Genomic DNA, 238,169 nt, shown 5'->3' with positions numbered 1-238,169 from the left:
CCAAGGTCAAATTTTTTTGAGGGAGGGTCTGGACCAGTGATTTCATTGCTGTAGGGAGTTCCCAGTGAGGAAATTCCCTCTACCAATGCACCAATTCTGCAATTTATAGTCTGACTATTGTGTAACATAGAAACAGTTATGGGCAGGACTAGGACTAGAAGCCAAGTCTAATTCCTAGTCTTGTATTTTTTCTTTCCACTATAACCCTCTGAATATTGCCCTATTCTGTGGTTGTTGTTGTTTTTTATCTCCAGGAAAGGAGAGTCTATACCATTCTATTCTAATTGCTGCAATTTAACCTGTTTTTAAAAAATCTATTTTGTTTCTTTCCTATCCTAGTTTGGCAACTTTCTCATTACAAGTGACACTTTTCTTGTTAAATAAATGCATCTGAATTTTTCATAAAGACAAAGATTGTAAAAAGCATTTATCACTTAAAAATTCACTTGTCATCTGTTTCTTTATTAACTTTGAAGTTCCCCTTTGGCTTTCTGTAATTGAAGATTTTTTTCTGTTGACTTTGTTTACCTTTGCATCTCTAAAAAGATATAGCTCCTTTTCTGATCCAGTTCCTATCCAGGGACTCTAGAATGGTTCGTGATTCTATGGTATTGGTTTGTACTACTGAGTGATATGATCTGTCTTGAATTCCAAATTTTTAATTATCCTTTTATTACTTATTAGCTTTCTGTAATTTTGGGTCAAGCCAACTTGGCATGTAAATATCCCTTTATCTTTCCTATCAATAAATTAAAAATCAGTAAGTATTTAGCATGTGTTCAGTATTATTGTTGTTGTTTGTCCTTCCTTCTCAGACATCAAGAAGAAGATGTCATGATTTGCAAGTGAATTGGATTTAAGTGAGGCAGGGCTGTGCAAAGTCCACTGGCAAGTTATAGACCAGGATGACTAGAGATGGCCCCAGATGCAGTGAGCGACCTTGACTTTTTTTTATCCAGTACTACAGATACAGAACCAAAAGTAAAACAGTCCTTGCCCTCAAGAAGCTTAAATGCCTTTTCAAGCAAAAGGATGTCTCTGGCTTACTACAATGTATTGAAGTTCCTTTTCTTGGAAATGTGAGAGTTTTAAAGAATTGAAATCATTCTTTGAAAGGAACAAATGCTAAATTGGAAAGTACTATATATAGTATGGAAGGTTTAAATAATATTTAGAATTATAGAAAGTTGCAGGGGAAGGGACCTTTGAGATCATCTAGTCCACATTACTTTTGATCATTTTACAGATAAGGAGACTGAGGCATAGAGAGGTAAAGTACCTTACCCAAGGTCATCTCATAGTTAGTAAGTGTTTCAGCTTGAATTTGATGGTAGGTCTCTAGTAAAGTGATCTTTTATTTATAGTATGCCATCTCCCAATTTTGTAGCGTTTGATTATCACGAAATTTTTAAAATAATAGTTTTGAAAATAAAACATGGTAGATAGCAAAGCAGAATAGTACGGTGGGGTAGAGCTCTGGACCTGTTACTGGATTTGCAGTATGAGGATCTGATCAAGTCACTTGGGCTTTCTGGGCCTTGGTTTCCTTACATGGCCAGTCACTTGCCAAGTATTTATTAAATATTTACTGTGCTAAGTGCTGGGGATACAAAGGAAGGGGGGAAAAATCAGTTGTTGTGCTTGAGAAGGGCCCCTTTTAATGGGGCAGACCACACATAAAAATTATATATATATACAAGATATATGCAGAATAAATGGAAGGTAATCTTAGAGAGGAAGGCATTAGTAGCTGGAGAGATTGTTGAAAGCCTCCTGTAGGAGGAAGCATAGGATCTGAATCTTGAAGGAATCCAGGGGAACTAAAGAGTGATGTGTGAGGGAAAACATTTTAGGCTTAAGGGGCAGCCAGTGCAAAGATGCAGAGATGGAGGAATGTTGTGTTCAACAAGCAGTAAGTAAGACAGTGTAGACAGATTATAGAGGGGAATGAAGTATAAGAAGATGCAAAAGGTAGGAAGGTTCTGCCATCCTAAGCCTTTGCCAAACTCTGTATGTGTGCTTGGTAATCAATCAAGCTCCCCAAGATTCAGTATCACTATGTATAACTAAAGATTCTTACTCTATGTACTTCACAGAACCATTGTGAGGATCAAATTAGATCGCATAAATCATTTTGTAAAACTAAATTCCTACGTAATTAAATATGGACTAGAATTATGTGGTTAAATATTTTCTTTAGGTAAGGCACTACATAAACCTAAGGAAATATCATTTCATGTATGTATTCATTAGTAACAGCCAGCATTTATAAATCACCTTATATATGTCATGTCATCCCAAATTATAAAAAGTAAGAGGAGATGAACAGACAGTTTTTAGAGAAAGAAATTAAAACTATCAACAGACATATGAGAGAATGTTCCAAATAACTAGTAATTAGAGAAATGAACATTAAAGCAACTCAGAGGTTTCATCTTGTACCCATCTGATAATATAAGAGGAAAACTAGAAATATTGGAAGGGATGTAGGCCACACTAATGCACTGTTATTAGAGCTGTGAATTGTTTCAACCATTCTGGAAAACAATTGGAAACTATAGCCAAAACGTTATTAAACTTCTCTTATCCATTGATCCAGCAATGCCATTACTAGGTCTATACCCCCAAAGAAATCAGAGAAAGAGGAAAAGATTCATATGTTCAAAAATACTTATTGCAGTTCTTTTGTGTTAGCAAATAACTGGAAACCAAAGGACTGTGCTAAGGGCTGGGGAAACTAAAGGGCTGCCAAAAAACTGAGGAGTGGCTAAACAAATTACCATATATGAATGTGATGGAATAGTATTATGCCACAAGAAATAATGAAGGGGATGGTTTCAGAGAAACCCAGGAAAATTTGTTTGAATTGGTACAGAATAAAGAAAACAGAACCAGGAGAGTAATTTATACAATGAAAATAGTATAGACAGGCAACTTTGAAAGACTTGGAAACTCTGACCATCGCAATGACCACCCATGATTCTATAGGACTCAGGATGTAACATGCTACCCATCTCCTCACAAAGAGGTGATGGATTCTGTGCAGATTGAGACATTTTTCCTACATGGCCAATGTAGAGATTTCTTTCTTTCTTTCTTTCTCCCTTTCTTGTGCCTTTCTCCTTTTTTTTTTTACATGAGTTTTGCTTATTTTTTTTAAGGGGAGGGGAAGGTGGGATGGAGAGGTGAATATCTGTTCATTCAAAAAATTTTTTTAATTTTAAAATACATCATTTGGTCCTTACCACAGCCCTGTGACATAGGTACTATTATTATCCCCATTTTCCTGAGAAGGAAACTGAAGTAGACAGAGGTGAAGTAACTTGCTCAGAGTCACACAGCTAGCAGGTTTCTGAGGCAGAATTTGCACTCAGGTCTTCCTGACTCCAGATCTAGCACTTTATCCATTGCACCACTTAGCTACCTATATTTAATTTATATTTACTCGAGCACTGTTTGTATAGCTCTTTTTATATTGATTATTCATTGTTATCTTTTCATGTGTCTTATCTCCCCAACTAGGTTGGTTCTAGTAGGATGGGTTTTAGAGGTGGAAGGAGCCATCTAATGCAAACCCCTCATTTTATAGAAGAAACCGAGGTTCAAAGGATGAGGGACTTGGCTTTAGATGGGAAGGAGCAAGTAGCAACGGCAGAATCCTAACTCCAAAATCAAGGCATGCTCTTCTCATTACATCCAACTCCTCGATCTTGTGTCTTTGTAGTCTCCTTGCCCTTGTACCTGTCGGAGTATTCTCTGTCAAATCAACAAGCGTGTATTAATCTCCTACTATGTGCCAGGCAGTATGCTAAGCACGGAGTATACAGAAAAAGACAACAGATTATCCTTACTCTCAAGGAACTCGCAATTTATAATAAGTGAATAAGTATTTGTCGGTTGGTTTTTTTTTAGATATATTCTTTTTGAAGGTAAAAAACTGCTTTTCTTTTTCTTCGCTTGAAATAGACCTGGACACTGTGTCCCAACCGAGAGGTTTAAGGGAGGTCAGAGACCGCCTACAGTATTTTATCCTTGGGCAAAAAAACCCTATGGGGCTGAACCTGATTTACCCGGGTAAATCTGTCTGGCCCTCTACTTGCTCTGTTCCCACCCAGCTGAGGCTGAGTGCCAACCCCTGAGCTGATGCTCAGCCCCCTTTCCCGCCCCATTTCCTCTGCTCCGCCACCCGCTCTCCCCTCTGGACTTTCAAACTCTTAGGTGGCTGCAGAGTGGGAGTTACAACCTCAGAACTGAGCATGCTCAGTGATAGCCAGGGCAGGTTTCGCATGCCAGCGGTAAAGTTTGGTGCCTAAACCTGTGGCTCCAGTCTGGCGGCTTGCCGCAGGCGTTTAGTGTTCCCTACCCCGGTGGAGTAGAACGGGAGTGGGTGGCTTAAGGACGGAGTGAATGTAGGGGGCTTAATAGTTATTGGAGATGACTGGCCGGGATCTTCTCTGATACCCCAGTTCCTTCGCCTAGTGCACTGGTGAGGTGCCTGTCCAGCTGTGAGCCCTCCGGGCGGTCCCTGCAGTCCTTCTTGACAGGCGAATCTCACTTTTTGGCTGGCCTGGAGCGAAACTGAGCAACTATGGAGCTGGGCTGGAGGCACCGAGGATTGCTTGTTCTCTTCCAACTGGTCCTCACGCCAGTCTTCGGAGGAGGTGAGTGCAGGGAGCCGCGAGTGGCGGTCAAGCTTCGGTTCCAGGTCCAGGTGTGGGGGCTGGGAACAAGCGTGCTTTGCCTGTGTGCTTGTGTACGTGTGTGTGTGTGCACGAACACAGGCGTGCTTTTGTTTGCAAACGACTCCAGAGTTTTGCTTCCTTCCTTCCTTTGCTCTTACTTGGTGTTTGTGATCCGACAGGGTGCCTGGAACACAGTAGGCACTTCGTAAAATGCTTATTGGTTGCTTGCTCCCCCTACGCAAACACACCTCCACGTCTCGTCCCCCCACCTCCTCTCCCGCCCCTATTCCTACTCCCATGGTGGGAGCTTGGAATTCCAAGGGCCAGATTCAGAGGAGTGCTTACTGTTCTATTGCTTCTTTACTTTGAAAGTTTTCTCATCTGCTAGCATCTTCCCGGGAGAGCCCAGAATTTCGCACGGATGATCCTTGTCCTTAGGATCCTAGCTATTAGGAAGAAGGGATCTTCAAAGCTGTGTTCTACCCCTCTCATTTTACTAATGTGGAAACTGAAGTTCAGAATAGTTAGTCCATTTGTTAAAGGTCACACTAGTAAACAGAGAGCAAGCTGTCTTATTAGCCGCTTTCTTGTGAGGTGAGGAAAGGGTGAGAAGCTCCCCTCTATCAATCTTCGTCCCCTCTTTTTTATTACTGAGAGTGAAGAACTCTGAAATACAAAGCTGCAGAATCCACCTTAAAAGCCAGAGTCTTTGCAGTGACCACTAGACTGTACAGACAGACACAAAAACTCTAAACATTTTTTTTCTATCTTTAAGCCCCAGGCTGTCCTAGGTGAGTTTGGAGCCCAGTAACAACTCATTTCTGGTTGAGTAATGCTTGAGATAGAAATAATAGATTATAGTTAACTGATAGTTTAGCTGTTGTAGTTATAACTGCATAGGAGTGTGTGTGTGTGTGTGTGTGTGTGTGTGTGTGTGTATACACACACATATTTTGATCTGGACTTTAGAGATCATCGTAGTCTAGTCCCCTCATTTTTCATATGAAGAAACTGAGGTCCAAAGAAGTTTCTTGATTTTAGCAAGCTTATAGAGGTAAGTGGCAGAGCTGAAACATACAGAATATTCATAGAATAACAGATTGAGAAGTAGAAGTTCAAACTATATCTAAACAAATTCCTTCTACATCATGTCTAAGTGCCCATCCAGCCTTTGCTTTTAAAGATCTTTTCAACATATTAGACTTGATGTTAAACAAGACCTTGGTTCAGAGCATTCCTCTGACATCTGCTAGTTCAGTCAGTCAATAAACATTTATTAAACTCTATGTGCCAGGCACAGTGCTAAACAACTCACTTAACCTCCCTCAGACTCACCTTTCTCACCTGTTAAACAGAATTAATAATAGCTGCAGCATCTACTTCAAATGAGATAATGTATGCAAAGTATAATAGTTCTTATTTTGAAGCCTCCAGTGAGGAAGAACCCATTACCACCAGAGTCAACTCCTTCCACTTTGGTATAACTTATAATCGTTAGAGAGTTTTTCCTTACCTGAAGCCAGATCCTCTGATTTCAAATTCACTATACTTTCCACTATGCCTCAGCTGTCTCTCTATGAAGAATGCTTAATAATGTTTAGACCACCACTTACAGCAGAATGAGGCCTGGACCTTGGAGTCAGAAGATCTGGGTCCCATATTTGACCCTGAATCACCTTGAATTTAACCTTAAATCACCTTTTGGGCCTCAATTTGCTCATTTTAAAAAATGATTATTCTATATTGAAATTCATGGTAGACTTTTCCCTGTATTGAACACTGAAAACAAGATAATGATGGAATCCATTCTCTTTAGTTTTATTGTTGCAAGGGCACAATTCAGCACCTTTTCTAAATATGTTAGCCTCTCCATCTCTAGGACTTTGAGAAGAGTTACTTTCAGCCTACAAAATCATCAACAAAAAACCCCTTAGCTTTTTTGCTAACTAAACATATACCAGACATTTTTCCTTAGCTAAGTGGTTTCTCTTCCTGTGCCACATGTGGTTTCCATCTCTTTTCATGATGAATGTGGTTAGCTGATAGATTCGGGGTATAGCTACAAATGTAAGCTTTTATGCTCCCAGATGATATTGAAGCAGTTTTTAGGAATCTTTAGAAGCCTTAATTTGTGATATAAATTCTGTTTTCTGAAAGAATTCTGAATAGTGTCCCTTTCTGCATATGGATTACCTGAGACTAGACTCTTTAGTCTGAGGAAATGTGGCAGTTTAAGAATTCAGGAACTTAGCTGTCCATGGCAATTAAAGGCAAACACTTTTTAAAAACCCAGAACATCCAAACAAAAAAGCAAGCTTAAAGAAATCTCCTGAACTTTTGCCTGAACTTTCAGATAAAATCTGCCTTAGACATCAGCTGCATTGGGCTCTTCCTGAGACTGATCCCAGACAACCTTGGAGTAAAATGCTAGAACTGAAAATAAATTAGTCCTAACTATGTGAACATTGTTTTAAGGAGGGAAATAAGATGATTATAAAAGAGGGAGGGGACTCTGTCTTTTGTTTTTAATCAGCAAAAAAATCTCTTGCACATGATAACAGGCTTTGGTTTGATAACCATAAAAGGCTTTGCCGAGATCTAAAGGATGAAGGGAAGTTCTTATAAATTGAATTTTTAAAATTGTTTTTTTCTTGTTACTTGTCAGTCTGTTAAAGCAAGATATTCCCAACCTGAAGTCCATGAACTTGTTTCTTAGAATATTTGTAACTGTATTTCAATATAATTGACTTCCTTTGTGATTCTATGTATTTTATTTTATGCAGTTAAACCCAGAGAAGGGTCCATAGTTTCACCAGACTGCTCACAGGGGGCCATGGCACAAAAAAGATTAAGAACTCCTGTTAGGGCAACAGCAACTTTGGTCTTTTGTAAAATCTAAGGTATTGTTTCCTTTCTAAAGAAGAGAAGGGCATTCTCACTACTAAAACCTAAGAGGAAAAAAAATCATATTAGGAAAAATACCTAAAGGTTTAAAAGTTGGATCACACTAAAATAAGGCTTTCCCAAGTTCTAAGATGTACATATTGCTAATAATTCATTTGATTTGCTAGTGAGGTGAAAAGAGGGGAGGGAGGAAAAGGTGGAGCTCCCAGGAGAAGACTGCATAAATGGCATCCATGAAACATTCAAAAATATTATTTTAACCACTGGATTCACCTTCCACCACCAGATTTTTAATGGGATCAGCTAAACAAGAGATTCATTGGTTTGCTTTCCATTCCTTTCTCTTCCCATGGACTTGTAGGGGGACTGTTAATAAGCAGAGACACAGGCTAGAAAAGAAGTTTAATCACAAACTAAATAGTCTCTGAAAAGTGGGAGTCTTATCTGTTTGTACTGTTAAGCTCTAATGTTAAAACCAATCTGGAGTTTCTTGAATGAATTTTCTCCAAAATTAGATTGTATTCAAAAACTGGGTGCATAAAATACTTTGATGCCCACCTAAAGCACTACAGAAAATATATTTACTGATTTGAGATTTGGGAAAATGTCCCCACTCTTGAGAAAACAGGAGCAATCAGGTGTTGTAAAACTAAGGGTGGTGACCACTAGTTTGGCTCTAAGGTTCCTACTAATTGATGCCAACTAGTAGAGTAGCTGAGAGAAAAGTTCAGTCCATAGGTAAAATGAGTTTCCCCTTCTCTGTCTTTTATTTTCATTGTCTACACTGTAGTTCTTCTGGTTTTAGCAGTCTTATAGTAAGAGAATTAATCTTTCCCAAATGTAGAATATATCAGGATACATTATGAACAGTCTGTTAGTATAGAAGGAGTGCTTCCTTGGTAGTCAGAACATCTAGATTCAAATCCTCCTCCTACCTTGTGTGACCTTGGATAAGTCCCTTAATCTCTCTTGGTGTTAGTGTCAGTTTCCTCAGGGACTAAAAGCTTTCTAAAGCTTCCAGCTTTGAACCTAAGAACTCAAAAAGTGACTGTTCATTGTGAAAACTGAAGGGTTGTAGTTAATCATGATGAACTTTTTTTTTAATTGCAGAGAAATTATTAACTACTACTGTTTCTCTGCACAAACTTTTTCTTAGACAAAATGTGTTAAACCCATTTCTTTATCCACCAAAATGTAGCTGGTATATAAACAGGAAATAAGGAGGCATTCTTGATATGACAAACAAGCAAAGCAGTAATTGACTAAGGACCAGAAGTTAAATAGGAGAGTCTCTTCTTGCTTAGTTCATCATTTTTTGTTTTGTTTTGTTTGTTTCAGAATAGGTTTTATTCTACCTGGTAGAAAATACAACAGCTTTGTACCTAAGCCTACAGTCGGCTCACTTTTTTTTTTTTGAAGACTAATTCTGGGTCCAAGACTCTAAGTTTGTGCCTCTAGTTGAATAACTTAACCTCTGTGTGCCTCAATTTCTTTATCTGTAAAATGAAGGGGTAAGCTCTTTGACAACAGAGACATTTGGCAGTTGTGTTTTTGTGTCCCCTCGGTCTAAAGCAGTTCCTGAAACATAATAGGCACTTAATAAATGTTTGTATATTAATTGATTAGATAACCTTTCAAATGGAAGCCTTCTAAAATTGTAGAGTCTATAATCATTTTCTTTATTCTGAAAGACATTTTGCCAGTTAACTTATACTGTCACAGAGTCAACAAAGAAATTATTTAGAAATGGTAGCTTTGGATTTTATGATTTTAGGAAAAATAGGTCACTCCAAAATTCAAATCACAGAGGAATGTCAAGTTAACACCAAGTGGGTGTGAGCTTCAAAATATTCATTTGTGATAAAGTTCCCTTAAAGCAGTAACAGTGTCTGAAAAGCCACCAGTTTGGTTTTGTTGTATTTTTTTTAACATTCAAACTTCTTAGTCAGCTTTGCTTAATGTTTTAAGCTATGATGGTAGCATTAACCACTGAGAAGAGGGACAGCAAAGAACAAAAAATTGAATTATTAATCAAAGAATGGTAATGTGAAAGCTTCATTTCCAGAACTATTTTAGAAAAGTCCTTGCTTGTTCTTGTTCTGTTGAAACCCTCACTTTGAACTATCTTGAATATACAGACCCAACATTCTTGAAACATTTTCAGCCTGACATTCCTGTTAGCAAAATTCAGGATGCAACTGGGAAATTCTCCAGCTCAATCAAAGGCCCTCAAAGCATTGAACTGAATTATTCAAAATTAGCACCCATGCAGTAATACTCTAGTGGCTTTTCATGTGCTTTTAAATGGACATATAAAGCTAAATTTGGTCCACAGTAATTTTTTGCCTAAATTATTCATATAATTACTGGCCTTCTCCACTTTCTTAACCCAAACTACGTTTTCCAAAGGAGCTTATTCAGTAATGAGCTAAGATAGAAAACCAGAGAGTCTCAGCATGTTAAATTTGGAGAAGGTTGGTGCTGGGATGGTGGTGATGGTAAGAGCTTTGGGTGATAGAGTGTCATGCTGCCTATTGTTTAAAATTCTTCAGTGGGTAGACTTTTCTAATTTCTGTCTTAGAGCAATCAATGTCAGCACTGTTTGAACTTCCTGTTGATGATGTTTTTCTCTAGTGCCTTTCTTCTTTCTTCACTATCTCTCCTGCTTGCTGAGCCCAAAAATGCATAATAGGAAAAGCAAATTCCATGATGTCTTGCCCTTCCCTCTTTAGAAAAGTTATTTCATCTTTCAGCATCTATAAAAGAAAGGGCTTGGCATTCTTAACCTTTTGGATGTGATGGACTCACCTTTAGTCTGTTGATATCTATGGACCCTTCTCAGGATAATGCTTTTAAATACATAAAATATAATGTATCAGATTAGAAAGGAAACCAATCAAATTGAAATAGGTATCAAAATTAAAAAAAATTAGTTCATGGACCCTTGGCTCCTTTAAATTCTAAGCTTCTTTGGTCCATGGGTATTTGTATAACTCTAGGAATTCAGCAAATAGGCTATTTGAGATACTTGTTTTTAAATACCCATGTCCTTAGCTTCAGCATCAGTTCTGGATTTTTCACATGAACGTTTACTCTATCATTCCTCTAATTTTGGTGGGTCTAACTTGCACTGGGTTGATAGGATCAAAATTGGTTTCCATTAATCATATCAAGACTCTAGTACTATTAGAGTTTTACCATCTTGAGCCTCTACTTTCAAAATTTTTATTTTATAGGGAGTGGAGTATGTGTGTTTAAAATGATCTAATAACATATAGCATCAAGATAAAGAGAAGAGGCAGAGTTCATATGCTTTACTGTTGTGGTAGAGGGAAATATTATGATGTCATATGGTAGATTTAGAGCCAGGAAGACCTGGGTTCAACTCTTGTTTCTCCCATTTATTTGGGCAAGTTGGTTAACCTCCTTGGGAGGAATGGAGTCAGAAACAGCAACAGCAACGGTCTACTACTGAAAACTTGTGCATCTCATGACCTCATCACCAACACTGTTTTCTGTTTACCTAAAAGCAATGAAACTTCATGGATGTACCCTCACAGCAAACGTTGGCATTTAATAGTCTATGTCATATAAGGAGAAGAGACAGGATATGAGAGTGATGAAAGTGATGTGTGGTGCAGAGTACCGGATGAATTATAGACTTGTCATCTCCAAGCTAAACATTCAGATTCAACACAAATGGTGGCCCTAACGTAGGAAGACTACCAGAAGACAATGTCAACAGATTAGAGTGTTTCTCCAAGCATGAACAGTTTGCTGCTGACTCGGAGGGAAAGCTGAGCCAACATACTGTTGATAACAGTGGAACAGAAAAGTAGTGGGCAGTTTTCAGAGATTTGTTGTGTAGCCCCACATATATTCATCTGGGCCAGAACATTTGCAAACATCAAGACTGTTTGATGAAAATGATGGGGAAATTCAGAAGCTGCTAAATGAAAAATGAGAACTCCACAGGTTTACCAGCAGGATAGTTTGTCCATCCCTAAGCAGATAACATTTAACTTCTTCGAAAGTAAAGTACAAGCTACTGCAGGACAGTAAGAAGGCAGGTGAGATTCAGTTTTACCCTGATACTAACAATCCAAAACACTGTTATGATGCCCTGAAGGCCATTTATGGATGAAAGACCTACGGTGCTTCTCAACTACTCAACACTGATTGGAGGCACATTGATTAGTGATAAAGACACGATCCTGGAGAGACGGACTGAACACTTCTATGGTGGTCTCAATAGACCATGATCAACCAATGCTGAAGCCATTGACTGTGTACCTCAAGTTGAAGTCAATCTCTCTCTAGCCAAACTTCTAATTGAAGAAGAGATTTGGAATACTATTAGGCTTCTCTCATGTGGCAAAGTGCCTGGTTCATATTCTATTCTAGCTGAGATTTACAAGTCAGTAGGTCTACTGTTCATACAAAAGCTGACTAAAATCTTCTGGGTTATGTGGCAAGAGGAAGTTATCTCCCAGGCGTTAAAGGATGCCTCCACTGTCCATCTCTGTAAAGGAAAAGGAAGTAGGTTGCCCTGTAACAATCATAGGGGGTTCTCTTTCTTAATCATTGCTGGTAAGATTCTTGCCAGAGTCCTCCTTAGTAAGCTGGATATACATATAGATGATGAGGTTGATGCATGAATTGCCAGAACTAGGTCAGTGTTTGGAAGGCTCTGAAGAAAAATGTAGGAGAGAAGAGGTATTAGGCTGCCTACTAAGCTGAAGGTCTTCTACTGAGCCATTGTGTTGAACTCACTGTTGTATATCTGTGAACTCTGGACAGTATACCAGCACCATTCCACCAAACTAAATTGCTTTCACTTGAATTATCTCAGGAAGATTCTGAAGATCACCTGGCAAGATAAGGTACCAGACCCTGAAATCCTTTCTTGAGCTCAACTGCCAAGCATTCAAATTCTGCTGTAGAGACCACAACTCTAATGGGCTGGCCATGTTGTTCGAATGCCAAATAAATGTTTACCTAAAAGACTGTTTTATGGAGAATTCACACAAGGTAAGCACTCACAGGGAGGTAATGCAGGGACACTCTCAAGGTCTTTCTGAAGAACTTTGGAATTGACTGTGAGGTGTGGGAGATACTGGCACAGGACCTCCCAGCATGGTGTGCCTGCATCAAAGAAGGCACTGTGCTCTATGAGTAAAGCAGAATTTCAGTAGTTCAAAGAAACATGAGATGCACACGTTTAGAAACATCTTCATTCCAAATGTTCATACAAACTATTTGTGCCCGACCTGTGGTAGAGCCTTTCAAGCTCATGTTGGTCTGATCAGTCCCAGTCAGACACACTGTACCTTGATCTCAAAATAGTGATGTCATTTTGATCCTCTTCAAGAAAGAAGAACAAGTCAACCAACCAATAAGATGTAGCATCAAGATAAAGAGAAGAGGCAAGGGTATCCCTGCCAGTATGCATATGCTTTACAATTGTGGTAGAGGGAGCTATTGTGATGTCATATTGTATATTTAGAGTCAGGAAGACCTGGGTCCAGCTCCTACTTCTAACATTCATTAGCTATGTAACTTGGTCAAGCCATGTAACCTCTCTGTGTCTATTTCTTCATCTGTAAAAATGGAATTGATAATATTGTAGTTACCTTCCTCATGGTGTTATTGTGAAACTCATATAAGATAATGCATGGAAAAAGCTTTGTAAACTTTGAAGTGCTGTATAAATTGCCCTACTCCGTGGTCTCTCCAGACAACTTGCCTTTGTGGCTATCTTATCACCTTGCTCCTTCAGTTCTTGAACTTCAGTCCTTGATATTGTCTTTGCAAGGAGTGTATGGTGCCACTCACCATAATGGTAACTTCCCAAACCAAATTGCCTCTCCCTGGACACCCACTGGCCTATGTGAAGTGTTTCCTCCCTGTTCAGCACAATGCTTGACACAGATACTTGTTCCTTCCTTCCTTGCTTCCTTTTTCCCTCTCTCCCTCTCTTCCTTTCTTCCTCCTTCCCTTTCTTTTTCTTTCTTTCTTTCTTCCTTCCTTCCTTCCTTGAGTCTTCCCTTCATTCCTTTCTTGCTTCTTTTTCCCCTTCATTCCTTTCTTCTGTCTTTTCTTTTTTCTTTCCCTCCTTCCTTCCCTCCCACCTTCCTTCTTTCTTTCCTTTTTCCTTTCCTTCCTTCCTTGCTCCTTCCCTTCTTCCCTTTCTCCCTCCTTCCTTTCCTTCCTTCCTTCCTTCCTTCCTTCCTTCCTTCCTTCTTTCTTCCCTTCCCTCCCTTCTTCTAATGAAGAAGGGCTTCACCTAAAATCTTCCTTCCAACTCTGACTTTCTATGATTCTGTGAGCAAAGGGAACTGTCTGAATTTAGGATAGTTGTTGAAAAAAGCATTGAGTCGGAGAAATATTACGATAGGAAGTCTGTATTCTTAAAAATGCTAATCTAGTATGTATATATTTACTTATGCATAAGCTTTAGGGATGGGGATTTCACATCTTATAGTTTTCTCTTTCTTGATCCCCCAGGATCATAGATTTTAGAGCCAGTCAGACAACCAACAAGCATTTATTAAACACTTAAATCCAGGCTGCAGACACAAATACAAGCAAAAAGGAAGATTTTTCCCTGCCCTTAGGGATAGGGCATTTCATTTTAATGGGGAAGACAACAGATCAAAAGGAGCAGAAAAGGGAGAAATTAGAAATAAGTTTGTTTCAGTCTTTCATTTTTCACTAATAAGGAAACCGATTCCCCAAAAAGTGAAGAAATTTACCCCAAAGTCACATAGATAGAAAGTAGCAGATCTAGGGATCCAATTCTGGTCTCCTGATTGCAAATCTAGTCCCCTTTCTCCTGCACCATGCCTCTTATACTATCAAAACCCTGGTATCTTAGAAGTCCCCACTTAGGTGCTACAGCTTCTATGAAGCACCTTTCTTGATCATCCAAGCTGAAAGTGTTGATAACAATAGCTAATTTTAGAATAACAGTGTAAGTTTTACAAAATACTTTCCTCACAACCACTCTGTAATATAGATAGTACACGTATAATCATTCTTATTTTATAGCTGTGGAAACTGAGACTTGGAGAGAGGTTGTGACTTTCCCCACAGTCACCTAAGCAACAGTTCATTGGTGGAGCCATTCAAACCTCGTACTTCTACATCCATGTTTGTTGTTCTTTTTACTGTACTGTACTACAATTCTCTTTGTATTCTTCTAGGAGTCTTGGTTAACATTACTCATTTGACCTTTGTGTACTGCCTTGTTTTGAACTTTTTTACACACATGACTTCTCTTATATTGTGTAGTTTTCATGCTGGAGCTTTCTTGATGGGACAAAGGTCACACTTTCATGGGGATTGGGAGTGGGGCTTGTTTGTTTTTTCTGACTCATCCGTCCCCATCCAAGTGAGACTTAGGCATTCTCCAGAAGAAGTCCCATGAGTTAACCTGACTTAACTGCCTTCCTTTAGGTGTCATCTAGGAATATAAGTTTATGGTACTTTTCTAGAGAATAGTCAAAAGCTCCTCTTACAAGTACTTAGGCTTTCAAGGCTTCAAACAGAACTTAAATGCAAACTCACAGAAAGCTAAAAAAAATCTTTCCCCTTACTTTTCCCTGTATTAAAGTAACTGCTATTCTGGTTTTTTCTGTACTAACCTCTTTCTCCCTCAGAAGAGACTTATGGCTCTTTTAGAGTGGATTACCCTGGGCCAGCATGAAGCTTTCTTGTTCTTTCTGGCAGTCCTGTGGTTGGAATGCCTCCAGGTCATTTAAGACTTTCTGTTCTTTAACCCAGGTCCCACAATCCCTTCCTTCCTTCTACACAAAGGGGCTCCTTAGGGACTTTGGTAACCTTTTCTTGCTTTATTCTGTCATCTTTATTTTCTACTCTGAGTAAACCATCCCAATTTATTCTATCTCTCAGCACCTGGGAAAAATGTTTCTCAGATTTGCTCATCAGCTCCCAGAGAGTTTTTTGAGAGGATTCAAAATGGTTTTCTTTGCCCTTTCTACTTCTCATTTCGTTTGTAAAGAGAATGGTCCCAGTTATGCAAATGATCATGGGTTTATCTGAGCCTCTCTGAAAAAGAGTATTCATAGTAACATCATTTCTAATAGCAGAGTTGGCAAGAGCTCATGTTTTCAAGGAATGGCTGAGGTAATTATGGTATATGAATATAATGGAATATTATTGTGTTGTAAGAAATGCCATATATGGAAAAAAAAACAAAGAAATGCGAGAAACTAGGTGGTATAGAGGACAGAGCAGTGGATGTGGACTCAGGAAGCCCTGAATTAAAATCCTGCCTCAGGTACTTATTAGCTGTGTGACCCTGCATTGGTTACTTAACCTGCTTCCCAGAATTGTTATGAGGCTCCAGTGAGATAATATATGTAAAGAACATTGTAAACCTTAAAACATTGTTGTTATTATTATTTTATTATAAGAGGCTTATATTATGCAGATTGAAGAAAGTAAAACCAAATCATACTTGTTACAACTTTGTACGTGCTAAGTATACAACCTGAAAAAGATTCCAGAAAGAGATTAATTTTAATTTAAAAAAGGTTCCAGTGGTAATTTTGAAAAAAATTATTTTATTACTACCTTATAAGCTAATTTGCCCTTTAAATGTTTTTCTTAGTATATTTGAAATATTTGTGTCTGCTTGATGCTTACATTTACTTTAGTAGTTCAAATGATGAGAACTGTACAAAAATAAATTAGCTTCCTTAGGAAGGTATAGATTTTTCTTCCTTAGAGGTCTTCAAGTCAAGACTGGATGTTGAAAATGTTGTAGGAAGCATTCTTAGTTAAGTACAGGTTAGACCAAATGGACTTCGAGGTCCCTTTCCATTTGAAGTTCTCTGATCTTTGATCTTCCAAGGGAGGAGGAAGGATGGAGTGTGTTCCTCTTTAGGCAGGTGCCTTTTTTTTTTACTTACACTTTAAAATTTTTTCTTTTTAAAAATTGATTTTAGGGGGTGGAGCCAAGATGGTAGCTAGAAAGCAGGGACTTGCCTAAAGCTCTCCCCCAGGACCCTCCAAACATCTATAAAAATGGCTCTGAACAAATTCGAGAACTACAGAACCCATGAAATAGCAGCGGGAAATAGGGCTCCAGCCCAGGACAGCCTGGATGGTGGCTGGGTAAGGTCTATCGCACTGTGCTGGGAGTGGAGTGGAGCAGTGCCCAGTGTGGGCTCCACCTGGAGTAACCAGACCAGGAGCCAGGCAGAACAGGCCATAGTGCCCTGAATCAGTGAGCCATGGCAGTTACCAGACTTCTCAACCCACAAACACCAAAGACAACAGAGAAGGTTAGTGGGAAGAACTGCTAGATAGGAGTGAAAGGAGTGCACAGTCAGCCACTGCCCCAGGGGTGCTTACAGAGCTACAGCTGCAGTTGCTTCCGGTCCCAGGCCCACCTGGTGGGAGGAATTAAGTGGCGGATCAGAGCAGGAGTGCAGAGCCTGCTTAAGATCTGAGTCACAGTCTGGGTTGGCAGTTCTTGGCAGAGGAAGAACACTGGTGTGGCAGAGTTTGCTGGGTAGAAGTAGCTCTGAAAACAACAGTGCAGCCGCTCAAGCTTGAGACAAAGTACTCTCTACTCTACAAGCAGTCATACCCTGACAAAAAGCTCAAGGGTCAAGTAGTTGGCTGGGAACATGAACAGGCAGCAAAAACAATCTCAGATGATCAGACTTTAGAATCTTTCTTTGGTGACAAAGAAGACCAAAACATACAGCCAGAAGAAGTCAACAAAGTCAAAGAGCCTACATCAAAAGCCTCCAAGAAAGACATGAACTGGTCTCAGGCCATGGAAGAGCTCAAAAAGGATTTGGAAAAGCAAGTTAGAGAAGTAGAGGAAAAATTGGGAAGAGAAATGAGAGTGATGCAAGAAAACCATGAAAAACAAGTCAATGACTTGCTAAAGGAGACCCAAAAAAATACTGAAGAAAATAACAACCTTAAAAAATAGACTAACTCAAATGGCAAAAGAGCTCCAAAAAGCCAATGAGGAGAAGAATGCCTTGAAAGGCAGAATTACCCAAATGGAAAAACGAGGTCCAAAAGACCACTGAAGAAAATACTACCTTAAAAATTAGATTGGACCAAGTGGAAGCTAGTGACTTGATGAGAAATCAAGATATTATAAAACAGAACAAAAGGAATACAAAAATGGAAGACAATGTGAAATATCTCCTTGGAAAAACCACTGACCTGAAAAATAGATCCAGGAGAGATAATTTAAAAATTGTTGGACTACTTGAGAGCCATGATCAAAAAAAGAGCCTAGATATCATCTTTCAAGAAATTATCAAAGAGAACTGCCCTGATATTCTAGAGCCAGAGGGTAAAATAGAAATTGAAAGAATCCACAGATCGCCTCCTGAAAAAGGTCCTAAAAAGAAAACTCCTAGGAATATTGTTGCCAAATTCCAGAGCTCCCAGATCAAGGAAAAAATACTGCAAGCAGCCAGAAAGAAACAATTTGAGTATTGTGGAAACCCAATCAGAATAACCAAAGATCTAGCAGCTTCCACTTTAAGGGATCTCAGGGCTGGGAATATGATATTCTAGAGGTCAATGTAGCTAGGATTAAAACCAAGAATCACCTACCCAGCAAAACTGAGTATAATGCTCCAAGACAAAATATGGATTTTCAATACAATAGAGGACTTTCAAGCTTTCTCAGTGAAAATCCCAGAGCTGAATAGAAAATTTGACTTTCAACCCCCAAATCAAGAGAAGCATGAAAAAGTGAACAAGAAAGAGGAATCATTAAGGGACTTAGTAAAGTTGAACTGTTTTGTTTACATTCCTACAAGGGAAGATGATGTGTATAATTCATGAGGCCTCAGTATTAGGGTAGCTGAAGGGAATATACATATATATATATATATATACACATATATATATATATGGACAGAGGGTACAGGGTGAGTTGAATATGAAGGGATGAGATCTAAAAAAATAAAATCAAATTAAGGGATGAGAGAGGAATATATTGAGAGAGGGAGAAAGGGAGAGATAGAATGGGGTAAATTATCTCGCATAAAAGTGGCAAGAAAAGCAGTTCTGTAGGAAGGGAAGAGGGGGCAGGTGAGGAAGAATGAATGAATCTTGCTCTCATCAGATTTTACCCAAGGAAGGAATAACATACACACTCAATTGGGTATCTTACCCCACAGGAAAGGAGGAAGGAGATAAAAAAGGGGGGATGATAGAAGGGAGGGCAGATGGGGGAGGAGGTAATCAGAAGCAAACACTTTGAAAAGGGACAGGGTCAAGGGAGAAAATTGAATAAAGGGGGATAGGATAGGAAGGAGCAAAATATAGTTAGTCTTTCATAACATGGGTATTGTGGCAGGGTTTTATATAATGATGCACATGTGGCCTATGTTGAATTGCTTGCCTTCTTAGGGAGGGTGGGTGGGGATAGAAGAGGTGAGAGAATTTGGAACTCAAAATTTTAAAAGCAGATGTTCAAAAAAAAGTTTTTACATGCAACTAGGAAATAAGATAGACAGGCAATGGGGCATAGAAATCTATCTTGCCCTATAATAAAGTAAGGGGAAAGGGGATGGGGAGGAATGGGGTGACAGAAGGGAGTTCTGACTGGGGAATGGGGCAATCAGAATATATGCTGTCTTGGAGTGGGGGGGAGGGTAGAAATGGGGAGAAAATTTGTAATTCAAACTCTTGTGGAAATCAATACTGAAAACTAAAAATATTAAATAAATAAATAATTTTTAAAAAATTAAAAAAATTTATTTTGTTGATGTCTCATTTCTGCATCATGGTCACTTCCCATCCTACCTATCCCATTGCTTTTTTACCACTACCCTTTTGACAATGAAAAACAATTGAGCAAAAACATAAAACATCGAAGCTTTTTCTAATAATGTATAAAGAATACTCTGATCCAGGAATCTCCCTTCTTTCAGCTGTAAGAGTGGAGGTATGTTACATTATTTCTTCTTTAGGGCCTTCACTGGTTTTTTCCATTACTCAGAATTCAGCTTCCTTTTGGTGATTTTTTTCACTTATCTTGTTGTAGTCACTGTGCATGTTATCTTCTTGGTTTTACATATTTAACTCTGTATCCATTCACATAAATCTTCTCATGTGTCTCTGAACTTTTCATATTAAACATTTCTTATATTTATATACCATAACTTTTTAAGCCATTCCCCAATCAATGACTATTGACTGTGTTTCTACTTTGCAACTACAAAGAGACACCTGCTAGGAACTTTGGTTCTATCTTCTATGTTCTAGAGGTATATGCCCAGGTATGGGCTGACTGCTGAATTAAAGGATAGTGAGTTCAAAGTAAATAAATAAAATAAATGCAGAGTAAAAGGAATAAGTACCCGTTTGCATACCCTTCTACTAGAGAGAAAGAACAACTACCTTCAACATAGGCCATCAATAAATACTTGTTGAATAAATTAATCATTCAGTCTAGAGAAATTTTTAATATTGAACAAGGCTTTCTTTTGCTGTAACTTAAGCTTTTTCCTTTTGATTTAAATCCACTCATTTTCTTTCCTATTTTAATTTGGCTTTCTGCTCTCTGATTATAATTGATATTTTTCTGGTTATGTGACTAGAATTGAATTTTTTCACTAAGACAAAGTTTGTGAAAAACATTCAAAGTAATTTCATTTCTGCATCAATGATAATAGCTATTTATATAGTGCTTTAAGGTTTGCAAAGTGTTTTACATATATTATCTAATTTAATCTTCACAACTATGTGAGGTAAGTACTGCAGGAATTACTATGCAGTTTTTACAGATAAGAAAACCATGGCTCAAAGAGGTTAGATGATTTGCTCATGGTTACATAGCTCAGTATCGGACTTAGAATTTGAACTGAGATTTTCCTGCCTCTGAGTCAAGCCTTTATCCATTATATTATGGTGTATTCATATGATATCTGCTTTCCATTTTCTTTTATCCTTCAGGAGGGAGAGTATCATGGTTTATTGAAAAGAACGCTGGTTTTGGAGCCTAAAGAACAGGATATGAATCCCCACTCTGCTATTTAGTCCTTGTTTGACCTTGGGCAGGTTAACTCATCTCTCTAGAGCTTAGGCTCTTCATCTGTAAAATGAGAGTGTTAGACTCAGTGATCTCTTATGGTCTCTTCTAGTTCTAAATCTTCTGTGCAAGGCACTGTGTTAGGTAGATATTGTAAGGAATGCAGAAAAGATAGTAGATTTAGAATAAATCAAGCTAGTCTTCTCCAAACTCCTCTTTTAGCATCATATATGGGAGGGGAGACTAGGTCTTAAAATTTAAAGGTCAAATTTTAAACTGATAAGGGAGGGGAGTAAAACTCATTTGTGCTTTTTTCCTCCTTTGGGAAAAAAATAACATTGACTTTCCCCTCCATTTCATTGTCTCCATCAATTTCTTCTATTGCCGATCTTGGCACAATAGTTTTTCTGCAAGTATTAAAAAAAAAGCTACCTCTGGACTAAGATTATCCATGGAAAGTTTTATGCCAAAGGAAAAGAATGTTTGAGAAAGTTATGATCTCATGGAGAGCTATAATGAAAAACATTCTGTATCTTAATAGGTGGAATCTTGCTGCAGTAAATTACAGACTGGCATATTTATGCCCTCTTGGGCATATTTTTTCCCTTCATACTCAGCTATTTAAGGAGACTTTCTGAGTAATATCTTCTGTATCTTTTGGAGTACATTGGATCATAGATTTGGAGCTGGATGAGACTCCGGGGGACAACTAGTCCAATTTCTTTATTTTCCAGGTAAAATCGAGGCCCAGGCTGGTTAAATGAACTGCCTGGGATTATATAGGTAGCATCAAAAGTGGCATTTAAAGCCACGTGCATGGTGCCTCCCAATGATCATTACGTTTTTTTCACTAACAGCTTTCACATTAGATTTGAAAGTCAGAAGGCTTAGCTTGGAGTATACTCTCTAAGACTTACTAGCGATGTGACCCTGGGAAGGGCATGTAAGTTCTCTGAGATTCAGGTGCTTTATCTGTAAGATAGGGATGATAGTACTTGTACTATCTATATCACAATATTGTTAAGAAGAAAACGTTTACTATATGATATTACTTGGGCCGTGGTACTTTTGTGATCCAATTATCATGGAGGCTAGGTGTTGTTGCCAAAGCTCCTTGGCTAGAATCTTTCAGGTGTAGGTGTAGCAGTAAGGAAAGTTCTTTTTAACAAATCTTTTACTGTGTCTGTAAAGAAAAAAACACCCAAGGAGGTATGAGGGCAGGCCCTGGCAGCTGAACCTAAGATCCAGGCCTATCTGGTTTTCTTCATGCCTCTCTAATATGACCTCATCCCAATGCTGTTGGAGTAGCAGATGGTCTTTTTTATTTTTATAAAATGAAGTGGTTTTTTAAAAACTTAATAAATATTGAACATTATAAACAACTATATTTGCTAAATAACTATATAAATATAGTTAATTTCAGCACATTAAATAGCATAACTCAGTATTCTTTGTCTTTTTAAAAAATAATTTGACTTTCTTAAATTCTGAACTTAAACACCAGATGAAATGGACATTTCCATATACATCACAGAACAAGAAAAATAGGATTGTACATGAAACTATAAATCTCTATTTTGAACAGTTTGCTTTTCTTTTAAGTATATAATAAATGCAACGTATAACTACCAAAGCTGTACTTCTTGTCTGTAATTCTTTCAGGCCTTTTTTCTCTTCTGTGCATTTAAAAATGCTGCAATGTCCTTCTTTTGAGCGGCGAAGGCATTTGAAACTAACCAATCCCATCCCCCTCTTGCTCTACCCCCAATGAAAAAAGAGAAACAAAACCCTTTTTATAAATACGCACAATCAAGCAAAACAGATTAAATACGTTGGAAAATATAATATATCTTATTCTATCAGAAGGTGGGTAATGTGTCATCATCAGTCCTCTGGAATAGTGATGGGTCATTGCAGTGATCCTTTACAGTGTTATTGTGTAAATTTTTCTCCTGCTTCTCACTTCACTCTCTGTCAGTTCATATAAGTCTCCTCAGGTTTGTCTGGATTATTCCCTTTCATCATTTTTAAGGAATAGTAGCATTCCATTACATTCATATATCATAAGTGGTTCAGTCATTCCTCAGTTGATGAGTACCCTGCTTAGTTTCCAGTTCTTTGTCACCATAAAAACAGCTACTATAAATATTTTTGTATATATAGGTCCTTTTTCTTTTTATTTCTTTGAAGTATAAACCTTGTAGTAACATTTCTGGGTCAACAGGTATTCATTTTCATGAATTTTCCTTCATATGATTGTGGGCTCTGTCATTCTGGGTTTTTTTTTTCTTTTGCATTCTTTCATAAAGGTCTTTTCAGATTTCTTTGTGTTCCTCACACTTGTCTGTCTTAATTGCATCACTGTCTTCCATTACATTAATGTAGCATGTTATTTAATCATTCCCTTATTGTGTAACTTCCATTATTTGCTTTTCTACTCCTAGTCTGGTCTTGGCTGCTCTGATGTCCCCCAGCCTTGGGCACAGACCCTTATTCCCTGTAGCTCATGATATGAATGGAGGATGGCCTTCTAAAACAGACTTTACTAACAATGAAGGGAAAATAATAGAGTAAAATAATTTGCTGATTAGTTACACAGTCATAGGTGACTGATCTACTTTTTAGGCCCAGCTCATAACAAGTCTGAAATGAATGCCTCGTGACTGACAACAATGCTCTGGTTGATTGCTTTTCTATTCTTGCATCTTTCCAAACCATCATAACTGCATTCTGGCCATCTTCTTCCTCTCACTAGCACATGGAAACTGCCCTTTGGACCTCACCTTGTTTTGCCAAGAAGCAGGCCTCTGCATATTTCTCAGCCATTTATAAAACATGCCACCCTATGAATTCTCCTTCTCAATTTCTTTCCAACTCTCATATATCCCTTTATTTTATCTTCTATTAGAATGTAAGCTCCTACTGGCTTATTTTTGTATCCTCAGTGCTTAGCACAGAGTCTGGCATATGATAAGCACTTAATAAATATTTATTTTTCATTCATTTTCTGAATTATTCATTCCTTCATTGTTCTTTCACTCATTTCATTTAATGGGGCTTGGCCAAGAGGCATCATGGTAAGTTGTACAGAACATCAGATTTGCATCCAGAAGACTTTGGTTGGAATCTGCCAGTTACTATGGGACGTTGAGAGGCTAGGTGCTGCAGTGGCTTGAGCGCTGGGCCTAGAGTCAGGAAGACTCATTTTCTTGAGTTCAAATATGACCTCAAACACTTACTAGCTGTGTGACCCTGGGCAAGTCACTTAATCTTGTTTGCCTCAGTTTTCTCATCTGTACAATGAGCTGGAGAAGGAAATGGCAAACTACTCCAGTGTCTTTGCCAAGAAAACCCCAAATGGGGTCATGAAGAGTTGGACACAACTGAAAAATTACCTATTGTAGTGGACAACATGCTAGATTTGGAGTTTGGATTTCAATTCTACTTCTGACACTTAGTATCTGTGTTACCTTTGGCAAGGTACTTTAATCTCTAGAGCCTTGGTTTCCTCGTTTCTAAAACTAAATTTATACCTGTGGTGTCCACCTCATAGGATCATTATGAGATAAATGAAAAGTACCTTGTGGACTTTAAAATACTGTATAAATACTTCTTCTTCCTTTTCATCCAGTTCTGTCCCCAAGATTCTCTCCTGGATCCTCTTCTCTTTTTCCTCTATACTATTTTGCTTACTGATGTGATATCAGCTCCCATGGTTTTAATTATCCTCTCTATCTTATCCAGCCCTAATCTTTCTCCTGACCTGCAATCTCTCATCTTTAGCTGCCTACTAGGCATCTTAAACTCAACCTGTCTGAGACTAAAATCATCATTTTTTCTTCAAGTCCTTCCCTCTTCCTACTATCCCTATCATTGTTGAGGGCGCCACCACCCAGACTCATAATCTAGGTGTCATTTTTGTCTCCTTGCTCTCTCTCATGTCCAATCAGTTGCCAAGTCCTAGGCTTACTGCCTTTATAACATCTCTCGCACATGCCTCATTCTCTCCTCTGACAGTGCCATGACTCTAGTATGGGGCTTGCTACCTCGTATTTGGACTACTGCAATGTCCTGCTGGTTGCTCTCTCTGGCACAAGTCTCTCTCTACTCCAATCCATCCTCCACTCAGCTATCAAAGTGATTTTCCTGTAATGCAGGTCTGACCATGTCACTACGCCCTACTCAATAAACTCCAGGGTCTCCTTATCACCTCTAGGAGCAAATATAAGATCCTCTTTTCCGCATTCAAAGCCCTTTATAACTTGCATCCCCTTTTCCAGTTTCTTATGCCTTACACCCCCTCCCCATGACCTAGTCTTCAATCCAGTGACAATGGCCTCCTTGCTGTTCTTGAAGAAGACATTCCATCTCCTGACTGTGAACATTTTCACTGGCTATCCCCCATGCCTGGCATATTCTCCCTCCTCATCTTCACCTCCTGGATTCCTTTAAGTACCAGCTAAAATTCTACCCTCTACAGGAAGCCTTTCCTGATCCATCTTAATTCTAATGCCTTCCCTTGGTTGATTATTTCCAGTTTACCTTGTTTGTACACAGTCGTTTGCATGTTGTGTCCTCCATTAGACTGAGAGCTCCTTGAGAGCAGACACTATCTTTGTCTTTCTTTTTATCTCCGCAATTAATAAAATGCCTGGCATATAGTAGGTGATGAATAAATGTTTATTGACTGATTGACAGCTTTAGTTATCTGGCATTCCAGAAAGTAAATGCATATGGCATCAATTAAGAATTTGCCAGATATATGATATTGTCTTCCATTACAACATACAAAGGAGAACCATATTTATTTTGAGGAAGGTGGTTTTTTTTTTTACTATCTTAAGCCTTGGGGGTATTCTATTTAAATTTAATAGTAGTCTCTAAGTCTCTGTCCAGAATGATCATTTTCACAAGTAAGAACAGGTTGTCTTAACAGAGAACTGGAGAATATTAACTCCCAATTAAACCTTTTGAATGCTGTTTTATCTTGACGTGTTTATTGTGGCCCTTGCTTAATGACTTCTCTGAGAGGTGATCAATCATCACAGTCCTCAAGGCATTCCATAGGACAGTTTCAGGACTGCTGACACAACTGAGACTAAAGATGTCCAACTTTTATTTTTTTTTGAGGTTCCTTAATTCAGAGTTTCAAAGAATCACAGGATTTTAAAGCTAGAAGGGACCTTTGATCTCATCTAGTATAACGTCTTCATTGATAGAAACTGAGGTCCTAAGAGATCAGTGACTTGTCTAAAGAAATATTGAAAAGAAATGGAAGAAACAGTGAATCATATTTAGGTCCCTTTGTTCAAGAATTTTCTAGTCAACAAAAAACTATTAAGCACTTATTATGTGCCATGCACTGTGCTAAGCACTGGGGATGCAAAGAATGTTCAGATGGATTTTTCATCAATTTGGGATTTCACTCCATTGGTGCAGGTTGTAGCCTATTCATACTGGCCTGTCCTGAATGACCTTACTCTAACTCTACCCAAAGTTCTTCACTGAGAATCCACTCAGTGTGATAGCAGCCTTCCTTGCTTTCTCCTGACATCTGGAGGGTACTGGTAGAGCATTGTGGTCATTCATCTGTCATCTCTCACTCTTACTGTGTGAGTACTTGCATCTTTTCTTCCTCTCATGCAGTTTCTCGTTATTTCTGTTTAGTCCCATTTTTCTTCAGAGTTCTTTGTTGGGTATAGTGGCAGGCTTCTCACACCTACCATGAGCCTTGCCATTGTCCCCTGTGTGATACTAATTTTTAGTTTTTCAGAGGCAGTGATATTCCGTGTGTCACTGCCATACATTTTTTGTTGTTGTTCAGTCATTTCAGTTATGTCTGACTCTTTGTGACCCTGTTTGGGATTTTCTTGACAAAGATACTGGAGTGTTTTGCCATTTCCTTCTGCAGCTCATTTTACAGATGGGGAAACTGAGGCAAACAAAGTTAAATAACTTGTCCAGGATCAAATACCTAGTAAGTATCTGTAGACAAATTTGAACTCAGGTCTTCCTGATTCTAGGCCCGGCACTCTATTCAATCTGCCATTTTGCTGTCTGGGGCCATGTAATGACATTGGTTAAAATTTTAAGTATTGAAAGATGAACCTCTGCTTATATGGGAAACTTGGGGTCAATAAAATAACTTTTTTAATTTCTCAAGAGCAATCTACTCTTCCTCCTCGTGTTAAGGTCATAGCCCACTCATTGTCAATCTTTACTGTCTGTCCCAGATATGCCTACTGTTTAACAAACTCTATAGAGGGTCTGTTTAAATACATGTTGTTATCTGGGCATTAGATATTCTTTATCCACTTGATCTTTCCTGTGTGAATATGGACAAGTCAAACTCCTTTGAGAAATTAGGGATGTCTTTCAACAGGCTCTTCAATGATTTGGAATTGAATGTAATCAGCACAATGTCATCTGCATCTAGAGTACACTGACATCCATAGAAAATTTCTCCTCAACCTGAACTCTGTCCTGGATCTCTTCTATCACAGTGGCAAATACTTTTAGCCAGCACATACCTACCATTTTATGACTTCAGTGATGTTTATTATCACAGGATCATTGAAGAGGGTTATTTCAACTTCCACATTTTCCAAGGAATCTTCAATGATCTTGAAGTATAGATGAGATACTCTTTCTTCTTCTAAAAGAATCTATAAAGTGTTTTTTTCTACTTCAATGATTTTTCTTACTCATTAAATAATAAGCACAATGAAATCATATGCTTTATATCTTTCAGTCAATTGTGAAATGGTAAACAAGTGGTCCAGTGTTGAATATCACATGTTGGAGCCTGTTTGTTTCCTAATAGCATCAAAGAGAGGCCCGTGATTTATACAAAGGTGACTGTCATCAGGATTTTGTATAGAAGTGAGAATAGGCATGTAAGACAGTAGTTATGGCTATTCTCTGCCACTTTGTTTGCTATTAAAAGGGTTTGAGATTTTTTTCCATGCTTTTGATATCTTCCCCTTCTTCATATATCGTGAATATTATTACCTCCCTTGGTATCTGGTTCTGATTATATATATATACATATATATCTATCTATATATATATATCTATATATATATATATATACACAGAGAGAGAGAGAGAGCGAGAGATAGATAGATAGATAGATATAGATATAGATATATATGTATATATAGATATAGATATATATGTGTATGCACATACATATATATGTACACACACATATATAAGACATATACATATATGACAGATACACATATATGCGTATAAATACATATACACATATTTGTGTTTATATATATATATATATACACATATACATATTTACATATGTGTATATGTATACTACTTTTCCTGCATCGGGTCTCTGTAGGGACATTTCTACCTCCAATAAGCACATGTGGGACTGTAATGTTAGATTCCAAGTGTGATAGATCTACTGTGCTTGATACAGAAGATAATTCCTTATAATGATTTTTGGAAATCTTTTCCATTTTTCTTCTCTTTGTAAACCTTTCATTTTCATACTCAAAAGCCCTTGGAATGACTTTGCTTAGTTGGTTTGTTTTGCCAAACTTTCTTAAAACTGGCTTGACTGTCCATTGCTTCTCTGATTTATGAGACCATACTGCTCATAATCACATATTATCCTTCCTTGTACAATTTTACATATGAGTTTATGATTCTAACACACTGTTGCCTTTGGCAGCCATCTCTGATCTGTGAATAAAATGGATGTTGATTTGGGCTCTTTTGGTCTCCTTGTTGTGGCAGTCAATATACATTGGTTAAACATCAGGATGAAATCATAGTGTTGATGTCATTTCCGCTGTCCATTTCTCATTTTTTATTTCTAATAACTGTTTAAAATAATTCAAGATGATCATTTCAATTTTGTGACATTTTTCTCATCATTATTATTTCTTGATTTTTTTTGTTTGTTTGTTTTGACTAATTTTCATCTCTAATTTACTAATTCTGACTTCTGACAAGGTGATGACTGTGCCCAGACAGCTAATGTAGGGATAATTCTCATAACAGTATCTTTTCCTATTAAAATATAACTTATTTCATTCTTTCTGGAATCATTGGGTACTCACTAGGATTAATAATAGCTGCAGCATATTCCTCCAATGAGATAATATAGGTAAAATGTTTTGCAAATTTTGAAGTGCTATGTAAATAGTTATTATTTTGAAACCTCTGGTGAAGGAGAACAATCGCCACCTGAGGCAACTCATTCCACTTTTGGAGAGCTATAATTATTTCCCATACCTACCAATTCTTTTATTTAAGAAAGGATTCGTGATATAGAGGCCTCTCTGCCTTGGAAAGGTAAAGAGTAATAATTTGTTCTTTTGCATTATTTAGTTATTTGAGACATTGTTGATGAAAGCATCATTTGAAGTGATTCAGAGAACAGCAAAATGGTGAGCTGATTTTGCTGAAGTGGTAGTGGAAAGACCCACCATTTGGGAGTCAGAAGATGAGGTCTACTCCCAGCTCTGCCTTTAACAAATTGACAAATGCGCTTTGGCAAATTATCTTGCCCCATTAGGCCTTAGCATTGAAGTATGTAAAGGAGACTTTAAATAAATAGGAAAGATAGGAAAAAAGGTCTTTCCAATATTTGACATCTTGGTTTTTCAAACATATGACATCTTGATATAAATAATTTTATTATTTGAAAACATTTTTATTCTTGGTTATTGATTATCATAAGATTTGTACTAAAACTAAACTATTGCTTCTTTGAGAAGTAGCATGGTTTAGTGGAAAGAATGCTAACTTATAATCATAGGGCCTGAATGCAAATCTCTGCTTTCCATCTGCTACTTGGGTGACCTTGGTCAAGTCACTTAACATCTGTGGACCTCACTTTCCTTACATGCCAAAAATGAGGGAGCTGGACTATATGGTCTCTAAGGTCCCCTCTAGACTTAGATGCATGATCTTATGATTCTTGCAGATTAATGATTCTAGATCTGAAGCAAAACAAATCAAAACTATCTGAAAATGGAAATCACAGGCACAGAGTGAACATCTTGTAGCCTAAGTTTGACCTCTAGGTACGTGGACCTGACTCATTGTATGTATTTGATAAATTGGTTTAGAGGAAAGGGCTAAGACTAGTTATTGGTCCTAAATATCAGGATATACCCTCTGAGAGAGGATATACCCACCAGTCCTATTCTGCCAATATTCTTCCTGCCCTGAGAGCCTTGCATGCATCCATCGCCGTTCATCTCTACTCCCAGGTTTTCAGGAATTTGCTCAAGTCCATGACGAAACAGAACAGTAGTGGATTTATCTTCACATGTAGATACCAACCAACTGTACCCTGTGTGCTGTGACTACTGAGTATGTTAATGCCCTTTCTACATTTTGGAAAGGGAGAAATGAATGCCTGATTCTTTTCTGTATCAATTTGTGACCTGTTAGTGGTGGTGTCTGAGCAATGGTGGCTTACCTCTACAGGTAACTCACCCTGGTGTCAAAGGGACAAAGTAGATGATTCAAATTTGGGGCCCTTACAAAGTTAGGATTCTTAGAGAGAACTTTAGATGCTTTTGTAAGAGCAAGTTCAAAGACCATCTCACCTGGCTTTTCTCCATCTGGAAGTTATTCAAATTCGAAACCAGATAGGAAACAGAACTGTGGCTTTCTCCATCACAAATCAAACAGGGAAAATTCTTACCATGCTAGATAGAGTTGGCCCAGGCAGTATTGTAAAGCGGGTAATTTCCTCTTACCATTCTTGGTGTGCTTTGACCTCAGGTATCCGATGCCTTCATGGTGTCATACCCGGACTTGCCCTTCCTGGCAGTGTATCTGTTTCCTACCTTCCTTACCAAAACTTGCCTTATGCACTGTGGATATTTTTGTTCTTTGAAAGAACCTGATAGATTAATTCATATAAATGTTTCACTTCATTTGCATTTTTATAGAAAATTATTCCCTTTGCTATGAAAGATGGATTTCGAATGGTGATACTGTAGGCATCATCGCTGGGCAGAAGCTTTGGGGATGGGAAAGAGATTTCAGGTCCTCCCTGAAAGCCCCTTCAACCTGTCAAGACCCGACTTTATACCAGGAGGCAGTTGCCAGGGAAATAAAGTGCTCTTTACTTCAAGGCCTGCTCTTGAAGCCAGATGCTGAAGGAACTGTGGCTTTTAGGGTGAAAAGGAAAAGAAGGAAATCCTTGGGCTAACTAAGCATTAATGCTTCCCTAGAAATAGTTGGAATAGAGCAGTTAATACAGAATATCTGGTTCCGATTGTCTGAGAATAACAGCCATAGGAAATGACTATTTTCAGCGCTGAAGTTTTATGTCCTGATGAATAGGGGCTTTGTACTGGTCTGCGTTGAAGGCAAAGCCATCAGTCCCTTCATTATCATTAGGAGAACCGTACACATTGCAGATTATTCAGGAGCCTCCAGTATTATTTTTGGGTCCTGAATACATTTCTGTGGACATTTCCCTGTGGTAGAAATCAAGGCTTTGGCTGAGAGCCAGTTGGGTGAACCCTCCCATCTGCAAGTTTTGTTTGTTTAACTGAGTACTCTCCACCTCATTAGTAAGAATAATTTCTAGTTGGCTGTGTTACATTTCTGCCAGATTGTGGTAAGATTCTCTTTCCTCAAGTGTGTCTCTTATGGTGAATGTAGGCTGTAAGCTCTTGGTATGCAGGAATTATTAATTTTTGGTTTTGTTTTTTGGGGGGTTTTCGGTCTTCGTATCTTCAATCCCTAGTATGGTGTGTTGCGTATAGTAGGCACCTAATAAATGTCTATTACATTGAATTAAGGTCAATGGAAGGGAAATAAAGTTTTCCCCACAGTAGAATCGAGCTATTCATGCTCACATGGTTTGTTCTTACATTCCCTCATCCTCTCTACCCTTTTCCATCATCAAGGCACAACTTCAATGTTGAGCCCAAATAATAGCTAACATGGCACTGTTTACGTTTAAAGTTTTGCAAGGTTTACAAATACTGTCTTTAGAAATATTATTTCAATTGATACTTGCGACTACCCTGGCAGCTAAGTGTTTTTATCCCCATTTTTAGTTGAGGAACTGAGGCAAACAGCAGATAAGTGACTTGTCTAAGATCACACAACTAATAAATGTCTCAGGCCTGATTTGGGCACAAACCTTCCTGACTCCAGGTCCAAAGCTCTTTCTGCTGCACCATCTTGTTGTCTAGATGAACGGTAAAACATTCCTTGAAGCCTTCTTTCCTTTTCTCTCCTAGAGAAAGTGAATGAATGAATGAAGGAATGAATAAGCATTTATTGTCAGCCATCTGCTAGGCACCATACTAAGCACTGGAGATACAAATACAAACAACCAAGATAGTCTCTGCCCTCTCAGAGCTTATATTCTATCTAGAAAGAGAAGATAATATATATGGGAGTGTTTGCCAGGAAGGGGTGTTTTGGACAGAGAAAAGAGAGGTAATGATGATTGGAGTTAGAGGGTGAATAATAATTGGCATGTCCTTTCTAGGAATTGATTTCAAAGCATTGATTTGATTGCTCTTCTCAGAGTTAGATTTGAAAAGAGTGGTAGGGAGGGAGGTGGGAGGAGGAAAGGGCGCACACACTAGATGGCATGGTATGGAGATGGCAGGGAGAGTAGTGGTGGGCCTAAAATGTCAGGAGAGGAAGTGAATGCTTGCCCGTCAGACCCCAGGGTCCTAGGAGTGGGAACTTGAGTAGCAGGTGGCAGCTGGAATTACAGATAACATGGTACAAAGAAGTGATCTTTTCTTTTTTCTGCATCTTCATAACATTTTGTTTCTACTTATTTTTTACCATCTTTGTCACTCTCACTGTAAGCACTGGCCAAGGAGATTGGGGATGCTCTCTCCCACTAAGTGGCCCCAACTCTGGAGTTTATTCAGCTCTAGTTCAAGAGAAGGGTCAGGATCTTTTTACCCTTGTTTCTAGCATCTTACTATTCTCCCTCACCTCCCATCTCAGTGCTCCATGGAAAATCACGTCTGGTTTAGATTTGTTTCGCTTGTGGTAACCGGTCCCTTCATTGGTCAGAGCTCTAAACCTGTTTTCTTTTCTATTACTGTGGTCATTGTGTAAATTCTTTTCCTACTTCTACTTACTTTGCTCTGAGTCGATTCATAGATATTTTCCCAAGTTTCTTTGAAATCTTCCTATTTGTATCTTTTCTTATCATGTAATAATGTTACATGTTACATGAATATACCAAAGTTTTTCATCCATTCACTGATTAATGGATGTCTATTTTCCTTGCATTTCATTGGTACTACAAAAAATTCTGCTACAAATATTTTTGTATATTTGGAACCTTTTGCTTTGTCTTGATATCCTTTGAGTTCATATGTGGTAATGGTATCACTGAGTCAAAGAGCATATACAGTTTAGTGACATTTAAAAAAAATATTTTAGTTTTCCTCAGTTACCTGTAAAGACAATTTTTAACATTCATTTTAAAAAATTTTGAGTTCCAAATATTCTCTCTCTCCCTTACCTCCCCCATCCCTGAAACATTAAGCAATTTGTTATAAGTTATACATGTTCAATCATTCAAAACATATTAACATAATGGTCATGATGTAAAAGAAAATACAGACCCAAAGGGGAAAAACATACACAAAAAAATGTGGAAAGTAAAAGATAGTATGCTTCTTTCTGCATTCAGACTCCTATCAGTTCTTTCTCTGGAGGTGGATAGCATTTGTCACCATGAGAAGTGACTTTTTAAAAAAAATTATTTAGTATTTTATTTTTCCCCAGTTACATATAAAAACAATTTTTAACATTCATTTTTAAAACTTGGAGTTCCAAATTTTCTCCGTTCTCCCTTCCCAGTCCCCTTCATTGAGAAGGCAAATAATTCGATAAGGGGATGTGTAGTCATGCAAAACTCTTCCATAATTGTCATTTTGTGAAAGAAAACATAAACCAAAAAAAAAACCTCAAGAAAAATAAAGTAAAAAATTATGTTTCAATCTGTATTCAGACACTATCAGTTCTTTCTCTGGGGATGGTTAGCATTTTTTCATTATAAGTCCTTCAGAGTTGTCTTGGATTGTTGTATTGATGAGAATAGCTAAGTCATTCACAGCTGATCATCCTACAATATTGCTGTTACTTTGTACACAGTACATTTCACTTTGCATCAGCTTATATAAGTCTTTCCAGGTTTCTCTGAGACCATTCTGCTCATCATTTCCTGTAGTATAATTGTATTCCATTATAATTTGTTCAGCCATTTCCCAATTGAGGGCATCCCCTCAATTTCTAATTCTTTTCCCCAGGAAAGAGCTGCTATAATTATTTTTTGTACACATAGGTCCTTTTTGTTTTTGGTTTTTTTGGGATATAGACTTGGTAGTGGTATTGCTAGCTCAGCAAGTTTGCATGGTTTTATAGCTTTTGGGGCATAGTTCTGAAATGCTCTACAGAATGGTTGAATCAATTTATAACTCTGCCAACAGTACATTAATGTCTCATTTTTTCCATCTCCCCTTCAACATTTGTCATTTACCTTTGCTGACCTATTATTCAATCTAGTAGGTATGAGGTAGTACCTCAGAATTGTTCTAATTTGCATTTTTCCAATCCATAGTGAGTTAGAACATTTTTTCATATGGCTGTAGATAGCCTTGATCACTTCATCAGAAAACTGATCATATCTTTTTGATCACTTATCAATTGGGAAATGGCTCTCATTTTTATAAATTTGACTCAGTTCTCTATGTGTTTGAGAAATGAGGCCTTTATCAGAGAAACTTACTTCAAAATTTTTTTCACGATTACTGTTGCTAACTGTATTTCCCTCCATCCTATTCCCCCCCACCACTTATTCTGTTCTCTTTCCTTTCATCCTGTCCCTAGTCAAAAGTGTTTTGCTTCTGACTACCCCCTTCCCCAATCTGCCCTCTCTTCTATCACCTCTTCCCTTCTCTTATCCCCTTCCTCTCCTTTCCTGTAGGCTAAGATAGATTTCTATACCCAATTGAATGTGTATTTCATTCCCTCCTTGAGCCAGTTCTGATGAGAGTAAGGTTCACTTGCTCCCCCTTATTTCCCCTCTCTTCCCCTCCACTGTAAAAGTTTTTTATTGCCTCTTTGATGTGAGATAATTTACCCCATTCTACCTTTCCCTTTCTCTCTCTCCCTATACATTTCTCTCACCCCTTAATTTTATTTTTTAGATATCATCCCTTCATTTCCAACCCATACCTGTGCCCTCTGTCTATGTATCCTCTGAGAAGTGACATTCTTAGTGTAGTAATATAGATTGACATAGTGTGACGTAGTGGTTAGAGGGTGCTGGACCTGTGGACAAGAAGACCTAGATTCAAGTCCTACTGCTCATACTTACTGACCATGGGCAAAGTTCCTTAACTTCTCTAGAACTTAATTTTATTGTTTGTAAAATGGGGGATGAGAGTGGACTTTCAGCCCTAAGTCTGTGATTCTTTGCTTTGGAGACAGAAGTGGAATAGTGAATACACACACAGACACACACACATACACACACACACACACACATGCAAATACTACACTGGATTCGAAGTCAGAATATCTGGTTTAAAATCTTGTTGTACAATAACTACCTGTGTAACTGTGGGCAAGTCACCTCCCCTATCTGGGTTTCAGTTTTTTCATCTGTAAAATGAGGAGTTGGTTAAAGTCTATGACCTTTAAGGTCCATTCCAGTGCCAAGTCTATGATCTATGATTTTCCATATCAATTTTAATTAAAGTGATGTGTGCCTATATTCATATAGGCATGGACTCTTTCTTAATACAATTTTTTTTCCTGAACACTTATCCCAATATGGAACCAAATAGTACCTCAGTTATATGCCTTAGTGCCTTTAAAAATATATATAGAAGTAGAAGAATATGTTTGTATTTATCAGTCAGAAAATATTCTGATGAATGACAATCCTTTAAATGAGGAAATAAAACAAAAGGCTCTTTTGGTATAGCTAAATCTTTTTACCAAAATAGGCTTATAAATTGACCCAGTATGTACTATGACCCCAAAGTGAAAGTTAACGGTATGTCTAGTTGATCGTGTTGGAATTAGCTTTCAAAGAAAGCCTAGTGATTTTGAAAGATTTATTAAAACCCCATGATATGGAACTTTAAGAACTCTTTTTCTTTCAAAAGTCTACATAGAAATATGAGCTGCAGCTGGATGTGATTTGAGAAGGATGCACATGAAACCTTCACCTCTCTTCTTCCCTCCGTCCACATGGCAGTACCTCATGCAGAAAGACGTAGTTGTTGTATCAGAGGTCAAACTTTATAGAGGCACCTTCCTCAAGGCCATTCTTCCTTTAATAGAATGCCAGTAAATTTAACCCACTGGGGCCAAAGTATAGATCTTTTTAAGAAAATGTTCTTGTCCGTTTTAGGTTTGATGGACAATAAGTGTGAGACATTTGCCTTAAATTTTTTTTTAAGTTGTTAGAGTTATCACAGTAATGGACCCTTGCTATCATAACACCATCTTTAAGTTACTACTGGAACATTTCAAGGATCCCTTTTTGGCTCTGTGTTGTTCCTTTCTTATCAGTTACTTTAAGAAAGCTAAATAGATGGGATGCTTTCTCATTTACAGATGATACAAAACTGGGAGGGAATGCTAATATATTGCGTGGTTGATCAGGATTGCCAGAAGCCTTGACAGGTTAGATCATTGAGCTGAATCAAATAAGATCAAATTTAATAGAGTGAAATATAAAATTTCATACTTGAGTTAAAGAAAATCAACTCCACAAATACAACATGGTGGAGGCGTGACCATATTATAGGTTTTTCTGAAAAAGATGTGGATCGTAATCTCAATATGTATATATACATATATGTATATTATATATGCAATCTGATCTAGCATTAAAGAACTAATATAATCTTAGGTTGCATTAAAAGAAGCATAGAGTTCTGAACTCTGCTTTGATTTTGGCCTGGTCAAACTATATCGTCATCATAATAATTAGCATTTAAAAGTGCTTTACATATTTTCTCTATATATTTAGCATTGTGTTTAGTTCTGGGAGCTACATTTTAAGAAGGACTTTGATAAATAAGAGTCGGTTAAAAGAACTGGGGATGTTTATTCTAGAATAGAAGGCAGCTAGGTGGTACAGTGGACGGAGTGCTACAGTCAGGAAGGCTCATATTCATGAGTTCAAATCTGGCCTCAGACGCTAGCTGTATGACCCTGGGCAAGTCACTTAACCTTGTTTGCCTCAGTTTCCTCATCTGTAAAATGAGCTGGAGAAGGAAATGGCAAACCACTCCAGTATCTTTGCCAAGAAAACCCCAAAAGGGGTCACAAAGAGTTGGACATGACTGAAAAACAGCTCAACAATAGCCTAGAATAAAGAAGTTTAGTCTTTGGAAAAGATAGCTGTCTAAAAGGGCTTTCATGTGGAAAAGGGATTAGATGTGTTTTGGTTGGGCCTAGAGGGCAGAATCTGTGGTAGAAGTTACAAAGAGACTGATTTTTTCCCTTGATACAAAGAAATAACTGTGCTAGGAATTAGTGCTTTCCAGAAGTGGAACAGCCTGCCCCTGAAGGTCATGGATTGCCCCCTTACTCCAGGCTTTCGAACCTGGGCTGGATGACCACTTGTTGAGTGTCTTGCAGAAGGAATTCTTGGTTAGCCACAAGATTGGACTAAATGGCCTTTTGGAGCTTTAATAGCGTGTATGCTTATCCAAAGCTACCACATGCTATTTTGTGGTCCTTAATTAGTTTATGTGTGTTAGTTTTGTCCTCTCAACTACCTGATAAGATTCTTAAGGACATGGATCTTATCTTCTAATCTCTATATCCCTCTTATCAGCCAATCAGTGGATCAGCCAAAACGATTTGGTTCATTTCAGCCAGTTATAGTGTTGAATATATTTGTCCAGGCTCAGGAAATATTTAAGGGTAAAGAATAGAGGTTTTATTCTTTTCTGATCTGGTAAGGGGGAGAGGAGAACACTGTGGGCTTTGTGATGATCCAGTGGTCCCCCAACCTTAAGCAGTTGTGATTTTTGGAGGAGGATCTCTGCTAAATAGAACATTTAATAGCATATCCTAAAGGATTCTTTTTTAAGATAATGGACCTTTTCCTGATAAAGTGTTCATTTGGATGGGTTTTTTTCCCTTTCCTTTTGGAGGTGACTGGGGGAAGAAGCAAAGCTGTGATTTCATAGGTATGAGAAACTCCTTGTGAGGAGTGACTTGCCCAGGGTCGCATAGCCCATATGTATCAGAGGTGGAACTTGAACTCAGGATTTCCTGATTCCTATGGCAGCTTTCTATCACCCCCCTTCCCTTTGAGTTTCTTGAAGGACTGGTTACTGATAAGTGTGATGGGGAAGGGAAAGGGTGCTTCATTTACTAACACTGCCAATAAAATGACTTGCTCCTTTCAGCAATCTGCTAGTTTGAAGCTAGATTCATTTAGATTTCATCTAGCCCATGACAAGGACTGGGAGTGCTTCTTAGAATGTGAACCTCGGACCACGGGGAGGAATATATTGGTAATGACATTGATATTGGTAATGACAACCAGCTTGGAGATGAAATCATTTGGGCCTTCATGACTGACTGTTAACCACTTGAAATTGATTAGATACCAGTCTGGAAAGTAATCTCCCGCTCAGTTCTCTGTCTCTCTCCCTACGTCCCATTGTCTCTGTCTCTCTACCTCCCTCTTTATTAGACAAGTTATCAATCACAGGAGGCTTTAACTTTGAACTAAGAGAGTAAGGGAGACACATATGGGGATATGTATATTGTCCTTAGGACAATAGGGGAACTCTGTCTCCTACCTGAGGGGAGCAGCAACACACATGCAAAGTTAGCTCTGACAGGTGAGATGAGAACCTTGAGAGGATCCCTCAAGTCATAATTAAATGAATGTGAGTTATACATTTTATTTCTCCAGCAAGCTTTTCTTTTGTGGGGAGTTGAGAATGAGAATAAAGTAATTGTGCCATTTTAATCTATTTCAGATAATCTATTTTGGGGACTCCTATCAGGTATGATAAGGACTGAGTTCCTCTTTCTTTTCCATCCCCATTTTGTTGTGAGACTAAGCTTGGAATAAGCAGAAATGATCATATCCCCCAAGAGCACTGTTTTCATTCCTAAATAATCTGACATGGATTAGATCATTCATTAATAAGAACCACTGCTCTTTGATCAATGGATTCTGAGGTGTTGTAGGGGTGGGGAAGCCCTTAACCCTCATGACTCTAAGAGTTGACAGAAGAAAGGAAAGCAAATTGAAACCCTTAAAATCTTCACATAACACTTCTGGCTGGGGGAAACTGGTAATTTTTAAAGTTTATCTAAAAAATTAAATTGTCAGTCAGTCAAGTAGCATTAATTGAATACCCACTATGTGCCAGGCACTGAACTAAGCGCTTGGGAAACAAGGAAAGGTAAAAAAAAACCAGTCCCTTATTTCAAGGAGCTCCTAGTCTAATGATGGAAACAACACGAAATCAACTATGTACAAGCAAGATATATTCAGGATGACTTGGAGACAGTCAACAAAGGAAAGCTACTAGAATTAATGGGAATTGGGAAAAAATAGATGCCTATCAACTAGTGTAGATACCCATCAACCAATGTCACTCATTGCATCTTGTGCTATCTATCATCAGTTGTCTTGACTTTTGTCTTGCCACTGGACCTCGATGACTCCAGAGGAGAAAGTGAAGCTGCTGACATTTTGAAGCTCTGCCTCATTTAAATCTGATTTATACACAAGTCAAGACATCGCCTTGGTGATGTCATTGGTCCTTTTTGAGAATGAAGGGTGAACAACAACAGATGCCCCTTAAATTGGGGATTGGTTAAACAAGTTGTGATGCATATATGTAATGAAATATTACTGGGTTATTAAAAACAACCAATATATTGATAGATGAAAAGATCTACATGAGGTGATGTAGAGTAAAGGAAGCAGAGTCAAGAAGACAGTATACACAGTGACTACAATGATGTAAAGGGAAAAAAACCACAAGAAAACATTAAAAGCAAATGTGAAATTATCAAGAACAATCATGGCTCAGAAGAAGAGATGTGAAAAGATACCCCCAACCACCCCAGTAGAGAGGAGGGAGGTATACATATTTTTAGACTTTTCCAATGCATTTATCATTTTCACTCATCTTTTCCTCTTTCTTTTCTTTTTTGTCCTTAAAAATACTATTTGTCATATGGGATGGCAGTGGGGAAGGGAGAAGGGGAGGAAATTGGGAGAAAATATGGGAGAACCAGGAAAGGACTCTTGTGGAAAGCAGAATTTTGACTGAGACAACCAAGGAGGTGGAGATGAGGAGGGAGAAAATTCCAGACATGGGGGCTAGCCAATGAAAGTTTCCTTCCCTTCATACCCCACAGTGATGAGCCCTCAGAGAATGAAAAACAGACTCAGTCTTAATCCATGAGAAAAAGAAGTGCCTTTCTACAAGTAGTGTAACATAGGCTACTTTTCCCACTACTGTTAATACAGCAGTAAGAAGTGAAACTAATGCAGGGGTTACCAGGTTTCTGTGGAAAGGATAGGGGTTTTGTGGTGTTAAGGAAAAGGAAGGTGAGTAACCTCTAGGGGACTACCATAGAATGAGAAAGGACAAAGGAATTTTAATGATTGTCCCCCAGCTGTGGTGCTGCCAAGAGACAACGTCACCAGTGCCAGTGAAAGGGCGATGAAACAACTAGAAGGAAAGTGAAGTCACTTGGTAAAACTGCTTCTCTCTTATAGTCACATTTTCCATCAGGGAGGGTGGGGACACTGTGCTATCCTGCCTGAATGTCCAATCCTATATACCACATGCCACCCTCTTAGGGTGATCTTCTCTGATTCTCCCCTTATCTCTTTTTCCTCTAAACTGTAGATTCTTTTTTTATTGCGGTAACCTATTTCTTTTTCTATTTTTTATTTCTTTTTAAAAATTTTGTGTATTTATTTTTTTGTTTTCAACATTCACTTTTACAAGATTTTGAGTTCTAAATTTTCCCTCTTCCTCCCCTGTTCCCTCCCTAAGATGGCATGCAATGTGATATAGGCTGTACATGTACAATCATATTAAACATATTTCCATATTAGTCACATTGTAGAGAAGAATTAGAACAAAAGGGAAAAATCATGAGAAAGAAAAAAAGAGAGAGAGAGAAAATAGTATGCTTTGATCTGCATTCAGACTCCATAGTTCTTTCTCTGGATGTGCATAGCATTTTCTATCATGAGTCTTTTGGAGTTGTCTTAGATCCTTGCACTGCTGAGAAAAGCTAAGTCTATCAGAATTGGTCATTGCGCATGAGGCTGTTACTGGTGTACAGTGTTCTGGTTCTGCTCACTTCGCTCAGCATCAGTTCATGTAAGTCTTTCCAGGTTTTTCTTAAATTCGCCTGCTCACCATTTCTTATGGAATGATTCCATTACATTCGTGTACCACAACTTATTTAGCCATTTCCCAATGATGGGCATCCCCTCAATTTCCAATCCTTTGCCACCACAAAAAGAGCTGCTATAAATATTTTTGTACATGTGGGTCCTTTTCTCTTTTTTATGATCTTTTTGGGATACAGATCTAAAAGTGGTATTGCTGGATCAAAGGGTATGCACAATTTTATAGCCCTTTGGGCATAGTTCCAAATTGCTCTCCAGAATGTAAACCATAGGTTCTTAACATGGGGTCCACAGACCCCCAAGGAGTGCATAGATAGATTTCAGGGTAGGGTCTATAAACTTGGATGGGAAAAAATTTGCTTATTTTCAGTAAACTTTGGTTTCCTTTGTAATTATATGTATTTTATTTTGTGAATTTAAAAACACTGTTCTGAGAAAGGGTCATCCATAGGCTTCACCATACTGCCAGTGATATTGAGCTGTGAGGTTTTTTCCCCCTTGGCAGGGATAGATTATGCTGAACCAGCAAGATAAATAACCTCTTCCCTTTGTGAGCAGTGGCCTACATTTACTCAATCTGTGGTTAGGGCTGTGCCCATGTGGCAAAATTTTTCTCCTTGAGAAGAAGCTCACTTGCTCATATGAGGATCGAACTTCTTTTAATAGTTTCTAGAATTTTAGAATCTTAGAGTGTCAGTGGGAAGTTGTGGTCTCCTAATCCAACCTCTTACCCAATATGGAACCTTCTGTAACACTGTGACAGATCTTCCTCAACCCTCTGCTTGAACACTTCCAATGGTGGGGCCTCACTACCTAACAAATCAGTCTGTTACATCCAATGTATTTGTCAATAGTTTTGGTTAATTAGGGCATTCTTATTTTGACTTGAAATTTATTTCTCCGTAGACATCTATTGGGACTTCACAAAACAGGTCTAAAAATTCCTGTTCCATGTGACAACAATCATGTCTTCCTATGCCTTCTTCTAGGTTAATTTGATTTCATCATTGGAAGGAACCCTAGAGATTATGTTGTTTAGAATCATAAAGGCAGACATCTTAGATCTCAGAGAGATCTGAGGAAAGCATCAGGTTCAGGAGAGCCCTCTGGCTTCAGGCAGGCCAGGTATGAGTCTTAGTTTACAGAACAGAATTAAACATAATGAACACCCAGACTGGTTAAGTGCCTACATCTGGGTAAACACCACGACATGCAAGAAAGATACTTTCTTTACTGCTGTTAAGAAGGACTGAAAAGATGTTTTTTTTTTCCAGATTACACTGAGGTGGAACAAGAAAGAAAACCATTTCTGACACCCACAGGGCCTCCTTCTTCAGAGATTTTGGCAGCTGATTACAAAGCATCTGATGCCCTCCCAACTAACATGGACATTGCAGGCCTGCTGTTTACTCCAGTGTTATCTAGGAATCCAAGCAGAAGACATGCAAAGACACCTGGGGTAGTGCCTGAAAATGCAAAGAGCCTCTTATCTCTTGCCTTTAAGCACACAGTAGGACATGTAATACTTTCTGAACATAAAGACATCAAATTCAATTGCTCAATCAGTGTGCCCAACATGTACTTAGACACTGCAGTTATCACTTGGTGGAAAGATGGGAAGGAGCTCCTGGGGGCTCATCATGCAATCACACACTTTTACCCAGATGATGAATTTACAGCGATTATTGCAACTTTTAGGTAAGTGCTTCTTTCTTTATTTCTTCATCCCTTCCTTCCTTTTTCCCTTTCTTTCCTTCTTTTTCATTTCCTTCCTTTTCTCTCTCCCTCCTTCCTTTTTCTTTCTTTCCATCTTTTTCTTTCCATTTTTCCTTCCTTCCTCCCTCCCTCCCTTCCTTCCTTCTTTCCTTCCTTTCTTTTTCTTCCTTCCTTCCAATCTTTCTTTCTTTCCTTCCTTCCTTCCTTCCTTCCTTCCTTCCTTCCTTCCTTCCTTCCTTCCTTCCTTCTTTACTTAATAACCCTCAATCAAGTTTTGCTGATACTGCTCTGCATTACTTTGTTTAGGTGTTTCCTTGTATGCTTGAGATTTAGGATTTTTATGGCACCATGATATTCTAGTGGATAGAGTGCTGGAGTCAGGAAAACTCATCTTCCTGATTTCAAATCTGGCTTCAGACATTTATTAGCTCTGTGTCCCTGGGGAAGTCACTTAACCCTGTTTGCCTCAGTTCCCTCATATGTAAAATGAATTGGAGAAGGAACTAGCAAACTACTCTGGTATCTTTGCGAAGAAAATCCCAAATGGGGTCATGAAGAGTTGTATATAGCTGAAAGAACTCAATAACAGCAATATTCCATTATGTTAATATACTCAGATTTGTTTATTCTCCAGTTGTTTGGAAATAATGGTTAGTTCCATTTATTTATTACTCTTAAGAACTAGAGCATCTCTGACTATGTGTCTATGGACAGGTTCTTTTCCCCTTTTTTGATGTTTCTGGGACAGAGTCCTAGCAACGGATACTCTGAGTATAATTGGTTTTGTAACTGATCAATATTTGCCTATTGATCTCCCAAAACATTTGTACTAGCCTGCAGTCCTAACCACATACGGTTTCCCCATCACTCCAGCAATACTGAATTTTTATCTTTTTTGGGGGGAGGGGGCTATTTATTCCTCTTATAATAAGCGCAAAGAAATATCTTATTAAGGTAGTCTTGATTTCAGCATTTCTTTGCTTACTAAGAAATTTGAATATATTTTCATATGGCTATTCATATTCATATGGCTAGTTTATATTTCCTTCATAAATTATCTAAAAATATACCCTCTTCGATGGAATAATGGCTAAAGGATATAAATATGTATTAGGAAAGTCATTTTAAAAAATTAATCATAGGGTCATATATTTTTAGCTGAAAGTAACCTTAGATATCATCTAGGTCCATTTCTTTACTTTACATATGAGGAACTGAGGTCCAGTAAAGGCATTTGTCCAAGCCCACCTGAGCTGTCAGTCACAGAGCTGAGATTCCAAGCCAGGACTTCCAAATCCAGACCTCTTTCCAATATGCTGTACTACCTCTTCATGGCATTTAAAAATACTAAATCATTTCTGATTTTAAAACTTTTTCCTCTTAGAGAAAGAAAATAAATAAATTAACACAGAAATTAGAGGCAACTAGTGGCACAGGGGTTAGTGCACGGGGCCTAGAGTCAGGAAGACCTGAATTCAAATCTGGCCTCGGACACTTACAAGCTGTTTGACCCTGGGGAAGTCACTTAACCCTGTTTGTTTCAGTTTCTTCAGCTGTAAAATGGGGATAATTATAGCACCTACCTTGCAGGGTTGTTGTGAGGATTAAATGAGATAACATTTGTAAAAAGTGCTCAGCACAGTGCCTAGTAAAATCACATTGCACCAGCTTATAAATAATTATGGCTAACTTTTCTCTTTTTTGTATTAGCCTAATGTTTCTGCATATTTTTTATGCTATAGACTATAAAAAATAAAATCACCAACTTTTATAGACTACAAATAGCTACAAGCCCACAGTAGGGTTATTTCTAACAGACAGTATGCAGTGATGCCATCTCTTAATCAGTTTATCTAACGCCTTGGTTTTCAGATCTCTACTGATAATGTTAAATGACTCCAAATACTAGCAATTTGATTTTCTCTCTTTGTACTACTCACTTTGGGTTGGTATCAAAAAGCAATTAGTCCTAAGGGCTGTGGCAATCAACAAAGATGATGGATTTGGAACACTTCTTTATAGTTCTCCATATCAGTTTCATTCAGTTGAGCAAACATTTGTTAGGTGCCTGTGTAACAACTAAAATAATATAAACTGAGGCACAAAGTTCTGAGCACAATCAATTTATTAGTAAAGCATGAGTTTACCAATATATAGGATCTCAGCTTCCCCAGTAAGTTAAGATCCCAAATGAGGGGGACAATTTTCTTTTATAGGTTTTAGGGAGTACAGAATAAAGAATAGAACATGGTAGGTGACATCATGGAGTTGATGACAACGTGAAGGGATACATAGCTGAGGTACAGGGAATAATATGATTGGTTGGAAGTATGGAATTGAAGGGCTAGCAATAATTGCCTCTTTTCCTCCTGTGACTTAAGGAGTGTTTATTGTTTGAGTCCACATAGGAAACCAGGCATCCTTGAAGGGTAGCTTGGTAGTATAAAGATAGTAGATCCCTACACCCTTGTGGCCATCTATATCCCCCAACACAGCAGAATTCCTTGAAGCAAGAATAGAACATTGATTAATTAGCAAGAGAACTGGATTTCTAAACTTAACCCTTTACAGAACAGCTGAATTCTGAACTAAGTTCTGAGACAGAGAACCATGACTTAAACAGTTATAGGATAAAATCAATTAATTGTAAATAGGATCAATAAAAAATGATACAAAATCAATCTTGATCATTTCACCTGCTATGAGCAAAGCACTGTTCTAGGTGCTGGAGATACAAACTAAAAAACTAAACCACTCCTATTTTCAAGGAGCTCAATTGTATTGGGAGAAGAGATATATCATGTACACAGAGAAATAAAAACAAAAAGTATTTGCAAGGTAATTCTAAGTGGGATAGAACACCAGTACCTGGGAGAAGGTGATCACCTCCTGTTGGAGGTGACATCTGAGCTAGGCATGTTGGTGCGACAGTGAGAAGGTGTGGAGATCTACATGTGAAAAGGAATGGAGGTAGGAGATTGACTATGGTATGTGAAGAGGCAGATAGGTTTGACTAACAGAGAGAGTATATGAAGATACAGAAATAAGCCTGGAAAGGTAGGTGGGAGCCATGTTGCTTTATATGCTGGGTTGGTGATTTTGTATTTATTCTGGATGTATTGGGGATCCACTAAGATTGTGAATAAGGAAATGATATGGTCAGACCCGTATTAAGAATATCCATTTGGAGGATGAATTTGTGAGAGGAGAAATTGAAAGCAAGGAAGCAAAATAGGAGGTTATAGTAATAGTCCAGGTGAGACATAATGAGGACCTAAATTAGTACACAAGTTTTATGAGTGAAAAGAAAGGAGAGATGGGAGCGCTCTTGTGAAAGAATAGATAAGGCTCGGCAATTGATTGACCAGGGGGACTGAGGGAGAGAGAAGTCAAGGATGGTCCTGTGATTGTGAATGGAGAGGACTGAAAGGATAGTAATCTCCTCAATTAAAATGGGAATGTTTAGGGGAGCTATTGTATTTCTGGGCTAGGCCTGACTCCTTTGGTAGTTTAGGTTCCATATTGGAATGAATTGAAGCCATTTCATTCAACAATGAACAAATTGGAGGTCATTCAATAATGAACAAAAAGGGGTTTACTTAGCCATAGCAGGAGAAGGATATTCAACAAGGATATACATGGAGGAAGAGAAGAGGGGAAGGGAACAAGCATTTATTAAGTGCCTACTATATGCCTAGTGTTTGTTAAGCACCTATTTGCTAGGCACAAAGTAGGAACTGTATAAATATACTGAGCGCATTACAAACATTATCTCATTTGATCCTCACAACACCATGAGATAGGTGCTATTGTGATCCCTATTATATATTCTATTGAGGAAGCTGAGGGCAACAGAGGTTAAGTGACTTGCCCAGAATCACAGTAGCTAGTAAGTGTTTGAGCCACATTTGAACTCAGATCATCCTGATCCTGGGCCACTGCAAGTTGATTCAACTGAAGCTCCCCTGCCTCTAAATTGCTCATTATGGTGTGCCAGCCAAGTACCTTTGGAGCTCCCCTGGTGGTTATTTTTTGAACTCAGACAATCTGAAAGTGATGTCAAGAGCCTGAACCTTTAGTTCCCTGAGTCAATCAAATCTGAAAAACAGTTTCAGTACCTTTTAAGGAAAAAAAATCTAGCTTAACTTGAATGAGAAGCAGGGAGTTTAGGGTATTGTTCCCACCATAGTTGAGTTTTTGGAGAAAACATAAGGAATTAGATTTTGGATGTGTTGAAGTTAAGAGGAGGCAGCTGGTGGTAATGTGGAACTGGAGTTCAGGTTTGGGAGGGAGAGAGGGGGATTAGTAAGATTAAACTAAATCCTCATATTTGAAGCTTTACTTAATAAAGACTTCAAGAAAACTGCTTTCTTCATTGCAACACTTTCTATTGTCCCACTCTACTTTTTGGGTCTTTCGGCCAGGAACTTTTTGCCATGACTTATTGGTTGGAACCTCCTAAGGTAGACAAATATTATTTTGCTTTTATACCCACTAACTAAAAACTACAGAGAGGAAGGAGCCCTGTAAAGCAGAAGCTAGGTAGTTTGCCCATAATTACTCCACCAAGTAATCAAAATATAATTTTCTACAAAACCAAACTTTCTGCTTGTTGTTCTTGGACTTGGTCCTTGGTACAATCTTATGACTCTATCAGAGAAAAAGCAGGACTGAAAAGGAAGAAATCTATAAAAAGATTTTTAAAACTTTCTATGGTTCCTTTGCAGGAAACAAACTCAGAACTACCACCATCCTAGCAATCCTGTGGTGTATATGCTCTATTGGCATTTTCATAGGTGGCTATCTCTTGAGTTGTTTTTTTTTTAATAGGCAGTAGGGTCTTTTAGCTCCTGTGAAAATGACACAGCTTGTGCTTAGTCAGTCAACAAACATTGCTTAAGGGTTTACTATGTTCCAGGTAATGTGCTAAGTGCAGGGGATACAAATGCAAGCAAAAAGAAAGACAGTGCCTACCCTCAAGGAGCTTACTTTTTAACTGGGGATGGAAACACAAAAAGAAGAGCTGAAAAGCAAGAGTCAGGGGGAAGTAGGGAGATGAAGCAGGAGCATGGGTACTAAGTCCAGAGAATGAGGGATGGCTGGTCGGGGGACTTTCCCTGGAGTGGAGGCTCTGTGAAGAACTTCTCAATGGGAAAATGAGTCCATATGATTTACCTTCATCTTTGTAATGTTTTACCACTTTGAGCATTTTGACTGGTTAGGTCAACCAAACAGTTGGTCTTAACTAATTTTTTTTTCATTGAACTAACAGGTTTACTTAATTGAATACATTGATCAGATCTCTCTTAGCATTGTATAGCCATAGCCTGTGAGTTAAAAAGCAAAATATTATTTAATGGCATTAATAGATTAATAAAGATTAGATTAAAAGCCCTAAATATTTTAACTAGTTAGGAAAGTCAGCAAATTAGCTTTTAATGAAGTGCAATTTAAGAAGGACCTGAGTGTTCAAAGAAGAAAAACATCTTTTTTTAAAAAAAAAAATCATTTTATTTATTTTTAGCTTTCAACATTCACTTTTATAAGATTTTGAGTTCCAAATTTTTCCCTTCCTTCCCCTCTCCCAAGAGGGCATGCAATCTGATATGGGCTATACATGTGCAATTATATTAAACCTTAATTAAACCTTAGTCATGTTGTGAAAGACGAATCAGAACAAAAAGGAAAAACCACGAGAAAGAAAAGGAAAAGAGAAAATAGTAAAGCAACTGCTTTTGAGATCTTTGTGCCTTCCATAGGAAGGACTGACTTGGTTTGATTCCCAAAATAAAGAATTTCCATTTCTATTGATAATGATCCCTCATTTGACTACCATATTTGGCAAGTTTCTAATTCTGAACTTCTGTGAGTTCGAATCCTGTCAAGGTAATATTTTGAGACAGTTGGTGGAAAATTCATTCTTTTATATTTGCTAAAAGAAAAATTAGACATGTTCAGTTTAGGAAGTCAAGTTATATTCCTTAGAAACAGAAAAGGCCACTCTTAAAAATTAACTTGACCTACAGTAAAGTGTCTACTATTTGTTTGGCACTATGCTAGACACATTGGGACACAAACGTAAAAGCAAAATGATTTCTGGACTCATGAAGTTTACGGTGTCCAGGGGGAATAGAAAATGCTGAGCCTTACTTAGGAATTGTGCACCTGTGGAAAGGGGGCAGCAGTGGCACTCCACCACCTGTGGCAGTATGGCTGCTGTAGGGAGAGGAGTTGGAAGCAAGGATCAAAACAGTGTGGGAAAAAGATAGAGTGTATCTCGTTCCTATTGCCCTTTCTGCTACAAGAGTTGTACCAGCAATCTTTTCAGTGGTCCTGCAGTGGATGAGCTAACATACTAGTACTTTTATTCAACCATGAAAAGTATTTTATCCACCTCTGCTATAGTTTGTAGGATACTAAGTATAAAATCACAATAGCAGGAGAATGGCTTGTCTCAGAACATTTCTTTCTGAACTCCATTGAAAAAGATGAGAATAGCAAGATAACTAAGGTAGGGAATGAGTTAGGCTCTCACATGATGGAGGGAATGCCCACATCCATCAGATCAGGCAGCTGAATGTTTTGAGCACTAATAATAATAGCTATAAAATAATAAATAACTCAGTGTAGTATAGTGGAAACTCCTGTCTTAGGTAGTTTTGTTACTGTTTCATAGCAGCATTATATGAAATTAGTAGGTGAGGCACCATCTGGGAAGCAACTGTATATTTCATGAACACCAGCTGTCAGCTGGAGAAAGATGGAGTTCAGCACAGGTGGAGGACCCTGAGATGCTATCCTTTCTCCTTTTTTTCTCTTACAATCCCTAGAGCCCTACAAGACTCAGCTCAGATACTACTTTTCCTTGAGGCCTAAACTCATATGCCAAGTTATCTGTGCTCTCTCCCTCTTCATATTGTTCTGCATTTACTTATCTGGGTGGTTGTGTTATATTACTCTCCACTGTCTCCCTTCATTGAATATAAGCTCCCTGGGGGCAGGGACTATTTTATTTTTGCATTTGTATTTGCAGAGCTTAGCACAATGTCTTGCACCCAGTAAGTATGAATAAACATTGAATTGGATTCATTGATCATTCTTTCAACCGGCCACAGTTAGTGAATCCATATGTAAAACTCTCCAGTGTCATTCAGAAAATGAGAGCTGTTGCCATGAAGTTTTTTAACCCGGGTGGCCATATCTGTGTCATTTATATTTTGGCAGGCAAAGGAATAAAAATCGCATAAAAACTGGCATTTGTATAGCACTTTTAAGCTTTGCATAGAATTTTATATATGTTTTCTCATTTGACCCTTACAACAATCCTGTGAAGTAGGTGCTACTATTATCCCCATTTTATAGACGAAGAAATTGAAGCAGAGAGAGGTTAAGTGACTTGTCCAAAGTCACAAAGCTAGTCAGTGTCTACAGCAGAATTTGAACTGAGGTCTTCTTGACTCCAAGGACTACGCTGTATCAGCTGTACCACCTAGATGGCAATGGCTGATGAATATGAATTCCTTTGCATCTGTCTGGTTAAAATTGACACTTAGCACTTCTTTCTTAAAAAAAAAAGTTTTATTGAAGGATTTTGTTCTTCCATCACAGTCATTTTCACTTGATCTTAGCCTCAATAAGGCCAAGAAGTGGTTGAACTGAACCTGCCCTTGAAACAAAGAAAGGCAGTTAAGCAAAAATCAACCAGTAGTGACCAATCTAAAAGTGGATGCAGCACTGCGTTCCCCTGCTTCCCAACCTTAGAAGTAATTTCCAAAGACAATTTTAAAGGAGTTGTAAACTTGGGAAATAGAAATAAATAGGATGTGTATGACAGTATTTCTTCCTATTTGTCAATCATTGGTATTTACAGCATGGAAAACTCTGTGGGGTCTGTGTGGGGTTTAGAAAATGTAGAAGAGGGAAGAGGAGACAAGGAACTGAAAGTTTCAAAGCCATATCCACCTTGTCAATTAGTCTTTCAACTGATGTCTCATTTCTGTTGTTCAGGATAGTCACTGATCTAAAGTAAAAATCTTGGTTTTTTCCTTCTTTTAAGCATAAGCAATGTGCAGCGTTCTGATAACGGGTCCTACTTTTGCAAATTAAGAATAAACGGTGATGAAATTGTGTCTGAGCCCATCTATATTGAAGTACAAGGTAAGTCAAAAGACAAATGATTGAGAGAATAGGACTGCTCACTGAAGGCTTTGTTAGGATACTCTGAGGTAAAGACTGTGGGTGTTAATACCCCCATTTTGATAAATAGATAAACATTTAATGAACACATTAATATTTTCCTCCATTAGACTGTGAGCTCCTTAAAAGTAGGGATTTTCTTTTGCTTTCCTTTATATCCTGAGCACTTAGCACAGTGTCTGACATATAGTAGGTACTTAATAAATACTGGTTGACTTGAGTGCTATGGGTCAGATGCTGTCCTTTGCTCTGGGGATACAGATAGCAAGGCATTGTATTGAAAAAAAACAAACCACTATAAACAAACGAGACATGGAGAGGGAAGGAAGACATCCAGCAGGGGGCATGTTAGGGATACCTGGCTGGGAAGTGAGGTGGAGGGCTGGATCTGATTAAGTGAAATATCTTTCCCAAGATGGTTCCATGGGCAGAGTCCAAGTTTTTTCCTGGGGATAGAAGTAGGGATAATGGCCAGAGAACAGACAGCATAGTTTGAGCTGATAAGGAAACTGAGGTATAGGTTAAGGGATTTGCCTATGGTCACACAACTAATCAGTCAAGATTTGAACCAAGATTTTTTCCTTTTCTAAGTTTAGTGCTGTTTGCACTCCAAAATGAAGCATTTCTGAAATTGCTTTCATTTTTACTTTGTTACCTCTTTGGTGCAAATGGATATTTGCTTACTTGGCATCTGTTGCTACTGTTGGTTTACTATTTACTAGTCTCAACTTTCTATTAAAGGAAATGGAACACAAAATGAGTGAGTATCTTTCTTGGGCTCAGACTGATGTTTAGCACTTGACTCCTGCCCTTTCCCTAAGATCTGAAGTCATGTTCTTTTTTTTTCTAAGAGATTCATTTTGTTTTGTGATTAAAGCAAGAAGAATTTTTCCCATGGAAACTTTTCCTTGCTACCCATTCTTCTGAGAAATTGCTTAAAGAGTTAAAACCTCTTTATGGAACATGATTTTTTTTTGGTTGAGTAGGAGAAGGGTTAGCAAAGGAAAAGGGGAAAAGATGTGTAATCCAGAGTATTGCCCAAGACTGACCCAATAGAGGAGAGATCACCTTTGAGGGTTTGGAATAGCTTCATCAAGAGAGGTTCTCCATAGTATGCCACCCATCTGGAAAAATTAGGGGACCTTTCATTTGTCAGGATTCCAGGAAAATACCTAGGGTAGGAATTAGTCATTATATCCAAATATCTTTGCCTACATTCTTGAGTCTCTAAACAACCAATTTTCCAACATTCCTAGGATATCCAAACTGGAACCAGTGAGTTATTCTGATCTCAAGATTAAAAAAAACCCTTAGAAGCTTTTGGATCTGTTCAATTTTTAGCACATGCACCAAATATACATTGACTGGAATGCTTGGAAGTATTGCTAAGCTTCTGTTTTAAATGGCCCCAAATTTGGGTTTCTAGTGGGAGATCTTACCAGTTAAGATCTTAACTTTTTAGTTGTCCAAATGAGATCATGTATGTAAAAATGCTATATAGGTTCAAGGTGACATTATAGAATTTCTATCCTTTTTTCCTAGTTTTGCCTCCTCCTCCTCTTCCTCCTTCTTCCTCTTTCCTCTTCTGTCTTCCTTATTTCTTCTTCACTTCCCTATCTCAGTCCCAGTACTGATCAGCATAAGAACTTTGACCTGCTCTGTTTCTTACATGAGCTCATTTGTCCCTCTTTAGATAGCTTGGTGGTTCCTTACCCTGCTTCTAGGAGGTTTTACCATATTGGTGCCAGACTTAGCTTGAACATCTGATCAGTTTAGCCCTCTGTAGCTCAGGACTCCCAAGCTCAAGTGATCCACCAGCCTTAGCCTCCAAAAGAACAGGAATTATAGGCATGTACCACCATGCCTCACCCCTACTTCTTTCTACCAGTCCTCACATAGCATGAATTTGAGGGCTTCCACCATCATGATTACCCCTCTCTGAAAATTTTCCAATTCCATAATGATGATGATGATGGTGTTGCTTATTATAAGTCATATATATAAAGTGAAAAGACTAGAAGTGAACATAAAAAGGAATGTTTTTTCTTTGACTTTATGTTTATCATAGTGAAACAAAGACCCCATGATTTTGCATTACAGCAGTGAGCTAAAACTATTTTAATGGTTTCTTATTATCATTCTTTCAAACTACTTTTTTTCTTACAGATTTTTTTTAACATTTTAATAAATCCAATTACAAAATCTTTGGAGAACTTGTACAGGAAATAAAATTGTGGTGTAGGTTGATTGGTAGGAATTAGCCATTGGGTTTTTCTTAATAGGCTTTTATCATGTTCAGTGAGTCTTTTCACAGGCCTCAAGAAGGATATAAAGAAATAAACTACTTTTTTAATAGAATTGTTATTTTCCTCAGGACCTTTTTCTTTCTGTTTTTCTTAATGTTATTTTTTATTCTCTCTTTAAGGACTTCCTTATTTCACTAAACACCCAGACAGCATGAATGTTAGCAAAAACACAGCTTTCAATCTCACCTGTCAGGCAGTGGGACCTCCTGAACCTGTCAAAATTTTTTGGGTTCGAAATAGCAACCGTGTTACCAACAAGCCAGAAAAATCTCCTTCTGTTCTAACTGTCTCTGGTAAGTCATATTGTTCATTCTTTTGTAAGAATTGTAATCTATGGCAAGAATTTAAATTAGAGCTTTTGATGGGAAATTCTCCTTTGTCTCATCTCTGAGAAAAGACCATTGGATTTGGCAATTAAGATATTGGAAGACAGTTCTGGAGAAAGCAATTTCATTTCAGTAATGGGGTGAGAAATCAGACTTTAAGGGGGTTGGGAATTGAGTGAAAGGAGAGGAAGAGGAGGCAATGTGTAGAGACAGCTTATTTTTTGTTTTCCTAGAGGAGTTTGGCTGTGAAAAGGAAGATATAGTTGAGGGGATCATAGGGTCAATTGAGAGTTTTTTAAGAAGAAGAAAACCTCGGCATATTTCTAGGTAGCAGGAAATGATCTACTTTACTTGATAGAGAGAATGAGAGGGAGAGGCAGAGGAAGAGGGAGAAGAAGAGGGGGCTGAGAGAAAGACAGAGAAACAGAGACAGAGACAAAGACAGAGAGACAGAGGGACAAAGAGAGAGACAGAGAGACAGATGGAGAGAGAGAATGATTGGGATGGAATCTTCTTGAGGCGATGGGATCAAAGATTCATGGAGAAGTGTGGGCTTTGGTTGGTAAAAGGATGTACCTTCATCAGACACTGAAGCTGAAGAGGAGAGAATTGAGGATGGTGTTAAAGAATTTTGAGACGTAGAGTTAGGAAGAAATGTGAATAGCCTCTATTTTCTTGATATAGTGAGTTTAAGTATGCTGTTGAGAGGTTGGGGAAGCCAGTGGATAGAACACAGGATCCTGAGTCAGGAACACTTATTTTTAAATCCGGCCTCAGACACTCAACCTCTTTCTGCCTCAGTTTCCTCAGCTTTAAAATGGAAATAATACCAGCACTTATCTCTCAGGGTCGTTGTGAAGATTAAATAAGACATTTTTAAAGTGATTAACATAGTGCCTGGCACATAGTTGGTGCCATATAAATGCTTATTCCCTTCCCTTTCCCTTCCCTATGAAATGGGAATGATTACAGCACCAACCTCCCAGGAAAAAAATGAGATAATATTTGTAAAGCACTTTGCAAACCTTTATATCCTATACAAATGCTAGCTATGATGATGATTTGGTGTGGGAGTCTTGAAGACAGAAGAAAAGCTTTGAAATAACTGTTCTGAAGAGTATAGTAGAGGATCAGTTAGGGAATAATAAAAAGATGATCTTGCTGCTTGGAGGGTTTAGTTGATATTAGATAACTTTGCCTTGGATCCAGTCATTCCTGTTCAGTAGCAGCAGCAGAGTCTGGTAGTGGGAGGAGTTGAGGGCTGAGGTCTGTAAGTTCTGTTAGTTCTCCGTTGTCATACTCCCACATGGTTCACATCCTACTGTCTCAGCGATATGTAATTGTTAAAAGTTACCTCCTTGCATAAAGAAGGCAATAATAATAATTAAAGCTAGCATTTATATGCTCCTGAAAGGAGAGAATATAAAGGAGGAGGAGGAGGTGATGGTCAGCTGCCTCAGAGGCTACAGAGAGGTCCAAAATGGTGAGACCTTAGGAAAGTCCATTGGTTGTAACCACTGAGAGATCATAGAGACCAGCTCATATTGGCGTCTTTGAAAACTTGCTATCTCCTCCAGCTTCTAGCATAGTGCTTTGTACACAGCAGGCATTTATGAAATATTGCTTGGTCTCTCTTAGAATTTTTGTATCAATGGGCCACTCATTTTACTATATCTTTTATTTTCTAATGGGTAGAATTGTGAGAATTTCTCTTGATACTGAAAGTATGTCAGAGATGGACTTTGAACCCAGGTTTTCCTGATTCTAGAGCTGTGCCTCTATCCACTGTATCACACTCTCCAGACATTCTGGGGTGGGGTGGGAAACACATTAAATTTCTAACTAATATACTATATAAGGAACAATGTTTTCAAGTTATTTACTCCATTCAACAGATGATTAGATTGAAGTTTGGAGAGACTGTGACTTGCCCAAGATCATACAGCCAATTTGGGAAAAGCTAGAAATAGTCATTGTTATATTGTGTCTCTTTCATTTTACTACAGAAACCTGTAATAGAGGTATGATTCTCATCCTCTGACCGCAGTGTTATGAGGGAGTTCTGCCAAAGTGTAATTATGAGATTGGTCATGCTTTAGTCTAAACAATCTTTAATGTGTGGTTTTAAGAGATGAGTTCATCACTTCAGTGGATGACTGCAGTAATCAAATGGAGAACTATTTATTTGACATTTGCCAAGGTAGTAAATATCCTTACTGGTCACTTGAGAATGGCAAAGTGGGGCTCACAGTCTTTATTCTTATTTATATAATGATTTCAAGTTTAGCTTTAAGTGAAAAACTCTGACTTAAATTTAGTCTGCTAGGTCTAAATTGAAGCCTGTTTCTAAACAATTATAAAATATTCCAGAGAAGTTCAGGCCATTTTCTCATTTTTTTAAGGCTTTGAAAGGCAATTCAAGCTGATGCAAAAGACTTTAGTGATCTGGGGAAGTACCAGAGTGGATTCCAAGATTGTTAAATTTCCATTTACACCTCAGAAATTGGCAAACACTAAAATTCAAGGCTTGATTTATTTTTTTTTTGTTGGTTGTCTAGACTTTAAAAAGTGTTATATGCAGATTGAACTGAAAAGTATGTCCTGTGTACATTCTGCTCTCCTCCCCTTTGTTAAACATTCACCAGCTCACCCCTGGTGGTGATTGATTACCTACTAGAGGGGCTCAGGTAAGTTAGATTGACCCAGTGCCTATCCCCAGGGAGTTTATAATCTTAACCTGGAATGACTAGGCATGAGAATAATCAAGTCATTTGGATTAGTAGTTTTTAACTTCTTGAGGCTCCTTTTTCTTCTGCTCTCTTATCTTAATCCCAAGGAAACCGTGGAGTATGTATTATTATACCTATCATACAGACCAATGTATTTTAATTAATTTCCACACTGCCTTTTATAAACATTAGTGTTGCATACAGGGTTTCTTTCACTTTACCACAGAAAGACTAGAATAGAGGTAAGCCATTTTCATCCTCTGATCATAGTTAATTAAAAAGTGCTAGAACCCAAGTCTCACGACTTCTAGGACTGCTGAGAATACAGTAGGTACTTAGTAGATGTATTGACTTGACTAGTCAATATCTTGCAGTAGGCCATGCTCATTTTGAACAGGTGCGTTTTTTTATAAGCAAGGCTTGGGTGTTTTGTTTTTTTTTTTTTTAGCTTACAAGTTAAGTATGAGAAAAGGACTAGTGTCTGGAAGTTTGCTGCTGGAGATATGGTTTGGCAAGCTCTTTGTTTAGATAGAGACATTTGCTAAGAGTCAGATGAAAGAGCACCGGACTCAATGAGGAGACACCTGAGTATGAAGGCTGCCACTGATACTTATATTAGCTGTGTTTCCTTTCTAAGGCTTCGTTTCGTCATCTGCAAAATAGGGTTGTTGCGAGAATGTAAATAAAGTGAATGTAAATATCAGCAGTCATTACAGAATTACAATATATAATTAGTTGACCTGACAATTAGTTGGTCACGCAGGCTTTGTCTGAAGACCTCTAGTATTAGAGAATTCATTACCTCTACAGACAGCCCTTTTGGACAGCTTTAATTGTTAGGAAGGATAGCTTGGTGGCTCAGTGGATAGAATGCTAGGTCTGGAGTCAGAAAGAACTGAGTTCAAATGTGGCCTCAGACACTTACTAGCTGTTGTGACCCTGGGCAAGTCACTTAACCCTGTGTGCCTCAGTTTCTTCATCTGTAAAATGAGCTGGAGAAGGAAATGGAAAACTACTCCAGTATTTCTGCCAAGAAAACTCCAAATGGGGTCACAGAGTCAGACATGACTGAAAAACAATTATTAGGAAGTATTTCCTTTACCTACAATCTTAACTGACCTCTAAAATTTCCACCCATTACTCCAGTTCTGGACTTGCCTTTCGGAATCAAACGGGGAAAAAAGTCTCCTCCATCCTCCACATGTAGGCCTTCAAATACTTGTCCACCCTAAGTTTTCTCTCTCTAAGCCAAATATCCCTGGTTTCTTAAAGTGATCCTCATCTCAAGGATTATCACCATCCTGGTCACCCTCCTGGATGCTCTCCAGCTTATCTAATAATTGCTTTGCCATTGTTCTACTCCAAGCCGCACAATAAAACACTGTGGCTGGTCAGCTTCAGTTGTGTAGTGTTCAACATATTGTCCTTTGTTTGTGGGGATGGTACTTCTGACCCCCCCAATAGGTCATGGATTTTGAGGAGTTATTCCCCTTATGGGGAGAGTTTGTGTGTGCATTTTCATAAAGGTAACTAGATTTGGGGTATAGTCTTTGGTCGGGGAACAGAGTAAAATTAACTGATCTTTGTGGAGCTCACACCTGTGAGCATGGCAGTGTGTTAGAGGGGAGGGAGCCCTGGCTCTGTAGTCTGAGAACTTGACTTTCAGTGTTGGCTTCGTATTGGACAAATCACCTCACCACTCGTGGGCTTGGTTTCAGTTTTTTGGTAAAATGAGATGGTTGGACTGCGTTAACTCTAAGGCCCCCGCCAGCTCCAAATTTATTATCTGATCTTGGTCTCATTTTTATCGCATTTTTATCAGTGGTGCTTATTGTCATGTATAATTTACCTAGGCAACTAGGTGACATAATGGGTTGGGTGTACAATGGTACCAATGGACTTGGAGTCAGGAAGAACTGAGTTCTAATCCTGCCCCAGATACTTATTAGTAGTGTGACCCTGGGCAAGTCACTTACCCTTTCACAGCCTCATTTTCCTTTTCAGTAAAGTGGGACTAATAATAGCACCTACATGTTGGGGTTGTTGTGAGGCTCAAATGAATTAATATATTCAAAGCACTTTGCAAACTTTAAAGCGCTATACAAATTCTATCGTTGTCATTATCATTCTTATTATTATTATTATGACTTTACATGCATCTTCTGCTTCTGTGCTTTACACAGGCTGTCCCCCATGCCTGGAATGCAGTCCTTTGTCATGGTCCCCTCTTAGAACCTTTGTCTTCCTTCAAGGCTTGGTTCAGATACCATCTCTTCCACATAGCCTTCACCTCAGGTGAAGATTTTCTCCCCTCAAATACTCCCAGAGAATTTCATTGTCCTCTCTCCTTTATCATTGTCCCATTCTGCCTTATCTTATATTTACCAGAGTATGTGATATATCCCCTCCAATTCCCACCCCTCCCCCCACTGCACTGCCTTTTAGAGAATATAAATATCGCCTCCATGCTGAGGACTTCATTACTTTATCTTTGTGTCTTCATCACCTACACAGTTCCTTGTGTGTAGTTGGTATTTGACGTAGCTTTGTTGGATTTTAATTTGTTGAATTAATAGATGAGATGTGGTAAATATGATTGTTTATGATTCCTCAAGTTCTGTGCTCCCATTAATGGGATCATAGTTACTCCCCTAAGGATTTCCCTGTCCAGTCTGGCAAAAAATGACAACTTGAGTCTGGCTTGAACAGATTCCTTGACAAACCATCAGGTCTCAAAGGGAAGAACCATTACTAGTAGTTTTGTTGCCTGGATAAACTTCATGTAACATAACCTCAAAATGACTTTTTAAGGCAAGTTCATTTGTTGGGGGAAGACACCACCCTGTAAGGAAAGAGACTCTGGGACACTGCCCTGTGGTGGGCAGAGACAGGCCATGGAGGCGCTTTCTTGAGGTGAGGCTGTTGATGAGTGGCGGAGTAGAGTGGAAGAGCCCCATATAGTATCTTCCCCTTTTAAATAATCATTCTTCCTAGATGCCATGCTTCCTTGTTTCTATCTACTTCTGAAGGAGGTTCAAGAGCTAGCAATACCCTTTAAATTTTGATATCTCGTCCACCAATGCTGACATATGTTGTAACTGTGATCCAAGGTGCTTTGGAACTCCTTGACATCCAAAACATATTCATTTTCTTGTGAGAAGATTTTGAAGTCCAACATGCTTCTTTGCATTGTCAGGGTATTCACTGAAGGAGGCAGCTAGGGGTGCAATGGTCAGCGGCTGGATCTGGAGTCAGGAAGACGCCCAGCTCAGATCCTACCTCAAATTCTTCCTAGTTGCGGCAAGTCACAACCTCTGTCTATCTCAGTCTCTTAGCTACGGATGAGGAAAATGTGGATCATAACAGCACCTACCTCACAGAGTTGACAGAAGATCAAATGACATATTTTAAAATACTTAGCACAGTGCTGGGCACATAGGAGGCACTTAATAAATGGTTCTCTTCCCCTCCCCAAAGACCCTTGTTTTTGACCTTCAGATACAGAGCAAGATTATCCCTCTAATGACTTAATTTAGAACACACAAAGCAAAATAATCTGCATTTAAATATCCAAAACTGTGTTTTTTTAGTAAGCATTTGAATTCTTGTGAACTCCAGCTCTATGTTTTATCTTTTTTAGATTCTAGGTCACAGCAAAACAAAAATTAATCCTTCTTTATTGGTTGTTTCAATAAGAAAGTTAATGTTAGCGCAAAATGGGAGAATTGTTTATCTGATTCATTAATAGGATTGCTTAATCTATAGCCTACAGGATTCGTCTAACTGCTTAAAAAAGAAAAACAAAAAACAAGCACAAAACATTATTTGACTACCCTCAGCAACTCTAATTGTCAAGGGGACATCCTGTTACTGAATGTTCCTTAAAACTGTTTCAGAGGTGCTCTTTGCATAAAGTGCCCTGGTTATTATTGCTCATGAAGGCATTTTCCAGAAGGAGCCAAACAAGTGGACAAAGGGTGTGTTTTAAGAAAAGAGGTTTACTACAGATAAAAAATAAATATTTCTTAATTATATCATGGCATCAAATATAGAAATGAATTGGATACTCAGTGAAACTCTAGAGATCATTACTCTGGAGTAGGTATGCTTGGTCTTGAGTCCTTGAGGCACTTAGAACTCTGTGCACCAGAGAATCCTTGAGATCTCTTTTAATTCTGTTGCTAGACAACTCTGAGTTTTTGCTCTTGTCCCATGCCAATGTCATTTAACTTGAGATTGCTCTCATCTTCTGCACATTTTATAAAAATAAAGAGGAAAACGAAATTATTTTCTGCAAAATCTAAATTATTTTCTCATGTTTACTAGCCCTACTTTTTCATATTATGGAATCACAGTATTTCAGGGCTGGAAGAGATTCAGTGACCATCTAGTATTCTAGTTCAACCTGTAATTGTAGCGTACCCACCAAATCACCTTTGCTAGAAGCTACTCCTCTAATGAGAAGGGAATTTTCTGTCAATGCCTTCCCTTTGTAGATAACTCCATTAACACCTAAGCCAGCCTTATAAATAAGCATAAAAATAAGCACACATGCATTTTGTAGCAACCTTTCCTACTCCTTGGGTGGGCTATGAGAAGCCAAAGTCCATCAAATCTCTATTTCCCCCCCTTGCTACTCACCTCGGATATATTTTGATCTCTTTGGGCAGGTGACACTTAGTAACACTGACCTGGGTGCCTACTGACAATCAGCTTCCTTATCTCCTAAACTGGCATAGCCCTTCTTTCATGCCAATTTGGCCTGGTTTCTTTCCATTGCAGCCTTTTTGTCTCACTATTGTCCAGAAAACCACCCACTTATCTCTTGGAAACTGACTGTGACTTTGTGCCTCCCACTCATGTTCTGAAAGCTGGCCCTTCCTTAAAGATAGCTAAAGTCAGAAAGAAGACTCATGAAATCTCAGAGTTGGGATGGATTTCAGAGGTCAGCTGCTTCAACCTATACCATAAAGGAATCCCAACTATAGCATACCCAGCTAAAAGGCCCTTCATCATTCTGGTTGCCACCATCAAGACATGCTCCAGTTTATCAGTGTCCTTCCTAAAGTACAGGTCATATATCATCAGTGTCCCCATTTTATTTTCCTCTTAATTAGGCACACTGAACTTCTCAGGTGCGTAGTAGAAAGAAATAGATATTTCTAAATGGTGGCACTCTGAACTCTGTGGAATTCTTTCTGTGAGACCCCCTTCACAGAGCTAAGGCTTATGCAGTAACGTCTCATTGCTTAGGAGTCTCAAGTATTTTCTACCATTGTTGTTATTTAAACCTCATTCCACTCAGAAAACAGATAATATGTTCTAGAGGATGATTCTTTCTGATGAATTCAACAGACTTGTGAGTTTTTCCTAATTTAACATTATTTCACGGTCCTATTATCAGAACACTGTGTGGCCTGGGAGCTCATGCTGGCTGCTGTTGTTCACGACGCTGGAGCCTGCACCTCCCACCCTTCCGTTCAGTATTTGGAAACCAGAATGAAGCATTTTTGTTATTCATTGTATCTGTTCAAAAGTGCAGCGTCAGGGAAACACAAGTGATCTGACTGTACAAGATTTTCTTCCCATTTTGGGCAGAAGTTCTTCAGAACAGAACTTGACCGATAGTGCCCCTTTTCTTGAGGGCAATGTTTCATTTGAGGCTAGTTTCTTTTAAAAGCCAGAAGCTATTCAAAACCAGCTTGTTTTGTTTTAGGGTTTGAGAAAATGAACCCCCTCAAAAATAGAAATAGAAAAAAAGCCAGAGTTTTGGATTCTGGATAATAAACCATAATCTGTTTCTTTGCTGTTGTTGAGGGAGTTGGGCTAGCGAGTCTCCAAGATCTTTTTCCGTTCTAGGCTGATAAATGCTCTGATGCTCACTCTCTTTGACCTCCTTTCTCCCATAGGTCTTACTGAACCAGCAACATTTAGTTGTGAAGCTCATAATGATAAAGGGTTGACTGTATCCAAGGAAGGACAGGTTAATATAAAAGGTAAGTGGTACAGATAACTATTACATATTTATTTTCCTTGCTTTGCATATTGTCTTATGCTACATAGGGAGGACATCCTCCTCCCTTGCCACATGGGAGAAAAACAACCTTTATCCCTAGAAGAGGCTCTTTGAGGACTCTGCAGAATGGGCTTTGTGTTGTTTGCCAGGGCAAACTAAAGCCTTGAGTAAGGGAGCAGCCAATGGTTCGCCCTGAGGTTGGGGGGAGGGGTTGGAGAAAATGAGTCAGTTACTCCCTTTTCAATCCTCCACACTCTTTCCCTTCCCTACCTCCCACCCCCATTTCCCCTGGGCTACAGTTACGTGATAGCTAAGGATGACTAGAAGTGATCTGAGCAAAACACTTGTCTCAGGTTCCAGTCCACCTGTAGATTTGTAGAGAGATAGGGCAGGCGTATAACCCTGGACCAAAGCTGCATAAACCTTAAACTTGAAAGGAATAGAAGGCCCAAATGTCAGTAATCACTTTTCAGCTAATCTCTTTGTAAATCATCTCTCACTCTCACAAATGTACACTCTCGTACATGTATCCGTGTAATGCTTATGTGGTACTTTGTAAAATTAGAAGGAAGTTTTTAAAACTCAGTCTTAGTCTATCGAACCTTGCCCCTGACAACTTTGTAATTTTGACTGAAGCAGTCTAACTTGGGCATTTTCAGTTGGAGGCAGAATGGTACAGAATTTTTTGCACTAAACTTAGAAGAAACCCAGATTCTAGTTACAACCATTAATGAGCTATCTAACTAACTAACCATCTAACCATACAAATACACTGACACAAATTTAATACAACACGTAGAGGTGCAAAATGGTATAAAAGCTCAGAGAAGGGAGAGACCATTTGGGGCTAGAGGGTGGAGGGAGAAACATAAAATAATCAATATTTGAACCAAGTCATTTCAGTATCCCATAATTCCAAGTTCTGTCATTCTGTGATTCTATGATAATTCAGCAAGTATTTGTTGAGAGCTTATTCTTCATATTAAGCTGGTCTGAGGGAGATACAGAGATATCCCCTAGTCCTTGCCCTCAAGTTGCTCACAGTCTAGGAGGGAGAGAAACAGATTGACGTAAGACAGAGCTAGGACTAGGGGTAGGCAGGTAGGCCAGGTAGCCATGCTAGAGTATGGCATGAAGTAGAATAGTGGGAGAAGGGGATAAAGAGGAGGGATACAACAAATTATTCTTTCTAGCTTTTTTATGTGAACATATTTTAGTACCCCCATATTCCTCTCACTTTGGCATAAAGGTGTTTTATGGTAATTATTTGCATATATCAGTTGAGGCTCATAGTTTTTAAGCAGAACAGGAACCCATGGGGGATATATTTTAAAACCTTATCTAGGGCACACAAATATCTTAAAACAAATTGGTGAAGTTCAAAATCTTATAAAAGTTCAAAAGAGTAAGAGGTTATTTGGGACTGGTGGATAGGGTAAGAATTACAAAGTAACTGGCATTTGAACTTGAAGGAGATACAGGATTTCATTGGAGAATGAGAGAGGGAGGGATGTTTCAGATGTGGGAACCCTGTTATCTCCAGTATCAAATACAAATTCCTTGGTTTGGAAATGTATAGAAGTGAAGGCTATGCTTGGGGAAAGGACAAGAAGTCCTGGAATAGAGGTGGGATGCAGGGAAGTAGTAGGAGATAAGATTGGAAAATAAGTTGGTATCAAGCTGAGGGCCTTGAATGCTGGACTAAGGAATTTTGATTTTATTTGGTAGATAGTGGAAAACCATTGAGAGTTTTCAACAGAAGAGTGAGGTTAACAGTTATGAATTGGGAAGGTTAATCTGGCAGCTGTGGGTAGGAAGAATCCCTGTAGACAGGGATATCAGGCAGGGAGGCTATTACATTAGCTGGCAAGAAGTTAGTTTCTGTGAGAAAAGAAAGAGTGATGACAGAAATAGGTGACAGTGGGGAAGCTGACTAAGATTTTGAGTCTGAATGACTGGGAGAATGGTGATGCCATTAATAAAAAAAGGGAAGTTAGGAGGAGAGGATTTTGGAGGAAGATGAAGAGTTCAGTTTTAGACATGTTGAGTTTGGTGGTATATTGAGGTTTAGGAGTCATCCTTCTAGAGATAATCATTGAGACTATGGCAGTAAATGAGATAATGGGAGAGGCTGTAGAGAAAAGAGAAGAAAGGGCATCCCCCCTTGGGGAATGTCTCCACTTAGGAGGCAGAAGGAAGAAGTAGAGCCATCTGGTCACTGAGTGTGTTGTGGGTCAGAGCCAAGGTCTCATAAGATCCACTAACTTAAGCAGGTTTCTCTGTAGCATCAACAGGCTGTAGAGTTTTCAGTGTGGTTAGAACTGTGGCTTAATCTATGTGAACCTTCCCTAAAGTCATGCTCCAGGGCATCAGGGTGGCTTCATCACAGAAGGTGTAGTCTATTGCTTCTTTCATAGGTCATCAGTTTGGTGCATAAAAGGAGTAGGAAAAAACCTTTGGTATAATAAAATTGCAAAAAAAAAAAAAACCCAAATCTTTGTGTAAAGAAATATAGGTTTCAAGTAGGCTATGAGTAGTTTGGATCAGAAAATTAACTATGTCATAAATACGAAGGCTTAAATCATCTTATAAAGAATGTAGAGCAGAGTTATCAAAGATGTAGCTTTTCTTTCCCTGACACACCAAAGGGTAGCTTAAACCAGATTAAAATGTAATTGGGAAATATTTAACAAAACAAATTAAAAAGCAATAAAACATAGATAATATTAAATGGTGGGTTTCTAAGTCAACATATAGCCCATGGGGATCCAGCCGGATTTTTAATTTGACACTACTGGTGTAGAGTTATGCTTCTTTTGAAGGCGAACAGTTTGATGGTTTAAAGGGGACAGAGAAAGAACTTTTATTTATTTAAGGCACAGACTATTAAATTGGACCTTTTCAGTTGGAGCTACAGGATATCATGATCCCTCAGCTCATTTGCATGTAACTTTTTAAGGACTAAGAGGGTAAAGCTCACAAAATGAAAATTCAAAAACTGATTGGAGTCAATGAGATGATTAAATATAAACCATTAATTTCATAAGGAAGAGTTTGTGAGTTTTTACCTCACAAATGAAAAGTGAGTCTATGAGTACCAGGAAGCTCTAATCTAAGTTACTCAAAGTGGTGGATAAAGATTAAAAAACCTGGTGAGTAAAGATTGAACACAATGCAAGAGGTTATAAAAAAGGCAGGGCAGCTATGTGAAGAAAGTGGAAGGTGGAGTAGTCAGATGAAAGGTGTCAGCAATGAGCTTCCATATTGGTGGAATAGAGATTCCAGCTCATTAGACAAAAGCTTCAGTGTCAGCCCTGTGGAAGTGTGAGAAAGGTGAAGCCTCTTAGAAATGCATATTGGTTTTTTTTTTCTCTGCTACCACCTTTGGCTTGAGAGGGAAAAGTTGAGTGGGGAAGATAAGTTTTGTAGCTACTGGGCTGATCGTTCTGTTTGCTCCAAGGTGATAGGTCATAGGAGCATTCTGGTAAATGAAGAATTAGTTGATCTTTTCTGCTTTGCTCAGAGCTTCAACCCAGTATCTTTACTATGAGTTGTGTTTGCTATTAACTGATTGGATGATGCAGAACTGATGAGTGAATAGTTGTCTGGGGTTGTCTTCGTTGATCAGGGAGAGCCAGACTAATGAACTTTGCTGTTTTGTATCTTAAAGGAAATTGTTATCTAAATTAAGATTGTAAAGTTTTCTCAGCTCTCTTTTAAGAGTTATTGGGAATTTACAAAGCTTTTAAATACCTTGTTCGGTTTTGGAGCAGTTTGCTCAGCTGGAGAGTAGTGAGGAATAGAAGGGGGAAGCATTTAGCAACTTCCTGTGGTATAAATTTTCTTGAAAGTTTCGATGACACCAAGGCCTGAAGTTCAGTTTTCAGTTAACTTGAGCACCTAGGTTCCTCATGTAATCCTCTTCCAGGTTTCTGTAAGTGTATATCCCTTCTCCTCCACACATACTGAATTGGTGGGAGAGTATAACCCATGTTTATGTGTAGACTGTGACATATTTATTAACTGCATTTGCTTTATTTGAGTGACTGTTATGGTTGTTATTATTGTTTTCACCTTATTTTTAAATAAATTGTTAGGTTTAAGATCTAAACATCATTGTAAATGTAAAGCAAAGCAAAGTAAATAAAAGCTGGTGAGGGCTCCAGAACTATGGAGGTCAAGGAGGTAGAGTGTATCCCCCAAAGTTAGGACCCTGAGAGAATTTGAGTCTTGTGGTTGTGGTTCTTCTCTGGGAACTCATGCTTGTCAGTGTGAGGGTATGTTGGTATGGGCAAGTAAACCTAGAGAATAAGGAGGTATCTAAATAACTGATATGAGGCACTACTCTGTATGTGGTTACTCACATATGCCCTAAATAAGGTCATGCAAAATAAATGCAAGTCAAATTTTTTGAAGGGGAAGCATTAGTAGCAAAGGGGAGCAGAAGAAAATTAATGTAGAAGAAAGTACTTTAGCTAAGCTTTGAAGGAAACTTGGGATTTTTAAGAGGTAGATGTGAGGGGGGAGTGCATTCCAGACATGCTGGACAACATGTGCAAAGCCACAGAGATGGAGATGAAATATAATAATAAAATCAAGAGCAGCAAGTATTAATATAGCTCTTGAAGTTTTACAGAGTGCTTTACAATTTATCTGCACCAACACTGGGAATGCTGTTTGTTGTTCAGTTGTTTCAATCACGTCTGACTCTTTGTGACTCCTTTTGGGGTTTTCTTGGCAAAGAGACTGGAGTAGTTTGCCATCCCTTCTCCAACTTGTTTTTTACAGATGAGGAAACTGAGGCAAACAGGGTTAAGTGACTTGCCTGGGGTCACATAGCTAGTAAGTATCTGAGGTCACATTTGAACTCAGGTCTTTCTGACTCTAGATCCAGAGCTCTATCTACTGTGCCACCTAGCTGAGTATCAGGTATGAGACATAACAAGAAAATTAGTTTGGCTGGATCTAAGAATGTATGAAGGGGAGTAGTGTATAATAAACCAGAAAAGGTAGATTGGCACCAGAAAATTGGAGTTCTGGGAAAGTGAAACATCTTATCCAAGTTAAGATACGTAGGTATATAACTTAATTTGACTATTATCTTTTATTATTTTGTTTACTATGTTAAAAATAAATGATTATTATCCTTTAAGTTAATATAATTTATCTTTAGATGATATTTATGAAAAGTCAGGAATAATTTATCATTATATTGGTAACTAAAGGCTCCTGGTAAGGATATTCCAATACTTTTAGCTTCAACAAACCAGTGAAATCTAGGTTTCTAAAGGGCCCTTTTGAAAGGTTCACATTTGATGTAAAAGGCTCAAACTGAAAGTTCACGGCAGAGGGACTGTATGACTTCCTTCCTTCCTTCATTCCATATCCCATTATCATAACTTCCGGGAGAAATGTTAGGAATTCTAAAAATCCATGAGTGAGAGTGACTTCATGGTGGGGGCGGGGGGAGATATAAAGATATAAAACTTTCAATATTCAAGTATTCTAGAGTTTAATAAAATCTGAAATAAGTAGCATTTGTAACATTCTTTAGTTGGTGCTTAGCGCGGACCCTGCAGCTGTGAAGTTATATAAATTCTACCCTAATTAGATGATTTGAAAAAGAGTTTTGCATTAATATCTTTCAAAATCGTTTCCCAGGTAGTCCCTTTATTTAGAACCAAATATACTATTGTACATGCTGTGCACCTTCAGCTGTGAAGGCCAGTAACTAGTTCAAGTACTCCAAAGCTGAATGATTTAGGGTAGCTTTGCAAATAATCTATTGCTCAGTTGTTTAGGGTGAATTCTACTTGATGCTGTTAGTCAAATATAATGCTGATTTTGCCTATGTACCAAACTCTGTGCTGTTCTAATGCAGGGGCTTAAGGACTGATTCATTTTAGTGGTTGTTTATGAGGCCTTCAATAGAGTCCTCTTTGCAATTTGAAGTCAGATGTGGGTTTGAGGTCCAGCTCTGATACTTGCTTACAGTATAATCGTGGGCAAACGTTGTAGCCTCATTAGGTCTGTTTCCTTATCTTCAAAATGCTTCACCAATTTGTGAGGAAAATGCTTCGTAAGCATTAAGGCACTATATAAATGTGAGTTTTTAATATGCACTTAGTCCAGCAATAAAAATTCTAAAAATGAACTCTTGTGTCTTCTTACTAGGCATACCTGGAAGACTTAAGGGCTGTAATTGTAGAAAAGCTGAAAAGGGATGAAATTTTTCCAGGGAAACTTGGCTCTATTTAAATAGTGTGATGGAATGATTGGTAGATATAGAGTCAGAGGAACTACATTTGAATCTTGGTCATTTACTGCTTTTGTGACACAAACTTCTGGGTCTCAGATTCCTGGTCTGTGAAATGATGCAATTGAAGGAGGTGAATTCTAAGGTCCCTTTGAGTTCTAAGTCTTTATTATTATGACCAGCTTTCTCTTTCCCCTCTCTTCTCTCTGTCTCTTTCTGTCTGTCTCTGTCTCTCTCTCTCCCTTCCTCTCTCTCTCCCTCCCTCTCTCCCCCTCCCTCCTTCTCTCCCCTCTGCCCCCCTCTGTTTTCCCATTGATGCCAGAATCTTCATTCCACTTTGGGAAAAATGTTCCAGATCTTGAAACATTGTTTACATTTAGACAATAGAAGTACATACAGCTCAGACAAGAAGGTTGACAACTATTCATATGTGCCTATCTGCAGGTAGATCTACACGTTTAGACCTGTTTCTACATCAGGTAAAATTCTTGTACTGTTGAAGGGGACTGAGATTCATTAGACTGTCTGTTGTGTTTCAGATCCACCTTAAATTTTCGTTAAGAATTCTATACATGCCTATTCCTCTTCCCCTAGGCACTATTTCTTTGTGACTGGAAATTTTTATTGGGTTTATGGTAGTTCTTGGTCTATCAATGAGGTTGTTAGCTCTTGAAGAGCAGGAGACTTATCAGATATATCTTTGCTTCCCTTGTGATCCATATGGTGCCTGCACATAGAAATTAGGTAATTAATGAATACTGTGAATTAAACACTCCTTTTCCAAAGTGTGAATTATTATTTTTCCCCCATAAAAAGTACCAGGAGACTTGACAATGATCACATGATTGTTTGACACATATTTTTTAAAAATGCATTTTATTGATGTGATTTGCCTTTACATCAGCCAGATTATACTCCCTTATAAGATAGAAAAATGTGCAAAAATCTATGCTAGAGCTATCTTGATCTGACTGTGTATACGATATTTTTTCTAGTAATTCCCTACCTCTCTGAAGACTCACATGCTTTTGAAGTACTTGGATATTTAATTGTTGTCATTGAGATATTTTCTGATTTTTATCTTTTCCCTTAGCTGTTCCCTCTGCACCAAGTGAAGTTAGCATCGAGAACAGGACTGCACATACCCTCTTGATCTCATGGGTGCCAGGCTTTGATGGTTATTCTCCATTCATCAACTGCAGTATTCATGTAAGTGTCAGCCATGCAAACTTTGGAAGTCTAGACTTTTTTTTCTCTTAGTAAGGCCGAATGTAATTTATTGCCATTTTTATAAATAGTATCTCATATTTATAGAGCTCCTTAAGGTTTGAATTCCTGTGTTCAGTAGTTTTCAGCAATGTCTGACTCTTTGTGACCCCATTTGTAGTTTTCTTGGCAAAGATACTGGAATGGTTTGCCATTTCCTTCTCCAGCTCATTTCACAGATACGAAACTGAGGCAAATAGGGTTAAGTGACTTGCCCAGGGTCACACAGCTAGTAAGTGTCTAAGGCCGGATTTGAACTCAGGTATTCCTGGCCCCAGGCCCAATTGCCTATCCACTGTGCCACCTAGCTTCCCCTTAAAGTTTGTAGATCACTTCATGTACATTATCTCATTTGATCCTCATGACAACCATTATTAGCTCCATCTTACAGATGAGGAAATTAAGGCTGAAAGAGGTTAAATGATTTGCCTAGGATCACATAATTACTAAGTATTTGAAGCAGTATTGAACCCAGGTCTTCCTAATAACAGATCCAGAACTCTCGCCATTATTCCATGTTGCCTCTTGGCCCTTCACTCTGAGAAAATATCTGTCTTCTAACATAAATCAACGTTACCCATTCAGCTGATTCAGTAGTCTCCCTGTGGATATACGTTCCACCTTCTCCATTTTCATCTAGCTGGTATGAAGATCTTATTTACATAATGATCCTCAGATTGATGAAAACAAATTGAAATGTCTTCCTTCAGTTTCCTGAACAAGACCAACCATGAAAGCTGACATTAGTACCATGGTTTCCATTGAGTTCTATGGGTGTTGACGTCCTGGTGTTGCTTTCCCAGTGCCAAATGGAATTTGTTTCTCTATGCAATTTCTTCTACTTTTTTCCAACAGCTGCTTCAAAGAGTTTTTGCCTGGAAGGCTAACAAAATGTTAATCATTTGTTAAGATAGGTCAACTTCTAATCTAATCCAATCCAACAAGCATTTAAGTACTCGCTATGTGCAAAACATTGTGTCTGGGGGTTCTGGCAGTACAAAGACAAAATTAAAAAAACACCCCTTGCCCTTGAGAAGCTTATTTTTCTACTGGACAGGAATATATATATATATATATATACACACACATATATATATTAATACACACACATATGTGTGTGTATATATATATTAATGTGGGATCTGGGTATATCTCTATTTATGGAATAATTTTGAGAGAAAACTTGAATCCTTACAACTGGAGGGATCTAGAAAGGCTTCCCATAAAGGTGGCATAAGACCTTAGCTTTGAAGGAAGCTAACATTCTAAAAGATAAAGAGGGAGGACATTCTAGGCTTGGGAGATAGCCCATGCAAAGCCATGGAGTTGGAGTACAAAGGTTTGGTAACAGCAAATAGGCCATTTTGGCTGAAATAGAGTATATGAAGGGGAGTGATATGAAATAATCCTGGAAAGGTAGGCTAGAGCCATTTAACTTGGTGAAATATCTTTTCCTAACTCTTGGCACATTTCATTTTTAAACCTATTAAACATTGTTAAATGGTAGGAATTTACATTGCACGGACATCCAACAATTTCTTCCCAGCTTCACCTTGTGTTTATGTTAGACCTTTCCCCAGGGAGCTGAAAGCACTATTCGTGCTTTAATAAAATGATATCATCATACATACCATACTTGTGAAATGGGGAAAAGTTCACTTCCCTATTTTATAAATGAATAAATTTCTTCTTAAAAAATAAACAAATTCTGCCAATTATTTGGAACTCACCAGTGCCTCATAATAAGAATCTAAGTCTCTTTTATAACAAGGCTTGAGTATTTTTCAGAAATGAAAGACTAAGCTCCTGATCCCTATTATTCTAACTTGCCTAAAGTGAGTGGATAAGTGGGTACAGGGATAAAAGGGAAGGAGTCAAACCCACTAAAAGAATTAAAGTTCTGTTGTGGGGGAGGTAATTTGCAAAGTGGGAACTTTGTGTGTACCTGGACTTGGAATTAGGAAGATCCTGGTGCAAATTCTGCCTATGACAATAGCTTGTGTGATCAAGTTGCAAGTCATTTAACTTCTCTGAATCTCAGCTTTCTCATCTGTAAAATAAAGATAGTCATACCTATAGTACCTACCTCACATGAGGGCCAGAAGATATGTATGTAAATTACTTTTCAAATTATAAAGTGGTACATAAATGTCAGTTATGGTTGTGCTTATTATTGTGGGAGAATAGGACTTGGTAGGGAAGGGAAGAGGATTTTAACAATCTGAGGGCACTGGCCCTGGGAGAAGGAAGCAGAAAGATCTCCAAAAACAAATGTCACATACCTTGTACTTTTGCTTGCAACATGGGGATGATGCCAACCACACCACTCAAAATTATCCTTAGCATCTAATGCTATGTAGTACTAAATAAGATTCTATACAGCCATATAAGCCTATGGTGTCCCCACCATCCATTCTGACCACCCTTACCCCTTCTTTCCTGCTTAAAGGTTACATTGAGTTGGCTTCATTGGACCTACCATATTTTTCATGCCATCTTATAATAGTGTATTCTTATTCTTATAGAAACCATGTATGGTTTTGAGGGGTTTGACCAATTCACTACACTTTTAGATTATGACTTGTTAACAAATGAATGTTTTGGACGAGATTCAAATAAAAACACTAGCAAGACACACCCTTGTGTTTCCCTTTGCCCCGGTATATGAAAGCTATAGTGGTGTTTGGACCGCATCTTTCATTTCTGTTTTTAGTTGAGCCACACAGCTCTTGAAATTTCCTATCTTCTCTTTCCCTGGCATGTTATCGGGGGAGACTTACAGAATCCTTGTAATTCCATATTATGTTCTCCGGAATCCCTCCCTTTGCCCAAAAATATGTATCTGAGAAAGCAGCTCAGGAAATGAGGGTGGGAGGCAGAGGGACAAAGAAGTTTCCTTTGATTTGCTCTTTGGTGCTTGGTCACCAGGAAGAAGGTACAGCCTCTAAAGCCCCAAAACAAAATATAATTCCTGGCAAGTGCCAGGAATCCCCAAGGGATAAACGCACGTGATTTCTCGTGCCCCTTTCCAATGGCTTGTCAGTATAAACTGATGAAGTTCTGGCAGCTTTGTATAATCCGATGTGAGCGTGAGTCACAGGGTAAAACCCAAAGCTCATAAACACTACCAGCTATAAGAAGCAACTTTACTCTTTCTTCTCCTGAAAGGCCCAGCTCTGACTGCTTTTCCCTTATTAATACAGAGGGCACTTGGAATTCCAAAGATGCGTATTCACAGTAGTTTTGGCTTGGATTTAGATATTCTAAAGTAAGAATCAGATTCAGAGATCCTACAGTAAGAATAATAATATTTTCCACTCTATACAGGAATTCCAATGGCATGACTAACAGGAATAAGTTACGTGACTTTAAAATGCCCCTGGATTGTTATAGCATATTGTTACCAAGTAGAAGCTGGGACGATTGGACATACTGTAGTGTAGGTACCATCAAGAACCTTTGACATCTGAGAGCACATGAGTAGATCAATAGCAAATTTAGATATGAACTCCAATGAAATATTTTGTTGAGGGAAGAGTCATAACTAGGGCAAGGAGGTTGGGGCTCTGCCCCAGGGTATATAATTAAGAGGAGGCCTTCACAGCAGTTGTAGTCTTTCGACAGCATAGAAACAATAGGACCTAGACTCTCTTTGGCAAGAATAAATATTAAATATTAAATTAAATGATCAAATAGGAAGCCACCAGACAGCACACTAGGATGAGTGTCACCCCTTCCTTATCCAGCTCCCTTTCATGTGATGGCCTTCCTCACTACATGTTTCTGTCTCCTGCCAACAGGATGGTGGCTCCTCTTGTCCCCAAACTTTGTGCAACCTATTCCTGGCACATAAATTCCCAACTGTAGCTGTGATTTAGGGGGTCGCTCTGGGAAGGAACAGAGAAGTAGAAGAATTGTGGTATAGGGAAAAGAATACTAAATTTGGAGTCAAGGGCCTGGATTCAGAGCCTGGTTAATAACTAATGTTTATATAGTGTTTACTCTGTGCCAGGCCCTGTGCCAAGTGCTTTACAGTCATTATCTCCTTTGATCCTCACAACCATCGTGGGAGGTAGGTGCTATTAATATCCCCATTTTACAGATGAGGAAACTGAGGCAGATAGTTAAGTGACTCGCTCAGGGTCACACAGCTAGTAAGTGCCTGAGGCTAGATTTGAACTCAGCTCTTTCTGGTTCCAGGCCCAGTGCTCTATCCATTCTATCCATGGCTATCCAATTGTGGTTGTTATTTGCTACCTGTGTGACATTGGTCAAGGCACTTATTTCTCTGAGCCTCAAGTTTCTTATCTCTGAAATGAGGCGATTGAACTAGGTGATATCTAAGCTGCCTTTCATCTGTTATTCCGAATGTTCTTCCATGTCTGCAAGGTGTTTTGGGTATCTTTCAGGAATCCAGTACCATTTTCTTTTAACCACAGATAAATTAAGAAGAAAATATAATGGATTTCTCACAATGCTATTAGTTTGGGAAGTAGTAAATAAATAACATTGCTTCCCTATTAAGATTGCTTCCCTGTTAGTAAAGGAATAATTTATTTTAATAATTATGTAAGTATTTATTAAGCTCTGATTGTGTGCTAGGCATTGTTCTAGGTGTCAAGAATCCAGAGACAAAAAAGAGCAGGGGTGGGGAACCTGGCCTTCTAGCTTTAGAGTTCTAAGGATCATAGAGGCAATTAAGTCCAAACCCCTTATTTTACAGATAAGGAAACTGCTGTGCAGAGAGGAGCGATGACTTGTAGGTCCTTTAGCTAATATCTGGGGCAGGATTTGAACCCACATATTCCTGCCTCCAAGTCCTGCATCTACTACATTGTAGTTAATTAGAATTTAGCTATTTTTATTGTTATTTGCTTTTTTAATCAGCATTTTATTTTATTCTAAACTTAAACACCTAATAAAATAGGTATTTCAATATAGATAGTATAAAAGAAGAAGAGGATTGTCATGAAACTGAATATTTATATTATGTGCCACTTGCTTTTTCTTTTAACTGTATTATAAATTCAACATGTAACATTCAAAACTGTTCTCTTTGGTTTTTTTTGTTTTTGTTTTTCTGGCCTTTCGGTTGTCTTTGGTGCATTTTTTAAAAAGGTGCTTCAATGACCGCTTTTCTTTCTTTTTGCTACCCTACGCCTGACTCCCCTTATCTTCCAAGACCCCTCTGCACCCCCAATGGAAAACAAAAATAAAAGCAAAGCCTTTGTAACATATACATGGTCAAGAAAAACTGATTCCTATATTGGCCATGTCCAAAAATGTTTCTTTTATTCTGCATCTTGGGCCCATCATCCCTCTCAATAGGTAAGTAGAATGCATCATCATCAGTCCTCTAGAATCCTGGTTGATCATTGCAATGATAAAAATTTTTAAGTTTTTCAAAATTGCTTTTGTGCTTCATAAGGTTGTTAATGTACAAATTAGGAGGCAGCAAGTGGATAGAGCACTGGGCCTAGAGTCAGCAAGACCTGGGTTGAAATCTGGTCTCAGGAACTTACTAGCTATGTGACCATAGACATATCACTTAGCCTCTGTTTGCCTTATTCCACTGGAGAAGGAAATGGCAAACTACTCTAGTATCTTTACCAAGAGACCCCCATGGACAATATGGTCCACGGGGTCATTAAGAGTCAGACATGTCTGAATAACTGAATAACCACAATATATGAATTATTTTCCTGATTCTGTTTAGTTCATTCTGCATCACTTTATACAGGTCTTCCCAGTTTCCTCTGAAACTGTCCATTTCATCATTTCTTATGGTACAATATTCCATTACATTTATATACTTTCTTAATTTCTTTAGCCATTCCACAATAGGAAGACAGCTCTTTAGTTTCCAACTTTTAGCTATTCCAAAAAGAGGTACAATAATTTTTTTTTTACATACAAGTCCTTTTCCTCTTTAATTGATTTCTTTAGTGCATAGTCCTAGTAGGAATATTGCTGAGTCAAATGTGTTTTGATATATATATATATATATCATTATATATGTATATAATGATATATATGTATATCATTATATACATATATAATGATATATATATATCATTAATTTCATATACATGATTAATTGTATGTTATGTATAATATTAATAATTATACATGGACTAATTTTATGTATTAATATTCTTATTAATATGAATCCCTCTTTGACTTCAGTCCTATGACACCCATAGCCCCAACCTAGAAAAAATCCATGCTCTCATTTTATTGATGAAAAGAGCACCAGCCTGAGAGTTTAAATGCTTGGGCTCAGCCATTTTCTAAGCAGGTGACCTTGAGCATATTGTTTGACCTTTCTTAATTTCAATTTTCTCTCCTGTGAAGCAGGGACAATAATCTCTTTCCTGTCTCCCTTAGAGAATCCCCTTTACTAATACAGATTTTCAACTGTTTTATAAATTACAATCCTTATAGAGTGACTTGTCTAGTCACACAGTCAGTAGGTGTCAAAGGAAGGACTTGAACACAGGTCTTCCTTACTTGAAGGCCAGCTAACTCTTTATCCACAATGTGTGGTGTTACCTCTTCTTCATCAACATATTTCTTTCCCTCTTACTTTTTTTGCTCTCATTCTTTCTTCTACCAGTTCAGTATCCCTCTTGTTGTGCCAACAAGTAACATCTTTGTACATAATGGGACTGTATTACTTACACACAGAAAATACTCTCTTAAGTACTCATAGATCTGTGATCGCATAGATTTGGGAGTTCCCTCCATCAATGCAAATTTCAACCCATCAATGCCTACTCATCCTGTGCAAATCTTATTTGTATTTTCTCAAAAGTTCAATACAGGGGTATTGTGCAAAACAAACAAACAGACAACAACATCGAGCCCTATTGAATGTGAGGGTCATATCTGTCAACATAGAAGAATAGTAAAATAATAAAAGCATTAATTAGAAAGGGAAGGAAAATAACCCACTCATTTTTCCATGTGTCACAACTGTCACTTAAGCTGCTTTCCTTTCCCTGTAATCTACCACTGTCAGAGCACATGGAAAGCATTTCCCTTCTATGTATTAGGCAGATTCAGTCAATATGAGTGACTCACGTTCATAGAGGTAAGTTGTGTGCCCTAAAGGAAAATAGGTCCCTCATTACAGAGGAGAGGAAGGGAAATACGTGCCAACTCTAGTAACACAGCTCATCAAAGATAAAATTCTGGATAACTTGCTAATGTTAGTCCAAATTTTTGTTTTTCTTTTAGGTCAAGGAAGTTAGTCCATTGACTAATGCATCAGTCATGATTTTTAATACCTCTGCGTCACCACATTTGTATCAAATTCAGCAGCTGCAAGCGTTGGCTAATTATAGCATTGGTGTTTCCTGCATGAATGAAGTAGGCTGGTCTCAAGTGAGCTCTTGGATTCAGGCCAGTACAACTGAAGGAGGTAATTAACAATGGACATAAAGAAAATAGCCTAGCTGACAGTTATACAGAATAGCATTAATAGCAATTCAATCTGAAAGCAAACCTTTGTTTTAGGCTTTACTTTTGGAGGTGGGGAGATGAAACGGAGGATACTTACCTCCTATATTCACTCGGGCTTTAGGGTTTGGGGCTTTTTGCACAATGATATTTTCTATGTGTAGGTTGCAATCCTTGTGCAAAGATTTCATTATTGATGCACCATGGGTCAAGCATACACTTTTGATTTGATTTTCTGTGAGTGGGGATGGATTTATGCTGACTGCCACATATTTCACTTCAACCCATTATGAACAGTGACATGCATTTTTAAAACAGCTAGCTGGGAAGAGAGTTTATAATGTGTGGCTGTGGAACTTTTTTTTCTCTTGGTCTGATTTGGTGATTTCATCAGGGTGGAAAACTCCCCATGTTGAAAGAAACTTTCCCCAGTTATGCAGCTCAACAACTGGTCTATACCTTAGAGTCGCCTGCTATTTGCAGATTTGATGCGTTTAGCATTTCTCCAGAATAAGGGAATTGCTTTGTCACTGAAAGAGCATAACACCTTTTCGCAGTACCTTGTTAATAGTGGCTTTGAGTTAAAAGAGCTTGACATTGCTTCATTAGTGCAAGTGAAGAAGTGGTGAGGACCAGAAGAGAACAAGCTAGCAGAGAATCAGCTTCATATCATGCAAACTGGTTTTTAAAATGACCTAGGGAATTAAGGTCTAAAGTTCAGACTTATGACTTGCCCCGGGCATATAGGTTTCCCCATGCATGGGTCTCTTTGCTAGGTTTCTGTAAGTTTGTGCCCATTCTTCCCCATAGACACTACAAGTATTGATGGGAAAGCATGACCCAATAATATTTTGATTTTTACTTCTTTTATCTTCTCAAATGTTTTATGTTTAAGAGGAAATATCCTTATTATTGATTTTGTGTAAATGAGAGGAATACTAGTAGAAGCTCAAGAGATAAAGTGGTAGGGAGTAAGAGTGTACCCCCTCCATCTCTAAGTTAACCCAAAACCTTAGGAAGAGAGTATGAGTTCTAGCAGAAGTGATTATGAACTTTTCTGGGAACTTTAGACCTCGTAGTTTGAGGGTAGGTTGCGAATGAGTTAGTGCAAAGTAGAAATAGAGGTCCAAGGTGCCAAGTTTATAGTACTAATAACTAGTGGGAATCAGAAAAGGTATCTCATAAAAGGTGGCATCAAATGTTTATTTTAGTTGTGAATCTAAGTAGAGATTTTAAAATCATGATTTAAATTTATGAAAGCATGAAAAGGCTACATAATTACAGTTGAGAAAGAACAGGTCAGGAGACTTCTAATCTTGTAGTATTTGAGTCTTTTTTCATTGTTCCATATTTCTGGAATTTGCTGTCACAGATTAGGGAGAGTTTAAATAATACTGGGATTTGGTGTCACCCAGAAATTTCATCTTTTGGCGATGGGGAATTTGTTCACTTTGGAGTAATATCTCCTCCTTTCCCTTAATTGCTATAGACTATGGAATAAGTTGAGATGGTGGTGAAGACCATCTTCTATTTTTCAATAAACTGTATAAAATAGTGGAATTGGTAGAAGCTGATAGAGACATGTTACTGGTCTATCATGTTGGGGCTGCACAACTACAGACATCCAAGGAAGGTTTAGGGTACCTCAAGGGTCAATGTAAAGAATCTGCTTTTATACCACACTCTTAAAAATTATTGTTACATAGAATAGGCTCTTTACAAATGTTTGTTGAATTAACTGAATCATGGAAAAATCTTGTAAGAATTTTGTTTTGAACTCAGTAACAGGTTATTGGGCAAACTCTCCCTGGAATTGTTCTCGAATCCAAGCATGAACTTTAAAACTATTTATGTTTTGGAAAATGCTGTAGGAAAGTGACCACAAACACAAAAAATAATAATAACTAAGCAGGAAGTCAAATGGGGATAAGTCAGGAATCTAATTACACAATGTAATCAGGAGATACTGGCCATTGTCCATGCTTCCTTTCCAAGAAAGAAGTGTATATATATATATATATATATATATATATATATATATATATATATGTATATATATATATATATTTGAGATTCTTTTCAAGAAGTTTTCATATACCCTGTCCTGGTTCCTAATCTGACTGTGGGCCACGTTTTGATTATTTCTGGTCTCTGAGATCCACCTCTACCCAGATGGCAGATTGCCATGAGCTCTTGACATAAATATGTAGAGTTGGAAGATGGCTAGATGGAATTGCTTTGGCTATAATGTAGAGTGCCTGGGTATGGAATGGGATATGAAATAAGGTCAGAAAGATTGTGAAGGGTTTTAAATGCCGGGATAAAGAGTTTACATTTTAGACCAGAAGCACTAGGGAGCCTCTGAAATTTTAGGGTAGAGGACTGGCAGTAGTAGTTGGAACTTGAAGAGCCTTTGGAGAATATCTAGTGCAAATCCTGAATTTCATATCTGAGGAAACTGAAATTGTTATTTGTACCAAATTCACATAGCAAGTGGTTTATTTTGTTGATGGGAAGAGGTCCCGATCTGTTGTTATTTCACTGATGCAGGGAATTCTCAGTTCCTCACCGAGTGATCACATCTATAATCTCCAAAAGTTCCCAAGGAACCAAAAGGTTAAATGTCTGGCCCATGGTCGCTTAGTACATGTCAGAGGCAGGGCTTGAACCCAGGTCTTCCTGGTTCCTAGGCCAGTCCCTATCCACTGTACCGTGCTGCCTTGCACAGAGCAAGTTATTCCAACTCAATTTCTTGCTCTGTCTCTGTATACTGTGCTGTAACCAATTTCCCAGAGTCAGTTTCATTGGTATACTTTTGGTACATTTTTATTTTATTTATTTTTTTTTGGAGGGGAGAAGGGAAGGCAATTGGGATTAAGTGACTTGCCCAAGGTCACACAGCTAGTGTGTCAAGTGTCTGAAGCCTGATTTGAACTCAGGTCCTCCCGACTCCAGGGCTGGTGCTCTATTCACCATGCCACCTGGCTACCTCTACATTTTAAATATAAGAACATAGCAATCCTTATTTCCAGTACAGATACACTTTAGATTAAAATCCTCATTCCATACATCCAAACAATCTTTTTCATGTATAAAACACATTGTAATGGTTGATAATCATTTTTTCCTTAAGGTTCTGAAGTAATTCTTAATTAGTCCTTTAAAGGTTTCAACCAAAAATGTTACCTTAGCTTAAGGGTTTTGCTGACATGAGGTGCTTACAGGTGCTCTGTGTTTAAGTATATATGAGGGAACAGCTTGGACCAGGGGTGGGGAACCTGCAGCCTCGAGACCACATGTGGCCCTTTAGGTCCTCAGATGTGGCCTTTTGACTGAGTCCAAGTTTTACAGAATAAATCCTTTTATTAAGGGATTTGTTCTGTGAAGTTTAGATTCAGTCAAAGGGCCGCACTTGACGACCTAGAGGGCCACATGTGGCCTTGAGGCCATAGGTTCCTCACCCCCAGTTAGACACTTAAGAATCCCTGTGACCAGGCTTGTAGACAACATATGTTAGAAAGAGAATATTTATAATTTTAAAATAAAAGTCAAACTATAAACCAAGAGCACTAAATAGTGTAACAAATATGAGCTACACTAAAGAGAATATTATAAGACCAATAGAATAATAATAATTCAATACTTTCTTGTGTACGATATCATCAATGCGGATACTCTGTTCGCTTGTGAAGATTGTACCCATTCCATGCCTGACCATCCTATGATACTCTTGAAATCTGCCCTATACGGTCTGTCCACTGTGACAGGAGCTTCCTCCAGATCTCTTGTGAGATACCTGTGGACTACTCTTTGGTTTCCATTCACTCTTGCTTTATGACTAGCCATCATTTTTTCCCAGTCGTAGAAATCTCTAATGACAACTTTTATATCTCCGCTCTAGAATTATTCTTTATTGGTCGCATGATGAAACTTGCTTACCTCCACCAGGCACCTTTGGTTCAGGGAGAGTCTTGATTAATTAAAAGAACAAATCTGAAGTAGAAGAGAATAGAGTTACTAAATTACAAAGATAGTATGGAATAGTAATACATTGCTGCCCTTGGTGTCCAGAAAACCAAGGTTCAAGTTCTCTTCTACAAGAGGGGTTCTTAATGTTGGCTCTATGAAGTTGTTTTGTAAAAAAAAATTGGGGGGATAACTATATTTCTTTTTATAAGGTAGTTGGGGTTAAGTGACTTGCCCAGGATCACACAGCTAGTAAGTATCTGAGCTGAATTTGAACTCAGGTCCTCCTGACTCCAGGGCCAGTGTTCTACCCACTGTACCACCTAGCTGCCCCTAAGTGTATTTCAATATAATTGGTTTCTTTTGTAATCCTATGTACTTTAGTTCATACTTTTTGAACTTTTAAAAATATATTTATATTTTATTTATGTTTGTTTATTTTATACTTTAGATACGTTATTCTGAAATGGGTCCTTAGCTTCATTAGAATGCTAAAGCATTCTATGACACAAACAAGGTGAAGAACCCTTACTCTTACACATACTAGCTGTGTGATCATAGACAAATCATTTAACCTCTCAGAACTCTAGGCAAAGTCTCATAGACTAAGTTACAGATGAACTATTGTTCTTTATCTGTGGAGGAAATGTCCACACTGGGAGTTCCCCAAACTAATGAAATTGTAGGTTCAGACCTACCCCCAGATAATTACTAGATTAAAACCGTATAATGCTATTATATGAGCCAAATTCACTTCTCTTTCAAATCAGTTCCTTAAAGATACGTTTTTGTTAAATTGTGTCTCCACCAGGCAGTTATCTTTGATCACTGACTCACCAGCTAGACATTTTTTTGTTATACTTTTGACAAGATTTCACTTATCACCTTTCAAGGTTTCTGTGAGACGTCCCCAACTCTAGTTTTCTTTTCAACTTAAGGTGACATTCTTTCTTTTCATTTCTGTTACCATGAGCTTCTAATCCTGAGGTGTGTTCACTATGTTTGAAATTGCATTATTTTCTTCATGAGATAATTTCAAACTTCTTTATAATTAACCTAAGTTACAATCTCAGTCTCTCTCTCTCTGTCTCTGTCTATGTCTCTCTCTGTCCCTCTCTCTCTCTGTCTGTCTCTGTCTCCGTGTGTGTGTGTGTGTGTGTGTGTGTGTGTGTGTGTGTGTGTGTTAGGAAGAGCATGGTGTGACAGAAAGAGTGTTGGACTCTTTAGTTGTAAGATTCAGTTTTTGAATCATGGATTTGCTACTTCTTACCTAGCTTTTCATCAGGTCACTTAATTTCCCTGGGCCTCAGTTTTCTTATTTGTAAAACAGGGGAGTGTTGGATATATTTAAGAGATACGTTCCCCTAAAACTAACTCAGTCTTGTTTTCCAGTAGAGTCCCATTTGTTATTCAGTGCTGAAGCTAGCAGCAATAGTTAATATGGTGCCTTAGAAGGACTCCTCACATTTGAGTATCACGGTTGCCAAAATGCATCAGAAGACTTTAGGCTTCTGACAAGGAATGCAATATTTTATCATTGGCATCTCCAGATGAATGTGTATCAAGGAGCCATTATTAATAACCCCATAAGAAATCCATCCACAAATGTTTATTCTTTGTTCAGGTTCAATTTTTTTCTGGAGTAAGGATTTACAATCATCTTAGGCTGGTCTAAGTTTCTGAGTAGCACATGGGCAGATTTCCTTCTGCAGCCCCACTTTGATAGGACAGATTCATGATCTCACACGTATGGATACTTTTGCCAGCACAGGTCACAACCTATCCATGACTTTTCATAGTGTATAGAGGCAGGTAGGTGACAGTGGATAGAGTACTCAGAAGACCTAAGTTCAAATCCTGCCTTGGTAATTAATTAGCTTTATGACCCTGGGCAAACCATTTAGCCTCTCTCAACCTCAGTTTTCTTGTCTATAAAATGAGATATTAATAGCATCTAACTCTCAGGGTTGTTGTGAAGAAAAAATGATTTAACATGGAAAGTGCTTTGGAAATCTTAAAGCACTATATAAATGTTACTTATTATCATTCTAGTCTATCCATGTCTTTCTATAAATTCTCCATGGAGGATCAACCAATATGCTGAAGACTTTCATGTGGGTTTTTAAAAATAACATTTTGGGGATATCAGTGCAAGATTCCCAGTCCATTAGGCCTACAACTTAATTAACAGTCAAGGCGTCTCAGAGTTGGAAAGTATCTTAGAGATCATCTAGTCCAACCTTTACCTAGACAAGAAGCTTTTCCATAACCTACCACTTGATCCATTCATCCATCTGTCCTACCCCCAAGCCTCACTACATAAACGTTGACTTCCTGTTCTAGTCAAACATGCTCTTGATGATTTCCTTTTTGCTATTTCTCACACTCTGGTCATCATTGGTAATATGTCTCAGTTTGCTTTTGTCCACTGTACACGTTTCTATTCTCCTGTCAGTACCTCTCAGTGTGAAGTACCTTTTAATTAGAAATAAAGCAAAATTACAAACTTTGTGTGGGCTAATTTAGTAAAGATTAATTTAAAAAGAAATATTTGATTTTTCTTTGTTATTTGAGTGCATGTATCCTGATAACTGAGGTATTGATTTCCTCCTTGGTCTCCCTTACTCCAAAATCTCTCTTCCCACTCCAGTCCGTACTCCATACAACCGCCAGGGTCATACTAAAGCACAGGTCTGACTATGTTATTTTCCTACTCAAGAGGCTCCAGTATTTGACCCCATTGTCCCTAGGGCCAGATATAAACTCCTGTTTGGCATTTAAAGCATTTCAACATCTGGCTCCAATTTACTTTTCTGGGCTTATTAAATGCTATTGCCTTTCATGTCCTCCACGGCCAGCCAAACTGACCTCCTCGTTGATCATGTGTGATAGTCAACCTGCTATCTCTGTTCCTTTGTACAGACTCTCTCCCATACTTGGAATGTAGTCTCTTCTTATCCTAATCTCTCAGAATCCTTAGCCCCCTTCAAGGGTCAGGCAGAGTACTCTCCCTAAACTACTGGTACTTCCTCACTCCCCTCCTCCAAAAAAAATTAACTTAATATTTATTTTGTAACTGTACACACACACACATGCAGTCACATATATATGTGTCTGTGTGTTCATAGTATCTACCTATGTGTGCATGTAACAAGTTTTAAGTGACACTGTTTCCCTTTTACAGACTATATACCCCACCCAGATAAGCTGTGCATTGTATTATACAAGTTGACAACCACATCAACACCCCCTTCCCTCAACTTGCTTGCTACTTGACTTGTTAAAAACCTTATCAATTTTCTACCCAAGTTCTAAGATAATCAAAGGATATGTTCTAGTATTTTCTCATAAATTAATAGACATGCAAAATCCCTCATTAATCAGTAGTAGGCCTCTACCACAGCTTATAAAATAAACTAGACAAACTATAACTTCTCTTCTGTGTGTATCTCTGTCTTTCTATCCCTCTCCCTTTCCCTCTCCCTCCTCGTCTCCCTCCTCATCTCCCTCTCTCCCTGTCTCCCTCTTCTCTCCCTCTCCTTTTTCTTCTCTCTCCCTATCCCCCCTCCTTCTCTCCCTTTTCTTATTGGCTAAGTCAGCCTTGCTGGCTATACAATTTCTTAACAGGGTAACAAAAAATACAGAAAAATAGTTTAATATTTCAACATTATATCATGGTGAGAAAGATTACATCCAGAGTTACCTCTAATCACTAACTACAACTGTTAATTTCTCTTCAACTCTGGAAACATATTACCACCATTCAGCTCACTCAGGATAGCAGTCGAGGTCTTTGAAAGATTCTTCATAGAATGAGTTAAACTCAAGTTTTCTCACAAAATATCTCTTCAGACTTTTTCTGGTTGACAATAAACTTACTTAGTTTTTCAGAAAAGAAGTTTTCTTAGTCTTTTTGGTCATCACACAAGTCTTTCTCCAGACATGATAGTTAAACTATCTCTCTTCTAAGATCTATTTCCCCATAAAAGTACAGTAAAAATATGCAGTCTGTAGTAGCAACTATAAAGCTGTAGTTTACATGTAACTGTTTTTTCCCTTAATACGATATAAAATCAGAGACTCACTTTTTGCTTTCTATGGTGCAGTGGAGAGCACATTGGCTCTGGAGTCAGAGAACTTCCATTCAGGTTTTGCCTCTGATCCTTACTACATTGACCTCTCTGGGCCTCTGTTTCCTCATCTGTTAAATGAGGGAATTGTACTAGTTGTCCTCTGAGGCCTCTTGATCTATTATTCTGTGACCCAGGATTTAACATAATACTTAGCACATAGTAGGTGCTTAATAAATGCTTATTAATTGGCAATAAGTAACCAAATTTCTTTTTAATACTTTAGCATTTTTTGTTTTTTTTGTTTCTTTTACAGCTCCATCAGCATCACCTCTGAATGTTACAGTATTTCTGAATAGATCCAGTAATAATTTAGAAGTAAGATGGGAAAAACCTCCACTTAAGCGCCAGGATGGTGAACTGATGGGCTATAAGATATCGTACGTGTGGCAGGGTGTGGAGTCATCTGTAAGTCTAAACTGGAAAAAATAAACTCCAATGTGCCCTTTTTGACTTGCTCTTTTAGCCTTTTCATGATAGTCATAGTTAAATAGTTTCTTGACTACTTTCTGTCTGTGAATAGACTTGGTTTGTTCTCTTCAGTTCAATTCAGCAAACCTTAAGTGCCTACTCTGCGAAGGGGAGTAACATAAAATAAAGCAGGAAAATAGGTGTGAGTCACATTGTATAGACCTATAAATGCCAGGCAGAGGATTCTGTAGCTTATCCTTGGGGCAATAAGAAGCCACTGAAGCTTTTTGATTAGATTGATTAGATTAGGGCTTAGCATGATCCAATCCATGTTTTAGGAATATCATTTTGGCTGCTGTGTGTAGTATGGATGAGAGAGAGGAAGAGCTTAGAAACAGGGAAACTGATTAGGAGTCTACTGCAGTCATTCAAATAAGAGACATACAAAGAATGAATAAACTTGTAGCTGCCTTCTAAGAGTATGTGAAGAATCATTGTCTCCTACATTTGGAGGGTGCTTATAACTTTTATGCACTGTAATGTTTTAACATTTTATTTTACTCAAACATAAATAAGTCACTTTGCAAACTTTAAGGTAAATTCATTTTACATACCTACATATACGGCTACATTCTAAACATTAGAGAACAACATCATGGAAGATAATTATACAAAACTTCCCTTGGTATGACTGTTAGAGATGAAACACTGAGTTCAATGAGCCTCTGGGCCTCAGTTTCTTCATATATAAGATGAGGATAATATTAACTGTTATTACTTGTCTTTCAGAGTTGTCGTGAGGCTCAAAAGAGATAATGTTTACAAAGTGCTTTGAATCTTTAAAGGGCTATATAAACACAGGTTATCATAATTAGGCAGCTGATGCAGTGGATAGAGCACTAGACTTGGAGTTAGGAAGACCTGAGTTCAAATCCTACCTCTGATATGTACTAGCTAGGTAACCTTTGACAAGTCATTTAACTCCTCTAAGCCTCTGTAAAATGGGGATAGTAGCAACACCTGCATCCCATGGTTGTTGTGAGAATAAAATGAGATAATATTTGTAAAGCACTTAGCAAACCCTAAGGTACTATATAGATCTTAGTTATTAATGTAATTATAAAATTAGTTTCCTTACTTGTGAAATGAGAATAATATTAACCTGCCTGCCCCATGGAATTGATGTGAGGATCAAATGAGATACGGTATATGGCTAAGGTTATTATTAATGAGCTTATGGAAAAGAGAAAATAAGCTGTTTGACAATATCTGGAGCTATTATCTCAGTTATATATCTAGGGTGTAAGTCCCTTTGTCCTCCTGGTTTGGCAGTGATATGGAGTACTGTCATCTTGAACAGGACCTTAGGTCTTTCTGAAAGTAGGAAGTATGTGATAAGTCTTCAAATTTATGGAATAATGCTATGAACTGAAGGCTTGGACTCTGCCACCAAAACAACAGTCCCTCTCCATAAAAAGACAGAAGGTAAATTGTTCCTTTCACAAGTATCTCTTTCATTAGCACATTTGTGTGTATCCCGTTTATTTGCACTATCTCCAAAATATCTATTTTTCAATGTGGAGGGCCAAACATTTGAAGATATTTGGTTATATTAAATGATTCATGTTTTTCCTTAAAACACAAGATTACATTTTCATTTCCCCTTTTCAGCCCTACTTGGCACAGACATAATGAAATTGGGAAAAATCTCTATTGCCTTGTGACTTTTTTGCACTTTGAGTCATTGTGTAATGTCTGAAATTCATGACTTATTATTTCCCAAGTCCTTTCTTATAAACTGACTTGAGAGTTGCTTTACATTCTTGCTGGGATACACAAATGTACTGGCCTCCCTGCTTCTGGTGGTGATTTGACAGGTTGCTCATATTGCCCGTGAAACTTTTTCACAGACTGTAGGTAGAAACTAGATCAGAAGATTTGGGAGAGAGGGTAGCTGTGAAAGTTGAAGCACTATAGCTTTTGCCTTTCCATCTTTAAAGATTTTTAATATATTTTGTTTTTTATTTATATTCCTTAAATTTCCCCCAGTATTTCTCCTCATATTTCTCCTCAGAGAAGCATCCCATTTAAAAAAGAATTTTTTTAAGAAAAAGAGGAAGAAGAGAAAAAAATCAGTAAAAATCATTGTATCAAAAATATCTGAAAGTATATGCAGCGTTCCACACCTGTACCTCCCATGTCTGCAAAGAAATTAGAGGAGGTGTTTTCTCATATTTTTTCTTTGGCACCATCTATGTTCTTTGTAATTTTTTTGGGCAGCTTGGTGGTGCAATGGAGAGGAGACTAGACCTGGAATCAGGAAAACCTGAGTTCAAATCCAGTCTCAGAAATTTATTAGCTGTATGACCCTTCACAAGTTACTTAAACTCTGTTTGCCTCAGTTTATATGTACGTGTGTGTGTGTGTGTATGTATATATATATATGAGGGTGAGCATAAAAACTGATATCCACAGATGAAGCCTATTAATTTAATTTTTAAAAATAATTTCTATTAATGCCTTTTGTTTTTAAAATCACATTCAAATCAGACATTACACTCTCCTTGGAATTGAACCTTTCTTTATAACAAAGAAAAACAGTTAAGCAAAAAACCCAATATGATGCTTGCTTCTGACAATGTATACAACACTCTGCCATAGAAATTCCCCCTCTCTCTGCCATAGGAAGAAGATATCCTTTATTATTGTTCACTAGAACCATTTCTGGTTGTATAGTTACTCAGCGTTTGGCTTCCTTTTAACAATCTTTTCATTAACATTGTTCTGGCTCCACTTACTTCACTGCCCTTCAGTTCATACAAATATTCCTCTGTTTCTCTGAATTCTTCATAGTAAAGTAAAATTCCATTACATTCATATTGTATAGCTTTCTTTATAGCTATTGTATTGTAGAGCTATTGCATATTCCTTAATTTATGAATACTCACTTTGTTTCCAGGGCTTTGCTACCACAAAAAGGGCTGCTATGAATATTTTATTTCCTTTTTACTAACTTCAGATGTGTCCAAGCATCTCCCATCTTTAAAGAATTTTCATTAGACTCTAACGTTCCCTCAAGCTGTCATATTTCTCCTCCCTTTCTTAGCCAAACCCTTTGAAAAAGTTATCCACATTTGCTTCCTCTACTTCTCTCATTCATTCTTCTACTCTTTTCAGTTTGTCTTCCAACCTCATTACTCAATTGAAACTGCTCTCTCCAAAGTTCTCAATGATCTCTTAATTGCTAAATCTAATTTTTTTCCCCTCAATCCTCATCCTTCTTGACCTATCTATTTGACTCTGTTGACCACTCTCTCTCTGTGGATACTCTCTTCTCTCTGGGTTTTCATGACACTTATTGGTTAGTTGTGTCCAACTCCTCATGGCAGCATGATCCATAGCATGTCAATGCTGTCAATAGGGTTTTCTTGGCAAAGATACTGGAGTAGTTTGCCCTTTCCTTCTCCAGGGGATTAAGGCAAACAGGTTATGACTTGCCTGGGGTCACAAAGCTAGAAAGTAGGAAGTGTCTGAGGCTGGATTTGAACTCAGGTCTTCTTGACCTAGGTGGTGCAGTGAATAGATCACTGGACTTAAAATTAGAGAGACTCATCTTCATTAGTTCAAATCAAGTCTCAGATACTTACTAGCTATATGACCCTGGATAAATCGCTTAACCCTGTTTGCTTAAAGTTCCACGTCTGTAAAATGAGCTAGAGAAGGAGATGGCAAGAGGCTAGATTTGAAGTCTTCCTGACCTTTCATATCCAAGTTTCTTTCCATTGTGCCACCAGGCTGCTTATATCAGAATATCAGAACACATGGGGTACAGTGGGGAAAATGCTGGATTTGAAAACATCATATGTATACATATACATATACATTCAGCTTTCCACTAAATTTGACACAGTACCTTTTTCTAATTTGTGGCCTCTTATTTCTAATTATGGTGATCACTATTAAATGGTAGGAATTCATATTGTGTGGATTTTCCTTTGTTATCTTCTAGCTTCCTTCAAGGTTCAACTCATGTGCCATTTTCAAGATTTCCAAGGAAACCTTCCCTAATTCCCTTAGTTATTAATGCTCTTTTCCACTTTTTGAAATGATCCTATATGTACTTCCATGTTTGAATTCTTTATCCCCTCAATAGAATGTAAGCTTCTTAAGGTAGGAGACTGCTTTTCATTTCACCTCTAGCCCAAAACAGTGCCTTGCATGTAGTTGGTGCATAATACTTTTTGGTTGGCTCATATCAAATTGTACTTGGAATCTTAGAGGGCCTGGATTTGAATCCTAGCTCAACTATTTACTATTTATACGACTTTGATCTAGTCTTTTCACTCTCTTATCTTCTCCATTTGTAAAATGAGGGAGTTGGACTCAATCCCTAAGGTTCCCTCCTGCCCTGAAGTCTACCTGCAGTGGCATCGTCAGCACCCCTTGTAAAGTAGTGGAGGTCATTAGAGGAGGCTTTGTGTCATGACTCTGTCTTTTGTTGGCAGTGTTTGGCACCCTGGCAATTGAAGAATCAAATGTTCGTCCTAGAATTAGGGCAAATAATGTGTAATCAAGTCCAATTGCATAAGGGGGACCCAAGTTTGCCAACAGAAAGTCATCTTATGAAAAGAAAACCAACTAGTAATATAAATTACAGTTTTACAGGCATTTCCTTGGCCTGGCTAAAAGCTACTTTTAAAAGAGTGGGAGTGAAACAGGTCTTTAGGATTAGGAAACAGTTGTTGAGAGGGAATGATACAAGCATCATAAGCTACATCAGCTGGAGGTCTTTGTGTTCAATGCTATCAAAACTCTGTTGTGTATACTTCATGGCCTTTTGTTCAGAATGTCCCATTTTGTTCACTGCTCCAGTTGCCTGTGAACCCTTGGGCCTTGTGCCTCCTTAGAGATGCAGTCTCAGCCCAATGAAAAGGTCGTTTGTATTGCACTAACTGTATACACTGCATATCATAACAGTCTTGTGATGGCAGAAGGGTTTAGTGGATCATTATGTGCTGGACAAAAATCTACTGTGACATGACGGAACTCAGGTTTTCAAAATGTGCAAAGCAGGGAGATTAAAATTCGGATAAAAAGAGATCATGCTTCCTTTGTTTATCATTCAGTTCAAAAAGCATTTTTAGTGGGAGGTGATAATTTTGATATCTTCCATTTTTAAACAACGATAGTTTTTAATATATCAGTTTTCTCTCTCCCCTGCTCATTGTGCCATCCTTTTTAAACAAAGAACTAAAAAAGAAAGAAAAAAAGCAGAACAAGAAAAACAACTAATATAATCAACTAGTGACAGCATTTGCATTATAGCCTAACTATAATTCCCCTCCTTTGCAAAGAAAACAGGAAGGTGCAATTTTTTCTAATCTCTTCTCAAAGGCCAAGGTTCTTGGTTATTATAGTTTCACAACACTCAGAAAAAGCCAGACTTCTTGGTTATTATAATTTCACAGCACTCAGCAAAAGCCAGGCTTCTTGGTTATTATAATTTCACAACATTCTGAAAAGTTTGAGTGGCCCGTAAAGTGGTCCACCATAATGAGACTGGAAAAGTAGGCTGGGTTCAGGTTGTAAAAGTTTTTACATGTCAAAGAGAGGAGTTTATATTTGATCCTAGAGGCAAAAGGGAGCCATTGGAGTTTGAAGTGAAGAGATGGGTGCTTCAGGAAAATCTCTTTGGTAGCTATAGAGGACAGATTAGAGTAGGGTGGAGATTTGAGACAGGAAGACCACTTATGAAGATATTGCAACAGTCCAGGTAAGAGATGATAGGGTCCTGAACTGGGGTGGTTGCTTATGTGGATAGAGAGAAGAGGACAGATGTTTAAAATGTGAAGATAGAAACAAGAAGATTTGGCAATAGATTGGATAAGTGGAGTGAGAATAAAGAGTTAAGGATGATGCACTTAATAGAAGTAGGGAAATTTGGAAAAGGAGTGGGTTTTGGGGTAAAGATAATGAATCCTGTTTTGTACATATTGAGTTTGATTTGCCTAAGAGATATCTAATTTGAAATGCCCACTGAAGTATAGAAGGAAGAAACTAAGGATTCTACCAGATAGGTTTAAAGAGAGAATATGTTCTACCTAGGGATGGAGAAAACCCTGTGAGTAATTGTGGAGAGTTGGTTTACATAGTTTTTAAAGAAAATTTTACTAGTAGTATATCTTTTGTATGTAGCAATAGAGTATACATTTAGAAAGTAATTTGTATTCATATATTCTGATTTGGTTGGTAAGGAAGTTTTCCTCCCAGATTCCTTGGCATTGCTAAATTGTTTAACACCAGAAACTTCTCTGATTTTATCAGGAAATGACATTAAAGAAAAGGCATTACCATATGTTTTGCCACTGCATCCTAAGGACTATGGGACCTTTCCATCTGACTTGCAGCTGAAACCTTCCATAGGCATTGCATCTCCTATTAAAATGTCAGCTCCTAGAGAACAAGGATATCACCAGACTTTTCTATTTGGATTTCAGCAGTTAGCATAGTGCTTTGCACATAGTAAACACTCAGATGCTTCATTCAAACTTCAAGTCATCTTGAAACTTACTTAGAGACTGATCCCTGACTGTGTATTATGTAGTTATAGTAAAAATAAATATGGATCCTTAGAATAGTGCAGTGAAGTGTTGGCTTTGGCACCAGAGGACCTGGGTACAAATCTTGTCTGTGCTACTTAACTACCTCTGTGACCTTAGGAAAGTCCTTTAACTTCTTTAGGCCTCATTTTCCTCATCGGCAAAATGAGGAGGTTGGACTTGATGTCTTTAAGGTTTCTTCCAGCTCTATATTTATGACCCTATGACTAAGGGACTCCTGCTGATTAGTGCTCCACTCTCGTTGAGTAGACAATTTAAAAGAAAGTAGCGGTTACATTGTTTCAGCATACCCCCAAAACCCATTCCTCTTCCAGATTTCCCTACTTCTCTCCTATCATCCTCGACTCCTTATTCTCACTCTCCATATATTCAGTCTTTGGCCAAATCTTCTTGTTTCTATCTCCACATTTCACACATGTCTTCTCTCTATCCACATAGCAATATATCAATGTCATATATTTGTATATAATATATAAATATTATACATACACATGTACATATATGTTTTTATATACATATATATTAGGTTATATTATACAACACTTCTCTTTATAACTCTTGGCTTCCAAATAAGAGTTCAAAGTTGAGAGTCAAGGAAAGAGGCTATACCCAATGGATAAATCATTATAATTCTGGCTGTAAAGTAAATGATCCAACTCTTTGGTGAGTCAACTTCAAATATAACAAGGACAATATCTATAGAAACAAAATAATTTCCGATCCAATCCAATGTAGAAAGAGCGCTGAACTTGAAGGGGCAAGTTCTAGCTTTGCCACTGGCCAGCAGCCAACATGGGCAAAACATTCGCTTCTCTGAATTTCAGTCTCTTTTCTGTAAAATGGAGCCACTGCTTGTATTGTCTCTCTCACAGAGTTGTTTGAACTTTGTGAATTGTAAAGTGTTACATAAAGAGGGTGTGTGTGTGTGTGTGTGTGTGTGTGTGTGTGTGTGTGTGTGAATGAGTTGAGGAGGAAGAGATGGCCATATCAATGCCATGATTACATGTCCCATGAAGTAAAATGCCTTTGTGTTAGTTTGTTTTCATACAGAAATTTGTATCAAGATCCCAAAAGATCTGTTAAAGATATGTCCTTTCTGACATAAATTCCTATTTAAAAATGACAAAATATCAGATCCAGAAGGCCATTCTTCCATTTAAAGATGGATACGAGATAGAAGTAGATAAGTATATGCATGATAATTTGAGGAAGGGGCAAAGGTCCCTAACAATACCTTACAAATAACAACAAAAAACTGCATTCTATCAAACATAATTCCAGTTCAAAGAAAGCGTTAAACAGGAGAAAAAAAGCACTGGGCTTATAGACAGAAGATCTGGATTTGCATCCTGGCTTTGTCACTTATTCTTTGTGTTACCTTGAGAAAGTAACAGTCTCTAGATCTGTTTCCTCCTGAGAAATAAAGAGTTTGAACTAGGGCCATTCTAAGGTCCCTTTCAGCTCTAAATCAATACTTCTGTGAGAAGATGGACATTTCCTTTGACATTCATTATGATGGAAATAGATCACTTGTTGGTTGTTTGGTTGGTCGGTTGGTTGGTTGGTTGGTTGTTCCAAAGTTAAGTTTGTTAAGTTAAGTGGTGAAAGAAGCTCTGTCCCAGAGATTGTCAATGTTTACCTGAGTGGTGTCAACTGGGAAAGCGTACATGGTAGGAAGGGATTTTGAGGTGTTTCTCTTTTAAGCAATTTAGAATATATTGCATTACCTCTTCCTTGTTACATTGCATTCAACGGCAGAACATTGTTGTTTGTGTAGATGTTTCTCCAGTGATTTATATACTCCCTTTTTCTGAAAAGGATTTGTGACAACTTAAAATATGTTGCTGTTCAGTGGTGTCTAACTCTTTGTGACCCCATTTGGGGTTTTCTTGGCAAAGGTACTGGAGTGGTTTGCCGTTTCCTTCTTTAGCTCATTTTACACATGAGGAAACTGAGGCAAACAGGGTTAAGTGACTTGCCCAGGATCACAGCTAATAAATGTCTGAGGCCGGATTTTAATTCAGGAAGGTAAGTCTTCCTGATTCCAAGCCCAGTTCTCTAGCCACTGTACCCCCTACCTGACCTACAAACACATAAATATATACAAGTATGTATAAACTCATATAAAACAAGATGAGCAAAAATGGAAACAATAAAAACACGTTAAAGAGGGTAGAGAATAGATGTCATAGAAATCCAGCTACTGTAGTTGAATCCTGAGGTTGTCTGCAGGGCAAGCAAAAAGTAACATGTTTTGGGTTATATAATTCTTCTCACCTGATGAAAGAGACACATTCATTCAAAGTGACAGATTTTCCTGGGATAGAATTATATGAGGAATCTATCATGTGGATGCCTCTGTATGTCTTGTTGGCTAATACCTAGTATCTAATACCTAATATCTAGTGTGAGATAATGGACAAATAACCATTCTAAGCCTCAGTTTCCTCATTTGTTAAAAAAGCGGGGTGGAGGGGATTGAACTAGAAGGCCTCTAAGGTCCCTTTCTGCTCTGTGTCTATGAACCTAAAATAGATTTAACTTCAGTTTCACAAAGGTTCAGTTAATAATGTTTTTATAGGGTGCTGGATTTAGAACTGAGGGAAACATATCTTCCAGCTATCTAATCTAACCCTCTTATTTTACAGGTGAGGAAACTAAGGCCCAGAGCAGGTATTTGACTTGCCCAAGGTCACACAGATACTGAGTATCAGAGGTGGGATATGAACCCACACCCTTTGACTCCAGAGATTTTCTATTGTACCCCACTTTATCAGTCCTCTAGAGAGAACTAAGCGTATAATATTACCTTAATTCAGTATTTCTTTGGGGGAGTTAAAGTGATATGGTCTAAATTTATCACTTTCTGATGATACCACATTAATATAGGCCTAGAGCTTAGAAAACCACAGAGTATAGGAAAGTTGACTTAGGTCTGAAACTTTTTTTAAAAGCAAGTGTTACCAATCAGCTGATTTGGTGATAAAAGAAACAATAAAATTGCCTCAATAGGGATGCCACAGAATATCTGATTTTTGTTAGACTCATGCAGCTAATAAGAAAAACACAGAAAAAACAGAAAAGTGATACAGTGCCCCTTTCTTTACATTAGGCATCTTTACAATAGGCATTGTGTATTGCTTAATGGAAATGTTGAAATGTGTGTAATCAAATTCATATGTTTTCATTTTCTCCATGCAGCATTCATTAAGCTCTTACTATATACAAGGCTCTGTAGTAGGGACATGAATTCATGACAAAAATGAAGCAATTCTTGCCCTCAAGGGGCTTACATTCTTTTGGGCATGTGCATGCCTAAATATAAGGTATACTTAAAGTAATACAAATGTATTATTGGGAAATATATCCTACAGAAGGTAGCACCTGACCTAAGGATTCTAAGAATCCTCAGACCTTCGGGGAAAATGTGTGTATGTATGCTTAAATATAAAGTAGATATAAAGTAATATAAATTTATTATCAGGAAAGATATCTTACAGAAGGGGACATCTGATCTAAGGATTCTAAGAATCCTCAGACCTTTGGGGGGAAACAACACATATATGTATGCTTGAATACAAAGTAATATAAATTTTTTTATTGGGAAAAGCATCTTACAGAAGGTAGCACCTAATCTAAGGATTCGGAGAGGTAAATCTGACATATGAAGCCACTTGTACAAAGTCACAGGTGGAAGAATGGAATTTGACATAGAGGGAACTGCTAGCAGGCCAGTCTCACTGAAATAATAGCAAGTTATAAAAGGGAATCATATGAAAGAAGACTAGGGAGCCAGATTATGGAGGATTTACTCAGAACTTCCTCAAAAATCATGTGACTGGGAAAACTTTTGTGGATTCTGTGTTTATAGAAAAGTAAAGTGTTAATTAAAAAAAATTGGCAAATAAATCATGGTGGTGCTTAAAGGCTCTTAAATTCTATATCCAGTCTTCCCTAGAGCTTAGGGCTGTTCCTAGCACATAGTAGGCCCTTAATAAATGCTTATTGACTGAATGACTTAAAGGTATAGGGAGTGCAATGTTCTTTCATCAGTATTTGTTGTTGTTCAGTTGTTTCAGTTGTGTCCACCTATTCATGACCCCATGGATCACTGTCCCTATGATTTTCTTGGCAAAGATACGGAAGTGGTTTGCCATGTCCTTCTTCAGTAGCAAACAGAAGTTAAATGACTTGCCTAAGGTCATACAGCCAGGAAGTTTTTGAGGCTGGATTTGAGCTCAGGTTTTCTTGACTCCAAGCCTAGTACTCTATCCACTTGCACCACCTAGCTGCCTCTTGGCATAGAGAACTCACAAATAAGGAAATTCCATCTACTAATGAAGGTCCACAACTTTAGTCTTAGAAAGCTGTCTGGAGCACCAAGAAGTTGTGACTAGCCAGAGTCTCACAGCCAGTCTGTCAGGCACAAGACTTGTGGTTATGAGGTTGATTCTCTCTATCCACTATTCCTCCACTACCACTGTAAGCCACTAATATTTAATCCTAAAATGAATGTAATCAATGTATAGACTAGAGGTGTCAAATAAGGGACTGCACAGATTAAAGCGTAATTGGGAAATATTTCACAAAGTAAATAAAAATACAATAGAACATAGATAAGGTTAATATGTGGTTTTCTTTTTTGTATTTTAAATATTGGTATTTTATTTAAATACTTTATTTATTTAGATATTTTATTTAAATTTAAATATTTAATTTATTTGACTATTGGCATCTTACACACAGTAGGTATTTAATAAAAGTTAGTTGAATGTGACTTCAAATACCTTACCCCTTCCAAATGCTATCCATCTTACCTCTTTTGCACAGAGCATGGATGTTACCTGAGACTCCTTTGGTCCCTGCTCTTAATCTCCAGGAGACTGATATTTCTTTTTACAAAAATTTTTTTTTTAAATTTTCTATTTTTAGTTTACAACACTCAGTTCCACAAGTTTTTGAGTTCCAAATTTTCTTCCCCTCCCTTCTCCCCCGCCAAGATGGTATGGAATCCAATATGTGTTCTACATATACCTTCACATTAAACTTATTTACACAATAATCAAGTTGTAAAGAAGAATTATGACCAATAAAATGAATCATGAGAAAGAAGAAGCAAAACCAAAAAAGAAGAGGAAAAAAAAGAGAGAGAGAGCAAATAGTTTGCCTCAATCTGCATTCAGACTCTATAATTCTTTCTTTGGATGTAGATAGCTCTTTCCATCATGAGTCCTTTGGAGCTGTCTTTGAACCTTGAATTGCTGAGAAGGGCCAAGTCTATCAAAGTTAGTCATCACAGAAGCAATATGTCTGTGGTTGTGTACAATGTTCTGGTTCTGCTCCCCTCACTTAGCATCATATCATGTAGGTCTTTCCAGGTTATTATGAAGTCCATATGTTCCCCATTTCTTATAGCACAACAGTATTCCATTACATTCATATACCACAACTTGTTTAGCCATTCTCCAATTGATGGGCATCCCCTTGATTTCCAATTCTTTGCTACCACAAAAAGAGCTGCTATAAATATTTTTGTACAAATGGGTCCCTTTCCCACTTGTGCGGTCTCTTTGGGATACGGGTCAAAGGGTATGCACTAATATGTGGTTTTCTAAGTCAGAATGTGGCCTGCGGGAGTCCTTTTGTGCAGTTTAGTGTTGATTATACTTCCACATTTCTCACTGTATGTAACATTACCCATTTCTATAGTGTTTTAAGGTTTTAAAAATGTCTTCCTTACAACAACCTTCTGAAGTAAGTAGTATATATATTGTAATCCTCCTCTTAAGTTCAGTTCTCTTTCCCTAACACTGTACTAAATGTAGAGCATTAAGAATACAAGCTTATATTATTAGTTGTAACTGCCTCATTTCAAAAAAGCTGTACATAAATTAGTGTGATTTCTTTTTTTGTAAATGGTATTTTTAAAGTGCTAAATGGCGTCTCTACTTATCAAAAGGAATTTTCTGGTGAATATTGCCATTTCTACCACAAGGTAGCCAGTTTCTACTAAAATATGTACCATTTGCCATCCTTAGCATCACATTGCAAGCAGTTATGAGGGTTGCTTCCCTGTTGGTGTAATGGAGAAAGGGAATATTTTCCAAACTGCTTTGTAAACCCTTCAGAAATACTAGTACAGCTGACTAACCCTTGGCTTCTTTGCAAGGTAGTAAAATTCTGTTTTACAGATTAGGATCAAGAGACTGAAATGGCAAAATAACTTGCCTAGGTTTTCATAGTTAATGATATCAGAGGAGCTGAGATAACTTTAATTTTCCTTTTTATTCCAAACCCACTCTTTAATCGCTCTGCATTATTGCAACAAAAAAATTAACTTGAATTTTTATTAGGATTTTGATTCCTTCATCAAATGAGAGACAACATATGCAGTGGTGTCAAATTCAGATTGAAAGGGCAGTCACTAATCCATGCATATGGCCCTAAAGGCCACATTTTGACTTAATTTTAAAATGTAATGTTATCTCTGTTTTATTGTATTTTTATTTACTTCATTAAATATTTCACAATTACATTTCGATCGGGTTCTGGCTGCATTTGGGAGTGCTTCAGGCTGCGTGAGTTTGACACCTCTGGAATACACATTGGACTTGGCATCAGGAGTTCGAAACTTGTCTCAGATACTTGCTAGCTGTGTGATTAGGAGCAAGTCACTGAGTTTTTCTGACCCTCAGTTTCCTTAAATGTTACTTAGAGATTATGCTACTCATACAACTTACCACAGGGGGCTGTTGTGAGGAGAGGTATCATGGTACACTGGATAGAGCTCTGACTTTGGGATCAGAGGACATGGATTCATATCCCACCATGTTTACTTCCTACCTTGGGCAGGTTACCTCTTGCTTGGCTTCAGTTTTCTTGTCTATAAAATGAGGAGGTTGAATTAAATGGCCTCTGAGGTCACTTCCAGATCTAAATTTATCATGCTAGGAAGGTGACTTGTACCTAAAATGCTATAGAAAAGTGAGTTATTTTTTTTAAAGATATTTCAACAACAAAAAAAGGTAGCAAGCATTATTAAGTGTCAACTATGTACTGAACAGGTAGCTAGGTGGTGCAATGGATACAGTGTCAGGAGTCTGAAGTCTGAAGGAGTCAGGAGGACCTGAGTTCAAATCCAGCCTCAGACCCTTATTTACTGTGACCCTGAACAAGTCACTTAACCCTGTTTGCCTCAGTTTCCTCATCTGTTAAATGAGCTGGAGAAGAAAATGGCAAGCCATTCCAGTATCTTTGCCAAGAAAATCCCAAATTGGGTCATGAAGAGTCAGACGTGACTGAAATGACAACAATAGTCTCTGACCTCGAGGACTTGACTGACTGGCAGGGGAGGAAAGCAGATTCGATTATAATTTACAACAGAGCGTGCTAAGAGGATCGTGGTGCTAGCAGGTTCTGATGTGGTTCCCTTGCAGCTGTGCCCTGATTTCCTCTTGCTGTGCGTTGATTTCCCTCATAGACAATGCACTGTTTTGTCATCATATATGCAGAGATTAGTGAACAGATGGAAGGGAGGTTACTGTACTCCTCGTTAGTCAGCGTGTCTATTGTATAATATTTCAACAATTAGTTGTTTTCCACTAGTAAGCTGCAAAATAGCACCAGTCATTTTCTCAGCTGCTTGGCTGACTAACTTCAGGCTCAAGAAATGACAGCATGTGTTTGGGGGGGTGGTGTGGGGGGAAGAATGATTGTACTTAATGATATTTTTCCTAAGAATATAAAAGTACAGAATGACCAGTCAACATATTAAGCTTTTGTTTAGGAAGCTTCTTAGCAGGGTTTCATATAAGCTTATGTAACACCTGGATGAAGAGGATCTTAGAGAAACAAATCAGCGAGGCAGTGGGGGAGAGTGGAAGGAGCCCTAGGTTTGGAATCAGAGGTATGGATTTGAATCTTGGTTCAGCTGCACTCATATGACTTTGGACAAGTCACTTAACTTTGTGGTGTCTCAGCTTTCTCATGCATCAAATGATAGAGTTTGACTACATACATGCTAAGATCCCTTCCAACCCCAGATCCTGTGGTATAGTATTTGTCATAACCCCACAAATCACCTTGTATTGATTTTCTACGGACCTCCCTATGCACTTGTCTCCTTATGTTAAACTAGAAGTTCTGTGAGGGCAGGCACCATTTTTTACATTTGTCTTTGTTTCCTAATAGCTAACACAGTACCTGGCACACAATACTTCAATTCAATTCAATAAACATTTATTAAGCACCTACTGTGTGCTAGGTACTGTGCTAAGCACCAGGGATACAAATAGGAAAAAGACAGTCCTTGTCTTCAAGGAGCTTACAATCTCAGCTGAAAACCTGGGGAGACCACCAGGGAGTACCTGGTGAGGGGATGATGTTCCAAGGATGTTCCAAGCTGACCCTCTGATGTAAAATACAGAGTTACCTGGAAAGTTCTGAGCCCTCTATAGAGGAAGGTTTTAGGAGGAGTTTATTGCTCTGCTATCCTGCAGTGGGTAGAGCCCTGGGCCTGGAGTCCAGAAGACTCATCTTCCTCTGACACTTACTAGCTGTGTGACCCTGGACAAGTCACTTAACCCTGTTTGCCTCAGTTTCCTCATCTGTAAAATGAACTGGAGAAGGAAATGGCAAACCGTTGTAGTATCCTTACTAAGAAAACCCCAAATGGGGTCATGAAGAGTCAGATAGGACTGAAAAACGACTGAACAAGAAACCAGTGCCCCAGCAAAAGGGGAGAGGGCAGGGTGCACCAAGAATGTATTGAGTATCAAAAGCAGAATCAATCAGTGTGCTCATGAGACTTCATGTGATCACCTTATCCTGGGAGAGTCCTGATGTTCTATGGAGCCAGCCAGCAGAGCCACCAGTGGAAAATGAAGAGTAATTGTAGTTGTTTAATAAATGCTTTTTGATTGACTAATTACCAGGGCATATTAGAACTGTTTGCCATGAATTTGCCTCTGCACAGGGATAGAGTGCTGGGCTTCCAGTCAGGAAGACTTAAATTTAAATCTGGCCTTAGACACTTTCCTAGCTTTGTGACCCTGGGCAAGTCATTTAACCTGTCTCTCTTTAATCTGTCTCAGTTTCCTCAAAAGTCAAAAGGGGAATAATAGTAGCACCTATGTCCTAGGGCTGCTGTAAAGATCAAATGAGATAATTATTTGTAAAAATGCTTAGTACAGTGGCTATCATGTAGATTAGTCGTGTCTTAATATAATCTCAAAGTTCTTTGAGGTAAGAAAAATGGAGTCTCTAAGGTGACACTTTTTTTAGTAACCTATTGGTTGTACATTTTTGGTTCCTTACAGCTGCTAGCAGTTCAGAATTAGGAAAAAACTTTGGCTGACTGGCACATACTCTCCCTTAGGCATGAATGACATGGTTGTCCTTTCCTTATAGACAGGGTGGGGCTCCACCCTGCTAAATTACCAGGACAAGTGACTGGCACAGGACTGAAGGATATGAGAGTATGAGTGGCATGGAAATCGTTCAGTCTAGATTTGGCTTCAGCAGCCTCTGATATTGTCAGCTGGGTGCCTTAAATACTGTTTTCTCCTTAGAAAAAGAAATGACTCCCTTTTGTGGTGTGGATCCAGGCCTCCTACGTCCAGGGGTAGAGAGTCTTATTTCAGGGTTCAGGTTTTTGCTGCCCTATGCCTTTTCTAGCAAAACCCAGTTCCAGATTATGTTTGTACTTGGGTGAAAAAAATGTTTTCCCTGTTTTGCTCCTGCAGAACATTGTCCTAAAAATGTTAGCCTCTGATTCCCAGGCCTCCTCAACCATATAAAAGGTTGTTCATATAGAAGAACTATTGAAGTACCACTTGAAGAGAAGAGAGGAGAGAGACAGTGATAGAAAAAGAGAGGAAAAAAAGAGAGATAGAGAAAGACCTTGTGTAATCACTTAATCTTTGCTGAGTTCTTGGGGAGAGGCAACCAGGTATAATAGAATGAGTGGAATGTTCAGGGTCAGAGAACTTGGGTTCAAACCCATGCTTTCTTATTTTTGCTTGCTTGTGTGACTTAAGACAAGTCCAGTTATTCCACCCCCTCAACTTTCCTCCCACCCACCCCCCAAACATACACTTTCTCATCTGTAAAATGAAGGATTAGAACTTGAATCTTTTCACTTCTAAGACCCATTAAAGCTCTAAATCCTACAAGTCATTATTCCCTATTTTTTAGAAATTCATTATTATATTATAATGATCTTACTACATGCCATGGCAAAACTTTATTTGTAAAAACAGCAGAGAAATAGACCAGCCTGTAGCATGAGATAAGCCCTGGATTTGTAATCAGAATCCTGGGTTCAAATTACGGCTCTGAGTGATGTCAGGAAGTCATGTAACTTTGCTAGGCCTTAGTTTTCTCATCTGGAAAGTGAAGGGTTTGGACCTGATGATCTACATCTGTGAAATCTTTGAAAGATGCCATTGTGCTAATCAGTGTTTTGTTGATTTTTGTCTCCCAGCAGGAACATTCTGAAGAAGTTGACCAGAGTGACAGCATTGCTCTTATTTCTGTGTTAGCCGCCAACACCACATATACAGTGAAGATTGCTGTCATCACTAAAGGGGGAGTTGGGCCTTTCAGTGACCCAGTAGATATATACATTCCAGCTAATGGTAAGACCCAGTAACCTTATTTGCTTCCAGAAATCGGTATTCCATGTGGTGACCAGATTGTCATTAAAAATGTTATGGGCCTAGGAAATGACTTAAGACTAAAGCCAGTGTCAAAGTACTTTTTTTGCAATTATAAAATCAGTTATTTTTCTTAGTTATGAAGTACTGTGATAGCATACATTTAAGTGGCGTCTGGTTGTGTGCAAGTCTTACAGAAGTATAGTTCATTAGGAAGACAAATGCATTCAAGATAGAACTTTTGGCTTTATCCTTGGATTTTCTAACTCCTTGGGGTGGGGAAAAGTACTTCGAGGGATCACTGGATTTTAACTTGCTAAACCAGAATTGAGGGGATTGGCAGGATCTTTTCATTCAGCAGGGAAGGGAAAGACCTATCCAAATATTTACCTTTGGGGCTGGTTTTGAAATGACTTGACACTTGAATCCATCACTGCTTCCAGTACTACTGCTGGAAAGGCCAAATGGCCTTTGGATTGCTTATTTTAACACAATAGTCTCTATAAACAAGTAGATTGAAAATCTCTCTCTCTGCAGTGCCCGTGGCTTACTGATTCAAAAGCCTAGACCTATGTACTGCTTTGGTGTCTTGTTTTTAATTCTGTTATCATTCAGTCTTAATATTGAATCAGCTGACCTAGTACACAGCCTCTGATTTCACAGTTTAGTGAAACCACTTTTGTTCTGACTTTGACCCATCCCGGACATGTTTGAATGTTTGGCTGCCAGGCCCATTGTTATTGTGTTATATTTGTATCTGTTGTGCAAATATGGTGATGTTAATCAATCAAAAAGTCTGTATTAAGCATGTACCACGTGCCAGGCATTATATTAGTTCTTGGGAACGTAAAGATTAAAATGAACCAGAATCTTCCCTCAAGCAGCTTAAGTTTTACTGCGGGGCAGGGGTGGGGGGAGGCAGGAGGAATGCAGATTGGGGAGGTGTCCTTTTCTGCTGATGGTTGTTTATAAAAGTGGTCTTTGTACCTGATTGCAGGAGTAGTCTAGGAACAGAGGCCTGAATTAGCTGACTCTTCCTAGAAAAATAAGGTCAATAAGGAGGATCTATCCATCCTTTCCACTTCACCATTGTTTTGGGGGTTAAAATAGGACCTTTTTGCAGGTTCTAGATTCTGGGGCATATCCTGAGCCTGAGGAAAATTAGTAACTCAATTCAGTTCAATTTAACTCAACATGCATTTATTAAGCACCTACTGTATGTAAAGTACTATGGCAGGTTCTAAGGTTGCAAAAATTCCCCTTAGAACTTATATTCTAAAGAGTGGTGACCACCTGTAATAGGCAATTCACAGAAAGGGAGGAGAACAAAAACATTAATGAGAGCATTAAGAAAGGCCTCGCGTAGAAGATTGTACCTGAGCTGATTCTTCAAGGGAGCTAGGGATTGTGAGAGAGGGGGAGGGAAGGAGAAAGGGAGGGAGGGAAGAAGGGAGAAGGGGGGGGGGAGAGAGAGAGAGAGAGAGAGAGAGAGAGAGAGAGAGAGAGAGAGAGAGTGAGTGTACATTGAAAGCATGGAGGATGACCTGGGCAAAGGTGTGGAAGTGGGAGATGGAATTTCAATACAGGTAATAATATCAGAAAGCTAGTTTGTCAGGAGAGCAGTGTGTGAAGAATAGGAATGAGTATGGAAAGATAGGTTGCAGGCAGATTGTGTGAGGGCTTTAAAGGACTAACAGAAGGGTTTGTATTTTAGCCTAAAGGCAATAGGGAACCACTCAAGCTTCTTGGGAAGTGATGTCAGACTGTGTTTTGGAATTTACATTTTCATAGCTCTGTGGAGAATGGATTGGAGGTGGGAAAGCCTGGAAGCAGGGAGACCAATTAAGAGGCTATCCTAGTAGCACTTATGAAAGGTGGTAGGGGTCTAAAGTAAGATGTGGTGGTCATGTTAGTACAAAGAAGGGAACGGCTGTGAGAGATCTAATTAACAAAATCTTGGTAATTGCTCTGTTATGAGAGGTGGAGAACAGTGGAGAATTGAGGATGACTCCCAGTTTGTGAATCTAGGTAATTGAAAGGATACTGGTGGCTTCATAGAATTAGGGAAGTTAAGGAGATTGGTAGATTTGAGGGATATGAAGTGGGAATAATCTTTCAGATACCTATTAAACATCCATTTCATTTGAGAAAAGTTGTGCGCGTAGCAAAGGTAAGCAATGTATGCCTACCAAATAGAAACATAATGTCCCGGACTTCTCCTAAAGAGACATTGGCGACCAGGTACAGATTAACTAGTATAAAGTCCAAGAATGTAGGAGCTCTTATCTTCATCACACATGGTAAATTCCTTACTCTAAGCTTACAAAGTTTTCAAGTAATTTCAGCTCATTCTTATGTGATAAAATGAATAGATTTATTAAAGCCTGAGTACAGTTGGATGCCTGTTTTCCCCTTCTATTATTACTAACAAACCGGGGCAATTGAGAACATGAAAACCTTAACAGCTTTCATGAACACTAAAAAGCATGGGCAATCCAACATTTTCCTGGTGGTGAAAATCTGTGAACAAGACACAAAACCACAAAACTTTAGTTGTTAGAAGGGATCCCAAGGCCGCTGAGTCCACTTCATACTTGACCAAGAATTTCTTCTATAATATATCTGACAAGGAAAGACCTCCAGTAAGAAAGAACTCCCATCTCTGGAGGTAGCCCATTTCATTCTTGGACAGCTTGAATTGTTTGGAAGTTCTTCCTTACATCAAGCGTAGATATGCTTCTTTGCAACTTCCATTGGTCTTGTTTCTGCCCTCTGGGGCCAAACATAGCAAGTTCATTCCTTCTTATATTAATTACCACCAACTTTTGAAACAATGAAGATGTAGGAATGGAGGAGAGAGCAGTACTAACTGTTGTTTTCTATTTAGTTAAAATATCAAAGGTATTTTAGGTTTTTAATTTGAAAATGACTTTGTTTTGTAGGCTTAATAGACCTTGCTCCTTCTTCAACCCCAGCACCGGGAAATACAGATCCAATCATAATCATCCTTGGATGTTTTTGTGGAATTATTCTTATTGGGCTAATTCTTTATATATCTCTAGCTATTAGAAAGAGATTACAAGAAACAAAGTTTGGGTAAGTTACAGAATTAAAATTAACATTAAAACAAATGATATCACATAATATTATATCTTTTTAAAATTAATTTTTTCAATCCTTTCTATTTCCCTCTTCCTCCTTCCCTCAAATTAAGAAAGAAAATAATATTACATATTAACACTTTATTGGCTAGTCATTTCGATGTGCGCCTGCTTCCAGTCTAATTAATCGAACCAAAATCATCCTGGAGTCTGTGGTTTAGTAATCTTTAGGCTGACCAATCTATCAAATCATACTCAATTGCCTTTATTTAGGCAGATTCTCAAATATTAACTTTGTTGTCAATGATTCACTCTCAGAGACAGAGAATCAATAGTACCAATACTATTTAATGATCAAAAACCCAATTCATATTTCTTCAATTAGAAATCATACAAAAATGGCATTAGTGTGGGTGTTTGTTGTTGTTTCAGTCGTGTCCAACTCTTCGTGATTCCATTAGGGTTTTCTTGGCAAAGATACTAAAGTAGTTTGCCATTTCCTTCTTCAGCTCATTTTACAAATAAGGAACTGAGGCAAACAGGGTTAAGTGATTTGCCCAGTATCACATAGCTAGTAAATGTCTGAGGCCAGATTTGAACTCATGACTATGAGTCTTTCTGATTCCAAGTCCAGTGCTCTATCTGTTGCATCACCTAGCTGCCCTAGATTTATGTATAAATAATTTCCAGAAAAATCTTAAATGTTAAGTCATTTTGTTACAAAACCAGAGTTTATCTCCTGTAGAGGTCCCAAACTTTTTCCTGATGAGAACTTAAAAAAAAAAAAGGTGTTTTCCTTAAGTCTCATGTTCACTAATAGAGGAAGAAAGGAGGAAAAAAGACTGATTTATCAATCAATTACAGTGAGTTATGGGGGGACCCAAATTCATTCCCCACCACCTATGGCTTTACTGCCAGATACTTCTCTCCCTTGGCATTCCTTCCCCTTGGAATTCCCCAGAACTGTGGGGGATGGGAAATGGTGGTGGCAATTAGCCTGTCCATGCCCATTTAATATGACTTAGATACTAACTAGTAGCTATCAGTTATCCACTTGGCAACCCCTGATTTACTTGTATCATGTTTCAATATGTGAACAGTGAGTATGTAGTTTGACAAAGTGGAAAAATCTGTCTCTTGGTTGGATAATTTAACTAGAGCACATCCCTAGTGTTTTCAGTTGTTTGGGTCCTAACTTCCTTGAGTATGTTTTTTTTTCTGTATCTTCATGTAATAGGCAGAAGACCTACAAAAGTTGTGAATGTGGTGTAGTAGAAAACACACTGGATTGGGAGTTGTGAGACAGAACTTCTAGTCCCAGGTCTTCCAGTCTGACTCCTGGGCAGGCTGCAACAACTTGGGCCTTAGTTTCTGCATCTGTAAAATGAAAAGGTTGGGCTACAGGATCTGTGAGGTCCTCTGAACTCTAAAAATCAGTGAGTTTAAGTTGAGACTTTTGAACTCTATTACAATCCAAAAGGATATCCTAGGTGCCCACTATTTGAAGAGTATCATGCTATATGCAAAGAGAAAACAAAATAGACCCTGTTTTTAAGAGCCATCCTGCTGGAGGGTTTTGTCATTGATTTAGGAGTAGGGGCCCTTAAGAATTTGTAGTTGAACAAAATGTATTTTATCCCAACTGGGCAGAAATTCCTAGGTTAGCATCATAGCAGCTATCTGATATGTAGAAGTAATATTTCTCACTTTGTGATGATTAGATTTATTTTTTGAGGGTCACCCAGAATGAATGATCAGCAAATGCAGAACCAAAGAAATAAAGGACAAATAAATTCTTGCACTCAGAGAAATGCTGGTTGAAAGACTGGATACATGGCCAAAAGCAGGGAATATAGTTGTCTAATATCTTTTGGCACTCCAGTGGCTGTGGTCAAGGGCTTGAATTGCTGTTGGAGGCTAGACTTCTCTTTCCAGTAATCTCATAAACACCTCACTACTTCCTTCACTTGCTTCCTTTCTAATTCTATTTCCTTCCTCCTTTCGGAAGGAAATTTGTCATGTCTGCCTGTCCCATAAAGTTCCTCTAAACCTTTTTTAGATCATGGATCATGCAGCCTGGTGAAGCCTATAGACCCCCATTCTGAAATAATATTTTGTTGTTTACACTCACAAATGAAGGACATGCTAAATTTCAATTAGTGGCTAATAAAAATAAAGATGTAATCTTTTTCCCATCCAAGTTCACTTATCCCCTGAAATCTATCCATGGCAGGCAGGTAGTCAAAAAATAAACTATTAAGCATCTACTATGTGCCAGACACTGTGCTAAGTGATGGAGAGAGATGAGGAGAGAAAGGAAGTCTGTGGATTCCAGTTTAAAAACTCGTTGTAAAATATCTTTTAAAAACTTTAGAAATAAAGTCCTACTCATGTCTTATTGGGTCACAGGAGCTTCTTGACACAGCACCAACACAGTGTTACTATTTTAGGCTGCAGGAACAAATCACCAAAAGTACTAAATGTAGAAGGAACAAGCTTTGAGGGGAGGGGTGTTGCACATTGCTTAGCCAAGATTTTTGACCTGACCAATGACTCTCCATCCTTTTTGGCTCCTGGAATTCAAGTTGTTTGAATATTGCGTTGTAAACTTGGAAAGGCAGTGGAAAGAAAATAGACAATTTTAACATAATGAAAATACAGTTTATGTTTGAGAGGAGAGGTTCTTTTAAAACAGGAGTTAACTAGGGCTCTATAGATTAGGTTGGAAATTTTTTCTGTTGCATTATAATTGGTTTCCTTTGTAATCTAATGCACTTTATTTTAATAACATTATTCTGAGACAAGATCTAAAAACTTCACATGGCTGCAAAGGGGTCCATGACACAAAAGAAAACTGTTCTCTTTTAAAAGAGTCTGATGAGCAACAGTCATGATTAGTTATATATTTGCTTAAACATTGATTAAGTACTTAGTATGTACCAACATAGGTGATCCAGTGGATAAAGTGCCAGGCCTAGAGTCACGAAGACTCATTTTGATGAGTTCAGACACTAGCTGTGTAACCCTGAGTAAGTCACTTAACCCTGTTTGACTCAGTTTCCTCATCTGTAAAATCAGCTGGAGAAGGAATGGCAAACCACTCCAGTATCTTTGCCAAGAAAACCCCACAAAAAGTTGGACACAACTAAAAAAATGACATCAACAACCACGATAGCTACCAGGCCCTGTGCTAAACTTGGGATACAAAATACAAACAAACATGCACAGTCTCTGCCATCAAAGAGCATACTATTCAAATGGCAGAGGACAGCAAATAAAGAGCAATTAGAAGGGAAGTTTGAAAGTGAGTGGAGGCATGATACTGAGCAAAATAAGGCACAAACTCCCCTTTCAGCTCCAGTATTCCAAGGAAATAGTCTAAGTGGATGGGTGTCATGGCAGTTAACACTAACATTTGCTGTCTTTGTTTTATGAAATCAGTTTTTCAAAAGGATTATCATGTCTATATGTCTTTATTTAGGAATGCCTTCATAGAAGAGGATTCAGAATTGGTTGTAAACTATAAACCAAAGAAGACTTTCTCTCGGCGAGCTATTGAACTCACTTGTAAGTTTTCCTCTGGAAGAATTTTAAATTGTTTTCTGACTGGCACAGGCCCAAGTCTGTTGAGGTTCTCAGAAACACCAGTTAAGTAGAAGAACAGCTGTGAATATGTAGTAAAGTAATAAAGTGCTGGGCTTGGAGGGCTTAGAACCTGATTTTGATACTTTCTGGCTGCATGATCCCAGAGGAGACTCTGTGCTTCAAAGAACTTGCTAGGACTTCTTTACAAAATTGTAAACAGTTGAAATCTGTTTGTGGAGGTAGTTTACCACACTGAATTCCAAGCACTAAAAATAAAAACTAGTCAGAGTAAGGGCTTTATCATCCATATCTGTCTTGTACCTTCTTAACTAGTTAGTTAGGCTTGGATCTGGAAGTGATGGGTTAATATACATAGACTTGTAGTAACTAGAAAACCAGAGCAACAGAATGAAGCCCCAAAACTGAAAGCATTAGAATGGCCAACACTAGAAAACCTGGTCAGCTGTCAAATGCTCAAGTGAAAGGAAGAACCTAAAAGACTTAATCTCAAGTATTATTTGAAATGTTGGTTCCTTGGTAACTGTTGTTACAACAACACACCTGTATGTGTGTATATACATATATATGTGTGTGTGTACACATATATGAATGAGAGGGAAAATAAATGGAAAGTTATCTCAGAGGAAAGATACTAGCTGACAGATCTGAAGGGTACAAGGAAGGAGAATCAATGAAATGGGAAAAGCCTCTTATAAAAAGTGAGACTTGAGCTGAGTCTTGAAGGAAGCCAGAAGTCAAGAGAGAATGGTGAGGAGGAGAGCATTCCAGGCAAAGGGGAGAGCCCGTAAAAGGCATGGAGTCAGAGACTGAGTGTTATATTCAAGGAAGAGCAAGAACTCCAGTGTTCCTTGATTGTAGAGTATGCAAAGGGGAGTAAAGTGTAACGAAACTGGAAAGGGAGGAAGGGTTCAAGTTGGTGAGGGCTTTATGTATCAAATAGAGGACTTTGTATTTGACCTTGTAGGTAAAAGGAAGCATTGGAGTTTACTGAGTAGGATAGTAACATGATTAGATTTTTACTTTAGGAAAATTACTTTGGTAGGGTAAATTGGAGTGGAGAGAGACTTGAAGCAGGTTGGCCAAGGAAGGCTAGTGCAATTGTCCAGAAATTGGGTGATGAGAGGGCCTAGAGTGGTATCTACATGAATGGAGAGGTGATGTCTATGAGAGATGTTGTGAATGTAAAAAATGACAAGACTTGGCAACAGCTTGGACAAATGGGGTAAGTAAGAGTGAGAACTTAAGGATTATAACAAATAGGGAAGTTCAGAAGTGAGGAGAGTTCTAGGAGAAAGAAAGCAAATTCTGCTTTGGACATATTGAGTTTGAGATGTCTACAGGGCATCGGGTTCATGATGTCCGAAAGGCATTTGCGATTTGAGCCTGTCTCATGAGAGGCACTAGGAATGGATATATAAATCTAGGAATCATCTGCATAGAGATGATAATTGAACCAATGGGAGCTAATGAAATCATCAAGTGAGACAATATGAAAAGAGAAGAGGTGAAGAGGGCCCAGGACAGAATCTTGGGGGATAGTCACAATTTGTTGGTGTGTCCTGGATGAGGATCCAGCAAAGGAGACTGAGAAGGAACAGACAGACAGATAGGAAGATAACCAGAGAAGAACAGTATCATGAAAACCTAGAGATAAGAGAGTATCAGTAAAAATGTGTGATTAACAATGCCAAGAACTACAGAGAGGTCAAGTATGAAGATTGAGATAAAGCCATATAACTTTGGAGAGAGCAGTTTCAATTGAATGGTATCAAAAACTAGATATCTGAAGAGAAGGAAGAGAGAGTAGGTAGAGGCATTGAGTATAGATGCCTCTTTTTTTGAGGAGTTAAGCTGAGATAAGGAGAAGAGTTATAAGATCGTGGATAGTGGGTCCATTAGGATATACTGAGAGTTTTTTGAAGATGAGTGAGACCTGGTCATGTTTGTAGGCACCAGAGAAAGAAACAGTAAAGGGAAGAAATTGCAGATTGGAAAGAGAAGGGATTATGGAGGAGGCACTCTCTAAAGAAGGGAGAGGATGGGATGAAGGGTACTTGTAGGGGGGTGGACTTGGCAAGCAAAAGAATAATCTCCTCATCAGAGATTAGAACGATGGAGGTAGTGTGGGATGATGTCAGAGTGATGGGAGATGAAGAGGAGGGGAGAAAGGGGGTGGCATGAGAAGCTTAAGGAGAGAAGAAAAGGCTTGGAACAACTACTGTGTTGAGATAGGAATCCATTAGTGAGTAAGTAATAGGATTGCCTTGCTGCATTGGGGGCTCAGTTGAAAATTGCTGACATAAATTTGTAGAGGACCTAGTTAGCCTGGTTTTGTGACTTCCTTCAGTTCTGTTCTGACAGAGTATGTGAAGAGGAACAAAGGAGGCAGGTGGCAAGGGTAATCTAGTGTTGTATCTTGTCAAAGCATGATTGGCAACAGGATAAGGAAATGGGATTTGAGAGGAGAGGGTAATGAAGAATTGAAATGGTTCACTAAGGAGTTGAGATTGGGGAGAGAAGAAGGGGTAGCCAAAACAGAGGTGATGACTTAGGACAGTAGAGAGGGGTAGAGGAATTGTAGGTCACGGTGAGGTTGAAGAGTAGGTTTAGGAGGAGTATCGGGGGAGAAGATTATGATAAAAAATTGTGATCAGATAAAGGACATGGAAGTGGGTCACTTTTGGGTGAGGGTGATGACAAGATTGCAGTGTATAGTGGAGATAGAGTGGAGGAGTGATCGAATCATAGCTTTATAGCTAGAAGGAAGGGAACAAGCATATATTAATAATCTACTATGTGCCAAGCATTGTGCTAAGCACTTTACAAATATTATCTCATTTGTTCTTCATGACATCCTTGGGTGGTAGGTGTTATTGTTGTGGTTTCATGTTGTCTTGTGGGGGTCATCTCAGAATTCAGACTCAGATCATCTCCAATCCAAGTACAGGCATTTATTAAGGATTATGCCCTCTGGAGGGCTGGGCTCCTTGGAGGAATCGGCAACTTCAGCTAGACAAGATAGGTAATTTTACAGTATAATGATGCTGATTGTACAACAGAAAGTATGAATATTAAAAAGGCAGGAGGAGTTTGTTAAGGGATTAGGTAGTAGGGGAGGGGTCGAGCCTCAGTGTAACTGCAGGTGCTATTACCCATAATGCATAGAGAAAAGGCCCAAACCAGGGTGTGGGGGGAGGGCTTTTTGTGGTTGAGTGCATGGACACACCTGATGTGTCTGTGGGAAATATGAGGAATGGGTCTGGGGGCATTCCATCACATGGACACACTTCTTCTAGTGGGGCATGAGTTCATGAATATGCCTGCTGTTCTAGTGGGGCAGTGAAGCATACATGAGGAAGTTAGGATATTGAGTTGGGGGCGGGGCAGTGACTAGGTAGGGGTAATGGCTATATTGAGTCTGGGGGCAGTGGCTGGCTAGGTGCAGTGGGCCTACTGTTCAGTGAGATCTATGAATGAGTCTGGGGGCCTGTGGTGTGGTTAAACAAGGACATGCCTGCTGTTCAGTGAAGCCAGTAAGGAAGTTAGAATGTTGGGGCAGGGGGCAGCTTTAATAGGATTCCATCATTATGATGATCCTTATAATTGAGGAAACTGAGGCCTGCAGATGTTAAGTAACTTGCCCAGAGTCACACGGCTAGGAAGCGACTGAGGCCAGAATTGAACTTGTCTTCCTGATTCCGGGCCCCGTATTCTATCCACGGCATCACTTAGCTGCTTCTTAACTTTTAAAAGGGACCCAAAAGGTTATCCACTCCATCAACTTTATTTCACTGATGAGGAAACTAAGGCTTAAAAGGTTACTTGTGCAAAGTCACAAAAGAAGTAAAAGCACATACTGACTATTTTTATGTGTCTTTTTTATGTCACTAGAAGTAAGCTCTTCATAGGCAGGGACCGTGACTTATGCTTCATTTATACCCATAGCATCATACTAGACACCGAGCCTTTCCCCTCACCTTGTAGCTGTGTTGTCTTGCCCATTTGGAGTTTGAGCTCTTTGAACACAAGGAGTACTGTGCATTTCTGTTTGCATTCCTAGGGTTTATCACGGTGCTGGGCACACAGTAAACACTTGCTTCTGTTCCATTTCATACTGAGTGCTTAACAAATACATTGGCTGATCATAGTACAATCAAGTGAGCCAAAAAGAAAGCTTCCTCTTTATCCCAGCTTACTCACTCCTACATTGTTCTAGCCCAACATGTGGCCAATTAGGCTCTTAATGTTGAGAAACTAACCTTTCCCAGTGATCAGCTGGGCCCTGAAGGAGTTCCTTCCAAACATCTGCGTTGTAACAGAATCCACTGTGATAATTATCAGTGGCATTATTTCTGGGTAACAATGTCTGTGTCATGGAAACTGTTAGCTCTTATCAGTCTTTCTGAGTACTCTTTAATGTAGGGCTTTCCCTTACCTAATTATCTCTAGTTTACTCTGTATGTATCTTTTTTATGCATAGGTATTTTCTCATGTTGTCTCCCCCATTAGACTGTAAATTCCTTAAGAATGTAGACTTTCTTTTCATCCTTGGCAGGCTGTTTGGCACATAGTAGGCACTTAATAAATGTTTGTTAAATGAACTGACTGATTGAAAAAGACCCTTGTGATGTTGACAACTACCCTGTGTGCTTCTCTTTCAGTGGGAAGTTTGGGGGTCAGTGAGGAATTACAGGATAAACTGGAAGATGTTGTGATTGACCGGAACCTCCTGACTCTTGGAAAAATTCTGGGAGAAGGTAACCAATTTGGAGGCATTATTAAAAAGCAAAAAAAACCTGTCAAAACTATTCACCATTTTGGTGAATTTGAATAATGTGAAATTGCTCTGAGGGTATTTTCTAGTTCATTTTTTACTTGAAATAATAAGATTAATGAAGATGCTTTGTCATAAGGATTTGCTTGCTCTCTGGAGGCAGTTCATAAAACAATATATTTTAGTTCCCAGTAGGGAGTAACACAACTACTCTTGTGAGAGTGAATATCCAAGAACTCATCAATCAGATGCTCATGTGCTTTAGATTGATTTTTCTGGTCCTTAAACATATTATTTCATTAAGAAACCTGGGTTCAAAATTTGCCTTAGGACACTTACTAGATGTATGACCCTGGGCAAGTCACTTCTCAGACCCTCAGTTTCCTCATTGATAAAAATGGCAAAACTTTTTTTAGACCCGAATGTATCATAGAAATGTGCATTGTCGTTATTCCTGGGGCCTTTCTAATCACTCTCATGAGAACTAACTTGGCATGTATTAGAAAGGATATGGACATGCTGAACCCTATTCAAAGGAGGTAACTATCATCATAACAGGACTCAAAACTAGGTTTTAAAGGGTCTGTTTCAGGAACTAGGTATTTTTAGTTGGAAGAAGACTTGGGCAGACTTGGGTAGGTTGAGAACATGGCAGCTGTCTTTAGATATTGAAAGGAGAGATTTTCCAATAAGAAGGAAGGATTAGAAATGTTATCCTTCATTGAAGAGGAAAACTAGAATGAATGAGTATAAATTATAGAGAGACCAATTTTGGCTCAAAGAAAGAATGTCCTAACAATTAAGAAATGTTGGAAAATGGAATGGAATGGAATGCTTCAGGAATGTGTTCAAGTGAGGAGGCCATTTGTCAGGGATGTTGTGTTGAAATATTAAAGCAGTAGAAGAGATTCCTCCATTGAGACAATGAGCTAGACTAGATGGCCTCAAAAATCCCCTTCAGGTCTGGGATTCTATGTGATAATAATTTATCTTAAATTATATGAAAATATTTGGTATATCCTTGTTCACTCTAGATCTTAGGCATCATTAATTTGATGGTGTTCATCTGTAATACTATTTTAATTTCTTAGATTAGTTATCATATTTAATAAACTGGGAGTCCAAATTAGATTGGATTAAAGGACTTGCTATTGCCTTATTTGATGATTCATCAGATGTTGATCATTTTCCTTTACTGAAATAATGGTATTAAATTGTAGGTTCCTGGAAGGCAGAGATTGTTCTTTTTCATTTCTTTTTTCACTGTGCCTTGCACTCAGTAGGTATTTAATAAATGGGCTGGAGAAAATATTACTGAATTTGATCTAATTACATTAATTACAGCTATATTCTTTTATGAAAAGTGTATTCCTTCTTAACTAGCAAATCATAGCTTTTAATTGTGGGGGCGGGGGGTAGAAGTAGCATATACACCAACCCTGAATTGGTTCTCAAACTTTTTGGTCTCATGATCCCTTTGAACTCAAAAATTATTGAGGACCCCAAAGAGCTTTTGTTGATGTGGGTTATATCTACCAAATATTTATCATATTAAAAATTAAAACTCATGTTTTTAAAATTATTTTTAAAATAAGAATAAGCCTATTATGAACCTAATATATTTTAATGAAAATATATTTTCCAAAACAAAAAAAAATTAGTGAAGAGTGTGGCATTGTTATACATCTTTCTGCAAATCCCTTTATGTCTGGCTTATTAGAAGAGAGCTAGATTCTCCTATCTGCTTCTATATTCAATATACTGTTTTGATTGAAGTATATGAAGAAAATCTGTCCTCACACAGATATATAATTAGAAAAGAAATGACTATTTTAATAGGCAAATAACATCTTAATATTATTATGTAAATTTTTTAACCTCACAGACCCCTCTCCCCGCCCCCAAAAAAAGGCCTCAGGCACCTCAGGTTTCCCAGATCACACTTTGAGAACTGGTGATCTGGGACAGGTCAAGTCCCAATCTTGCCACTTGTTGAGCTAAGGCAAATCGCTTTACATCTCTGAACTTCAGAATCATTATCTGTAAAATGATTATATTATGAGTTCCATGAGGGTAGGGACTATCTTCTGCCTCTTTTTTCATCCCCAGTGCTTAGTACAGTTCCTGGCACATAGTAGGCACTTAATAAATGTTTACTGAATGACTGATCTCTAAGGTCCTTTCCAGCTCTTAATCCTATGGTCTTCTGAAATATACCATGTATGGGGGTAATGTGTTAACCTCTGCCTGCTTTGAATGTGTTAATGCTTTTAACCAAATTGGCAAGAATTACTTTGATGTTTTTAGGTCTCTTCTATTTGTGCAGTAATTTTGCACAGGGTTAATATAAACTGTTGTTCTACTTTCTAGGAGAGTTTGGGTCTGTAGTGGAAGGAAATCTTAATAAACAAGATGGAACATCTCAGAAAGTAGCAGTAAAAACCATGAAGTGTAAGTTTCTATTAGATAAACATAAATACTGTGGGCAGGGGATTTTTTTTGTCTTATGTATTGTGGGAGGATATGTGATGGGGATTCCCACTTTAGGTGAAGCACTTCTAGTTTGATCACAGAAGTAAAGAGTCTGCTTGGAAGAGGGAAGAAGGGCTGGGGGAGGTTCTGCTGTTGGGGGAGAGATTGAGAGGTGAGGGAAGAAATTTTCGGGTAGTCCTGACATTTCTAGTGGAAAGAATTCTAGGCATGGCCCTCTCCCTGCCAGAAGTATTTGGGTGCTCAGCCACAAGATTGACCAATAAATCAATGGCTTCAGCATCCTGGGATCAATACGCCAGTGCTTCAGTGGATCCATGATCACATTTGTATGAGCTTCCCTCTACTCATTAAAACCCATATCATTCCATAAATCCTCCATTTTTGATTTACCCAACACAGTAAAGTCCTTCTTCTGGGTCTTTCAATATTTTGCACATACTGTGATTATGTTATGGTATTTCAAATTAACATATAGTTAGTAATATATAATAAGATGATATATTTTATTTTTTAAAAATTTCATCAAGGCTCATAAAGAAAACTAACTGTTAAGCCTGCTATTGTAGTACTTTTAATGGGCCAACTATTAATACCTTCACTCTTGTCTCTTTATTAACTCACAGCAAAATGTTCCGTGGTATCTTTAGTCAAAGTTGAAAGGTAAATTAGATTCCTTCAAAATAGGACACCAGGATTAATTGGGCATGAGAAGACAAACCAAAATGCAAGAGTAGCCTTTTTATACATATATTGCCTGACAATTTGTTGCAATAAAAAAGGAGTGATCTGTTTTATTAACTAGTAGCAAAATTTGTTTCTAATTATGGCCAAATAAACATGGACTGGACCTGAAGCATATAGTAGTCTCTCCTTTCCTTATTATGATTTTTAGTTTAGATTTGCGAGTATACTTCTCCACGTGTTTACCTGTAGGAATGCAGTATAGTCTTTTGGCATAGCTGAGGTTATCAGAAGGGAGTAATAAATTATGGACAAAGCTGCTGAAAAATTTGTTGGTCATCATTGCTTTATGAATACCACTGCCAAATTGATTTAATTCCTGAAAATGGAAAGAAAAAGACTAATAGCTTTAAAAATTGAACCCCTGACCCTCTGAATGGGGAAATACTCCCTTGATTAACACATTTTTGGAATCCTCTGCTTCCTCTAAGGCATTGCTCAAATTGTAACTGTTCCATGAAATTTTCTATGATTTCCTTCTTCTCCTTCCCCAAGACAGAAGGATGTGACCTTTCCCTTCTTGAAGCTTCCTAGAACATTTAACATTTCTATATAGGGCATCCTTTATTCCGGGTTTATCAAGCAGAGATGGGATATGTTATAAAGGGGATTCTTTTTCAGGTTAGAACAGACAGCCACTGAGGTCCCTTCCAACCCTGAAAAAAATCTATAAAATAAAAAATAATTTTGTGCTTTAACATATTTCTCATCTGCCCAAATAAATTGCAGGCTCCTGCAGGTAGAGTATTATTCCTTTACAGCTCCCTCATTACCTGCTATTATATCTATATCTAGCATACATTCAATAAATGTTGATTGAATCTATTGAATTATATCTTTAGCATAGACAAAAAAATAATAATAGGGAACAAGTCAAAGTGGGTTTTTACAGGGTGAAAAGTGTTTCCCTCTTGCCCCCTACCCTGTAACTAGGTAAAATAATTTCTATCTCTGATTTTTTTTCAACTCTTTTCCAGTGGACAACTTTTCCCAGAGTGAGATAGAAGAATTTCTCACCGAAGCAGCATGCATGAAAGACTTTGATCACCCCAATGTCATCGGACTCCTAGGTATGCAGACCACATGTTAGAAATGAGGCCTGAAAAGAGACAGTTCTACCAAAATAGAATCACCGAAAGTAAACTCAGATGAAGGATTTCATTTTCACAAAGCCTCACAGTTTTCTCCCCTTTCACTTTCTCTTGAGCTTAACTTTGTGGATATTTGAAGGCAGGGACCAGATCACTTGTGTGTTCCCCCATTAGATTGTGAGCTCCTTGGGGGCAGGGACTATCTTTTGCCTCTTTTTGCACCCCTCGTGCTTATCACAGTGCCTGACACATAGAAGGCACTAAATAATTGTTTATTGATTGATTAGTATTATGCGGAGCATCGGCCACAATAGTTTTAAGTAACTTCCTTACTCTCTGAGTCCTCAGACTTTATTTTTCTTGCTTCGGGCTTCCTGACTACCTTTATCTTCCCATTAATTTATATCTTTGGTCTATGCTAGTTCTCTTTCTCTGCTTGCTTTTGATCACTCTTGTATTTCTGTGTTTCACTCTGATCTTTTGCTTATCTCAGATCTCCCAGGTCTCCTTATGTGACACTTACCCTCCTGCTGCATCTTACCCTGCCAGTAATAATGGTCTTGAACTTCACCTCCTTGGAGGGTTTGTTTTCTTATGTGAAACATTGAGGAGGCATCACCTACTGAAAATAGACTAATCTAATACTGCTGGAGGTTAGTTTTGCACTACTGGAGACTTCTATCATATTTTGTTGGTGATGGAATTTGGACATTCAGGTCAACATCCTCCACAGATCAGCACAGTTGGGCACCAAAATGGGTATTCTGGGTTGGGGATTTTATTTCTAGGCCTAATTCTGCCACTAATGTTCTGCACCATCAGCTTTGGTATGGTTTCTCCGCATTAAGGGTTTTTTCCTCCCCCTAAAATATCACATACCCTATGTACCACAGAAAAGGTGTGAGAGAAAATTAGATACTGTCAACAGAGCATTTGGGACCAAAATAGTAAATAGATGGAAAGAGTTATAACAGTTCATATTTCTGTATTGTTTTGTGGTTTACAGAGCACTCTTCTCACAACTCTGTGAGGTGAGCAGAAGGAATGTTATTATCTCCATGTTATAGATGCATAACTGAGGCTCAAGAAAGCTAAGTAATTTGCTGACACTTATAGGGCTATTGTTTGTCAGAGCTGGGGCTCAAACTCAGGTCTTCTGAGTTTAAATTTGGGTTCTTCATGCTTGGCTGTTTCCCCCACTGAATCCAAGCACAATCAAATCTAAGTTATACCTGCCAAGAGAAAGGGACAGAGGTTCAGATTATTTCCAACTAAAGTAATACATACCATTAATCTTTAGGAGTCTCTTCCTCTTATAAGATTTACCTTCCTAATTACATTTTTCTTCAATGAGTATTAAAATTAATTTTCATATCTTAAGTATTCACAACCTGAGAAACCACTAGAGGTAATCTGTGCTAGGCGGCTGGATGAAGCTGACCTACTATTAAAATTTAGCCACAAAGCAATTCACTGAGAGTTGGATCAGTTACTATTTTTATGAACTTGTAATTATCCAGACTGTAAATAAATGACCATTGAAGCCATATAACTGGGAAATTTCCACAGACATCCCCTTAAAAACAAAGACACATTGAAAACATTTTAGTTGTATCTTCTTTGTTCTATGGACTTCGGCTTCACAAGAGGCGAAACATCCAATTTAGCCTTTTACTAAAACATAATGAATTTGTCTTGTGTGGGGCTTTTTTCCTGAGGAAAAAAAAGGTCAAATTTGGGTGGGAAAGTATAAGAATGACTACTCCAAGAGGAAATGATTCTGTGGTAACAACTGGGAACTGACAGTGAGCTTCCCCAAGGGCCCTTTTCTGTGTTTCTGCTTTCCTTCTTTAGTCTGCTCAGAGAAGTAATGGAGAAAAGTGTTTTCTATGAATGGAAATACCAGATCCACCTATTGAAACAATATGCAATTCCATTTGGACATTTGAAAATGTGTCCAAATAATGTCTCATGCTCAATGTCTTATAAATAGTTACCCACTATAGACAACAGTTGGTGTAATTGAAAGGGTACCAAATTCAGATTCTGAAGGTCAGAGTTTGAATTTTGGTCCTACCATTTCTTTCCTGCGTGGTCTTGGGCAGGTCACTTAACCACTCCATTCCCCAGTTTCCTTCTCTGTAAAATAGAGTAATACTTAACTCATTGGGTTGTTGGGAGGATAAATTGAAATAATCCATGTAAAGCTACTTGTAAACCATAAACTGCTATAGAAACAGTAAGTTATTGATGATTTGTCTGAACCTAATTACCATATACTTAGCAATTTCCAAGTGTTTATGAGAGAGCTTTAGTAGCATCTATTATTAGGAGATCATGGCATAGGATAACCATTTTTACAATGGCTTTCCTTTATGTAACATTTCAATTTCAGGGGTACAATATAATGCACAATCTGTCAATGTTCTTTTATTCTTAAGCCATGTCTTTGTGGTGTGCTTTTCATTCAGTCATTAATTTTTATTTACATGAAACCAAGACATCAGTGAAAACTGCATGCCAGTATGCAACATAACCATCATACTAATTTATGTTGAGAAGTGTAACATAGTCGATAAAATGCTGACTTGGAATCAGGAAGACCTCAGTTCAAATCCTTCCAATGGTTACTTACTAGTATGTGAACAAGTTACCTTTCTGAGCCTCAATTCCTTCATCTGTAAGATGGGCATAAATAATACCTTCCCGGATTAATGTGAGCGTCAATCAACAAACATTTTTCAAGCATTTACTATGTGCCAAGCAAAATGCTAAAGGCTGAGAATACAAAGATGAGATGATGCGTATAAACTGCTTTGCACACTTTATAACACTATATAAATGGCATTCATCATTATATTATAATAATACCTTTCTATAAGACACCCAGGGGCTGTACATAGCAATATTGTTTATTGATTTAATTTATTAAGTTAGATAGATAGACAGACAGACAGATAGATAGATAGATAGATAGATAGATAGACGGACAGATAGATGGCAGTAATCTGGAAATTTTACAGAAGAACTGGATGTGGTTTTCTTTTCTGTTCTGCTAATGGAATTTATGTCCTCTGAACCCTTTTGTGGGATTGTTAGGAGGGAAGCATGGTTTTACTCAGGCAGTTATTCTTCCAGTATTTATTTTCCTGAGGCTATATAACAAAGATGGGTTTTATCATACTAATTCATCTTTTTTTAAAATTTATAGGTGTGTGTTTAGAAATGAGCTCTCGGCGCATTCCAAAGCCAATGGTTATTCTACCCTTCATGAAATATGGTGATCTGCATACCTATTTGCTTTACTCACGATTAGAAACAGGTCCAAAGGTAATTATCACATCTATTGTCATTTAACCACCACAGAGGTCCTAAATAAGCTTTCTCTATTCCTGGCCAGGAGTCTCTGGTTTCTATATTTTAGGCTGTTGTCCAGAAATCCAGATACCATTCTTAGACACCATCTTCTTTACTTAATGAAGGTTCCAATGGGTAGTAATAAAAGATTATCCTCTGCTTCTAACTGTTGAGGTTAAGAGAATATTCTGCAAAGCCTGAGATCAGTGTCTTATATGTTCAAAAGTTCAGTTAAGCCACTGTAGAAAATACCAGGGTAGCAATAATAATTATAATAATTATGATAGCTGGGTTTATATAGGGCTTTAAGATTTGCAAAACACTTTACAAATATTATGACATTTTATCCTCATAGCAAGGTAGGTGCTATTTTTATTCCATTTTAAAGATGAGGAAATTGAGGTAAATAAAGGCTCAGTGACTTGCTGAGGGTCACACACCTAGTAAATATGTGAGTCAGGATTTGAACTTAGGATTTCCTGATTCTGTGTTCAGAGCTCTAGCCATTGTGACACCTTGCAACCTCCAAGCAAAATGGCAAGTGACAGTAACCTTAATACTGTCAGATCTTGCCTGTCTTTTATCTTCCCAAGGAAAGTCGCATTTCTCTCTCTTTCTCTTGGCTCTTCTTCTCGGGACTAATGGGATTATTCTTTTATTTCCTCAAAAAAATTATTTTATGTCCTCAAACCACACAAGAGCTTAGATAAACATAGGAAATAGTACTAGATCCCAGAGCCTATGAATGTATATTATTGCGAGCGTCTTCCATGAAGTAGTGCATCATGGAACCAAGTGAAAAGTTCTAAGTTAAGTGATGTTGTCTTGTTCATGACTATGGTTCTCTGGCCCATCTAGATTTTGGATTTTGTAAGGATAGCGCTACCTTCCAGGAAATGGAAAGTAAATAAAATAATATATCCAGTGCCAATTCCTCCCCTGAACTCAAATCTGACATTTCCATTGTTCTACTAGATGTCTCCGTCTGGGTGTCCTGCTGGTACCTCAAAGTGTCTCAAAGTGAGCCTATCATCTTATCCCCTCCCAAGCCACTCTTCCCCATTTCTGTTATAATGATGGGTTCATCAGCATCCCACTTCCTCACGCTTGAAACCCCAGGGTTGTTTTTGACTCTTCTCCCTTCTCCCTTACTCATTTGTCTAGTCAGTTGCAAGCCCTGTTGCTTCAATCTTACCAGCATCAAGAAGATCTATCCTATCTTCTTCACTCATGTGACTACCACTGTAGATTAGGCCTTCCTGGTCACTTAGCTTTATTACTGTAAGAGCCTTCTAAATGGCTTCCTGCTTCCATTTTCCCCTTCCTTTAATCTGTCCTTCACATAGCTAAAACACTCTTTTCACTACACAGATCTAGAGAGGCATCATCGCATAATCAGTTGAGAAACAGCTTTGGAATTAGGATGACCTGGGTTCAGGTCCTGCCTCTGACATATACTGTTTGTGTGGCCCTTCAGGAGTCCCTTAAATTCTCAGGCAGTTTTCTAAGATTGTAAATTCCAGAGAAGGTGCTGATTGGCATTGGTTGAAAGAGTTTCATAACTGGGTATTCCCTATACCGATTAAATTAGTCCTTAAAAAAATGTACATCTAAGGAAGAAAGAATGATGTTAAAGAGTGTTGGGCTTAGAAGTGAGGTTGTTGAGAGTAGGTATTGTTTCACTTTTTTGTATTTGTATCTCTATCCCCTAACATTGTACTGGCACACATTAGGTGCTTAATAATTGTTTGATTGCTTGAAAGTTACTAGCTCTGTGACCTTATGCAAGGCATTTAATTTTGCTGTAAAATGGCAGTAATAATACTTATAAAACCTAACCCACTGGGTTTTTATGAGGAAAGATCTCTGTAAACTCTAAATTATTAAGTAAATGTGAACTATTTCTTGTGTGACTGGTTAAGTCGTAAGCTTTCTGGGCTTCAGTTTTAATCTCAGTGAAATGAATTCTGAAGTCCCATCCAGCTTCGGATCCTATGATCTTATGTCACTCCCCTCATCTGAAAACTGTGCTTTCCAATTGCCCATAGGATAATGGGAGACCATTAGAGCAAGGACTTTCTCTTTTCTGTCTTTTATATTTCCAGGCCCTGGGACAGGGCCTTAACCACAATAGGCACTTAGGAAATGACTATTGAATAAGATAGAGCTGATTTGAATTGGATAGTCCTAAAGTATGAGAAGGTAGAAAAGATGCAGGTTTTATTCTATTACTATAGAATTCTCTGGTAATCAGTAAACTTTGTAGCCTTCATTCTAATCAATCAAGCAATAAATATTTATATATTTATTTATATCAATATATTTATATATTATAAATATAAATATTTATTAAACACCTATTTATTAAAGCACAATAAATTCTGTAATGACGTATGTGGAAAATTTCCAACACTCTTTTAGGTACTCTCCATATTTGTGATTCAGAAAATAGGACTAGCTTAGGAAGTTATGAGAAAAGTCATCTTTATTTATGATTAAATTGCTGCCTTCTCTTGTCCATACATATAACTGAAAGCAAGAAGTCCAGGAAGTTTGGAAGGGAGTTCTGAAGCCTGGCTGACTATCTGGCAGACTCAAGCTAGCACATCATTGTTGACAAATAAGGACAGCTTGTGTCACCATTGGTCCTTTTCCCCCACCCCATTCTGTAATTCAAACCAATGACCTCATTGACACAGGATAGAAAGACCGGTTTGGAAAAGTCATGTGACAACATTTTTTAAGCTTCATTTTGCTCTTTAAATTATAGGGACAAAGTCAACATGATCAGATTCATTTCTCTCCTTTGACACAAAGAGACAAAATTGAGTGAAATCCAAGAAATTCCTGAGGTAATACAGGATATGTAAGTTGTGGAGAGAATCAAGCATCAAATACAACAAACCTGAAAAACTTCACTGAACTCATAACCTCATCAATGTGATGATCCCTCTAATAGTACAGTTTGTAACTCAGGCATGCCTTCTCTTTCCCTGAGACTCTTTCAATATCCTCCCTAAGTCTTTGCTAGGGCAGCTAGGCGGTGCAGTGGATAGAGTGCTAAGCTTGGAGTCAGGAAGACTCAACTCCCTGAGTTCAAATGTGACCTCAGACACTTACTAGCTGTGTGACCCTAGGCAAGTCACTTAATCCTGTTTGCCTCAGTTCCTCATCTGTAAAATGAGCTGGAGAAGGAAATGGCAAAACCACTCCAGTATCTATATGTAACCACTGCCAAAAAACAAAACAAACGCACAACCAGAATGGTGTTATGAAGAGTCAAATATGACTGAAAAACAACTGAAAAGTCCTTGCAGCTAGTGTTTGTACTAGGTTTGCTGCTGCTTGAACCCCTGGTATTTACCACATTGGCTTTTGAAGTTTTACATATATCGTAAGACACTGATCGGCAGTTTTACAAGTATACTCTGTTACCTCCAACAGTAAAATATCCCTGTTCCCCTGCCCCCTCCCCCGATCTTGCTAGAAACATTCCTTTAGGTCTTTTAGCAGTCTATGAGTACCACGGTGGAGTATTGTTACACACAGTCTCTTTCAGTTATCTCTTGTTCTTACTAGAGGATAGACATTTTAGCATAACACAGTTATTTTGTAGTTTCTCAAGTGTTATTACTAGTTGAGGCTACCTTTTTATTTACTTTGAAAAAATATTAAATGCGTGAAGAGTAAGGTAATAAGTAAGAGTAAGATAGTAAATAGCCAATGAAGAGAAAGCACATACCTACTACATCCGATCCTCAAAGTTAACCTTTAGGAAATCAAATGCCAAAAGGACCCACTATAAATGAAAAAGCGATTTATTTCTAATTAGCTTGAAGTTTCCTAGCAACCTTATTCCACATGAATAGATTAGAGTTGAAAGCAATTCGTAATAGATACAATATGTGGCTGGTATGTAAAATTGTTCAGCTCGAGTCTGGCTCTGTGGGGAAAATACTGGCAAACTTATGTTCCATGGAAAGGAAAGTCATGGAAAGTTAAGCTCCCCAGGGAAAGTGTGTGGGTCACACATTATTAACCCTTGGATGGCTGGATGCTTTTGAATATAGATTCATTTCATTTTGGCTTCAAGTTATGCCTTCAGCAATTCACTAAATCCTCTATTTCTAAGTAGAAGGTTTTTATTTAAATCAGCATCTGAAGAACCATATCACACAAATCTTATGCATGTCCTATAAAGACATCATGATGGATTCCTCACAGTTCCAGTTATCTCTAGGGAAACAGATAATCATAGCATTTTAGAGCTGGAAGAGACCTTAGATTTCCATGTGTGCCAAGCCCCTGATTAATGAGATTTCTATAGCACAGCTAAAATACTGAATTTCAAAACATAGCATTAGGATCCTAGGGGGAGGGAGATTGAAAGAAAAATAGCCCTTTCTGTGTGTGCATGAAAGTAAGCATTCATATGTGGGAAGCTATGTCTGGGGAAATTACTTGATGTTGTAGAATATTTGTGTCTGATGGCTTACCATCATCCAACGGCTAGCCAGCCTGTTAGTAATCAACTTCTCTGTACTTAGGCCGGTCTTTGGAAAGAAGACCTAGTCTGTCCCTGGCACTGTACTCAGAAGTCTTTCCACAGTGGCAAAAAAACTTGCCAGAATTTGTGTTCTCCTGGCCTAGTCTTTGAGACAGTAGCCAGGATTACCTCCAGGCTACAAAGAGACATCAGAATAGGACTTTTCTCAACATTACACACACACACACACACACACACACACACACACACACACACACACAGATAAAGAATACATAGGTATGTAATATATTATAAATATATACTATATAAAATGTTACAAATGTATAATCACATGTCATAATATATAACCATATATTATAAATATATTTATAAGTGATTAATATAGCAGCATGTCAATATAAAAATACCAAAGAGTTCATTTGTTTGACCCACAGAACCTAGAGATAGTATTTTTATTCAACTGGCAGTCACCTGACTGAAAATGAATTTCTGGATGTTTTCAGAGTGTCTGATACAGTACAGAAATGAATCTATTTTTAAAAATTAGGATACACTAGGTATTTTAACTTCTTTTTTTTCCCACTTGGATTCCTAACGCTAGTTTCTGGTAGCAACATGTTAGCGTTTTCTCTCTGGTGAGAGAGACTATTTTCCAACACATTTTAAAGCCAAAGTAAAATAAAACCATGTGGTTTCCAGACACATATAGTTAATTGGAAACAGAGATGTGGACAAGGTTCCTTGAGTAGCGAACATCAGATAGGACTCCTAGGAAGCCAGGCAATTTCAAGCTGGACAAATAATGAATTCCATTGTGCATTCTACCAGTATTCTCTTTCTACTGGCTATTTGGTTACACAGTGACAATGCTATTTTGCCTTCCTAATTTATGAAGAGAAAACCAAGTGGATATTTACTATGTCTTAATGATGACATGAAAACTTTTTTTTAAACAAAGACGGCTTGGGTTTTTTGTTTTGTTGTGTTTTTCTTTAGAAGTCTTATTTATGATACCAGTAGTATGGAAATTAAAAGTCTCTCCTTTTAGTTATTGTACTCATTTAAGAAACAGATACACATGCTAACTTTTATTTAAGCAGAACTATGAAAGTTCTCGGGGGTGGGGGTGGCTTTTGCTTGTTTCTTAATGACAAAAAAAGCTAGGATTTTTTTTTAGAAGTTCCTTATTTCTTATTCCCTCAGCATATACCCCTGCAGACCCTACTGAAATTCATGGTAGATATTGCATTGGGAATGGAGTATCTGAGCAACAGGAATTTTCTTCATCGAGATCTAGCTGCCCGAAATTGCATGTAAGAATTCTACTGTCATCTTCATCTTTTAAATTTGTCATACTTCTTTATGATCCCTCTGTCACAACAGGAGAGGAAATGATGATTCACTCCACTTTAAAAGTTGTTGAAGGGGAAAATATCATCTGCAGGGGAAGGTAGATGTTTTGTGTTTCAGAGAGTAAACAGAACAGGTTTTGTTTAAGAGCTGGCTTTTATAGACTTGCAGCATCCGAGAGTTAGAAAGAACTGCAGGGATCAGCCCACCCTATCCACAAACAGTATTTGTGAAATGGTACTAGAACTAGGTCCTTCATACCCCTCTCTTCATGATTTATCTTCAGGGTTTTTTTTTTTTAAGTTGCACAAATGAGTTAGTATTTTGAGTCTGTTGGTATTGAACTTAAACTTTCTGCCCCTAGGTTGCGGGATGATATGACTGTGTGTGTAGCTGACTTTGGTCTCTCTAAGAAAATTTACAGTGGCGATTATTACCGTCAAGGTCGTATAGCCAAGATGCCTGTGAAGTGGATTGCCATAGAGAGCCTTGCAGATCGTGTGTACACAAGCAAAAGTGATGTGGTATGTATGAAATGCTGAAAGAACAGCCAAAATGATGAAAATAATAAGTATATAAAAAAGAAATGTCCAGCATTCTCTTTTTACTATTTCAAGTAATTAAAGACTTGAGAATGAGCTTTGATCTTTCCTTCATGATACCATTAGATATTTTAGTTCATAGGAAAAGAAGGCAACATGGCAAAAAGTCAAGGACACTTGGAGTCAGAAAGACTTGGGTTTAGATCCTGTCTCTGAAACATACTAGCTGTTTGACCTTGGGCAAGTCACTTGACTTCTCAGAGACTCAGGGCTGTTTTGAGGATCAAATGAGATAACAGATGGAAAACAGCTGGCAGACTTTAAAGAGTTATATAAATTGTCAATAAAAGTGTTATATAAATGGCACAGTGGATAGACTGCTGGGCCTGGGGTCAGGAAGGCCCGAGTTTAAATTCAACCTTAGATACTTACTAGCTGTGTGAGCCTGGGCAAGTCCCATAACCTCTGTCTGCCTCCGATTCCTCAGATGCAAAATGGGAATAATTTGTGTAATTCTCAAGGTCATTGGGATGATCAAAGGAAATAATTATGCAAAATAGCAGACACTTGATATTTATTACCTCCCTCCTGTATTATAATCTGGCATTTATGAGACCCAAACTTCTTCACTCCAGTCACTGACTCTCTATGAACTTAGATATGTCATTTAAAATAAAAAGGTAATGATATTGAAGGCTGATAATCCATCTCAGAAATATTACACGAAGGAGTGAGTTGATCTAAGTAAAATTATTTAGAGTCTTCAGAAGAAAGATGCCTATGTCCACCTTCATTTCCATGTGATTAAGTTTTCTGGGGAAATCACAAGATGAGAGTTGACAGTCACAATGAAAGAGGGCAGTGAACAAAACATTTCTGGGTGAACTGCTTCTGAATCCTTCCTTGCGAGGTTTCTTGGAATGGCTTTATTAAAATTAGTGAGCAGTGAAAGTAGCACCATGTTATTTCCATGTTGTGGGAACATAACATCCTAGATATAATTATCAACATTGTGCATGAACCTCATGGACTACAGGAAAATGACCTTTTCTGATGAAAAGAGTCATTCAGTCTTTCTTGAAATGGCATTCTAATTTGCTGTTGCTTTGTCGTAGTGGGCTTTTGGAGTGACTATGTGGGAGATAGCCACGCGAGGGATGACTCCATATCCTGGGGTGCAGAACCATGAAATCTATGACTATCTTATTCACGGCCACCGACTGAAGCAGCCTGATGACTGTTTGGACGAACTGTGAGTATTGCTTCTCTTTATGATCTCATGTTTCTGCTCTTGTCTTGAAAGTATTACAGATGATACTGTAAGCTCTTAGAGACCAGGGATTGAATCATCTTTTTCTTTTCCATCGGCATGAAGTGCTTTGCACGTGGTAGACACTCCATACATGTTTGCTTATTAATTGGCTAGCAGAGTCAGTCAGAACTTGAACTTAGGGAGGTAGTTAGCTGCTGCTTAGGTTGGCAAGAGTTAGTGGTGGGTGTGGGTGGGACACAATGAGGAACATTTTTAAATTCTCATTTTTATAAATGTGCAGTTTAATGCCAGAAAATTCCAATCCCCAAGGCACATGAGTACTTGTTTTGATGCTCAAGGGAGCACTTGAAAAGTCAAGTGACGTATCACAGTAAAGGCTCAAAGCACCTAATAAATAATTAACACATGTGAGTGGATTTGTTATCTCACTGATGTGGGTACCCCTTCCTGTGGCTCAGATCACAGCCCATCTATACCATTTAGCCTGTATGAATCTTGTTCATGTCCTCTCCTACATCCTCTTAGAGGAACAGTCTACCCAACAAATTAACAGTCTTTCTCTAGGCCTTTTAACATTATGCAAGTACCACTGCAACATGTTGTCTATTCGTCTCTTTTTCTTGCACTCATTACATGGCCAGCCCACCTGCTTTGCTGATCATTTATTTCTGGGATTTTTTTTTCATGTGCTGCACTAATGCAGAGAAGGCAGAATTTCCAATTAGTAGATGGAACCCACAGATATTTCATCCTAATTCTGGAGCCAGCACTTGACTCTGGTTCTCTTGTTTCCTCAGTTCTATACAGTACCATCTTAGTGGTATCATTCTCCTTCCACTCCCAACCCCCTATTTGTGTAGGAGGGAAACAGAAATATTTTGCCTGCTTAAAGGATGCAAAAGACAAATGGATTCACTAACTTGTCACAATAATGTCATAGAGCATTAATTTTAATGAGTGTATGTTTTGAGTTCAACTCATATTCATTGCACTCCCACAAAATATACTGTAGTATACTGTTAGAAATTACAAAGATGAATAAGATAGAATCTGTGCTCTGAAGGTACTTACACTGTAGGGGGGAGAGGTGAGAGAAGTACAGAAATAACTATGTAAGACAAGATAATTGTAAGTGCTAAAAAAGAGATAAAACCCCAGTATTCTGGAGGTTCAAAGGACAGGAGAGAGATCATATCCAGTGATGAGTGCTGAAGACTTAGTGAATGAGATGGACCTTAAAGGATAAGATAGAATGTGATTTCATCAGTATAGGGAATTCTCTGAATTTCAGGGTGGCATCTTATCAACAACTTTGAGGTCTTAAAGGGCTTCCTAGAGCATTAGGAGGTTAAGTGACTTGCCTGGGATCACATAGCCAAGATGTGTAAGAGGTGGGATTTGAACTCAGGGTCTTTCTGGATTAAAGATCAATCTTCTACCCACTACACTATTCAGCTTCTTAAAGAGGACTTGCAAGAATGAATAGAATTTCAACAAAGGGAGAAAAGAAAAGGTAGCATTCTAGCTGGAGGGAATAGCATGAGAAAGAATACAGACTGGAAAGCCAGGGACACACAAAAGAATATTGGGGCTTAGCTTGTATAGGTGACCAGCCTAGTACTAAAAAGCTTTGTTTTTTTTAACCTGCAGGTATGAAATAATGTGCTCTTGCTGGAGAGTTAATCCCTTGGACCGACCTACTTTCTCAGAGTTAAAACTCAGACTAGAAAAGCTCTTGGAAAGTTTGCTTGATGGCCAGGAAAAAGCAGATGTGATTTACATCAATACACAACTGTTGGAGGACTGTGAAGGAATGGTAGAGGACCCTGTGTTCACTCAGATGGACATGGACATTGATCCCAATTATATCATTGCCTCCTGTGCCCCGAAGCCTGACTCTAGTGTGGTCACAGTAGAAGTACATGAGAATCATGTCAATGAAGAAAGATACATTCTGAATGGATTAAGTGAAGAATGGGAAGCTCTTGCTTTGACTGCTCCCACATCAGTGACTCCTGAACAAATGAACACAGTTTTATTGGAGGACAAAGTTTTAAGGAATGGGGCAACATGGTCACAGTCTAGCACTCTGCCCATGGGTAACACGTTACATGATCAACTGTTGTACGCAGATGATTCTTCAGAAGAGTCTGAGGTTCTGATGTGAAAGAGAAATGGCAGCCAGACTTAAGAGGAATGATATGGTTCTGGATGAGACAAGTCTATAAATATGATTTGTTCTCTGAGATGTTTGTCTGTCACAAAGTAAATGGTCTAGCATCAAAGCACCATTTCAATGTTGACTAGTTAAGCAGCCATTAAAAATACATAATATATATTTGTATAAAGAAATATGTGTATAGAAAGAGAGGCAAGAGATTATATTTTATTAAAAGATGATCTATTTTATGTCACTATCTCTTGTAGATATGAAAATTTAGGTTTAAATACTTTCATTTTGCCAGTTGTTTTTTTCCTGTTCATATCATGTATAAAGATTTTAAAGAAAAGCTGTTAATGTTTTCTTTTGTTTGTAAATTAATAATGAATAAATTTGTACAGTGAAATTTTAACCCTGAGTTTTCTTCTGATCTCTATAAAACAATTCGTTCATACTAATCATGCATTTGATGGTACGTTCCTACTTAGTCCCTGAATTGCCCTTCTTGGTCTGAATTTGTATATGATTTTGCTCTGTAGAATCTTTGGCTCTCCCTGGGTTCTCTGAAACATATCACCTTCCTCATGACAGAGAGGGGGAGGATTCCTAGTTTAGTATATTTTATACTTTGCTAAATATTCTTACCCTCACTGTATCTGATGTTTTAGCTTAAGTATTTTTTTGTCACAAAGGAAGGTGCAATCTGGAAAGAGGCAGGCTTGAAATGGCTATTGTAAAGACAAACGGTATCAATAAACAATTTTCTGAAGTATGACTCTCCTTACTTTATCCCTGGTTGCCTTGTTTACTCTTTTAATGGCTCTGTCCTTAGACCTAGCTGAGATACCAGGATGCTAATCTCTTTTTGGCATATCTTTGCAGTTCAGTCATTTTAGTTGTGTCCAACACTTCACGACCCCATTGGGGGTTTTCTTGGAAAAGATACTGGAGTGATTTGCCATTTCCTTCTCCAGCTCATTTTACAGGTGAAGAAACTGAGGCAAACAGGGTTAAGTGACTTGCCAACAGTCACACAGCTAACAAATGTCTGAGGCTGGATTTGACCTCAAGTATTTCTGACCTTTTTCAAGGTTTGGGAATATAAAAATAGGCATTTCCTGCTCTCAAAGAGTCTCCAATCTACTTGGTGCGACACAAATAAATACCTCAGATATATCTATATCTATACATATATATATATATATAAGCAAGCTACTATATTACTCATCATTGTGTGAAGGAGAGATTACTTTTGGCTGGTGTGGGCATAGATCAAGGGAAGCTTCTTGAACACAAACTAATTTTGTGATATATTTTTCCTATTAAACAGAATCCTAGCAGGATGCATTATAATTGTTTCATACTTCAGAGCTGGAAGGACTTTAGAAATCATCTAGTCCAACCTCTCATTTTTCATATGAGGAAACAGGCCCAGTGAGGAGAAGTGACTTGTTCAAAGTTACACAGATGTTCAAGCCCAGGTCTTCCGCCTCCAATTTTACCTTCACTTGCTCTTGGTTTGAGTGTTCAGTATCAGGAAAGACAATGGTTCTTAGAAATTCCAATTTTGTTAAAAGTCAATTTTTCCCACCATTCAAGCCTGCTATGGGTTTGCCTCCGTAGTCATCTTTGTCAATAGTTGGTTTTCCCCAGGTGATCTTAGATTTTGGAATGGGGTTTTGCAAGGGCTAGATTTACATCACCTCTCCTTTACTTTGTTCCTGTTGGGAAAATAGGTTTCAAGAAACTAAAAATTAAAGATTGAGTGGGGTGGCTTTCTATTTTGAATAGAGGTGGACCCCTTTTATTCAAACTGGATTGAGGAGGAGGCTTTCTCTTTCTTAAAAGGGCAGGATCCCATCACCTCAAAACTGACTGCTACTGAACATCTTTGGAAAAGGGAAACCACCTCCTGGTCTTCAAAGCTGGTGATCCTGAAATGTTTTAGATATCAAATTACTTCATTCTGAAAGGGAGGAGATGCTGACGGACAAGTCTTGGATTCTAGAGTATGACATGATCTCACCAGAAATAGTAGTCAGAGCTTCAAGACCTGTGTCTTCCAGGCTCTTTCTCTTGACCTTCATCTTTTCCTTCAGTTGAGCAAGAAACTTTGGCTTTGCTTTTCCTGTTCTTTTTACCCTGAAAATTTTTTCCCTCCTATAAAGTAAATAAGAAGAGACGGGGCCCTGCTCTTGGACTCTCTTCCTATATCCTCTACCTGGGGACCCAGAGGGCAGAAGCTTTGTGGCCTTGATCTATTCCTTTTCTGGTATGCAGGATACCAGAGTCACCTACTCTCTTTGTGGCTTGATTCTCTTCCTGGACAAGGAACCTAGGAGCACCTTTTGGCTCATGTCATGATTCTCACGTGGTAAGTACCACAGGGCTTAAGACAAGTAGTGATTGGCAATCTATTGCCAACTTCTTTTCAAGCATATTTGTGTCTTATGTTTTTCAGGGAAAACTGTATATCTTACATATTTAGGATTCATGTTAAAGATTCTATTCTTGTTATAGAGAAGGCATTTTAAATATATTTGTACAGTATAATTATACTGACATCAGAATCCATCAAGTCCGTAGACTTGATAGCCATCAACTTATACTGGATTTACATGTTATTTAACTAAGCATTTCCCCTACAGTTCCTGTGCCTGATGAGCAAAATTTTAGCAAAATTGTGTCTAATTTATGGGGTTCAACTTCTAGGATCCTTATTGGCTGATGTCTAGAGGATGCTGAGAATAGTGTCCCTCAACAGATGATATAAGATGTGAGGATAGACATTATTAAATATTTTCTACTGTTCTTTCTTAAGGATAGTTGGTGAAGAACACAGGTAGGGTCTCCTCAGAGGTCTCCCTTTTCTAGCCTTTAAATAGAACTGGAGTAGAAGGTCAAATCCAGTATTGGTTTCTTCCTTTTGAAGGATCTGAACAAACTAGTGAGAACCCAGAAGACTAAGCAATAAAAATGGATACAGTATATGAGTAAAGTTTAAATAAGTTAGGGGAGAAAGTTGAGGTTATGTGACACATGGAGTTATGAAAGGTTATTGTCAGGGGGATAACTGATACAGTGCCATTTCCAGAATAGGTACTTTAAACATTGGTAGATGACCAAGAAACATACTCCATTTCCAAAAAGGAGGGAAGAATATAATTCCACAAACATTTTTTGAGTACCTGCTATTGCAAGGGATGTAAGAGTTGAAAACAATAGTCCCTAACCTCAAGGAGTTTATAATCTAAGGGATGGAAGAGGGGAAACAAAACATTCACAAATGGGAATAAAAATAAGTACAAATGCCACATAAAGGGTGATAGATACAAAGCAGAGAACTAGCCACTTTTTAAGAAAAAATTGAGGAGGAAAACAATATTTTCAGCTGGGTGTGGGAAATACAACATGGAAGGGGTAAATGTGAGCTGAACTTTCAAGGGAGAGGATTCTGATCAGCAGAGCTAAGTGCATTCTAGGCATGTGGGACAGACTGCACAAATATATGGAGGCAAACAATCAGAGAATAGTAATCCTGTGTCCTAGTCCTCAAAAGTAGTAATGGGATTGGCAGTATCTCACAATAGAACCAGAAAGGCCAGAGATGCAGAAAACAATATAGCTTTTATTATGGCTGTGGAGGGGAAAGCAAAACTCAGAGACAGAAGTATAGAGGAAGAGGGACAATCAGGAAAGGACACAACCAAGTCAATGGATACTTTAGTTATGATACAGTCCACAAGAAGTATATGCTGGTGGGAGGGGTGATGGAGTGGACTCTGTACGCCAATCTTGTTTAAGCTCCTCTCAAACTCCTAGCAGTCATGTAGAATGCCCAGGTTGTAACTGCCATTACACTGGTCCTGGTTTTACAGGCAGGTTGGCAGGTTCTTGCTACAACTAGTATGGTTGATGTCCTATCTTCTGTTTCACAGGCAGGAAATGCTTATGTGAGAGGTCCTGATAAATTGAAAATGGAGTACCACCATGGAATATATTAGTTACCAGAAAATGGCAGAGCAGGGGTGTTGAGTTAGAAGACATATCCAGTGTCTAGTGAAGTGGTCTACAAAGTATAATTGGGACTTGAACCCACAAGGGCCTGTGGCTTGACCTCAAGGGAGTGTAAGATGAACTAATCAGAGGTTGGAAGATGGGCTCTATCCCACCCTCCCTGGTAGACAGTCCTGGGGCATGTTTCCAACATAATTATACTACCATTATTCATCAGCACTCCTCCACTTCCACCCTCCCTTGACTGTGCAGACAATCTAACTTCTACCAGGGCACCATGCACAGCTGCTGCCTAGGACCCCTCCCACCCCAGAAAACCTACCTCCTGTCCCTTACAGCCCCTGGAGCAGCCACCATTTGGAGAACAGGCTCTGTGACCTGGAGCAGTGACCTGTGAGGAAGAGTGCCCACTCTCCCCTTTTCATTTTGGGTGGAGCAGAATGAGCTGCATGGGATGAACAGGCATGGATGGGCTGCGATCTACATCTTAGATCTGATGACACGATCTTTTCCCCCACACAGGCCTATCTTCCATGCTTTTCTATTTCTGTCAAGGACACCACTATCTTTCCAGTCTCGCAAAGTCATAGCTTTGGTGACATTTTCAGCTCTCCATTCTCATTCACTCTGCATACAGTTACAGCTAACATTCATATAGTGGCTTAGGCTTTGTAAAATGATTTGCAAATAATATTTCATTCGATCCTCACAATAACCCTGGGAGGTAGGGCCTATTATAATCCCCATTTTGAAGATGGGTAAACTGAGGCAAAAGTTAAGTGACTTATTTAGGGTTAAACAGCTAATAAGGATCTGAGACAGGATTCAAACTCAAATCTATCCTGATTCCAGGTCCAGGACTCTATGCACTGTACCACCCAGCTGCCTAACATATATAACCAGTTGCCAAATCCTGTGGTTTCAGCCTTTATAATATTTCTTGCATCTGACCTCCATCTCTGCTCATATAGCCACTACCCTAGTTTAGACTCTCATTACCTTTCGCCTGGATTACTGCAGTGGTCTTCTAATTGGTCTATGAGTCTTTCCTTACTCCAATCCACCTTCTACATACCTGCCAAAATGATTTCCCTAATGCTCATGTCATCGGTCAGTCAACAAGCATTTATTAAGCACTTACTATATGCCAGGCACTACACTAAGTGCTGGGGCTATGAAGAAAAGCATAAACACTGTCCACATTCTAATGGGGGAGACAACATATCAACAAAATAACTAGGCACATATAAGATATATATAGAAAAAATGGAAGGTAATTTCAGAGTAAAGGCACTAGTACCAGGCTGCATCTGGAAAGGCCTCCTACTTAGTAAATTCAAGTGGCTTTATCAACAAATTATTGGCTTTGCCAACAAATATTTCTTATTTATCTCATTCTTTCTTTAATTTTGATTTTTATGTATATTTTACAGTGTATACATCATTAATGTGTATTCATTAGAACATAATATGATTTATAAATAAGTAAATATACAAATGTAGCAAGTATGCTCTGGGATTAGTATTTCATAGTCTACTACGCTGCCCAACAGGGTTTTAGGGGTACAACTGAGGGGTTTGGGTGCTTCCTCTACTACTATCAGCTTGAGTCCTCATTCCAGGTGTGTTTCCCCCACTATTAACTGCCAGTAACTAGCACCCTAATTCCATTTAACCACTTAACATTAATTAAATTTTACAAAGGGATGTGTACTTCAAAGATAGAGCAGGAATAGACATATAAACATTTGTACTTCTTCCAGCACTTTAAGAGCACATTCTCCCTTAGAAACCTTGGTTTTTGAGGAGAGCAGCGTCAATCTTAGTTCAGTTTCTATAAAGCACTGGTTCCAATAGGTTCATATTTGCTTGCAGGATCACTTCTGGATAAGGCCTCATCTCAACTACCCTGCGGGCAGGGTCTAAAGTCTGTCTTCACTCCTTTGGGTATTGATGCTGGGACAGCTGCAAAATCTGGCATGGTCTTGACTCCTGAAGTCCTGGATACCCAAACTCTCAGGCTCTTGGATAACTCCTTCTTCTGACCTTCTGAAACTCACAAGGTCATAGCTCCCAATTTCACCTAAAATAAAACCTAAAACCAAAGAATAAAGAACATTAAGGCAGAGAACCAAGGGCCCTTATAGCATTGTCTCTCACCAGGCATCATCAACAAAAGAGCCAAACAAAGAGAAAACATCCAACACAGAGAGACAGAGGCCAACTAAGGACTTTGGAAGGTGCCTCTAGTTCTGATTTTATAACCGTAGCCAAAGAGGCTGCCATTCATGACATGTTTAGACCAGAACCAGTTACAGAATGTCTATGCATACCCTAAAGTCCTTCCAAGGCACTTTCATTACATGGCAGTGCAACTTTCCCAGAAGCAGGTTTCCCAGCCTCTTCCATATGAACAATTGCATCAGCTGAGAACTCTGATGAGAATACTACATTGACTTTTAAGGACTGGCCTTATTAGCCAGTCCTCTGTTACATTCATTCTAATGTGCAATATAAAAAATGTATTATTAATAGGTGTGTGCAATCAAAAAAGATTGGAGAATATTGGTCTAGACCAGAGGGAGCCTCCAGCAAATGAGCCTTATGGATCTCAAAGAGGCCCATAAACTCTAGATCTTTTTGGACTATCTTTGGATTATCTTATCCAAACTAAACGAAAAGAAGTAATGTAAAATAGACTGCAAAGGTAGATTGGAACCAGCTTGTTGAGAGTAATGTTAATGGGGGGGGTGTAAGATCTCCCCCCTCCCATTAATAGGCCTCATGTGGAGCCCATTAAGGGAAGCTTGCTTGTAGGAAGGCTTGCACACCTTTTGTTAATAAGCTAATTAGGCAATGAGTTGGTTATGATACCTTCGGGCTCTGAGCCTATTAATTGAAAGAGCATATATTGTGAGAGGTGAACTTTTACTTTGGGGGTTTGCTTATGAGAAAGATGTTATGATTCCCTGGTTGAGACTCTGTGTGACCGTATGTTCAGAGCTCCCCGACTCCTCAGAGGTAAAGGCTCTCTCAATTCAGTGGTGCATGTAAAGCTTTGATTCAGGCAGTGGAACCCTGTCTATTGGTCTTTATTTCTCTTTGCTGTATTTCCATGACTAAAAAAGAAAGATTGACCCTGAAACAGCTATCTTTCCTTAGTAAAGCAGATCTAAGAACCTGCGCTAGCAGCCATCCTGGGTATGCCAGTGTGGTTGCCGTTAAAGAGCCCTAAATGATAGTCAGCTGCTAAGCATTTATTAAGTGTCCACTATGTGTCAGACATTGTACTAAGTGCTGGGAATAAAAAGAATGGCAAAAGACCATCCCTGCTCTCGAGAAGTTGAGAGTCTAATGGAAGAGACAACATGTAAACAACTGCAGCAAAACACAGTATAAATTGTGGGCAGTAGAATTAAGAGGAAACAATCAATTAATGTTTATTGATTGAATCAGGAAAGGCTTCCTGTAATAGGTGAGATTTTAGCTGGAACTTGAAGTAAGCCAAGAAAACTGGGAGACAAAGAGGAGGAAACACATTCCATGCATGGGGAACAGCTAGAGAAAAATGCTGGGATGGGGAGAGGGAGGGATGGAGAGAAAGACACAGACAGATGGAAAGAGAGAGAGAGAGTTATGTACGAGGAACAGAATGGAGCCCAGTGTTGCTGGATTGCAGAGTACATGTATGGGGGAGCTGGGGTGGGGGTGGGGGGGATTGGGATGTAAGGTGTAAGAAGACTGAAAAGGCCTGTGGCTAATAATAATTTGAATTTATGTAGTTTAAAGTTTATAAAACACTTCATGTGCATTATATTAGAAGCATTATATACTTCTAAGGACAGCCCTTTGAGGTGGGTACTATTATCATCCCAATTTTACAGATAAGGAAATGGGAGGTTTAGAGAAGTTAAGTGATTTGCTCAAGGTCACACAGCTAGTAAGTACTTTAGGTGAGATTTGAACCAAGGTCTTCTTGACTCCAAGTCCAAAACTCTTATCTATTCCAAGGCACTGCCTTTTTTGCTAAGCAGTTTGTATTTATTCTATAGGCAGATGAGTGGCTCTGAAAGTGTTTTTAGTAAGGTAATGAAATGTTCAGACTTCTGTTTTAGAAAGATTATTTTGGCAACTACGTAAAGGATATACTGGAGGAGAATGGGAGACATTTGTAATAGATTGGAGATGATAAGCATCTATACTAGGAAGGTGGCCATGTGAGTGGAGAGGGGAGGGACAGATTCAAAAGATGTTGCAGAAGTAGATTCCACAAGATTTGATGCCTGAATTAATGCATATATGTGTGGTGGTGGGGAGGGGGGAATGGAGAAGGAGAAGAGAAAGTGGAAAATGGCTCAAGCGTTTTGAGCCTGGGTGACTGCGAGGAAAATGGTACCAAAAACAAATGAGGAAATTGAAAGAGTTAAGAGTGAATACTTTTAATATGTTGAGTTTGAGGTACCATTGGCAAATCTGGATGGAGATGTCCAGCAAGAAGTTGGAGATATAGCGCTAGAGTTCAGAGGAGATACAAGGATTAGATATAGATTTAGGAGTCATGTTTGTAGAGGAGATAATTAAATCCATTTGAAAATGGGAGAATAGACAGTCAAGATACAGCCTCTAAAGACTCCCACAAGGAGGACAATTAACCAGTGAAGAGACTGAGTAGGAAGTCAGACAGACAAGGAAATGAGCTTATAAGTATTGTTTAGATTTTGGTAGACATCTGAATACAAAATATTCAGACAGATTAATATATGGTAAACTAAGTGACTGGAATAGATTTTTGAGGGACATTTTGAACTCTCCTGAAGTTTTAAAAATTAACATGGAAAGTTTTCTAAAATGATTCAGGACTAAATGCCCTCTATCCCATGGATTCACATTATCTCAAACTGCATCTGCTATTAATTTGATTTTTACTCCTGGGCGAGTCCCTTATAAATTAGGCAGAATTAACACCAACCTTGTTGTGAAGAGAAACAAATGAAAATGCTTGTAATGGGGAGAGGGACAAGGAGAAGGTATGTGAAATGCAGTGTGGCATACAGAGTAGAGCCCTGGACCTGGAATCTGTAATATGTGGGTTCAAATTCCATCTCTGGTACTTGATTATGGTATGCAGAGTGCTGTTCTTGCAGTCAGAAAGATCTGGATTTGAATCCAGCTTTAGATACTTGACAGCTATGAGACTGTGTGTGAATCATCCGTGGAATGAGAACAAAAATAATAATACTTATCTCATAGGGTTTTTTTGGAGATTTTAATGAGATAATATATGTAAGTGGCTTTGCCAACTGTAAAGTCCTATATAAATACAAGCTATTATCATAGTCATGATTATCTATGAGACCTTGGGTAGTCACTTAATCTCTTAAGTATTCTTTGAATACTTATTTAACTGAGTCAGAGAAGAGTTGTTATTAGAAATGCTAAAGCTCTATAACAATTTTTTATTTTTATTTTCAGTTCCAAATTCTCTCTCTCCCTCCATCCCCCCTCACGCATTAAGAATGCAAGAAATCAGATACCCATTATACATATGAAGTATGACAATATTTCTAGAAGGGCTTTTAAGAAGCTGCCTTTTTGTCATTGAAAAGCCCAGGTGGTCTCATTAACTTAAATATTTAGTGAATGCCTACTATGTGCAAGATTTCTGATGGATGCTATAAGGACAATAAAGAAGAAAAAAAAGAGATTCCTACCCTTCAGGTAGCAATTTGATTTCATAACCTAAAGTGGTAATGAAAAACATAAAAAAAAATGAGAAATACAGTGCTCAGTGCTTCATGGCAGACTTTCCTGGCCTTTATTCCATTTAAGAAAAAGGTTTTATCATTTTTGTCAGTGCTGGTTTGTCAGTGCCATAGAGTTTCTGATGGCTTATTAGAATAAGACTTTAAATGGCAGGAACTTGCTGACAGGACAGATCTGAAACCACCAGACAGAAAGATGAATGCAACAAAGGTTAGTTAACCAGGGTAAGTAGACTTTTCTTGAGATATTAAAATATACAAAAGAGAAATTCATTGCATCGACCATGTGGCATGGATTACATAAAGTTACCAACCAGAATGGGTAATTACCTTTTGGTTTCTACACCATGTGAGATATTTTTCATTTCCTTTTTACACAAAAAGAGAGAAGTTTGCATTTTATTTTTTGAAAATATTTGAAGTCATTGAAAATTCTGAAACTACAGAGCACTTCTCATTTCTGTAGACTCGTTTGAAGGTATTTGCAGTGTGAATTCCTATACAAATAAACTTTATATGTAGATGAACATAGTCCAATAATTTTCTCACCTTCTGAACTAAAAAAGAAAATATTGTATTTTTCTTTCCATGTCCTCAACTTATTTCAGGAAACTGGCTTTTAGAAAAAGAAAGCATTATTAAAAGCAGTAGGGGTAGGAGTGAGGGAAGGAATATAGGGCATAGTGAGAAGAGAACTTGTTTAGGTGCCAGATGACCTGGGTTTGAATTGTAGCTCTGCTAATGACTTACTCCTTGTATGATGTCAATGAAGCCACCTAAAGACTCTGGGCTTGAGTGTTCTTATCTGTAAAAGGAAGGAGCTAATGAGTTAGGCGATCTCAAACCTCCCTTCCTTCTCTAAAACCTACAAAATTTTGGAGGCAGCAAGGTGGCATAATGGATAGAGTACAAGAGTGCTAGACTTGGAATCAGGAAGATTCAAATTCAAATCCTGCCTCAGATAATTACCAGCTCTGAGTAAGTTACTTAAGTCAACCTTCTTTCAGCCTCAGCCTCCTCATAGTCCCTATTTCACAGGGTCTCTTTGAAGATTAAATGAAATGATATACATATGTATGTAGTAGACATCTTGCAAGCCTTGAAGTGCTATATAAGTATTTGTTTTATCTTCTGATGTTATGTTACTATAATGCAATGCTTAATGCGGATTTCTATACGAATGCCTAGAATTTCTCTGCCATGCATTGTTGTTGTTGTTGTTCAGTAGTTCAGTCGTGTCTGACTTTTCATGACCCCATTTGGGGTTTTCTTGGCAAAGATACCGGAGTGGTTTGACATTTCCTTCTCCAGCTCATTTTACAGATGAGGAAATGGAGGCAAAGAGGGTTAAGTGACTTGCCCAGGGTCACACAACTAGTAGGTCTCTGAGACTAGATTTAAACTCAGGAAGATGAGTCTTCCTGACTTCAGACCCTGCACTCTATCCACTGCACCACCTAACTGCCATGTATACCTCATTTCAAAAAATAATTTGTAGAGGTGCAACCAGTCCTGACCTCTAAGGATCAATTTGATCTAATTTGGCAAGCATTTAAGTATGTGTTTTTCCTTTTTTTATTAATTTATTTTTAGTTTTCAGCATTCACTTCCACAAGATTTTGAGTTCCAAATTTTCTCCCCATTGCTCCTCTCCCCCACCCCAAGACCATGCATTCTGATTACCCCTTCCCCCAATCTGCCCTCCCTTCTATCACCTCCCCCCCCTTCTCTTATCCCCTTTCCTTCTATTTTCCTGTAGGAAAAGATAGATTTCTATGCCCCATTGCCTGTATATCTTATTTCCCAGTTGCACGTAAAAACAATTCTTAACATTTCTTTCTAAAACTTTGAGTTCCAAATTCTCTCCCTTCCTTCCTCCCCACCCACCCTTACTGAGAAGGCAAGCATGTGTAGACATGCAAAACATTTCCATAATAGTCATGTTGTGAAAGACTAACTATATTTCTTTCCATCCCATCCCAGTCCCTATTTATTCTATTCTCTCCTTTGACCCTGTCCCTCTTCAAAAGTGTTTGCTTCTGATTACCCCCTCCCCCAATCTGCCCTCCCTTCTATCATCACTCCCTTCTTTTATCCCCTTCCTCCCCTACTTTCCTTTAGGGTAAGACAGATTTCCATACCCAATTGGATGTATATGTTATTCCCCCCTTAAGTCAAATCTGATGAGAGTAAAGTTCACTCATTCCCTCTCACCTCCTCGCCTTTTCCTTCACTATAAAAGCTTTTTCTTGCCTCTTTTAGGTAAGAAAATTTACCCTATTCTACTTCTCCTTTTCTCCTTCTCCCAGTACATTCCTCTCTCACCACTTAATTTTATTTTTTATATATCATCCCTTCATATTCAACTCACTCTGTGCCCTCTGTGTGTGTGTGTGTGTGTGTGTGTGTGTGTGTGTATGTACACATATTCCCTCCAACTACCCTAATACTGAACAAAGTCTTATAAGTTACAAATATCATCTATCCATGTAGGAATGTAAGCAGTTCAACTTTAGTAAGTCCTTTATGATTTCTCTTTCCTGTTTACCTTTTCATGCTTCTGTTGAGTCTTGATTTGAAAGTCAAATTTTCTATTCAGCTCTGGTCTTTTCATCAAGAATGCTTGAAAGTCCTCTATCTCATTGAATACTCATTTTTTCCTCTGAAGGATTATACTCAATTTTGCTGGGTAGGTGACTCTTGGTTTTAATTCTAGGTCCTTTGACCTCTGGAATATCATATTCCAAGCCTTCCGATCCCTTAATACAAAAGCTGCTGAATTCTGTGTTATCCTGATTGTGTTTCCACAATACTTGAATTGTTTCCTTCTGGCTGCTTGCAATATTTTCCCTTTGACTTGGGAACTCTGGAATTTGGTTATAATATTCCTGGGAGTTTTCCTTTTGGGATCTGTTTCAGGAGGTGATCAGTGGATTCTTCCAATCTTATTTCACCCTCTGGTTCTAGAATATCAGGGCAGTTTTCCATAATTTCTTGAAAGATGATATCTAGGCTCTTCTTTTGATCATGGCTTTCAAGTAGTCCAATAATTTTAAAATTATCTCTCTTGTAACTCTTTTCCAGGTCAGTTGTTTTTCCAATAAAATTTTCACATTGTCTTCTATTTTTTCATTCTTTTGGTTTTGTTTTATAATTTCTTGATTTCTCATAGAATCATTAGCTTCCATTTGCTCCATTCTAATTTTAAAGGAATTATTTTCTTCAGTGAGCTTTTTGACTTCCCTTTCCATTTGGCCAATTCTGCTTTTTGAGGCATTCTTCTCCTCATTGGTTTTTTGGATCTCTTTTGCCATTTGGGTTAGTCCATTTTTAAGGTGTTATTTTCTTCAGTATTTTTGGATCTCCTTTAGCAAGCTGTTCACTCGTTTTTCATGATTTTCTTGCACCACTCTCATTTCTCTTCCCAATTTTTCCTCTACTTCTCTTACTTGATTTTTAAAATCCTTTTTGAGCTTTTCCATGACCTGCAACAAATTCATATTTTTCCTGGAGGCTTTGGATGTAGGAGTTTTGACTTTGTTGTCTTCTTCTGATTGTATGTTTTGATCTTCTTTGTCACCAAATTAAGATTCTGTAGTCTGAGTTTTTTCCTCCCGCTATTTGCTCATTTTCCCAGCCAATTACTTGACTTTTTAACTCTTTGTTAAGGTAGGACTCTACTTCCAATGTGGAGGGTGTACTGTCTCAAGCTTCAGGAGTTTTGTGCAGCTGTTTTCAGAGATATTTCTAGGGACCTGTAAATTTTCAGTTCTTTCAAGGTCATATGATCAAAGGAGAGGTGTTTACTCCTTTCCTGGTCTGTGCTCTGGGTCTGTGAGTGGCCACAAGCACTCTTTTCTGCTTTGGAACTGTGAGGAGGATACCTTCTCCACCATCACCACTAGCTCCACCATACCAGCACTCCTTGCCCCAGGACTGTGACTCAGATACAAGCAAGGCAAAGCAAGAGAAGTCTGCCTCGGTGGCAGCAAAGAGATCTCTGAAATCCCCCTCTGATCAGCTGCTTTATCCCCCCACCATCTGTAGGCCAAGAGCTCTGGAAGCAGCCACAGTGGCTGCTGCCCTGGGGCCAGACTGTGCTCCTAGCTCACCCAGGTCTGACAGACTTTTCCCATTGACCTTCTAAGTTGTCTTTGGCATTTGTGTGTTGAGAAGTCTGGAGACTGCCACAGCTGTCAGTGATTCAGTGCCCTGGGGCCTGCTCTGGCCCCATCGTCTATGCTGGCGCAGCCCACACTGGACTGCGCTCTTCTCTCAGATTGGTGCAATAGACTTCTCCTATCCACCTTCCAGGTTGTCTTAGGCTGGAAATTTGTTTTACTCTGACATTTTGTGGGCTCTGCTGCTAGAATTTGTTTATAGTCATTTTTACAGGTATTTGGAGGGATTTGGGGGAGAGCTCAGGCAAGTCTCTGCTTTGACTCCACCATCTCTAGACGCTGGCAATGTAAAAACAACATTAAAGAGCAGTTCCTTTGTTAAGGAACTTATGCTTGTAGGTAAGTGGTGTAATGGATAGAGCATTGGTCCTGGAGCCACAAGACCGAAGTTCAAATTCACCCTTAGACACTTACTAAGTTGTGTTACCATGGGCAAATAAATCATTTAACCTCTGCCTAGGTGTCCTTATCTGTGTAATGGGGATAATAATAGTACCTACCTTCCAGGATTGTTGTAAGTATCAATTGGGATAATATTTTAAAGTGCTTTGTAAACCTTAAAGTGCTATTTAGATGCTAGTCATTATTATCCTGGTTATTCCAGCTCTAACATTATTGGTGTTATAGCTAATAGTGGGTTGTGTCAAATGTTGTTAGCTTTGTCATTTGGATTTGAGGCTGTGGAGAGGAGGTCCAAGTGGAGTCTAGGAAAGAGATCTTGGCAGAAATGTAGCCAGAAGGTGGCCTTCTCCTCCTGCACAGAAGAAAGGTTCTCCATGAGGGAAGCCCAGCAAGAGAATGCTTTCTTATCATGGGTCAGTATGATACTGTCTAGAGATTGTGCTATCTTCAAGGAGTCTACGTAAATACAGCTGAAATCCAGGGTGTCTGGAAGCTTGTGGCAGCATATTACTTATGAACTTTGTTATCCAGCAGTGAGAGAAGCTGTTTTCCTCTTTTTGTTCATGAACTTTTGTGACCTTTTTGTGACTCTTCTGGCCAAAGGACAAAGCAAGCCAAGGCACATGGCTATTTGCTGAGTCAATGAGGAAATGGTTTAAACAGGAAGAAAATAAATACAAATAACAGCCTAACTTCTGTTAAGTGCTCCAAAATGAAAAGCATGGGAAAATAGAAGATTTATTTTTTGGCTAGAGGTTCCAGTAATGAGCTACATTGGAATTCTGTTTCTCCAGTGTTGCTTTTATCCTTTTTCTCTTCTCAAAGTTCCCAAAAGGAATACTATTATGTAAAATTCCCTCTTCTAGCATCTCTCGCCAAAATAGATTGAACTAAAAAATATACATATTTTAAAACCAAAACACATTTACAAGTAGTTCTTGCATAAAATGTTCCCCGTAACATTGGCCTTCTTGCTGTTCCTCACACATGACACATCTCCCAACCCCATGCCTTTTGCACGGTGTCCTCCATTCCTGGAATGCTCTTCCTCCTCTTGGCTTCCCTGGCTTCTTTCAAGACTCATGTCAAATCCCTCCTTTCTCAGGAGTTACTTCCCAATCCCTTTCACTCCATCCCACTCACCCATGCCTTCCCTCTGGGATTACCTTGCATTTGCACTGTATATATCTTGCAGGTACATCATTATTTGCATCTTGCCTCCCCCATTAATAAAATGAGAGCTTCCAAGGGCAGTGTTTCTACATTTCTTCATATCCTTAACACTTGGAACTTGGTATATCATAAGTGCTTAATAAATGCTCGTTGACTATTATTATCACATATTTTACATGGGTACTTTGAAGGACCTATGATCTCACAAATGTGGCATTCCCTCCAGAGGTGCCAGTCATAACCAATCCATGCCCTCTAGTCTGGTGCAACCCTTGTCTACATCTTCCCATTACTTCTCTACAGAGTACTCACCCAATATGCTGGGATCTGTCCTTTAAATCTCCTGACATTACATGATTACCAGTAGAACATTCTGTCTATCCTTCATTCTCAATACATGAGTCACTTTCCTCTTTTTTCTTGTATACCAATCTTTGATTATCCTTTAGATAACTTCTTCACAGTTTTGTATTGGATCATAAATCTGGATCTGAAAGGGACCTCAGAAGCCAGCCAGTCCAAATCCTCTCATTTTACAGTGGATGAAATTGGGGCCCAGAGACATTAAGTCACTTGCCCAAGGTCACACAGGTAGCAAGGGTCAGAGGCAGGATGTAAATTCAAGGCCTCTAACTCTTGAGCCAGGGTTCTTTCCACTATGGCATGCCACCATTGTAATTCTTCATTGGTAACAGATCATGGCCTATTCATCCCTACCCTGTGCCTTCCCATTGGAGACTGTCATCTTCCATGTCTTGAAGCCATATAGTCAAGTCAGAAACAGTTATCAAGCTTCATTTGAATGATATTTCTGTTGGAAAGATGGGCCCTTGTTTCAGGGAGAAGCTTGAAGTCAGTAAAAGCACTGCTCAATTTCCCAAAAGCACCCAAACACACTCTCCTTTTACCATTCAATTCCTGCCCTAATTTATTGTCCTTTTATGTAGGGGTTTTTAATTTTTTTTTAATCAAGATGCCTTTTTGGCAGTCTGGTGAAGCCTATGGACCCCTTCTTAGAGTAATGGTTTTAAATGTATAATCTAAACAACATAGGATCACAAAGGAAACCAGTTATATTGAAATACATTTATCAAAATACTTTTAAAAACAAGTTCATGGATCCTGGGTTAAAAACCCCTGACCTACAGGGTCTGATATCAGTCCACAGGAATTTAGATCAATTTGTATTAATATACAATAGATTCTAAAGTACCGTCTAAGTATGTATTGCTTTGTTGATGTAGTACCCTTTGTTAATATATTTACATGTAGTTCACATTTCTGTATCGTGTTAAAGTTTACAAAACATTTCCTTGGAAATAGCCCTATGAAGCAGCACAAATATGAACACTCCCATTTTACAGATGAGGAAAGTGAGGCTTGGAAAAGTGAAAGTATTTGGCCATGGTCATCTTGCTAGTAAGTGCTGGAGTTGGGATAAGAACTTAGGTCTTCTGACTTCTCGTGATAAAATGAAAGAATTATAGATTTAGAGCCAGAAGGCATCTTAAAGGTCATCGAATTCAAACCTCTGGTTTCATTGTGAGGCTTAGCTCATTACTAGTCTTCTTAGGTCTAACTGTTTGACCACTGATTTACCTGCCTGTGTACTAAGAAGTTCCTGTGTGCCCGGTATGTTTATTCAGCTACATTTAGGCAATGAATGCAAGGTTTTACTGATGACAAACAGGTTAGCAAACCTCATCTAATCCACGTATTCGAAGTTAGCAAACTTTTCTCCTCAGAATGCTATTGTGATTGATAAGGGGGAAAGGGGTTTGAAGTCCAGACCACCTGCTGATTGACTGCCCCAAGGTCCCCCTCCCACTCAGTCTTTATGAGTCTGCCCAGCAACAACAATCAGATAGAAGGACAGATGCATAAAGATCTCAGTTCTTGAATGGAATACCTATTCCATCATAGCTGAGGGGAGCCAGGCTTGCAGGCTTGGGAGTAATAAACTACCTAACTTGTGATCCTTTGAGTGCCTGTATTCTTTCTCAGTACCTCATCTACAATCTCTTCACTTTTATAGCTGAAAAAACTGAGACCCAGAGAAGAGATATGATTTATTCAATATCAACTAGTAAGAAATAAGCATTTATTAAGTGCCTACTATGTGCCAGGCACAATGCCAAGCATTTATACAAATTATCTCATTTGATCTTCACAATAACACTATGAGGTAGGTGCTATTATCCCTATTTTATAGTTAAGGTAAGTGAGGCAGACTGAGGTTAAGAGACTTGTTGAGGGTCATGCAGCTAGTAAGTGTCTAAGATAAAATTCAAACTCAGGTCTTCCTGCCTCCAGGCCCAGCATTCTACTTAGTGTACTGCCTTGCTGCATGTATCATACACAATAAGGAGGAGCTGTAGGGTCACCTTACATAGGTAAGCTTACTTCACTTCAGGTATTCTGGAGAATAACTTATCATACATGGCTCAGTGGTAATTGATACCTCTCAAGCATTGCCTTGGGTTCTTTTCCCTTCTTTATCCTGGGCTAGAATAAAGATCTCATCACTGGGGTAATGAGAACCTTATGGCCACATCAGTCTCACAATAGAGACATCATCAATGTCAGAACAAAGGGCCAGGTTATCTCCTTAACAAAGCTTGAAATTGCCTTGCCAAAATTCTCTCTTTGATAAGATGTGAACTTGCTCTGCCCTGGTAATTGTCCCTTTGATGCCCATTGATGGTTAATGGTGATTCTGGCTAGTTCTAGCGCCTATGCCTTGGTGCTTCATCTTTAAAAGAAGACTGAAAAGACTAAAGGCTGTAGGCTGGAGAATAACTTCGTTTTCCAAGTATGACACTGAGAAGGAGCTATGCCACCTATCTTCTTATTTCTCTAAGGAGGGAGCAAGTTACATTAGGAAAAACCCTTCTCTCTATATAAGGTGTTAGTAGCATCAAATTACATGGTTCTTATGCAAAAGAACCTCAGACTTATATCACAGAACAATAAAACAGGTACTGCCATTGTGTGTCAACTTGGTGCCTTCAGTGTCTTCATAATTTAGTAACATTTTCTGTTTTCCAAAACATTGTTTAGATCCGTAAGAACTGCTTAAACATCATAGGTAATACTATCTTTGTGGACTTCTACCCACAGTTCATTGACTATAATCACATGGTATATCACCAATGGCTAAGAGTTGGCCTCATCACATGGTAGCATAAATTATCATGTTTTATCTACATTTATAAATGACTCATCTAACTGTGTTGATCCATCCAAGAGAAGTGGGTTAGATGCATTAGAAGTCTTCCTTTGAGCAGTGGCTGGATGAATACTTGTTTGGGGTTAGACAAGATAGTGTATGAGGTCCTTTCAGATCTGAGGTTCTGAAGTCCTTAAATAGGATGGTTTTCTGGGGAAAAAAAGATATATGGCCCCACTTGAGCTTCATAGGAACTGCCAGTGTTTACATTCTATTATGACAGCCTTCAAGAAGGCATGCCATGTGAGAACACAGTGCAGGTTTTTAAAACTTAGAGTGCTAAATAAATGTGAATTATTATAATTATAAAGATGTTGAATAAGCAAAACATATTAAAGACACTTTCACTTTTTTAAAATCTTCACAGCCAACACCAAAATTGGAGAGCTGAAATGAACTCTGGTCCTTATTATCTGTGACCTTGGGCAAGGTAGCTAACCTCTCTGAGACTCAGTTTCTTCCTCTGGGATGGTTTGATTAGAAGATGTCAAAGGTTCCTTTTTATTTTATTGTTTAAGAATATTACAGAGGGATTAGAGTATCTTTGTTTTTCTGATTTATTGTTGGTTAGAGGGTTTATTTGCATTCTTAGCCAGGGTCCCTAACTATTGCTTTGTGCCAAAGGGAAACATGATCTGCTTTCTAATGACCTAGTTTCTAATGAACTAAAATATGATCTACTTTATAATCCAGTGTAACAGAATAAGCTATGGAGAAACGCAGGATGGTCTGTTCATTCCATTTAAGTTCTCTGAAGACAATGGAATTGTATCTGTAAAAAAAGAAAACAGAACTCCTAATAACTGTCTCCAGTTCTCCTTTGTGAAGTGGTATAATGAGTGATTTTTCTTTTTTTTCCATGAAAAAAATACTGCTGATTTTATAAAATTGATATTATTTATAATTGCTTTATTTGTAATGGTAAAAACAAAACAACCCTGGAAATACCCTATATATCAAATAATTGGGAAAGGGCTAAATAAATTGGTGTCTATTAATATATTATTGCATAGTCAAAATTACAAATATTAAAACTATAAAGACACATGAAAGTGATGAAGTCCTGGAGAGGGAATAAAACAGAAGAAAAATATATATTATTCATTAACTACAACAGTATTCAACAGCAAAACTATGCGATATGATGCAAAAGAAGGAAAGTAATTAGGAGAACAATATGTATTAATGATTAACAGTGTAAACAAAAACTTCCTCAAGTTGCCTAAAGGAAAAAAGAAAAGAAGGGGACATGGAAAATACGCCATCATTATTACAGATACTTCTCAAAGAGTATATGTCTCAAAGAAGATGTTGACTTGTATTGCTAGAGGGAGTTCTCTATATTAATGAAATCACAGGTCCAGTTCCTACCCCTAACCTTAAAGTCTATCTACTGTTATATAGCTGGGTGGGGCAGAGGTTGGGTAATGTGTACAGACTGGTTGTCTGAATAAACACATATATCTACTGCTACTGTCTCATTTCCTGAGATGGTATCATAGTATTATGACCAAAACTAAGATAAACTGAGGCACAAGGTTCCAAGCAAAATCAATTTATTGAGAAAGTGCAAATTTGCCAGTGAACAGGGTCTGAGCCCCCTCAGAAAAGCTACATTGTGGTGAAAGATGAAATGACTGAAGAAACAAAGGTTTGAGTTTCCAAGCATATCAATTTATTAAGCAGTGAGTAACAATTGCCTATCAAGACCAGGCCCCCTCTTCAGCTTAGGGTTGGACCCTAAATACAGGGGGAGACAGACTTTTATACATTAAAAGCAATCTAATAAGATCAATTAAAAGGAAACAATATCATATTAGGTAATCTGATTTCTAACTGGAGGAAAGATTAGGGACTTTCCAAGTTGGGAGGGGGAGACTGAACAAGCGCAATTCCCTGAATTCTGAAAAAGAGACGTCAAATACAGCCAATGCTACCACTATTAGATGGAAAGCAAAAAGATGGAAACAATTTTTACAGCCAGTGTTTCTGATAAAGGAAATTTCTAAAATATATAGAGACTGAGTCAAATTTATAAGAATACAAGTCATTCACCAATTAAGAAATGGTCAAAAGATATGAACAGGCAGTTATCACATGAAGAAATTAAAGCTAGGTATAGTCATATCCCTCCCACAGTCTTTCTGTATATAATCGCCCTGTTGCTTCCATGAAGGGGCTCAGATTCAATCTAGCTCAGTAGATTGAATCTGGCCCACTTGTGAAAACAGGTGTCACAAATGGTGAGATTTCTTAAGACTACCCATTATGGCAAATATTTAAAAAAACTTTATTTTTCTTTGGCTGTGAGAAGGCTTGAGTGGAATTCATTCAACAGGACTTGGCGCATTGGTATTTTGGGGTCTCAAGCACCCCTAAAACATATGGTTCCCTAACCTCATCATTTTCTCTAACCTCATCATATGGTTCCCTGTGACCAGGAATACTGCTAGTTTCAAGTTCTTCTCCAGCCAAGACTGGAAGGTATGTAAGCCTCCCCCTCTCCCTATCCCCTTCTCACCCTCCAAGCACTTTGAAGGTGCTTTTTGGGCCTGACCCAGGTCCCATTAGTCAGACAGCTGTGAGGCTGTCTTGTACTCAGCTTGACACTCTCAGGTTCTCCGTCCAGTGGTTATGTTCGAGGCCATGGACCTGGGAACAGCTTCTGAAGCGTAGAGGACAAGGATGGAAGCCCTATCTAGAAGTGCATGCCCAATTTCTCAATTCTCTCAGCAATAGAGAATTGAAAAAATTTCAGGTACCTTTTTGCGTGGTTTTTTTCTTTATCCTGTTTTGTTTGTTTTCGATGCTTACTCTGAACTTCTCCTTTATGGAGGAAGGGACTTCCAGCCCCCACAATTATAATGGGTCAATTCTTTTCAATTCCTCAAAATTCACCTTTGGGTTGTCTTTTGCAAAATTGGAAAAAATTTAGTTTCTCTACAGAACTTAAAAAGAAAAAGCTGGTGTTCTTTTGCAACACCGTTTGGCCTAGAGGACCACGAAGCGTGGCCGATTTTTGGAACTTTACAACATAATACTCTCTTGCAGTTAGAGTTATACTGTTGCTGAGCAAAAAATGGATAAAAATTTCCTACATCATGGCCTTTGTGGAGCTCTCTCAGAACCCCATTCTCAGAAAAGATTGTAAGATGCTCATAGGTAGAGCCCCTTCACAAAAGGGGTAATGGGGGTCAACAGGGCATTTTGGATGACTCTCTTCTTATGGCCCTCACAGCTTCGGCCCCAGCCCCTCCTCCTGCTCCCCAACCTCCTCTGAACCCCCTTGTTTCCTGTACTTCCTCTTCTTTGGCCACCCCCTCTTTCTCTTGGTTTCCCTTCTCTTATCCTCTAGCCCAACCCCTCTCTTTTCCTGCTACATTCACCCTCCAGGTCTCCTACCCTGCATCTCTTCCCCTGGCTTCTCCCTAGTTGGTACCCCTGTTCAGGTCCCAGCCACAGGTCTTGCCATGGCCCCTACCCTCGAGGCAACCCCTACTCAGGTTCTGGCCTTGGGCCCTGCCCCCATGGCAGCACCTCCTCCTCTGGCCCCTCTCTCTGAGGTGGTACCTACTGAGGTTCTGGCCTCAGGTCCCACCCCCATGGCAGTCTGTATGGTTTCTCCTCTGACCCCTACCCTTCCTCAGGTGCCAGCTGATCTTCTCCCTTGCCAGCCAGATCCCCGGCCTTGCAGTCTAATACACATCACCCAGCACTCCCCAGCCCCTCCCTCACAAGAAAGGGGACTTCCTATCCCCCTCCCCAAGCCTTAGTCCTGACAATGCTTTCAGGGCTTTATCCCCTGAGGGGAGTGCCTGCCTCCCTGAGTCCACAGGTTTGAAAGTAAAGGAAAATGAGGTTTGAAGAGAGTTGTTTTTTTTTTAAATCTCTTTGAGATAAGACAATAAAATTGTGCACTCCAGTTGAAGTATTGCCCATTTTGACAACGTTTTTTCAAGTTACAACATTTAACAACTGGCAACTATAGTAATAAATTTGCAGAATGGACTTACTTCAGAATGACTCACTAAAATTCTGTTCTTGAAGGACCATCTGTTCTTGAAGGACCATTAGAAGGGTATATTTTAGTCCTTATATAAGGGATATACATTCATAATTTCATTACTACATAACAGAGGTTATGTCTGCAATTTCCATGTTTCAGAATTTTCATGGATCCTAAAAGAGGGGTAAAAATACAAGATTGTCACTTTAAATCTTTGGTAATAGACTAACTTAAAGTAGCTGGCCTTATAATTTCAAGTGTTAACAGTAAATGAAGCTTGGGAAAATTTAAATTCTATATGATTCCATTTATAAATACAGATCTAGATGTATTATTCATTGGGTTTATTCATCTCATTTTAAGTGAGATTCATTCTCCTGTTAGGATCACTGCGATCTTTGACCTTTCATAAGTAAATCAGGCCTTAATGGAAAAAAACCAAACACTTAATATCTGCCATTAAGGTAATATGTTTAGAAACTGCAAAATAATTTTTTAAAAATATAATTGGATCAAAATTATTCAGTTTTGAATGCAATCAGTATAGGATACCCAAAGTGATAAGATGAATGAAATTAATTCAGAGATGCATTCAATTGAATTGATGTCATTTGACTGGCACTAAGTTTTATTTCATGTTTACATTAATAATGTTGTATATGTTATTGTGCCCAGGTACCCAGTGCTTCCTGCTCTGTAACCCCAGCCAGACATGGCCTGCCCAATTCCTCATGCTTCAAAATGACGGTTTCCTTTATCTGCCCTCCTCCCCTCAAAGACCAAGTTGGCTATTTTCAAACAAGTTTAGGAAATAAGCAATTTCTTTTAACATCCCTTTCGATTTTTTTTCTAGAGCATTTTGTCTGTATCTCTTCTTCACCATATCATCATATAATAATAATCAGGATTTATATAGCACTTTAAGGTTTATAAAGTGCTTTACATATGTTATTTTATTTTATCCTTACAACAACCCTGTGAGGGAAAGTGCTATTATCATCCCCATTCTACAGATGAAGAGATTGGGGCATAGAGAGGTTTAAGTGACTTGTCCAGGATTTGAACTCAGGCCTTCCTCATTCTAAATTTAGCACTATATCCACTTCTCTGCACCACCTAGCTGCCTCATCAGTTCTACCTTGTATTATGTATGAAACATCTTACAAGAAAAACAACAGATTTGGAGAATAAAGAAGAGAAAATATAAAATAATCAGAGTAACTGAAAGTTATGATCCAAAAAAAAATCTGGATACAATAATACAAGAAATAATTAAAGAAAATTGTCCTGAAGCATTAGAACAAGGCAGGGAAGCAGAAATAGAGAAAATCCATCGATCACCACTTAAAAGAGATCTTATGAGGAAAACTCATAGGAATATCATAGTCAAATTCCAAAATCCCCAGCTCAAGGATAAAATATTAAAAGCGAATTACACAAGACCTAGCAGCAGAGACCTTAAAGGACTGCAGGTCTTGGAATACAATATATCGAAGAGCAAAAGACCTGGGGCTCTGGCTGAAAATATCATACCCTGCAAAGTTAAGTATTATTTTGAATGAAAAAAATGGATGTTTGATAAACTCTCAGGCTTTCAAGACTTTGTAAAAAAAAATCCTCAACTTAATAGAAAATTTGACATACAAAAACCAAGAGAAACATAAGGTATATACCAAAGACTAATTATAAGGGATTCATGAGGACAGACTGTTTACCTTTTATATAATGTAAAATGTTATGTCTAAGATTCTTACTAATAACTGGTGAGCTCACAAGAAAGATTGGGGTAATCCTATGATATGAATTTTAAAAAGTAAAATCATTTAGGAACAGCTAAAAAGAGTAAATATTTTATACAAATGAGATGCTAGAGGAAGAAAGGATACAGAGGAATTAGATGTAGCAGGAGGGCTGGTAGTTCTGGTAACCTATTTTCATGGGGAATGTTAAGGTTTAAGAGGGAACAAGACAGATTTAGAAGAGTATAAAAGTCTTCTAAATTTAGAAGAAATAAAATGGTAGGGGCATAGAGAGGGGGGAGAGGACAAGGAAGGGATCTTTAGATGGGAGAATGAGGGAATAGGTAAAAGGGGGGTATAGAAGGATGTTTAGATTAATGGGAATGGGAGGATAGGGGAGAGATCCTTGGAGGGGGGAAGGCAAATATTAGGAGGGGAAGGTAGTGGGTAGAAGTAAAGTAGAGGAGGCAGGAGGGATAGGAAACAAGAGATATGTACAAACGTAAAAACAAGGATCAGGAGTAGAGTATGTCTGGGAAAGTATATGTCTATATTTGGATGTATATATGTATAAGTGTATGTATATACCTGTATGTGTATGTATTTATTGAGAAACATATCTAAACTATATTGTAGCCTTCTGGGGGTGGAGGAGGGGAAAAAAGGACAAAGTTAAAAAGTGCACAGCAGAGAACAAAAGAAAACACAAGGAGGCAAAGATGGACAATTCTCAAGGTGTATTACTTATCATACAGGTTTTCTTGAAATGAAAATTTATTGTTACATATTTTGAATCCTCTCTTATGTTCTGCTATGCATGACATGCTTTTTTTCTTTCATTACTTTGTATTTAAGTTTATCATATATTTTTGTTTCTTTTCTCTATTCTGTATTTGTGTTCTGGTAAAATAAAATAAAAAAGAAATAGATTTCATTATCATTGCCCCCATTTTCGCTTCCAAAACACATTTCCTTTCTAAAATTTCCTTTTTCTGTCAAAGCTATTATCGTCCTTCCAATTCACAACCTCAGGGTCATCCTTGACTCCTTACTCTCACTTACTCTACATATCCATTTATTAATCACCAGAACCTGTAATTTCCCTCATCACAACAACTCTCATATGTGTTCTCTTCTCTCACAGGAACCACTCTGGTTTAGGTCCTTATCACCTCTTGGCTAAACTACTGCAACAGCCTCCTAACTGATCTCCTTAACTCAAGCCTTTCCCTTTCTAATCCATCTTCAACAAGCTGCCAAACTGACATGTCCAAAGCTCAGGTCTAACTATGTAACTCAATACACTCCACTGGCTTCTTATTACCCGTAGGATCAAATATAAATCCCTCTGGTATTTAAAGCCCTTCACAACCCTCCTCAAATATACTTTTCAAGCCTTACTACATATTAATTCCTTTCATGTACTCTACCATCAAATAAAACAGGCGTATTTCTCATACGCATTTGTCATATCTTTTCTCTAGATCTTTATGATCATTTCCCATGCCTGAAATGCACTCCTTCCTCACTTTCAACTCTTAGAACTCCACAATTTCCTTTTAGGCTCATATAAAAGACACTACCTTCCCTCACAACACACTACTCCCTCCTTTAGTGTCTTCCCTTCCAAGGTAACCTCGTATTTGATTTTTGTATGTTTTATACATGCCTACATACACATAATAAATGCTTGTTGCTTGTTTGAAATGATGGAGCAGATTTAGGTTTGGCAAAAAGAAAAATTTCCTAACAGTAAGAGTTGTTTAAAAAATGAGGCTGGTTCGTCCTGGCAAGGGTAAGTTCGCTAACGCTAGAGAAACGATTGGATGACCCCTTGTTAGGTATAATATCAGAGGATTCTCATTTAGATAGGGGTTGTCCCTTCCAATTGTTAGATTCTATGATTCACTGTGGCTATGTAGGGCATATGTATAATACATTCTTCTAGTGCCACCTTCTGGTGAAATTTTGTTATATTCCTGAAACAGTTTCGTCTTACCGTGTCAGCTTTCACAGATTTTTTTTTCAACACCTGAGATGTTATTGGTATGGTGACTAAATAATTGCTTCTTAGGTTAGAGTAATAATTGAAAATATGGTATTATAATTACAATTGCATGAAATGTGAGATATCATTGCAAGTCTAAGAAATACCACCTTTGTGCGTTATGTACGTTAGAAGTCATGGACTTACAGAATGTTAACGGTGGAAAGAAATTTTGAGACGATCAGCTTTTAATCACCTATAGTTAGATGATGAATTTTAAAGAAAGAATTTAAGTACAACTCTAGCTTGACAGTTGGTTCTCCTAACCAAATGAAAAAAAAAGTGTCTTCTGTAATGTGTGTTCCCTTCCCTAGGTGATGTTGCTTGAGTGCTTTCTCCCTCAAGCTCACATAAAGACAGCTTGTAATTATATTAATTATTCAGGGAGGGAATGAAATATGTGAGTTGCCTACTAGAGAGTGACTGATATTTTCCCTAAAGCTGTGGGATCCCTGCCACTGGTCACTAGAGGGTGCTCGACCTGAAAATGCCTAGACTGTTTCCATTACTGAAGAAATTGTGGCTTCAAATGGCAGTGCTGGCCAGGTCCAGAATTTAATAATAAAAGCTAGATTTTATGTAGCTTTTCGAGGTTTGCATAGAACTTGACATACTATTTCATTTGATTTAATCTATTTACCACTTTTAGGCATCTTCATTCAACTAAGTACTTTAAAATCAATAACAAAACATTAAAAATCATATGATATTTTAAAATTCCTAAACAAGCATACCAGAAGCTACATACAATTTGGTAACTGTGAACCACCAATTTCTTCTTAGTTGTAAGTAAGTCCCCAAAAGCTTGAAAATCTTCCAAGGTTTCTGTGCAATTAATAAAACCACTCCCATCATGGAACAAACACAAATCAACTTTTTTTCCAAAGGAGAAATAAGCGTAACTTCCCATAGAAACTAGTGTCCATTTTTGGGGGGAAGAAAGTCAGATACAAAGACATCTACAATTAGCAGTATTAAATTGCAGCAATGTCTCTTAATGCTCCATGTTCTTGACTATATCTTTGCTCCAGATGCAGTGACAAGGAAAATCCACTGCTACCCTTGATTTATGGCTCATCTTCACCTCAGTGGTAACAAGATCTGCTGGGGAAAAAAATTAAAAACTCTGGCCTGAGAACCTAAGGGTCAGTTTCTGGAAAGAATTTTGACCCTGGCTAAGTTATCTAAATTTCCTGTGACTATAAAACTTAATACAGTGCTTCAGGGTTTAAGAAATGCTTTATATACATTATTTCATTTGATACTTATAACAGTGACCCCATAGAGTTGGTGGTACAAGTATTATCTCCATTTTACAGGTGAGGAAACTGAAACTGAGACAGGCAAAGGCCATTTGCCCAAGGTTAAGAAGTAGAGAATTAAAAGCTCCCACGCTGGCAATTATGAGGTCTTCTGATCCCAAGTTCGATGCTTTTCCAACTATACTACAACGTCATTATATACCTTGAGGATTCATGATTTCACTTTGATGCAGATTGTAAAGCCTGCATACCTTAATACAGGTGGTTTAACGAGCTGTCAGGGCCAAAAAAATCAAGACCCCACTATGCCTCCTAAACCAAGTTAGGACGTTCTTCAGACAACAGACATATACAATCTACCATCAGGAATACAGTCAAGTCCTTCCAGCTGGGTAGGACCCAATAGAGCGTACATTCGATCAGCACGATCATTTGGGAAACCAAGTTCACCTCCGTATTAAAATGAAGCATCATAAGTGAATGTGAGCTATATTTATAAAAGTACTCATGAACTCCTCCTCTGCCCATAGTTGTGGGAGGTATTTCATTCATTGCTCCTGCTTATTTATTATGGAACCTTTTATAGCTAAGTCAAGCATATCAGGCAGGTAGGTGTGGTAGAATCAGGAAGTTGTTGAGTCATTTTTCAGTCTTGTCTGACTTTGTGACCCCATGGGGGGGCAGGGCAGAGATACTGGAGTGGTTTTCTATTTTCTTCTCCAGCTCATTGTACAGATGAAGAACTGAGGTAAACAGGGTTAAGCGAATTCCCCAGAGTCACAAAGCTATTATATGTCTGAAGCTAGATTTTTAACTTAGGAAGAAGATGCATCTCCCTGACTCCAGGCCTGGTATTCCATCCACTGTGATACTTCACTGTTCTCTTCCCATAACAAGTTCTTTGCTTTTTCAAGGTGGGGAGGGGTGAGAGGGAGGGAGGGAAGGACAGAATTTAAAACTCAAAATTTAAAAAAAAAACATTAAAAAGTTGTTTTACGTGTATTTGGGAAACATTAATGAAATAAAAACAATTTTTAAAAAATACACGTCCTACCCATAGCTTCAAAAGTATTATTTTGTAATAGTGTTGGTGATTTATATGTTGAAAAAAGATGGTTTGTGGATGAAGTTGGGAAAATTTTTCATGAATTTGGGCATAAAGAAGTGAGCAGAACCAGAAGAACAATTTATTCAAGAATAACAACATTGTAAAGGAAAACAATTTTGAAAAAATTAAGAACCCTGACAAATGGAATGGACACCCACCATTCCAGATGACCCAGGAAGAAACATGTTAAAGAAATGAACCCAGGACAGAGAAAGAAGCATTTATTTTCAATCACAGCCAATGAGGGAACATGTCTTTCTTGACTACACATATTTGTTACATGGGTCTAGTTTTTATTCAGCTGTAAGGTATCGGGGTGGGAATGAAGGAAGAAAGATGCTAAAACAAACAAGAAAAAGAGGGTCATTGAAGTCGTAAGAATTCACACAAGAGCACAGAAGACCAGAAGGAAGCACAGATAAACAGTACAGCTTTGAAGGTTATTTGTTGAATTTACTATATGCTTAAAGGAAAATTAAGCTTACTATGTGCCAGACCGTGCACTAAGTATTGGGGATACAAATTACAAATAAAAATACACGTTTTCATATATGATCCTCTTTCTCTCTTCTACTTTGTGTGTGAAAATGATCATTTTATTCAGCATTAAATTCATAATATAAAAATAAAAATGGATGTTATTGGTCGAATATGCTTTACACATAGTTGATGTAATAAACATCTGATGAACTGAATTGATCATATTTCAAGATGGAAGTTTTGTTAAATTGGTTTGGGTGGAAGCTAGAATACAAGAGCGTAAAGAGAAAATGGTTTGTTAGAAAGTGGACAAAACTACGGGATACTACTCTCAGGAAGTCTGGTGGTGAAGGGAAAGTTGTCTGTGAAAGAATGAGAACCAGTTCCCACGGCCAGGTCAAAAGAGGTTTTTGTCTTGGTTGGTTGGTCGGTCTTGGAGTCAGGGAGACCTGGGTTCAAGTCCTGCCTCTGACACATACCAGTAACTGTTTCTATGGACAAGCTGCTCAGGCAACTCTCTTAAACTATAAATTACATATGAGGTGCCCAGCTAAAATGAAGAGGTTTAATCAAAATGAATATGGTAGGCAACCATAGGTTTCTAGGGGTGCTCGAGACTCCAAAATACCTACACACCGGGTCCTGCCGAAAGAATTCGTCTCAAGCCTTCTCAGTCAAGGAAAAAGACAAGGTTTATTAGGGATTCACCATAATGGGTTGTCTTAAGAAACCCCACCCTTTGTGACGCCTGTTTCCACACGCCAGATTCTATCTACTGAATTAGGTTGAATCTGAGTACCTTCATGGAGGCAAGATGGAGACTATACACACAAAGGCTGTGGGAGGGATTGAAGGGTGGTCTGGGGTGACTAGAGGAGGGGTTTAGGGAGGTACTTGAGGAGGAGTCTAAGGAGGAGCTTGATGGGACTGAGAAGAGGTCAGACTCCAGGGTGGGAAATAGCTAAAGGCTACATGGAGACATCCACACAACAGAGGGCTAGGTAACAGAGCTAGGGTATAGATATTTTGATCAGGATTAAGGGTGGGGAACAGCTGGACAATAGAGGGCCAGGCATCGTAGGCATTTGGGCCTAATGGTTATAGCCTCAGGCCAGATCAAGAGGGAAGATTTGAGGAGAGTTGGAGGGTTCAAGGGGTTCTGTGCCCTCATCAATACCAGTGGAGAGTTTGTACAAGTACACCACTGAAATCACACAACCGGACATAAATAAATAAACACACCAACTAACGAATAAATGACAAAGACCTGAGCATGTTTTTAGGCTGAAGGGAAGTAGCCTTTGGAAAGGGATGAGGGGACAGTTGATGGAGATGTTTGAGTACAGATGTAGGGATTAGCCTACGTGGAGTAGGAAGTGAATGAAAGGAGTGGGTAGATGAAGAAAGACATAGGGAGAAACAGGCTAGAGAGAAAGCAAGAAAGGTAGGTATATGCGAAGCCAAGCTTTTTTTTGGGGGGGGGTGGTACACGGGAAGCTGAGCTATTTGTTCATAAGAGTGCAATTGATCCTTCTTACTAACATAACATTTACATCTTTTTTGCAGTTATTCAAATATTCAGTCCCGCAAAAACAACAAAACGCAAACTTCACCAAAAAATCTAAAATCAGTCTTATAGAGATAACAATGAATGGTTTTTCCTTTTGTCTTTTTCTCCCCTACTCCTAGCAGTGGCTTGGCATATTAGATGGCACATAAACTGCGTGTCCAGTTGAGGCTCTGCTTTCTAACCTCTTTCCTTTTGCGTTTTTGTTTGTATGGCTCTGGTCAGCATTTTTACTGCCTACTCCTCTTCCCCCCAGCCACTTTCTACGATCCCCTACGACCCTGACTATTGTCTGTGTTAAATCAAAATTCATACAGAAATTCAAAAATTCAAAGCGTTTCATGTTGGGGTAGGGCATGCAAAGACTCTCTGTTTAGGAAGCAGGAGGGGTTTTTTGTTTGTTTGTCTAGCAAATACAGCAATGGTGATGCAGGAGGGCCAGGCACCAGGAGACCCGACCCCGATTCTCTGCTTCTTGCAGCTTCTGAGTGCGAGCTGGAAAGCACTTTGTTATTATCGTTACTTTTACTGCTACTATGGGTGTCCCAATTTTATCGATCTAGAGGCACTGAGGCACACTTCACCACTACCACCACGGCTGTCCCATTTTCATCAATCCGGAGGCAGGGCGAAATAAACAAACACTCCACTGGTTGTCCCACAAGTCCGAGTGCGATTTGAAGCTTCAATAGCTCACTACCTAGCTTCTACGACGAAGCTCTGACCGCTTAAGCCCGCACTCGGACTTTCGGGGCGCCCCGTATTCCCTGCCCCGGCTGTCCCGCGACAGAAAGGGTCCCGGCGGGCAGAGGCCCGGAGGCTTTGGGCTGGGCCGGGCCTCCTTCGTGCTCTCAGGGCATCCATCCAGGAGCTTCGGTGTTTACTCACTCTCATCTGGAGAATCTCCTAGAATCTCACTCCCATCCGTCATCTGGTTTAGAAACCTTGCCTAGAGGGTCCAATGCCGGGGCCCGGGCCGCGGCCTAGCCTGACGGCCCTCCCGGACCACGGTTTGTTTCCTTCCTCCCTTCCCCCCTCCCTAGCCGGCTCTCGGACCCCGGCTCCAGTCACCCCCCACCCCCACCTCCCCTCCAGTCTGGCGCCCGCGGGAGGCGGGCGGGTCAAAGGGCGTGGCCGCCGCGTGGCAGGTGAGGGCTGGAGGGGGGCGGGGTCGGGGGGAGGAGCGGGCGTCACGCGGGCAGCAGGTGAGGCCTCTGCATCAACATGGCTGCCGCCTGCCTACACCGGGGGCAGCGGCTCGCCGAATCCGACCCGGCCAGCCGCGGTCCCCGTCCGCTCCCCCGCCGCCGCTGCTCACCCCACCGGTCCCCGCCCGGCCGCCGCAGAGCGCCTCCGCTGCTGCCCTTCGTCCTCTGCTGGCTGTGCGGGAGCGCGGGGGCCGCCCCGGAGCCGGGGCTCTGGGCAGTGACCGTCAGCAACGTAAGTGGCGTCTCCGGGAGGCGAGGCCTGGGGCCGGACGCGGTGCCTTCCGGTACTCCGGCGCTCAACCCATTCCCCACTTGCCCCTCTTCTAACGCAAAAGCCAAAGCCGCCTTGTGGGGGCTTGCCCTTGGACCCGACGGGCGGGGAGAGACCCCGGCACGTGTATTGGGGGCTGGTGGGTGTGGCGTGGGGGGGAGGGGGGGCACGACATGCCCCTTGACTCCCCGAGCGCCCCCGCGCAGCCCGATTTCTCGGTGTTGCATCTGAAGGTGGCCGCGGCTTTTGCTGCGAAACTGTCCGAAGAGGAGGGCACACCCCCGGCCGGGGCTTTACGTCCACGGCCGCTCCCCACGGGTTCCAGGGAGAGTAGGATAGCGGGGGTTTTGTGTATTTTCTGCAGGGAGTGCTGGGCCTGGATTCAGGAAGATGTATTTAAACCTAGCTCCTGGCAGCAGACAAGCATTTATTTATCTGTCCAGAGCCCACTTGGCGGGCTAAGTGTTGGGTCCCAAACCCAGCCTCGTGAGCCCCCAGCCCCTAGCCCGTCAAGGAGCTCGAATTCGAATGGGGGAGACGACGTGCCGATAGCCAAGCACTTACACCACGTCTGTGTGTACATAAGAAGTATATACGAAGCAGATAGAAGGCGATTTAAAAGGGCAAGCTTTAGCCCGGAGAGGCCTTCTGCAGAGGAAGGTGGACTTGGCGTGGAGTCTGGACGGAAGCCGAGGGAGACCGAGGCACAGAGAGGATGGAGTGCCCTGACAGTCTGCCAGTACTTAGGCCGATAGAGCTGCATTTTATAGGTAGGAGAGTAAAGTGTAGGAAGAGGTGACTCAGTGGATAGAGCTCTGGGCCTGGAGTCAGGAAGACCGGAGTTCAAATTTGGCCTCAGACACTCACCAGCTTTGTGATCCTGGGCAAGTCACTTAACTTCTGTTGGCTTTAATCCACTCGAGAAGGAAATGGCAAACCCCGGTATGTTTGCCAAGAGAACCCCATGCGCGGTCATGAAGGGTTGGGCAAGACTGAAGGAGGATTTATTTTAAAGAGTAAGAACACTGGAAGGGTAGGAGGGATCCAGGTTATGAAACGCTTTAAATAGCAGAGGATTTTGTATTTGATTCTGGAGGTGATGGGAGCCACTGAAGTTGGGGGTGGGAGGGTAGAGAGAGTGGGCAGAGAAAAAGAGTTATCATTGCATTAGAGAGGAGGAAGGAAAATGGCTCATGAGTACTCTACTTCTGTCTTTCATCTGCCTTTGAAATGTTTCTACAGAATTGTAAACTTTGTTAAGTACAGAGCACCTATTACTTCCTGTAAGCCTGAGTAATGAATTCTTAAAGTGGGAGTATTAATTTGCCTTTGAACTTGGTGAGAAAAAATAAATTTCTGTTCTTAATTGTGTTAAGTTCTGTCATTTATATAACAAATTAGAAATAGGGTCAGAAGTAATTTAATATTAATTAAGTATACAAGTCACAAAGAAAGGGAAGAAGGCTCACTGAAGAAGCTGAAGGATCATTTGTAGCTGAACATTGGATATGGGGTGCCTTCTGAATGGGGAGAGGAACTATGCTCTTTTAAAGCTAAAATAGCTTTTTGGCCTCCCAAGAGATGATTCTATGGTTCCAAAGGTTGAATTAGATGTGAGCTCATTCAGCTGGGAAGAAGTTTGTTGCAGTGATTAATGACTATTTGATGGGAGACATTGAGACAGGCATCACAGAGCGATAAAGAAAGCCTTGGCCCTTAGTCCAGTTCTTTTCTCCATGAGTTCCCCTAACCCTAAAATAGCTATACCACGCATAATAACTACATTTTAGGAAGAATAATAGCTGTAGAGATGCCCACAGGCTCACAAGCAGCAAAATCCACGAAAGAAGAACAATAAAATCCATGCATAATACTTTAAAAAAAAAAGAAAGCCCCAATAAAACCCATGGCCTTAGATGTACATGCACATATGCCCAAAGTATTGATAACAAGAAAGACAAATTACAGATCCTAACACAAGGAGGAAAATTTGATATCAACAGGATCACTGAGATGTGGGGTAGAACCTTGGACTAGAATATAGCTTTGGAAAGGTCTTTATTTCCTGTTCAACAAGAACGGGATAGGCAGGAGTTTGGGTGGGAGAGTAGGTAGAAGGCATATATAAAGAGGACATATTTATGTAAGTAAATCTAGGAACTATAAGGGTAATGTGTGGTACAGGACGTTTGGGTGAAGATTAGTGGAGGCAGAAAACAGAAGAATATCATCTTTGAGATGTAGGTTAGTTTAGGAAACATTCGTGGTTGTCCTTCATTCTCAAAGAGAACCAAAATGACTGTATGCCAGCATCAAGCTACAGTGTGTCAGACTGTGGCTGATCAGACCAATACCAGCTCAGAATGCTTTACCACAGGTCAGGCACAAATGTGAACATTTGGGGTGGATTCTCTAACTTTGCGCATCTTGCGTTTCCTTTGAGCTCCTTCAGTTCTGCTTTGCTTACAGAGCACAGCACCTTCCCTGATGTGGACACGCCATGCTGAGCAGTCCTGTGCTAGTGTCTCCCGTGCCACACAGTCAATTCCAGAATTCTTCAGAGAGTCTTTGGGAGTGTCCTTGTATTGTTTCTTCTGACCACCATGTGATTCTGTTGCCCTGTATGAGTTCTCCATAAAATAGTCTTTTAGGCAAGTTTATGTTTGGCAGTCGAACAACGAATGAAGCCATCAGATAAATAGGGATGGGGGACTTTAACTGTCTAAGACATCTACTCAGAGGTGTATCTCTGCCCAAAATAGTATTAGCCACCATTTGTATAGTGCTTACTGTAGGCCAGGCTCTGTTCTAAGAGCTTTACAATTATTATCTCATTTGGGAAGTAGATACTATTAATATTCCTGTTTAACAGATAAGGAAACTAAGGCAAATAGAAGTTGTGACTTTCCCAAGGTCACACAGCTAATAAGTATATGAGGTCATATTTGAACACAGGTCTTCCTGACTCCAGGCCTGGCACTCTATCCACTTTGCCACCAGCTGCCTAAACAGAGCTGGTGATGATTTATTTTCTCAATGATGGTTTTATCCTTCAAAGTAGTCATCAAGTGGAACTTTTATTCTGAACTTGTTTCTTACCAAGTGGGTGGAGCTTGTTGCTGAAGTAAAAATGATGAGAACCTTTGGGAGGAGTGACCATTTCATCTCACAATTTGGGAGAGGACAGGAAAGCTGGGCGTAGTCTGACCTATGTCCTTGGGAGAGCCAATTTTGAAGAATTCAGAGAGGATAGATAAGTATCTCATGCGTTAAAATCCTGTGGGGGCACATAGTCCTAGAACAGTGGGAACCTTTTGAGAGTGAATTGAAGACAAAGATAAATGATTCTAATGAGGGAAAAAAGAGGGAGTTTTTATATTAAGAGCTTGGAGACAGTGGTACAGAGCAACACGTCCTGAATGGTACTAGAGGACCTAGTTCTGAGGCTTCCTATCTGTGTGGCCTTACGAAGATAGGTCACTTAACTTTGCTAAGCCTCAGTTTCCTCATCTATAACATGAAAGCATTGAACTAGACAGCCTCCAAGACCCCTTTTTTGTTCTCAATTCTTTGGAACTCATCAGAGCAAATGAGAATAAAATGCGTGATATGTTTCTGTAAAAATACTGCTAGGAATGTTGAAGCTCAAAATTAGCTGTAGGTACTTAGTCATTTTGGATGAGGTGCTGTAGGAGAGAAGAAAAAACACATCCCATGTGTCAAAAAGGGATAACAATTCAGGTCAGTAAGTTTGAATTCTATTCCTTGAAAAATGCTGAAGCATATAATTAAAGTATTTTTAGAAAAGGAAACAGTGTTCACAAAGAATGGGATTCCAGATAGTTCATCTGAAAAAGACAGGAAGCTATTCGTGGGGATGTGATGTGGCCCCCAGGTAGGAAGACCACCGCTAGCAAGTGTGATACTCTCACCATACCTTGCTTGTGGCCAAACCACATCTATAGAGTATTGGGCAGCATTCCTTCCTGAAATGTAGGACTTAAATAATATATAGAGCTCCAGAGGAGTGTAACCAGTTATTCGGTCAGTAAACATTTATTTACCACCTACTACATGCCAGCACTGTGCTAAGTAAGCACTGGTGAAGGATGGTGAGGTGCCATCTGAGGATTTATTGAAGGAATTGGGAATGTTTTGCCTAGAAAAGACTGACGGAGCACACATGATAACTCTCATTAAGAATTTGCAAGGCTTTTTTATGTGGAAGATTCCTTCTAACTCTTATATTCTGTTTCTGTGTGGTTCAGTCAACTTCACATAATTCTCTCATGCTTTTTTATTAAATATTTTCATGCTCCATAGAGTTTCTAACTTTTCTTTTCATAGCATGGAGATAATCTCGTGTTCCTGAAAGGTATTCTACCAGGAGCTCTTCTAGGTCCTTCTGAGGTTAAAGGAAAGGCTTTCAATATCATTCATCTGTCATGCACAAACGTGCCTAGTTAAATTCATTGTGGCTCGTTATCCATAAGTAGGTATGGTAGTGTCTGTGGTGTCTATTTTTTACTGCAGCGGTACTTTATATATCTGTGTATTAAGGGGCTAAGGGGATGGTTACATGTGGAAAGAGTACTCACAGTGATAAAATTATGATCTTTAGTTGTGTTGAAGTATGCTTAGAGATAAGGTAACGTAAATATGGGCTTTCAGGATATATAGAGATTATTTAAAATTGCAGATATTATAAGACACAGGACATTTGTCCAGATACGAAGCTATGCATAAAGGTGAGATGAAAATAAACAAACAGAAAGGGAAGTGGTCACTTTTTACCAGTCACATGCATTTTCATAGAACCAGTGAATGTCTGAAGGAAATTAGGTCAAGCTAGAAAGCAAGCAGTTAGCAATTAAACTTTTTTTTTAGTAGTTCAAAAATTCATCCATGTGGTTACTTACTTCCTTCACAAGTTTAGATTACAGCTCCTCTAAACCTTAATAAATGGACATACATTTCCTCATTTGTTAGATAACCTTCTGATCAAAGATTTAGAGCTGGAAGTGACTGTAGAGATCCAGTCTAACCTCCTCCTTTTATGGATTAGGAAACTGAGGCCCAGAGTGGGTAAGTAACTTAATGTCAATACATGACAGGACCAAGTCAGGATTTGGACCCACTGATTCCGAATCTCCAGTGGTCTTAAGATCATTGCCAAAAAAAAAAATGTGACTGATAAAACATTATCTCCTGTTAAAATTGGAGATTGTAATGGAGGAGTGTGTTTGAAGAAAAGATTTTTCTTAGTATTTTGGCCCCCATGCCCTGCTCCCTTTCAAACCCTCACCACCTTTCCTTTTTAAATAAACCCAATTTTATGAGCCGACTGGATAATAAAATATTCTTATGCTGCTAAACTATTGGAAGCTGAAATAAAAGAATGTAATATGGTAACTCCTTCTTGAAGAGGCACGGAAGCGTGCAGGAGTAAAGCCTCTTGTCTATCCTTTGCTTCACAATTTACAAAAATTTTTTAGTTCTGATTTTGATAGATGACTGGCTTCTTTAGATTGAGCCACCCTAACTTTTTACCAGGTCACACTTGAAGCCTTTCCAAGTTTTCAAGACCTGGCACACACAGGTCATTGTTCGTGGTCATAAACTTGTAGAAAACTAGATTCCTGTGGTGGACTTTACAATGAAAAAGATAACCCATACCAAATTATGGGCAGAAACTTGTGCTTTGTCAGGGTATTAGATAATGTACATGTATTTCAGATGGTACACAATTAAAGTGTACTCTATATGATTTCTCTTAAATAAATGCAGGCTTCATGGAAAAAATAACATTTGGTGCTTTAAAATTTGCAAAGCCTTTTACATACAAAGCCTTCTACAAAGATCCTTTGAAGGGGTTATTAGCCACATGTCACAAATGATGATACTGGGATTGACACGTTAATCAGCTTGCACAGGTGCATGTGGCTAGGAAACATGAGAAAAATGTTTCAAACTCAGATCTTGAAGTACTTCAAGTCCATTATTCCACTGTGCTACCCTTACCTATCAAAAAAGAAGGAAATTTCAGTTTGTCATCAGCATTTATTAAGAATCAGATAGTTAATTTATTGTGGCTTAAATCTAAAGGTGATAGGTTTTTACTCCCCAAAATTTTTAGAACATGTCCTGAGGGTTGGAGAATTAGATTGCTAATCTGTGCTTCTTCACAAATAGGTCACTCCTCATCTATACTTGGGACTTTGACTTACTTTTAATTGGTAAACAATTGAATTTGCAGACTTTCTGCCCAATGTCTGTCACTGAGGTTGCTCTTAATGATTGTTTATTGATTAATTGACTGAGTTTGGTCTCTGAACAACTACCAAGGCAGCTATCTTTTCTGTATCTATTTCCTGATCACGTATTTACCTGTTTACTGGTTACAGTTTTGTATATGTTCTGTAGTAAAATAGAGATGCTTTAATTTAAGCAGTGAAGAAAAAATTTAATAAACTCTTTAAATGTCTTTAGGACATAATGTAACATATTTGTTTTTTCTTTGTAGGGATCAAAACCATTATTATTTAGGAAAACTATGTTTAATTCTACTGAGATCAAGCTTAAAAGTAAGTATAATAGTGAAGGGAATTTTTTTCTTAAAGACTTTTTTTTTCAGTAACTTTATAATGTTTTAATTTTTGTTTGAAATCTTAATATTTGCAAGGCTGAATTTTTCCCAGAGTCACAGTTCCCATAGTCATAATCTCATTAGCTGAAAAAATCAGAGATGTCCTCCTTTCAGTTATTGTCAGGAGAGACAGCATGGCAAAAGCCCCCGTCTGGACAAATAGCCAGACTGGGAATAAGGAAAACTGGATTTTAGTCTCAGCCTTGCCATTAGCTAGCTGTGGGATATTGAATAGGTCATTTAGTTTCTGTTTTTCCACTTGTAAAATGAAGAACTAGATAGTTTCTAAGGTTCTTTTCAGCCAGGGTCTCTTAATTGTAATCCTCTATTCTGTATTGATCTACAAGGACTTAGTGATTTTTTCCTCCTCATTGGAAAAGAAGCAGTAAATGAAGCAGCTTTGTGTTTTCTGCCACACCACCTATGTGTGTACAGAAGAGAACATAGAAAGTAATTGTAGGATGATATAAGACTTGGTGAATTAAATAGGTTATCCTCATAACAAGTTATACCTGTCACATTGGACTTTTAACAGTATGCATTAGCAACATTTAAGTTTTTGTAATATTTTAATGAAGCTATTTATTTTTTTGATTGAATAAATTGATTTTATTGAGCTAAAACATTAAATACTTCAAAATTACTTTAAAATGCTAAATTTGAGTTTATCATTTAGATTTTGAATGTAAAATGAGATTCTTTCTTTCTAAACAGTTAAGTCATTCAGCTGTCCTGAACCTGTGAATTTTACCATAGAGTGGCATTTGAAATATCATGCATGTCACAATGAGTATACTAAATTGGAAGTAAGTAAAACACAAATGTCTTAAGGATTGTATTGCTAATTAGAGTTGGTGGGGACTAAGAGTATAATGGATCGTTAGGGTGTCAGGTTAGGAGATAAGGCCTTTACATGCTTAATTTAATCAGGCAAACCCCTATCCCTAAAATGTTCCCTCTTCATCTCTGCCTTTCTAGATCTTTATTGTCCTTCAAGACTGAACTTACCTGTTGTAATTTCCTTTAGTTTCCCTGACTTCTCTGGTTTCCACTTGTTAATGCTCTTTCCTCCCTCAAATTACCTTAGATATACTTATCTGTGTATATGTTGAATCTCACAGTAGAATATAAGCTCCTTGAGGACAAAGGATTTTTTTTTGTCTTTGTTTCCTTGTCACCTAGCACGGTACATGCTTAATTGAGTTTCCATTATTTTCTTAATTTTATCACTAATTCAGTTTGAGATTTCAGATAAGTGAATTAAACTATCTTTTATGAATACCAATCCCCTAACTTCTTCACAAATGTAATATAGGTCAGTTAAATTGATAAAAGTTTAAGAGAGCCAGTTTTTCTCAAGACAGACTTTAAAAAGAAAGAATGGAGATCATTATGAAAAAAGAATGGGGAAGAAGAAAGATTAGCATTTCCTAACCTGCCTCACCCTAGATAATCTCAAATTCTTATCACACCTCAAATCAGACTCCTGGTGAAGAATGCTATTACCTTTCCATCTTTGTATCCTTTATATCATATCTTCAGGTGCTTATATTGATTCTTTAGCTAGCTTCTACCTGTTGCTGTATTTAAGTGATTTCTTTTGACTTTTGGCTTTGGAATTCTTGGTAAGTTTCTCCTCTTCTATTCCTTTTAAAAATATTTTTTTTATTGATATCTTTTGTTTTTAACATTACTTTCTTTTCCAAATTTATATCATCCCTTCTCCCTTCAGCTTACTCTGTGGTATTATTTTTAAGCTCTGTGTTTTTAGTTTTTTCCCAAGTAATTCCTGCATTTTGCTCCATTTTTCTAAAATTGAATAACTGTATGATGGAATTAATTTTTGAAATTTGCACAAGGATATTGAATTTAATTGTATTGTGACCACTGTAGTATATATAGAGAGAAAAAGTCCCTTTTCTGCATTTTAGCGTTCTCCTATCCCATGGCTTTTGGGGATAGTATCACTAATAACTTAAAATCATGTTGCATTTTCACAACTAAAATTATTTTTGAGGAGAGAAAAGTCCAGTAGACGTGTGACTTTGGAAAAAATTTTTAAAAGCTGCATTCCACTCAACCATTTATTAGGTGCCTTTGTGCAGGGAGAATGGTTCTAACTGTAAGGGCAGGGAAAAATAATCAGTAAATTAACCCAAAAGCATATTCAGCCATTAGTCTGAGGATTCTCCATTTCCAACAGGTACTAATTGTAGTAAAGTATCATTTGTATACTTACATGGCATACGGCAATATCTATCCTACATTATGCACCCTGGTATTTTAATATTTACATTTAATGTGCATGATAACATAGAGAATGATGGTTTTAATGATGTGAACTCAGATCCTGCCTCTGGCATTGGCTATGTGATCTTAGGAAAATTAGTTAACGTCCCTAAGCCTGAGTTTCCTTATCTGTAGTATGGAAATGATATCTACAGTCCTTATCTCTTACACAAGGCCAGGCAACAAGCATTTATTAAGCAGGGCCTCTGTGCCAAGCACTGTGCTGAGTATTAGGGTTACAGATACAAATTTTTTAGAAGTCCTTCCGTTTATGGAATTTCTATTCTAATGTGGAAAGACAACACATAAAAAAAGAGCTGAAGTGGGAAATGTGTGTAGTGGAAGGTATGTGTATGGGGGCGTGATGGCAAAGTCCAGAGAGTCAGAAGCACATTTGAGAGGGGAGTGGCCAGTCTGGGCCATTCCTGGAAGGAAATCCTCAGTGGGAGGAAGGGACTGGCATGATGGAGAGTTGTTCCTGGATGAGAGAGCCGCAGGTGCTGGGGGAAGTTCTAGATGAGAAGGCAGGTGAATCATTATAGCAATAAGGTTTGAAAAGTCAGAATGGAAGCAAGGAAAGATTAAATGTGATGATGTATATAAACCACTTTGCAAACTTAATGTGCTATGTAAATGTCAGCTAATTTTTTTTTGTAGAATTAGAGTTGGAAGTGGTTTCTACTCAGTGAATTTCCCTAGAAATATCTCTCTCATTTAGAATTTACAGAGAGCAAAGCATTCCTCATAAGTAAAGGTTCTAGGTGACTGTAGTTTGCCTTTTTTTAAAAAATTAGTGGATATTTTTTGTTTTTCTAACAGCTCAATTTCTAAATTTCTACCCCTCTCTATTTTCTAGAGAGTTGTCCCTTTAACAGATAATAAAGAAAGAGGAACAAATGCAGTTCAGCCAATCTAACCTACATGTCAGGCAAGGTCTAACAGTATATGCAGATTTCCACACCCATGGTCTCCCTCCTTTGCAAAGAGGGGAAGGAGATACATTTTCTCATCCTTTCTTTGTGGCCCAGCTTGATCATTGTAATTATAATTCATTCTCTTTTTTTTTTGTTCTTTTCATTGATGTTGTATTTTTTTTTGTTTTCTTTGTTTATTTCACTTTGCAAGAATTTATCAATCTTCCCATGCTTTTCTGTATTCTTCATATTTATTGTTTCTTATGCTGCTTCTATTCTTATGCTTCTATTCCATTACATTCATATGCCACAATTTGTTTAGCCATTCTCAAGTCAGTGGGTTGACTTTGATTCTAATTATTTGCTACCAGAAAATGTGCTGCTGTGAATATTTTGATGTATGTAGTACCTGTCTTTTTAAATGGGGTCTGTCTAAATAGGGGTATTTGCTTAGCAATGAGATATCTGGGTCAAAGTATATGAGTATTTTTGTCACCTTCACATAGTTCTAAATTGCTTTCCAGAGTGGTTGGACCAATTCATAGTTCCACCAACAGCATACGAGTGTCCATATTTCAACAGCCCCTACAAAATTAGCTGTTGTCTCTTAGGTTATCTTTACCAATTTTCTGGGTAAGGTGAAACCTTGTTTCAAAACATTGTTTTGGTTTATATCTCTTTTTTAGTGTTTTGGAGAAGTCTTTCATGTTGTTAATAGTTGGCAATTCTTTTGAGAACTATTTATATCCTATGACTATGTATCTACTGGGGAATGGCTTTTGGTGTCGTATCATGGCCGGCAGACCATTATTTGACAGTTTTTTTCCCCCAGTCAGCAATTTCCTTTGTTATTCTTGCTGGATTCATTTTTGCTCTGAAAAAGCTTTTCAATTTCATGTAATCAAATATCTCTCTTTATCTTTTGTGATCTTCTCAGTCCCTCGTTTGGTTAAGAATTCTTCCTCTAGCCATAGTTGCGAAAGGTAGCTAGCAGTTGGGTGGGGAAATTGAGGAGGAGGGAGAGAATTTGCAACTGAAAATAAAATAAAATTGAATAATTTAGAAAAAAGGTACTTGATCTGTTTTTCTTTTTTTTAATGTAAACTTTTATAAATACTACATTTCCAATCGAACTGCTATTAATTGTTGTTAAATTTGAGTGCAGGATCATTTTAAACTATTTTGAAACTTATTTCAATTTACCTATGTCAATAAGCAAGTACTGAAACAATCCTAAACTTTATTTGGTAGGAACTGTTGGACGAAGACATACTTAGTGGTGATGTAGACTTCTGTGAAGATTATTTCCAAGGAAAACAATGTCGCAAGCAAAAGAGCGAACGTTTAAATTGTGACAGTGATTTACAGATGTTTCCTATGTTGAGTGTGAGTATGTTATGAATTTGCTGAATATTATGTTAAGTTTTTTCTTTCCAGTTAATGCAAATGTTAACAAATCTGTATCAGAAAGGGTTTTAATTTTCGTAAGCTGTTCACTTGAGTGCTTTTTTCTTTCTACATCCATTCTTACCACAACCTCCTTTACCCCTTACCTCCTGAATTTTCCACTTCAGCTAAGGTAATTCTTGGATGAGGTCTTAGAAGACCCTTGTTATTTTTGTTTAGGTGTTTCAGTCATGTCTGACTTTTTGTGACCCCATTTGGGGTTTTCTTGACCAAGATACTGGAGTGGTTTGCCATTTCCTTCTCTTGTTCATTTTACAAATGAGGAAACTGGGGCAAACAGGGTTAAGTGACTTGCCCAAAGTCACACGGCTAGTAAGTGTCCGAGACCTGATTTGAATTCAGATCTTCCTGACTCCAGACCTGGCGCTTTATCCACTGTACTGCAGTACTTTAGACAGCAGCCTCTGTTAATTTTTTTTATTGTACTTTCCCTCCCAAAAATGTGTTTACAAAAGATTTGTGCATCAGGGCATCAGTCTGCAAAATAAGGATTGGGTCTCCCTGGGGAGGAAGAGGGGGGAGGTTGGATCCTGGCATTATGGATCATGTGAATTCCATGGATCATAGAATTATGTGATCAGTCAGTTGAAAGATGGGAAGACAGGTTGAATCCTTGCAATAGCCAATTGTGGAATTTGTTTTCAACACAATCACACCTTTTCTTTGGCTCTAGCTGTTCTCTCCAAAGGTTAGTTGTGACCTAATGCCTATCCAGGCACTGACATCAGCTTTGCAAGGCCCCTTGGGAAAATTCTTTGTTTCCTACATGCCTCTTCTCTTATCTCACTTTAATTCCTGCACCCCCTAACCAAATAGAGAGCCACAGTGAGAGGCCTTGGTCATCTCTTTGTATTCATTATAACTTGGTCTTTTCCTTCTCTACTTAAAGGGGAGATCTACCATCAGTTTATAAATTAGCTTTTTTTTGAGGGGGGGGTGGCAGAATACACACACACACACATACACACGTACGCATGTGGATACATAGCTCTGAAGCTTTTATTGAAAAAACAAGTCATTTTTTCCTTATGTTCAGATTTTTATTTTAGTACTTATCTTTCACACGAAATGTGTGGATGTTACTAGCTTTTAAGCTTTGCCATACTCTTGATCATTGTATATTGTCTGTTCGTAAAGGTTGCAAAAGAACTTCAAGAGAATATATGATTCCTGCCATCTCATTCCAAAGTTTTATAAGTAGAGATTGTTTTCCATCCTTTTTTTAGTGAAAGGAATAATTCTCAAGTCTAGTGGACTATGGCATGGTCGTCTCTAGTCTTCTCTCCTATTCCTTTAAAATTTCCTCATACATTCTACCAATTCAAACTTCTTAATGATTTTATTCTTTTGCCTTATTAAAATATGAGGTCTCTATAAAGCAGCTAAATAGTACTACGTATTTTTAGGGAAAACATGTCAGTTAACACATTTCATTGTAGGCTTAAAAAAAAATAAGAGTACTTTATTTTGTCCTCTTTTATTCAACTTATCCTTTGGGATTCCTAGATATTTTATACAGAGAGAGATTCCCCATTTGGTATGTGTTATCTTTGACAACTGTTTATTTTTTTTTTCTTTCAGAAAATACTGAAAATAATTTTTATTTTGAGTTGGCCTTTTTGATCTCCATCATCTATTCTCTTTTTTCAGAGTAAAGAACAAACAGTAGTAAATGTGAAGAAGCTTCCAGACTTGCAAAGATCAATGGTAAATTTTATTTTCATTTGTTCTTAAACCAAAGATAGGTTACAATAGGACTTTTAGAGAAATCTAATACTAATGTATAGTCAGTTTCATTATGCTGAACTGTAATTGTATATGTTTGGGGGAAAGGAGGCAGAATAAGTGGTTCGCAAATAGCGTTACTAGAATTGGGATTATTTAAATGGAGACGAGTTGTATGTATTATATCTGCATCAGTCCCACATTCTTTTGTATATTATTTTAAAACCATCTTTAAGGTTTCATTTAATGATCTCAGTATAACATTTCTCTCTTCTTTTTGTACTGTTGTTCCACTGCCTTTTACCTTTTGCCTATGAGAAACGGAGGAAATGGATCAGGCAAGGCATTAAAGAGAACAAAGGAAACAGAAATGGAGAGTTCAGAGAGAAGGGGGCAAGGAAAGATAGTATTTGTGTAGAATTACAGCAGATCGATAATTCAGAGAAATTACAGCAGATCGATAATTCAGAGAAGAGTAGATTTAGGACAATCTTAGTCATGGAATTTAGAGCTAAAAACAGCACCTTAGAGAGCAATCTAGTCCAAATCTGTCATTTTACAAATGAGACCCAGAGAAGAGAAGACATTTCCCCTAACACATAAGCTAACAAGTGGTAGACTTGAAATCTGAATCCAGTTTGTTGTGGTTCCAAGTGCTAAGTCCTTTCTACCTCACTCCTTTTGTTAGAATGAAATGTATTTTTCCTTTGCCTTTAATCTAGACAGGTTCCTCAGAAATTCTCTGAATATTTTTTAAAAAGACATGTTTTAGAAAAACCACATGGTGACAATAGCTACCAATAAAGGAGGGATGTATAGAAAGATGGCGTTTGGAAAGAAAACTGCTCCCTTTTTGGTCAGTATGGTAGAAAGATTTATGGAGCAAAGTATGTATGGAGCAAAGATTTATTTGAATAAAACAGATATTTGATATTTTCATCATCAATCTGGCTTCTATCCCTTACATTTGCTACAGTTAAAAGCAAATCCAACAGCTAATACTTGTTTCAAAAGTTAAGGAGTAAATAGTTGTCATTTTAAATGTTCATTTCCATTTGCCAGAAAATGATTTTTTCTGTTTTATAGGATGATGTTGTAGCCACAACGTGGAGGGATGGACCACATCTCTTTATTGTTTCTTTTAAAACAGAAAAGAAAGACACAAACTGGAATTTGAATGGTACAGTTGTTTAACTAAAAGCATATTTCTTTATGTTCAAAGTATTCTGTCTCTTATTCTGAGTGTAACTATTCTGTTAGTAATACACCATTTAAAAGTTAATTATTACTAATTATGCTTTAGAAAATGATTATTGTTTTTGGAATGCTTTAAATATCTAAGATGAAAGTCTTACACTTTTCCTAAGAGCAAATTTGTATTATATCTTAAAGAAGTATTTTTAATTTGTTTTTGAATTGTCTAAGAAATTTAATTTTTCAGTAAAAAAAAATTGTTTAACATTTAAAACCTTATAGTCAGCTACAAAGTTCACTTTACACTTGCAAATTTCAAAATTTTTAATGAAAATAGTATTTTGGAGAAGATTGTCAGATATTATGAGGTCTTCAAGATTTTCAGAATTTTATTATATTGAATGTTCCTAGTGGGCATCATTGGGCCCTTGAATGATTTTGATTTTATAGAAATTTTTTGGGTAAATAAATACATTGACTTCTACATGAGATTTTATTTCATTTCAGTAAACAGTTACTGGAGGCAGCTAGGTATCTCAGTGGATAGAGCACTGGGCCTGGAATCAGAAAGACCTAAGTTTAAATCTGTCCTCAGATACTCATTAGCTGTGTGACCCAGGGCTACTTGCTTAACCTCTGTTTACCTTAATTCACTGGAGAAGGAAATGGCAAACCACTCCATTGTCTTTGCCAAGAAAACTCCACATGGGGTCACAAAGAGTTGGATATAACTGAAACAACTGAACAGCAACCACAATGGCAACAAAGCATTTACTAAGAACCCATCACATTTAGATATGGTTACTTGTATGTGGCAGATGCTTAGTAAATGTGAACATGAATGAGACATGGTACTATCTCTGCCTTCAGGAGATTTCTGGGCTAGGTTGGGAGATGTAATGGTTCTGCAAATAACTTTAATGGATTTCTCATCTTATAAGTGTTGGTACTATTTCTAGCGTAGCTAGAATAGCTTTCACCTTTTTATCCTTTGAGATTTTTGTCCATATCTTTCTAGAATCCTTACATATCAGATATATACCTTAATTGTGTAGGGGCCTTCATCTGGTCCTCTTGATTTGTTATGAGTACTAGTAAAGCATTTGAGCTGTCTAGATGTTGTCCTTTACTCTTATTTTATAAATTTATATCCAGGTTAGTAATGTTTGCCATAGCTTTTATCCCATTGGCATAGACCTTCAGGAACTCTTGATTACCTGCATGTTACGGTGAGACATCAGGAACATATCTATGGACTAGAGCTACACAAATTAGAACAGAAATGCAGAAGAGGGGTTGTAGAAACTGAGTTCAGAGAGAGGAGCTACTTCCTCCTACTGGTGATGCATATAGACCACACCATAATGCCATTAGGAATCCAGAAGGAATTACTAAGGATTGTGAAATTTTTGCCAAGAAACTGAAGACCTTAGCACAATAGATGGGTTTTTTGTTGGTGCTGCTAATCTAAAGCTTTAGGAAAGTTGCAGATTTAGGAAGTGAAGATCTAGTTAAAAATATGGATTTGGGAGTGTGATTGAATTTCTGGTCACTGGTTCAAAATACAAGAATGACTAGTTTCTGGCCAGGGATGGATTATACCTAATACTACCTGGTAAAAATGGATCTGCTTGTAGTCTTATAAATATCATCACAATGGCTTTTTCTTTCCAGTTAAACTGAAATAGAGTAGGATGAGAGAGAATTACCTTCATAACCACCAGCTTTATACTTTGATCATGGCTATAATGTAAAAAGAAAAGTAGTAGTAAAGATACTCAGAACTTTATAAAAGATAACATAAGAAAGGAGCCAGAAATAAAACCTGGGGCTTTATACGAGAATTTTATATAAATTATGGGAACAAGGCAAGGTAGAAATTATAAAGTGAGAAGGGAAATAGGACATCTTTAGTATTTCTGAAATTTTGTGAGATGAGACCTATGGAAGGGATATGATTATGGAAGTGAGTACCTCAATCTGTATAGAAGTGTAAAAGAAATAATTTCATCCATCAAAAAGTGGGTGTGAACCCATGAGAGGAACTTTAATTCTGAGCCTGATTCTCATCAGTAAGGAGATTTGGTAGCTGGGGGCTGTCAGTATTTTAAAATTTGTGACAGAGAAGGAGAGGAAAACTGCATAGTCTGACATGTAACCTAGGTTTTTGGAGATCAGATTTCAAAGGCTTGGTAGAACACAGAAAGGATAGGTAGAATCTCACAGGCCAAAATTCTGTTGGGGAAGTACTCCCAGGAGGGGCCGAAAGTTCTCAAAAGTGAAATTCTGAAGATTTGAATGAGAAACAATTTTAATGAGAAGGAAAAGGTGAAGTCCTCTAAAAACATTAATGTGAATGTCCAGGGAACTCACAAACCAACTTAGGTTTTTCAAAAGACGAAAACAAGGGCAAGTCACAAAAGAATGAATATGAATATTGTCTTTGAGAAGACTGTCAATAGCACTTAAGCTCAGGGTGAGCTGAGTCTGTCAAGGAAAGTAAAGGAAAACAAAATGTAGGAACAAAGGGGAGAGTGGACTCCAGGAAAGACAGGAATGCTGCTCTAGTGGATTGAGGAAATGCTAGAAATGATGATGAAGGGCCAAGTCAAACTCATTTTTGCTTTTACTTTCTCTACTGAGGAGAATAATCTTTGGATGGAAAAGGACAGAGCAAAAATACCTGATAGAGAATTGAAACCCAAGATAAATGGGAAGGCAGTAAGAGAGAACCTATTTAATTTTGATGAATTTGTCAACAGGTTTAGATGCACTGCATGTGTACTAAAGAACTGGCAAATAGGTGAGCGCTATTGTCATTGATCTTTGAAAGAATGAGAGATCTTACAGGACAAAAGAAGAACAAATGACCTAATTAAAAAAAAAATATGGAAGAACAGTATGCAAACCGTAGGCCGTTGAGCTTGCTTTTGATTTCTGTCCAAATTCTAGATGTGGCAATAGGATTTAATTTGTTCTGCTTGGCTCCAGAGGTAGAAACAAGAAAAATAAGTAGAAGCTACAAGAGAGGTTATGATAGCAATTTAGATTTGAAGATCTTTCCCACCCATTAATAGGCTATGTGACCTGCTTATGTCACAGGAAGCCTAAGTCACATGTGGTGGGAGGAGTCTGCTGAGAGGAAAAGGAAGTTATGTCACAGGAAATGCTGAGAGAGAGCTGTTATGGCTGTCATGATAGTTAGAGCTAAGGAAAAGAAAGTCCACCGGTGATAGCTGTACTCTGAGTTTTTGGGAAGGCCCCAGCAGGGGATCAGAGAGGTTTTGGGATGGCGAGGCTCCATGTTGTGATATTGTATTTTAAGTTCTTTGCTGTTATGATAAAGCGGGCTCACTGGTTATGGGAGCAGATTGCCTGGTTATGGGATCTGTTCTCTGGTGTCTGAACAAATGTTTTACTTCTTCTACCTTCTATTTGGAGAGTTTTTCATACTTTGCGATACAGAACTACATAGGCATATTCACTATTATAATTGATGTTGTGTTTATTGCCTTGCTGTTACAGAGGTGTATTTGGGTATGATATAAAGAAAAGCTTTTTAACAGTTAGAATTGCTGAAAAGTGGAATATACTACTTCTGGAAGCAGTGGGTTCTTCCTTGCAGATGTCTTCAAACCAAGGCTTAATATTGTAGATGCATTCCTTTTTAAATATAGATGAGACCAGTAGGGCTCTGAGGTCTCTTCTGACTCTTGATCCTGTAATTCTGAGAGAGCCAAAGAGAGATCACATCTGACTTGCAGGAACAATGAAGACTTTAATGGATGAATTGACATTTAATTTGATCTGGGCTTTCAAGCATGAGAAGACTTTCAGTAGGTGGATATTGGGGTGTGTAGATAGGAGCAAAGGGTAGAAGCATGACAGCAGCAAAGTATTGGATATATAGTCAAAAAGAAATGTGGTTAGTTCTTTTGGTTCTAGCATGCAACATGAGAAGGAAAACAGCAAGTTTGGCAGGGCCTTTCATGTTTTGTTGAGGATTTGGGACCTTATTTGGTAGGCAGGAAAGTTACACTATTGAAAATCTTTAAGCATTACTGTAACATGATTAGAGCTATCCCCTAAGAAGAATGTTATGGGAGTAGGTTTGTTAGATTGGCCCAGGAAGAGGCTAGGGCTCTGGAAACTAGTTCAGAACCAAATGCAGTATTCTAGGTGAGAGTTAATGGGTTAATGTAATGACAGTGGGAATGGAAAGGAAGGAACAGATGTGAGAGATCTAGAAGTGAGTTTTAAGCCTGAATGATTGAGAATATGATGCCATTAGTGGAAATACTCAAGTTCAGAGCCAGGATAGGTTTGGGGAAAAGATCATTTGGTTTTGGACATGCTCAATTTGAATTAAATCCAGGCAAGACATCAGAGTCAAGATACCTAGGAGGCAATTGGAGCTTCTGGTCTGGAGCTCAAGAGAGAACTTGTGACTGAAAAGTCAGCCCTGTTGAGGTGTGGGGAAGAAAACTAAGGATGAATCAGTGACACCAACATTTAGAGGTGGAAGGGGGAAAAAGCAACCAAAAATAGAGATTAAAAAAAAGCAGTCAGCGCAAATGTGGATCATGAGTCTGAAGAGTAAGCAGGTAGTAAGAAATTAAAAGCAGCAAGTATAAACTAATCTTTTTTAGTGGAAGGAAGGCAAGAGATGAGATGAATGAATAAAAAGACTTAAAGAAACAAGGAGAACGAGTAAATAGTTTAACCTTGTTGCCACTTCTTACTTTGGGATGGGAAGGAGTACAATATTGAAAAATGGGTGAAAATTGAGGTCTTTGAAGATTAGAAGCCTTTCTGCTAATTCTAGCTCCTCTACTTCTGCTGGTTTCAAATATTTATTCTCTCTTACCTATCCTCAGCCATTGAATATTCTAAGAAGAGGAAAGCATTGGCAACATTATATTAGCTACTGTGAGATATCCAAAAGGATAAGATTAAAAGCTTGGTTTCATCTTTTGAAGAAAAAGCATAGGCATGAAATAACTCTATAGTTAACTCTAAAGCCTACTTTTCTCAGGCTTAGGCATCCAGAATGCCAGATTATGCTTCCTGTTCCAAATGATATAGCTATCTGGTTATAAACAGATTTGGCACGAGCCATTTGACCTAGCATGGGTCAGATTATTGAATTAATCTGTCAAATAAGTAGTTGTTGAATACTGTACTCTTATACCTACCATTATGTTGGATGAAATATAGTATAGGTTTTTGTTCATTTGAACGAATAAAAAAATATTAAGTATTTTTTATGTGCCAAACAATGTGCTGGTTATAAAGTTAGAAAGGCAAGATATTCCCTTCTCTCTAGAAACTCACATTCTTGGGGGATTATAGTATACATAGGAGGGTAGAGGAGGATGTACAGGGATTTATGTCATCTGGGAAATGGGTGTGTTTTAAATAGCTTAACAAAAGAAATTGATAGAAAACCTTTTTGTTTTTTTCCCACCAGTTTCTCTTTCGATGGTGGGCCTTCATGGATATATCTCTGCATCAGAGTGGCCTTTAATGATTGTAAGTAGGAGAGTAAATGAAAACCAACAAATGGTGGAATGTTAATGTTAGCACTAGAGAGCCTCTGACCCCTCTCATTTTACAGATGAGTTAGTTGAGGCCTTGAGAGTTGAAATGGCTTTCCTAGAGTCTCTCATCAAGTGTCTTATTTTGTCAGTACTCATCCATCTTTAGTTCCAAAGTACCAAAAATGTAGCAAGTAACAGAATGATGTTTGGACAGAGAAAAGCCAGCCTTAAGAAAATGAAGGCTTACGTGATCTAAAACTCCTTTTCTTTCTACAGTTTTACATGGTGATGTGCATTATTTACATTTTATATGGTGTACTCTGGCTAATGTGGTCTGCCTGCTATTGGAAGGATTTATTAAGGATTCAGTTCTGGATTGCTGCTGTTATTTTCCTGGGAATGCTGGAAAAAGCAGTATTTTATGCAGAATATCAAAATGTCAATACCACAGGACTGTCTTGTAAGTTGCTGACCTATTACATAAATGGTATATGAGGCATTTGGCTGGGTGGGGTCTAGAGACCTTTTGACTTCTGTTATTCACTATAATAAATATGGAAAAGGAAGGAGTTGAAGGGGAACCAGTTGAAGGGACCTTTGAGTAGGAGTTGGATCTATGTTTGCATACATTCCCCACCATTGTAGTTTTTCAAGCAGAACTTGATTAACTGCTTGTTGGATGTGTTGTAGTGGAAATTCTGTAGGTATGAGTTGGATTAGATGGCACTTAAATTCCTTCTAATTCTAAAATTCTGGAATCCTATGATTCCTTTATTATTCCCATCCCTTCAATAAAATTCCAGTTCACTGTTGTGGATCCCAGCTGACTTAATTTTCCATGTGTATTTGTGTTCCCGAAGAGTAGCTTACTAGCTAAAATAATTTTTTGTTGGTGAAAATTAGAGATTTTTTGAGTCAGTGACCTTCTACTTGCTTACTTTTCCCTTTCTCTTTTTACTCTAACAAGGAATCCACTTTATTTTAGTAGCATTGCAACTGTATGCTATTCACATGCAGCCAGTTTTTCACTTTTATAAAGGTGTGCCCGAGAGGGCTCGCAGATGACAAATCTGAGAAAGGGTTGGGCATATCTATTTGAAGAAATGGGAAATCTTGAATATGGAGAATTTCTTTGAGTTTGTTATTGTGCATCAAAAGTGATTTGTTTCCTTTTCAGCCCAAGGTTTATTAATATTTGCTGAGTTGATTTCTGCAATTAAGAGGACACTAGCACGCCTCCTGGTTATTATTGTGAGCTTGGGCTATGGCATTGTGAAGTAAGTATTAGGTGTTATTACAACCATCCTGCCTCTGAATTTTCCATTTAATAGTGCTAGCACTTTCCCAATCGGACTTAAATCTTTAGAATCACTTTTGACTCAGTCTCCCTCATCCTCTAATTCATTCTCATTCCTGTTGTATCTGCTATTCTTTTGTTATCTGCCCTTCCTTTTCATTCTCACTACCTACTTTAGGATTTCTTTCCCTGTGGCTTGATCGATTGCAATAGTTTCTTGACCCACCTTCCTGCTTCCACATTGTTAATATAATCCACATAGATACAGCTTTGCTAGAGTAACCCCCTCCTCAAAAACCTGCCATTTATTTTAATACTTTTATTTCATAAAGCCTTATGCATTGTTCTTTTTTATATATTTGTGTGCATGTTTTATCCCATATTAGTTCCCATACTAGGACAAGGATAATTTTTTTTACTTTTTTTTTTTTTTGCATTGCCTCTGGACCTAGGCTTCATAGCCCCGCATTATACTTGGGAGAAAGGGATTCTAATGCCTCTTCTCCCAGGGAAATAAGTGTTTGAATTTTATTGATTCTAATAAAGATACTAGATACCTTAGATACTAGAAGATACTTTTTTGAATAAATCTCTTCTGTCAGTTTGTATTCACCTGTTTTGAAGTTGGGTGGTGGTTGGGTTTTTTTTTTGTTGTTGTTGTTTAGCTGGAGCTAAGGTTTTGCTGGTGCAGGGAATTCTTAAGTGAGGACTCTCCTTCTACAATAGCAGTTTGTAGTGTTTGGGAGTTCACTGGGGCACTGAGAGGTTAAGTGGCTTGCCCAGGGTCACAGCCATTGGGTGTGAAGAGGTGGTATTTGAACTCAGGTCTTCCTTTAGAATGTAAGCTCCTTATAAGTAGAGAAGGGTTCCATTTATTCTCTTTGTAGTCTCAGGGCCTCATACAGTACCTGGCACATAGTAGACTCTTAATCATTGCCTGTTGATTGATTCTTGACTGAGTCTGGCTCTATCCATTATGTTATAGCTCCCTATCATAAAAAGTTAGAGTAGAAAAGGAATTTTGATTATTGAGGGTTCCACATTAATTTGGATCCAGGTTATCAAAACCTCTATTAAGTCATTTGAAATTATGGCTTCAGAGTTCTAAATGTGACTATTATACCATTTTGGATTTCATTTTTAACCATTTTTTTTCTTACAATGGATTTTGGTAGTTTGCAAAACATTATTTTATATAAAATAGCTCTGATGGGTGGGCATTGAGTAAATATGGGTACCATTAAATTTGTTGGCTCCGGGTAATTGAATTTTATTCTGCTTTTACAGTTTATTTGAATTTTCTTAAGATGCCATGATTCCAACGGTAGACTTACTGTTTTAAATTTACTCTGCCCCTAACTCACGTATCTTGGGGAATAACTAAGAAAATCAGTCCTTTTTTTTTGTCTACAATCTCTGCAGTTTGCTGAAGTGAAAGAGTTTCTATAACTATATGTAACTATAGATTATAACAAGGTACTTTCTACGTGTGTTTTTAAACTATGGCACTTCAACATTTTCTGTTTTTTTTCCTCCTGCTTCTTCCTTCCTTTCTGGTGAACGCTGTATCCTGATGAGGGCAGTGAGATTCTCCAGATTGTGAGGCCTTGTAGATTATGCTCATTGGGAAGCGTATCTGCCATAGGAATGTAGAAACTGTGGCCTTTGTGGTGTTGTGTTGTTTCTCCCGTTGTCCCATTGTCTTAAATGTGAATGTGAGGAATGGATTAAATGTTTTTCCATCTTTTCCTTTTGCCTCTCTGATTCTCCTGAAAAGAGGTGGCATATTGCAGCAGAAAGAAGGCTGGATTTGGGTTCAAATTCTGCCTCTGCTGCTTTAACTCACCTGTGCAAGTGAGTTAACAAGCATTAAATGCCTTCTGTGTGCCAGGAGCTGGATCATTCTCATAGAAATTGGCCTCAATTTCCTCCTTTGTAAAATGAAGCCATTGGTCTTGACTGATCTCTAAGGTCATTTCCAGCCTTGAGTCAAGAAGAGTGTGGTACAGAGGAAAGAAAGCTGGAATTGGAATCAGAGGACTTTGATTTGAATTCTGACCCTAACAATTACTAACCTGTGTAACCATGAGCCTCATCTTAACCTTAAGTTTTCATCTATAAAAGTAGCTCAGGCCCAGCCTACGTCATGAATCCTACTAATAGTCTTCAGAGAAGTGCTGGGCCTACTTCTCCTTAACAGTAGAATTGTAGTCCATCATATACAGATACCCGCTGCTTTGCATTCTTTTAATTTTCATTTAATCTGCTCTGAGCAGTGCTTTTAAAAAAAAACAGACATTTCATTGCAATTGACATATTCTTTGGTCTGTTTTAGGATCTGCTTCCTCAGTCTCTAGACCTAATCTTCATAAACTATTTTCTTTTGCTTCCTTAACTCACTGGGTCTCCATTTCAAAGACCTGATTACCATCTATTGCTGAACAAGGCAACTATAAGAAGAAAAAATATTGAGAACTGCATATATATATATATGTGTATAATTAGATGATGACTTGTTACCAAAAATTGTACCCAGTATGTTTTCTTCAGTTGTATTTTACCTTACTCACGCTTTGTTTTTCTCTTGTTTCATTGATTCAGACCTCGTTTAGGAACGGTTATGCATCGAGTGATCGGACTGGGTACTCTTTACTTCATTTTTGCGGCTATTGAAGGCATTATGAGAATTATTGGGGTAAAAAGAGGCAACTTTTTAAAAAATTATTTTTAAGACATGTTTTACTTAATCATATCTTTTGGTGAGTTTCTCTAGAAATGAATTTACATAGTTTAATATTTTTATGTGTTGTTAATTGTATAAATTTACAAAAAGTTTCTTCTGGATTTACTAGACATTTCTGCTTATGTGATATTTTCATTTTAAAAAATTGTTACTATTTTTCCTGAGCATATGAAGAACAGAATTTAATCACTTACAAATGTAGAACATAGTCTAGTTTGAAAGTTTTGGTAGGTACAAATTATCTCAACTCATTTGATGTGTATCTGAAACACCCCGTATTCTTTTGTTCCAATTTGATATTTTAAAGACTATACAACATTACTTGTTCTGAAACTTTTACTTAAAAAAACTGCATGTGAATTGAAAGCTTGTATAATAGTTTTATCTTGGTTAAATTTCATCTTTTTGGATGCAGCCCACTGTTGCTGGCCTATCAAGATCTTTGTATGCTCTCCACATTTGATAAGCATGCTATTAATTCCTCTATTCACTTCAGTAAGCAAGTTGACATTGAACTGAAGCCATTAATAATCTTCTGTAGGTACCTCACTGTGTTATCACCTTGCCCATATTTATTCACAAGAAAATCATGATAGACTTTGCAAAAATCAGTGAATTATACCTCTAGAATTCTCTGATAGACCAGTGTTAACCCTTCTGCAAAAGGAATGGTATGGCATGTTCTTGGTGAAGTCTTCTTGTTTTGGGGGGTTCATCATTTCTTTTTCTATGTGTTCACTAGCCGTGTCTTTCACATATTCTAGAATTTGGCCAGGAATAGAAGTCATCTCAGGAGCGTATGGTTTTAAGACTCTAGTCTTTTAAAATCAGGACAGTATTTGCACTTCATTAGACCTGTGGCGACTCTGCCTTTTGTGCAGAGACCACTGACAAGCAGCCCTTCGTCACATTTGCTAATTATTTAGTTCCTGGGGATGTAGCTCATCTGGGCCTGGGGCACTGAATGTATCACCTGCAACTAGGGCTCCTTGACTCTTCTTCTACTTAGCATTTCAGTACAAGTATAAAAGTGGCTTCTCTGTGCCATGTTCATTCATTCATCTGTTCATTTGGAAGGTATTAGGGTTGTGAAGATAAATTGAGAAACATTCTGCCCTCAAGTAGCTTATATTTAACTGAGAATAAAACATAAATATGTAAGTAGATATGTGATTGTTTCAGGAGGAATCCTGCCTCCATTTGCTCCAATCTAATTTTTTTTGTAAAAGTTATTTTAATGCAGACATTGGAAATACCATGGGAGTAAACCACATAAGACAAAATTTTTACTAAATGAACAAAGCCAACACCTTCCTAACCCCAAACTTGTCCATCAAGCTTGAAGCAGTAAATGTCTTCCAGAAGTATTAAGCCACCAACAATGATGTTATTAATAGGGATATGGATCAATTTAACAAAAAATCCAATAAATCCCATTATGGCAAACCCTATTGCTGTTGCCATAGCAGTCTTCTGGAATCCTTTTCTATCTGGCTTGGTACATCTTTTGACAAGCTGAATTGAGTCCTTCACAAAGTGCCAACTACGCTCAACAGATTGCATTACCTGATCCATGACTATCTGCACAACCGATGTCCAGACCCAAAGGACACGTAACCATTCTCCAATCTCATTTTTAAGGTGGTATTTTCTTCAGTGGTCTTTTGGACCTCCTTTTCCATTTGGCAAATTCTGCCTTTCAAGGCATTCTTCTCCTCATTGGCTTTTTGGAGCTCTTTTGCCATTTGGGTTAGTCTATTTTTTAAGGTGTTATTTTCTTCAGTATTTTTTTGAGTCTCCTTTAGCAAGTTGTCGTCACTCTCATTTCTCTTCCCAACTTTTCCTCCACTTCTCTTACTTGCTTTTCCAAATCCTTTTTGAGCTCTCCATGGCTTGAGACCAATTCATATTTTTCTTGGAGGCTTTTGATGTAGGCTCTTTGACTTTGTTGACTTCTTCTGGCTGTATGTTTTGATCTTCTTTGTCACCAAAAAAAGATTCTATGGTCTGAGTCTGCATCCTTTTGTGCTGCCTGTTCACGTTCCCAGCGAACTACTTGACCCTTGAGCTTTTTGTTAGGGTATAACAGCTTGTAGAGTAGAGAGTGCTTTGTCCCAAGCTTTAGGGGCTGCGCTGCTGTTTTCAGAGCTACTTCTACTCCATTGTCACTGCAAGCTCTGCCACATCGGCGCTCCTCCTCCCCCAAGAACCAACCAGGACCGTGACCCAGATCCAAGTAGGGCACAGCAAAGCGCTCCCTGCACTCCCGCTCTGATTGGCTGCTTGATTCCTCCCATGGTATGAGCCAGGACTCTGGAAGCAGCTGACCCTGGAGCTTCAGAAGCAGCTGCAGGAGCTTCCTTCTGTTGCCGCCACCACTGCCGCACCACCTCTGCCACCCCCAGGGCTGCGGCTGGACCGCTCTCACCCCAATCCAGCAGTTTTCCCCCTGACCTGCTCCATGGTCTTTGGCATTTGTGGGTTGAGAAGTCTAACTGCCACAGCGCAGTGATTCAATGCCCTAAGGCCTGCTCTGCCTGATTCCTGGTCTGGTTGGTCCTGGTGTGGCCCACGCTGGGCTATGCTCTGCTTCCAGCACCATACGATAGACCTTTCCCAGCGACCATCGAGGTTGTCCTGGGCTGGAGCCCTGCTTCCCCCTGCTCTTTCATGGGTTCTGCAGCTCTAGAATTTGTTCAGAGCCATTTTTTACAGGTGTTTGGAGGGATTTGGAGGAGAACTTAAGCAAGTCCCTGCTTTCTAGTTGCCATCTTGGCTCTGCCCCAACATTTGTGTTTTTCAGGTTGGTATCATTATTCTACCCTTGGACTTGCTGCCACAGATTAGTATTCTAATTCGCTTCTTCAGGTCCTTTTTACTTTCAAACACTTCTTTCATTTTTTTTAAAGAAATATTTTATTCTTCCTGAGAGTAAAAGTGTCCTTTTGAGCTCTTTGACCTGTATCTTGAACATAGATAAGTTACTGGGCTGTGGTAGAAAGACCATAAAATAGATCATACATTCAGTGTAGGTCATCAAAGAGCTTTCCTTGTCATCTCTACACTGGAAACCAGATCCTCAGTTCTTTGTTCTTGTTTATAGTTCTTTGGGAATAGCAATTGTGTCCTAAGATTCTAATGACACTGTTTATCTTCATGTTAGTTTGGTTATAAGTAGCATTCTGAATTAAACTCAACTGGTGTTTTCACCTTTTAGTATAGTTATTTAAATTTTTTTTTTCTAGTTAAGGAGAATTCAGGTGTGTGTGTGTGTGTGTGTGTGTGTGTGTGTTTTAATCTCACCTTATTGTGAATTCTAATTTTCCTGACATTCTCATAAGACCATGTCATACTTCTTGTGTTTATTTTGTGTGTTGCCACATATTAATAACTAACTTGTATATAGATTTTAGGACAGCTAGGTGGCACAGGATAGAGTACAGGGTTTGAGGCAGGAAGACTTATCTTCCTGAGTACAAATCTGGCCTCAGATACTTACTAGCTGTGTGACACTGGGCAAGTCACTTAACCCTGTTTGCTGTAAAATGAGCTAGGGAAATGGCAAACCACTCCGGTATCTTTGCCAAGAAAATCCCGAATGGGATCACAAAGAATTGGACACTACTGAAACTACTGAACAAATCACATAGGTTTTAAGATTTGCAGACATCTTATGTATCTTCTTCTTTGATTCTTAACAGCAGCTCTATAAGGTTGGCCTTACAGATATTATCCCCATTATTTAGATGAGGAAACTAAGGCCTAGAGAAGTTATAATTGGCCTATAGTCACGTAGTAGTAAATTTGAGGAGCAGGGTTTGAACTCAGGTCCTTTATAGCAGGGATATCAAACTCTCTTAAGTGGGGTCACAGAACTCTCAAGTTTGAATTTGGGGAATTGGGGAATATTTAACAAAATAAATAAAATAGAATACAACAAATACCTGGGATGGCTTAGTTTGTACTTGAGTTTGACCCCGCTGCTTTACAGTGATGATTTGCAAGGAGGAAGTGGCATTAAAGGTATCATTCATGAAGTAAATGGCTAGGTGACACTGTTACATAAATAGGGTTAGATCTGTTTTGGACACCACACCATAATGCTTATGGCGTGCTTCCTGTAGACTGTTGCATATCTGTCGGTAAAACTTGTGTTCAGAGTTAGAAGAGACCACAGTGTCTTTCTGATTTGACCCACACTTCACATAACATGGTAGGAATCCCCACGATAACATACATGACAAATGGTCATATAGGCTCTGCTGGAAGACCTACAAGCAGAGGGATCTTATCTTCTCTGAAGGAAGAACATTCCACTTTTCAAGCTTTCCAGGGTCAGATGTGAGACTATTTTTATTCCTCCTGCCCTCCCCCCCCCCCACACACAGATTAGAACGATCATTTATATTGTTGTTCTGTGTGATTATGAAACCTTGTTACATGTGATTTTTCCATTTTTTTTTTTTTAGGGTTCTAGCCATGTAGCTGTCCTCATTTGTGACATTATTTTAGCAGTCATTGACTCCATTTTTGCGTGGTTCATATCCTTTACTGTGTGTTTTCTTTTTATAAAAATTAAAGAGAGGGGAGAATGTGATATCTAATAATCATGAAAATGAGACTGTAATGCCACTTTAGAACTTAGAAGGAATTTCAACAGAGCCAGGCCACTTTTAGTAGCTGAATGTAGTAGAAGGTAGAGTGAAGATGCTTTGCTCTAAGAAGGGAATCATTGGGTAGAAATATACAGTTTTATGGGTAAGAAAGTTGCTGACAAAGAGGTTAACAAGGAAAACTGTGAATTCCTTACCTGAAAAATTTTAGATGTAGAATTGTCAAACAAAAAGAGCTAATATAGACCTACTTGGAGACAGAAGGTTGTACTACTAGGTTATCCTTTGAAGATCCTTCTTGAGCTTAAATCAGTGACTGTGAACAGTGAAAATAACCATGGAAAGGAGAGTTAGCTTCTGTCTCCCCCTCTGCCTTGTACAAAGGGCTGTGTGACCTTGGACGAGTTAGTGAGCCTCAGGGCTTCAGTTTCTTTATCTCGAAAATTAGAGGGTTGGGTTAATAGAGATCTAAAGGTCTTTGCATTTCTAAAAATTCTGTGATATAACAGCATTCCTAGAATAAGCAACTATTTCTGAACATATATTCTTATTTTTTTCTTTAGTATTTCCTGCTGATATGAAATTGACATGTACTCATGTTCTGTTTCCAAGTATTTGATATAGACCCAAACATGTTTGCTATCTTTTTGTATCAGTAATCTATCCCTCTTTTGGCTCTTTTTAAAAATTTCTAATCTATGAAGCATTAATGTTATATTTCTGGATTTCATAAATGGTTCTTGAGTTTTAAGGAATTAGAATAATTAAGAGTTTTTTCTGGATAAAGATTTTGTTTGAAAAATTACAGATTTCCTTCAAATCCCCCTTCTCTGTCTCAGAAGAAAATGACTTGTGACTTTTCACTGAGCTATTAGTGCTTTGCAAATTATAGAATTTATGATAAATATGGGCTATTATTATTTCCTTTTATCTAAATTACTGTATTCTTTCTATGATGTCTCATTATGTAATGGAAGTGACCCTAGGTTAGTAAAATCTATGTGAGCAGACATCAGTTTTTAGCAGGGAAAGACTTTGAATATGGGTTCCACGATCCTCTGTGTGTCATCCAAGGATTACTCAGGCATAGGACACAGAGGCTCATTACCAGGTTGTCTGAAGGATGATGAATTTTTGAGCCATAGCAATGTCCACTAAATCTTACATTGGCAGAATCATGTGTCCATCAGTGGTTGAAGTAAAGAGGTGGATAGGCTACTTATGTATAATTCAGAGCTTCTTGTATAAAAATGAAGCTGCGTGAAACTTTCATAAGTGAAATATTGTGACTGTGTTGCTACTTCTTATTAATGCTGACTCTTATTGGATCTTGTTTTCATGTCAGAAGGGAATCTTTTCAGATACTGGTGTGATTTTACTATTTCTTTTATCTAAAAATGCTAGATATTTATGAAATTTCACTTCAGCAAAAATATTTTTCAGACATGGCATGTCATTTGATTCCAGGATGCTGTGGAGTCATAAGCTGGCATAACTTCATTATTTAGAAAAGTTAGCCAGCTTTACATGTAAAGGAGAAAAAACGTCAATATTTGTACAGTCTTTAAAGACAAAAATCTTCTGCAGATAAATGTTGTTGCTGCTTTGGCTTTACTCAACAAATCTTGTAGCTTTTCATCTTTGCTCAACATAATTTTGTACTAAAACTCATCCTTTTTTGGATTCTGCCTAGTCTTAAAGTAATACAATTATATAATACTCAGGGACTCTAAAAGTTGAGCTAGGTCTTTTAATCTGCATGGCCTTTTCTTAAGGAGAATTTTACAGGTGTGAACTATAGAAATTTAAAAAAAACTAGTACTATCCACAAGGTAGTAAGTAGTACTAATAGCAAAAGTAACTTTAATGCATTTTGTCAGAAAACTTGGAGCACAAATTCTGTTAATTATAACTATATTCTGATGTTTTAGGCAGGATTATATACTGCCTTCATGCAAAGCATAGATATTCCCCCATTTCAGAAAGCAAGGTATTAAGCCTAGTGGCTCAAAATTTTGATTTGCTCAGATAGTTCTTCTAATGAGTATCAAAGGTTAAAAAACCTAATGTGTAAATATATATCACATAGATGGTTATAAAAATGAAGAAATGATTATGAGAAACATAAGTACTGGAGAAATCCAAATTGTGAGCCTGGATTTCCAAAATGCACATTTTCTGATTGGATAATTCTTATTATCATTGTCAAATATTAAAGTTATACTTTATGTTCATGGAAATGAATATTTTATTGTATCATTGTAGAGAACTAATGAATTATGGCTATGAACTACAAAGTGCATATTGAATAGCTTACATCTAGAGTTAAGAATAGTGCAGCCAAGTGGTGCAGCAGATAGAGTGCTGGGCCTGAAGTCAAGAAGACTCATCTTCCCGAGTTCAAATCTGGCCTCAAACACTTACTAGCTGTATGCTCTTGGGCAAGTCACTTCACCCTGTTTACCTTGCTTTCTCATCTGTAAAATGAGCTGGAGAAGGAAATGGCAAACCACTCCAGTATCTTTGCTTCTTGGCAAAATGGGATCGTGACAACAATAACAACAAAGAGTTAAGATTGCTGGGGAAAAAATGTAACTCAATGTACCTGAGTTTGAGTTAATTTTAAAAAATCCAGTTTCGCTAGTAGCTGGGTAGGAAGAAAAAATTCTGAAAAAGTGAAGTTAATGATTTTTAGCACATACATATTTGTGACTCTGACTTTTGGCTTTTTTGATGCAGGCAAAAGAATCTGATCTTGTTCCTCTGGCCAGCATCCCTTTGGCTTTGCTTGATTCTGGCTTATGCTGGTGGATATCCTTTTTCTAACTGCAGCAAGCATGTTAATATGAGTTATTGCTTTGTTTGTGTTTATTGCACCAGCTTATTTTCCTCCTTTCACTTGACTTTTGAATAGTGTCTTAAATTTTGCCCAAATACCACAACTGCTTAATGATAAATGCCTTTTCTGCTAGTTTCTCTTTTTATATTCTTTGGCCAGTCATATGCCTTTTTAGTTCCTGATAGACCATTTTTGAGGTGTGTTTAGTCAGCTCTTCCACTACAGGTGTTTTGAAAGCCTAAGATAGGTTGGGGGATGTTATATTGTGTGGCTTTGATATAAATTGGTTGACACATAGAAGCAAAGCTTAATTGATTTGTAGTCTTTCCTTTGAGTATGTTGGTCCTTTAAAATATTAAACAGTTTTAAGTAGAGTAGAATATGGGTGGGAGGGGGGTTGTTTGTTTTTGAGTCTAAAGTAACTGCTTTGTGCTTCTATCTCTTAAAACTATCTTTGTAGGAAACATTTTAATAAAGGTAAATATAGTGTATACCACAAGTCTTAGTGCAGTTTTAGGCTTCAGCAGCTTAATTTGGGACATCTTGTATTTATATGGCAAGTGAGTAGTTCATACAAGAAACTACCTAATATAACCTATTATAAAGGGACATGGTCTGGGAATTAGAAGGCCCTTCTAGGGAGTGTAGCTCTTGCACCCATTGGCTTTGTACAAAATAGGCCCGATTCTGGGTAACAAATTCATGTCGCATTTACATAGTGCTTTATTTCTCCCAAGGCAAAGCATAAAAACATTCAAGAATGTGGTCATAAACTTTATTCATTTCATATCTCTAAGATTAAAGACAGAAATGAGTTGTACGTTAACATATGAGAAAAGTGGAGTTGAGATAGAATTACCAGTTTTAATATAATTTCCTACGTTTTACTATTAAAAAACCAGTTTAATATAGGTACTTTAATTTGAGATTATTTTAGAATGGAATAAAAGTAGAAATTTGAATTTTGACTTACTCTCTTTCTCTGTTATTAAAACAATTATTTTCCTTAGTATGTATGTGTACATATTTGTAAGTTTGGCACAAACAATGAAGACCCTAAAACTAAGAAAGAACACAGTGAAATTTTCACTCTACAGACACTTCACAAATACTCTGATTTTTGCTATATTAGGTAAGCTGTTTAATTACATTTACTATGCAGATTTTTTTATCGTTGATCATTCTTTTAAAGATAACTTTTCTTTGTTTCAGCTTCTATAGTATTTATGATATGGACAACTAAAAAGTTTAGATTAGCAGAATGTCAGTCTGTAAGTATAATTCTATTTAAGTACTATGTTTAATTGCTAAATTATAAATTAATTTTTAAGAATCAGATTTATTTAAACGCATGCATAGCAATAATGTCTTTGGAGAATTGCATTTTAATTTGAGCGGTTTGACCCAAGGCTGTAGTATTTTTTATTTTGGAGTGAGCCACTGAAAAAACCTTCCTCACTCTTCCCGTCTCAATTACTATGTCTTTTCATTTTTCTTTAATGGTTGTGATTTCCTTGTTTAATGTAGAATAATATAGAATCTTTTTCCCCTTCTTCTATATTAAAATCTCTTCTTATTTACACTATTGGTAAATGAGAAGTAAGACCTAATTTTGATGCAGCTAGTAGAGTTTTCATGCATCTTGTAGAAATGCTCAATCATATTATTCGAAGGAGCATTTAAAAATGCGTGAATCTACTGGCTGAGGCTTAATGAATCCATAAGCTCATGGTATTAAATGTTTTTAGGTTATTCAGTTCAAGTATTTATTACACACTGTGCTAGGTACTGGGGATATGAAGAAAATTAAATTTGTTCCTGTGGAAACTAGATAGTCCAGTAGGTAGAGCACTGAGCCTAGAATCAGGAGGATCTGAGTTCATACTCTTACTAAACAGACACTTATTAGCTTTGTGACCCTAGACAAGTCACTTTACTTCTGCCTGCATCAGTTTCCTCAACTGTAAAACATTTTATAATAGCATCTACCTCTGATGGTAGGATAATCAAATAAGATAATATTTATGAAGTACTTAGCATAGTTTTTGGTATGTGGTAGGTGCTTTATAAATTCTTCCCTCACTTTCTTCTTTCTCCCCTCCCTTCCTCCGAACCTTCCTTTCCTTCCTCCCTCTCTTCCCCCTCTTCCCCTTCCTCCCTCCTTTCCTTCTTCCCTCTCCCCTTTTCTATCTTCCCTTCCTCCTTCCTTTCTTCCCTTCCTTCATTCTACAAGAAGAATACAACATTTATACAGATAATACAACTTATAGGAGCTATTAAGAAATAAATTGTTTACTAAGGATTTGTATCTAATTTGAATAAAGAAGTCGGGAAGAACCCTTCAAAAGTTCTCTTGCTTTTTCCCTTTTAACCATAGCTTATTAGCAGAGCAAGCTGAATCTTTTTTGAAATTCTTTCTCTCTATACTCCAGGTTCATATTTTCATTTAAAATTTTGTGGAATTTTTAATAGTAGAGAAAGAGAATAAATAAGCCGAAATTCAGATTTCTACTTTTGTTTCATTCTAAAATAATTCCAAATTAAAATACCTATATTATTATCACTAATGATGATGATGATAGCTAGCATTTATATAGCACTTTAAAGTTTGCAAAGTACTTTACAAATGTTATCTCATTTGATCCTCACTACAACCCTGGGAAGTCATTGCTGTTATCCACATAAGTCTGATAGGTTAAGCACCATGCCAGCAGTAAGTGTATAAGTCTACATTTGAACTCAAGTCTTCTTGATTCCAAGTCCAGAGTTCTACCTACTTCTCCCAAACCAGAGGCTTTTGCAACTATAGACATAAAATGTAAAGTTTCTTTATGCTTTACGTCCTTTCTCTCCTTTTATCCTGACAACAACTCTATGCAGCTGATGTTGCTAGTTTTGTTATTTTCGATTTATAGCTGAGGAAACTGAGGCTCAATTAGGGTGACTTGCCCAGAGTCACACAGCTGCCAGCAAGGAGCAGAGCTAGTGCTACAGTTGCTCTGCTGTCCCACACAGCTACTTACTTAAAGACCCTTCCTTAAACGCTGAAGCTGGAATGCCTGGAGAAAAGGTTTGCCTTAGGAGTTTTGTGTCAGGGATTGAATCTTGATAAATGATAATGCTAACTTAGAAACAAATTAAATGTACTTCAGAGCTGTCAGATTTCTGTCCTGGGCCCTCTTTTCTTCCCTTTCTGTACTACTACAGTCGGTGATCTCATCAATTCCTGTGGATTTAATTCTCAGATTTACTTGTTCCGCCCTAATCTTTCTGCCAACCTCCAATTATGCATCTCCAGCTGCCTTTCAGACATCTTGAATTGAATTGTCCACTTGACATCGTTACTCAGTGTGTCCAAATCAGAATCATTTTCCTTCCCCGCCCCCCAAGCTCCCCCATTAGTTTTTGTTTTTGGAGGGAAGAAGGCAGGGCAATTGGGGTTAAGTGACTCGCCCAAGGTCACACAGCTAGTAAGTGTGTCAAGTGTCTGAGGCCGAATTTGAACTCGGGTCCTCCTTGACTCCAGGGCCAGTGCTGTACTCACTGTGCCACCTAGCTGCCCCAACCCTCCCCCATTACTGTAGAGGGCACACCGTCCTTGCAGTCCCTCAGGCTCACTATGGAGGAGTCATCTTTGACTCCTCATTATCTCTCATTTCCTGCGATCTTGCCAAGGCTTTCATAACCTAGCCCCCTCCTACCTTTCCAATCTTCTTAGATCTTACTCTCTACCACATGCTCTTTGACCTAGTGACTCTGGCCTCTTGGTTGTTGCATGCACGAGACCTTGCAGACATTTTTTCTGGCTGTCAGTCATGCTTGGAATACTCTCTGTTCGCAGCTCTACTCATTGACTTCTCTGGCATCCAACTAAAGTCCCATCCTTTGTGGCAGGCCTTTCCCAGTCTTTCTTAATTCTAGTACCTTCCCTCTGTTAATTATTTTCTTTTTATTAAAAATGTAGCTTTTTTGTATATATTTGTTTGCCTCTTGTCTCCCTCATTAGATTGCGAGCTCTTGGAGGGCAGAGACTGTCTTTTGCCTCTTTTTTGTATCCCCAGGGCTTAACACAGTTCCTTGCAGATAATATATGCTTAACAAATGTTGATTGATTGATTGATTGATATAAACCCAGTTCATCCATTAAATTTCTCTATTTCACCTTGGGCAAATCACTCTGGACTAATGTACACTATAATAGAGAGAACTCTGGTTTTTTGTACAGTAAAATATTGGCCTGCTTCTTTCATAAGTGAATTAATTTCCTAGTGAATTAAGTTGCTTATGTTTTTGAACCTTCTTGCAGGACTGGATGGAACTCTGGGTTGATGATGCATTTTGGAGATTCCTTTTCTCTCTCATTCTTCTAGTGATAATGTTTTTATGGAGACCATCAGCAAATAATCAGAGGTATTTTAAATATGCAAAAGTAGTGTATTATAGCCAGATGTTTTACAAAATCATATTCTATATATAGTAGGAAAAAAGTATGTATTTGCCTTCAGAAAAATAACTTTTACTGTTGCTTGTTACTTCATCATTTTTATTCTTTGCTCTCAGAAGGGGTTTATTTGTCTCCCCAAAACCTAACACTACTGACAGTAGTCTGATGAAGTGTCTGTGTATCAACACTGGAGAGCATCTGAGAAAAGCGCACTATTCTTTCTTTTTATGAGGAAAAAAATTAAAACAATACAAAGTAGTTTTTAGAAGGCTCTTTTTGTCTTTAAATTTTTTTGTCTTGTTTGCATTGATATCTTTTGTTTTTATATCACATTTATTTATTTGATTTTTTACACCTTTTAATTAAATTTTATTTTTTTAATTAACAAGCTTTTATTTTCTTTCTTTCCCACCATGTCTCTCCTCTACCCCATCGGGAAAAAAAAAGAAAGAAAAATTAAACCCTTGGAAGAAATATGCATAGTCAAGCAAAAACAGATTTTTCAATTGGTCATGTCCAAAAATGCGTACTTCATTCAGTATTTGAATCAGTTTACCACTTTGTCATGAAGTGGGTGGCATTCTTCATTATCTGGCCTCTAGAAGACTGGTTAGTCATTGTTTTGATCATAGTTGTTAAGTCTTTCAAAGTTAGTGTGCTTTTGGAATGTTGTTCTTGTATATGTTGTTCTGCTAGTTTATTAGCTTGATTCTGCTTTAGTTAATGCAGGTTTTTCCAATTTTTTCTAAAACTCCTTCAGTTTTTCACAACACTGTACAGTTATATTCAGATACCATAATTTGTTAAGCTGTTCCACAATTGATAGTCACTCCATACTTTCCAGTTCTTTGGTACAACAAAAAGAGCTGCTATAAATACTTTTGTACGTATGAATCCTTTCTTTGATCTTTTTTGGGGCATAGGCCTAGTGACTGGTATCTTTAGTGACTTTGGAACTTTTGGAACATAGTTCCAAATTGCTTTCCAGAATGGTTAAACCAATTTACAGCTTCATATGCAATGTACCTGTCATCCCACAGGTCCCTCCCCCCTCCCCCCCCCCCGCCCCAACATTTGTCATTTTCTTTTTTTGCCAGTCTAATGAGTAGAACCTCAGAGTGAAATTGCATTTTATGATTTGGAGCATTTTTTTTTCATATGGCTATAGATAGCTTGAATTTCTTCCCTTGCAAACTGCGTGTTCATATTCATAGACCATTTATCAGTTGGGGAATAGCTCTTATTTCTACAAATTTAAATCAGTATAGAGGAATTTTTTAAAGAAGCAAATGCCTAAGATAAGATTTTATTATTTTTCCACCAATCTTTTAACTGTTTTTAGGAACTTCATATTTCTCACTGCACTGTTATCTTGATTTTGTAATGTTGGAAACTTAGAAGTGTTGATTTACCTTGAGTCAGACTATAATGGTTAGCTTTTTCCTTTACTTCTTGGTTTGATTCAATTTAGTGTCTCCTGTTTTTGAGGTACTTTGAATTATTGTTGAAGTGTCCCTGAGTTACTTAGCTCTTAGCTTTAACTGTTGTTTCAGTCTTAGAGGACTAGTTACTGTGCCTGGGCTACTCAGGCTAATTAGAGGGAGGTAGTATTGTGTAGGGAAAAGACCACTAGACTCTGAGTTGCAGTAGGCCTTGGTTCTAATCTTTGTCCTGCTTACTTACTGGGTTATGTTTGGTAAGACCTCACCTCTTTGGGTTTCAGTTTTCTTATTTATAAAGTAAGGCAGTTAGATTGGATGATCTCTGATGTTCTAGGGTTAATGGAATATAAGATCTTCCACATCCATTAATAGGCCTATGTGACCATACGTGTCCCCTTTTTTCCTGGAACAGGGGCAGCGTTCCCAGGTCTAAAGGCACACAGGTATTTCAACCATGGATGTCTTGCTGCTTTCAGCTCTGGCCCAGCTCACAGCAGTGATACATCCTGAGTCAAATAGAGCCCATTGGGGGAGGAACTTGCCTAAGGGAAAGCTTGCTTAGGGGATGCTTACTTGCAGCAAGGCTTTCACACCTTTTTGTAATTAGGCACTGAATCACGTTGGCTCTGAGAAGTGTATATATATTCTGAGCTGAGTTTTGCTTTGGGGCTCACTCATGGGAAAAAATGTTTGCCTGAGGTCTTTGTGATTGGGCCAGAGGAGACTCTGGGTAGTCATTGTCAAGGAGCCCCCCAGCTTTGTGAACCCAGATGTTGGCTGTCCCTGGTGTAGTAATTATGTATCTGTTACTTTGTTTAGACAGTTGGAGCCCCATTTATTGGATTCTTTCTTGGATACTCACTTCTTTCTACTTATGTGAAGTTAAAGTAAGATTGTTGACCACTTTGAAGCTGTCTTTCCTTTAGAAAAGCAGATCAAAGAACCTTTGCTAGCAGGCCATCCTGGGTGTGCCAGGGTGCTTGCTAATACAGATGTCTCTTAGAGCTCTAAATATTTTTTTCCTTCCGTGAAAGGTCTTGGTTTGCTTTTCTGGTATTTCTGATTGTCTAGAGTTCATAAATTTTCTGCTTCTCCAATTTGACAGAAATAGGTGAGGAAGAAGGAGTTATTGTAGCAGCTGAATATGACAGAGCTCATAAGACGTTTTTTTTCCTAGTTGAAAAGTGATGCTTTTTCACTATCATTTCCTGGGCAAAGTACCAGAAACCTAGTAGTCTAGCACCTGATTTCTTAAATCAACAAATTAATTTCCAATTCCTCTTCAGTGACCTGTGCTTTTTTTTTTTTAAAAAAAGCAGTGTCTGGATTAATCTGGACAAGATGGTACTTTCTAACCACTTGTTAGGTCATTCTAATGTTTTAGGTTAGTTTTTTTTTTTTAAAGAAATTTTTCTTAAAGGCCTTAGTGTTTTATATACTGAGAACATTTTGAACAAGAAAATATTTTGAATAAACTAATAAAAGCACAGTACTCTCATTGCTCTTTGTCCTTTTTGTGTAGATATGCCTTTACACCCTTAATAGATGATTCAGATGATGAAATTGAAGAATTCACAGTGGTGTCTGAAAATTTAGGTAAGTTTATTCATTTTGTGATCTTTTAAGATACTTATTGAATCTGATCAGTTGATGTATCTAGAACTATAAAGCAAAGCATGAAGCTTTTATTTTTAAAAAGGATCATCCCAGCAAAATATTTCTATGTATTTAAAAAAACAGCAGATATCACACAACTGTCTTAGATATGCTTTATGGCAGGGAGGAGGGGCAGAGGGGAATATATTTAACGTAGGTAGAATATGTGAGATCAGTCTTACTGCATTTGAAACTTTTATGCATGTTTGTGCTTATATTCTAGGATTCAAAAGTTGTCTGGAGTGTTTTTTCTGGATTAGTAAAACTTTCAGAGGCTTATCCGCAGCATTTATTAATCTCTGGATTAGCCATTATATTGTACAAATCACTCACAGTGACTTGAATCTTTTTTTAGCTCATGTTAAAGCACTCCAGTAGTTTAGAGGAAGTACAATTTAAAAAGCAATATAATTCTCTCCTTTTTTCATTTTTGTCCTACTACTCTTAATTTTGTTTCTCTTGTTTGATAATGCTTAGTTTTTTTTCTGGTAGATACCCATTTCTCTATGTGTTCTTCTACCTGCTACCTGCTTGGGGTTACTTGCATTTGTTTTGATATTTTATTGATGCTTCATGTTTAAGCTTTCCAATACCTACCCCTGACTCTTGTAACAAAGAAAAAAGAATCACACAGGAATAATGGTAGCAAGTGTATTTAATAGCTTCTGCAACATTCCAGACCTGTAACCCACCACCTCTCTCCCGAGAAGTCTCACCATTTGTTGTGCATTTAAGAGATTTGTTTATATTTTAAGAGCTTGCTTGGAAATAAATGGAATGAAACCTGAGTAGCAGGGTTTCAGGAGTCACTAGACTGAAATACAGCATAGCTTGTCCTATGTGTAAAGCCAATCCTATTTGTAGCATGTTGGTTTATAATGTCTATGTAGACCAATATCTATTCATAAATATAAGATTCCTGTACAAGTCATTTGAGTTCAACATACATCTGTTATACTTCATGTCCGTTTTAGCTACAAGGCCTTCTGCTAGCTTCTGGTGATAGGAAGACCAAAAACAATAATATTCTGAAGAAAGTTTTAATAATTCATGCTGGCTTTCTACCTCCTACATGCACCAGGCCTAAGTATCTACATTTTATCTGCTTTTTAAAAATTGAAATGTATAATTCTAGCTAAACTTTTAGATTTTTGGAGATTGGTGGTTAGAGAGAAGGAATCATGAAAAAAGGAGTTTTTTTCCCCATCCTATGATTCAAACTGGCAACTTGGGAAACCTGAGTTTACTAAAAGATGCAAAGAAGATTACTAAGTGAAACCAGTCATGTTACTCTGCCAGTGACACAGTATTGGAAAAAACATCTAAAACTAGTTCACATATGGTCAACTGAATACTTTTGCTACCATATGTAGGGCTTAGTCCTGCAGTGGAGATCCAAGATGAAATAATTTAAGGATAGAATATGAGTCTCTGAATCAGTCATATATATAGTAAATTCTTTCCATTTCCTTTTTGAGCTATTAGGCATATGGCTTCAAAAAAGGCTATCTCTTTGTAAAATTTTATTTATACTTCTACTTTTCTTCTGTTACAGCTGAAGGCATAAAGCTAAGAGCTTCAAAAACTGTTTCCAATGGAACAGCTGTATCTGCTTCTTCTAATAGTGTTGTAAGTATAATTTTTAAAAATAAAAACAGGTGGGAATATTCTAACATTTTGTTAGGATGCAAATGCGTGTCCTTTTCATTCTATAGCAATTATTTAAGTTTTGCGGGGGTGGGGTAGGGATATGGATGTGTGTTTACAGAAAAAAAGAAGAGAAAATAACCATGATATTTTGGTTTAGGATATGGATGATACAGCATATAATATGTAATCATTTGAGATTTTTAGGAAAAGATTGAAAAATTCTAAGCATTTAAAAATGTGTGATTACCTAAGACTTTTAAACTAAAATGATGTCTTATATTAAGCAAGATGTTATCATCCCTGTGTCAATGTCATTATTGCAATATAAATGTTTTAGTAGCAGCTAGGAAGGTCAGTGGATAAGCTGAGTCAGGAAGACCTGAATTCAAATCCGGCCTCAGGCACTTACTGGCAGAGCAGACAAGTCATTTAGCTGCTGTTTGCCTCAGCTTCCTCAGCTGTAAAATGGAGATAATGGTAGCATTTTCTTCCCAGGGAATGTTGTGAGGATCAAATAAGATAATAATTGTAAAGCATTAAGCACAGTGCCTCACACATAGTAGGCACCATATAAATATATTATCATCATCATTAATAATTTTAGAAATTTATTTCAAACTTTACTTTCAGTTTAGATTGGAAATGAGATGAAGGACAGTTACATTTTTATATTAATAATTTCATAGTAATTGGAATCTTATCAGTTATAATTACCTGGCAAAGGCTTATCACAGATAGTTGGGTAGTAGGTGATTAATTTGGGGGCGCGCACAACACTCATGAAAACAGCTTACTAATGGGTTGCCATCTGCACAGTTGGAGAAAGTATTCATACTGACAAAATCATAGATCTTTCGAAGTATTAGACTATTCTGTTTTTAGAAAACTTATTTTCCTATTTTGGTAATGTTTCTTAGCTTATTTCAAGGCATTAGGTACTTACAAGTATCATAAAGGAATATCTTTCTTTTCCTAAATTATAGAGCCTGTGCTTAACCATCAAAGTAGATCTAAAGCAGGCCAATATTATGCTAGGTCTTTGGACAGCCATATCATACTTTGGGCTCATTAAATTAGAAGTCTTCTAAAACATCCAAGTCTGTTTCCTCCCCCCCACATTTGCTACTATTAGGCATAGCTTCTCTGTTTTAAAGGGATAACAGAGGGTAGCTAGTCTCACCAGTCTAATGAGATGGAACCCATTACCTCTTGAGGCAGCAAATGCTACTTTTGAATAGCTCTAATTATTAGGGAGTTTTTCCTTACACCAGGCTTATATCCACTTCACTGTCACTTCCATTCCTTACTCCTAGTTCTACCCCCTAGGGCCATGCAAAAAGTTTAATCTCTCTCTTTCACGTGGTACTAGTTCCCCCTAAATCTCCTCTTGAGGCTAAACACCTCTCGTTCTTTTCATGTGGTATGACCTCAAATTCCTTCACCATCCTCTGAATATTTTCTGATTGGTCAATATCCTTCCTAAAATGTGGTACCTAGAACTGAACACAGTACTTGGTATATGGTGTGACCAGGTCGAGAGTGTTGTCAATTTTTTAGTCCAGGATTTTAGATCTCTTAATGTAGCACAAAATTCATTAGTATTTTTAGTTACCTTAACTTGTATTTAACCTGCAGTCTGCTGAGCCTCCATATTTTTTAAAAATTAAGTTTTATTTTTTAAAAATGAGCCACCTTCTCTCTTTTTCACCTTCTCTCTTCTCTTATTGAGAAAGCAAGAAAAGTAGACTATTATAAACATGTATCATCAGGAAAACAAATAGCTGAATTGGCCCTGAACAGAACATATCTCACTCTGTACTCTTGAGTCCATCACCTCTCCATCAGGATGCAGGCAGCATGTTTCAGTGTGCATCTTCTCAAGTTGTTGGGCATAGCATTTATCAAAGTTCCTAAGTCTTTGAAACACAATATTGTTACAGTATTATAATCAGTTATAATATTGTTATTCTTGTATAAATTGTTCTCCTGGTTCTGCTCAACTCACTCTGCATCAGTTCATACAGTTCTTCCGAGGCTTCTCTGAAAATGTCCCCTTCATCATTTCTTAAAATACAATCATGTTCCCAGCATTCATGTACTGTAATTTGTTTAGCTATTCCCCAGTTGATGGGTACTTCCTTAGTTTCCAATTCTTTGCTACCACCACAAGTGTTGGTTTAAATATTTTTGTACCTATGGGTCATTTTCGTCTTTCTTTGATCTCTTTGAACCTCTTTATTTTTTTTCGGACAAACTCTCTAGCTCTGTCTGCTTGTGCAATTTTTTTAACCTTAGGTGCAAGACTTGATACTTGTTTATGTTAATTTCATATTCCTAGATTTAGTTTATTATTCCAGCTTGTTGAGACTTTTGGGGGGTTTGGTTCTTTTATCCAGTATATTAAAGGTCCCTCCCAGCTGCATGTCATGGTAAATTTGATGAGCATTCCATTTATGTCTCTACCTGTGTCATTGATGCAAATATTGAATAGAACAGAGTCGAAGATAAAGTTGCCTATAGCACTACACTAGAGACATCCCTCCCCCTTGATATTGATCCTTATGAATTATCATTCTTTGGGTCTGCCTGTTGACTTCCAACTTTACCTAACTGTACTGTCATCTGATTCACAATATTCAGTCTTATTCTTAATACTGTCTTAAGAGATGCTATTGAATACTTTGTTAAAATCCAGGTAAATGGTATATAGGACATACTACTTATGGCCAGTATAGTAACTATCAAATAAGAAAATAAGATCAGTTTGGCTCAACTTATTCCTGTGACTCAGTAATCTTCGCATCTCTACTTATATGATTATAGATTGTGGAAATTATCTAAACTAACCACCCAGCCCCAGTGAGCTTCAGTGACTTGACTTGGGTCACACAGGTAGTAAATGCAGATCCAGGATTTATCTTGACATCCTCTTAATTCTAATCATAGTGCTAGTTTCTGCCTGTATCATGCTGCTCTTGTGACACATCTCTTGTTTACTGTGATTGACCAGAGGTGATAAGACAGTGGCTCATCAGTCATATCCACAGGTTGTCAGTACCCTGGAATAGAATTCATCCTGGCTAGGTGCTAGAGTTCATCTAGGGCAGATAAGGGCTATCTTATTGTTCTTTTACTTAACTTGGGTTCAGTTCCCTGTAAATCACTTGTCTTTCCAAATCTGAAAATCATTATTCTTAGTAGAGAAAGTAGAAGCAAAGTAGTTAAGTAGTTCATTCTTCACCGTCCATTACAATTATCTTAAGCCATGGAAATAGCCTGCTCTTCAGAACCAACTTGTTGCCCATACAATTCTAAGATGGCCCTTTTTGTAGTTCCGCTGTTCCTTATCAACCACGGCTTATACTAAGCTTTAATACTCTTGATGTTATTCTTACAAGATTGTGTCACTCTTATATTGTTCTTCAGTTACCTGCTATTTTTTTCATCTCTTGTTATACATACTGTTTTTAAATCTGAACTTGTCATTGTGGTCCCTGTGTAGCTCTTAGCCTCTTTTTAGTTTAGACACTTTGTTTTTTCTTCTCCAACAGGAAAATTTAAGAATGTGAAATCAGAATGAATTCTTAAGAGACGCATTCCATTTGAATGCATTTCTCTTTTAGAGATTTAGTCCCTGGGATCCTACTGAATCTGTTTTTGAAATCTGTCAATTTATAAGCACTTGTCAGATGGCCAGCATTCCTTTGCTAATCTCTTTTGATCTTCGATACAGGCAGCTCCTCTTAAGGTTCCCGTTGCTTCATTTCTCCAATAAGTTCCTCCCTTTGTTTTTTCCTCTACTTTCTGAATGATGGAATTGTCATTAAGGAAGGTCAAGAATTTAGTAGATTCTCCACATTTAGCAAAGATGTCCCTGGTACATAGCTAGATTATTAAAACCTCCCATTATCATATATCTTGCCTCTGTGCTGGCATTGCTGTGCATGTTGGACATCATATTAAAGGTTTTTTTTAAACCAAACAGTTGCTGAGTGTAATCCAGGATTAAATTATGGAGTTTAAAAGAATACCTTACCAAAAGGGTTTAGGTAAAGATATTGTGTATGATAAATTCTGTGAAGATAAAATGTTTGACCTGCTACTGATAGTTTTTGTAATCTTTCTCCTCTTTTCAGGATGAAGATTTGAAGTGGGTAGAAGAAAATATTCCTTCTTCATTCACAGATGTGTAAATATCCTCTGTTGTTGCTCTTAGGATGGTTTAAAGGACTGCTTCTCAGATTTTCATTATGTGCTTCTTTCCTTGGGACTCATAATCCCTCATATGCCCTGTTTACATAAAAATAGTCTCTTCTTGAATGACAAAACTCAGTTTTTTTTGAGCCCCCATCAATGAATTGATTAGAGGTAGTCATCTGTTTCCTGTAAGACTCTAAAACAGGTCTTTATGGTCCACTCCTTCCTGGCCATTCAGTGATTTTGTAAAAATTTATAAGTAGAATAGGATCTCAGCAACTTCCGCCATTTCTAGGTTATCTGAGTTTATTTTTGAGGCCAGAAGGAAAGGAATATGAAAGCCAGAATGATTCTTGAGATGCCTGGGCTCTTGTTTTGGCCACTTGTAAGAGAGAGTCATGGGAGGATGGTGGAGAATTGTAATGAAGATGTTGAAATGTAAGCAACACTGGTTTTTGTGGTGATAATAAAAAGGAGCAGGGCAGCAAAGGTAGTGTTTGTGGGAACTCCAGATTTTACAGTTTCCCATTAATCCCAGGTCCAAGCAATTCATGACATCTCTTTATAACACTAGCACAATGCCCCTATATTGTGCTAGTGAGTGTGCTGGTGCTGTGGTAAAAAGAAGATACCTGGTCCTTTTCCTCTTCTAAATTTATCACTTTGCACATCACTTTGTTCTCATTCCCCTCTGAAGTACAGAAGGCACTTCTACTTTTACGTAGTAGATTTTTCCTGGGAAAAAAACAAGGGTGGTGATACACCACCATCCAGTTCTCCTCTTGTCTCCCTAAACACAACTCCTTGCATACCCTGTTTACTATTGGATCTATTATGATCAAATGAACTATTACTTGAAGCATGATGGAAACATGTGGGCTACTATTATTAGTTCTTTTCTACTTCCTTACTAGAGTGAAAACATCATAATAGAGTGATGTAATAGTTTCAGCATTAATTAAATGGTCATGTAGGTTAATTTTTATTTCATTCATCTTAGAGATTGATCTCAAGTTGAGTCTTAGGCTTCAGATAGTCCACCATGTGCCTAAAGCATGAATCCTCTCAATGACATCTCATATCCTCTGTTTGAAGACCTCTGGTACCCAAATCACTACATCAAAACATAGAACATTCCATGTTAAACCTTTTGTTGAAGTGAAATAAGCCTTTCCCTTAGACCTCTGGGTTGAAGCAGAAGGGGTTTCATCTTTCTTCCCTAGTTAGGCTCTAGGAGAGTCTTGATTTATGATCCAATTGTGATTCTAATCTTTTTCTCTTGTTTCAGAGCTCTTCCAGTGTTAGTGGACTCAGATGAGGTAAACTATATTTTTACATATAGTTAGATCTATTTTTCTATGCCTAGAGCTGCCATATGCATACACTATGTGAACCATAGAAAGAAAAATTAGAGAAATTTTGAAGAGGATTGCAGGTGGAATGGCAGCCAAAACCTATAGGACAGGTTTGTCCATAATGTGGCCCACAGTGTGATTTATGTGGCCGGCCTGCAAGCATAGACATTTACATAAATGCTTTAGTAAATGAAGCTGAGCTACTGCAGAGCTCTCACTAAACTGGCAAATCAAAATATATTGTCTGTTTCAATAAAAGCCTAAGGTTGGACAGCCCTGCTCTAGGAGATGAATTCTGGTAAAATAAAAGGAGTTTAATGTACTGGTTTCAAGGACTTGATCATGGTTGCTGTGGTTTCTTAGAGAATATACTGCTCTTAACCTCTTCAGTAGGGAAAAAAAATCCCTAAAGTTCTCTGAATTTTTCTGATACTGTATTATAAATTGTTGGAGAGCAAGAACTGTGTGGTCTTGTAAAGCAGTATGTATATTAGCCAACTTGGATGCTTTATCATGTAATTTCAGAGGTTAAAACTAAATTAGCAATTTAGATAGGATTCTGTTAACAATGTTGATTATTGACATACTCCTTCTTTCATTCAGGAAATAATGATGACCAAATATGAAATGTCAGAAAGAATGTTATCTTCAGAAAAGATAATGTAATAGAACCTGCATAAAGCCTAGTTAATGGCAATGAATCATTCTCACCCAAGCTCTAAGAAATCTTCACCAGCTATGCATATATGTTTATATGTATTGTTAGTGTCCAGCCATCTGGTCTTTTTGTTTTGCATATTGAAACTCCCATCCCCTGCTTCTGTGCTGTGCCATTGACCTGTCGCCTACACCTGGAGTGCATGTCCTCCTTCAGTCATCTCCACCTCTTATAGCACCTGGCTTTCTTCCAAGACTCAACTCAAGCACCACCTGCTATAAAAGACCTTTCCTGGTCATCTGTCCCACCCAGCTACTAGTGCCTTCCCCCTAAATTACCGGGTATCTCTTTCGTGTGTGTGTGTGTATTTATATATATTGATATGTGTGTGTGTATTGTGTGTACTTCCTCAGATAGAATGTAAACTCTTTGAGGGCAGGGACTGTTGGCTTTTTTTGTCCTTAAATCCATAGCGCCTAACAAAGTGCCTGGCACACACATAAGGCGCTTAATAAATGCTTGTTGACTGATTTATTTTTGTAAGATAGACATATTAATATGAAACGCTCTGGTATCGGGAAGGAATTTATGATTTTTTAAAAGGTGGCTCTCGAATGTTGTCTTAAGTGTTAATTAGTTTGTTGTAGTTCTGGGAGCAATTTAAAGTATTACATGCAAAGAAGTGCATAAAATTTGTCCTTGCCTAGTGGATATTATATATGCACTGTTTTGAAACTATTTTCTTTGGAGTAAAAGTTTGGGATTTCAAGGTAGCTATTTATTTTTTTTAACTTTAATACAAACACTCATTCTCTGATTGTACTTTTAGAAAGAATGTGAGTCTCCTGTGGTATTGCACAACTGTATTTTGTTTTCTTGGGTTTATGCTTTATTATTTGATATTTTTCTTTTTATCTATAAAAATGATTCTAATTTTAAGTGAAATATGGGTAAAATTGAAGTGCAAGTATGTTTATATATTTCTTGATTTTGCTCTTTTGTTTAAAACAAAAGATAATCTTTATAAGTATTTCTACTAGCATAAAAATGCTTATCTCAGTTTTCTTCTTTAACTCTGGGGATGGTACAAGCATTATGCCATCTCTGGTGTGGAGAGGTGAAAATCCTCACTCCACTTGCATTTGGATTTCCCAAGTTAGTCACACCATCCCAAGAAGATCACCCAGCTTTTGTTGTCATTATATAAATTAGCATGTGGAAAATTGAGACTAAGGCGAGTGTACAGAGTCCTAGATAGCCAGATTACTCAGATGCAGGACCCAGGAAGCAAGCTGGCTGAGTGGCCACCATCTTATGGAGGAATCTAGCATATTGCTATGGCTTTCTAACAGCCAGTTAGTCTATCCCATGGAGAAGATAAGCTTAATATGCTTGAGTTTCCAAGGAAAGAACAACCTCATTTTGTCCATAACCTTGACACATTTTCTTTTTAGACAAACATCGTGACATTCTGTGGCTGAGTTTATCATTGTTAACTTCCTATGTGTTAAAGCCTTCTTATTCCATCCTCAACATTTTTATATATCAGTTTTTATATTATATATTTATAACTTGACATTCTAATGCATAATTTCACACTTTTAGTTTTAATATCTTTTTATAAACTATGAAGTGTTCTAAATATTAAGATGAAGTGAGAATATAGTATGATGAAAATGTGAATCATCTTTAAATGCTATTAATGCTGCTTTTATAACCAAAGAAGAAGAAAGTTTTAACTGACATTTAGAATGAAAGTATTATAACCTGATCTGTTTATCTTTTGAAGGAGTTGTATGACCTGGTGAGTTTAGGAGTTATTTAAGAAAATTTAAGTAAAACTAGCTTTAAAAATCTTAACTACTTGCAAATATTTCTGAAATTTTGTGGGGAGAGGAAGAATTTACCTTTCCTCTCACTAATTCACTTAGATTCTCTTATTTACTACTTTCAAGCATGTTTATAAGGAAAATTAATTCTATTATGTTTGTGATCTATGTCTATTGAGTAATATATCTCAAAATTGTTGACCTCTTATATTCAACAAATTTTTTTTTTAAAAAACTCCTTTGAAAATGAAAGGTATTCGTATGAATATAGGCTAGATACTTTAAATGCCCTTAAAAGCATTGGTTTTAGAGGCATGCTATTATGTTGGGACGTAAGTCTTAGAATGAAAAGTAATAAACAGGGATGTGAACTTTCTTTACTTTTCACGATGCATAGGACAAATTTATCCACCACAAAAATGATCCATATGTAAATGTGTTAGATTCAAGTGTTTAGATTAAGCACAATTAGATGTGCATAGGACAAATATACTTGTCACAGAAATTACCCTTATTCAAAGAACTGAGATGGTTTTCTGCTTTCTGGTTCCTAGCATTTTACATTCAACGTCTTTCAACTCTAGGGGTGGGGGTGGAGTGGAAATAACTGTGTATTGTTGTATTCTGGTGGAATTTGGAAATGCAGTGTTCTGGGCTACCTGGCTGCAATAGCTGCAAGGTGGTGGTAGTGATAATTTTGGTTGTGAACAGTAGGGAAAACTACCTCTAAATCAATCTGACCTCTTTCCCTCCTTAAAGTTTGTAAGAATACATACTTTTCCTTCTGTAATCAAAATCACTTAAGAAATTTTTTGACTCAAAAACTTTTTTCCCCACCCTCAGAGAAAGGAATATATCTCACTCTTTCCCCTCCCCTCCATTGGGATGTAATTTTAGATACGTAATATGAGAGTTTATATTTTTAAGGAGATGCTGCTGGTTAGTGGAGCAGTGGCAAATACACATAATTATTGGCATAGGTGTACTGTAAGATTTGTGACATAGACTCCTGCATTCATCATCCTCCGTGTAATGGGGCTGAGAATGTCTTTAAGGGTTCCTAAGTAGCTTCATACTTACGGGGCTTCATAGCTCTCTCACTTGAAGTTAGATGGAGTAAGGACTATAGGTTATAGCTTACAATGAAGCAATTTGAGGAGAGCCTCTGTGTGGGGTTATTATAAATGTTAGGGCTGTTGATAACTGTTTTAGTTGCTCTTGCCTATGGCTCTTTACCTGTGCCTTATGGGATAGCATAGAACCTTCTTTCAAACTCCCAAGATAGCACTTTTTGATCAGGTAAAAGGAGAATAACTTACTATTCAAGAAGTCTGTTGATTTATATAACTGTTAAAGAGATAATATGAAGAAGAGTAATATGGAATCTTGTATTTTGTCCTTTATGACTGCTTCTTTCCATAAAGCATTTAAAACAGTCTTAGGTCTTATTAAATGTACACCTTTTTCTTTTATCTTTAAAGTGATAATCCATTGCTTTGAGTTAGAGTAATGTATATTTTATTTAAAGGGCAGTGTGTTCACTTAGTTGATCGAAAACCCTAAGAAACATGACTTTATATTATTAAATAGATTGTGCAGATAGCTTTTAAAGAATATGGATAGCCTTATAAGGACCCAGAATATTTCCTCTGTAATACAGAAAGTTGTTGCTGATTGATGTATAGTATTTGCTGTATTTTTGTACCACTGTAATGTCAAGACCTTGTATATAAATATGCATATGAGGTTCATAATTTTATACCCTTTATCTTGAAGGAATTTTGGTCTGTTGTGACAGATTACAGTTCACTGTATTGTTGAAGATATTATACTAGATTATTAATTTAATACTCCTGGTTCCTTTTTGTAATCAAGACCAACCAAATAGCAATAGAAAACACAGTGAGCCTTAAAAAGTTAATTTAGCCACTTAGTTAAAGTTCTGAAAATATGAAATGCACATGTATAGTAAATTTTTTTTTTAGGGAATGTTTTTAAACATGTGAGGGCAAAACTGCATTGAGTTGGTGCAGTTCAATTAGGGGAAATGCATTTGAGAATGAAGTTAAGTTGGGATGACATTTAATATTATGATATTTTTGTAATTAAAAAGCGAATGATGTCTTCATTGAAAGTTTGATTTGAGAGCAAAGAATTGTCGTTACTTGAAGAATTGTTGTATTACTGTGCCTTAATGTTTGTTCTGATTTTTAATAAAATAATTTCTGAAATTCTGAATTATCTGCTCCTTGCAAAAATATCAAGAGTAAAGAATAGGTTTGTCATCTCTTGTAAGAAAGCAGTAAATCATTGGGGTGCTAGTCACACCTTGGTCCATCGGAAATGCACAACCTGTCAGTACCTCAATTTCCCTGTTAGTATCATTCCTTACAATGGGGATGAAAAAAAAAGTATTTTGAGTTCCTTGAGGCACTAGTGGACTGTGTTCTAAAATATATAGCAGATTTTCATGGTATAAGAAGGCATAATGGTATCTGCTTTATAATTTCATTTGTTACATTCAACAAATAAATCTATTAAGCACTTAATCAATATAAAGTATCTTGGGGCAGAGCTGTTCCTGGATTAGAGTCAGATTAGGATGACTTCTCCAGATACTGAGCATTGGGAAGCCTCACTTGGAACAAGGAATTTAGTTTGTAAGGGATCTCAGATAACCGGCCCCAGTGCCACAGGATCTGATTGGAGAGGGGCATAGGTGCATCTAGTACTAAGACAACCGCAAACGCCACCAAGTAGTGTATGTAAAACTCAGTATAGAAACAAGGTACGGTTGGGGCTGACGTTGCCTTGTAATGAAGCTCCACCTTCCTCCTTCCCATATATTTCCTGCTCTCTACCAGGTTGCATGTTTTATTTTTTTATATCCTCCGTGACTCCCCCAAATATATTTAATAACTCATTTCAGCCAGATGAACATGCTAGGGTGTGTCAAGGAAACAATCCATAAAGTGTGCTATGCTCTCCGTCCCAGGGCCAACCTGGATGGCCTTGTTTATGGGGTCCAGAAAAGTCGGAGAGACCAGTATGGTATATAAGGTCTCTCCTTCAGAGTTATTTTCCTAAAGCATAGGTCCTATGATCACGTGCACACACATACCCCCTACTTAATAAACTCCAGGGCTCCCTGTTACCTCCAGGATAGAATACAAAATCCTCCGGCATTCAAATCCTTCACAACCTGGCCCCCTCCTTTCTAATCTTACGCCTTCTTTCCTACCCCATGCTCTTCAATCCAGTGTCACTGGCCTCCTTACTGTCCCATAAACAAGACATTCCTTCTTAAGTCTTTCTTCTCCCAGGTATTTTCCCTTGCTGACCTCTGTACTTGGAATGCGCTCCTCATGTCCACCTACTGGCTTTAGATCCCAAAGGAAATCCCATCTTCTACAGGAAGCCTTTCTCAAGCCTGCTTAGTTCTAGTGCCTTCTTGTATACCCAGGGGTTAGCATAGTGCCTGGCACCAAGTAGGTGCTTAATAAATGTTTTATGACTGACTCAGACCCGAATCTTCCCATCTCAGGAAAATTGCTAATGTAATGAGGCCTGTACACACGTGTGGTTGGGGCTACATTATGTGGCCTAAAGGGAAGTAAAATAGACATCTCTAGCCTCTTCTCCAAGGGAGACTATTTCCGTCCAGGAGGGGAAGCAGGAGATTGGGGACAGAAGTTTGGCCGCTCCTCGGAGAGGAGAATTTGTCCAGAATTAAATGTCTGCTCCTTTAATTATTTAATCTAGGGGATGAGGTTTTCAGGTTTAAGCTGAACTGATTGCTCTTATTGAGGGAAAAGGACCTGAGCTTTATATTCAAGGCTTGACCCTTTTCCCACTGGAAGTGTGCCAGTTCCACAATGAGCCCACATAGGAAGTAGCAAACAAACCCATTGTATCCAAGTTGATGGCAAACAAATCAGAGAAAGTATATGTAAGAGAATATATATACGAGGCAAAACAGAGTGAAGGGAGTGAGGTAACAGCTTAACCAAGAGAAGAGTCCTAGATCTCACCCAAGGAGAAGTTTCCTGAAGTCTCTAGTGTTGCAAACTGGGGACAGGGATGTGATAGAGACTGCCAGCTCCTCTCCTGTCATCATCTTCCCAGAGTCTCTTCCTTCATTTGGAAGCCAGAAGCACCAAAACCCAAAGAGCCAGAAGAGACTCCAAGACATCCGAAGAAACTGGAGCTCTCCTTTCTCCCTCTCACCAACTCCATCCTGCTGCTTAGGCAGCTGCAGGCATTGATCTCCACCAATAAGGAGAGATTCCCATGTCAGTGAGCTTCTGAGACTGGAGTTAATGCTAACATTCAGCTCTCTGAATAATTTATATAATATATGATTAGGGTCCTTTGCTCTAATATCCTTTTAATTTTGTTTTTTCAGCTACTTACTTTCTTCTTTTTCACTTACTTTCTTCTCTTCCCACCTGCCCCAACTTAAAACAAAAAGAAAACCCTTGTAACAATTATATTTATAAAAGGGAGTAAAAGATGGAAAAAATTGGAGAAGATATGAAATATCTCATTGGAAAGACAACTGACTGCAAAATAGATTTGAGGGAAGATAATTTAAGAATTATTGGAATACCTGAAAGCCATGATCAAAGAAAGAGTCTAGACATTATATTTCAAGAAGTTATCAAGGAAGACTTCCCTGATAGCCTAGAACCAGGAGGTAAAACAGAAATTGAAAGAATCTACTGATCACTTTCTGAAAGAAATACAAACTGAAAACTTAGGAATATTTTATCTAAATTCCAGAGCTTCCAAGTGTAACACCAATCAACATAGCACATTTGAGGGCTGCTGCTGTGAATATATATTTATTTAGGATCAAATTGCATGGTATAATAATCACTCTAAAACTAAACCTTATTCAATAAACTAAAGCATTCACAATTCATAACATAACCTATTACCAACGTGACCACATGGCCATAAACAAAACATATCATTCAGTATATAACATACTGTCCCAAAATACTTCTTTATACAATCAGGGAATCCTAGGCCAGAGTCTTCCCTAGCACAGCACATCCCCAGGGGTAGCAGAAAACAACACACTCCACCCCTAGGTCACAGGTTACAATCCCCTCAATCAAAAACAGTGTCCAAGTAAAGTCCTCTTGGGAGTGTGTCCTTTCTTCCAAGCTGCCATTGTGGGCTTCCCACCTGGCACTCATGTTCAAATGAGCCAAAGAGCCCAAGTCTTAATACTGCTCCAGCCCCTGCTTCCAAATCCAGAGGGGCAGCTGGGTGACAAAGTTTTCATCTTGACCCAGGGCTGAGGAGTTTTAGCTACTAAAAATAACAATGACTGGGAAACAACGGACAACTCTCCCAGTCTCGCTAAACCCCATACTCTCCTTTGGTCCGCACAGATCCTGTGGACAGGAGGGCGGTTAGCACATGTTCACTCAATCTATGAGAGGTTTCTTTCCCTGCTATCAGAGGTCTCCTCTTTGCTATCAGAGGTTTCCTCTTTGCTAAGCAAGTTCCCACTGCTTTAACAAGTTGTTACTGCTGTTCCTGCTGCTTCTAGTTCTCTCAACGCCCAGCTCTCATTTTCTTCATTTTCTCTCTTCACGCTCATTTTTCTTCTTCATGCTCGGTTTTTGTTCTTCTGCTCTTGTTTTCTCAACACTCTCTATTTATACAGTTCTACTCAGCACCTGATTGGCTCAGAGCCAGAAGGTGCAAAAACCCTCATGACTCAACACTTATAGCCTTGAATTACCAAGGTTCCCAGGAGATTAATCTTTCAGTTGTTTGCAATTTAGCATAAGCCTGGGAAACTTAACTCCAAAAGAAAAACAACAAAAATCCCTCCTTCCTTCAATCACCCAAGTCAAAGAGAAAATACTTAAAGCAATAAGAGAAACGATTCAAATACTGTGGAGCCACTATCAGGATCACACACGATTTAGCAGCTACCGCATTAAAGTAGCAGAGGGCTTAGACTATGATATTGCAGAAGGCATTACAACCAAGAATAACCTATCCAGCAAAACTGAGTATTTTCTCTTCAACGGAAAAAAAATGGATCTTTAATGCAATAGAAGACTTTCCCAATTTAAAAAAAAGACAGATCTGAATAGAAAATTTGGTTACCTTTCTATATGGGAAGATGATACATGTATCTTCTAAGAACTCTATCATTATTAGGGCAGTTAGAACAATTCTACATAGAGGCTGCAGGAGTGAGTTGATTATGTTGAAATGTAAAAAAAAGTGGGGGAGAGGCAAGAAAATGGATGCCCTGGAAGAAGAGTGAAGAGAGGAAGAGTGGGGAAAATTATCTCACATAAAAGAGGTGCACAAGAAAGAGCTCATCCAGTGGAGGGGAAAATGGCAGAGGGAGCTTGAACCTCACTCATTTAAATTGGTTCAGAAAGGGAATACACACACACACACACACACACACACACACACACACACACATGCACACTCAATTGGTAATAGAAATCTATCTTGTTCAACAGGGAAGTAGGAGGGGAAGGGGTTAAGAGAAAGGGGAACAACAAAAGGGAGGGCAAATAAAAGAAGGCAGTGGTCAAAAGCAAAATAGATTTTCGAGGAGGGACAGGCTAAAGAGACAGAAGGATAAACAGAAGAAAATAGGATGGAAGGAAACACACAGTTAGTGATCATAGCTCTGAATGTGAATTAGATGGACCTCAACCATAAAACAGAAGCTGACAGCAGAATGAATTAGAAACCAAACCCCAAACCCCTACAATATTCTATATTATGTTGTTTACAAGAAACATACTTTAAATAGACACTCAATTAAATTAAATAAATAAGTGAAATAAACAAATAAATAATTGAGATAAGGGCCTGGGGCAGAATCTACTTTGCTTCAGTAGAAGTAAAAAAAATGCAGGGTTAACTGTCATGATCTCAAAGCAAAAATGGACCTAATTAAAAGGGATAAGCAGAGAAGTTACCATAGACAATGAAGTAATATCAATACTAAACATGTATGCACCAAAAGGCGTAGAATTCAAATTCTTAAAGGAAAAGTTAAATGAATTATAGGAAGAAATAGACAATAAAACAATGTTAGTGGGGGACCTCAACTTTCCTCTCTCAGAGCAAAATAAACCTAACCATAAAATATATAAGAAAGAAGGCAAGATGAATAGAATCTTAGAAAAGTTAGATATGATAGACCTCTGTAGAAAACTGAATGGGAATAGATAGGAGTATATCTTTTTATCAGCTATACATGGCACCTTCACTAAAATTAACCATGTATTAGGGCATAAAAACTTCACATCCAAATGCAGAAAAGCATAAATTTTAATGCATCCTTTTCAGACCATAATGTAATGCAAAAAAATTTACATTTAATAAAGGGCTGATTAAAAGCTAATTGGAAACTAACTCTAAAGAATGAGTGGGTCAAAGAATAAATCTTAGAAACAATCAATAATTCCATTAAAGAGAATGACAACAATGAGATAACATCCAAAATTTGGGGGATGCAGCCAAAGCAGTACTTAGGGGAAAATTTATAGCTAAACACATAATCAGTAAAAGAAAGAAAGACAAGATCAATGAATTGGGCCTGCAACTTAAAAAAAAACCAAACCTAGTAAAAGAAAAAATTAAAAATTCTTTTTTATATTTTTATTCTTTGTTTAATATTTTTAGTTTTCAGCATTGATTTCCACAAGATTTTGAATTACACATTTTCTCCCCATTTCTACCCTCCCCCCCACTCCAAGATGGCATATATCCTGATTGCCCCATTCCCCTGTCAGCCCTCCCTTCTGTCACCCCACTCCTCCCATCCCCTTTTTCATTACTTTCTTATAGGGAAAGATAGATTTCTATGCCCCATTGCCTGTATATCTTATTTCCCAGTTGCATGTAAAAACAACTCTTTTTTTGAACATCTGCTTTTAAAACTTTGAGTTCCAAATTCTCTTTCCCCTTCCCTCCCCACCCACCCTCCCTAAGAAGGCAAGCAATTCAACATAGGTCACACATGTATCATTATGCGAAACCCTTCCACAACACTCACATTGTGAAAGACTAACTATATTGTGCTCCCTCCTATTCAGTCCCCCTTTATTTAATTTTCTCCCTTGACCCTGTCCCTTTTCGAAAGTGTTTGCTTTTGATTACCTCCTCCCCCTATCTGCCCTTCCTTCTATTTTGTCCCCCCTTTTTTATCCTCTTCCTCCTTCTTTCCTGTGGGGTAAGATACCCAATGGAGCGTGTATGTTATTCCCTTCTCAGTCAAATCTGATGAGGGCAAGATTCACTCATTCCCCCTTACCTGCCCCCCCTTCCCTTCCAATGGACTGCTTTTTCTTGCCACTTTTATGTGAGATAATTTACCCCATTCTATCTCTCTCTTTCTCCCTCTCTCAATATATTCCTCTCTCATCCCTTAATTTGATTTTTTTAGATATCATCCCTTCATATTCAACTTACCCTGTGCCCTCTGTGTAAATATATACACACACACACACACACATACACATATATATGTGTATGTATATGTATGTATGTATGTATATATGTATGTATATTCCCTTCAGCTACCCTAATACTGAGGTCTCATGAATTACACACATCATCTTTCCATGTAGGAATGTAAGCAAAACAGTTCAACTTTAGTAAGTCCCTTATGATTTCTCTTTCTTGTTTACCTTTTCATGCTTCTCTTGATTCTTGTGTTTGAAAGTCAAATTTTCTATTCAGCTCTGGTCTTTTCACTGAGAAAGCTTGAAAGTCCTCTATTTTATTGAAAATCCATATTTTGCCTTAAAGCATGATACTCAGTTTTGCTGGGTAGGTGATTATTGGTTTTAATCCTAGCTCCATTGACCTCTGGAATATCAGATTCCAAGCCCTTTGATCCCTTAATATAGAAGCTGCCAGACCTTGTGTTATCCTGCTTGTGTTTCCACAATACTCAAATTGTTTCTTTCTGGCTGCTTGCAGTATTTTCTCCCTGATCTGGGAGCTCTGGAGTTTGGCAACAATATTCCTAGGAGTTTTCTTTTGGGGATCTTTTTCAGGAGGTGGATTCTCTCAATTTCTATTTTACCCTCTGGCTTTAGAATATCAGGGCAGTTCTCCTTGATAATTTCTTGAAAGATGATATCTAGGCTCTTTTTTTGATCATGGCTTTCAGGTAGTCCAACAATTTTTAAGTTATCTCTCCTGCATCTATTTTCCTGGTCAGTGGTTTTTTTCAATGACATATTTCACTTTGTCTTCCATTTTTTCTTTCCTTTGGTTCTGTTTTATAATATCTTGATTTCCCATAAAGTCACTAGTTTCCATTTGCTCCAATCTAATTTTTAAGGTGGTATTTTCTTCAGTGGTCTTTTGGACCTCCTTTTCCATTTGGCTAATTCTGCCTTTTAAGGCATTCTTCTCCTCATTGGCCCTTTGGAGCTCTTTTGCTATTTGAGTTAGTCATTTTTTAAGGTGTTATTTTCTTCAGTATTTTTTTGGGTCTCCTTTAGCAAGTCATTGACTTGTTTTTCATGGTTTTCTTGCATCGCTCTCATTTCTCTTCCCAACTTTTCCTCTACTTCTCTTACTTGCTTTTCCAAATCCTTTTTGAGCTCTTCCATGGACTGAGACCAATTCATATTTTTCTTGGAGGCTTTTGATGTAGGCTCTTTGACTTTGTTGACTTCTTTAGGCTGTATATTTTGGTCTTCTTTGTCACCAAAAAAAAGATTCCAAAGTCTGAGTCTGAATCTGAGTCCGTTTTTGCTGCCTGTTCATGTTCCCAGCCAACTTACTTGACCTTGAGTTTTTCGTTGGGATATGACTGCTTGTAGCAGCAAGCTCTGTCACACCAGCGCACCTTTTTCCCCAAGAACCACCAACCGGGATTGCAGCCCAGATCCAGGCAGGGCAAAGCAGACTTTGCACTCCTGCTCTAATGTACCACTTAATTCCTCCCACCGGGTGGGCCTGGGGCCTGACGCAACTGGAGCTGTAGCTCTGGAAGCAGCCTCAGAGATGCACCACTTCTGTGCCACCTCCCCACCCCCGGGCAGTGGCTAACTCCGAACTCTTTGACTCTTTCCCAGCAGCTTTTCCCAATAACCTTCTCTGTTGTCTTTGGCATTTGTGGATTGAGAAGTCTGGTAACTGCCACAGCTCAATGATTCAGGGCCCTGCAGTCTGTTCTACCCAGCTGCCATTCTGGTTGGTCCTGGCACGGCCCACGCTGGGCTCTGCTCCACTCCACTCCCAGCACCGTGCGATAGACCCTTCCCAGTGACCATCCAGGCTGTCCTGGGCTGGATCCCTGCTTCCCTTTGCTATTTCGTGGGTTCTGCAGCTCTAGAATTTGTTCAGAGCCATTTTTATAAGTGTTTGGAGGGACCTGGGGGAGAGCTTAAGCAAGTCTCTGCTTTCCAGCTGCCATCTTGGCTCTGCCCCACAAATGAAAAATTCTTAAACACCAAAATGGAAACCCTGAAAATCAGAGGAGAGATTAATAAAAGTGAAAGTGAAAAAAAAACCAACCCATCAAACTAATAGACAAACCTAGGAGCTGGTTGTTAATCTGATTTTTTTAAATTACTAGTATCAAAAATGAAAAGGTTAAATACACCACCAATGAAGATGAAATTAAAGCAATTATTAGGAGTTATTTTGCCCAATTATATGCCAGTAAAACTGACAATGAAAATGAAATGGATAAATATTTACAAAAAATAAACTACCTGGATTAACAAAAGAGAAAATAGAATATTTAAACAATACTATCTTAGAAAAAGAAGTTGAACAAGTCATAAATAAACTCCCTAAGAAGAAATCCCCAAGAGCAGATGGATTCACAAGTTAATTCTACCAAACATTTAAAGAATAATTAATTCCAATACTATATAAACCATTTGAAAAAGTAAAGAAGAAATCCTACTGAATTCCTTTTATGACACAAATATGCGTTTGGTATTTAAACCAGGGAGAACAAAAACTAAGAAATTTCCTTATTAAATATTTATGCAAAAATTTTAAATAAAATGCTAGCAAGGAGATTACAGTAATATAGCACAAAGATCATACACTATGACCAGGTGGGATATATGCCAGGAATGCAGACCTGGTTCACCATTAGGAAACTATCACCATAATTGACTATATCAATATAAATAAGAACCAAAATAATGATTATATTAATTGATGCAGAGAAAGCCTCTGACAAACTACAACACTACACCCATTCCTATTAAAAACACTTGAAAACAGAAGAATCAGTGAAGCCTTTCTGCAAATGAAAACTACTATATCTCATACTGCATACCAAGATAAGGTCAAAATGGATAAATGATTTAGACATAAAGGATGATATCTTAAGTAAATTAGGCGAGCATGGAAAAATGTATCTGTCAGATCTATGGATAAGGGAAGAGTTTATGACCAAACAAGGGATGGAGGAGATTGTGGGAAGTAAAATAGATAATTTTGATTACATGAAATTAAGAAGCTTTTGTACAAACAAAATGAATGCAGCCAGAATTGGAAAGAAAACAGGAAACCGGGAAACATTTTTCACAAGTTTCTCTGATAAAGGCCTCATTTCTCAAATACGTAGGCAACTGAGCTAAATTTATAAAATAAGAGCCATTAACATTTTTCAGAAGAAAAAATCAAACCTATAGTCACATAAAAAATGCTCCAAAACCACTACTGATTAGAGAAATGCAAATTAAAACAACTCTGAGGTACCACCACACACGTATCAGATTGGCTAAAATGACAGAAAGTGAAAATGACAAATGCTGGAAGGGATGTGGAGAATTTGGGACAATAATGCATTGTTGGTGGAGTTGTGAACTAATTTAACCATTCTGTAGAACAATTTAGAACTGTATCCAAAGGGCTGTAAAACTATGCATACCCTTTGACTCAGAAATACCATTACTAGGTCCAGATCCCAAAGACATTAAAAAAGGCAGGGGGCGGGGGGAGGATCTATTTGTACAAAAAGATTTATAGCAACTTTTTGTGTTGGCAAGGAATTGGTTATCAAGAGGATGCTCATCAATCAGGGAATAGCTGAACAAATTGTGATATATGATTTGACAGAATACTATTGTGTTATAAGAAATGATGGACAGGATGACTTCAGAAAAACCTGGAAAGACTTATATGAACCGATGCAAAGTGAGGTGAGCAGAACCAGGAGAACATTGTATACAGTAACAGCAATATTGTGCAATGATTAAGTGCAAAAGACTTAGCTACTCTGATTAAGATAATGATACAAGAGAATTCCAAAGGACCCATGATGAAAAATGCTATCTACCTTCAGAGAGAAAATTGATAAACTCTAAATGCAGATAGAAGCATAGTTCTTAAAACTTTATTTTATGTTATTTTTTGTGTGTTTTCTTTTGCAACATGGCTAATATGGAAATATGTTTTACATTATCTCACATGTACAATCAAAATCAAAGTGCTTGCCTTCTCAAGGAGAGAAGGGGTAGGGTAGGAGCAAGGGAATTCAAAAGTTTAAAAAATAATTGTTAAAAATTTTTTTACATTTAATTGATAATAATAAAATAAAAATAATTTAAAAATATATTTTACCATGTTTAATGTTTAAGGCTTTCCAGCAGATGGTGCCAAAGTAATTGCTTTTTGTGGCGTATCTAGTCAAAGACCAATTTAGTTAGAAGTCTTAGTGTAGGACTTAGAATAGAAAGGTACCTTAGCAATCATCTAGGCTGAACCTGGTGTCTGTGAAGTTGGTTTTAAAATATTTTGATGATTGTATTTCAACATAATTGTGATTTTTGTCATCCTTTCTATTTTGTTTTATGTATTTAAAAACAATATTCTGAGACAGGGGCCAGTGGCCTTCACAAGACTGCCAGAGGGGTACATGACACACACAAAAAAGTTAAGAACCCCTGGGCCAAGCCAGCCTTCTCATTTTATAGATGAGGGAACTAAGAGTTAGAGAGGGAAAATGATTTGGGTAAGTTAATTAGTTAATTAGTAGCAAAGTAGGAACTAGAATCCAGGTGTTCTGACTCCCAGAATTGTATTCTTTCCATGATACCCTTCTACCTCTCACATCTAGGACAAAGAAGAGATTAGATGTACTCAGAAAGGTCAGTTATACTTTAAAATTGAACTCTTTAATTTGAGATTAAAATTCATAGCTTTAGCCTGCTCATTCCACTCTGTGAAATCTTACTTTCCTTTCTTCCTAGTTTACAGATTCTTGCGGCTCTACCCTTTAATTTTCATCCTCATTTTCTCAATCTGTTAAGCAACATAACCCAGCAGGCTGTGGAGAGGACTGGAATCTGCAGGGAATTTCAAATTCCAGCTCAACCACTTCCCCTTTTCATGAAAGTCACTTCTACCTTATAGCTACGGTCTGAATAAGTCTATCTGTGTATCAATTACTCCCAGTTTCCAAAGAATTAATTTTAGAATCACTTTTATATTATGAACTGAATGAATGATTTGGCTTTCCCCCTTAGATCAGTAGACATAAACTGCTTAGAGTGTATGTATTCTTATGAAACAAGAGGTCCTTTTATAAAAGTACCTTCTTTTTTACAAGAATACCCACACTATTTTTTTTTACTTTTACTATCTATTTTCATGTGTTTATTACCTTTCCCTCCCAATCTCTCACCCAATTGAACAATAAAATAAAAATAAAAGCCTCATAACAAATATGCATAGTCCAGCAAAAACAAATTCACACATTGGTCACATCCAAATATGTATGTCTCATTTTGTATTTTTAAGTCCATCATCTGTCCAGCAGGAGGTGGATAGGATACACTCTTTTAAAGGAAAATAAGAGTTTATTAATATCTTTTGCTTTTAAATCGTCTGAATTTTCCAATGTGTTCTCTTCTCTCTTCCTTTCCCAAAGAGCCATTACTTATAAAGAAAGAATAAAAAAGAGGAGGAAAAACAGTTCAACAAAACTAATGGAAAATATTGGGGAAAAACTTGACCTTATACATAGTGTTCCGCACCCATTGCCCCCTATCTTTGCAAAGAAGTGGGGTGAGGTGCCCTCTTAGAGCTTCAGGGCTAAACGTGGTCATTAGGATTTCTCAGCATTCAGCTTGTTATTATTGTTCTTCCACTTACATCATTGCCGTTTTGTGTATGTTCTTTTCCTCTTTCTGCTTCATAGCATCAGTTCACGTCATCTACCACATTCACAATGTATTCACCATGTTCGTCATTTTTTACATTCTCTTATTAATAAAATTTTAAAGCATGTTTTCTATAAGAAGGATCAGGGCATAATAAGATACTACTAAACTAGGGAAACCAAGACTGGTGATTCTCATGACCCTTGTTAATCCCTGTCTTTCACCTGCCCTTATGGTTAGTCCTGGGCTTGCCTGTCTCTTCAGTGGGGGAACTAGTGCTTTAATTCCATTTCCATCTCAGATTTCTGAGGAACAATTCTCTTGTTGGCTCCAGTATAAGGGATGCTCCTAAGCAGGGGCCAGAGGGGAAAGGAAGTAAGGATGTGTACAGCGTATAAACATGAATCAGTTATGGAACAGGTTTATTTCCGTATGGAAAGGGAACGCTAAGCATTAAAGAATCACAGTTATAATCATGATTGCAATCAATTGAGAGATTTGATACTCAAGCCTAATCGGGATATTTGCAAGCAGCTTCATTGTGAGAGCTGCTCACAGTCTGTTTTACATTTTACCTCTGTTGAGTATAATCTGATTATCACCAAGTGGGCTATTTCTTTCTGTTGTCTCTCTTTCTCTGTAGGTGATTCTTCTTTCCACTGGTCTTCCTCTGCTGTTTCTGTGGCAACTGCCCTGGTAGCCAATACCCCCGTTGCTTGGGGGCCAGGAAAGGGGAAGATGTCAGCTACTTTTTGAATTCTCACCAGGCCCTATACCAAAGGAAAAAAGATGCAGATAAAGGCAGCCCCATCCCAGAAACAAGCTTGTCTAGGAATCCATGAGCTCATGGCTTGTGGCCCACTGGGGAGAAGGGATACCCCTATGACCCTCTAGAGCTGTGAGAGCTGTCCTGACATTTTGAAGCCAGCAGGGAGAAGAAGCCTGAGGAGTAGAGGTCATCTCTTTAATATGTCTTCAGAGTTCTGACTCAGCAGCCAATGAAGGGTCACGGAGCACAGAAAGCAGTCAGAAGATATCTGCATCTGTTCTGGAGCAGAAAAGAGCCCATCCATCCTATGTCCCCAAGGACACAGAACATATATATGGATTGTATAAAGTGAGGAAAAGAAGGCCTGTTTGACTGAACCATACAGTAAATGAAGGGAAAAATGTATAATAAGCCTGGAACAATATTTCAACATAATATTCCCTAATTTTCTGGGGCATGATTTTATATCATTCTGCATAAATAATTTAAATAGTTCTGATTCATCAAACTGTGGTTACAATGTTTTATAAACAAGTAACATTTCTCTGGGGCAGCTGGAGTCAGGACAACCTGAATTCAAATTCCACCTCAGACACTAGGTGTGTGACCCTGGGCGAGTCACTTAACCCTGTTTGCCTCAGTTTCCTCATTTGTAAAATGAGCTGGAGAAGGAAATGGCAAGCCACTCCAGTATCTTTGCCAAGAAATGCCCAAGTGGGATCATGAATATTTGGACACAACTGAAAACAACTAAATAATAACAATAAAAAACACTACTCTTATTCATCATTTTAATAGTAGAGAGGCAAAGGACTAGATTTGAAGTCAGAGGACCTACATTCAAAGCCCCGTTGTACCATGTTACATGCACAGTTTTTTTTTTCACAAGAACATGCCTCTCCCTTTTTGAATTTGTGAAGATTTTTTTTAAGCCAAATATAGGACTTTCCACTTATCTCTATCCGATTTCATCATAATAGATTTGTCTGAGCATTCTGGCCTATCAATATATTGTTGGAAGCCGACTCATCCAATGTATTAAGTTATCCTTCCCTGCTTTATTTCATTTGCAAAGTTGATAAAACTTGTGATCTATGGCCTCATCCAAATAATACAATTGTATATTGTCATCAATCCAATGAACATTTATTATGGACCTATAATATACAAAGGGCTATCCTCGGTGGTGGAGATACAAAGACAAAAAAAGAAATAGTTTCTGCCCTCAAGGAGCTTACCTTCTACTGGGGACATACACCATTTTCACAGATAAGTCTAATACAAGTTAGAATGTGACAAGGCAAAGGAGAGACCTGGACAAAATGCTCTAGGAAAATCTGAGCAGGCAGAGAATCCTTCCAACTGAGGCAGACGAAGAGGAATCCAGAAAGGCTTCTGGGAGGAAGTGGCATCTGAGTTGACTTTTTTTTAGTTGAGTTAAGCTTTTTATTTAATGTTACAAAAAAATATTTAGGCAAACAGAACAAAACCCATGTCATCTTTGAGCTCCTAGGATTCTTTTTTTTTACTTCCTCTTTCTCCTTCTCCTCAGCTAGAACAGCTGGGCTAGCAGAAGCAGCACCTTCAGTGGGGACAGCATCACCAGCTGCTGGGGCAGGTTCACCAATTCCTACAATGGGGATGAGACTTCCAGTGTTTACATTGGACAGGGCCTTTGCAAATAATCCAGGCCAGAATGGTTCAACATTTACACCTGCTGCTTTAATGAGGGCACTAATTTAAATTACAGATGAAGGAGAAGTGTATTTCAAGCATAGGGGATGGTTGTATTTCTTCAGTGTCTTCTTGTCTTAATTAGTGTATTGTCTAATAATTTCACATACGTTAGTTTTGTATTCTCAATTAGACTGTCTCTTTCTTCTTTCATATCCTCAGCGGTATCTATGGCACTGCTAGGCACCTGACAGGTTTTTGGGGATGATCAATTTATTAGTTGCTGTGACCAGAATGGCCTTTGTTTTCTTTGGGTGGCTCAGTTTATCTCATTGGGTGCTGGGCCTGGTGCTCCTCTTCCGGGGCAGGAAGCCCAGAGACCCATGCCTGTGAGCAGAGAACTTCCTGTGTGATGAGTTATGGGGCTGGCTGAGGGGAGGTGTTGACTCCAGAGACATGTCCTATTGGGTGTTAACCTAGGCGAAGGGGCCAACTCAAGAACCAATTGGCCCTGGTCATTCAGTCGGTGCTTGATGATGTCAAAAACTCTATAAGAGGGGAGAAGATGGCTTGGAGATTCCTCTTTCCTTTTCCGGTTGGCGCAGGAGCAGTGGCAAGCGTGACTCTGGGCCAGCCCTTGCTCTCGGGCTGAGCCCAGATGTTGGTAACTATGAATTGTATTGGGTCTGTCTGTTGATATTTGTAATTTGTTTGTATTTTGTTTTGAAGTTTGGGGTACTGTTTCGTTTCCCCTGAACTATATGAATGTTCTGAACTTCAAGGTGCTGGCTTTTTCCCCTGAAGTAAGTCAATGAATCTATATTTGGTCTGTCTCTTGATGCTTGTCTGTATGCTCCCCTGAACTAACTGAATGCTAACTGAATGCTGGTGTTTTTTCCCTGAAATAAATGAATGTTGTCTGTATGCTAACTGAATGCTGGATTAAAGTAAGCTGGTCAACCCCTTCACCGTGCTTTCCTTGTTTAAGCAGATAAAAAGAACCTGTGCTTTCCCAGCGTGCCAGCAGCCTCCTGGGTGCTGGCTGTGGGGGGATCTTACACCCCCACAGAAGTTGCTAGCCGGATTATTAAAACAGTTGCCAAGGCAGTGGAGTAGACAGAGCCCTCTAAAGGATTCATCTTCATTTAGAGTAAGCTGAGCCTGTTTCCTCGCAGAACAGAAACTGTTCTGCTATTTGCCAGACTCTTAGCTTTTTAAAAAATAATGCTTCATATTGATTAGAGAAATTAAAATAACTCTGAGGTACCACCTCATACCGATCAGATTGGCTAACATGAAAGAAAGGGAAAGTGATAAATTCTGGAAGGGGTATGGAAAAAAGGTGCACTAACACCCTGTTGGTAAAATTATGAACTGGTCCAACCATTCTGAAGAACAGTGGTAAAATTTGTAACCATACAGTATAACAAGGAGAATATTTGTCTTGAAAAGATTTCACCAGGATTCAGGTGAGCAACGCAATTGTTCTAAGCATTTTCTTTAGCGATTCGGGTATTTTACTATTAAATTTTTTTACCAATATAGAATATTTCTCTCATCAAAGGAAGTGCTTTAGGATGATTAAAAATTATGTATTAAATTTTTTTTACCAATATAGAATATTTCTCTGGTCAAAGGAAGTGCATTAGGATGACGTGTCAAAGACAACAGAGCCCAAACTCTGATTTTTTTTTATTACCTAACACCTTACTTATGATAGTAATACAATATATATTTGTTGGTTGGTTGATTAGTTTCCATCTTCTCATTTACTATTAAGTTAATTGGAGCAGGATTATGATATAGCGGAAGGAGTACTGGATTGAGTTCTAGTTTTAGCTCTACCAGTAAATAACCATGTGACTCTAGGCAAATCACTCCATCCATAAATCAGCAACAAGATATGGAAGTTGCCAAGAAAGCTAAGGGTTTTTGTAGACTACATTAACAATAATAGCTAACATTTATAGAGTGCTTACCATGTGCCAGGCACTGAGTCAGATGCTTTATAAATATTATTTCATTTGATCCTTACAGTAACCCTGAGAGGTAGGTACTATTATTATCTCTATTTTACAGAGAAAACTGAGGCAAACATAGGTTAAGTGACTTGCCCAGGGTCATGCAGCTAATAAGTGTCTGAGGTCACATTTGAACTCAGGTCTTCCCGACTCTAAGCCTAGTGCTCTATCTGTCGCACCACTTTGCAGCCCCTGCATTAAAAGGAGGCTGTGTTCAGGATTAGGGAGGTGATGGTGCTGCTGTATTGTACTCTGAGGAAAGCACGCCTGAGTCCAGTGCTCAGTTCTGGGCACCACTCTGAAGGGATGAAAACAACAATCTGGAGCACATCCAGCAGAAAGTGACCAAGAGGATAGGAGAACTGGAGAACATATCACATGAGGATCACCTGGTGGAACTGGGGTGTTCAGCCTGAAGAAGAAAGACTTAAAGGAGATACTATTATAGCTATCTTTAAGCATTTGAAGGATTGTCATGTGGAACAGCTAGGTGGCACAGGGGATAGAGGAAGACTCATCTTCTTCAGTTCAAATCTGGCCTCAGACATGTACTAGCTGTGTGGCCCTGGGTAAGTCACTTAACTCTGTTTTCCTCAGTTCCTCATCTGGAGATGGAAACAGCAAACCACTCCAGTATCATTGCCAAGAAAACCCCAAATGGAATCACAAAGAGTTGGACAGGACTGAAACCACTGAACAACAACATGTGGAATAGGAATTCAACTTGTTTGGCTTGACCTCAAAATAGTTGTAATTAGGCATAATGAATGGAAATTGCAAAGGCAAGATTTTTGTAATGAACAGTGGGAGCTATCCAAAAGCAAAATATGCCTCCTTAAGAACTCCGTGGGTTTTCCCCTCACTAGATGTCTTTAAGAAAAGGCAGGGATGTTGTGTGTATGTTTGCTTCTGTGTGTGTGTGTGTGTGTGTGTGTGTGTGTGTGTGTGTGTGTGTGTTTGTGGCAGGTGGGAGGGAGGGGAGGGCCTGGTAGGGTTGTGTAGGCACAAGTTAGACCAGGTGTCCTTAAATCAACTCAGAGCTTGGTATTCTTTGAACTTTGGTTTCCTTATCTATAAAATGAAGGAGTCAGACCAAATGATGGCCAAAAGGATGGGGGAGGGGAAGGAGGAGGATGACCGAAGGACCAATGTCTACCCAATTGATTGGAAATGAAATAAGAGGCAACTATGATTTAAGGATGAATGGCTTTTGTTTGACTGTTTTTGAGGTTTTTCATTTATTTGTTTGTTTATTCAATTATTCATTCATTCATTTATTTATTTATTGGTGATCAAAATTTTCTTAAAACAGAATCTTTTGCTTGACATTTCCTGTTCTTAGCTAGTAATTATTTTGTTCAGAGAGATAATGAATTTTAAAATATAAGAAAAAGACTACAATTTGGACAATCTCTTTAATGTATGTGTCAGCCTGACTTGAATAGTTCTAGCTTACTTTATAAAATAGGTGTGTGCTTGAAAAGTTATATAGAAGCAAACGTGACTGAAGAGAAAATCAGGAAATATGTAAAAAGGGTTTAATTTATACTTCTGTTGTAAAGTAATACCCATCACCTTGAAGACAGAAGTCAGAGAAAGAAGTGAACCGAATTTTCCCACTGTAAAAGAGGCAAGATGGTGTGATGTAAAATATGGAGGCTCAGGTACCAAGAGATTGCCCTGAACTGCCCTGAGCAGACCATAATGCAAAGGTGGACACATTGCTTTTTTTAAAAAAAATTATTTAAGCTTGTTTATTTTATGAACCAAATTTCGACAAGGAACTGAAGGAAAGCCGTACCTGCCATATTTATGTATCTGTGCAAAAGGGTTGTTTTATCTGTTTTTACTTTTATGCAACTTTTTCCAAATTCCTTTTCCATTGTTCCCTCACCCAGTTTAAAAGTTACAGTTTGGTGTGGATTTTTTCTGTTGAAAATGTGTATTTTGAAACAAATGAGCAAGAAAAATATTTTCTGAAATAACTGAATAAAGGGCATAGAACTACCAATCAAAAAAAGTGACTCGCACATACATGGTCTCACAGTCAGTATGTGTTAGAGGTAGGAGGTGAATTTATAAGTTCCTGACTGCCTCTCAGGTTTGGAAGAGTTGGGGTCCTTTTAGAGGATGGAGGAAAAAAAGAGATTTTGACTGAAGTTCTAGTTTTGATTTTGCCAATAATTAGCTATGTTAGCCAGGGCTCTAAGGGTTAACTTCTCATTTCAGAGTTAAGGGAGTTCATAATTCTTCTTCCCTGTCATAAGCATTTACTGGTGTTAGGTCTTTTTAGCCAAATGCCCAGCACATAGTAGGGCCTTAATAGTTAGTGACTAATTGATTAGCCACAGCATTTCACCCAACATTTGTTGACTTCTCACTCCTCCAAGATATTTTCCGCTCCCTGGCTTTCTGTGACACTACTTTTTCTTGCATCTCCTACCCATCTGGCTGCTCCTTCTCAAGTCTCAATACCCTCTGTTCTAGCCAAATTAACCTCTCTTCTAGTGTGCCCTTGTACAACATTTCACCTTCAATGTTTCTGCCTTTGTGCAAGTCTCCAAAGTCTTTAACCACCTCACAGAATCCCTAGGCTCTTTCAGGGTTCAGCTCAAGCCACACCCTATAGGAAGCCTAATTGGATCTCCCTAGATGGTAGTGCCCCTCTCCCTGGAAATTATTTCATATTTACTTTCCATAGATTTTTAAATTTACTTTTCTGTGTGCATGTAGCCTTCCCCTTTTCCCTTGAATATAAATTCTTTGGGAGCATTTGTATCCTTAGTGCCTAATGCACATTGTAGACACAATCAATGACTGCTGAATGAATGAGTTCTATTTTCTGAGGATGTTGAAATTAGAACGGTTCCTTCTCGCTCTAAAACAACATAAGTCTATGCTTCTTTCAGCATAAAATTGGTTGGAAATTATTCTCTGAAAAGGTGTTTTGGGATCAAATATGATGACATACTTAAACATGTAGGGTATCTTTTGAAATCTCATATTAAATGGAAATGTTTTACATGATTGTACATGTATAAGCTATATCAGATTGCTTACCATCTCAGGGAGGGGCAAGGAATCGAGGGAGGGAGTCATAGAATTGTTTTAACATGTAATTGGGAAAAATAAAATTTTATTTTTATAAACAAAAATTCCATATTAAAAATAGTCTTTGGGTAAAATATTAGTATTCAATCACCATAAACACAGTTTTGTTTACCTCAGCAACTGAAGGATATGATGGGAAAACAAGGGAAATGAAAGAAAAAAAAAAGAAAGCATCTTGCCTGGCACCTTACACATAGTAAGTAAGAACTCAGGAAATATTTGTTAACAGGATGAATATTGTACTAAACTCATTTTATTTCTACTAAATCATAGGTCCCCACATCTTTGTCATTTGACTGCAAGTTCATAGACAAGGTCATTGGATTTAGAGTTGGAAAGGACCTCGGACCCCTCATTTTACAATTGAGGAAACAGACTTAGAGAGGAGAGACTGGTAAGTAGTAGAAATGGGACCTGCACCTAGCTGTTTGGATTAAATGAACGAAAGATTGAATGAATTTTTTGTTCTCGTTCAGTTGTATCCAACTCTTCATGGCAACAGTACTTGAATGGTTGGCCGTGTCCTTCTCCAGCTCATTTTACAGATGAGGAACTGAGGCAAACAGGGTTAATGGACTCGCCCAGGGTCACACAGCCAACAAATTCTTGAGGCCAGATTTGAACCCAGGAAGAGGAGTGGGGCCTGCTCCAGGCCTGGTGCTCTATCCACTGTGCCACCTAGCTGTCCTGTCAAAGAGTGTATTTAATCACATAGCTGGTAAGTGTCTGAGATCAGATTTGAACTCATGAACACGATTCCAAGCCCAGTGCTCTGCCTGCTGAGCCAAATGAAAAAAAAAAAGCATTTATTAAGTGCTTATTATATGTAAAGAACTATGTTAAGTATCAGGAATATAAATAGAAAAACATGGCAGCCTCATGGGCCATCTCCCGCCTCCAAGTAGCTATGTAGACCATCCCCCTTACATGGAGTATGCTTAAGGGGCTCCCATTCTAATGGGGGAGACAATGAATCTGGGTATTTTTAGTTGCAAGTCAAATGGAAAAGTCTCATCCTTAAGGTGCAAGAGGAAAGTGCATAGTAATGCATCTTCTCTCCTGTCTTTTCCGTTGATAAGATCATATCTGTTTCTGATATTGAGCCATTTAACGGTGCCAAGGCCTTTAGTGGTAAGAATTTGGATAGCACTAGACCCAGCTGCCTCTCAAAGATCTGGGCAATAGAGGTCTTGATGTAACCTATATTCATATAAACTTCTTTCTCTATGGAAGTTTTTTGCTTTTACACTGTTGCCCTCAAATTCTTGAATTACCAGATACCCATCGAGGAATAATTAATAATAATAATAACAATAGCTGACATTTATATATGACGAGCTATGAAGTTTGCAAAGAGAATCAGCTGCATTATCAACACATGCACAACACAACACCACAACATGCACCACAACCCTGTGAAGTAGGTGATACTGGTATAATTATCTTTATTTTCATGATAAGGAAGCTAAAACTCAGAAAAGTGAGATGAATTGCCCATGGTCACACAACCGGCAGATAGCGGAGGCCAGACTCCAAACTAAGCATCTTCTGACTCCAGATCCAGCATGCTTTTCACCAGCCATGCTGCCTCATAAAAAAATGAACATCTTCCTTCCCCACCCTCCTTCTAACTTCTTTCTAACTCTTCAAATTTAGAGTCGTAGGGGCTGGAGCTAAAAGGGACCTGACAGCTAACCTTGAATCATTCTCTCATTTTATAGAAGAGGAAAGTGAATCTCGGAACTGGGAAGGAATTGTCCAAAGTCACAATTGGCAGAGAGCTGGCATGTAATCTAGCTCTCCTAATTCCTAATCTAGGTCTCTCCACTATGTTTTGCTTGACATTGTCATTTTTATTTAGGAATTTGCATATTTAGAAACATAAATACGCTCACAATACCCACAGTATATATAGGAATCTAGGTACATATATGTATACCTGTACAAACATATACTTACACATATAATAAACATATGTACAACATGCCTTGCACACAGATATCTATGTATCTATGTCTATCATCTATCCATATCTATATCCATGGGGCAGATGGGGTGTTCAAGGGAGACTAGCACCTCCGGTGGGAGGTCTGCTGAGCCCTTTTCAGGGCTGCTCATCCACCTTTGGTGTCCACCTTCCACCTAGCCCTCCCCTGTGGCTCCAAAAAGTTAGAGTATGTTTAGCAGCCACACCCCAGTAAACCATCTCAGCAGATGGGCTAAACCAGGTTGAGGGGAATTGACAGGCCCCAAGCCTGTTGGTGAGTTAGGGGAATGTCTACACCCAAGCATGTGAAGACTCTTCCCTGTGGAATGGATGGATAAGAACAAATTGTTCCAATAGCCTTGAAGATGGCTGAAGCAGGCATTACAGAGTGAGCTTGGTCATCCATGGAAGACAACAAGGTCTGCACTCCATGCCATTGCCAGTCATCTTGACTTTTGTCTTGCCACTGGACTTTGATGGAAGAGAGAGAGGCTGATGACTTTGTGCAACTCTGCCTCACTTAAATGCAATTCACATGCAAGTCAGGACATCATCCTGTGATGTCATTGGTCCTCTTTGAAAACAATGGACAATCAGCAATCTTTATCTATATCCGTCTACCTTTCTATCTACCTATCTAATGCTACCTATCCATCTATCTATCTGTCTATCTATCCATCTATCTATCTGTCTGTCTATCTATCTATCTATCTATCTATCTATCTATCTATTTTATTGTCTATGTGTCCTGGGTACCTTCACTGCTTCCAATACCCCAATGGATTTAGGATCTCATTAATATGGGTTTTTCTTCCTTTGCATTATGCTTATTTATGTGTGTCATATCTTCCCCAATAAAATGTGAACCCTTTGAGATCAGATTCTATTTCATTTTTGTATTTCTAACCCTAGTATTGATTTCTGCAGGTGCTGAATACTTAAGAAATTGAGTTGAGGTTTGATTGTTTACCAGATCCTACTTACTAAAATGGGAAAGTGCTTTTCTGGGTGGTCCTTAGCTAAGTGAGTCCCTGCTTATTCAAGGTTTTATTGCATCTTTCAAATTTAAAAGCACTGGTTTTGAAGCCATACATGCCCATTCCTGGTTATCATAACTTCCTGAGCGCTGACAATACTCTCTCTATTAATCACTCTACAAAAAGGATCCTAGCCAGGTGCTTTTGGAAAACATCTATCTAAATTAAAGAATGTTGTATTTCCAAAGAAAGACAGTGAAAGAGAAGCTTTTTACATCCCTCACTCTAGGAAGGACCTGACCACCCCAAGAAGGAGCACTATTTAGGGTTTTTTTTTTTAAATCAGCAGAAAATGACATTCCTCTGCTTTGCTTATTAACAAATGCAATTGTGCCCTACAGTCCAAACTGCCCTGTAAATCTGCAATCACTTACTCTTTCTTTAG

General features: G+C 38.2%; 3 protein-coding genes across 4 annotated transcripts; 2 read left to right on the top strand and 1 right to left on the bottom strand.

Annotated features, from left to right (window-relative positions):
• The first annotated feature begins 4,292 nt into the window (after nt 1-4,292).
• On the top strand, nt 4,293-132,880 carry MERTK (MER proto-oncogene, tyrosine kinase). Its single transcript, XM_036752462.1, has 19 exons — nt 4,293-4,661; nt 42,316-42,739; nt 50,814-50,914; nt 53,379-53,552; nt 62,224-62,310; nt 69,680-69,795; nt 77,092-77,275; nt 85,666-85,817; nt 102,924-103,077; nt 106,038-106,191; nt 109,678-109,763; nt 114,464-114,559; nt 116,947-117,027; nt 118,788-118,880; nt 122,113-122,231; nt 127,969-128,078; nt 128,480-128,639; nt 129,773-129,909; nt 131,581-132,880. The coding sequence occupies exons 1-19, from the start codon at nt 4,589-4,591 to the stop codon at nt 132,095-132,097; spliced, it is 3,018 nt and encodes a 1,005-aa protein (XP_036608357.1). The 5' UTR covers nt 4,293-4,588; the 3' UTR covers nt 132,098-132,880.
• A 31,402-nt stretch (nt 132,881-164,282) lies between these two features.
• TMEM87B (transmembrane protein 87B) lies at nt 164,283-211,597 on the top strand. Of its 2 annotated transcripts, none has more exons than XM_036751037.1 (19): nt 164,283-164,504; nt 171,067-171,127; nt 171,904-171,995; nt 175,644-175,778; nt 177,510-177,566; nt 178,671-178,764; nt 184,249-184,310; nt 184,595-184,778; nt 185,496-185,595; nt 188,217-188,310; nt 195,711-195,782; nt 196,834-196,942; nt 197,023-197,081; nt 200,117-200,220; nt 203,219-203,292; nt 204,908-204,981; nt 209,139-209,191; nt 210,488-210,518; nt 211,158-211,597. In XM_036751037.1, exons 1-19 carry the CDS (start codon nt 164,289-164,291, stop codon nt 211,218-211,220), a joined length of 1,734 nt encoding a protein of 577 aa, XP_036606932.1. In that variant the 5' UTR covers nt 164,283-164,288; the 3' UTR covers nt 211,221-211,597. The 2 variants fall into 2 exon arrangements, with proteins under 2 accessions (XP_036606932.1, XP_036606931.1); XM_036751036.1 differs by lacking the exon at nt 195,711-195,782 and adding an exon at nt 192,828-192,899.
• On the bottom strand, nt 189,673-189,972 carry LOC118841275 (protein transport protein Sec61 subunit gamma-like). Its single transcript, XM_036748648.1, has one exon. The coding sequence runs from the start codon at nt 189,931-189,933 to the stop codon at nt 189,673-189,675; it is 261 nt and encodes an 86-aa protein (XP_036604543.1). The 5' UTR covers nt 189,934-189,972.
• Nucleotides 211,598-238,169: the final 26,572 nt, after the last annotated feature.

The sequence above is a fragment of the Trichosurus vulpecula genome, chromosome 3 (genome assembly GCF_011100635.1).
Source record: "Trichosurus vulpecula isolate mTriVul1 chromosome 3, mTriVul1.pri, whole genome shotgun sequence".
NCBI classification, from domain to species: Eukaryota; Metazoa; Chordata; class Mammalia; order Diprotodontia; family Phalangeridae; genus Trichosurus; species Trichosurus vulpecula.
This window is presented reverse-complemented; position numbering and strand designations above follow the sequence as displayed.

What these genes read in the sequence shown, in the direction of transcription:
- MERTK (XM_036752462.1), top strand. Translation starts at nt 4,589, where the DNA reads ATGGAGCTGGGCTGGAGGCACCGAGGATTGCTTGTTCTCTTCCAACTG. An exon ending in TCATCAACTGCAGTATTCAT is followed by an intron (nt 69,796 to 77,091) that starts GTAAGTGTCAGC and finishes TTTTTCTTTTAG; the next exon opens with GTCAAGGAAGTTAGTCCATT. An exon ending in CTAGCTGCCCGAAATTGCAT is followed by an intron (nt 128,079 to 128,479) that starts GTAAGAATTCTA and finishes TTCTGCCCCTAG; the next exon opens with GTTGCGGGATGATATGACTG.
- LOC118841275 (XM_036748648.1), bottom strand. Translation starts at nt 189,933, where the DNA reads ATGGATCAGGTAATGCAATCTGTTGAGCGTAGTTGGCACTTTGTGAAG.
- TMEM87B (XM_036751037.1), top strand. Translation starts at nt 164,289, where the DNA reads ATGGCTGCCGCCTGCCTACACCGGGGGCAGCGGCTCGCCGAATCCGAC. An exon ending in CAGACTTGCAAAGATCAATG is followed by an intron (nt 177,567 to 178,670) that starts GTAAATTTTATT and finishes TCTGTTTTATAG; the next exon opens with GATGATGTTGTAGCCACAAC. An exon ending in CTGCTTCTTCTAATAGTGTT is followed by an intron (nt 204,982 to 209,138) that starts GTAAGTATAATT and finishes TCCTCTTTTCAG; the next exon opens with GATGAAGATTTGAAGTGGGT.